This window comes from Marmota monax, unplaced genomic scaffold, assembly GCF_021218885.2.
Source record: "Marmota monax isolate L192 unplaced genomic scaffold, Marmota_monax_Labrador192_F-V1.1 WCK01_AAM20220418_F8-fsc00193, whole genome shotgun sequence".
Lineage (NCBI taxonomy): Eukaryota > Metazoa > Chordata > Mammalia > Rodentia > Sciuridae > Marmota > Marmota monax.
In genome coordinates, this window is record NW_026695203.1 from 3,017,604 (window position 1) to 3,237,511 (window position 219,908).

At 42.5% G+C, this 219,908-nt stretch overlaps 1 protein-coding gene and 37 non-coding genes across 38 annotated transcripts; 22 read left to right on the plus strand and 16 right to left on the minus strand.

Annotated features, from left to right (window-relative positions):
• The first annotated feature begins 10,287 nt into the window (after positions 1-10,287).
• On the plus strand, positions 10,288-10,359 carry Trnac-gca (transfer RNA cysteine (anticodon GCA)). The gene has a single exon. It is a non-coding gene; the product is annotated as a tRNA-Cys (tRNA).
• An 8,107-nt stretch (positions 10,360-18,466) lies between these two features.
• Positions 18,467-18,538, plus strand: Trnac-gca (transfer RNA cysteine (anticodon GCA)). The gene has a single exon. It is a non-coding gene; the product is annotated as a tRNA-Cys (tRNA).
• A 4,340-nt stretch (positions 18,539-22,878) lies between these two features.
• Trnac-gca (transfer RNA cysteine (anticodon GCA)) lies at positions 22,879-22,950 on the plus strand. The gene has a single exon. It is a non-coding gene; the product is annotated as a tRNA-Cys (tRNA).
• Positions 22,951-24,667: 1,717 nt separating this feature from the next.
• Trnac-gca (transfer RNA cysteine (anticodon GCA)) lies at positions 24,668-24,739 on the plus strand. Its single transcript has one exon. It is a non-coding gene; the product is annotated as a tRNA-Cys (tRNA).
• Positions 24,740-25,651: 912 nt separating this feature from the next.
• On the plus strand, positions 25,652-25,723 carry Trnac-gca (transfer RNA cysteine (anticodon GCA)). Its single transcript has one exon. It is a non-coding gene; the product is annotated as a tRNA-Cys (tRNA).
• Positions 25,724-44,452: 18,729 nt separating this feature from the next.
• Positions 44,453-44,524, plus strand: Trnac-gca (transfer RNA cysteine (anticodon GCA)). Its single transcript has one exon. It is a non-coding gene; the product is annotated as a tRNA-Cys (tRNA).
• An 846-nt stretch (positions 44,525-45,370) lies between these two features.
• Positions 45,371-45,442, plus strand: Trnac-aca (transfer RNA cysteine (anticodon ACA)). Its single transcript has one exon. It is a non-coding gene; the product is annotated as a tRNA-Cys (tRNA).
• A 12,140-nt stretch (positions 45,443-57,582) lies between these two features.
• Trnac-gca (transfer RNA cysteine (anticodon GCA)) lies at positions 57,583-57,654 on the plus strand. Its single transcript has one exon. It is a non-coding gene; the product is annotated as a tRNA-Cys (tRNA).
• An 8,235-nt stretch (positions 57,655-65,889) lies between these two features.
• On the plus strand, positions 65,890-65,961 carry Trnac-gca (transfer RNA cysteine (anticodon GCA)). The gene has a single exon. It is a non-coding gene; the product is annotated as a tRNA-Cys (tRNA).
• Positions 65,962-70,433: 4,472 nt separating this feature from the next.
• On the plus strand, positions 70,434-70,505 carry Trnac-gca (transfer RNA cysteine (anticodon GCA)). Its single transcript has one exon. It is a non-coding gene; the product is annotated as a tRNA-Cys (tRNA).
• Positions 70,506-72,419: 1,914 nt separating this feature from the next.
• Positions 72,420-72,491, plus strand: Trnac-gca (transfer RNA cysteine (anticodon GCA)). Its single transcript has one exon. It is a non-coding gene; the product is annotated as a tRNA-Cys (tRNA).
• Positions 72,492-74,054: 1,563 nt separating this feature from the next.
• On the plus strand, positions 74,055-74,126 carry Trnac-gca (transfer RNA cysteine (anticodon GCA)). The gene has a single exon. It is a non-coding gene; the product is annotated as a tRNA-Cys (tRNA).
• Positions 74,127-89,265: 15,139 nt separating this feature from the next.
• On the plus strand, positions 89,266-89,337 carry Trnac-gca (transfer RNA cysteine (anticodon GCA)). Its single transcript has one exon. It is a non-coding gene; the product is annotated as a tRNA-Cys (tRNA).
• Positions 89,338-90,796: 1,459 nt separating this feature from the next.
• Positions 90,797-90,868, plus strand: Trnac-gca (transfer RNA cysteine (anticodon GCA)). Its single transcript has one exon. It is a non-coding gene; the product is annotated as a tRNA-Cys (tRNA).
• A 1,544-nt stretch (positions 90,869-92,412) lies between these two features.
• Positions 92,413-92,484, plus strand: Trnac-gca (transfer RNA cysteine (anticodon GCA)). The gene has a single exon. It is a non-coding gene; the product is annotated as a tRNA-Cys (tRNA).
• Positions 92,485-105,696: 13,212 nt separating this feature from the next.
• On the plus strand, positions 105,697-105,768 carry Trnac-gca (transfer RNA cysteine (anticodon GCA)). Its single transcript has one exon. It is a non-coding gene; the product is annotated as a tRNA-Cys (tRNA).
• Positions 105,769-108,444: 2,676 nt separating this feature from the next.
• LOC124083261 (homeobox and leucine zipper protein Homez-like) lies at positions 108,445-110,711 on the plus strand. Its single transcript, XM_046429917.2, is given in 3 exon segments — positions 108,445-108,912; positions 108,914-109,808; positions 109,811-110,711. Coding segments are annotated over 3 exon segments (1,551 nt in total). The 5' UTR covers positions 108,445-108,471; the 3' UTR covers positions 110,026-110,711.
• A 5,347-nt stretch (positions 110,712-116,058) lies between these two features.
• On the plus strand, positions 116,059-116,130 carry Trnac-gca (transfer RNA cysteine (anticodon GCA)). Its single transcript has one exon. It is a non-coding gene; the product is annotated as a tRNA-Cys (tRNA).
• A 1,916-nt stretch (positions 116,131-118,046) lies between these two features.
• On the plus strand, positions 118,047-118,136 carry Trnac-gca (transfer RNA cysteine (anticodon GCA)). Its single transcript is given in 2 exon segments — positions 118,047-118,082; positions 118,101-118,136. It is a non-coding gene; the product is annotated as a tRNA-Cys (tRNA).
• A 1,564-nt stretch (positions 118,137-119,700) lies between these two features.
• Positions 119,701-119,772, plus strand: Trnac-gca (transfer RNA cysteine (anticodon GCA)). Its single transcript has one exon. It is a non-coding gene; the product is annotated as a tRNA-Cys (tRNA).
• A 5,497-nt stretch (positions 119,773-125,269) lies between these two features.
• Positions 125,270-125,341, plus strand: Trnac-gca (transfer RNA cysteine (anticodon GCA)). The gene has a single exon. It is a non-coding gene; the product is annotated as a tRNA-Cys (tRNA).
• Positions 125,342-125,912: 571 nt separating this feature from the next.
• On the plus strand, positions 125,913-125,984 carry Trnac-gca (transfer RNA cysteine (anticodon GCA)). The gene has a single exon. It is a non-coding gene; the product is annotated as a tRNA-Cys (tRNA).
• A 9,930-nt stretch (positions 125,985-135,914) lies between these two features.
• On the minus strand, positions 135,915-135,986 carry Trnac-gca (transfer RNA cysteine (anticodon GCA)). The gene has a single exon. It is a non-coding gene; the product is annotated as a tRNA-Cys (tRNA).
• A 1,569-nt stretch (positions 135,987-137,555) lies between these two features.
• Positions 137,556-137,627, minus strand: Trnac-gca (transfer RNA cysteine (anticodon GCA)). Its single transcript has one exon. It is a non-coding gene; the product is annotated as a tRNA-Cys (tRNA).
• Positions 137,628-138,990: 1,363 nt separating this feature from the next.
• On the minus strand, positions 138,991-139,062 carry Trnac-gca (transfer RNA cysteine (anticodon GCA)). Its single transcript has one exon. It is a non-coding gene; the product is annotated as a tRNA-Cys (tRNA).
• Positions 139,063-140,391: 1,329 nt separating this feature from the next.
• Trnac-gca (transfer RNA cysteine (anticodon GCA)) lies at positions 140,392-140,463 on the minus strand. The gene has a single exon. It is a non-coding gene; the product is annotated as a tRNA-Cys (tRNA).
• A 17,249-nt stretch (positions 140,464-157,712) lies between these two features.
• On the minus strand, positions 157,713-157,784 carry Trnac-gca (transfer RNA cysteine (anticodon GCA)). The gene has a single exon. It is a non-coding gene; the product is annotated as a tRNA-Cys (tRNA).
• Positions 157,785-159,347: 1,563 nt separating this feature from the next.
• On the minus strand, positions 159,348-159,419 carry Trnac-gca (transfer RNA cysteine (anticodon GCA)). The gene has a single exon. It is a non-coding gene; the product is annotated as a tRNA-Cys (tRNA).
• Positions 159,420-161,333: 1,914 nt separating this feature from the next.
• Positions 161,334-161,405, minus strand: Trnac-gca (transfer RNA cysteine (anticodon GCA)). The gene has a single exon. It is a non-coding gene; the product is annotated as a tRNA-Cys (tRNA).
• A 7,377-nt stretch (positions 161,406-168,782) lies between these two features.
• Trnac-gca (transfer RNA cysteine (anticodon GCA)) lies at positions 168,783-168,854 on the minus strand. The gene has a single exon. It is a non-coding gene; the product is annotated as a tRNA-Cys (tRNA).
• Positions 168,855-179,802: 10,948 nt separating this feature from the next.
• Trnac-gca (transfer RNA cysteine (anticodon GCA)) lies at positions 179,803-179,874 on the minus strand. Its single transcript has one exon. It is a non-coding gene; the product is annotated as a tRNA-Cys (tRNA).
• Positions 179,875-181,219: 1,345 nt separating this feature from the next.
• On the minus strand, positions 181,220-181,291 carry Trnac-gca (transfer RNA cysteine (anticodon GCA)). The gene has a single exon. It is a non-coding gene; the product is annotated as a tRNA-Cys (tRNA).
• Positions 181,292-182,555: 1,264 nt separating this feature from the next.
• On the minus strand, positions 182,556-182,627 carry Trnac-gca (transfer RNA cysteine (anticodon GCA)). Its single transcript has one exon. It is a non-coding gene; the product is annotated as a tRNA-Cys (tRNA).
• A 4,784-nt stretch (positions 182,628-187,411) lies between these two features.
• Trnac-gca (transfer RNA cysteine (anticodon GCA)) lies at positions 187,412-187,484 on the minus strand. The gene has a single exon. It is a non-coding gene; the product is annotated as a tRNA-Cys (tRNA).
• Positions 187,485-188,398: 914 nt separating this feature from the next.
• Trnac-gca (transfer RNA cysteine (anticodon GCA)) lies at positions 188,399-188,470 on the minus strand. The gene has a single exon. It is a non-coding gene; the product is annotated as a tRNA-Cys (tRNA).
• A 5,634-nt stretch (positions 188,471-194,104) lies between these two features.
• Positions 194,105-194,176, minus strand: Trnac-gca (transfer RNA cysteine (anticodon GCA)). Its single transcript has one exon. It is a non-coding gene; the product is annotated as a tRNA-Cys (tRNA).
• Positions 194,177-195,103: 927 nt separating this feature from the next.
• Trnac-gca (transfer RNA cysteine (anticodon GCA)) lies at positions 195,104-195,175 on the minus strand. Its single transcript has one exon. It is a non-coding gene; the product is annotated as a tRNA-Cys (tRNA).
• Positions 195,176-196,085: 910 nt separating this feature from the next.
• Positions 196,086-196,157, minus strand: Trnac-gca (transfer RNA cysteine (anticodon GCA)). Its single transcript has one exon. It is a non-coding gene; the product is annotated as a tRNA-Cys (tRNA).
• Between the last annotated feature and the right edge of the window lie 23,751 nt (positions 196,158-219,908).

A 219,908-nucleotide genomic window follows, 5' to 3' on the forward strand; every position in this document is an offset into this window, starting at 1 on the left:
AGCACTGTACTTGGCAGCTGTAACATACGCATATTTATAATTTGCATGGCATTTAAGCCTTTCCTTAAATTTTAAGCCGAAAGTTCATTACCTATATTTATAACAGTTGCCTCTAAGGTGTTTAACTTAGTTTCAATCCTTTCATCAATATTTACTTGATTGCGCAGAGCCTTGGAAGTATTTTGGGCTAAATTATTAAGAAATTTTGCATGTTGAATATTTTGAGATAAAGTTATTGAGGCTGTGACAGTGGATGCAATGAAAGAAACCAAGGCCCAAACTCCCACAATTATAATTCCAATAACATGTCTAGGTCTCGCAAGCTGGGTATGGATTTGCTGTAAGACTTGAAAACCAGCATCAGCGTACCATGGCTCTGAAATATTGCAGGCAATAAAACAAAAGAGGGCTGATGAAGTATCAGCACTCCTTTTCCTCTATTATATCTAGTAATACAATTGGTTAGGTTACATTTGTTACATGTTACAACATATCTGATATCTATCCATTTAACTTTTACATTTCCAACAATTAAAACATAAGGAGATTGGACACAGGCTTATAAGCCATAGCAAGATCCCTCCTTACAGCTCTTGCCAACGAATTTTGGTAAAGGCTTGTCTGAAAAATGTAAGAATTCTGAGGCAGCAATTAAGTGCCAAACATCTTTTTGAATACCACCCTCACTGTAAGTCAAAATATTACTAACAAATCCTGCAGGTGTCATAGCAGAATTTTTTCATAATTGTCTTTTATCAATTTTTGGAGACCAGTCTAAAATATACCCACTATCTTTAGACACCTTATGTTGTACAGGAAAAGTATTTGCACAATCTATCCATCTAGGAGAGGTGCCAATCTCAATTGTAGAACTGTTTGGACAGTGAGGTATTCATGGAGGTTTTGCAGAAATGACTGGTTTGTTATGGGAAAGTCCCATTGTAATCACTGATCTGGTATAAGGTTTTAAGTCTCCATAAATAGTATGATTAGTCAGTCTAGGTCTCCCAACTGCTGTCTTTTCCTCAAATGATTCTCTCAGACAGCCAGCATGTTTATCGTGAGACCAATACAAAGGTAATTGGGCACTGTAGCCAGAATAATTAAATCTAGTCACATGATTGGGAGTAATATGAGTATCTGCAAATCCTCCCATCATGAATGAGTCATTAGTAAACACTGGAATAGATTCTCCAGTCCACACAGCTGGGTGTACCAGGAGTGGATCTGGGAAATATGCCCAGTAAGTGTCTGCTCGACTCCCTTTTACCTGACAGCCCAGCAGGGCAATCACCGTAGCTACCATCATCAGTGGAGTCTTATTTCTTCCTAGGAGTCGAATTATTTGCGAAGTTTGTGTTGTCAGCTTCTTCACGTCTTCCCATGAGATCAGCTTTTCAGCTGGGTCATGTTGGTTCCTCTTCATCCTTCTTCAATATCTCTTCCTTTTGAATGGGGCCTTCTCCAGGTCGATCTTCAGTTGCTTGAATCTCGGTTCTATCTCTTCCATGTCTGATTGCATGTTCAGGCACCCAGATAGGACGGAAAGCACCTTCTGGAAAAATATAAGCATGACCTCTGCCCCACATAATCACTGGATCTGGGCCTTTCCATTGACCAGTCTGTAAGTCTTTCCACAAAACTCTGCCTAAAGGGCCTGTTGCTGTGGAAGACATATGTCTCTCAGCTTCAGTGTGACCTTCTGTGTCACAATTTAGAAAATTAAAGGCATGGTTGAGGCTATTTTGGGGAGTCATAAACCTATTCCCCCCTTTTAATTTTTGTAATTTCAGCTTAATAGATAAATGAGCTCATTCCACAATGGCTTGACCTTGGGGAGTTATAAGGAATTCCTGTTTTATGGTTAATTTGAAACTCTTGGCAAAATTGTTGAAAAGAAGAGCTTACATAAGCTGGTGCATTATCTGTTTTAATCTGTAAAGGGCATCCTAACACAGCAAAGGCTGCTAGGCAATGAGAAATTACATGTTGAGTATTTTCTTATGTACATGCTGTGGCAAAAATAAATCTGGAATGTGTATCAACTATCACATGTACATAACATTGCTTACCAAATTGAGGAATATGAGTTACATCCATTTGCCATATTTGATTTGGTTTTAATCCACGAGGATTTACCCCTGATGGCAGAGATGGAGTGTGAATAACACACTTAGGGCAGTGACTTACAGTTTGACGAGCTTGTTCTCTGGTAATATTAAATTTTTTACGTAAGCTAGAAGAATTTCGATGATGTAAGGAATGTGAAGCTTGTGCACAATCATATGGAGACATCTGTTGACAAACAGCTACTAATTTATCAATCTTGTCATTACCTGAAACTAAAGGTCCTGAAAGATTAGTGTGAGCTCATATGTGTCCTATAAAACATGGGTATTTTCGCATTTGCACTGCCTTTTGTAGATTATGAAATAATTTAAATAGCTCTTGTGATAAGGTATATCCAATAACTGAAGTTTCAATATTTTTGGTAACTCCGACTGCATATAAGCTGTCAGAATAAATATTAATATGTTCATTTGTAAAGTAATCTAAGGCACAGATGAGAGCTTGCAGCTCCACTCTTTGGGCAGAAGTATATGAGGTTTGTATTACCTCTGTGTGAACACAGCTACAAAAACCTTCTTTACCTGGGCTTGAACCATCAATGAACACTGATAGGGCTCCATTTAAGGGCTGGGCATGTACAATCTTTGGAAAAATAAGCGGTGTTATTGATGTAAATTGAGTAATTTTATCATGAGGATAGTGACTATCTATCTGACCAGGAAAATCAGCAAAAGCTATCTGCCATAAACTAGAAACTTGAAAAAGCCAATTATTTTGATGAACAGAAAATGGAATAATTATAATATCAGGTTCAGATCCAATTAATTGTAAAACTCTCATCCTACGTTTAATTACTAATTGAGCAATAGAGTCATGAAAAGGAATTAATGTCTTTTGGGGAGAGTGGGCTAAATGAATCCACTCAATAACTCCCCATCTTTGCCATATGGCTCCCATTGTGGTATGCACAGTTGGAAATATTAATAAATACACTAGTTCTTTAGGATTAACTCTAGTAAGCTGTGCATTTTTAATTGCACTTTCAACCTTTTTTAAAGCTGTCCTAGCCTCTATTGTTAGTTGACGTGGAGAGGTTGGAGAAGGATCTCCTTGCAATATCTGAAATAAAGGACTTAAATCAGAAGTAGTTAGTTTTAAGGATGGCCTCAGCCAATTAATATCTCCTAATAATTTTTGAAAGTCATTAAGGATATATAACTCCTTAACTTTTATCTGCAGATTTTGAGGATGGATTGTACGTCCTTGAATTATCCGAATATTACCTAAATATTGAAATATTTACCTAAATATTGAAAGGGAGGCATCTTTTGAATCTTTTGAGGAGCAATGCACAAACCCATTGCTGTAAGTGAAGCCTCTGAGTAAAAATTTCTGAAAGTACTTCTGAGCATGAGCCAATAATATATCATCCATAAAATGAATAATATAAGCATCAGGAAAATTATTCCTTATAGGAGCTACCTCCTGACCCACCAATTTTTGACATAAGGTAGGACTGTTACACATCCCTTGAGGCAGGACCTTCCAGCAATATCTTTTAACAGGTTCTTTAAAAGTAATTGCTGGGACAGTGAAGGCAAATTTTTTACAATCTTCAGGATGCAACCTTATTGAGAAAAAACAATCTTTTAGACCTATTATCACCAAGCTATAGTTTAAAGGGATGGCTGTGGGGGAAAGAAGTCCTGGCTGTAATGATCCCATAGGCTGAATCACATGATTTATTGCCCTTAAATCCTGTAGTAACCTCAAATTACCTTTTTCTTGATAACAAAAATGGGGGTGTTCCAAGGACTAAGTGTTGGTTCTGTATGACCAGCCTGAAGTTGTTCCTCAACTAACGTATGAATTGTCTTAAGTTTTTCCCCTGAGATGGGCCACTGAGAAATCCATACAGGCTCTTCTGTGAGCCAGGTGATCTTTCCTGCTGTTTTTTGGATCAGGGAGACACTCAGGGCCCCTAGTAAAAATTTTGGTTTGGAGTATTTACTAATCTCTGTCGAGAAGACTGGTTTGTAAGCAGATACTCTCCTTGATAAATTCCCTCATTATCTCCAGGAAGAAGCTCTTGATTAATTTCCTCAAATGATCTCATAGAATTTGGAGTTATTAATAACAATCCCATTTTAGCTAAAATCCCCATAGGTTTGCTGTAAGGACTCTAATACATAAGGTTTAAAAACTCCACTGTTCCCATCAGGATCCTCCCAATTGAGATAATTTGTACTTTGAGCAGGCTGTGAGATTAGTCCAATTCCCTCTAGGTTCAAACTCTGCATGAAAGGTGAATTTGGACCGTAAACCTCACAGGCATTTTTTACTGTTTAATAGTTTTAAAGGGAATTACCGTGTGGACACGAACACGCTGATCTTGTTCATTAATTTGCTCAAAAACTGGGAAGAGCTGGAATTCGGTGGTATCTTCCCCAGTTTCCTGCACCTTCCCAATGCCTTGCTGGAACAGAGTAAGAAAGGTCATTGCTAACTCAGAGCACCTGTTAAAGTTTGTCTTTTTAACAGACAATGGCCGGATTCGAATAGCCTGGGCAGGCGTTGTTAAACACAGCCTGTTGAAGTTTCCCGGTAAATCCTGGATTTTATTGTCCAATTCCTCTCCCTCAGACTGCGATTCTGTAGATTCTCTGCTGCTGCCATCTTGAACCTGGGCTTGTAAGCCACGTGGGAGAGAAGGACTTTCTATCTCTCTAGGAATCTCTTCAGGACTTTCCTCTCTGGGAGGAGGACCTTCTATCCCTCCAGAGGCTTCCTCTCTCTGATTTCCCTCTCTATGATTTTCTCCCAGACTACTCTGGCTGGACTCAGGCAAGGTTACATTTTTTACTTTCGGTTTCGCTCCAAGGCTTTTTGTTTTTAGTTGGCTTAGAGGAAAGGGGATTTCCTTAGCCACAGGCAGTTTTTCCATTTGAATAGACTTAATAGCTCTCTGAATACCTTTCAATAGATCTTTGGGGGGCCACGGACTATGGCCCATGTAATCAAAGAGACAGATTTCTAATGTAGTTCAAACATTTTGTATATTTTCAAAATTTCCAGGTAATTCATTAGAAAGGCAGATTTTATGTAATTTCCTTCCTAATTTGTCCCAAGTATGTAAATTAAGTGAATCTTGGTCACAAAACCAAGGCCAACATTCACCTACAACCTTTAAGAATTGTAGCAACTGAGTCTTTTAAATTTGCTTTCCCTTCTGATTAATTATTGTCTCTAAAATAGTCAAATACATGTCCTTATCAGTAGAAGCTGAATTTCCCATTATTAATAGTTTAATGTCCCTTCACTTAAAAAACTGCCTGGTACTTCCATGACCCCAAAAATGTCACCAACTCCTTATTTCTATATCGTGCTCCCTAACTCAATCTAGTCAATTTATTATGCCCCACGTTGGGCGCCACTTCTGCCATGTGACCAGCATGAGCTTCATGAAAGAAGGTTCGGTGAATAAGAAATTGCTAGTGAGTTTTAAATTAAAGATACAGACTCTCACTATCTTTAACACAGCTCCAAGACAGCTTCTCCTAGCTCCTGCCTCCAGCCACCTAATGCGGTGGCGAGGTTTACAGAAGAGACTAGTGAGAGAGGGAGAGTATGCCAGGGAGTGAGTTTTTATTGGGGAACAAAAAATTCCAGGGAAAATCCCATCCAATGAAGGTTAAGGGGGGCAGCAGCCCAAGGTCAGGGCCGACGAATGGGTCTTCAGGTCAGTGGCCAGGCACGCCTCTGCACGGACAAGCCCTCAGACCTGGGAAAGAGTGGGGAATGCTTTTTAACATAGGCTGTGTTTAAGTGCCTCTCACCCAGCCAGGGAGGTAACTCAAATCACGTGCGAGGATGGCCTCCCACAGCTCATGGTTCCATAGGTTCAGTCCATGGTTGGTCAGCTACATGGCTGTGGGCCTGAGGAGAGGCAGAACAGCATGGTGGAAGGGCGAGGCAGAGGAGAGCTGGGGGGCAGGAGGCAGTGTGTAAGGAGAAGGGCCAAGGACAAAATGTAATGCCCAAGGCACTGCCTCAGTGACCTACTCTTCCAGCCATGCTCCACCTGCCTATAGTTACCATCCAGTAATCCATTCAAATCATTAATCCATCGAATGGACTAATCCGCTAGTAAGGTAAACCTCAAATCTAACCACTTCACCTCTGAACATCCTGCATTGCTACGTGAGCTTTTCAGGGACATCTCATCCAAACCAAGACAGTTGCTCTAGCAGGGGAGAGAGGGATTCCGCAGTGTTGTTGCTTAAATGCCAACTATCAGAGCTCCAGCATTTGAACCACACCCTTCTGTCTTCAATGAAGGAGAACAGGCTGGGGACAGGCAAGAGAGTGTGGATAGTTTTGAAGATAGTTGGCCAACTTTTGGGCTAAACCAGAAAAACAATGGGAAGTGGGTCGAGGGATCTGCAGGCAGCTCCTCTTCTTTGGCTGGTGATCCCACTCAAGGATACGCGTGGAAAACTATATGATTGTGGGAAGGTATCTTGTAAATCAGGTTTGGTATCTTCTTGAAAGTCAGTACTGAGGATGACTATAATTTAACCTTGCAAAGCTGAGTATTAACACACAAATAAAAGGTATTAGCTAGGTGTCACTGGTATAACAGGGAGTATACCTCTGGGGTAGAACATTTGACTGTAGTTCAAGAGGTCCCTGGTTCAAATCCAGGTGCCCCCTATTTACATGCAATTTTGATAGCTAACTTAGGTGGCCCAGCCTTGCTAAATTGCTCAGGCTGGCTTTAGACTTACTATCCTCTTGCCTCAGCCTCCCAAGCCACTGGGATTCCATGCCCTTTCTTAAGATCACTAATATAAGTAAGATGGTGCCAAGTAGATGCTTTCAGTTGGACAACAGTGTTCTAAGAATATTAAGGGTATTGTCCCACAAAATATAGTGTGCCCAATTATTTATATTTGAACTAGGGGGAAAGCAATATCAAAAAGAATTATGATCATGGCTTTTGGAAAATGGAATCAAATACATAGGAAACACACAAGTTTTTTTTTAATTTATTAAAGAGAGCTCTGTTCACAAAGGCATTAACAACCTAGACTAAAAGGTACTCTCAGGGGGGCTGGGGCTATGGGTCCATGGTAGAATGCTCGCCTAGTGCATGTGAGGCCCTGGGTTGGATCTTCAGCACCACAAATAAAGGTATTGTGTCCAACTACTCCTAAAAAATAATTATATAAAAACAAGACACTTTCAGGTACCGAGACTATCTGAGAAGTAAAAAGACCTTTCTGGGCCTCTAATATTCCACCAATGGGAAGCAAGACAAGGAGACTGCTCAGCCACCAAAACCACATATTCTACAATGACCTCTTCTGAAATTGCAAAAGAAGATAATGGAAAATGACAGATTCTTAGAGGGCAGGGCTGAGGGTTTTGTAGAACAATGAATTGGGAGCTACTCCCAGGTAGCAGAACCATAGTCCAATCAAGGAAGGTCGCTGAACCATGAGGAGCTTGTTGTTCTATGTCACTAAGTTTTGGGGTGGTTTGTTCTGTCACAGGATTGTGAAATGCAGGGAAACATCGAAATGTGCATCTAGAAGGGAGCCCCAGCTGTAGCAAAAGGTTACAGAGGGGCATTTGAATGTCTGTGAGCCAGTTTCTATGACCATTTTGTCCAATCTTCAAGTGTAAATGTTTTTAGCAGGAAGTCTGTTCCTGCACTTCTACTCTAGTTGGGATGGGTGAGGAACAGTAATCTGGATTTTTAAAGTCAGAGACCTCTGGATCAAGGAAAGCCTTCCTTGGATTTAACGTAGTCACAAGATCCTGACTTCATGGGATGGGCCTCTGGGGCTTGGGGTAGAGGTGAGTATATTTGCCTGGGAGTCTAACCGAGAGGGCAGGCTGTGGTAGGTGAGTCTGAATGCCCAGTTCCTTGCTTATCCTGCATTTGGTCTTTTGCTATGAGATTTTTTTTTTAGATCTTCCATTAGATACAGGACCTATTTCCCTGCCCTTGAGTTCAGGCTCAGGCCTGGGACTTGTTTTAACCACTGAGCTGGTGGCGTGTGAAGTGGCTTCCTAACAGCCATGATTCCTACACCTGCCTCCCCAGTACCCACCAGCTAGTGTACAAAGGGAGAGGAAACTTCAGCTTATTGTAGAAATTCAGATTTGGGGGAGCAGAGTAGAAAAGAGCCGATCAGGCAATTGAGTGTCCTCTGGGTGATGGAAGGGGAGCTCAGGGCTCGAGAAGGGGCCTCCCATCAGTGTGTGGTGCATCTGTGGTTTTCCTAGTTGACTCTGAATGAGTAAACAGTACACTATAAAACCCTTGGATGCGGTGTAACACAGGTGAAAGATGCTCCCGAGAGACCCAGTCAGGGGAGGGGGATGAGTTGTGGGTAAGGAGGAGGTGACCAGCTCTCAAGGTGTAGAGGACTGAGGGGGTGGTAGAGGCCATAGGAAGGCCTGGACTGCCTGCAGTAAAGCTCAGCACTGAAACATGCTCATTAAACAACTGAAACATCCACAGCCCAGTTGTCGTAGGGCAGTGGTATAGGTTGCCAGAGACCAAGGAAGACATTGGTAAATGAGACATGAGATAGAAGGTTTATCACAAAATACTTGCAGGGAAGGTCCATTGGTGATGGGCTGGGCAGGTGCACCTCTGTTGCACCCAGTGCTTCTGAGGCTTCATTAGAAAGCAGCGTCTTCATCCCTCTTGATGCTCTGTCCAGGGGCAGTCACCAGGACCAGCCCTTTCCTCTCCATGGTGCTCTGATCTCACCAGTGACTGCAGGGAAGGGGTTTTGTAGGTTGGGTTACAGAAGAACCATGAGCTTAGTGGGCCTTGTCCCACCATGACCAGCACCCCATGGTGCTGTGCATGAAAGTGTGTGTGCAAGAAAGCTGCTGCCTGCAAATAACACTCACTTGCCCTAATTTTCTGCAACTTGAGAGAAAACCAGTGTTCTTCAAGATGATATGTGTCTGGGCTCTCATTGTTTTCTTATCTTGACTAATTTTTGGGAACCTTCCCTTTCCTTAAGGATGACATAGCAGCAGCAATTTCTTTGAGAAAAGTATTTGACTGATCACAGGTGCCTGATTCAAATTCAGATCCTACGTACCTACCCTCATTTTTGATCTCTGAACACAGTAGTAGAAAACAGTTTCCTTACCCTCTAGGGTCCCCACATTCTGAATCTCTTGCAAGGAGGGAACACAGGGTGAGCAGGTGAGTTTGTTTCACCCTCCCAGAGTCCTGGGGAGGGACCTCCCCACAAAACCCTTCAGACCTGATCCGGTCTCCTATCACTTTTCTTGGGTGGACATTTATCTTTGTTGGTTTCCTTTTAAATTTTTATTTCTTTGATAGAGTGGAACCCTCTGGGCACATTTTAAAGACCTCCTGAGGTGCCAGCCTTGTGAAGAAGTGGCTGCCCCTTCCTTTCACATTAACAATGCATTGTAATCTCTGTATGGCTTTAGAGACTGTGGATCTCTCTGACTCCTACTTCTATGGATTGAGTCCTGTCTTCAGGTTTCTTCTGTCTGAACACTTAGAGATTCTGCAAATGAAGAAAATGAGGGGAGAAATAGGATAGACAAAGGAGCAGTTTATCCCCTGCTCCAGAGCATTTGGTGCCAAAGGCTCTAGGTGTGGACTCCAGTTATGATTTGTCAGCAATCAGATATCTTTTGTTTGGCATAATTGTAACTACTGTCATTTCCGCCCGCCCCCTCCCGCCCCAGATCTATACCACGAAAAGGCACAAATTAAATAAATAGCTCCAAAATGTAAGTCAGTATCACCCAGGGCACTTCTCAGAGCCACTCATGATACCTATGTCCCTTTCCCAGAGGGTTTGGTTTAAGAGTTCTCAAGGGATAACTAGAACTTTTGCACATGTTCAGAGGTAGCCCTACCTTGAGTTTATTGAGCAGCTAGCTCTGAGTTCAGCAGCTCTATTGGCTTCTGAAGAAGGTTCCAGCTATAAACATCCATGATTTTAATGTCACTGCCTCACCTGGGCACTAGGGAGGGAAGGGTGCTGGTCATAGTAGAGGCCAGCAGTTATATAGGCAGTTACATAAGCAGGAAGGGAGTATATGATGAAGTGAGTATGTGACACTGTCAGGGACACATCTCAAGGTGAAGAATCCAGGGTGTGGCCATCCAGGTTTAGAGTGCTTATTATACAAACATAAGCAGCAGGGGGTATAGCTCAGGGGTAGAGCATTTGACTGCAGATCAAGAGGTCCCTGGTTCAAATCCAGGTGCCCCCTTGCAAGAATCTCTTTTAAAAGTGGTAAATAACAAGGCATCACATAATGGCCCATGTCATCCATATTGGTCCTTAACCTCAGCCATGTCCTAGTCATGAACCACAATGTGATCACCTGGTGCTCTGGGTTCTGCTCAGGCCACATTTATGTCCTCCTCTTCAGAAGGAGACAGCGGAGGGAAGGCTGAGAGGCTCCTCCAGGGCATGGCTGGTCATTCTCCTCCAGTGTCACAGGCTCTTCTCCAAGGCAGTGATTATGAGGCTCCCTTATTGCATGGACATTCAACTTTCTGAGGTGTGTGGGGTTGAGGAGCCCAGCTTCTTCCTCAGGCAAATCCTCCTTCTCACCTCTCCAGGAAGCCCAGTCTGATGCCTGGCACGGGCTCCTTTCTCCCTGCTCTCTCAGGCCTCTGCTTAGGTTCCTGTCACATCTGTGGAAACATTTTGTTCCTAGGCTTTTCTCATATTTAGATTAAGACTCTTTGAGGAACATGGACAATGTCTTTCCTGTCTCTCTCACTTCAACATGGATGACAAGGTTTAGTACAATCATGGATGATTGTGTGTTGAGGAAATGAATAATGGAGTGAAATAATGAGCTCCCTCCTGAGGCCTTGGAGTATGGAGGAGGCTCTCCCTGGGCCGTGTGTGAGGTTCATTGAGGACTAGGACCAGAAGCTCTTGTATGATCACTGTGTGTAGACTTAGGGAAATACTGGGATCAGGTGTGCTTTCCAGGTGCACAGGTGGTTCCACTAGCTCAGACTGAGGTGGGAGAGGAGCTGAGGGGGAGTAGTTAAGGTTGGAGATGCAAGAGAGGAGAACAGACTTCAGTGGAGAAAGCTGTCAGTTGTTAGAACATGCATAGAAAACTGCATTATAAATAACAGTAGCCTGGGTGTGCTGCCCTGGATAAAGAGGAGCTAATGAGAGGTTCCTCTTAAGTAGGGGTATAGCTCAGGGGTAGAGCATTTGACGGCAGATCTAAGAGGTTCCTGGTTCAAATCCCAGTGCCTCCTTATGTATCTACTATTTTGGTAGCTAAATTAACCAGTACTTCTTAGGAGGGCATGATATTGGGAGACCAACATCACACCCTCCATTAATTAATTGAGGGTTTTGGAAACCACCTTAGAGCCTCTCTCACAGCTATATAACCCTGATATCCATTTCATGCATAGGGCCTGCCTACATCCCCAACTCCACTACAATCAGCCAAGAGCCCAAAGGCTACTTTGACTTGAAATCTCCTGCCTCATGAGCACAGTGCACACATAGTAGGTTTCAGAAGCCACCTGGAGTACCCTTCCCATCACCCTGTCCTTCTCCTTCTCTTTCACCCCTGCACACCCAACCTTCATCCCATGCTCACAGGGAGAAATGGTGCTTGGTTTGACCCAGAGCTGGCCTCTGGGTAATGATTTGTGTTTCTGCATTCCTGGGTCCCTCACTGGCAGTCTAGGATGGGGGACAGGGCTGAGACTATGCCAACAAGGACAAACACAGTCAGGAAGTGAAGATCTGAGGGAGGCTGTGGATGTCAGGAGGGTTTCCTCAGTTACAGTCACTGATCGCTGAACGTCATCTGCTGAGCAGGTACCAGCAGTGTGCTGTGCTCAGGGTTCTGAGGACGAGTTGCACCCTGCCCACATCTGGCAGCAATAGGAAGACCTCCAAAGCTTCCTTGGGGTGTCTGATTTTGATTCCAAGCACAACCTCCAGGATGGTTGCCGGGTGAATGAGTCTGATCACCTCTGACAAGTTGACCAACTTCTGTAGTGTCTTACTTTATGAATCAGAACAATACTGCTAATGAGAATATTGCTTTATAGTGTGTGTGTGTATTTAAAGCACTCGAAAACAATGCCAAACACGCCAACATAAATGTACCAGGTAAAAGAATTTTGCTGGTTTAAAAAAAAAATACAACCATCTGTGTCTTGTTCACTGAAAACACATCTACAGCAAGGATTCAGACATGTTAAGAATAAAAAGACAGATGCAGGTGCCATGCAGTGTAGTTTCATTAATACTAGACAAAATAGATTTTGAGGCAAAAAAGCTTTACTAAGTGCTATAGTCTGAATCTGGAACATCCCTGAAAACCTCTTATTAAAGGCTTAGTCCTCAGAGTGGTGCTGTTGGAAGCTGGTGGAAACTAAGAGGTGGGCCTAGTGAGAGGCTCTCCTTCAGTAGAGTATGTCCTTGAAGGGGACAGCCTGACCCCAGCCCCATCCTCTTCCCCTCTTTTGTTACGCCTCAGCCATGAGGTAAATGATTTTCCTCTGCTATGCGTTCCTTGTTATGATATGCTGCCTGGCTATGGGTCCAAAGGCAAGAAGGCCAAGTGGCCAGGGACTGAAGCTACAAAACTATGAGCCTGAATAACTTTTTAAAATAAAATTGGTGATCTCGGGCATTTATTACAGTAATAGAAAGCTGACTAACACTTAGAAGAGACAAGAGTCTTTCTGTTGTTAAAAAAGGTCAACTCACCATGAAGAAACAGCAATTCTGATTTTGGTAAACCTAATTACAGCCCCAAAACACACTGAACAGAGGTAAACCAAACTAAAATGGAGAAATGGACAAATCTTCATTGGATTCCTTATATGAGAAGTCTTAAAAACTGTCTTGTGAAATGATACCAAATATTTAAAAACATTATTAATAAACCTGACCTAATTGAAATGTAAAGAGTCTTGCACTTAACTGCAAAATATGCATTTTTTTCAAGTGCACATGAAGTATTGATAAAATAACTATACTGAACCATAAAGCAACTTAGAATATCCAGAGTATTAAAATCATAAAGATTATTTTCTGATCAAAATAAAATTAAACTGGGGCTGGGTATTTAGCTCAGTTGGTAGAGTGCTTGCCTTGCATGCACAAGGCCCTGGGTTCAATCCCCAGCACCGCAAAATAAATAAATAAATAAAATAAAAAAAATTAAACTGGAAATCAATAACATCATAATTAGAAAATACAACAAGATTTATAAAATTCTCATGTGTTTAAATTTATAAAATTCTCATGTGTTTAAAATTACACTTCTATATAATCTATGGATCAAAGAAGAAATTATAGTAGGCATTAGGAAATATTTTGTACTAACTGATGGTGATGAAAATACTAGATATTACAACTTGTGAGTTGCGGCAATAGCAGTAGTTAGAGGACAATTTATAGCCTTAATTCATCTATAATAATGTGAATAGAGTGAAAATTAACAAACTAAGAATTTATCTCAAAAAAAGGTTTAAATGGAATGGTAAAACTAAATCCTAGGAAAGAATAATGAAGAAAGTATTAAAGACTCATTAATGAAAACATAAATTAAGGTAATAGAAAATAAAGGTAGGATCAATTAAACAAAAGCTGTTCTTTGAAACAAATAAGAATGATAATTCAGAACAAAGTGAAAAAAGAAAATACTAGTAGTCCAACATGACATTCTTTAGAAAGGATACATTAGCATAGTTTCCAATGACGTTAAAATGATGGTACAAGGATATTACAGGCCAGTTTTGCCAATAAACTGTAATATTAGATGGCATAGAGAGATTTTTAGAAAAATATAATTTGCATGAAGACAGAGAAACTCTTTTCTTGGTGGTCTTGCTTCTCTGTCCCTTCTCACTAATTTGTTTTAGTCAGTTTAGCAGAACTGATCTTGTTCAATGGAAAATACAGTATCAGAGCTATGCAGGTCCTAGCATATCTACTTCCTAAGAGTTGATGGCAAAGCTTCACACTGTCTTGTCTATTGATAGGCCTTTTCTTCCCCAGAAGTCTTCCACTGTTATGTGGTCCTTCCAAACTTGCCTGTAAGTACAGGATGCGGTATGTATCTTCTGGCCGACTTGCTAGGATGTGTCTAACTCTGTTCAGCCCAAGAACATATTTTCTTGAAATAAAGGGAGATCCATGGAATTGTAGATGCCATGATGCACAGTTTGCAACTGCTTCCCAATTAATCCCATTCACTTATACTTTGATCTTTGTCTACATCCTGTGGCTATTAGTGGATTAATCTACTATATGGATTAGCTGGGTGGTAACTGGGGAGGTGGGGTGTGACTGAGGGAAGTAAGTCATTGGTAGTGTGCCTTTGGGTTTTATATTTTGCCCCTGGTGAGTGGTGTTCTCTCTCTTCCCTGATTGTGATGTCCTGAGCTGCTTCCCTGTACTACACCATACCCCATGATGTTCTGCCTTACTTTGGACCCAGAGGAATGGAGTTGGCTGACCAACTCAGAAACCACAGCTGAAATAAACTTTTCCTCCTCTAAATTGTTCTTGTTGGATCAACACAAGAAGAAATAGAAAGAATGAATAAACTGTTGAAGATTGAAATTGAAATCATATTGTTATCTTTTTTGTCATAAAATAGCAAAAACTCTAGATTGAAGCTTCCATTCATTTATACTAAATGTTTTAGAAAGAAATAGTGCAAGTCTTTTTTTTTAAAAAAATTTTTTTATTGTTGGTTGTTCAAAACATTACATAGTTCTTGATATATCATATTTCACACTTTGATTCAAGTGGGTTATGAACTCCCATTTTTACCCTGCATAGTGCAAGTCTTAAACAAAAACGTTGGGAGAATAAAAAGGAACCAAAAATCCTGGCTAGAGTTTGGCCTGACTTTGATCTCATCCCTTCTTTGTATGTTCCTATTTCTTCCTTTTGGAATGAGATGTTTACTCTGGTGATTGTATCGCTTGATTTTAATTTTTACAGGGGCTCATAGCCAAGAGTTTGCTTTAAGTCTCAGAGAAGACTTTGGATTTGGAGTTTTGGGCAATTCTGGAACTGTTAAGACTATCGGAAGCTTTTTTTACTTTGAGGTGGACATAAGTTTTTGGGGACAAGGTGTGGCTTGTTTTGATTAGATATGATGCATCCCCTGAAAGTCCCTAAAATGATTAGATCATAAGAGCTGTAACCTTATCAGTCCGTCCTGGGTTGAATGGACTGACTGGGTGGTAGCCGTCGGCAGATGGGGCATGGATGGAGGAGGTGATCACTGTGGGGATTACTCTGGAAGGGTTTATCTTCCCTGGGGTCCCTTCCCCTCTCTTTTTGCTTCCTGGCCTCTATGTAGGGAGCAGTACTCCTCCACCACACTGTTCTACCATGATGTTCTGCCTCACCGTGGGTTCAGAGCAATTGAATTAGTGCACCATGGGCTGAACCTATGAAGCTATGAGGCAAAATAAACCTTTTCTCTATTAAGCATATGGAAAGATGTCAAATATCATTGCTTGCCAGGGAGATGTCACTGTAGTCTCAGTAGAACAGTTGAAATGGGAAAAACTAAGAATTCCACGAGTTGATGAGGATGTATAGCCACAGCAATACTCAACCTAGTGGTGATAGTGGAATCCGGTATAACCAATTTAGACACCTGTCTGGCATTTTTAATGTAAAAAATATGAGTACCCTATTACTTAGCAATATGAGTACCCTGTTACTTACTGTATTCCTAGATACAGACCTCAGAGATTGTCTATGAATGCACAAGAATGCTCATAGCAGCACTTTCCTCGTAGCCCCTGTTACAGTATAGCTATCAGGTGTCCCCCCAAAGCTCATGTGTAATATATGAAAGAATGTTGAGAGGTGGAATGATTAGATTGGGAGAGCATTAACCAGTCAGTGGATTAATCTACTGTATGGATTAGCTGGGTGGTAACTGGGGAGGTAGGGTGTGACTGAGGGAAGTGTGCCTTTGGGGTTTATATTTTGCCCCCGGTGAGTGGTGTTCTCTCTCTGCTCCCTGATTGTGATGTCCTGATCTGCTTCCCTGTACTACACCACACCCTATGATGTTCTGCCTCACTTTGGGCCCAGAGGAATGGAGTTGGCTGACCAACTCAGAAACCATAGCCGAAATAAACTTTTCCTCTTCTAAATTTTTCTTGTTGGATCTTTTGGTGAAAGAGAGGAAAAGCTGACTAAAACAGCTCCACACTGGATACAGATGAAATTTCTATCTACAGTAGATATATGAGTAAATGGTGTTTTATCATAACACAGAATAATAAACAGGAGTTAAAAATAACAAATTATTGCCATAGTGGACAAATGTGGGTGACTCTAATTGACATGAGGTTGGGCGAAAGAAGCCAGACTCAAAAGAATAACTAATGTTTGATTCCATGTAGACGCAGCTCCAGAGCAGGCCAACTCATCCACACTGATATAGTCTTGGAGGAGGGAATAATAAGGAGGGAGTTCACAGGAGCCTCTGAGTGCTAGAGACTGTGTCTTATTCAGGTGGTTACACATGTGCATATGTAAAAATCCATCAAGTAGTACATAAAGATTTGCACACTTTATTGTATAAACTATACTTCAATAAAAGTAAATTAAGGGCTGGGGCTGTGGCTCAGAGGTAGAGCGCTCGCCTACCATGTGTGAGGCACTGGGATTGATCCTCAGCACCACATAAAATAAAAAATAAAGCAATTGTGTTCACCTATAACTAAAAAATAAATAAAAATATTTAAAAAAGTAAATTAAAAGGAAAACATGTCAATTACATTTTCATTTCTTGAATGTCTCATTTGATTCATTCAAACTATATCTGTGTTCATTTTGGTAGTCTTTCCTCCTCAATTCAATTTCTATTTTCCTCTTTTATGTAAAATGCTCTGATTTATTCTAACAGCTTCATATGTGGGGTCTTTGCAGGGTGAGTTCCAGTGTTATTCTTCTTGACTCAGTGAATGGTGCTGATTCCTGGTAAGTCTGTTTGTTCAGCAAACAGTATGTAGAACTTAGCATGTGCCAGTGCTATTTGAAGTGCAATACATGGATTAAATCATCTATTCTATACAACAACCCATCAAGTGTGTACTCTTATTATACACATTTTACGGGTTTGAAGCTGGATCACAGGGAGGGGAAATGATCTGTCCCAGGACTTGAACTCAGGCTGTCTGGCTTCAGAGTCCAAGCTTTGGCATCCATGTCACCCTGCTCCGGCCAAGCTGCTGGGAGCATGTCCTGGTCCTTGAGCTGTATTGGTATCAGTTCTTTAATGCTTCAAGGATTCCTAAACCTGCTTCTGATTATTTCCTGGAGAGGCTCATTCTGTATCATTCTACATCTATAATAACTGAATCTTCTTTCCTAGATTGTAGTTTTATAGAAAGTGCCCTGAACTGAGTATTGGGCCAGAAGAGTCAGGCCCAACTGGGAGGGGCCTCAGTGTGTCAGAGCAGACACCTCAATCTCTGGAGTTTGTGTTTGTGGGGGCCTACCATGAGGTCCCTGGTATTAGATGTGAGGGCCACGCTAGCAGCCAATGCTTCTCCAGGCTGTAGTCTGCACCTGGCCCCGAGGCTGGGAGGACACAGGCTGAGGGCTTTTGAGGAGGCAAGACTGTCTGTTGTAGGCAGCAGGGCGATGAGTTTCCTCTGTCCCAGGCCTGGCAGCTGCCAAGAGCTCTCATCCTGAAGCAGTGACTAATAAATTACAGGAGGTCGGGGTGTGTCTGTAGGAGTGAAAGAAATAATGAAGCCTCATAGGAGTAGGAGGGTGTATAGTTTTGGGGAAGGGCATCTGACTACAGATCAGGAGGTCCCTGGTTCAAATCCTGGTGCTCACTTCTTATTCCTGTTTTTGACCTATTCTAACAGACCCCTGAAATTTCAACTTCTTTAGTACCCACCACGATAAACATTTTTATCACAACCAGCAAATGCTGAGGCTTTACTCTGGATTGTTCTTAACCCTGTTCTTAAAAGCCAATATAAATTAGAATCATTTGAGGAGTCTATAAAAGTGTCATTTCCCAGGCCCCACCCCAGACCAATTAGATCAGAACATCTTACAGGGAGAGGCTTGTCTCTTCTCTTCCTCTTCTCTATACTATGGAAGGAAGACATGATCCTAAAGTTGGGGACAACATGTTGGATTATGGAATTGGGGCTTTGGAATGAAAGCCATGTAGGCTAGAATAACCCAAAAGATGGTGTGTGGCCTAGTAGGACATATATGATGGTAGGACACTAGCAAGTGCACATTTGAAGGTGGAGAAATCCAGGGTGTGACCATCCAGGTTTAGAGTGCTTATTACACACTCATAAGTAGTAGGGGGTATAGCTCAGGGGTAGAGCATTTGACTGCAGATCAAGAGGTCCCTGGTTCAAATCCAGGTGCCCCCTTGCTAGAGTCTCATTTTAGATACCAAAGAGGAAGGCTTCTAAGGTAGTGAATAACAAGGAGTCAATAATGGCTCATGTCATCCGTATTGGCCCTAAACTCCTAGCCCTGTTCCAGGCCTGAACTGCAGTGTGTTCATTTGTACTCTGGATTCTGCTCAGGTGACACCTCTGGTACTCCTCTGTAGAAGGAGACAGAAAAGGGCTGGCTGTGAGGCTCCTCCAGGTCACATCTGGTCATGCTCTGGCACAGGCTGTCTTCTAGGGAGTCGACAACAAAACTCCCTCATTGCATGAACATCTAGCCCCCCCCCCCCTTTTTTTTGGTACTGGGGATTGAACTCAGGGGCATGTAGTCACAGAGATTCATTCCCACATCCCCATTTTTATATTTTATTTAGAGATAGGGCCCCACTAAGTTGCTTAGAGCCTTGCTAATTGCTCAGGCTGGCTTTGAACTCATGATCCTCCTACCTCAGCCTCCTGAGCCACCAGGATTACAGGCATGTGCCACCTCACCCAGTGAACTCTAGCCTTCTAAGAGGTCTATGGTGATTAGGAGCCCAGCTTCTTCCTTAGGTGAATCCTCTATATAACCTCTGCAGGTAGCTCCTCCTAACCCCCTGGGCAGGGGCTCCTTACTTCCTGTTCTCTCAGGTCTCTGCTTAGTTTCCTGTTGCTTCTGTGGAAATATTATGGAAATAGTTGTCCCGAAGATCAAGGACAATGCCTTCCTTTTCTCTGTGGCCTCAACAGGGTCCAGTACCTAACAAGCTCCATGATCATTTGCTGAGGGAATAAGTGATGGAGTAAAATAATGAGTCCCCTCCTTGAGGCCTTGGAGTATGGAGGAGGCTCTCCCTGGGTTGTGTGTGAGGTTCGTTGAAGATCAGTACCACAGTCTGATTACTGTGTGTGGATTTAGGGGAAACACTGGAGTCAGGTGTGCTTTCTAGGTGCAAATGTGGTGCCTCCAGCAGTCTGAGAGTGGAGATTGAGTGGACGCATTAAAGTTGGAGATATAATAGGTAAAGTCACATTCCAATGGAGAAAGCTGGCAGTTGTTAGAGTCTGTAAACAAGTCAGGATGGCGCCACTCCCCGGTTATTTTGCTGCAGCTGGACTGCGGCAGTCAGTTTCTATATTTTTACCAATTTTTAGAACTGTTTGTTTTATATAACTCCTATCACCACCATTCATGCTGTTGCAGTTGTTAGTACTGTGGATGATGTAGTTGATACTTGCTGTTTACTTTAATGCCAGATCTAGTTCGTGGCTATTTATTATTTTTGCTTTTGGCAATTGCTGACACCACCATTCTTATTTTTGTAACAATTGGTGTTGTAGGTTCCATAGACACTGGACATTTATTTTAATGCTGAGTATGGTTTGCTTCTGTTGTTGATATTGTTTGTTTCTCCCATTTTCTGTGAGGTCCTGGGAATCTAGTGGCACACTACAAGTTCACAGAATAGAGATTCTTCTGTTAAGCTAAACCCAGCCAAGAGGCAATATACCTTTCTCTCCAAACAAACTAACCATGCTCAAACTTCAATGATACTTTAAAATAAAAATAAAAGAGACAAAAACTTCAAATTAATGACCATATCTCAAGTGGTAATGTCTATGAGGACCATCCACAGATCCCACTCATAGACATCCATTCTTTCAACAAAAACAGAGAATTAATACAAAGGCTGTGGAAACCATACTCATGAAGGGTCTCAATCTATATAACTTTCATTGCCTTTTAGAATATATAGAGGTGTGAAATGAAGAAAAGCAATCATAGAAGTTGTATTCCACTGTATACAACACAATTGGAAGATCTACAAAAAGAATACCACTCTTTTGAGACCTGTATGGAAAATGGAATCCTCAAGCTCTGACACAATATAAACTGCATCAAAATACACTAATCATCATCAAAGAACTTTCAGGGAAATTGTACCTCAAAGCCCATTTGGAAATGGAAAAATTCACATCAACATTATAGTCCAGAATATTTTGGCAAGAGAAGACTGGGCCCTAAGCAGGTTAACAAATAAGAGTATAAGAAAAATCTATCTTAACAGATGCATAAAATCCAGCACAAGGATACAAAGAAATATGAAAAAACAAGGTAATATGTGGCTTCCTAAAATTTATCATTCACCAGCAAAAGTACTGAAGTGGATGAAATAATTCAAAAGAATGATGATAAAAATGATCAATGAATTTCCAGAAAATAAAAAAAAAAACTCCTGAATGAATTAACGAGGTCAATATAGGATATAAATGAGAAATTCAATAAGGAGCTAGAGATATGAAAAAGAACCAAGCAGAAGTCTTAAAAATGAAAAACAACTAAAAAAGGCCAATAGATTTCCAATAGAGTAGAACATGATAAAGATAGAACCTCAGAGCTGGAAAACAAAGTGGCTAATCATGAACATTTAGATCATATTTAAGAAAGGAAGGTAAATAACCATGACCAGAATATACAAGACTCAGGGAAACACTAAGATTGCAAAATTAAGATGCATTGGAATTGAGAGGATTGTGAGATACAGGCTAATGGCATGGATATTGTTTCTTCAGGGAGATAATAGAAAACTTCCAAATCTTAAGAATGAGATGGACATCCAGATACAGGAGGCATTCATAACCCCATATAGAAAAGATCAAAAAAGATCCTCTCCATGACACATAATAATTAAAATGACTAACAAACAGAACAAGAATAGAATTTTAAAAGCCTCAAGAGAAAAACATCAGGTCATAATTGGAAGCCACCCATCAGAATTACTTCAGGAATTACTTCAGTAAATCAGGAAGGTTTGGAATGATGTGTTCAAAACCTTGAAAGAAAACAATTGTCAACCAAATAACTGTCAACCAGGTTCATTACATCCACCAAAGCTATCCTTCAGAATTGAAGTAGAAATAAAAACCTTCCAAGATAGGCAGAAACTAATAGAATTGTAAGCCAGCATTACAGAAAATTCTTAAAGAAATACTACACACAAAACAAATTAAAAAAAAAAAACCCAAACCAAAAAACCCAGAAGTCACAAATGGAAAAATCTCATTAGAAATTTTTAAAAGAGGGCTAGGCTGTGGCTCAGTGGTAGAGTGCTTGCCTAGCATGTATGAGGCACTGGGTTCGATCCTCAGCACCACATATAAATAAATGAATAAAATAAAGGTCCATACATATAAAAAATATTAAAAAAAGAAATTTTAAAAAGAGTAGTTAAACAAATGAGAAGAAAGAACAAATTAAACAGAAATAAATAAAAGTGGCATGAATTAAACATCTGTATAATAACATTAATATAAATGTAATTGAAAAACATGGACTGGAAGAATGAATTAAAAAAACAAGGCCCAACTATATGTTGTTTGCAAGAGACTCACCTTACAAGCAAAGACAGCCAGAAACTGAGTCTGAAAGAATGGATTTTGATATACCATGCAAATGGAGTTCCTGAAAAAGCATGAGTACCAACTCTTATATCTGACTCAGAATACCTAAGCAATTTTAAGGCAAATAAGCAATGCTATAGGCATCAAAATACCTGACTTACAATTACACTACAGGGCTTTAGTAAAAACTGTATGGCATAGAAAACAGACATATAGACCAAAGGTACAGAATAGAAGGGATAGAGGCAAACCCACATAGATACAGTCATGTGATTCTTGACAAAGTTGCCAAAACACACTGGAGAAAATAAAACTTTTAAACAAATGATCCTGGTAAAATTGGTTATCCATATGTATAAGAATAAGACTAGATCCTTATCTCCCACACTACACTAAAGTCAACTCAAAATAGATCAGAGACCTAGAAATTAAACCAGAAATTATGAAACTCCTAGAGGAAAACATAGGGTCAACACTCCAACACATAGGTATAGGTAATAACTTTCTCAATAATACCCCTAAAGCTCAGGAAGTAGTACAAAGAATTAATAAATCAAATAGCATTTAATTTTAAAGCTTCTACACAGCAAAGGAAATGATCAAGAATGTGGAGAAAGAACTTACAGAATTGGAGAAAATCTTTGCAAGCTACTCTCTTGACAAAGGATTAATATAAGAAAAACTCAAAAAACTTACCCCCACTCAATAAAACCCCACAAATAACCCAACTGGCCCCAAGGCTGGGAAGACACAGGCTGAGGGCTTTTGAGGGTGGTGGTCGTGCTGTCTGTTGTAGGTAGCAAGATGATGAGTTTCCACTGGCCCAGGCCTGGCAGCTGCCAAGAACTCCCATCCTGAAGCCATTCATAGGTCACAGGTAGTCTGGGTGTGGCTGTTGGAGTGAAAGATATTAATGAAGCCTCATTGACATAGAAGGGGGTATATCTCAGGGGTAGAGCATTTGACTGCAGATCAAGAGGTCCCTGGTTCAAATCCAGGTGCCCCCTACCGTGCTAGACTTTTAATCACTGAAGTGCATCCAGTATTTTGTGTTCTGCTCTGGCCAAACTTGCTGGGAGGATGATAAATAGTATCACTCTCTATCAAGTGCTGACTAAATAGCCCTGCTTGCTCTGTAGCATTTGTATTATGGAGAAACACACTGAATCAGAGTTACCCAGATTGATTTGCATTACTGCATTATTACTGGCTGACTTTATTCAAACCCGAATCACATGTAGTAATTCTGATCAGCAGAACTCAGGTCAGGGAACTTTAATTTGAGGGAGCACTGTCCCCTGCTAACATCTACCCTAACATCCAATGATTCTAACTGGCAGAAAAATTGTTGGAATTTACATCATCATATCATTGTTAAGAGCATTTCAGAGGAGACCAGTAATGAAGTCCAGCTGGTGTCTTCAGTTCCTGAGTAAAGGACAGTTGGGTCTGCAGGGACAGACAGTGGCCAGGTGGGTGGAGGTGAGCAACTGTAGGAAAGGCATGCAGGTTAGATGAAGCTACAGGTGAGGAGAAGGTGACAAACTGTAGAGGCAGAGCTTTGCAGGGGTGGTGGAGGCCATAATGGAGGCCTGGACTCCCTGCAGTAAAACTCAGCACTGAAGCAGGCTCATTAGGCGACACTGGTTGCTTTGAGTAAGATCTTGGACTGAGGAGCACAGGTCCCTGATTCAATGGCAGATGCTCTCTAGTTTTGCTCTTAGAACAGGTATAGAAAACAGTGTCTTTTCTCTTCCTCACTCCCCTAACGCTGAATCTTCCTGCAAGGAGAGACCAGAGGGGCAGAGGTTCACTTTGTTCCACCCCTCCCTTTCTCCTGCTGCCCCATGTGACCTCCTCGTCCCAGCCCTTCAGTGCTCTTTGCTCTGCCTCTTTCCTTGGGTGGGCAATTCTCTTGCATTGGTTTCTTTTTCTTCTCATTTTGTCCCCAGCCTGTGCACCCCCTTGGCATGTTTTGAGGGTCCCCAATGGTGTGAGCCTTGTGAGAAAGGGCTCTGCTTGCAGCCTCAGAAGCCAAAGTCAAGGCCCCTTCCTCTCTTTGTCCCTCTGTCACTTCTGGCCCACCAGGTGCCTGAGACTCACACTGCACGTGCAGACTGAGTGGCACAAAGGCCAGGGCAGCTCCCCACTGTTTTGTGCACAGAAGCTCTTCCTCATGAATGTGGACTCTATTATGAGTCTGTCACCAATCAGGTGTGTTTTGTTTAGATATTATTAATTACTGTCATTTTTTTCCAGGTCTATAACATGGAAGGGAACAGTTTAAATTAGTATCTCCAAACTGTGAGTCGAAATTGCTCAGTAAGCTTGTTAGAGAAACACATCGTCCCTAGTTTCTGTTCCCAGAGGATCTCACGTGGGAGTTCTCAGGGAGAAGCATGAAATTTTGCTTTTGCCCAACCCTGCTCCACCCTCACCTCCGCAGGGTCTGCTGAGCAGCCGGCTCCTTGAGTCTGGCTCTTCTAGTTGAGTCTGAAGGAGGTTCCAGCTGTAGACATCCATGACATTAATGCCACCGCCTCACCTGGGGACTAGAGAGGGGAGGGTGCTGGTCTTAAGTAGAGGTGGAAGGCAGGTGTGGACACAGGAAGGAAGTGTAGGATGAAGGAAGTAGGTGACACTATTGAGTGCACATCTCCAGGAGGAGAATCCAGGGTGTGGTCTTTCATGTTTAGGGTGCTTATTGCACACTCCTAGGCAGCAGGGGGTATAGCTCAGGGGTAGAGCATTTGACTGCAGATCAAGAGGTCCCTGGTTCAAATCCAGGTGCCCCCTTGCTGGAGACTCTTTTACATGCCAGAGAGGAAAACTTCTAAAGCCCTGAAGAACAAGGTGTCACATAGTGACCATGTCATCCATCTTAGCTCTTAACCCCTAGTGGTGTCCCAGGCATCATCCCCTGGCCCAGAGCGTTTGGTGAACAGAAGCCCTTCCTCATCAATGTGGACTCCATTATGACTCCATCTCCAATTACATGTGGGGTTTTTGGGCACACGACCACAGTGTGTTCACTTGTGCTCTGGGTTCTGCTCTGGCCACATCTGTGTCCTCCTCTCCAGAAGGAGACAGCAGAGGGCAGGCTGAGAGGCTCCTCCAGGGCATGGCTGGTCATGCTGTGTCACAGACTGTCCTCCAAGGCAATGACCAGGAGGCTCCCTCGTTGCATGGACATCCAGCCTTATAAGAGGTCTGCGGGGTTGAGGAACCCAGCTTCTTCCTCAGGCAACTCTTCTTTGTTACCTCTGTGAGAAGCCCCTGCTGACCCCCAGGGGGTCCTGCCACATCAGTGGAAATATTTTGTTCCTGGGTTTTTCTCCTATTTTTACTAAGACTTTTTGAGGAACAAGGACAATGTCTTCCCTGTTTCTGTGACCTCGACATGGATGACAGATCAGGCACTTATCAAACTCCATGAGTGTTTGTTTGGGGAGGTTCTCCCTGGGCTGTGTGAGGTCCACTAAAGACCCCGTGTCACTGGTTCTTGTCTGATGACAGTGTGTTAGAGAAACACTGGAGTCCATTCCAGGTGCTCTCAGCAGTCTGAGGTGGGATGGGACCAGTTAAGGTTGGAGATGAAAGAAGGGAGGGCAGACTTCAGTGGAGGAAGCTGGCAGTTTGCTGGGATATGCAGAGTGGCCTAGAGGGTGCTGAGGATGAAAAGGTGCTAATGAGGGGCTCTACATGAGTGGGGGTATAGCTCAGGGGTAGAGCATTTGACTGCAGATCAAGAGGTCCCTAGTTCAAATCCAGGTGCCCCCTTGCTGAAGACTTAGATGACAGATGTGGGAGGCTGCCATGTCATGTGACAGTCACACCCCCCCCCCCACCCCGAGTGATCTGGCCACTTTTAAATAGCTGAAGAAGTGGGCGGTACACAAGAAACCTTCTGGACTAGTAAATAACAAGGAGTCACATACTGGCCCAGGTCAACCATTTTGACTCTTAACCCTCAGTTGTATCCCCGTGGGAACTGAGTGTGTTCACCTTGTGTTCTTGATTCTGCTCAGGCCACATCTGTGTCCTCCTCTGTAGAAGGAGATAGCAGAGTGCTTGTTTTGAGGTTCCTCCAAGTCAGGGCTGATTATGCTGTGGCACAGGCTGTCCTCCAAGGCAGTGACCGTGAGTGTTCCTAACTGCATGGATGTCCAGCTTTCCAACAGGTCCACGGGGCTGAGGAGCCCAGCTTTTTCTCTATCACATCTTCTTTGTCACCTCTCCAGGAAGCACCTCCTGACCCCTGGCAGCAGGCTGCTTACTTCCTGCTCCCTCAGGCCTCTGCTTAGGCTCCTGTCACATCAGTGAAAAATCTCATGGAAATATCTGGACTAAGACTCTGAAGATCAGGGACAATATCTTCCCAGTCTCTGTGGCCTTTACATGTATGAGAGGATCCAGTTCCTGACAAGTTCTATGAGTGTTTGTTGAGTGAATGTGTGATAGAGGGCCATAAGGAGCTCCCTCCTTGAGGCCTTGGAGTATAGAGGAGGCCCTTTCTGAACTCTGTGAGATTCATGATAGCCCTTATCTGATTGTGGTGTGTGGACTTAATGGAAACACTGGCATCTGGTGTCCTTTCCACGTGAAAAGTCTGCCTAGTTAGGGCAGACTACAGTAGAGAAACCTGGCGGTTTCCAGAACATGCCGAGACTGCATTGGACTATAAATCATAGACAGCCTGGGTGTGGTGCAGCTTCAGCCAGTTTTTTTTCACGTCTATGACCAAAGACCCGACAAGAGCAACACAGGGGAGTTTATTTGAGGATCATGGTTTCAGAGGTCTCAGTCCTTAGTTAGTCAAATCCATTGCACGATGGGAAGGAGCTCAAGGCCATCAGAGAAGTCTGAAGACCCAGGATCATAAAGCAGGCAGGATCCAGGCTAGGAGGCCTAGGGGAGGAAAGCAGCCCAGGACGTGGCAATCAGGAAGCAGAGAGAGACCAAGCTGGGCTCACCAGGGACAAAGTATACACCCCACAGGCACGTCCTCAGCCACCCACTCCCGCAGCCACACCTACCTGCCTGCAGTCGTCACCTAGTTAGTCTGTTCAAGCAGATCAAGGCACTGACTAGGTGAAGGCTCTCACAGTGCGATCATTTCGTCTCTAAACTTTCTTGCATCACCTCTCACATGAGCTTTTGGGGACACCTCATATCTAAACCATAAGAGGTGCTGTGGAGGAAAAGGTGCTAATGGGAGGTTGCAGACACGTGGGGCCATAGCTGAGAGGCAGAACATTTGACTGCAGCTCAAGAGGTCCCTGGTTCAGATCCAGGTGGCAACTGCTTTTCACTGGAGGACCACAATGGTTACCATGTGATTCTGCCATCAAGGTAGAGAGAGGCCAGGTAGATAAGGAGTTCACCAGAAATAATTTCTGACACCTGTCCATCTAGAGAAACCCTGGGTTTTCAAGACCCAGTCTGTGTTCATGGGTCCCAGGATGGAAGACAGGATCTAGTCTAGATAGGTTAAGGAAGACAAAAGTAGCAGATGTATCCTTCCCAAATATGTGGGTGCTAGGCCCTGTTCTCCAAAGAACACAGACCAATAGTGTGTGTGTGTGTGTGTGTGTGTGTGTGAGAGAGAGAGAGAGAGAGAGAGAGAGAGAGAGAGAGATTTTGAGGGCTGGCCTACACAGCTGTGGAACATATAAGCATGATTTCTACAGGAGGCCCCACAGTTTGGACTCCCAGGAAAAGGGGATGTGGCAGCGCGAGTCTGAAGACAGTCTTGGGGCACATTCCCTCTTTCTCATAATCTTCAGTTTTTCCTCTTAAGGCTTAACTGATTACACGAGGACCACCCACTTTAGAGTGGTAATGGCCTTTACACAAAGTCTACTGATTTAAGTATCAATTATATTTAAATATAATAGTGTTTGGCCAAATATCTGCCTACCACAGAATATCCGATATGACATATGAAATCATTCAGAACAATGGCTAATACCTTGAACTTGGCCAACTCTATACCCCAAGAAAAACTGTGAGTGTGAAGAAAATTGCTCAGAGAGGCAGGCTCAATGTGGAATTCACCTTGGAGCTCAGGCATCGGCAGTGAGGTCAGGTACTGGGCAGTGGTCACTGTGGAGGGCTGGTGGCTCCCTGACCAGGCTGGTTGGGATCCTGGCCCTCTAGCCTGGATCCTGCCTGCTTTATGATCCTGGATCTTCAGACTTCTCTGATGGCCTTGAGCTCCTTCCCATCTTGCCATCTATTGTCCTCTGTGTCTGTCAGTCTGAGATGGGCTCTTCTCAAATGAAAGTGTCCAGTCTGGGACCACAAAGGGTAGACGGCAAAGGATCCTCAGGCCAACGAGGCGGGTGTGCTTGGTCACTGAGCCTTATTGGACTTGGGGGGTAATCAATATCTGGGTCATTTTGGGGGATGGAAATGTAGAAGCCCATCGAAAAAGTTGGGAGAGACTTTCTCACAGTCCCCCAGAATCCAATATGCAGTTTCCTGAGAGCAGTTGGTGTGGCTTCAGGAGGGAAGGCTGATTTGATTGGTTCAGAGAGCAAATAATAAGCTCCAACAGGACACTGTGTGTGTGGTTCTCCGGCAGCCCAAACACAGGGCCCTTCTGATTGTATCGCGAGAACCTTTGACCTCCTGTCACCGAATAAGTGAACCAGGTGAAAATGAGAGCTAGTTGTTCTAAGTGCCAACTGTCACACCAGCGACATGGACAACTTCCCCTGCTCTCTCAGCCTAAATTAGGGGTAAAAATAGCAGAGGGGAGGATTCAAGATGGCAGGTTAGAGGAAGGCCGCATTTCCGGTTGTTCCGTGGCTTGGGGTTGAAGCAGTGGGAGCTCTGCTTCTCAGCAAGGTGGGTGAAAGAAGGAATTCACTGAAATTTAACATTAAACATTCAGATTCCCTTACAGACTAACGATTCAGGAGCATTGAACAGAGGATAAAAAAGAGTACATGGGAGTCAAGGTGGTTGTGGCAGCAGGAGAGGTGCTGGTCACCACAGAGGGAAGGAAAACAGAGAGAGGAGCACCATGGACACGTTTGGCATGGAAAAACCTGTACTACAGAGCAGCAGCTGCACTCAGCCAGTCTAGAGGCTACACAGAGAACCGGTGTTCAAAAAGCGCTCTGTGTTTCTCATCTGGCAGGCAGAGAGCTGAAGTGGTAGCTGCCTTGAGGCCACCATGCTGCAGGCTGCTGTGGGAGCCAGGGACATCATGGGAAATACAGCCACACTGTCCCAGCAAGTACCTATCACCGGGCCTAGTAGGGGCACTAACTAGAGCGTGATTAAAACAGGCACAGAGAAGATTGTACCCCAGGGGAAATCAAGTTAGAGATACAGAGTGGAGCACAACTTGCTTTAGAGAATCTGAACATGTGGGCGTGATCACATTTGGAGACTAAGCCTAGGAAGGCTGTGTTCATGAGCAGCAGAATGAGAGACCTGTGTAGGGTTGGCTTCACTGCCCTAAAGGTAGAATTCTTGGAATGCTACTTAGATGTAGAAGTTCAGCAGAGATTGGTATCTGCCTGGCCCTGGGGATGTTTGGATCTAATCATCAAAGAGCAGATACCATGCCCAAATCCCAAAGGCCCATTAGAGTGATGCCCCACTCACTAGAACTTCCTATTTAGAATTCTGTAGCCGTTCCCACCCTGAGAGTTCAAGGATCTGGTCTGTCCAGACAAAACTCCAATCAACAGTAGTTCCAGTTCTATCCTCCCAGGAGAAGGGAAGCTGAGAGCAGTTTCAACCAGCTTCAGTTTTAGGCCACTCCAGCTGACACCTCAGTGAGCAGCACAACGAGGAACTGGGTTGACAACCCCCAAGTCCTTGTTCTTTGTAAGGGTACACAGCACAAGAAGAAATAGAAAGAGGGCAGTCATCGATCATTCTCATCAATAATTTTGACCATGTAGTGGAGATAATTTTTTTATTTTTAATTAAGAATCTTTTCCTCTCTCCCTCTAGTCTCCCTGTCTTTGTCTCTGTGTCTCTCTATCCCCGCCTTCTGAGTTCTAGCTGTATTGATGTGCTGATTGGTTAGTGGATACACACACACACACACACACACACACATATTTGTTTCTTTTTTTTATTTTACCATTTTTAAAATTATTGTTATTTTTCCTAGTCTTGTTTTTGAGGGTTAGGGATTTTTGCTTATTTTTGTTTGTTTCTCCTGATTCTTTCTCTTCTTTCTTCTCCCTCTAATAGCCAAATTATCTTCTTCTGTATATTTACTCACTTTATTTTTTTTATTTAAAAAAATATTTAATTTTTAGTTGGTTGGACAAAATACCTTTATTTCACTTATTTATTTTTATGTGGTGCTGAGGATCAAACCCAGTGCCTCACATATGGTAGGCAGGTGTTCTACCACTGAGCTACAGCATAGCCACCCCCACCCCTTTTTTGGTATTGCAGGGGCACTCAACCACTGAGCCACATTTCCAGCCCTAGTTTGAATCTTATTTAGAGACAGGGTCTCACTGAGTTGCTTAGTGCCTTGAAATTGCTGAGGCTGCCTTTGAACTTGTGATTCTCCTGCCTCAGACTTCTGAGCCACTGGAATTACAAGCATGAACCACTGCACCTGGCTCTTACTATTTTTAAGAACTATTTAGTTGGTGTAACTCCTTCCTCCACCATTCATGCTTTTGCAATTACTAGTACTGTGGATAGCATAGTTAACATCTGCTTTTTATATCAGATCTAGTTCATGACTATTTATTATTTTTGCTGTTGACAATTACCAACAATGCCATTCCTGTTTTTATGGTAATTTGTGTTGTAGATGTCATAGTATGCTGGGAGCCATTAGCCAAGTAGGTATGACAATTTCCTTGCCAGCGTACCCCATGTTGCTTAGTGGAAGGACTCGTGGAAATAGGACATTTTGCAGTGACATTGCATGTAGGTGATCTTGCTCAAGGACCAAGGCGGATCCGGGTTTAGGGCGTTCCCAGTTTAGGACTATCTGGGTTTAGGGTGGTTCCAGGTTTAAGGTTATTCCTGCTGGGAATAGGGCGTATCCTGCTGCCTGAGTTCCCCTTGAGTTCTCACGGGATTCAGACAGTATTTTTTGGGAGACAGAAGCCCAGTGGGGGTGGATGTGGGCAGAGAACGTGGATTTCCCCAGAACGTGATTGTAGACAGCTGGTGTGAGATCGGGACTAAAGAGTTGCTGTTTGAATCTACAAGCTGTGTGGTGGCTCGTGATTTTGTGCCCAGGCAGACTGCGGCAATAGTAGGCAGCAGGCATTTGTTTTAATGCTGTATATTGCTTGCTTGTGTTGTTGCTATTGTTTGCTCCTTTTCTGGGAGATATTGGGATTTTATCAGGACACTACAAGTTCACAGACACTCTGCTGCTGAGCTAAACCCAGTCAAGAGATGGCACACCTTGTTCCCCAAACCAACTAACTATATTGTAACCTCAATGATACCTATTACATATAAAGGACACAAAAACCCAAACTAATGACCAGGCCCCAGGTAGAAATGGATATGGAGAGTCATCAGATCTCACTCATGGACATATACTCCTACAGCAAAAACAAAATTAACATAAGGGCTTTGGGCACCACACCTATGAGTGTTTTTAATCTAGATCATTCACATATTCTTTTAGAATATACAGAGTTGTAAAGTAAAGAAGAGCAATCACAGGTGGCGCACCTCACATACCCTGCTGTATACAACACATATTGCCAGATCTACAAGACCCCACGTGTAACCTACAGGGAAAGTGGAATAATCAAGTTTGACACACCATACATTCTGTCAAAATATATTCATCATCACCAAAGAACCAAGAAGAAAACTATATTGCAAAACCCATTTGGAAATATATTGAAAAATTCATAATGACTTGATATCCTAGAATGTTTTGTCAAGAAAAGGCTGTGGCCTAAAAAGGTTAACAAGTAAGAGTGGAAGAGAGATCCATCCTAACAGATGCATAAAACCCAACAGAGGAATACAAGAAATATGAAAGAACAAAGTTGCCTCATAAAGTTCATAATTCACCAGTAACTAACTCCAAAGATATAGAAATGGATAAAATACTAGAAAAGGAATTCAAAAGAATGATTGTACAAATGACAAATGAATTTGAAGAGAACACAGAAGGTAACTGAAAGACTTAGGAAGTGACAGGAAATAAATGAGAAATTCCATTAGAAGAGAGATTGAAAAAGAACCAAACAGAAATCTTGGAAATGAAAGATATACTAAATCAAATAAAATGTTCAGTTGAAAATCTCTCTAATAGAGTAGACTATGCTGAAGACAGAAGAGCTGGAAGATAAAGTTGCCAGTCTTGAACATTAAGAGAGTATTAAAGAAAAGAAAATAAATAACTGCAACCAGGATATATAAGAAACCTGGGGCAACATTAAGATCCCAAATTTAAGTATCACTGAAATTGAAGAAGGTTGTGAGATGCAGGCAACATTAAGATTCAAAACTTAAGAATCACTAGAATTGAAGAATATTGTGAGATACAGGTGAATGGCATGAATAGCATCTTCAGAGAAATAATAACAAGAAAAGTCCAAACTTTGAGATTGAGATGGACATCCAGATACAGGAGGCATTCAGAACCTCAAATAAACAAGATGAAGAAAGATTCTTTCCACAACGCATTATTAGAAAAACATCTAACATATAGTAAAAGGATAGAATTTTAAAAGCCTCAAGATAAAAACTTCAGGTCACATTTAGATGGAAGCCAAACAGAATTATTTCTTATTTCCCAGTATAAAGTACAAAATCCAAAGAAGGCTTGGAATGATGTGTCCCAAGTGCTGAAAGAAAATACTCATCAACCAAGATCATTATATCCATGAAAGCTATCCTTCAGAATCAAAAAAGAAATAAAAAAGCCTTCAAAGATAAGCAAATCCTAAAAGAATTCATGGTTACTATACTGGAATGTCAGAAAATTCTTAAAGAAATACTACACACAGAAGAAATCAAAAGCAATCCCCAGAGCTTGCAAATGGACAACTTTAATTAATTTGAAGACTAGCTAAACAAATGAGAAACAGAACCAAATTAAGCATTAGAAATAAATCAAACTGTCAGGAATTGATGTTTCTCTTTATAATAACATTGAACATAAATGGTCTCAACTTTCGAATTAAAAGACATAGGCTGGAAAAATCAATTAAAAAACAAGACCTACATATATGTTGTTTGCAAGAAAGTCATCTTACAGACAAAGAAAACCACAGCCTAAAAGGGAAGGGATGAAAATAGATATATTATACAATTGGGTCTCCAAAAAAACACAAATAGCTACGCTCCTATCTGACTAAGCAGATCTGAAGCTAAAATTAATCAGAAGAGACAAATAAGGGCTTTAAATGCTGTTATGGGGAAAAATCAAGCAAAAAGATATAACAGTAAATATTTATGCCCCAAATATTGGTGTACCTAATTATACAATAACAGACACTACTCAGCTTAAAGACTCAGATACACCCCAATACAATAATACTGGTAGTTTCCACACACATCTCTCGCCAGTAGACAAGTCTTCCATACAAACTCAGTAAAGACTCTTCAGACCTAAAATATAAATAAAATGGACTTTACAGACATCTATAGAATAATTTATCCAACCACAGCCAAATTCACTTTCTTCTTAGGTGCTCATGGAAAATTCTCCAAAATAGGCCATATTTTAGGCCAGAAAGAAAATCTCAGAAAATAAAAAAATGGTACAATTCCTTTTATTTTATCGATCACAATGGAATGAAATTAGACATCAATAGAAAAGGTATAAATATATGAAGACCAAATGATACACTTTTGAATTAGGAATGGATGATAGAAGAAACCAGGGGAGAAATTTAAAAAAATTCTTAGAATCTGATGAGAATTTTGATATAACATATCAGAACCTCTGGGACACTATGAAGACAGTTCTAAGAGAAAAATTTATAGTGATGAGTGCCTATATAACAAAAATCAGAAAAAGCCCAAATAAATAACCCAATGATGCATCTCAAGACCATTGATAAATAATAAGAAACAAATTCCAAAACCAGTCCAGGAAAGAGATAAAACCAATGAAATAGAAATGTTATGGTTTGGATGTGAGGTGTCTCCCAAAAGCTCACATGTGAGGTAATGCAAGAAAGTTTGGAGGAGAAATGTTTGGGTTATAGCCTTAACCTAATCAGTGAATTAATCCCTGATGAGATTAACCAAATGGTAACTGGATGCAGGTGGCGTATGGCTGAAGGAAGTGGTTCACTGGGGGTGGGACTGTGGGGTATCTATTTTGTATCTGGAGAGTAGAGTCTCTTTCTTCCTCCTGATCACTGTGTGAGCTGCTTCTGTCTGCCACACTCTTCCACCATGATGTCCTGCTTCACCTTGCGTCCTGAGGAATGGAGCCATCTACTTATGGACTGAGACTTGTGAAACCATGAGCTCCTAAATAAACCTTTACTCCTCTACAATTGTTCTGGTTGGGTCCTTTACTCACAGCAGTGAAAAAGCTGAATAAACAAGAGAATACAAAAAATACAATGGATCAAAAAATTGTTGGTTCTTTGAAAAGATAAACAAGATTGATAACCCCTTTTCAAATTAATCAGAAGAAAAATGAGAAGACCCAATTACTAAAACTAGAGATGAAAAAGGAGACATCACTACAGACATCACAGAAATTCAGAGGATCATTAGGGACTATTTTGAAAACTTATACTCCGATAAATTGAAAAAATGGAAGAAATGGATGTTTTTTTAAAATTGATTTTATTATTATTTTTAAATACATGACAACAGTGGAATGCATTACAATTCTTATACACATATAGAGCACAATTTTTCGTATTTCCATATATAAAGTATGTTCACACCAATTTATATGCCTTTATACATGTACTTTTTTTGCATTACAATTCTTAATACTCATATATACCACATTTTTTCATATCTCTGTTTGTATATAAAGTATGTTGACACCCAATTCAAGTCTTCATACACGTACTTTGTAAAATGATGTCCATCACATTCTACCATCCTTGTGAATCCCCTGTCCCCTCCCTTTCCCTCTCACTCCTCTGCCCTATCTACAATTCATTTAATCCTCCCAAGCTTTCCCTCCCTACCCCACTATGAGTCACCTCCCTTATATCAGAGAAAACATTCAGCATTTGTTTTATTGGGATTGGCTAACTTCACTTAGCATTATCTTCTCCAATGCCATCCATTTACCTGCAAATGTCATGATTTTGTTCTTTTTAAATGCTGAGTAAAATTCCATTGTGTATATAAACCACATTTTCTTTATCCATTCATCCACTGAAGGACATTTAGGTTGGCTCCACATTTTAGCTATTGTGAATTGTGCTGCTATAAACATTGATGTGGATGTGTCCCTGTAGTATGCTGTTTTAAAGTCCTTTGGTACACATTTTGTTGAACACATATGACATGCCAAAATTGAATCAAGAGGACATAGAAAACCCAAACACACTGATAACTAGCAATGAGATAGAAGCAGTAATAAAAAGTATTCCAACAAAGGAAAGTCCAGGACCAGATGAATATTCAGCTGAATTTTATTAGATCTTTAAAGAACTAATACCAATACTACTCAAATTATTTCATGAAATAGAAAGAGAATGAACACTTCCAATTTAATTCAGTGAAGCCAGTATCACCACATGCCAAAACCAAATAAGAATACATCAAAGAAAGAGAGCTACACATCAATATGTCTAAGCAGCTTAAAGCAAAAATTCTTACTAAAATACCAACAAATCATCTTCAGCAATACATTAAGAAGTTTGTACATGATGTCCAAGTTGTTTTATTGCAGGGTGCAGGATGATTTAACATATGCAAATCAATAAATATAACTCACCACATAAATAAAAATCATATAGTTGTCTCAGTTGATGCACAGGAAGTTTTCAATAAAATTCAACCATTAATGAAAATAAAACACTGAAGAAATTAGGGATAGAAGGAATCTATATATAAATATCATAAAAGCTATATTTGACAAACCCAAAGCCAACATCGCAGCAAGTGGGAAAAAACTGAAAAAATTTCCTTTAAAATCTTCAACATGACAAGATGTCCACTCTCAGCACTCATATTCAATACTTTAATATAGCACTAGAAATTCTAGCCAGAGCAATGAGGCAAGAGAAGGAAATAATAGGGATAAAAATAGGAAAAGAAGAAGTCAAATTATCACTATTTACAAATAAATATGATTCTATACATAGAAGATCCAAAAAGCTCCACCAGAAGGTGGCTAGAGCTAATAAGCAAATAAGTAGCTGGTTACAAAATCAACATATATAAATAAAGAGCTTTCCTATACACCAATAATGAATCTTGCCACAGTCTGGCTGGGCACAAAATCACGAGCCACTCACAGCCTTGTAGATTCAAACAGCAATTCTTTATTCCTGAACTCACACCGGCACTCTACAAACACGTTCTGGGGGAATTCACGTTCTGGGCCCCAATCACATTCTGGGCAAAATCCCAAATACTCTCTGAATCCCAGGAGAACTCAACGAGAACTCAACGAGCAGGCGCGCCTGAGGCAGCAGGATACGCCCTATTCCCAGCAGGGTACACCTTAAACCTGGAACTGCCCTAAACCCGGATTGTCCTAAACCGGGAATGCCCTAAACCCCGATCCGCCCTAAACCCGGATCCGCCCTGGTCCTTAAGCAAGGTCACCTTTCATGCAATGACACTGCAAATGACCTGGGTCATGCCATGCGTCATTCTTACTTAGCAATGGCCCTCAGCATCTCCCCCCTTATAATTAATTAAACAACAAGCAATGTGGCTTAAGGACCGTGCCTGGTAGGTTGTCCAATTCAACATATGGTTCTTACCCGTCATGGGAAAAACTGACCTCTAGGCGTCAGCCTCCTGTCTTAGGTTGATACCACTGCAATTGGATCATACCCGTCACTGACTACCGGTCCAGCATACAGCCATACTTGTGGATAGGCCTATGCACCAGTGGGGGGGGTGAGGTTCTTGCCTCACCTCTGTTGGCCCCCAATTTTGCCCTTGGTGCCAGTGGGGGGGTGAGGTTCTTTGCCTCACCTCTGTTGGCCCCCAAATTTTAGACCATCACTAGCAGAAGGGAGGAGGATACAGAAATGCCACGACACCAAGCCAATTAACGGCTCCTTTGGAAGAATTGCATCACTGGTGACACCATCAGCAAAGATATGCCAGCACTACCACAATTCGCTGCACCAAACGATAGTTCACAATGTATACAAGTGATACATAGTCCAGGCAAGTTCTGCAAGCAGTTCAAAGCGGAGGAGTCTATCAATATGTCCATTTCTCCCAAAGTAAATCGAGTCCTTGATTGAGCATTACTTGTTGAGTTATATTCATTGATGCATCAGTTTATACAGTTTACTGTGATAGCTATCATAGAAGCTGTAGTCTGGTTTTATCTTTGTCTTCACCGGCACTGGGATGGAGATAGGAATTCTGGCAATGATGCTAAAGAGACATTATCCTGAACAGAATTATTAATTCGGATCCATTTTTTCATGAGCGCTCCTCATATAAGATCTATGGATATACGCACACACAGACATACAACACAAAACACAAATGTGCACACAAACGTACAACACATAAGACAATAATAAAGGCCTTGTAGCTTTACCTAGGTGAAATCTCCATTGCAATGTTTAAAAAACTCCACAGTCAAAAAATAAAACTGATCAGAAAAACATTAACCTAGGTTTGTATGAGCTCAAAAAAATAGAACTTTATGATGTGGGAAAATGCAATAATAAAATAGATATTGAAAAAAAGCACCCTGGTTAATCACTGTCGCAGATGTAAGAATAGCCAAGCTGGAGCTCTGGATATCAACTGTTATGGATTTGAGAGTAAAATCATCTTCTTTTGGTCTGTAGAAATTGCTTTGGTTAGTCTCTCTGGAATCCAAATCAGTTGCTGTTCTCCCTGTGGAAACACAAACAGAACCCCGACTCCAGACAATCACTGGGTCAGGACCTTTCCATTGTCCTGTTAGAATATCTTTCCAAAGTACCTTAGGCTTATGTACATTTTTTGGATACATATGCCTTTCCGCATCACTAAGTCCTGATGAATCCAAATTTAAAAAGTTTAGTGTAAAAAGGGTTATTTTAAGTTTATCTTTGGGGGATATATACCCCTTAAAGATCCTTTTAAATTTAAGTCTTTCAAAAGCATTCTGCCTTAGTTTTTAGAATTACTTTAGTCCTTTTAATTTTTTGATGTGGTTTTAAACCAATTTTCTTCTGGTTTAACGTTTTCTAAATTGGCTTTTGTCTATAAATTTTAACACCCTCATCTGAGACTTCTAATATCTGCACCACCAGAAATTAAAGTTGATGGGCTTTTTGAAAAAAATTACTAATAATCCCCTTGTTCTTCTATTTTATCCAATATTTGACTGTAAATTTCTCTCTTGTACCTTTTTCTATCTTGAATGTCTGTATCTAATAGTTTTCTTAGCTTTTTGTATTTTTTATCTGAAATACCTTTACTTGACATTTTTAACCATTTTTTATCTTGTTTCTATCTTTTAGTTTTCTTCTAAGGTTTGTATATTTACCCTTAGTTGCTTTTTTTCCTCCCAGTTTTCTTTTGTTTCCTATTTTGTGGGTTTAAAATTCTTGTCTTCCTACATCTTCTCTATCTTCCTACATCTTTTTAATCTTTTTTTTAACTTTCTATACTTCTGTCTTCTTTATCTAAATATCTTTTATCCTATTATCTTCCCATTTTCATGTTTTTTTAAGTAATGCCTTTAAGATTAACTAGGCTTTGAATGATGCAATAAAGCAATCTTTTTTCCACCATGAAGGTATCTCGACCACCTTCAATTTAACCTTTTAAAACCTTTTAATTATCCTCTATACTGTACTCTTAAATGTATTTTTTCACCACCTACAACTTCACTCTTTTAAACGAGGCTTAGATTCTGTTTAAATCGCTTTAATGTTAGTTTACATGGCTGCCCTTCAACCAAAGGCTTTTTTTTTTTAACTCCATTGAGAAGCTTTGTCTCAATCTGCCATGTACAAATAACTTTTTCTTCTTTCTTCCTTTCTCAAGCTTTTAAAGTAAGTCTAGTTTCCTCAAAATCTTTTTAAGTGGCATTTTACAACTTTTACTTTACCACACAGAGATTATCTCATCTAGAAACATTTCTCTCTTTTTTTTAACCTTTATATTAAAATATATTTCCACATCTTGAATCTTTTTATATCTCTTTTGTAGCCATTAACCCTTTTTATAAATTCACATTCTGAAATAACCCTTATAAAATTTCTGATTTAGACAAATTACTCCACTTTAATAAGATGAAAGACTTTCATGTTTTTTATGGTACTATAATAATATAATTGAAACCCAACTGAAACTTCTTATACTCTTTGTATATAAATTACACATGATAGAATCTTAACTCTTAGTAACTTTGTTTTAGCAAAGACACAGACCAAAGCAACATTAAACCTTTTTTCCATTTACCAAATTATGAAAACACACATAATGTTTAAATATATTACCTTATGTAACTTAATAAGTAAAGAACACTTGATTTTATATTTAGTGGTTGATATTTTAACACTTTAGCTTTGTAAATTAATTAGATGTCTGTAAAAACCAAGATCTTAGACAAATGTAGTAAACAGAACTAGCCATCTCTTTCTTGTTGAAGAAACATCTTTCTACAGGATACCATGATGGTCCCATTGATATACTTAATAACTCGTCTTTAAAAAGCCATGGGCTACATTTTTGTATTGTATCAACATATGTCCGAACTGTTCTTGGTCTTACTGGGGTGCCTTCTTCCTCTAACAATTTCTCTTCCTCGGGGGTGAACAACTTCAAACCTTGAGTCAACCATTTTCCCCAGTTTGCTGAGAAATTTCTAGAAACAGGCAACTTGAAATAAAAACAAAATAAATCAAAACAAGATCATATTGTTTTTTGAAATGGTCACCCATTCTTTCGCTCTTCTTCAGGGGCGAGCAATTTCACTTACCTCCAAGTTTCAGACGTTCCGCGTACAGGCCACCAAATGCCACAGTCTGTCTGGGCACAAAATCACGAGCCACTCACAGCCTTGTAGATTCAAACAGCAATTCTTTATTCCTGAACTCACACCGGCACTCTACAAACACATTCTGGGGGAATTCACGTTCTGGGCCCCAATCACGTTCTGGGCAAAATCCCAAATACTCTCTGAATCCCACGAGAACTCAACGAGAACTCAACGAGAACTCAACGAGCAGGTGCTCCTGAGGCAGCAGGATACGCCCTATTCCCATCAGGGTACACCTTAAACCTGGAACCGCCCTAAACCCGGATTGTCCTAAACCCGGATCCGCCCTGGTCCTTGAGCAAGGTCACCTTACATGCAATGACACTGCAAATGACCTGGGTCATGCCATGCGTCATTCTTACTTAGCAATGGCCCTCAGCAGAATCTGCTGCAAGAGAAATCAGGAAAATAATCCCATTCACAATAGTCTCAAACACCACCAGCTTAAGAATAAATCTAACCAAGGAGGTAAAAGACCCCTACAATGAAAACCATAGAACACTGAAGAAAAAAATAGAACACAAGACACAAGAGGATGGGAAGACCTCCATGTTCAAGGATAGGCACAATTAGTATGGTTAAAATGGCTGTTTTATCAATAGTAACATGCAGATTCAATGAAATCCTCATCAAAATACCAATGATATTCTTCACAAAAGTAGGAAAAAAAACAGTCCTAAATTCATCTGTAAGTATAAAAGATCCAGAATAACCAAAGCAATTCTAAGCTGAAAAAGCAAATAAATTATATTACAGAGATATAAAAATAAAAACTGCATGGTACTGGCATAAAATAGACATATAGACCAATGGAACAGAATAGAAGACACAGAGACAAATATATCCAGACATAGTCATCTGATCCATCACAAAGGTGTGAAAAACATACACTGGAGAGAAGATGGTCTTTTTGACAAGTGGTGCAGCGAGAAATGGTTCTCTATACATAGAAGAATGACACTAGATCCTTATTTCTCACCCTGTACCAATTCAACTCAAAATGAACCAAAAATCTAGGAATTAGATCAGAAATTATGCAACTTCTAGAACAGAATGTAGGTTCAAGACTCCAACATATAAGTACAGGCAATGACTTTCTCAGTAAGACCCCTAAACTCAGGAAATAATGCCAAGAATTAATGAATGGGATGAAATCAAACTGAAAAAAATATTCTGCATAGCAAAGGAAATGATTAAGAATGTGAAAGAACTTATAGAATGAGAGAAAATCTTTGTTAGCTAGTCTTTTGACAAAGAATTAATATCAAGAATATATAAAGAACTCAAAAGAAACCCCACAAATAACCCAATTAATAAATGGGGAAATGAACTAAACAGCCACTTCTCAAAAGAATAAATAAAAATGGCTGATAAAAATATTATAAAATGATTGCCATTCTTATCAATTAGAGAAATGTAAATCAAAACTACACTGGGTTAGAATGATAGCCATCAAGAATGCAAACAATAGTAAGTCCTGGAAAGACGGTGGAGAAAAAGGAATACTTTTACACTGTTGGTGGGATTGTAAATTAGTACAAACACTGTGGAAATGAGTGTGGAGTTTCCTCAAAAGACTAGGCATGTAATCATTATATGACCCAGCTATACCACTCCTTGGCATTTATCCTGAAGAATTAAAATGAAAATACTATAGTGATAGATGCATATCCATGTTTATAGCAGCACAATTCACAAAAACCATACTATGGAACTTGGTATTTGAAAATATAAAGAAAATGTGGCATATATATGCAATGAAGTTCTATTCAGCCATAGAAGAATGAAATAATGATATATGCAGGAAAATGGATTTGAGAATATTATATTAAGCAAAATAAGCCAAAACTCAACAAGTCCAAGGTTATATGTTTTCTCACATACATGGAAGATACAGAGAAAAAAGGAAATGGAAGGTTGTGGGGGGTGTCATGAAAATCAAAGGGAAAGCAATGGAGTAGCAGAAAGAAACCAGAGAGAAGGAGGAAAGGAGGGGAAGAGAAAACACTAGGGGATGATACTGGCAAATTAATTGTTGTATTTTGTGGATGTATGAATTGTTACAACAATCCAACCACCATGTGCAATTATCATGCACCAATAAAAATATGGGGGGAAAAGAAACCAGAGCTTCAGGAATTGTAGTACGGATTTCTGAGAGCATTTGGAAAACTCAGGCTTTGGAGCCTTGGAGAGAGGTGAGTATATTTTGCATGTGGCTCTGACACAGCGGGCAGTTTCTGCTTATTCCTGTATCTGGCCATTTGCCATGAGACTTTATGGATCTTTCATTAGAGATGGAACCTGCTCTTGAACTAGGGCTTATCCTGTGCCTTGATTTCACGAATGAGCTGGTGGTATGTGACACGAGACAGGATTAAAACCTGCTTGGAAAGGTAGTTGGGCTTGCCCCTTTGCATTTCTGCCACAGCCATGAAAGTGCCCCCTACCTGCTGCTGCTCCTCGGGCTGGGAGCCCAGAGTGAACACTCATGGCACAGACATGAACCCAACTCACAAGAGAGACCAGGTGCAGAGGAGCCACAGCTTGAAGCAGAGCCATCTGAGCCCAGCCCAGACCAACTGAATGACATCCAATCTGCCAATCTAAGCACATGAGAATAAATACTTATTTTGTATGATCAAATTTGGGGGATATTACTTGTGAAGCAGTATTGTGGAAGTGGCTGACTAACAGCATGACCCCTACACTTGCCTCCCAGCACCCATCAGCTACCGAATGAGGGTAGAGAAGGGGACTTCAGTGTATGGAAGGAATTCAGATTGTGTCTGCAATCGGGATGGGTAGAAGAAGAGCCCATGAGACAAGCGAACATCCTCTGGGTAATGAAAGATGAACCCATGGCCTGAAGAAGGGTCTCTACTCAGTTTGTGGTGCATCTACAGTTTCCATAGTTGACTAAGAATGAGTGAAACTTCTAGTGTCCCGTGGAATTCTTGGGTGTGGTAACACAGGTCTCTGGGGAAGGACAGGGCCAACTCAAGGTGAGAATGAGGTCTGAGTGAGGGCAGTCAGTTCCCTCCAGTTCTCTAGAACAAAGAGACATGAGAGTCTGTCCTGGATCACTGACAGTGGCTCAGTGTTAATCAGGGAGGACTGAACAGGGATGCGGGGATAACTTGGGGCTAAGCAATTGTCTGCACAGCGGGCAGCCCTTGGTTCAAGACGCTGTCACCTACTGACCCCTTCGTTCATAAGGACCACAGGTTTGCAGCTGCTGTCCTGTTCATGCTCCAGGGACTGTGGATCTCTGACTCCCACTTCTTCACCTTTCAGTGGGCTGGATCCTCTCTTCAGGCTCCTTCTTTGTGAACCTTGAAGGATTGAGAAAATGGAGAGAGAGAGGGGAGGAAGAGGAGAGTCAGAGGGGCAGTTTATCCCCTGGCCCAGAGCGTTTGTGAACAGAAGGCTTCATCATCAATGTGGACTCCACTGTGACTCCATCTCTAATCAGGTCTATGGCATGAAAGGGCACTGTCATAGTTTGTATCTCCAGTGTCCCCCAAATCTCCAGTATTAGTGCAGGAATGTTCAGAGTTAAATAATTTGATTATGAGAACTGTGACCCCAAAGCACATTAGTCCATTTAGTAAATTAATAATCTGAAGAGTCTAGCTGACTCTAGGCATTGAGGAGTAGCAAAAGGAAATGATGATTTGGGACATGCCCTTGGGGTTTGTATTTTGTCCCTGGTGCCTCACTTGCTGTCTCTGCTTTCTGGCTGCCACAAGCCAGCATCTTTCCTACACCATCAACTTCTCCCGTGATGTTCTGCCTCCACTAAGGCCCAGAACATTTCAGTCTTATGATCACAGATTACACCTCCAAAATGGCGAGCCTTAAACACACATTTAAGCTGTTTCCTATAAGTTGTTCTTGTCAGGTATTTTGGTCACAGTGATGAAGAGCTCACTAACACAGGTGCAGATTACATGAGTACCTCCAAACTGTCAGTGAGTCAGAATCCCACATGGAGCAGCTAGAGGCACACGTGATCCCTCCATCCCTTCTCAGAGGGTTGGGTTAGGGGTTGTCAGGGAGGAACCAAGAATGTTTTCTCATGCCCATCCCAGGCCCCATCCTCACCTCTAGAGAGTCTGCTGAGCAGCCTGCTCTATGGTCTGGTTTTTCTAGTTGAGAGTGAAGGAGGTTCCTGCTGCAGACATCCATCATTTTTATGCCCACTCCTCCTCTAGGAAGGGTGTTGATTACACCTACAGGTGTGTAGACAGGAAGGGGTGTGGCCTAGCAGGAAGGAAGCCTATGAAGGCAGACACTAGCAAGCGCACATCTCTAGGTGGAGAATCCAGGGTGTGGCCATCCAGGTTTAAGGTGCTTATTACACATCCATAGCAGCAGGGGGTATAGCTCAGGGGTAGAACATTTGACTGCAGATCAAGAGGTCCCTGGTTCAAATCCAGGTGCCCCCTTGTTAGAATCATCTTTTAGATGCCAGAGATAATATTTTCTGAAGTAGTAAATGACCATGAGTTACATAATGACCCAAGTCATCTATATAAGCTTTATCCCCCTGCAGTGTCACAGGCATTAACTTCAATATATACCCCTTGGGCTGTGGATTCTGCTCAGTCCACATCTGTGTCATCCTCTCCAGAAGGAGACAGCAGTAGGGCAAGCTGTGAGGTTACTCTAGGGCATGGCTGTTCATGCTGTGTCACAGGCTGTCCTCCAAGGCAATGGATCCTCCGAAGGTCCCCCTGATGCCTGAGCAGGGCTCCTTTCTCCCTGAGACCTCTGTGGAAACATTTTGTTCCTGAGTTTCTCTTTTGTTTGGACTAAGACTCTTTGAGGAACAAGGACTATATCTTCCCTGTGTCTCTGACCTCAACATGGATGACAGGGTCTAGCACCTAACAAGCTCTATGATTGTATGTTGAGGGAATGAGAAATGGAGTGAAATAACGAGCCCCCCCCCTCGAGGCCTTGGAGTATGGAGAAGTCTCTTCCTCAGCTGTGTGTGAGGTTCTTTGAAGAACAGGACCAGCAGCTCTTGTCTGATCATGGTGTGTGGACTTAGGGAAATGCTGAGGTCAGGTGTGCTTCCCAGGTGCAAAGGTGGTTCCACCAGCTCAGTCTGAGAAGGGAGAGGAGCTGAGAGGGTGTAGTTGAGGTTGGAGATGCAAGAGAGGAGAATAGACTTCAGTGGAGAAAGCTGTCACTTGCTAGAACATGCATAGAAAACTGTATTACAAATCACAGTAGCCTGGGTACACTGCCCCGGATAAAGAGGAGCTAATGAGAGGTTCCACTTAAGTGGGGGTATAGCTCAGGGGTAGAGCATTTGACTACAGATCAAGAGGTCCCTGGTTCAAATCCAGGTGCCCCCTCATTTATGTACTATTTTGGTAGCTACCTTAACCAGGTACCTCTTAGGTGGGTCATGAATGACACTGGGAGATCTCCATTGCTTGGCATTTATTGAAACCACCTTAGATCCTGCTTCTCGGAGCTCCATGACATGGGGTCACAATGATATTCCTTTTATGTATAGGGCCTATGTCCTCAACCCTACTACCCTATGATCATCTCCCAAGAGCTCCAAGACCACCTTGACTTGAAGTCCCCCACTTCATGAGTACAGTGCACACACAGCAGGTCTCAGAAGCCACTTGGAGTGGCTTCCTTCCCACTTCCCTGTGCATCTTCTTTTCTTCTACCCCTGCACACCCCACTTTCATCTTTTGTTCATAGTCAAGGAAAAATCATGCTTGGTTTGGCCCAGAGCTGGCCACTGGGTGATGAGATGTGTTTCTGCATTCCCAGGTCCCTAACTGGCAGTCTATGGTGGGGGACGGGGCTGAGACTGTGTTAACAGGGACCAGCAAATGAGGAGGTGAAGACCTGAAGGAGGCGGCAGATGTCAGGAGGGTTCCCATCCAGTTACAGTCAGTGCTCACTGAATTTCACTGATTTCAGCTTTGATCTAAATTATTTCTTGTCTTCTACTGGTTTGGGTGTTAGTTTGTTCTTACTTTTATGGGGCTTACTTTTATAGGGTTTGTTCTTACTTTTATAGGGCTTTTTATAGAGATGTGATGTTAGATTATTTGGTCTTTCTGTTCCTTTGAAGTATGAGCGCAATGCTTTGAGAACCGCCTCCATACTGTGCCAAATGTTTTGACATGTTGTGTCATTAGTCTCATTTACCTCTAAGAATTTTAAAATTTTCCTTCTGTTAGCCATTCATCATTCAAAAGTGTATTATTAAGTCTCCATGTATTAGAGTGATTTTTATTTTTTTGATCTTATCTTTGTTGTAGATTTCTAATTTCATTCCATTATGATCTGATAGAATGAAGGTATTTTCTGTTTTTTTATTTGTTAAGGTATGCTTTGTCCTAAAACATGGTCTGCTTTAGAAAATATTCCATATGGTATTTACAAGAGAGTGAATTCAGACATTGATGGATGAAATATTCTATATGTCTGTTAAGTTCAAATTATTAATTGTGTTTTTTAGTTCTGTAGCATCTTTATTTAGTTAGTGTTTGAATGTTTTATCCAGTGATAAGAGAGGTGTGTTACTATCTCCCAGTACTGTTGTATTATGTTCTACCTGATTCTTTTTAAAATTTTTTTCTTTTTAGTTGTATATGACAATAGATTCTTAATGTTGAAGGGGTTTTTAAAAAAAAATTTAAATTTTAATTTGTTATATGTGACAGCAGAATGCATTACAATTTATATTATACATGTAGAGCACATTTTTTTTAAGAGAGAATTTTTTAATATTTAATTTTTAGTTTTTCGGCAGATACAACATCTTTGTTTGCATGTGGTGCTGAGGATCGAACCGGCCGCACGCATGCCAGGTGAGCGCGCTACCACTTGAGCCACATCCCCAGCCCAAGAGCACAATTTTTCATATCTCTGGTTGTACACAAAGTAGAGTCACACCACTTGTGTCTTCAACATGTACTTAGGGTAATGATGTCCATCTCATTCCATCGTCTTTCCTACCCTCATGCTCCCTCCTTTCCCTCCCATACCTTTGCAGTATCTAGAATTCATTTAATCCTCTCACCATGTTGTCTCCCCCCTCCCTGCCCCCAACCACATTATGAATCAGCATCCTTAAATCAGAGAAAACATTTGGCATTTGGTCTTTTGGGATTGGCTAACTTCACTTCGCATTATATTGTCCAACTCCATCTATTTACCTGCAAATGCCACGATTTTATTCTCTTTTAATGTTGAATCATATTCCATTGTGTATACATACCACACTTCATTTATCCCTTCATCTACTGAAGGGCATCTATGTTGGTTCCACAGTTTAGCTATTGTGAATTGTGCACCTTAAACATTGATGTGGCTGTGTCCCTGTAATATGCTGTTTTTAAGTCCTTTGGGTAGAAACCAAGGAGTGGGATAGCTGGGTCAAAGATTCATAGTTTCACAATGAATCTCTATACTGCTTTCCATGTTGGCTGCACCAATTTGTAGTCCCACCAGCAGTGTATGAGTGTACCTTTCCCCCAACATCCTCACCAACACCTATTGTTGTTTATATGCTTAATAGCTGCCATTCTGAGTGGAGTGAGATGAAATCTTAGAGTAGTTTTGATTTGCGTTTCTCTAATTGCTAGAGATGTTGACCTTTTTTTCATATATTTGCTGATTGATTGTGCATCTTCTTCTTAGAAGTGTCTATTCAGGTCCTTGGTCAATTTATTGATTGGGTTATTCATCTTTTTGGTGTTAAGATTTTTGGGTTCTTTACATATCCTAGAGATTAGTGCTCTATCTGTCATGCGTGTGGTAAAAATTTGTTCCCAAATTGTAGGCTCTCTATTGACATCATTGATTGTTTCTTTTGCTGAGAAAAAGCATTTTAGTTTGAATCCATCCCATTTATTGATTCTTGATATTAATTCTTTCACTATAGGAGTCTTATTAAGGAAGTGGGGCCTAATCTGACAAGATGAAGATTTGAGCCTACTTTTTCATCTATTAGATGCAGTGTCTCTGGTTTAATTCCTAAGTCCTTGATCGACTTTGAGTTGAGTTTTGTGCATGGTGAAAGTTAGGGGTTTAATTTCAATTTGTTGCATATGGATTTCCAGTTTTCCCAGCACCATTTGCTGAAGAGGCTATCTTTTCTCCAATATATGTTTTTGGTGCCTTTGACTAATATTAGATAAACTGTAATATGAGGGTTTGTCTCTGTGTTCTCTATTCTGTACCATTGATCTACCAGTATACTTTGATGCCAATGCTGTGCTGTTTTTGTTCCAATTGCTCTGGAGTATAGTTTAAGATCTGGTATATCGATGCCACCTGCTTCATTCTTCTTGCTAAGTATTGCTTTAGCTATTCTGGGTCTCTTACTGTTCCAGATGAAATTCATGACTGCTTCTTCTATTTCTATGAGGAATGTCATTGGGATTTTGATTGGAATTGCATTAAATCTGTATAGTGCTCTTGGTAGTATGGTCATTTTGACAATGTTAATTCTGCATATGTAAGAACAAGGGAGATCTTTCTATCTTCTAAGGTCTTCTTTAATTTCTTTCTTTAGCATTCTGCAGTTTTTGTTGTAGAGGTCTTTCACCTTTTTTGTTAGGTTGATTCTTAAGTATTTTATTTATTTATTTATTTTGAGGCTATTGTAAATGGGGTAGTTTTCCTCATTTCCATTTCAGAGGATTTGTCACTGATATACAGAAATGCCTTTGATTTATGGGTGTTGATTTTTGTATCTTGCTCCTTTGCTGAATTTATTTACTAGTTCTAGAAGTTTTCTGGTGGAATTTTTGGGTCTTCTAGGTATAGAGTCATATCATTGGCAAATAGTGCTAATTTGTGTTCTTGTTTTCCTATGTGTATCCCTTTAATTTCTTTCATCTGTCTAATTGCTCTGGCTAGAGTTTCAAGAACTATATTAAAAAGAAGTGGTGAAAGAGGGCATCCCTATCTTGTTCCGCTTTTTAGAGGGAACACTTTCAATTTTTCTCCATTTACAATGATATTTGCCTGGGGCTTAGCATAGATAGCTTTTATGACATAGAGATATGTTCCTGTTATCCCTAGTTTTTCTAGTGTTTTGAACATGAAAGGGTGCTGTATTTTGTCAAATGCTTTTTCTGCATTTATTGAGATGATCATATGGTTCTTATCTTTAAGTCTTTTGGTGTGATGAATTACGTTTATTAATTTCTATATTTTGAACAAATCTTTCATCCCTGGGATGAACCCCACTTGATTGTGGTACACTATCTTTTTGATATGTTTTGTATTCAATTTGCCAGAATTTTATTGAGAATTTTTGCATCTATGTTCATTAGAGATATTGATCTGAAGTTTTCTTTCTTTGATGTGTCTTTGTCTGGTTTTGGAATCAAGGTGATATTAGCCTCATAGAATGAGTTTGGAAGTGTTCCCTCTTTTTTAATTTCCTGAAATAAATTTAGTAGTATTGGTATTAATTCTTCTTTGAAGGTCTTGTAGAACTCAGCTGTGTATCTATCCGGTCCTGGGCTTTTCTTGGTTGGTAGGCTTCTGATGGCATCTTCTATTTTATCACTTGAAATTGATCTGTTTAAATTGTGTATATCATCCTGATTCAATTTGGGCAAATCATGACTCTAGAAATTTGTCAATGCCTTTGATATTTTCTATTTCATTGGAGCACAAGTTTTCAAAATAATTTCTAATTATCTTCTGTATTTCTGTAGTGTCTGTTGTGATATTTCCTTTTTCATCATGTATGTTAGTAATTTGAGTTTTCTCTCTCCTTCTCTTTATTAGCATGGCTAAGGGTTCGTCAATTTTTTTTTTCAAAGAACCAACTTTTTGTTTTGTCAATTTTCTTAATTGTTTCTTTTGTTTTAATTTCATTGATTTCAGTTCTAATTTTAATTATTTCCTGTCTTCTGCTGCTTTTGGTGTAGATTTGTTCTTCTTTTTCTAGGGCTTTGAGATGTAGTGTTAAGTCATTTATTTGTTGACTTTTTCTTATTTTGAAGAATGAACTTCATCCAATGAACTTTCCTCTTAGAACTGTCTTTATAGTGTCCCAGAGATTTCAATATGTTGTATCTGTGTTCTAAGAATTTTTTAATATCCTCCTTGATGTCTTTTGCAACCCATTGTTCATTCAGTAGCATATTATTTAGTCTCCAGGTGTTGGGGTAGCTTTTATTTTTTATTTTTATCACTGAGTTCTAATTTCATTCCATTATGATCTTAATGCAGGGTAGTATATCTACTTTTTATATTTGCTAAGAGTTGCTTTGTGGCACAATATATGGTCTATTTTAGAGAAGGATCCATGTGCTGCTGAGAAGAAAGTGTACTCACTTGTTGAAGGATGAAATATATAATGTCAGTTAAGCCTAAGTTATTGATTACATTATTGAGTTTTCTAGTTTCTTTGCTCAACTTTTATTTGGAAGATCTATCTAGTGGTGAAAGAGGTGTGTTAAAGTTACCCAGAATTATTGTGTTGTGGTCTATTTGACTCTTGAACTTGAGAAGAGTTTGTTTGATGAACATAGATGCTCCATTGTTTGGGGTATATATATTTATAATTGATATGTCTTATTGATTAATGATTCCCTTAAGCAATATGAATTATCCTTTTTTATCCTTTTTGGTTGACTTTAGTTTGAAGTCTACTTTATTTATTTATTTTAACTTTTAAAAATCAAGTTTATTTGAAGTATAACTTATATTTGGTAAGTTTTTATCTTTTTAGTTGTTATGAATTTTTGCATACATTCACCACAAATACAGAATAGTTCCATCATCTCCAAGGAGCTCCTTGGTGCCAGTAGAAGATTCACTTACTCCTACACTCAGCTCACAGCAACCATCCTATGCCTGTGTTCCTGGTTTTACATAGGATTATGTCCTGATAGATCCGTTATTTGGAATTTGGGAAGATAATAGGATAAAAGCAATTTGGAGAAAGAATATTAGAAATTTGAAGTGAAAAACTTTAAAGACAGAAGTACAGAAAGGTAAAAAAAGATAGAAAAGATGTAGGAAGATAGAGAAGATGTAGGAAGACAAGAATTTTAAACCCACAAAATAGGAAAAAACAAAACTAGGAGGAAAAAAAAAAGCAACTAAGGGTGAATGTACAAACCTTAGGGAAAAAAACTAGAAGATAGAAACAGGATAAAAAATGGTTAAAAATGTCAAATAAAGATATTTTGGATAAAAAAATACAAAAAACTAAGACAACTATTAGATACAGACATTCAAGATAGAAAATGGTAGAAGAGATGGGGCTGAAAGGGTGGGCCTTACACTGGTTTTGTAATGACTCTCCAAGCTGCAGCTACTTCTAGTCCCTGTCTGCTGTCCCAAGGTAGAGGCTACTGCATGGGGGAGGCTATAGGAATGGCTGCAGTGTCTCAAGATGGAAGTGGGTCAGACCTGGGCTCACAGGTGGTGGTGTGTGTGTGGGGGGCAGGCCCAGGCCTACCCTGGACCCTGGCTCCTGCGCAGGTTGGCAAGGTGGATCTGGGCTGGGCCTGAGCTCCAGAGGGTATCTGCTGGTGGTGGTGGGATGGACTCAGGTCTATCTCTGAGAAGGGTTTGTTTGCTGTACATAGATACTCCATTTTTTTCCTTTATATTATTTTTTATTTGTTTTATTTATTTTTTTAAGAGAGATAGAGAGAGAGAAAGAGAGAGAGAGAGAGAGAGAGAGAGAGAGAGAGAGAATTTTAATATATTTTTTTTTTTTTTAAATTTTTTATTGTGGGTTGTTCAAAACATTACAAATTTCTTGACATATCATATTCCACACTTTGAATATTTATTTTTTAGTTTTCGGCAGACACAACATCTTTGTTTGTATGTGGTGCTGAGGATCGATCCTGGACCGCACGCATGCCAGGCGAGCGCACTACCGCTTGAGCCACATCCCCAGCCCATTTTTATTTGTTTTAATTAGTTACACATGACAGTACAATGAACCAGACATTATTATATATATTGCGTGTATATATGTGACTGCATGACCAATATGATTCTGCAACCTGTACACTCAGAAAAATGAGAAATTATATCCTATCTGATTCAAATGTATGATATGTCAAGGTCATTGTACTGTCATGTGTAGATACTCCATTGTTTTGGGGCATAAATATTTATGATCATTATCTCTTGTTTTTTGATTCCCTTAAGTATTATGAAATGAACTTCTTTGTTTTTTCTGATTAACTTTGGCTTGAAATCCACTTTATCTGATATGAGAATAGTAACCCCTGGTTCTATGGATGTAAATGCCAATGGCCATTTCCACCTTTGCTCTGGGGTAGCCAGTCTTTGCTGAGGTCAACTATACAGCCAGACAAAAGGTGCCATGCAAATCTGTGGCAGTGTGACCTTGACTAGCACCCTCTGCTAGTGAGCAATCTCTTCTTCTTTTCCAATTCATCTCTCCTCCATTTCCCATGGAGTCAGTTTCATAATTGTCTTTGTTCTAAGTTGTGAGCAACACCCTGCTCTCTTCTTCTTCTTTTTTTAATAATAGTTGTTTTTGTTTCAGTTGTCGATGGGATTTCATTTATTTATTTTTATTTTTATGTGGCGCGGAGGATCAAACCCAGTGCCTCACACATGCCAGGGAGTGCTCTGCCACTGAGCCCCAGCCCAGCCCTCCTTTGCTCTCTTTAGGAGACCCCATTTCCTTCTTGGCTGGGAAGATCAAGGCCGTGTGGTGTGAGGCCTTCAGCATCCTCCTGTTGTTCTGTCTTTACCTCTTCTTACCTGTCAGTCTAAGAGGAGAAAAAAATCTGTCTCCTCCTCCCCAGAGCACAACTGTGTTCCCGGTCCATCCTCTTGTTCTCCCTCCATCCCACGGCAGGGGATCACCCATGTGAAGCATCAGGGAGCCTCCCCAGGGGAAGGGCAGTGACAGGAGGGAGGCCAGAGAGATGACTGGACTGTCTTTTTCTGCTCCGACCAGGTTTCTGCCTCCCGGGTCCACATCCTGTGCTTACCTTGCTCATTCTGGCCCTTCCCACAGATGAGAGTGCACCTCACTCCTCAGCCAAATGTCTCAATCCCAGCCACCAGGAGACAGAAATCACTCAGCAGTTTAAACAGGGATATTTACTAGAAAGGTGTGTGCTATGAAAGGAGAGTAACTACCAAGGGCTTAGAAAACTCTAAAGGAGCCACCAGCTTGTGAGACCCAGCCAGGATAATTTGGAGGCAGGATCCCTCCAAAGCTGGGGTTCAGCTCTAAATGGGAAAGGTGTGGTTTTGACCCACACCCTGGCTGTTCCTGCCATGTGGGGTCGCAGACACAAGACAAGCAGGACACAGCCCTCTGGGTCACAGTTGAGCTACATGGAAGTGAGACCTGAGCTCTAGTGTCCACTGAAGAGCATGGGAACCATGCATATAGGTGGGCAGGCTGAGGCCGGTTGGAAAGAGGTGGTCACAATCCTGGCTGGGACTGTGAGGTCAGCAAGGGTCTTCACTTTCTGGGCATGTGCCTGGACAGAGCAGCAGCCCCTGTCTGAGCACTACTGACCTTCCAACAGCAGGACCCAGGAAGCAATTCCATGGGGGAAGTTTTCACCCAGTAGAGAGGCCCCTCTCCTGGAGCACCCCTCTAGTGCCCCTTACCCATCACCGCCAACATGGTGCTCATGGAGGGAGCCACACAAGAATGCAGTCTCCATGGCAGAGCTGGTATGGAAGAGCGGATTTAGAGCTGAGTCAATCAATCGACACGTGGCACACTGTGCAGCTTGCTGGGCTTTGGCCAGTGGAACGCCAGCAGATGGGAGGCAAGTGGGAGCTTTGGGTACCTCTCATGGCTGGCTGGCCTCTGCATGTCCACCATTACCATGAGAAGCACTTGCCTGTAAATAGCTTGCCTTTGAACCTGAGCCCTGGAGTGAACACACATGGCCACACCTGAGTCCAGCTGTCAGTGAGAAGCCAGGCCGGCTAGACCCTGCAGCTTAAAGTGAAACTGGCCAGAACCAAAGTGAGTCGGGAAGGCCAGTCCCTCGGGAAATAGAACCTGGAAGCCAGGAAGGAGGGGCTCTCACACAGAGGCCTGTGCTTAAACATGTAACCAGGACTCCTTAAAGTCACAGCCCTGCACAAAGCCCGCCACAACCTGACCCAAAATGCCCTTCTGTGAGGACTGCTGTTCTCCTTGGACGACACCACCCTCATCATCAGTCCTGGTCCCTGACTCACAGATAATTGTTTCAGAACAGCTTAGGTAACTTTCCTCATTTTACCCTTCAAAGCCCATCTCCTTTCTCCTCCCTGGGTGTGCCTAGAATTGGTCCTGGCAGGTGTATCCTGGATTATAACCCTCGGCTGCTCCCCAGTGAATTCAGTTCTCTGGAGAGCCTCTATCTCTGTTGTGACTTTAGGTTGACAAAACCAACCCCCTGACCAAGCCCAGCCGAGGTTAGACAGTTCCCATCCATCTGAGACCTTGGGCACGAGAACAAATCCTTGCTGCTGAGCGGCACTGGTGGCTGGGGTAGCTTGACACAGCACATTGTGAATAAGTCTGGGTAGAAGGGGCTCCTGCTCTAACAAAGCCCTCGAGCACCTGTCATGGCTCCTGGATGAAGCTGGGTGGCCAGCACGCTGTTCCAGACAGCTGGACAAATGTCGAGGAAACTTCTTCAGGCCAGAAAAGATGGTGGTCCATGATCACCTGAGCAGCAGGAAGTAATTCCTGAATTTGCAGGCTTAGGGGAGAAAACTGCAGGGCAAACAGTGGAATGCAGGTGCTGCCCGGGACACGCTGCATTTAAAAAGAAAGCTTTATGTTCTGAAAAGAACTCATTTGTTTGTTAACCAAATGTCAGGGCAACATAGATAGGACAGAAATGGCCTACTGAGAAGAATGAGAGTGGTTTTCCCCAAGTGAAAGTGACTCCATTACTACTCATTTTAGGGAAAAGAGAAAGTCAAGAGCCTGTGTGCCTTGTTCTTTTGATAGTGGGCATTATTGGGGTAGGTCTACCTCTGACCTACTTGAAAAGTCCTTTTTTTTTTTTTTTTTTAGTACTGAGGGTTGAACCCAGGGCTTCATGTAACTAGTCAGCAATCTACCACTGAGCTAATCCCCTGTCCTCTTGCCCTTTTTACCTGTTATTTTGAGACAGGCTCTTAGCAGCCGAGGGTATCACTAAGTTGATGAGACTGCCTCAACCTACCAGGTTGCTGGGATATAGGTGTGTGCCACCGCACTCTTTATTAAGACCACTAACATCATTAAGTTGATGCTAAGTATTTTTCAAGTTCAATTAAATTGTTCCTAGATAATTAAGGGTGTGATCCCACAGAAATGTGATGAGCCCAAATAATTAAAATTGAGCTGGGGAATGCAACATCAAAATGATTTGTCAGACTTCTGGTTTTTGAAAAAATGGAACTGGAAACAGAGGAAACTCACCAGTTTTTTAAAAGAGCTGTATTGACAAATGCATTAGCAACTTGCGTTAAAAAACACCAAGACTCCTTGAGAAGCTCAAAGACCTCTTGTCCTCTAACATTTACAGGGGGGAAGCAAGATGAGAAAGCTGCTCATCCACTGGAAGCATGTATTTTCACTGAAGACTTCAGAAATTGCAAAGGAGAATGATGGGAAAGGAAGACTTCAAAGACGATGGGACCTAGTAAGCATTATGCAGGACTTCTGAACTGAAGCCACTCCCAGGTAACAGAATCAGGACTTAATCAGGGAATATCCCCTAATCCTAGAATGCCTTATTTTCTGTGGTACTGAGTTTTGGAGTGGTTCGTTATACATTATAGTTGTGGACAAGACAGAAAATACTGAAATTGGTATCATGAAGGTGGATTCAGAGCAACATAGGATAGAAGAAAGACATGGACACTTTTCCCTGGCATTTGAATTTTTGTGACCCCCTTTCTATGAGGTTGTTGTACTTCCAGTTTTGACCAGTTGTCGAGCGTGACATTTACTGATCTTGTATTTCCGCTGCACTTGGGATTTGTCATGGACAGAAATATTGTCTTTAAAAGTTTATAGATCTCTGGATTTAATGTAGATCATTATATCCTGGATTTTGTCTTAATGGACAAATCGGATTGTTAGGAAGCGGTATTGTGGAAGTGGCCAACTGCTGCAGTTGCTACACTTGCCTACCCCCAACTCACATCAAGGACTGAGTGAAAAGAGAGGTGCAGATTTCCATTTACTGAGGGAATCGAGAATGTGCATAAATCAGACTGGGTAGAAAAGAGCCTGCAGATGAGTGAGAGTCCTCTGGGGACTGGAAGGTGACCTCCTGGCCTGAAGAGGAGTCTCTCGTCAGGCTGTGGTGCATGTGCAGTTTCCATCAGTGAGGAAGGAATAACACTCACAGTGCACCATGGAGTCCTTGGGTGTGGGAACAGATGACAAATGCTAAGGGAAGCCCCATCAGTCAAGGAAGCACAGCTCAGAGCATTTGACTGCAGACTAAGAGGTCCCTGGTGCAAATCCAGGTGTCCCCTGCTGGTGTGTGTGTGTGTGTGTGTGTGTGTGTGTGTATTTATTATTGGCAAACCTACACTGGTCTTTTCTCTGGTCAGTGTTCTCCTAGCCATTCACCCTCAGCACCACCCTTCCTAAGGCTGTGTCAGTTGTCTCTGGTGCCATCAGTTACCTGGCAGAAGGAGGACTCCTGTTGAAAGGCCAAGGTTCGTTGTCGGAGATTAAAATGCACACACACAGATAGCAGTGACAAAGATGAAGCACTTTACTGCAAGCTGGTTCTAAAAGTGAGAGTCAGTTATCTTAAACCAGGAAGCTCCCTGGGCCAATCATAGTAAAGGTCAGGTTATCACCTACAGTGCACGCACATCCGTCCTGCATAAGATTCATGGGAGGCACGAACTGTCCACGAGCTCGGAAGATGGGAGGACCAATTAGAAAATTTTCAAAACAACTTGTTATCTGCCCACTGGCAACTTGCCTGCTGCCATGTTGCATTAGGGGCTCCTTATCTGAAAGGCCCGGGGAGTTCTAGCTGCCCACTGGCAATTTGCCCACTGCCATGTTTGAAAGGCCTGGGGAGTTCTCAGGGAGACTCCCAACACCTGTGGCCAGTGATCTGTGTGTTTTTCTGAAGGTCTTCCTTAGTTGCTCTATAAAGTTGACATTATGGAGCGACATATTGCTGAATCAGAGTCACCCAGACTGGATTTACATCAGAATTACCAGTTCCCTCACTGAAAATACAGACCACCCCTAGTCTTTCTGATTAGTTCAGATTGGAATCTTACAACTTTAATTTGGGGTGGGGGGATCACAGTCCCTTACTAATGTCCATCCTAACAGCCAATAATTCTAATAGGCAGGAAAATGGTATTGGAACTTACATTTGTAGATGTAAATGATGTTCCAGGATATGATGTGTGTCATAGCCTGACAGTAGCAGGTACACATGTGAAGGTGGTAAAATCCAGGGTGTGGCCAGGCAGCTTTAGAGTGCTTATTAGACACACATAAAGAGCAGGGGGTATAGCTCAGGGGTAGAGCATTTGACTGCAGATCAAGAGGTCCCTGGTTCAAATCCAGGTGCCCCCTGTTTTTGCACTCAATGAACACAGTGTTCTGTTTCCAATTTTTTTTCTACCACACAGATTCAGCTGTGAATATGGAGAGAGACGAGGAGGCTAGGTTTCAGTATCACACATTATTACCCTAAGTACACGAATGAAGACACAAAGGATGCGACTACACTTTGTGTACAACTAGAGATAGGAAAAATTGTGCTCTATATGTGCAACATGAAAAAAAAAGTAACTGAGAAACTAAAATGCAGTTACTATTTCCTCAAAAAAAAATCATATGGTTTTTTGGTTACTTCTTACTGACTCATTAGCTCTTATGGATAAATCTGACCCAGTACTAGACTAAACTATTTTTAACAATAAAAGTACTCAAAAGGAAAAAAAAAAGCTGGACTCTGACTGTATCATGAGACTCTCTGACCTCTTGTCACTGAATTAGTGAAAGAGACAAAAACGGAGTAAGGGTGCATCCTATGGCTGCCGTGATGCCACACCTGGGGTGCTGAGAGCTCCCCAGATCTCCTGGAGTGTAATCAGCCTGTGATTAAGGCAGAGCGGGGCTTTGGGATGGCAGTGTGCATTTATGAGAGATTTGGAAAATTCAAATCATGATGAATCTCTAAGACTACTCAATCTCCCTCGTCAGCTGGGCTCACATTTAGGTCTTTAAGTCACCTGGAGTCTGACTTTTAGTAGAGTGAGGATTCTCATTTTTCATATGAAAAATAAGTTATTTCAGTACCATTTGTGGAATAATTTGTTCTTCCACCATGAATTTGTAATTCCAGGGTTGTTTTTTTTCACCAACTGTGGATTGATCCCAGAACCTGGCACATGCTAGGCAACACTCTACCACTGAGCTACAGCGTTGGACCTTTTCATTATTTTTAAATTTTGAGACAGGGTCTTACTAAGTTGCTCAGGCTGTCCTTGAACTTGCAACCTTCCTGCCTCAGCCTCCCAAGTAGGGAGTATCATAGGCATGTGCCCCAGCGCCCACTGTAATTCTGCTTTCATGATGTCACTCTCCCATTTATTCATGGTCCCACCAGGAAAACCTTGAGAGTAGAAGGGGGTGCTCTTCTGAGCTATGCTGGGACTCAAGCACCAGCTGGACTGTGGGTCCAGGTGGAGCAGATACGGTTGCCCTTTCATCCTCAGGCTCCCACCTATGCATGGCCACACCTGCTGTCCCACCCACTCGTCTGTCTCTTCCTATGCCCACTAGGTTAGTTTCCTTCCCTTGATTAGTCTCACAGCTGGTAGCACAAGTTCTACCCATTCATTTTGATATCTGAAAGTGCATGGCTGTTCTTAAATTTCTTCTGTTCTTGATTTTATACTGTTTCTTCAAGTTCTGCTAAAACTTGCAAAACCATTTTGGTCTTTGCTAAAATTACATGGACAAAAATAATGAAATTGGAGATTAACATTTTTATAATATTAAGATCCTCTTTCATGAATATGATATCATCTCCATTAATTCAGGTTTCCTTTATGCAATTCATTAATATTTTATATTTTTGTTCATAAAGAACAATAATATACATGCATTACTTTATTTCTTATTATCATATGGTTTTTGGTTTTGTTATGAATAGAATTTTTCCATTAATTCCTTATTTAGTTGATTACTGTTGATATATGAGGAATGATATTCATTGCTCTAGGCTGATTTTCTATTGAGCAGTTTTGCCAACTATCTTGTTAGTTCTAGTATTAGTTCATTTTTGTTGCTAAAACAAAGTACCTGAGACTGGATAATATATATTAAGAAAAAAAGGTTTATGTAGTTTACAGTTTGAATGATGGCACCTTAGGACTTGGTTCCCAACCTCCAGAGAGTTAGCAGAGAAAACAGTGGATGACTATGTAGGTAGCCTGGATGTGGCGCCATGACTGAAAAGGAGCTAATGAGAGGTTGCACATAGGTAGGGATGTAGCTCAGGGGTAGATCATTTGACGGCAGATCAAGAGGTCCCTGGTTCAAATCCAGGTGCCCCCTACTTTGTCAGACTTTTAATCCCTGAGGTGCATCCAGTGTCCTCTCAGGAGAGGACCAAGGAGGAAAATGATGAACCAGATCAAACTCTTTGTTCTGTGACATCTTGAGGTGCTGACTCAGTACCCCTAGGTGCTCTGTAAGGTTCACTATGGAGGGACACCTTGTGATGTGCAGCAGGTGCTTTTAGCCCCTGAGTGAGGGTCGGAGGAGGGGCTGCAGGCACAGACAGTGGCAGGTGGTGGAGGGGGACCACTGTGGGGAGGTGTGGCAGGTTGGAGGAGCTGTGGGTGAGGAGAAGGAGACCAGCTGTGGAGGCAGAGCCCTGTGGGGGTGCTGGAGGCCATAGGGAGGCCTGGCCCTCCTGCAGGAAAGCTGGGCACCGAAACAGGCTCCTGAGGCCAGGCGGGGTGTTAGGAGGGGATTCGCAGGCACAGGCCCCCTGTGCGCACTTCCTTTGCTCACTGGACATGGTTTAGAAAACAGTGTGCTTTCCTCCCCCAGGTCCCAATGCTGAATCTTCCCACAAGGAGGTTCCAGAAGGGACTGGGTCACTTTGTTCCACTCCCTGGCTTTCTCCTGCCCCTGAGGTGACCTCCGTGCCCCAGCCCTTCAGTGCCCTTGGCTCTGCCTCTTTCCTTGGTGGGCAATTCTCTTGCATTGGTTTCCTTTTCTTCTCATTTTATCCACAGCCTGTGCACCCCCTTCCATGTTTTGAGGGTCCCCAGTGGTGTGAGCCTTGTGAGAAAGGGCTCTGCTTGTAGCCTCAGAAGCCAAAGTCAAGGCCCCTTCCTCCCTTTGTCCCTCTGTCACTTCTGGCCCACCAGGTGACTGAGACTCACACTGCACATGCAGACTGAGTGGCACAAATGCAGAGCAGCTCCCCACTGGCCCTCACTGTGTTCTGAAATCCTGTGAGGCAACTTGGGAGACTCAAAGACGTCACCTCTTTACATACATTCATAGTGCTCAAGTATCTTCCTGGCCAGAGCAGAAAACATTGTGTCACTGTCCTCATGATCTTTGCTTCAGCCTCCCTGACTGCCCCGCCCCCCCCCGCCCCCCCGTAGCTCTCCAACTCCATATGCTGTGCCCCTTGAGATGGCGGCTCTTACTCTGCATCCTTGGTCCCCCGTGGTCTTTGGTCTCATGGTGGAGCCTCTAGGGCAAAGGTCCACAGAGAGGAAAGGCCAGTCCTATTTCATGTCCTCCCCTACCAGCTGAGCTGGGCTGTTGGGTTGGGGCCAAAGGGAGTCCTGGTGTCTCTGGGAAGGGGTCACCATTCAAAGACCAGGGCTAGAAGCTGAGAAGAGAGAAGGGCAGAGACTGAAGGTGCAGGGCAATCCCTAGGAACAGCACGGTGCACGGGGGAGGAGGGGGAGGAGGAGATGGACTCAGAGGGCAGGAGAGGGTGAGGCAGCTGCTCAAAAAGGCAGTCTCCACACTGACATCCCCACAGTCAGGAGGTCACAAGTGCAGGGAGTTGGCAGGGAGGTTTCTAGAAGTTGTGGGATAGACCCATGGGGAAGAATGGGGAAGTTGACAGCTTGAGTGAGGCTTCTCTCACCACCAAAGAGTGGGAAGCAGGGAAGGAGAAAAGTGCTGTGGAGTGATATTGGCCCAATTATATTGTAGTATCCGGTGCATGTAAAAATATGTAACAAGAAGGGGCTGGGGTTGTGGGTCAGTGGTAGAGTGCTCGCCTTGCACGTGCGAGACCCTGGGTTCAATCCTTACCATCACATAGAAATAAATAAGTGAAATAAAGGTATAAAAAACAAATAAATAAAATTAAAAAAATAAATATATAACAACAAATCTTGTCATTACACCTGTAATGAACCAATAAAAATGTGGGGAAAAAGGATCTTTTTTGCCACGTCTCTCATTCATTCTTTTTCCCATCTTCCTCCCTCCTTGTCCTCCTCTTCCTTGTCCTCCTCCTCCTCGTCCTCCTCCTCCTCTTCCTGTGGAGGACTCATGGGGATATACATACACAGACATATTTGATTCATTTTTCCCATTTTATCCTCTTTATAGTTTTTTTTTCTATTTTGCAGTTTGAAAGTTAGGATTGTTTTGTTGGTTTATTTTACTTTAGTGTTTTTTTTTTCTCTTTATCTCCTTTCTTTTCTAAAGGCAAATCATCTTGTTATCTCTTTCTCTCTCCTTACTGGATTTTCTCTTTTTTAATTTATTTTCCACTCCTTTATAGCCATCACTTGCTAGATCTCTTCTGCTTTCTCTGTTCACATTGTGAACATTCTAAACATTCCGTGCCTTCCTATCACATTTCATTTTGTCTTTATGAGCTGTATTTTTGCCTTATTGTCGAGCTATTTGGTCTATTTAACTCCTGAACCACTGTTCTTAATACTATGAATGGAGTAGTTCACACCTGCAATTTACTTTAATGACAGATCCAGTTCGTGGCTATTTCCTGTTTTTGCTATTGACATTTACAGACCCAGCATCCCTGATCCTGTGATCATTTGTGTAGTAGGTGTCAGAGTGGCCCTGGGCTATTGTTTAATGCTGTGTATTATTTGCTTGTGTTGTTGCTATTATTTGTTGCCCTCTGTTCTGTGAGGTTCCAGGAATCTATGGTGACACTACAAGTTTACAGTGTAGAGATTCTGCTCCTGAACTAAAGCCAGACAAGAGACAGTTCATCTTGCTGCACACAAATATTAACCAAAGAACTTCAAGGATTAAGAGACAAAACCCACAAACTAATGTCCAGACCCAAGTAGGATTCAATATGGGGCTCCACAGGTCCCTTTCATGGACATCTATTCCAAAAGCAAAAACAAAGAGAATTAACTCAAAGGCTGTGGACACCACCACTAGATCACTCCCATTTCTCTTTAGCATGAACAAAGTTATTAAGTGAAGAGGAGCAATCACAGACAGTGGATCCCACATACACTGCCTTATACAACACAGATTGTCTTACCTATAAGAACAACATATTTCTTTTGAGATGTACAGAGAAAGTATAATCCTCAAGCTCTGACACAATACACATTCTATCAAAATACACTAATCATCACCAAATAAATAGCAGGGAAACTATATTACAAAAATCCATTTGGAAATTCGGTAGAAAATTCACATCAGCCCGATATCCCAGAACACTATGGCAAGAGAAGGTTGTGCCATCAAAAGGCCCACACATAAGAGTGGAAGAAAAATCCTTCTCAACAGATAATAAAACCCAACACAGGAATACAAAAAAAAAAAAAAAAAAAACCCAAAAAACAAACAAACCCTGAAATAACAAGGTAACTTATTGCCTCCAAATGTTCATAATTCACCAACAACTGAATTCAAGGATATCAAAGTGGATTAAATAGGGGATGAAAAATTCAAAAGAATGTTAAAAATGATAAATGAATTCCAAGGGAACACACAGAAGCAACTAAATGAATTAAGGAATTCAGTACAGGATAAAAATGAGAAGTTTAACAACAAACAGAGATCCTGAAAAACCAAACCGATGTTGGAAATGAAAGACTATAAATCTAATAAAGTATTTATTGGAAGTCTCTGTAATAGGGTAGAATCTCAGAGTCAGAATACAAAGTGGACAGCCTTGATCATTCAAACTATATTAAAGAAAGGAAAATAGCCATAACCAACCCATGAGAGTGATATGGATTTTCAGGTACAGGAGGCATTCAGAACCTCAAATAGACAAGATCAGAAATTAATCTCTGCCTGACAAATGATAATAAATATGACTAACATGCAGAACAAAGATAGAATCTTAACATCCTCAAGAGAAAAATGTCAGGTTACACTTAGAGACAAGCCCATCAGAATTATTTTTTATTTCTTGATACCAACTATAAAACCCAGGAGGGCTTGGAATGATGTGTTGCAGGAACTAAAAAAAAATGACTGTCCACCAAGATTGCTAGAGCCAACAAAGGATACGTATCCTTTAGAATCAAGAAGAAATTAAAACCTTCCAAGATAAGCAGAAACTACAAGAACTCATGACCACTAAGTTGGCACTATAGAAAATATTAAATGAAATACTATATAGAGAGGAAATACAAAAAAACTCACAGCTTGCAAATGAAATAATCTCATTTGTTAAGAAAAATATGCCAAACTCTGCATCAGAGATTGTATATTGCCGCAGTCTGGCTGGGCACAATTCAGGAGCCACTTGTCAAAGGAAACGAACTTTATTTTTAGAACACACACACCGCACCACACAGCTCTTCAGGAAAACCCTCAGAGCCCAACTGCCACCACCAGCTTCCCACAAGCCTCTAAACCTCCCCCACTCCTCCTGCTCTTGAAGCTGATTGGCTAGGTCGCGTGGGTAGAGCCAAAAAAGTCCCCCAATGAGCAGCTCTGTGGTCTGAAAAGGCGGGGAAACAGCCCAATGAGCATCACCGCAGAGGAGCCAATCAGTTGGCAGCTAGAAGTTTGCTGGGGCCGCTGTGAGCCAATCATCAGCCAGCAGCTGGAAGTTTGCTGGCAGCTGGAAATTTGATGGGGCCCCTTCCGCCGTGGCTCTCAACATCTCCCCCTCTCTGTTTAAACAACAAGCATGTGGCTTAGGGACCGTGCCTGCCTTAGGTTGTCCAATACCACATATGGTTCTTACCCATCATTGGATGAGCTGACCTCAAGGCGTCAGCCTCCTATCTTAGGTTGGTACCATTGCAATTGGATCTTACCCATCATTGACTACCGGTCCAGCATACAGCCACACCTGTGGATAGGTCTTTGTACCAGCAGGGGGGTGAGGTTCTTTGCCTCACCTCTGTTGGCCCCCAAATTTTAGCTGAACGACCATCACAAGCAGAAGGGAGGAAGATACACCAAGTCAATTGACGGTTCCTTTTGGAAAAATTGTACCACTGATGACACCATCAGCAAAAATACCCCAACACTACCACAAGTCGATGTACCAACAGATAGTTCACAATGCATACAAGTAAGTTCACAATGCATACAAGTGATACATAGTCCAGGCAAGTTCTGCATGTTACATATAGCATAGCCCAATCTACACCTGTGGAGCCTAATCCCCTGGAACCTCTTTCTACAGTACGACTGGAAATTTTATCATATAGGCTGGGTATTATTAGTAACTGTGCTATTCTATCTTGTGGTGAAATTACTGATATACCCTTGGAGAACTGGCTATAATTTTTATTTCACCTTCATAATCAGGATCAATTACCCCAGGACTTATCATAAGTCCTTTTAGAGTAGAAGAACTGTGTCCCAATAATAAGCCTACTGTTCCTTTGGGAAGAGTTCCTTTTACCCCTGTGGGAATGATTTGAACTGCCATCTCTGGAGTTAGTACTGTTCTGGCGGAGGCGCAGATGTCCAATCCTGCGCTTCCTCTGGTTTGTCTAGTGAGGGATTTAATGGACAATGTGTCCTGGGCACTACCCTGATGGGGTTGCTGGGTTCCTCCAGTGCTCTGTATATTTGTGGTCTTGGGCCAATTGGCTGGGTCATGTGGGTGGAGCCAAAAAAAGTCCCCCAATGAGCAGCTGTGGTCTGAAAGGGTGGGAAAACAGCCCAATGAGCATCACCACAGAGGAGCCAATCAGTTGGCAGCTAGAAGTTTGCTGGGGCTGCTGTGAGCCAATCATCAGCTGGCAGCTGGAAGTTTGCTGGCAGCTGGAAGTTTTCTGGGGCCCCTACGGCTGTGGCTCTCAACAGTATATTTTCTCTTATATGTGATAGGAATAGAGAAAAAAAGGAAAATAAAGTTGGAGGTATCTTCTTAAAATTGAAAGGAGATCAACAGAATAGAGGAGAGGAACCAGGAGGAAGAAGAAGATGATGGAAAGGGGAAATACTGGAGAATGATATTGGTCAAAATGTGTTGCACACAAGATCCCTAGGTCCCCCTTCTCAGAGGATAAAGTTAGGGGTTCTCAGGAAGAAACCAAAAATTTTTGCTCTTGTGCATCCCGGACCCCATCCAGGGTCTGATGAGCAGGCAGCTCTTAAGGTCTGGCTTCTCAAATTGAGTGTGAAGAAGGTTTTAGCTGCAGACATCCAAGATTTTTATTCCTTACTCCTATCCAGTTTCTAGGGAAGATGGGTACTGGTTATACCTGCAATTATGTAGACAGGAAATGGCGTGGCCTGGCAGGAAGGAAGTGTATGATGGCAAAGCACTAACAAACACACATCTGCAGGTGGAGAATCCAGGGTGTGGCAATCCAGGTATAAGATGCTTATTACACATACATAACAGCAGGGGGTATAGCTCAGGGGTAGAGCATTTGACTGCAGATCAAGAAGTCCCTGGTTCCAATCCAGGTGCCCCCTCATTTATGTACTATCCAGTAGTTACCTTAACCAGTACCTCTTAGGTGGGTCCTGAGTGACACTGAGAGATCTCCATTGCGTGGGGTTTCTAGAAACCACCTTAGATCCTGCTTCTCAGAGCTCCATGACATGGGGTCACAATAATATTGTTTTTATGTATGGGGCCTATGTACTCAACCCAACTGCCCTACTATCATCACCAAAGACCCCCAAGGCCACCTTGACTTGGAGTCCCCCACCTCATGAGTACAGTGCACACACAGTAGATCTCAGAAGCCACCTGGAGTCCCCTTCCCACCTCCCTGTGCTTCTCCTTCTCTTTCATCCTTGTACATTCCATCTTCATCCTTTGTTCACAGTCAAGGACAAATGGCACTGGTTTGTCCAGAGCTGGCCACTGGGTGATGAGATGTGTTTCTGCATTCCCAGGTCCCTAACTGGCAGTCTATGGTGGGGGACGGGGCTGAGACTGTGTTAACAAGGACCAGCAAATGAGGAGGTGAAGACCTGAAGGAGGCTGCAGATGTCAGGAAGGTTCCCATCCAGTTACAGTCAGTGCTCACTGAATTTCACTGATTTCAGAAAACTGTTTTCTACTGGGTTTGGTGTTGTCTCATTCTTATATTGCTAAGGCATTGAGATGTGATGTTAGATTGCTTATTTGGTACCTTTCTATTCTTTTAAATTATGAGCTCAATGCTGTGAACTTTCTTTTGAGAACCGCCTCCATACTGTGTCAAAGGTTTTGATATGTTGTATGACTATTCTCATTTTCCTCTAAGAAATTTTAAATTTATCCTCTGACTTGTTCTGTTATCCATTCATCATTTGAAAGTGTATTATTTAGTAACCAGGTCTTAGAGTAGTTTCTATTTTTTAACTTATTGTTGATTTCTAATTTTATCCCATTATGATCTGATAGAATTCAAGGTATTATCTCTGTTTTTTTTTTGTATTTGTTAAGATTTGCTTTGTAACTGAAATATGGTCTGTTTTAGAAAATGTCCTATGTGGTGCTGAGAAGAAAGTGAATTCAGTCATTGATGGATGAAATATTCTATAAATGTCTGTTAAGTGCAAATTATTGTTTTTAGTTCTGTAGCATCTTTATTTAGTTTGTGTTTGAATGATCTATCCAGGAATGAGAGAGGTGTGTTACTGTCTCCCAGTATTATTATATTGTGGTCTACTTGTTTCATTTTTAAATGTTTTTTTTTTTCTTTTTAATTTACAGGACAATAGAATCTCTTTGATTCTTAATGTTGAGAAGGGTTTGTTTGCTGTACAGAGATACTCCATTGTTTGGGGGCATGAATATTTATGATCATTTTCTCTTGTTTTTTGATTCCCTTAATCATTATGAAATGACTTTCTTTGTTTCTTCTGATTAATTTTGGCTTGGAATCCACTTTATCTGATATGAGAATAGTAATCCCTCCTTCTATGGATGCAAATGCCAGTGGCCATTTCCACCTTTGCTCTGGGGTAGCCAGTCTTTGATGAGGTACTATAGAGCCCGACAAAAGGTGCCCTGCAAATCTGTGGCAGTGTGACCTTGACCTGCACCCTCTGTTAGTGAGCAAACTTTTCTTCTTTCCCAATTCACCTCTTATCCATTTCCAAGGAGTCAGGTTCATAGTTTGTCTTTGTTCCAAGTTGTGAGCAACACCCTGCTCCTTTGCTCTCTTTGGGAGACCTCATTTCCTGCTTAGCTGGGAAGACCAAGGCCATGTGATATGAGGCCCTCAGCATCCTCACGCTCTCCTATCTTTAACTCTTGTCTATCAAGTCTCAGAGAAGAAAACAACCTGTCTCCTCCTCCCCAGAGCAAACCATGTGTTCCTGGTTTACCCAGAGTGAGATGGCCCTACATCTCAGCAGGATGGTTACCATGGTGGACACTGAGGATTCCACGTGTTGGTGAGGATGTGTGACCGCAGCCACACTCACCCTGCTGGTGCAGTGGAATCTGGTGTGACCACTCAGACCCCTGTCTGGCATCGTCGATACTGAAAACATGACTTCCTAGTATGGAGCAGTTCTGTTCCTAGATATAGACCCCAGAGAGTATTCATGCACATGCAGGAATATCCAGCAGCATTGCCCTTAGGAGCTCACACTGGATACACATGGAATGTCTGTTGTCAGTGGGACAGACAGACAAATCATGCTGCAGTCAGCCATGGAACACAGAGCAGGAATGGAAAACAACAAATGATTGTGACAGTGGACAGATGTGGATGGATCTTATTGACATGAGGATGGGTGAAAGGGGCCAGACTCAGAGTATCTCATGTCTGATTCCATGTAGATGCAGCTGCACAGCAGGCCAACTCATCCATGCTGGTGTTCTTGGGAGGAGGCAATAATAAGGAGGGAGTCCACAGGAGCCTCTGAGTGCTAGAGACTGAGTCTTCATTCTGGTGGTTACACGTGTGCATGCATGTAAACCTCCATCAACCTCTCCATGATAACTCACATACTTGATTGAATATGCTATACCTCCTTAAAATAAATAAAAAGGAAACATGTCAATTACATTTTCATTTCTTGAACATCTCATTTGATTCATTCAAAATACCTATTTGTTCATTTTGGTAATCTTTACTCCTCAATTCAGCTTCTAATTCTCTCTTATGAAAGATACTCTGATTTATTCAAATAGTTTTATATGTGGTCTCTTGCAGGTTGAGTTCCATTGTTTATTCTTTCTCTTTACTTGAATGGAGCTAGTTCCTTGGGAGCCTATGTGTTCAGCAAACAATATGAAAAACTTAGTACGTGCCAGTCTTTCATATGAATTAAACCATGTAGTCTATAAACAACCCAACAAAGTGTACACTCTTTTTTTTTCACAAATGGATCTTAACTTTTCACTTCTCTTGTTGTATATGTTGCAGAGTAACAATTCATGCATTCATACATATACATAGGGTAATAATTCTCATCCCATCATCTTTTCCTTCCCTACTCCTCCTCCTCTATTCTCACTCTTCTCTGCCCAACCCAAGTTCCTCCATTTTTCCCTTGACCCACCCCTTTACGGATCAGCATTGGACTTATAACAGAAAACATTTGGTCTTGATAGCATGATATACTCAAACTCTATCCATTTACCTGCAAATGCCATAATTTTATTACCCTTTAAGGCTGAGTAATATTCCATTAAATGTATGTATATACCACAGTATCTTTGTCCATTCATCTATTGAGAGGGACCTAGGTTGGTTCCACAGTTTAGCTATTGTGAATTGAGCTGCTAGAACATTGATGTGGCTTTGTCACTGTAATATGCTGATTTTAAGACCTTTAAGTAGAGACTGGGGAGTGGGATAGCTGGGTCAAATGGTGGTTCCATTGCAAGTTTTCTGAGGAATCTCCATACTGTTTTCCAGAGTGGTTGCATCAATTTGCAGTCTCACCAGCATTGAAAGAGTGTAACTTTTCCCCCACATCCTCGCCAACACTTATTGTTGCTTGTATTCTGATTACTGCTATTCTGGAGTGAGATGAAATCTTAGAGTAGTTTTGATTTGCATTTCTCTAATTACTAGAGATATTGAACATTTTTTCATTTATTTGTTGACTGATTGTACATATTCTTCTGTGAAATATCTACTCAAATCCTTATACATTTATTGATTGGGTTATTTGTTTTTGTTTGTTTGTTGTTGTTGTCATTGTTTTTGGTGTTAAGATTTTTGAATTCTTTATATTCCCAGGAGATTAGTGCTCTATCTCATGTGCATGTGGTAAAGATTTCCTCCCATTTTGTTGGCTCTCTCTTCATGTTATTGATAGTTTCCTTTGTTATTATCTCCATTTTGCAGGATTACAGATGAGGAACAAGGGAGAAGTATCCAGCTCCTGAAACTAAAACCCAGGCTGTCAGACTTCAGGGTCAAAGCTGCGGGCACCTGTGTCACCCTGCTCCTGCCAAGCTGCTGAGAGCATGTCCTGCTCCTTGAGCTCTCTTGGTGTTGGTTCTTCTATTCAGATTCCTAAATCTACTTCCACGACTGCATCATTCTCTGTGTATATTAACTGGAGGAGAAGTTGGAAGGGTTATCATATGTTGTAGATTTTTATTTTGTAGAAAGTGCCCTTAACTGAGGATTGGGAGGAGGGTCAGTCCAAATGTGAAGAAGTGGGTCAGAGCAGACACCTGTATCACTGGAGTATGTTGCAGTAGGTCCCACCATGAAGGCACAGTATTTGGCTGGGAGGGCCCTTCTAGCATCTAGTGCTTCTCCAGGCTGCTACCTGCACAGGGTCTCAAAGCTGGGAAGACACAGGCTGAGGACTGTTGTGGAGGGGAGGCTGTCTGTTGTAGGGAGCAGGGTGATGAGTCTCCTCTGACCCAGGCCTGGCAGCTGCCAAGAGCTCCCATCCTGAAGTAGTGACTCACACGTCACAGGTTGTCTCGAGTGGCTGTAGGACTCAAAGATATAATGAACCCCATAAAAGTAGCAGGGGGTATAGCTCAGGGGTAGAGCATTTGACTGCAGATCAAGAGGTCCCTGGTTCAAATCCAGGTGCCCCCTACATAGGCTTGATTTTGGCCTTCCCTTATAAAGGAACTAAACTGTGCATTAATCCATCTGATGGATGAACCATTTGCATGGACTAACTGGGTGGTAATTGGAGGCATCTGGGGTATACCTGGAGGATGTAGCCACTGGGAAATCACTGGGGTTTAAATTTAGTTCCTGGTGGCTCAATTACTATCTCTGCTTCCTGCCTCCTGATAAACCCAGCCTAATTCCCTCTTAAGTTCAGGAGCCATCTTGTCACAAGTTATAAAATATTCATTTCTGTTATCTGTAAAATATTAGGATTTCTATTTGGCATGGCCATATTTTGATGTTTTAAACTTACTTGGAATGCCTGCCCATGCCTTGAACTCACCTATTCCTGGATTTCCCTGACCAGATAACAACCCTCTCTGAAACCTCAGTGGCCCCTCATAAATTCTGGCTTTCCCTGGCCAGATAACAACCCTCTCTGCAATCCTAATGGTGCCTCATAAATTCTGATGTTGGGATCTAAATTTACTCCCTAACTACTGAACTATTTAGACCATGAACCTACTACCTGCCTTTGTTTGATGCTTGTCAAAATTCTGTTGTCTGTAAGTTCTCAAGACACGCCTCCCTTTTTGAAACTTTCTGTGCTATAAAGCTGCACTCCTAGAGAGCTGGAGAATACTGTCTTCTATTCCCACGGGTTTTGGGAGAGACATTCCTGTATGGCCGGAATTACAAGCTTGCTTTTATTTGATTTAAAAATAGAGTCAGTGGTCTTTTATTTGCATTGTGGTTTAACACTACCGTAAACTGAGTAGATTTCCTTTGCCACACTCTTTCTCCATGATACTCAGCCTCACTTTTGGCCCAAAATACTGCAATAAGATAACCATGAACTGACCCTCTGAATTCATGAGTCCAAAATCAACATTTACTCCTTAAATGGGGTTCTTGTGAGGTATTATGGTCACCATTATGATTTAGATATGAGGTATCCCCCAAAAGTTAATGTGTGAGAAAATGAAAGAAGGTTTAAGGTGAAATGATTGGGTTATGAGAGCATTAATATTATCAGTGCCTTGATCCCCTGATAGGGTTTAACTGGTTGGTAACTGAAGTAGGTGCTGTGTGGCTAGAGGAGGTGGGTGCCTGGGACTTGCCTTTGGGGTATATATTTTGTCTGTGGTGAGGGAATCTCTCTCTGCTTCCTGGAGTGATGTCCTGACTTGCTTTCCTCTACCACACCATCTGCCATGACGTTCTGCCTCAGCTGAAGACCTGCAGAATAGAGCTGACTGGGATGGATGAACCTCTGAAAACACGATAGCCACACAAAATTGACCTCCTTAAAATTTGTCTTGTCAGGTGTTTTGGTCACAGTATGAGAAACTGACTAAAAGAGTCACAGTAGTGAGATGCTGACTAACACAGGCACAGATCAAAGCAATAGATCAAACCTATCTCTGACTCAGATCCTGCAGGGAGCTTCTGGAGGCACATGGGATCCTTAGGTCCTTTCCCAGAGGGTGGAGGTCTCAGGGGGAAACCAAGGTTTGCTCTTGCCCATCCCAGACCCCCACCTCAAGTACTAATTAGAATCACCTGAACAGCCTATAAAAGTGCCATTTCCCAGTGCCACCCTCACCTCCAAAGGATCTGCTGAGCAGCCAGCTCTTGTACTCTGGCTCCTCTGGTTCAGTGTAAAGGAGGTTCCTACTGCAGACAGCCACCATTTTTAGGCACTACCCTCAGCCAGGTTCTAAGGAGGAGGAAGGTGCTGGTTACACCTACAGGTGTATAGACAGGAAGGGGTGTGGCCTAGCAGGAAGTTAGTGTATGATGGCAGAACACTAGCAAGTGCACATCTCCAGGTGGGAACTCCTAGGTGTGGCCATCCAGGTTTAAGGTGCTTATTACACACACAAGGCAACAGGGGGTATAGCTCAGGGGTAGAGCATTTGACTGCAGATCAAGAGGTCCCTGGTTCAAATCCAGGTGCCCCCTACTCATGCTTACTTTTGACATCCTCTCCTACACAGCTGCCTCCATTTCCTCTTTTTCTTCAGTACACACCAGATAAACATTCTCTTTACCACAAGCAGCCAATGCTGAGGCTCTACTATGGTTATTCTTAACCCCATGTATGAATTAGAATCACCTGAACAGTCTATCAGAGTGCCATTTCTCAGGCCCCACTCTAAATCCACTTTAGCACAATATTTTACAGGGAGAGGTTTGTCTCTCGTCTTCTTTTGCTGTTCTGTGGACGGTGTTGTGATCCTAAAGTGGGAGACGCCAACTGGGACCCTGAAGGCAGAGCACTAGAATACCTGGAGTGAAGGACTATGGCACTTGTCCCTATGATATACCATGCCAAACCTGGACCACCTAATTGTACTTTCATGTGGGACAACAGAAAACTTCTGGTTTAATTGCTCATTAGTGTCTTGTATTGATTTTTGGCCATTTGTGTGTTCAGATGCACAGTCAAGTCTTATTCTACACAAAACCCCAACCCAACCCTCACTCATGGCTGTTCCCTCTCAAGGTCTTAGAACCTGCAGGTTCTTGCTCACACGCCTCCTCATTTCTACCTCATCTTCCTGCTCTTACTGAACCTATTAATTATCCTCATGTTGACCTTCTTCTCCTCCATCTCTCTCTGGGCCATGATCCTAGGCAACCCTGTGGCTCTCCTGTTTGTGTACCCATGTGGACCCTAGAGGTGCCCCTCACACCTGACTCCAGCTCCTCTCAGGCCCTTGCCTGTGTCCTCTCTTTTTCCCTCACAGCTCCTTTCTTGTTCCATGAACGCAAATGCCGGGTGCTATTTCTACCTTTGCTCTGGAGTCTCCAGTTGTTGTTGGAGTAAAGAATGGAGCCAGACACATGGATCCATGCAAATCTGTGGCAGAGGGATCTCAATTATTACCCTCTTTTAATGGTAAAGGGTATGAATTATGTCATTATGTTCCTTTCTTTTCATTCTTTTAAAGAATTGGGGAGTATGTCTGTATTTGACTGCAGGTCCCTTGTTCAAATCCAGGAGCACCCTGCAGTATCACCTTCTACCTTCCTTATTTAGCAGTCTCCTTATTAGAAAGGTTTTTGGTCATCTTCCCCTCTCTCCAGAGTCTGTCCTGGCATCAGTGTGCCTCATCAGCATATTGAGGAGGTATGGTCACTCTTTTCCATGGTTTTTCACCTCTGTGTCTGTAGCTTGTGCTCACCTGAAGCCTGGAGATATTTCTGTGCCTCTCAACAGGCAAGAGCCCTCTCCAGTCCCGGGGCTTCTGAGCTCAGCCAAATGTTTTTCTGATTAGTTCAACTTGGAATCATGAAAGTTTAGTGGGGCTGGGGAAACAATCCCTTGCCACTGTTCATCCTATCATCCAATAATTCTAATTGGCAGGAAAAAGGTATTGGAATTTACTCTTGTATTTTAAATGACTTTTAGGATACAATTCATATGAAGGTGTAACACTAGCAAGTACACATGTGATGGTGGTAAAATCCAGGGTGTGGCCAGGCAGCTTTAGAGTGCTTATTAGACACACATAAAGAGCAGGGGGTATAGCTCAGGGGTAGAGCATTTGACTGCAGATCAAGAGGTCCCTGGTTCAAATCCAGGTGCCCCCTCCTTTTGAACTCAATGAAAATTCGTGACAAATTGTCTGAAATAGTAAATATCATGTTAAGTGAAATGAGCCAGACTCAGAAAAATCAAGAAATGTTTCCTTTCCTATGTATAAGTGCGAGGAAATTAAGGGAAAGAAGGTGTGTAAGTATCAAATATCATAAGGATAAAGGGAATATCAGTGGAGTAGAAGAAGGAGACAGAGGAAGAGAGAATGGATGGGAAATGGGAGGAAATAGGGTATGAATTTAAGAAATTCATGTTATATGTATATATAATTGGTACACAGAGAATTTCACCTTTATGTATATGTAGAAAGCATCAGTGAAAAATAAGTGAGTGAAAAGAAAATCAATAGAATATAGAAAGGAGAATAATGGAGAGTGGAGGGAGGGCAAAAGGGGGGAATGGAATTTAAACCAAATTCCATATGTTTGATTTTGTCAAAATGAAACCAACTTATGTATAATTATAATGCACTAATAAAACTAATAGAAAAAACTTTTCACAAAGGGGTAGAATTGACATTTGTGGGGAAAAATAAAGAACTCAAATTGCTATTTCTAGCAGCCATAAGAATTTTCAGAGAACTCCAGGCAGTATTTGATTCTGCAAGACTGCTAAATTATGATGTAAATTTAATTCACAGCTTCCCTGGTGTGACAATTAGGGATCTGATCTGGAAAATTAGATCCCAAGAATTGTCATGGGAATTCATAGGATTTGTACTACCTGTAGGTTTTCTAATCAGAAGAGCGCCAACCCTCCCTGACAGCTGGAGGCCCTCCTGCTCTCCCGCTGAGCTGACCCTGTTCTACTTTGCTTCTCCTCTTATCTCAGCCATATTGCCTCTGTCTTTTGATCAATAACTTGAGAAAATTCCAGCATGCCAACTTCAGAGTCACACCTTGCAGGTGGAGGCTTCAATGCCAAAGTAATCACCAGACTATGCTTATTCTTAACAGCAAAAATCGGTTGAATGTATGTAGAAATGAATTCATGACAGCCGTGGACTAAGGAGAGAAAAAATGCAATGTTAAACTCTACAGAATTTCTTATTGGTTTGATTCTGGCTTCAGAGCCCTACCTGGATAAGCAGAAATTAGTTTTATTGTTGTCTCAACGTGTTGGTTCAAACTGGAAATCAAAATATTTAAAAAACCAATGGAACCAAAATGCCAGAATATCTAAATCTAGATGGGAAAAGTGGAGCATACTATGTGTGACATGTCCATACCTCTGCCTCCTACACAATAGTTATATGACAACCCTTTCAATACAACCTCAAGAAATACAGCATTTGCTTGAGGGCTATCTTTGAGAACCATTTTATTTGCACATCTTTATGGACTCATGAGAGATGCCATAGCTACAATTTGTCTCCTAATTAGATTTGAGGATGAAAGTTTTTTAAAAAGTGGAAGAAGCTAAAAATTGCCCTCAATCATCCTGTTCCAGGCATCTTAATAGCCCACAGAAATACTGTTGATGCAAATAGTCTGTTCATGTGGAGTGTGAGCACCCACACAGAAGAGGTTCGTTTTCTCATTCTTACAAACTACACTGCAATGGCTAACCATGTACATACAGCTTTGCACACTCTACAAGATGAACTAAATGCACACTTTAAAGTACTCTGCTTGCAAGTAACCTCCCAGAAAAGAGATAGCAATTACGACACATCCTACCATCTCTGTAAAAAGTGCCCATCACCTTTTGAAATAATCACATATATTCCATGCATGAATGGTTATGTCACAATGAGGGAGGTTTCAAGATGCTGGAAGAGATGAGGTTGCTTTCCTGGCTGCACCATGGTATGAATGCAAGAAAGTAGATATGAACCTTCTCAGCAAGATGGGTTGAATAAAAAGGGACTGTACTGGGAATTTATACTGGATATTCAAAGCAGATCAGGGACTCTGGAGGTTGGATATTACAACATAAAGAAGGAGCCTCAGCCCCACTGCCCCCCCCACCACTGCCAACAGAGCCACTCAGACCAGTCCCCCCACAATCAAATTGGAGCAATAAGGAAATTAAAGGAACACACATTTTTAGGATGTTTGTGGCATGTCTGGGTATGGAGAGATCCAAGATCAAACACACAGCCAGACTTACCAAAAGGTGTGCTTCACAATGTCAAGCTGCATCTCTTCCTACTGCTCCAGGATGACAAAGGAACCATTTTGCATTTAGGATGTGGCGCTGGCATGTGGGGGAGTCACCTCATAGTAAACCACAGTATTATGAAGATTCCTAACATACAGAATAAGGAGAGAAATTTAAACACTGCCAAAAACCTGACAGGTCACATTTAGAGGGAAAATAAACTGGATCTCAGTGGATTTCTCAACCCAGACCCTCAAAGCTAGACAGTCTTGGAATAATATATACCATGCTCTGAATGAAAATAGACTCCAACCAAGAATACTGTACCCAGCAAAATTAAGCTTCAGAACTGTCAATGAAATTAAAATCTTCCATGACAAAGAAAAGTTAAAAAAATTCAAAATTAGGAAACCTGCACTACAAAACATACTCAATAAAATATTTCATAAAGAAGAATTGAGAAAAAAAGTGAAAACCAGCAAAGAGAGAAACTACCCTAGAAGAACAGTCAATCACAGGAGAAAACAATTCACATCAAAAACCAGAAATCATGTCTCAATAATAGCTTTAAATGAAAATGGCCTAAACTCATCATCAAATCTATGTCTAAAGACATAGATTTGCAGACTGGATTACAAAACAAGAACCAACAATATGCTGTCTACGAGAGACTCACCTCAAAGGCAAAGACATCCACAGACTGAAGATAAAAGGATGGGAAAAGACATATTATTTATCTTGATCTTGTCAACTATCCTCCTATCAGACAAAGTGGCCTTCAAGCCAAAGTGAATCAGAAGGGACAAAGAATATCATACTGCTTAAGGTACCTGAAATTATACTACAGAGCTGTAGTAACAAAAATGGCATGTTATTGGCACCAAAACAGACATGAAGACCAATGGTACAGAATAGAAGACACAGGAAAAAACCCACATAAATACAGTTAGCTCATACTAGACAAAGGAGCCATAAACCCATGAGAAAAGATAGCATCTTCAATAAATGGTGCTGGAACAACTGGAAATTCATATGTAGCAGAATAAATTGAACCCCCCCACTCACCCTGCACAAAACTTAACTCAAAGTGGATCAAGGACCTAGGCATTAGAACAGAGATCCTGAACCTACTAGAAGAATAAGTAGGCCCAACTCTCCATCATGTCAGCTTAGGAACCAACTTCCTAAACAAGAGTCCTAACGAATCAAAGAATCAAGAATCAAAAATGGGATGGTATCAAACTAAAATGCTTCTTCACAGGAAAGGAAACAATCAAAACATGAAGAGAGAGCCTAGAGAATGGGGAAAATATTTGCCACCTACACCTCAGGTAGAGTGTTGAGAGCCACAGCCGAAGGGGCCCCAGCAAACTTCCAGCTGCCAGCAAACTTCCAGCTGCCGGCTGATGATTGGCTCACAGCGGCCCCAGCAACATCTAGCTGATTGGCTCCTCTGCAGTGATGCTCATTGGGCTGTTTCCCTGCCCTTTCAGACCACGGAGCTGCTCATTGGGGGACTTTTTTGGCTCCGCCCACGTGACCCAGCCAATCGGCCTCAAGAGCAGGAGGATTGTGGGAGGTGGAGAGAAGCTTGTGTGGGAGAGAGAGGCTTGTGGAAAGCTGGTGGTGGCAATTGAGGCTCTGAGGGTTTTTCCTGAGAGGCTGTTTTGTTTGGCATGTGTGGTTCTAAAAATAAAGTTAGTTTCTTTTGACAAGTGGCTCCTGATTGTGCCCAGCCAGACTGCAGCAGTAGAGTAGTAATCTCCAGGATATACAAAACCTCAAGAAACTTAACACCAAAAAAAAAAAAATCCATTAAACCAATCAATAAATGGGCAAAGGAACTGAACAGGCACGTCACAGAAAAAGAAATACAAATGGCAAAAAACATATGAAAAAATGTTCAACATCTCTAGAGATTATACAAACACAAATTAAAACTACACTGAGATTTCATCTCACTCCAGTCAGAAGGGCAATTATCAAGAATACAAGTGACATTAAACATTGGTGAGGATGTGGGGAAACAGGTACACTCATACATTGCTGGTGGGACTGCAAATTAATGCAACCCCTCTGTAAAGCAGTATGGAGACTCTTCAGAAAATGTGGAATGAGATCACCACTTGACCTAGCTATCCCAATCTTCAGTCTCTACCCAAAGGACTTAAAATCAGCATACTACCGTGATGCAGCCACATCAATGTCTATAGTAGCTCAATTAACAATCACTAAGCTATGCAACCAACCTAGGTGCCCCCCCCCAACAGATGAAAGGATAAAGAAAACATGGTATATATACACAATGGAATATTACTCAGCCTTAAGGAAGAATGACTTTATGACTTTTGCTGGTAAATGGATGGATCTGGAGATATCATGTTGAGTGAAATAAACCAATCCCAAGAAGCCAAAGGTCAAATGTTCTCTCTGATATGCAGATGCTAACACACAGCAAGGCAGGGAGAATAGAAGTTTAGTGGGTTAGATAAAGGGGAATGGAGGGAAGGGAGAGGAAATAGAAATAGGAAAGACAGTAGAATGAATCTCACATAACTTTCCTATGTTCTGATAAGAATCTACCAGAGGTTTTCATATAAGAATCCTCATCATGTACAACCACAAGAAGGGGATCCTAGTTAGAATAATTTATACTTGACGTATGCCTAATATCAAAATACACTCATGAGGGTTTTTTTTTTTTTTGAGAGATGTATAGACAAAGCATTAGCAACCTTTACTAAAAGACATTGAGACTGTGTTAAGAAAAAGATCTCTTGTCCTCTAATATTCCACATATGGGAAGCAAGCTAAGAAGACTGCTCATATAATTGCCACTGACTTTGTCATAAACTACAAAGGAGAATGATGGAAAGTGCTGGTTCTCTGAAGGTGGAGCCAGGCAATTTCTTATGCAGAAGGTCTGAATTGGAGTCAGTCCCAGGTAACAGAATCAGGGCCCAGTCAGGGAACCTTCCCTAATCCTGGGTGGCTATTGGTGGCACCACTGAGTTTTAAAGTGGTTATTTATGTATTATCATAGTAATATGCTGGAAAACATTTAAATAGGTATCTAGAAGGGTGTTCCAGCTGTAACATCAGATTATAAAATAAGATATACCCCCTTTTTCCAGTAATTTGAATGTCTTTGTTGTTGCTGTACTTCCAGTTTTTCCAATTTTCACACTGGAATTTTTATGAAGAAAGATTGATACAGAGATCTGTGAGAGCTGATACAGAGGGTCACCTGGATTCAATGTACATCATTAAGACTTTGATTTGTCTAGGGCTGGGAATATAGCTCAGTTGGTGGAGTGCTTGCCTTGCATGCACAAGGCCTGGGTTCAATCCCTAGGACCACAAAAGAAAGAAAAAAGAATCTAGATTTGTCTCATTGGATAAATTTGTTTATATACTTGTTGCAGAAGTGGCTGATATGTTGTAGAAGTGGCCAGGACCCAGCCTCCCTCCCTCTCATATTTCTCAACTTCTGAGTGAAAAGAGAGGAAAGAATTCCATTTACTGAGGGAATTGAGAATGTGCATACAATCAGACTGGGTAGGAAAGAGCCTAAGACAAGTAAGAGTCCTCTGGGGACTGGCAACGCTGACCTCCTGGCCTGAAGAGGGGTCTCTTGTCAGGCTGTGGTGCATGTGCAGTTTCCATCAGGGAGGAAGGAATAGCACTCACAGTGCACCATGGAGTCCTTGGGCATGGGAACAGGTGACACATGCTAAGGGGAACCCAGTCAGTCAAGGGGTCACAGCTCATGGATTGAGCATTTGACTGCACAAGAGGTCCCTGTGCAATTCCAGGTGTCACCTACTGATATATTTATAGATTTTTTATTGGCAAACCTACACTGGTCTTTTCTCTGGTCAGTGTTCTCCATGCTATTTACCCTCAGCATCACCCTTCCTAAGGCTCTGTCAGTTGTCTCTGGTGCCATCATTACCTGGCAGAAGGAGGACTCCTGTGGTCAGTGATCTGTGTGTTTTTCTGAAGATCTTCCTTAGTGGCTCTGTAAACTTGACATTGAAAGGAAAGTGATCATGACTCTCAGAGTGACCAAGAGATCTTTCTTGCAGCAGCTTGTTTCTTGCAGAAACAAGATCTTTCTTGTCTGATTAACAGGGAGAGAAGTGAGAAAGAGAGAAAGCGGGAGAGACCAGGGAAAGAGAGAAGAAAGAGAGAAAAAGAGAACTAAATGAGAGAGAGAGAGAGAGAGAGAGAGAGAAGAAAGAGAGAGGGTAGGGGGAGAGTTTTTATAGCCAAAATCTAATAAGGTCTTTGGGTCTGTAGCTTGCCGTGTTGATATACAATGATTGAATCATACAGTAGTTGATAAGGATGTCATCTTTTGCATTCAGTCAGACTGGGCCTGGGCTAGATGTGGGTTTCTGTTGCACCAACAGGTGGGGGTTGAGTGTTCAGCCTTGAGTGGGGTTGAGTGTTCACATTTGAGGCAAACAAGCGATAAGGAACCAGACGGGGATCCAACATGGCGGCGGGGGGAGACGCAGCGCTTTCAGTACCCCCTCAGTGATGGGGTCAGACAGATGCATAGATACACTTAGATTCTACCTGCGGAGAATCTCCTAGCAAAATTCCACTGAAGAGAGACCGGCCAGGAGTTACTAGGATTTTTGGAAGTGACAGTTTGCCCCAGACGAGTGAATCCCCGCCACGAGACGCAGAGGTCCAGACCCGCCAGCTGCTGTCCGCGAGCAGCAGCGTGGCCGCCTGCCCGCAGCCACCGTGACTGGGTGGCTAGCCTCCAAGACGCAGCTTGGCCGGAAGAGGTCTTTAGCCAAGCCTTCATGAAATAGTGAGCCGAGAGCTGAGGCCAACTGGGGACGGACCAGTCCCATCCCTCCCTTCGGACACTCCGGCAAGGAGCCTGGGGCCCGCCATAGCAGAGAGGTGATGTCACCGGCGTTCGGCCGACGGAATTCCTTCCCAGCGGAATCCACTTTAGCAGGTGTGTGACTCCCACCCCATCCAGATACAAGCAGCCAGGAAACCTCAGGGATCTCTCCGGGGGTGTGTCTGTAGGGAAGCAGAGGGGATTCCTGACCCCCAACCCCCCATATCACCAGTGGCGACTCCCAAGGTCTTAGCCGCCAGTTTACCACAGCACTGGGGCTTAAATGGGATGCCCGGTGGGGCCGCAAGTGTAACTAGATCTTTGGGGAACCGCTTCCGGTGAACAGGACCTGGCTGGCCGGCTGACAGGAGGAAGGCACGGAGGGGCTGGAGAAGTGAAACAGCTCTAGACTGACAAGATTGAGAGACTCCCAGGAGCTGCCTTACAGGGATTGCTATCAGCACGTAGAGGGCAGAAGCTCAGCTCGGAGGGCACAGCTCTGCCTACTGGAAGAGAAGAAAATGGATCTCTAAGACTTCAATTTTTTTTTCTTCTCTCTCTGTTCTTTTCTCCCCTTTTCCTTCTTTCTTTCTTTCCCGTTTCAAGTTTATTGTTCTTTTCATTCTCCTCTAATCTCTCTCTCTCTCTCTCTCTCTCCTTCTTTCTTTTTAAGAGCACCTTCCTTCCCCTACCCCCCAACTTTCATCCCAAGCATTACGTCTTCCATTACGTGTAATTGTCTAAATGCAAATAGGTGAATGTTTCGAGGCTGTCTATAGGGCTCCTAAATACCTAGCTACTACCAACACCCTGATCAAATAGCCTGTTAGTATCCCCCTTCAGAAGAGCAATCTTCTAAAGTAGCCAACACATACTAACCCTCATACCATCATAGCACCTAACCTAAACATAAAGTCCTAAGAACAGACAACAAATCACTATATGCATACAGAACCCGGAAGCCTTTTATGAATTGAATGAATCAGCTTTAAAGTACAATAAAGCCCAACATTTCTAGGCATAATCTCCCATCACAAAGGAGAGACAAGAGAGATATACAAAACCAAAACAAATTTATAGGAGAAACCAGTTACACAGCAGTCAAACAGAGCTGGAAAGTAACATGAACAACATGAAAAAACAAGGGAAAAAAGGATTACAAACAATGCAGGACAACTTATATCTACAGGAGGACCTAGAAGCATCAGAAACATGGACAGGGAAAGAACTCAAGGCATACCTAACTCATATGGAACGGAATATTAGAGAAGACATGAGACAGCAAGTCCAAGCAATGAAAGTATATTTTGAAAACGAATTAAACAAACAAATTCAAGCTTCAAAGAACGAGCTTTGCCAGGAGATAGAGATTTAAAAAAAAGATCAAACAGTAATCCTAGAAATGCAGGAAACCATAAACCAAATTAAAAACTCTAACGAGAATATTACAAATAGACTAGATTAAGTAGAAGTCAGAACATCAGATAATGAAGACAAAGTTTATCAACTATACAAGAATATAATCAACACAGAAAGGAAGCTTAAATTAAATCTCATGAACAATCTATCCAAGAGATATGGGATGTCATAAAAAAAACAAACTTGAGAGTCATTGGGATAGAAGAAGGTATAGAGGTTCAAACCAAAGGAATGGACAACCTATTAAATGAAATAATTCTAGAAACCTTCCCAGAGATGAAAGATGAAATGGATTGCCAAATCCTGAAAGCCTACAGGACCCCAAACATTCAAAACCGTAATAGACCAACTCCAAGACATATAATTATGAAGATAGCCAACATACAGAACAAGGAGAGAATATTAAAAGCTACGAGAGAAAGGAGGTAGATTACATTCAGGGGTAAACCAATTAGGTTAACGACTGATTTTTCATCACAGACTTTGAAAGCGAGAAGATCCTGGAACAATGTATTTCAAATGCTGAAAAATAATGGATTCCAACCAAGAATACTGTATCCAGCAAAATTAAGCTTCAGATTTGACAATGAAATTAAAATCTTTCACGATAAACAAAAGCTAAAAGAATTCACAGCCAGAAAACCAGCACTGCAAATCATTTTGAGCAAAATACTACAAGAAGAGGAATTGAAAAATAGCGCCCAAAATGAACAGTGGGAGGTATCTCAGTAAAGGGGGACAAAAATAACCAAAGAGGAAAAACTAGCCAAACTAAAATAAATAAATAAATAAACATGACTGGAAGTACAAACCATATTTGAATTGTAACCTTAAATGTTAATGGCTTAAATTCACCAATCAAGAGACATAGGCTAGTAACCTGGATTAATAAAACAAATCCAACAATATGCTGCCTTCAGGAGACTCAAATGATAGGAAAAGACATACACAGGCTGAAGGTGAAAGGTTGGGAAAAATCATACCACTCACATGGTCCTCGGAAGCAAGCAGGAGTGGTCATACTCATATCGAATAAAATCAACTTCAAACCTAAGTTAATCAAAAGGGATAAAGAAGGACACTATATACTGTTAAAAGGAACCATCCACCAACAAGACATAACAATTATCAATTTGTATGCACCAAACAATGGTGCTGCAACATTCATAAAACAAACTCTCCTCAAGTTCAAGAGTCAAATAGACCACAACACAATAATTATGGGTGACTTTAACACACCGCTCTCTCCATTAGACAGATCCTCTAGACAAAAGCTGAATAAAGAAACTATAGAACTCAATAGCACAATCAATAATCTAGACTTAACCGACATATATAGAATATATCAACCATCATCAAGTGGATACACGTTCTTCTCAGCAGCACATGGATCCTTCTCAAAGATAGACCATATATTATGCCATAGGGCAACTCTCAGTAAATATAAAGGTGTGGAGATAATACCATGCACCATATCTGATCATAATGGAATGAAACTGGAAATCAATGATAAAAGAAGGAAGGAAAAATCCTGCATCACCTGGAAAATGAACAATATGTTACTGAATGATCAATGGGTTACAGAAGACATAAAGGAGGAAGTAAAAAAAATTCTTAGAGATAAACGACAATACAGACACAACATACCGGAATCTATGGGACACAATGAAAGCAATTTGAAGAGGGAAATTCATTTCCTGGAGTTCATTCCTCAAAAAAAGAAAAAAAAAACAACAAATAAATGAACTCACACTACATCTTAAAACACTAGAAAAGGAAGAGCAAAACAACAGCAAATGTAGTAGAAGACAAGAAATAATTAAAATCAGAGCGGAAATCAATGAAATTGAAACAAAAAAAAACATTGAAAAAATTGATAAAACTAAAAGTTGGTTCTTTGAAAAAATAAATAAGATCGACAGACCCTTAGCCATGCTAATGAAGAGAAGAAGAGAGAGAACTGAAATTACTAACATACGGGATGAAAAAGGCAATATCACAACAGACACTACAGAAATACAGAAGATAATTAGAAAGTATTTTGAAACCCTATATTCCAATAAAATAGAAGATAGTGAAGATATCGACAAATTTTTTAAGTATTATGATCTGCCCAGATTGAGTCAGGAAGACACACACAATTTAAACAGACCAATAACAAAGGAAGAAATAGAAGAAGCCATCAAAAGAATATCAACCAAGAAAAGCCCAGGACCGGATGGGTATACAGCGGAGTTTTACAAAACCTTCAAAGAAGAATTAATACCAATACTTTTCAAGCTATTTCAAGAAATAGAAAAAGAAGGAGCTCTTCCAAATTCATTCTATGAGCCCAACATCACCCTGATCCCGAAACCAGACAAAGACACTTCAAAGAAAGGAAACTACAGACCAATATCTCTAATGAACTTAGATGCAAAAATTCTCAATAAAATCCTGGCAAATCGAATACAAAAGCATATCAAAAAAATTGTGCACCATGATCAAGTAGGATTCATCCCTGGGATGCAAGGCTGGTTCAATATACGGAAATCAATAAATGTTATTCGACACATCAATAGACTTAAAGATAAGAACCATATGATCATCTCGATAGACACAGAAAAAGCATTCAACAAAGTACAGCATCCCTTTATGTTCAAAACTCTAGAAAAACTAGGGATAACAGGAACTTACCTCAACATTGTAAAAGCTATATATGCTAAGCCTCAGGCTAGCATCATTCTAAATGGAGAAAAACTGAAGGCATTCCCTCTAAAATCTGGAACAAGACAGGGATGCCCTCTCTCACCACTTCTATTCAATTTAGTTCTTGAAATACTAGCCAGAGCAATTAGACAGACAAAACAAATTAAAGGTATAAAAATAGGAAAAGAAGAACTTAAATTATCACTATTTGTGGATGATATGATAATATATCTAACAGACCCAAAAGGGTCTACAAAGAAACTGCTAGAGTTGATAAATGAATTCAGCAAAGTGGCAGGATATAAAATCAACACGCATAAATCAAAGGCATTCCTGTATATCAGCAACAAAACTTCTAAAATGGAAATGAGGAAAACCACTCCATTCACAATATATTCAAAGAAAATAAAATACTTGGGAATCAACCTAACAAAAGAGGTGAAAGATTTATACAATGAAAACTACAGAACCCTAAAGAGCGAGATGGAAGAAGATCTTAGAAGATGGAAAAATGTACCATGTTCATGGATAGGCAGAACTAACATCATCAAAATGGCAATATTACCCAAAGTTCTCTACAGGTTTAATGCAATGCCAATCAAAATTCCAACGGCATATCTTGTAAAAATAGATAAAGCAATCATGAAATTCATATGGAAAAACAAAAGACCCAGAATAGCAAAAGCAATTCTAAGCAGGAAGTGTGAATCTGGAGGTATAGCGATACCAGATTTCAAACTGTACTATAGAGCAATAGTAACAAAAACAGCATGGTACTGGTACCAAAACAGGCAGGTGAACCAATGGTACAGAATAGAGGACACAGAGACCAATCCGCAAAATTACAACTTTCTTATATTTGATAAAGGGGCTAAAAGCATGCAATGGAGGAAGGATAGCATCTTCAACAAATGGTGCTGGGAAAACTGGAAATCCATATGCAACAAAATGAAGCTGAGCCCCTTTCTCTCGCCATGCACAAAAGTTAACTCAAAATGGATCAAAGAGCTTGATATCAAATCAGAGACTGCGCCTGACAGAAGAAAAAGTTGGCTCCGATCTACATACTGTGGGGTCGGGTTCCAAATTCCTTAATAGGACGCCCATAGCCCAAGAGTTAATAACAAGAATAAACAAATGGGAGTTACTTAAACTAAAAAGTTTTTCTCAGCAAGAGAAACAATAAGAGAAGTAAATAGGGAGCCTACATCCTGGGAACAAATCTTTACCCCTCACACTTCAGATAGAGCCCTAATTTCCAGAATATACAAAGAACTCAAAAAATTAAACAATAAGATAACAAATAACCCAATCAACAAATGGGCCAAGGACATGAACAGACACTTCTCAGAGGAGGACATACAATCAATCAATAAGTACATGAAAAAATGCTCACCATCTCTAGCAGTCCGAGAAATGCAAATCAAAACCACCCTAAGATACCATCTCACTCCAGTAAGATTGGCAGCCATTATGAAGACAAACAACAATAAGTGTTGGGGGAAAAGGGTACAGTTGTACATTGCTGGTGGGACTGCAAATTGGTGAGGCCAATTTGGAAAGCAGTATGGAGATTCCTGGGAAAGCTGGGAATGGATCCACCATTTGACCGAGCTATCGCCCTTCTCGGACTATTCCCTGAGGATCTTAAAAGAGCATACTATAGGGATACTGCCACATCAACGATCATAGCGGCACAATTCAGAATAGCTAGACTGTGGAACCAACCTAGATGCCCTTAAATAGATGTATTGATAAAAAAAAATGTGGTATTTATACACAATGGAGTATTACGCAGCACTAAAAAATGACAAAATCATGGAATTTGCAGGCAAATGGATGGCATAGAGCAGATTATGCTAAGCGAAGCTAGCCAATCCTTAAAAAACAAATGCCAAATGTCTTCTTTGATATAAAGAGAGCAATTAAGAACAGAACAGGGAGGAAGAGCATGAGGAAAAGATTAACATTAAACAGAGACGAGTGGTGGGAGGGAAAGGGAGAGAGAAGGGAAATTGCATGGAAATGGAAGGAAACGCTCAATGTTATATGAAATCACATATAAGAGGTTGTCGAGGGAAAGGGGCGGGGAAACAAGAGAAAGAACTGAACAACAACAGATGAGGTAGAGAGGGAAGATGGGAGGGGAGGGGAGGGGGGATAGTAGGAGTCAGGTTCATAGTTTGTCTTTGTTCCAAGTTGTGAGCAACACCCTGCTCCTTTGCTCTCTTTGGGAGACCTCATTTCCTGCTTAGCTGGGAAGACCAAGGCCATGTGATATGAGGCCCTCAGCATCCTCACGCTCTCCTATCTTTAACTCTTGTCTATCAAGTCTCAGAGAAGAAAACAACCTGTCTCCTCCTCCCCAGAGCAAACCATGTGTTCCTGGTTTACCCAGAGTGAGATGGCCCTACATCTCAGCAGGATGGTTACCATGGTGGACACTGAGGATTCCACGTGTTGGTGAGGATGTGTGACCGCAGCCACACTCACCCTGCTGGTGCAGTGGAATCTGGTGTGACCACTCAGACCCCTGTCTGGCATCGTCGATACTGAAAACATGACTTCCTAGTATGGAGCAGTTCTGTTCCTAGATATAGACCCCAGAGAGTATTCATGCACATGCAGGAATATCCAGCAGCATTGCCCTTAGGAGCTCACACTGGATACACATGGAATGTCTGTTGTCAGTGGGACAGACAGACAAATCATGCTGCAGTCAGCCATGGAACACAGAGCAGGAATGGAAAACAACAAATGATTGTGACAGTGGACAGATGTGGATGGATCTTATTGACATGAGGATGGGTGAAAGGGGCCAGACTCAGAGTATCTCATGTCTGATTCCATGTAGATGCAGCTGCACAGCAGGCCAACTCATCCATGCTGGTGTTCTTGGGAGGAGGCAATAATAAGGAGGGAGTCCACAGGAGCCTCTGAGTGCTAGAGACTGAGTCTTCATTCTGGTGGTTACACGTGTGCATGCATGTAAACCTCCATCAACCTCTCCATGATAACTCACATACTTGATTGAATATGCTATACCTCCTTAAAATAAATAAAAAGGAAACATTTCAATTACATTTTCATTTCTTGAACATCTCATTTGATTCATTCAAAATACCTATTTGTTCATTTTGGTAATCTTTGCTCCTCTATTCAGATTAGAATTCTTTCTTATGAAAGATACTCTGATTTATTCAAATAGTTTCATATTTGGGGACTTTGCAGGTTGAATTCCATTGATAATTGGTTCTCTTTACTCAGTGAATGGAGCTGGTTCCTTGTGAGCCTATGTGTTCAGCAAACAGTAGGAAGAACTTAGTACGTGCTGTTTGAAGTATTCTACATGGATTAAGCTATGTCGTCTACAAACAACCCAACAAGTGTGCACTCTTATTATCTCCATTTTACAGGTTCAAAATGAGGCACAGGGAGAGTGTCCTGCCCCTAAAACTAAAACCCAGGCTGTCAGCCTTCAGGGTCAAAGCTGCGGGCATCTGTGTCACCCTGCTCCTGCCAAATGCTGAGAGCATGTCCTGCTCCTTGAGCTCTCTTGGTGTTGGTTCTTCTATTCAGATTCCTAAATCTACTTCCACGTCTGCATCATTCTCAGTGTGTATTAACTGGAGGAGAAGTTGGAAGGGTTATCATTTGTTGTAGATTTTAGTTTTGGAGAAAGTGCCCTGAACTAAACATTGGGAGGAAGGTCAGTCCCAATTGTGAAGAAGTGGGTCAGAGCAGACACCTGTATCACTGGAGAGTGTTCTGGTAGGTCCCACCATGAAGGCGCAGTATTTGGCTGTGAGGGCCATTCTAGCAGCCAGTGATTCTCCAGGCTGCTACCTGCACAGGGCCCCAAAGCTGGGAAGACACAGGCTGAGGACTATTGTGGAGGGGAGGCTGTCTGTTGTAGGCAGCAGTCTGATGAGTTTCCTCTGACCCAGGCCTGGCAGCTGCCAAGAGCTCCCATCCTGAAGTAGTGACTCACACGTCACAGGTTGTCTCCAGTGGCTGTAGGACTTAAAGATATAATGAACCCCATAAAAGTAGCAGGGGGTATAGCTCAGGGGTAGAGCATTTGACTGCAGATCAAGAGGTCCCTGGTTCAAATGCAGGTGCCCCCTACTCAGGCTTAATTTTGGCCTTCCCTTATTAAGGGATAAGCTGGTACCTAAACTGTGCATTAATCCATCTGATGGATGAACCATTTGGCTGCACTCACTGGGTGGTAATTGGAGGCAGCTGGGGTATACCTGGAGGAAGTAGCCACTGGGATATCACTGGGGTTTAAATTTTGTTCCTGTGTGGCTCAATCACTGTCTCTGCTTCCTGCCTGCCATGAACTGAGTAGATTTCCTTTGGCACACTCTTTCTCTATGATACTCAGCCTAATCTGTGGCCCAAAATACAGGAGTCAGATAACCATGGACTGACCCTCTGAATTTATGAGTCTAAAATTAACTTTTATTTTTTAAAAGGGGTTCTTTTGAGGTATTTTGGTCACCATTATGATTTACATATGAGGTGTCCCCAAAAAGATAATGTGTGAGAAAACACAAGGAGGTTTACAGGTGAAATGATTGCGTTATGAGAACCTTAACATTATCAGTGCATTGATCCCCTGATAGGGTTTAACTGGTTGGTAACTGTAGGAGGTGGTGCATGGTGAGAAGAGGTGGGTGACTAGGGACTTGCTTTTGGGGTATGTATTTTGTCCATGGTGAGGGGAATCTCTCTCTGCTTCCTGGAGTGATGTCCTGACCTGCTTTCCTCCACTACACCCTCTGCCATGATGTTCTGCCTCACCTGGAGACCTGCAGAATGGAGCTGGCTGGAATGGAATGAACCTCTGAAACCACGAGCTCCACACAAACATTACCTCCTTAAAATTTTTCTTGTCACGTGTTTTGGTCTCAGTGATGAAAAACTGACTAAAAGAGTCACAGTAGTGAGAAGCTGACTAACACAAGCACAGATCAAAGCAATAGATCAATCCTGTCTCTGACTCAGATCCTTCAGAGAGCTGCTAGAGGCACACGGGATCCCTAGGTCCCTTCCCAGAGGATGGAGGTCTCAGGGGGAAACCAAGATCAAAGCAATAGATCAATCCTGTCTCTGACTCAGATCCTTCAGAGAGCTGCTAGAGGCACACGGGATCCCTAGGTCCCTTCCCAGAGGATGGAGGTCTCAGGGGGAAACCAATGTTTGCTCTTGCCCATCCCAGACCCCAACCTCAAGTACGAATTAGAATCACCTGGACAGTCTATCAAAGTGCCATTTCCCAGTGCCACCCTCACCTCCAAAGGGTCTGCTGAGCAGCCAGCTCTTGTACTCTGGCTCCTCTGGTTCAGTGTAAAGGAGGTTCCTGCTGCAGACAGCCACCATTTTTAGGCCCCACCCTCAGCCAGGTTCTAAGGAGGAGGAAGGTGCTGGTTACACCTACAGGTGTGTAAACAGGAAGGGGCGTGGCCTAGGGGGAAGGAAGTGTAGGATGGCTGACATCAGCAAGTGCACATGACCAGGTGAGGAATCCTGGGTGTGGCCATCCAGGTTTGAGGTGCTTATTACACATGCATAGCAGCAGGGGGTATAGCTCAGGGGTAGAGCATTTGACTGCAGATCAAGAGGTCCCTGGTTCAAATCCAGGTGCCCCCTATTTATGCTTACTTTTGACATTCTCTCCTACACAGATGCCTCAGCTTCCTCTTCTTCTTTAGTGCACACCAGTTAAACATTCTTTTTTTACCACAAGCAGCCAATGCTGAGGCTATGGTTGTTCTTAACCCCATGTTTGAATTAGAATCACCTGAACAGTCTATCAGAGTGCCATTTCCCAGGCCCCACTCTGCACTCATTTTAGCACAATAATTTACAGGGAGAGGTTTGTCTCTTGTCTTCTTTTGCTGTTCTGTGGACAGTATTGTGATTGTGAAGTGGGAGACACCAAGTGGGGCCTTGAAGGCAGAGTACTAGTATAATTGGAGAGAAGGACTATGGCACTTGTCCCTGTGCTATGCCATGCCAATCCTGGACCATATAACTGTACTTTCATGTGAAGAAAAGGAAACTTCTGGTTTAATTGCTCATTAGTGTCTTGTGTGGATTTTGGCTATTTGTGTGTTCAGATGCACAGTCAAGTCTCATCCTACACAAAACCCCAACCCAACCCTCACTCATGGCTATTTCCTCTCTAGGTCTTAGAACCTGCAAAGTCCTTGCTCACACCTCTCCTCATTCCTACATCTTCTTCTTGCTCTTACTGAACCTATTCATTATCCTCATGTTGACCCTCTTCTCCTCCGTCTCTCTCATGGCCATGATCCTAGGCAACCCTGTGGCTCTCCTGTTTGTGTACCTTACAGTTGCCCCTCAGTCATGACCTCAACTTCTCTGAAGTTCTTGCCTGTGGCCTCTCCCCTCCTCACAGCTCTTTTCTTTTTCCATGGATGGAAAAGCTGGTGGCTGTTTCCACCTTTGCTTTGGAGTCTCCAGTCTTTGCTGGAGTAAAGAATGGAGCCAGAAAAATGGTGCCATGCAAATCTGTGCCAGAGAGACCTCAACTATCACCCTCTGTTAATGAACAAAGGTTTAAATTATGTCATTATGTTCTTTTCTTCTTTTTTTTTACATAATTGGAGAGTATGTATCAGGAGTAGAGCATTTGACTGCAGGTCTCTTGTTCAAATCCAGGAGCACCCTGCAGTATCACCTTCTACCTACCTGATTTAGCAGTCTCCTTATTAGAAAGGTTTTTGGTCATCTTCCCCACTCTCCAGAGACTGTGATGGCTTCTCCAGTGTGCCTCCTCAGCATATTGAGGAGGTATGGTCACTCTTTTCCACAGTTTTTCACCTCTGTGGCTATAGCTTGTGCTCACCTGAAGCTTGGAGATAATTCTGTGCCTTTCAACAGGCAAGGGCACTATCCAATCCTGGGCTCAGCCAAATGTTTTTCTGATTACATTATGGAATCATGAAAGTTTAATGGGGCTGAGAAAACCCTTGCCACTGTTCATCCTATCATCCAATAATTCTAATTGGCAGGAAAATGGTATTGGAACTTACACTTGTATTTTTAAGTGACTTTCAGGATACAATACATATGAAAGTCAAACACTAGCAAGTACACATGTGAAGGTGATAAAATCCAGGGTGTGGCCAGGAAGGTTTAGAATGCTTATTAGACATATGTAAGCAGTAGGGGGTATAGCTCAGGGGTAGAGCATTTGACTGCAGATCAAGAGGTCCCTGGTTCAAATCCAGGTGCCCCCTCATTTTGCCCTCAACAAACACAATGAAGAATTCAATTAAAATTGCTGGTAAATGGACTGAAATACAGAACATCATGTTAAGTAAATTAAGCCAGACTCTGAAAAATCAAGGAATGTTTCCTTTCCTATGTGGAAAGAAGGTGTGTAAGTATCAAATATTATAAGGATAAAGGGAAGATCAGTGGAGTAGATGTAGGAAACAGAGGGAGAGAAAATGGATGGGAAACAGGAGGATACAGGGAATGAATTAACAAAATCATGTTATATGTATATATAAATGGTACCACAGAGAATTTTGCCTTTATGTATGTAGAAAGCATCAATGAAAAATAATGTATGTAGAAAGCATCAATGAAAAATAAGTGAGTGAAAAAAAGATCAATAGAGTGGAGACAGGAGTATAAGGGAGGGTAAGAAGGGGAGATGAAATGGTAACCAAGTTTCATATATGTTTGATTTTCTCAAAATGAACACAACTTATGTACAACTTTAATGCACTAATGAAAAATAATAGAAAAAACTTTTACTAAAGAAGGGTAGAGTTGACATTTGTGGGGAAAGAAAAAAAAAAGGAACCCAAATCGCTTATTTCTAGCAGCCATAAGAATTTCCAGGAAGCCCCAGGCAGTATTTGATTCTGCAAGACTGCTAAATTATGATGTAAATTTAATTCACAGCTTCCCTGGTGTGACAACTTCAGGATCTGATCTGGAAAGTGAGATCCCAAGGATTGTCATGGAGATTCATAGGATTTGTAGAACCTGCAGGTTTCCTAATCAGAAGAGCTCCAACCCTCCCTGACAGCTGGAGGCCCTCCTGCTCTCCTGCTGAGCTGATCCTATTCCTCCTTTGCTTCTCCTCTTATCTCAGCCCTACTGCCTCTATCTTTTAATCAAGAACTTGAGAAAATTCCAGGTTGCCAACTCCAGAGTCACACCTTGCAGGTGGAGGTTTCAATGCCAAAATAATGACTAAACTATGCTTATTCATAGCAGAAAATCAGAGGAATGTATATAGAAATGAATTCATGACAGCCGTGGACCAAGGAGAGAAGAAAGTAATGTTAAACTCCACTGAGTTTCTTATTGTTTTGATTCTGGGTTCAGTGTCTGACCTGAGAAGCAGAAATTAGTTTTATGGTTGGCTCAACTTGTTAGTTCAAACTGAAAGTCAAAATATTTCAAAAATAGGCATATTCTCAATATGGTGGGTTGAATAAAAAGGGACTGTACTGGGAATTAATACTGGACATTCAAAGCAGATCAGGGACTCAGGAGGTTGGATATTACAAAATAAATAAATAAGAAATCCCAGCCTCATTGCTCCCAACCACTGCCAGCAGTGCCAATCACAACAGTCCACCCACAGGCAAAGTGGAGGAATAAGGAAATTAAAGGAACACACATTTTTAGGAGGTTTTTGGCATGTGGATCCTAGATCCTAGATCGAAGACAGTGCCATGCTAAACAAAATAGTGTACTGCACAATGTCCTTGTGCAGGAAAGAAGCTGCATCTCTCCCTTTATGCTTGAGGAGGACAAAGGAACCATTCTGTAGCCCTGGCATGGGGCTGGCAGCCAGGGGATCCAACTCCTGACAAACCACATATGGGCTCAAAATACAGGGCTGGCAAATGCACACTGCATGATACAGAGAGTGCCTAAGTGACCAGGTGAAAATCAAACACAGATAAGGGTTTACACAGGGCAATAGAGGTCATCAAAAACCAACATGCTCCCCTTCCCCATGAGTCTGGTGGCTCACAGGACAGGTTGTGAGAGACACAATGGCCAGCTGAGAGTTCTTAAGGGCAGGGACAGGAGATACAAACCAAAGTAATACACAGTCTTTTCAATGAAATAATATCAGAAAGTTTTCCAAACCTAAAGAATGAAATGGAAAATCAAATACAGGACCCCAAATACACAAAATTACAAAGACCCACACCAAGCCACGTTATTATGAAAATGCCTAACATATAGAATAAGGAGAGAAAATTAAAGGCTGCCCAAAAAACCTGACAGGTCACATTTAGAGGGAAAACAAACTGGATCTCAGCAGATTACTCAACCCAGACCCTCAAAGCTAGGAGGTCTTGGAATAGTATATACCAAGCTCTTTAGAAAATGGATTCCAACCAAGAATACTATACCCAGCAAAATTAAGCTTCAAAACTGACAATGAAATTAATACCTTCCATGACAAAGAGAAGTTAAAAAAATTCACAACTAGGAAGTCTGCACTACAATACATACTCAATAAAATATTTCATAAAGAAGAAATAAGAAATAAAAGTGAAAACCAGCAAAGAGAGGAAACTGCCATAGAAGAACAGTCAACCACAGAAGAAATCAGTTCAAATTAAAAATCAGAAATGATGGGAATAAAAATCATTTCTCAATAATAGCACTAAATGAAAATGGCCTAAACTCATCGATCTAAAGACATAGATTTGCAGACTAGATTACAGAACCAGAGCCAACAATATGCTGCCTACCAGAGACTCACATCAAAGGCAAAGGCATCCACAGACTGAAGGTAGAAGGATGGGAAAAGACATATCATTCATCTGGATCTTGTAAACAAGTAGGGGTTCTATCCTCCTATCAGACAAAAGTGGTCTTCAAGCCAACGTGAATAAGAAGGACATTTCTTATTGCCTGAAAGGTACCTGAAATTATACTACAGAGCTGAAGTAACAAAAATGGCATGGTTTTGGCACCAAAACAGACATGAAGACCAATGGTACAGAATAGAAGACACAGAGAGAAACCACATGATTACAGTTAGCTCATACTAGAAAAAAGAGCCATAAACCTACATTGGAGAAAAGATAGCCTCTTCAACAAATGGTGCTGGGACAACTGGAAATCCATATGTAGCAGAATGAAATGAAACCTCCCTCTATCACCCTGCACAAAACTTAACTCAAAGTGGATCAAGGACCTAGGCATTAGAACAGAGAACCTGTACCTACTAGAAGAATAAGTAGGCCCAACTCTCCATCATGTCAGCTTAGAAACCAACTTCCTAAACAAGAGTCCTAAAGCACAAGAAGTAAAATCACAAATCAATAAATGGGATGGTATCAAACTAAAAAGCTTCTTCATAGGAAAGCAAACAATCAAGAACTTGAAGAGAGAGCTACAGGATGGGGAAAATTTTTGCCACCTACACCTCAGGTAGAGCATTAATCTCCAGGATATATAAAAAACTCAAGAAACTTAACACCAAATAATGCATTAAACCAATCAATAAATGGGCAAAGGAACTGAACAGGCAATGCACAGAACAAGAGATACAAAATGGCAAAAAATATATGAAAAAGTGTTCAACATTTCTAACAATTAGAGAAATGCAAGTTAAAACTACACTGAGATTTCATCTCACTCAAGTCAAAATGAGAATTATCAAGAATACAAGTGACAATAAAAAAATTCAGTTGATGAGGATGTGGGAAATAGGTACACTCATACATTGCTGGTGGGACTGCAAATTAATGCAACCCCTCTGGAAAACAGTATGGAGACTCCTCAGAAAATGTGGAATGAGATCACCACTTGACCCAGCTATTCCCATCTCTGGTTTCTACCCACAGGACTTAAAACCAGCATACTACAGTGACTGTTTATAGTAATTCACATGAATGTTTATAGTAGCTCAATTCACAATCATTAAGCTATGCAACCAACCTAGGTGCCCCTAAACAGATAAATGAATAAAGAACCGTGACATATGTACACAATGGAATATTACTCAGCCTTAGGAAAGAATGACTTTATGACTTTTGCTGGTAAATGGATGGATCTGGAGATATCATGTTAAGTGAAATAAGCCAATCCCAAGAAACCACAGGTCAAATGTTCTCTCTGATATGCAGATGCTAACACAAGGCAAGGCAGGGAGAATAGAAGTTTAGTGGGTTAGACAAAGGGGAATGGAAGGGAGGGAGAGGCAATAGAAATAGGAAAGACAGTAGAATGAATCTCACATAACTTTCCTATGTTCATATAAGTATCCACCAGAATTTTTCATATAAGAATCCTCATCATGTACAACCACAAGAAGGGGATACTATTAGAATATTTTACACTTCATGTATGCCTAATGTCAAAATACATTCATGAGTGTTTTTTTTGTTGTTTGTTTTTTTTGAGAGCTGAATAGACAAAGCATTAGCAACCTTTATTAAAAAACACTGAGACTGTGTGTGATGTAAAAAGATCTCTTGGCCTCTAATATTCCACATATGGGAAGCAAGCTGAGATAACTGCTCATTCACCAAGGCACATATTTGCCACTGACTTCATCATAAACTACAAAGGAGAATAATAAAAAGGGGTTCTCTGAAGGTGGAGCCAGGCAAGTTCTTATGCAGAAGGTCTGAATTGGAGTCAGTCCCAGGTAATAGAATCAGGACCTAATCAGGGAACCTTTCCTAATCCTGGGTGGTTATTGTTGGCACCACTGAGTTTTGAAGTGGTTATTTATGTATTATCATGGTAATATGCAGGAACATACTGAAATTGGTATCTAGAAGGGTGTTCCAGCTGTAACATCAGATTATAAAATATGACATATCCCATTTTCCCAGTATGTATGCACAAGGCCTGGGTTCAATCCCTAGGACCACAAAAGAAAGAAAAAATAATCTATTTATTTGTCCCACTGGATAAATTTGTTTATGTACTTGTTGTCGAAGTGGCTGATATGTTGTAGAAGTGGCCAGGACCCAGCCTCCCTCCCTCTCATATTTCTCAACTTCTGAGTGAAAAGAGAGGGAAGAATTCCATTTATTGAGGGAATTGAGAATGTGCATACAATCATACTGGGTAGGAAAGAGCCTGAAGACAAGAAAGAGTCCTCTGGGGACTGGAAAGTGACCTCCTGGCCTGAAGAGGGGTCTCTTGTCAGGCTGTGGTGCATGTGCAGTTTCCATCAGGGAGGAAGGAATAGCACTCACAGTGCGCCGTGGAGTCCTTGGGCGTGGGAATAGGTGACACATGCTAAGGGGAACCCAGTCAGTCAAGGGGTCACAGCTCAGGGATAGAGCATTTGACTGCACAAGAGGTCCCTGTGCAATTCCAGGTGTCACCTACTGTCGCGACCCCTTGCCCGCAAGGAAGACGCAACTCAGGAATCTTCTTTCAGCAGTTTATTCAGGCCCTTGATATTTCTTCTTCTCCCTCTCGGATGCCCCTCCCAGCCTTAATAAAGCATCCCAAGCCCCAATGCAAAGCTGCCACGTGGAGCTTTCTCACAGGGTGGTGAAAAATCATGTGCCAACTCTCCCAGATAAGGAGTTGTTTGTCACAGACCACAGCGGAGCCAGCGTCATCTTGTAATGGCGACCATAATCTGCAGAAATGGCAGAAGCGGCTCACCACAGTTCCCCCTTTCTGTTTTCTTAAAACAATACAGGCGAGAGTAGAGGTCCTATCCCACTGTGCAGAAGTGGCTGCATAGTATGGCTCAGTCCTAAGGAGGGCCCTTCCCCAGATCTGAGGCCATATCAGCCGACGCCTTTTTTCGTGGGGCGGGGCGTGGACGCGTCGAACCCGCATGCAATAGGACATGCTCTCCTTGAGGTCCACATCAAGGATCACTCAAGTGCAGTGCCTTGCCTCGCATCCTGTATCGTGATGATGGTGGACGAAGGGGGATAGCTGAGGCTGAACTGTGGCTGTTTATAACGACAAACAAGTTGACAGCACCCTGAAAGAAAGGCACGAACTTCAAGGCGATAGAAAAGCACTAGTGTGGAAACCCATCTGCGTGCAATGGCAGTAAGACCGGCAGAGTGCAAGGGCTTTCCAACACTAAGAGAATAACAAGGAAAGTCATGTCGATCCCAGTGCAATGTTATAATAACTTGGGGTGTAACGACCATGACAAAGGTTTACTGCTTAAGATGCGCAAGCCAGACTTGAGGCGAGTTGCCATTTTCTAAAGCTGCAAGAGCTTGTATGATCATAGCCTTTTCTTGTGCATGGCGAGTTTTAAGGCGACAGAGAAGCCACAAACAGAGTACAACACTGAAGCAACACATTGCACCAAAAATGCCCACTCCCACCCACTCTTTGAAGAAGGAAAAAGCAGAAGATATCCAATCGGTGAATTGACCCAAAGTCACGGGATCGACACGGGTACTGTTCAAGACAGCTATCTGGGTTAGTTGAGACTGGATCATGTTTTCTGCTTCCATGGACCAGGTTCCGGATGGATACTCCCCGATGATGTGGGAGGCATTTCTGGAATCATAAAATCTGACAGAGGTTATACATAAATGTGCACGTTGATCAACACAACCCAAATGTACTAGGTCAGACAATTCCTCAACTTGAGCTTGAAGCAGATCTATCCTTTGATTAGCAGCCAGAATCCCAGATAAAATGTGTTGATTAATTCTACTTTGAGATTCAAGTATGGTGGATGTTTGTTGAATAACCTGATTAATAGTGGCAGCAGTTTGTACCTGGCTGGCCATGGCTACTCCAGCTGTAACTGCTGCAGCAGCAGACACCACCACAGCTGTCACTATGGCTGCCGTAATTCCAAAATCTCTACGGGCTCTAATCAGTTCAACAATAGGAAATGACTCTGGATCCGCAGTAACCGGGATCGGGACAAAAGTTGGAAATTTCATAACCATTGCCATAGTCCAGGAGCCATTCCAACACTCAGACAAATAACAGGTAATATTAGAACAATTAAGCATCCCCTGTGATGTATCATTAGCCAAAAGAAACAGGAACGGAGATTGGAGACAGACTGCTGCGGAGGGTAATGTAGCATTAGATAATTGTGAATTATTTGCAGAAATTTTAAGCCTCCTACCTCGCTCCGAGTCTTGGGTACTGCCAGAAACATTAAACAGCCAACTTTGGACTCCTAATATTTCCCTGGGGAAACACAAGCGCGGACTAGACTAGCCCAATCTGAGGGAGTCATGCAAAATCTAGTAAGTCCCTCCACCTGAGTGAGAGTGAAAGCGGCATCTATGCCATAAGTGCGGACAGATTCTGCCAAGGTTTTAATTAGCTTAAAGTCTAAAGGCTCATGATATCTTCCCCTGTTATTGTCCTGAAATACAGGGTATGCAAGTCCCATATCTGTATTAACTGTCCTCCAAACTTGTGCATGAAAAGATCTCCCGGAACCTTGGCTCCCCCCCACATACGGAGGTGGGGCAATCGGCACCATATCTTCTTCTAGATATTCTACCTCCTCCTCCTCAGAGTTTTGTTGACCGATGTTAACTCCCTTCCCCTTCTTACAGTAGGCCAGGGTGCCCTGTGTCTCCTTTTTCTTCTTTTTCATTTTTATCTTATGTAGTTGTTGTAACAATATATCAAGGTCCTCAGAACTCTCTGAGTCGCTTGTGTTCTCAGGCGTTTTTAATTCGGTCAAGTCTGGGTAGAGCCTTCTCCAATTTTTATCTTCAGGCTCTTTTGCCTTCTCACTACTGTTACTTTTAATACTCTCTGCCACTTCACTACATGATCCTTCAGATTTTTCCTCATGCAATTGCTCAAGAATAGCTTGACCCTCTCTCACAGCTTCCTGGCATTTACCATCTGTAAGGCAACCACGGACCATTTTCCAAAGGGGTATCACCCCACCCTCTAATATGCCCTGCTCAGAAGCAAAGTCAAGATCTTTGCCTAATTTATCCCAACTAGGCACAGTAAGGCTGCCCGAAAATGCAAACCACGGTGCAGCAATATCTATCTTCTGTAAAAATCTCTGTAAAGTACTATGTTTCACTTCCAGTCCCTTGGAACGTAACAGGCCATCTAGGGCCAGGAGAAGCGGACTTGAAGATGCGGCACCCATGACACAACAACAAAGGAAGCACAAAAAACAGAAAGCGAAAGTACACAGTGCAGCTGCAATAAAATGTAAGGCTCTCTCTTTCATTACAGAGGAGCTGTCCCGCTTTGGTCGCGGATCCCACTTACTAGGGACTAACCCCGCTTTGATCGCGGATCCCACTTACCTGGGACTAACCGGTGCACCACCCCTGACTGCTGAAAGTTCTGGTTCCCGGGTCTCGGCACCACTTGTCACGACCCCTTGCCCGCAAGGAAGACGCAACTCAGGAATCTTCTTTCAGCAGTTTATTCAGGCCCTTGATATTTCTTCTTCTCCCTCTCGGATGCCCCTCCCAGCCTTAATAAAGCATCCCAAGGCCCAATGCAAAGCTGCCGCGTGGAGCTTTCTCACAGGGTGGTGAAAAATCATGTGCCAACTCTCCCAGATAAGGAGTTGTTTGTCACAGACCACAGCGGAGCCAGCGTCATCTTGTAATGGCGACCATAATCTGCAGAAACGGCAGAAGCGGCTCACCACAACCTACTGATATATTTATATATTTTTTATTGGAAAACCTACACTGGTCTTTTTTCTGGTCAGTGTTCTCCCTGCCATTAACCCTCAGCACCACCCTTCTAAATCTTGTGTCCGTTGTCTCTGGTTCTATCAGTTACCTGGCAGAAGGAGGATTCCTGTGGTCAGTGATCTGTTTGTTTTTCTGAAGGTCTTCCTTAGTTTCTCTGTAAAGTTGGCATTGAAAGGAAAATGACCACGACACTCGGAGTGACCAAGAGATCTTTCTTGCAGCAGTGTCTGATTATCAGGGAAGGAAGTGAGAAAGAGAGAAAGCGAGAGAGACCAGGGAAAGAGAGAAGAAAGAGAGAAAAAGAGGGAGAGAGAGTGAAAGAGAACAAAATGAGAAGAGAGAGAGAGAGAGAGAGAGAGAGAGGAAAGAGAGAAGAAAGAAAGAGAGAGGGGAGAGGGGAGAGTTTATAGCCAAAATCTAATAAGGTCTTTGGGTCTGCAGGCTGCCGTGTTGGCGTCCAATGATTGAATCATACAGTAGTTGCTAAGGGTGTCATCTTCTGCCTTCAGTCGGACTGGGCAGGGGCTAGATGTGGGTTTCCGTTGCACCAACAGGTGGGGGTCGAGTGTTCAGCCTTGAGTGGGGTTAAGTGTTCACATTTGAGGCAAACAAGCCACAAGGAACCAGACGAGTGAGGGTCGAGTGTTCAGCCCACCCTGCAGCTAACATTTGTTCAGCCAGCTCCGCAACTAACATTCCTCCCTTTTTGTTTTTCTAAGTGGCGTGGTGATGGTGCAATTCCATCTGACTACTTCCTGCTAAGAAGGCGTCAGTGTGGGGCCTGTCTGGGAGAGCGGGGGACTGTTTGGGGGACAGGCTTGGGAATACCAGGGTAGCTAGAGATAACATCCAGTGGCTACAGACAGTTATCTTGGAAGGGGCAATGTCCATAAAGGTTCCTTGAAGCCATAACTTGTCAATGACATCAAACCGTTCCTAATGGAGGAGATCCTTGGTATTAGCCATTAGTCCTGTCATAGGGTCTCAAGGAAATATCAGAAGTGGCTTGGTTGAATCCAGTAATGTTAAGGGTGACTGCCTGATATCAGCCAGTGGAAGGGCAATCACCTTGACACATCACCTGAGAGTGGGTGGTGCCATCCTGGTGTCATGTTGCTTGGATGTAGAATTGCCATCTGTGGGTTGGGATGGAAGCTTGAAAAGAATTAACAATAGGTACAAAAAGCAGAGGGTTGGTGAGAAATCTTGCATTTGATGGGCCCCAATGTGGTGGAAGTCCAGGACTGGACATTTGGAACAGGTGCCTATTTTAAGGTGGGAGACATGGTACCAGGTACTGCTTTATAAAACACAAATTGTCATATCTGTAAGAAAAAAATAATTCTTTGGAGATGTACAAAGTGTAATACTCAAGCTCTGACACATATGCATTCTATCAAAGTATATAATCATCACCAAAGAACTAGCAAGGAAACTACACTACAAACCCACATGGAAATACATTGAAAAATTCACATCAGCCTGATATCCTACAATACTAGGGCAAGAAAAAGTTGGCCATAAAAAAAGGCCCACAAATAACAGAGGAAGAAATCCATCTCAACATATGCATGAAACCTAACACAGAAACATGAAATATAAAATTAAAAAGTAAGAAGGTTACACATGACAGCAGAATGCATTTCATTCATAGTACACATATAGAACACAATTTTGATTTTCTATAGTTGTACACAAAGTAGAGTCACAAATAAATTTTTTTAAAAGGTAAAAAGGTATCATGTTACCTCCAAATGTTCATAATTCACCAACAACTGATTCCAAGGATACTGAAGTGGTTGAAATATGAGATACAAAATTCAAAAGAATGTCAAAAATGATAAATGAATTCCAAGAGAACACAAAAAGTCCACTGAATGAATTAGAAATTCAGTACCGTTTGGTTTTGAAAAATCAAACAGATCTTGGAAATGAAAGACAACAAATCTAATAAAGTGTTTATTTGGAAGTCTCTGTAATAGAGTAGAATCTCAGAGCTGGAAGACAAAGTGGCCAGTCTTGAACATTCAGACCATATTAAACAAAGGAAGTAAATAGCCATAGCCAATACATGAGATTGATATGGATTCTCAGGTACAGGAGGCATTGAGAACCTCAAATAGACAAGATCAGAAATTAATCTCTGCATGACAAATGATAATAAAAATACCTAATATATTAATTAATGGAATTATAAAATGCTCAAGAGAAAAATGTCAGGTTACACTTAGAGATAGGCCATCAGAATTATTTCTGATTTCTTGGTACCAACTATAAATCCCAGGAGGGCTTGGAATGATGTGTTGCAAACACTGAAAGAAAATAACTGTCCACCAAGATTGCTAGAGCCAACAAAGCTATCCTTTAGAATCAAGAGGAAATTAAAACCTTCCAAGATAAGCAGAAACTATAAGAATTCATAACCACTAAGTTGGCACTATGGAAAATATTTGATAAAATACTACAGAGAGAAGAAATCAAAAGCAACTTCAGAGCTTGCAAATGGTCAAGTCTCATTTGTTAATCAAAATGCACCAAACTCTGCATCACAAATTATGTATCTTCTCTCATTTGTGATAGATACAGAGGGAAAAGGAAAAGAAAGTTGGGGGGATGTCAAGAAAATTGAAGGGAGATCAGTAGAATACAGAAAAGCTACCAGGGGTGGAAGAGGAGGATGGAATGGGAAAATACTGGAGAAAGATATTTGTCAAATTATATTGTTATATTTTGTGCATGTATGAATATTTAACATCCAATGCTACCATTATGTACAATTAAATTGCACAAATCAAATATATGGTAGGAAAAACAGACTGCGGCTTTGGGAAACAATATGGATCTTGAGCATATTTGGAAAACTCAGATAGATTGGATGAGGCCGTGGGCCTTGGGTAGAGGTGAGTATGGTTTGCAGGTGACTCTGATCCAGAAGGCAGACTGTGGCACATGAGTCTCTTGGCCCAGTTATTCCCATATCTGGCCCTTTTCTAAGAATTTTTTCAGATCTAGCATTAGAGATGGACCCTGAACTTTGGGTACTTGGGTAGTCACGTGCTATGCCTAGTAGTGCCTCTTCAGCTGCTGAGCTGGTGGTGTGGGGCCAATATGGGATCTTGAACTCTCTGGAAAGATGTCTCCCTTCCATCTAGGACTGCAACATGCAGGAGAAGAGAGCAGAGAGTGGAGATGCAAGATGAACCCCTAAGGGCAGCAATATGCAGGGGGGTGTGAGGAAGTGGGGAGTCCTAATGGAGGGGAATAGTGAAGAAAAACTCAGGAGAGAAGGAAACAGCAAGGTTCCAGGTCTGAACAGAGATTCTGCAAACTGTCTCCCCCCACAGGTGCTGAGGAGCAGGAGGAGGCTGCAGGGTGCTGGGCAGGAAGACTTCTAGAAGTGCTGGGACAGGTCTCTGGGGAAGGACAGGCAGCTCAGGGTGAGAATGAGGTCTGTCTGAGTGAGGTCAGTCACCTCCCTCTAGTTCACTAGAACAAAGAGATATGAGATCCTGTGACCAGTGTTAATCAGGGAGGTCTAGACAGGGACAAGGGGATAACTCAGGGCAAAGCAAATGCCTGATAGTAGGCAGCGCTGTTCAAGATGCTGTCACCTGCTGATCCCTCTGTTCATAGGGACCACAGGTTTGCAGCTACTCTCCTGTTCATGCTCTAGGGACTCTGGATCTTTGGACTCCCACTTCTTCACCTCTCAGAGGAATGGATCCTCTCTTCAGGCTCCTTCTGTGTGAACCTTGAAGGACTGGGAAAATAAAGAGAGAGGGGAGGAAGAGGAGAGCAGAGGGGCAGTTCATCCCCTGCTCAGAGCGTTTGGTGAACAGAAGCCTTCATCATCAATATGGGTTCTACTGTGACTCATTCTCTAATCAGATTATTTTCTTGGGGGAGGGATGATTAATTAATGTTTTTCACTTTTACAGTATTTTAGATCACTAACAGGGTTTGGTTTCAGGTGTACCCCCAAATCTCCAGAAAATGTCCAGACATGAAATTATTTGATTCTGAGTGGTGTAACCCAATCAGTGGATTAATCCATTTGGTGGATTAATTATTTGAATGAACAGACTAGTAACTCTAGGCATTGTGGAGTAGTAAAGATGCGGTGATTTGGGACGTGCCCTGGGGTTTGTACTTTGTCCCTGGTGCCTCACTTGCTGTCTCTGCTTTCTGGCTGCCATAAACCAGCATCTTTCCTACACCACCAACTTCTCCCATGATGTTCTGACTCCACTAAGGCCCAGAACATTTCAGGCTTATGATCACAAATTGCACCTCTGAAACTGGGAGCCTTATCTTCCCATAAGTTGTTCTTGTCAGGTATTTTGGTCACAGTGATGAAGAGTGAACTAACATAGGTGCAGATTAAATGAGTACCTCCAAACTGTCAGAGAGTCAGAATCCCACATGGATCTGCTAGAGGCACGCGTGATCCCTCCATCCCCTTCTCAGAGGGTTGGGTTAGGGGTTGTAAGGAGGAATCAAGAATGTTTGCTCCTGTCCATCCCAGGCCCCACCCTCACCTCCAGAGCATCTGCTGAGCAGCCCGCTCTATGGTCTGGCTCTTCTAGTTCAGTGTGAAGGAGGTTCCTGCTGTAGACATCCATCATTTTTATGCCCTTCGCTCAGCCAGGTTTTAGGGAGTAGGAACATGCTGGTTACACCTGCCTTGTCAGGGAGTGGCCTAGCAGGAAGGAAGCATATGAAGGAGGACACTAGCAAGTGCACCTCTCCAGGTGGAGAATCCAGGGTGTGGCCATCCAGGTTTCAGGTGCTTATTTCACATGCATAGCAGCAGGGGGTATAGCTCAGGGGTAGAGCATTTGACTGCAGATCAAGAGGTCCCTGGTTCAAATCCAGGTGCCCCCTTGTTTATGTACTATTTTGGTAGCTCCCATAACCAGTACCTCTTAGGTGGGCTCTGAGTGACATTGGGAGATCTCCATTGGGGTTGATAGAAACCACTTTCAATCCTGCTTTTCAAAGCTGCATAACATGGGGCTGCAATGACATCCCTTTTATGTATAGGGCCTCCGTTCTCAACCCTACTACCCTACTGTCATCATCCAATACCATGAAGGCCACCTTGACTTGGAGTCCCCCTCCTCATTAGTACAGTGCACACACAGTAGGTCTCAGAAGCCACCTGGAGAGCCCTCCCACCTCCCTGTGCCTCTGCTTCTCTTCCACCTGCACATTACACCTTCATCCCTTGTTCTCAGTCAAGGACAAATGGCACTTGGTTTGGCCCAGAGCTGGCCACTGTGTGATGAGATGTGTTTCTGCATTCCCAGGTCCCTAATTCTCAGGTTTAGGTTGGGGGACGGGGACAAGACTGCTAATAAGGACAAGCACCACCAGGAGGTGAAGACCTGAAGGAGGCTCCAGATGTCAGGAGGGTTACTCAGTTACAGTCAGTGCTCACGGAATTTCATTGATTTAGCCTCTGATTTTAACTATTCTTGGCTTCTACTGGTTTTTGGTGTTGGTTTGTTCTTTTTTTCTAAGGCCTTGAGATGTTATGTCAGATTAGTTATTTGGTACCATTCTATTCTTTTAATATATAAGCACAATGCCATAAATTTTCCTCTTAGAACTGCCTTCGACTGTCCCAATTATTTTGATATCACTATTCTCACTTCCTTCTAAATATTTTTAATTTTCCTCTGATTTCTTCTCTTATCCTTTCATCATTCAAAGTTTAAGAATTCCCAGATATTAAAAATACAAAGATTATATTTTCGGACCAAAATAAAATTTAACTAGAAATAAATAAGATTAAATAACTAGAAAATCCAACAAGATTTAGAAATTCTCTAGTGTATTCAGAAACAAAAAATTTTAATTCTAAACAAACTATGTGTCAAGAAAAAATTTGTAATGGGGATTAGAAAATATTATACTAATGATTATGACAAAAATACTAGATGTTGAAACTTGGCAGTTGCAGCAATAGCTGTACCTGGAGGGCAACAATAGCCTTAATCCATCTACAATAATGTAAATGGAAAAGTGAAGAATAATTAAACACTGATATAGAAAACCATTTAAATACAACAGTAAAAATAAATTCAAAAAGGATAAGGATGCCGGTAGAAGAGATTAATTAATGAAATTATCAATTAATGCAGTAGAAAATAAATAGGATCTATAAAGCTGAAGTTATTCTTTGAAATAAATAACAAAAATGATAATTCAGACAACATTAAGTATAAAAGAAAACACTGACAGTCAACATCAAAAAAGTAAAAGTTTACATGATTATATTCTATATAGAATTTAAAAATATTGAGATTATGAGCCAATTTTGCCAATAAGACCTAATACAAGTTGGCGTAGAACATTTCTTAGAAAAATACAATATGCATGAGGAGAGAGAAATCCTTTGATTGATGGTCCTAATTCTCTCTCCCTTCTCACTAATCCACTTTGGTTAGTTTAGGAGGACTGATCTGGCTGAATAGAAAATACAATACTTGATCTGATCCAGTTCCTAGTACATGCACTTCCTGAGCAGTTGATGGCAAAGCTTCACACTCTCCCAACTACCAATAATATGCCAAAAATACGCCCAGAAAGCTTCCACTGTTATGTGGTCCCTCCCACATCCCTGTAAGAGCAGGACATGGTAGGTATCTCCTGCCAGATTTGCTAGGGTGTGTCCAACTGAGTCAAGCCCAAGAACATGTTTTCTTGAAATATAGGGAGATCCATGAGATTATAGATCTCATAATGCATTGTTCACAACTGATCCTTAATAAGTCTTATATACATTTATAATGTAAATATAAGTAGAGTAATTGGAACATTGGAGGCACATTAGAGGTTGACTGGGGTTTTAGGGGGCCCAGAGGCAAGAAACTTCAACTTGTATCTTGAAAGCTGAGATCTTGAGCAGTACCCAGGATCCCCCAAGACATCTTCCCTCACCTCTTTGATCTTTGTCTTCATCCTCTGGCATAGTTTTATCAAAATCAATAAAGAAGAAATAGAAATCATAAATAATCCTATAACTCTTGAAAAAGTTAAGTTCTTGAAAATTTTTTGTCATTAAAAAATTTTTAAAAAATCCTCCACACATGTAGTTTCAACATTTGTTTGACTAAACATTCCAGAAATAAATGATGCAAGTCTTAAGCAAACACTTCTGAAAATAAAAACTAAATAAAATGGTACCTTCCCAACAGATTTTATATAGCTAGTTAAACATGCTATGAAAAATACCAAAGATTGTGTAAGAACAGAAGACAACAGACCAACCTTGCATATTAACTATGATATTAAAAACAATTTATAGACTTCGGCTGTGGCTCTCAACAACTAATCCTGGCTCAAACCTCAGGGGATCAAGAGTTTCTAGCCTTAAAGATGAGTGTATATGTCTTTCTATTGGTTACCCCAAATTTTTGCCAGATATTAGTTTGAAGGAAGTAGGATGGCTGTTAGAAATTGCTATTGTTACCAAATGTAATGTGGAGGGTTGGGAGGCAGGGGCAAAGAAGGGGATAGCAATAGAAAATAAAGCTCAGCGCTGAAGCAGCTGTCTCTGAAGGGCATAAATCAGACCGCACCATGCCTCCTAATAAAGAGGCCAGCAGTGTTTCTAGCTCACCAGCAGGGCTCATCTGCCTTCCTCCAATTTCTGAGGAGCTACAGCTTGTGTGGACCCAAGCAGCCCAGACCAGTGAGCTAGACAGCAATGAACACCTGCTACAAACCTTCAGCTACTTTCCCTATCCCAGCCTAGCAGACATTGCCCTTCTCTGCCTACGTTATGGACTACAGATGGAGAAAGTCAAGACTTGGTTCATGGCCCAGCGCCTCCGCTGTGGCATTAGCTGGTCATCTGAAGAAATAGAAGAGACTCAAGCACGAGTGGTATACCATCGGGACCAACTCCACTTCAAATCTCTTCTCTCTTTTACTCATCATGCAGGGCAGCCACCAGAGGAGGTGCCACCTTCTCCAGTGCCACCTCCAGAACAAGTTGGTCTTGGAATAGGCCCTTTGACTTTTAGAGAGCCCCCCCCAGATAAAAGGATTGAAGGTAGAACCTGAGGAGTTCTCTCATATATCAGCACTGCCACTGAGTCACCAGAAAGCAAAGGAGTCCCTTTTGACACCTGGCAGTGGAACATTCTCCCAATCAGATTTTTGGCAGGATCTTCAAAGCAGTGGCCTCTCTAAGAAACTGGCAGGCAGTGGTCCTGACCACTCACATGGTGTAGGTACTTCTTCCTGGAACCACTCCATAGCTGTCCACCAGTCACGTGCTCTGGATAAGCCTCCATCAATCTCATTACTTGCCAGTAGTTGTAAGGAGGAGTCAGCACCTAGTATGACTCCTTCTTCCTCCTCTTCTTTCTGGGTACTGGCTAATGGAGCTACTGCCACCTCTAAACCCCTCCAGTCACTAGGCTGTATCCCACAGTCACTCTCACCCAAGGAACAGGCACTACCCCCACACCTGGAGCCAGCCTGGCCTCAAGGGCTACGGCATAACTCAGTGCCAGGTAGGGTTGGCTCCACAGACTACCTTTCTCCAGGTATGCAATGCCAGCGAAAGACTAAGCGTAAAACCAAAGAGCAGCTGGCTATTCTCAAATCCTTTTTTCTACAGTGCCAATGGGCACGGCGTGAGGATTACCATAAATTGGAACAGATCACTGGTTTACCTCGGCCTGAGATCATTCAGTGGTTTGGTGACACATGCTATGCTTTGAAGCATGGGCCACTAAAATGGTTTCGGGACAATGCAGTACCTGGTGCCCCTAGTTTTCAAGACCCAGCAATTCCTACACCACCATCAACCTGCTCTTTGAAAGAATGGGCTGAGACACCACCTCTACCAATTCCCCCGCCCCCACCGGATATACGACCTTTGGAGAAGTATTGGGCAGCCCACCAACAGCTAGGGAAATTGATGTCCCTCAGCTGAGTCAGGCGTCAAGACTTAGCACCCAGCAGGTACTGGATTGGTTTGACTCTCGATTACCTGAGCCAGCTGAGGCGGTAGTTTGTCTAGATGAAGAAGAGGAAGAGGAAGAAGAGGAACTGCCAGAAGATGAGGAGGAAGAAGAGGAGGAAGATGATGATGAGGAGGATTATGTGATCATACAGGACTGAGCGAGGGAGGGATTTTGGGAAGGAAAAGATCTGTTACTAAAAGATGAACCCAATTTTAGAAACTTTAAACAAAGAAACTACGTTTTTTAAATTACCTTGTGGCAAAGAATTTAAAAGCTTTTGTATTCTTCAGGGTGGATGATAGGGTTGTAGTAAGTTGAGGGTGGACCAGGGAGGATGATCATAGTACACAAAGTCATGGATTGGATCAGCAAATAATCCAGTACTCTAGCCACATGTAGAGGAGGCCAAGAACCTGGGCCAGGAAATGTCTCCTGTTCTTTATAGGCTATTCTTTTCCCTTAGTGTACTACAGAAAACAGACCTCAGCTACACATATATAGGAGGCCTGGAAAGAAGGGGTAAAGAATTCTGATTTAATTAATAATTCTAATGAATCACCAATCCCACCATTTTCCCTGGAATATAAGGCTGCCTTGTACTGTTTCCTTCCTCTCTGAGCACAAATTCTGTGTAATGCAGCTAAGATTCTCAATGGGTACCAGGCCTTGTCAGAAATACTCTCTCTTCTTATATCAATTTGATGCTCTGTGTTTTACCTGCTTCATCACCGAATCACTGGTGGTAAAAATGTTCTCATTTTTGATACTGGGACAACTTTGTCTTCTACCTTTTTATCTTTACAAAATCCCCTCTCTATTAACTATTTGTCTCAGGGTAAATCTTTCCCACAGAGTTGTAAAAAAGTTTTAATAATAGGTAGTGAATATTTAGTCTGGATATTTATTGGAGGTGAGAATTAAGAGAAGATATCCTTTAAAAAAGTAGAATTACACTATAGGGAATGATGGAGAAGAGGGGATGATTTCTCCTGTTCAAAGGAAGGATGGTAGGAAGTTCCAGGTTTGGTTTTACAAACTTGACACAAGCTCCTGTCTAGTTTGACAAAGACTGATTTTTCTTCTTCTTTCTAACCCCCACCCCAACCTCCTTGGCTCAATTTGCATCCAAAGAGAATTTTCCCTCTCTTAACTGAATTAATTATTGATGTTTTGGAATGATTTTCTTCAGTTGGGATCATATACAAAGCAAAAAGATATCAATGGGTTAACTATCTAAAAATAAGAGTGGAAGCCCCAAATTGCTAGAATAATAATAAAAAGGCCAAAAATAAAAAAAAATTAAAAAAAATAGAAACAATTTATATTGGCTGGAGTTGTGACTCAGCAGCAGAGTGCTTGCCTAGCACATGCATGGCACTGGGTTCGATCCTCAGTACCACATAAAAATAAAATAAAGGTAATGTGTCCAACTACAACTAAAACGAAATACTTTTTAAAAATTTATAAATGTTTTAATAAATCAGATTCATTGTTACATAAAAAAATAACATGTAATAACCAAATTAATTTTAATCCACAAATGCAAGGTTGGCTTATCATTAGAAAGCTCTGTTAATGCAATTTGGAACATACTATTTATAGCAAATGCTTTGACCCTCTATGGATCAGTTTCATCATCTCTGTGCTGACAGGCCCAAGAGCCAACTGTCCCCACCTTGACTTACGCTGACAGCTTGTTAAGGCTGCCAGAACAGGCAAAACCCAAAAGTCCCAGGGAAATAGAACCCCATCCCCAGGAACAGCCCTCAGCCACTATTGCTGGAGTGGGGGGATAAATCCTTCATCCTTGTCCTTTGGGGAAGGTGATCTGAGGCAGGGCACACACTTTCAGAGATTCCAAGTGGCACAATGCTCCAGTTGCCTGTGATGCCAACTTTCCTGTATCCAGCTATTTTTCCTTCCTTCCTTTCTCTGACTGACATACCCACTCTACTGGGGATTCCTGGGTTTATCTCCCAAACACTACTTGGCATCAAATTTACTTCTAGAGAAATCCAAACTGAGACCCCAGATTAAAGGAGAAAAATCCTCTGCTTGTTAAAAGACATGAAGATAAACGTTCATCAGATTCAGTACACATTTACGAGTTTTAGAAAATTTTTAGCCAACTAGGGAAAGCACCCCGACTCTATAACATGTGACAAGGAATGTACCAAAAACATGAAATGGAATACTACCCATTGGTGGGATGTTGAAAGCTTTTACTGAAAACTGGGAACCAGACAAAAATGTTTATTATCACCACTGCTCTTCTTAATGAGCTTCTTAATCAGTTAGGGCTCAAAAACCATAAAGTAAAATGTGCAGTTTTAAAGGAGAATGAAACCTCCTTAATTTGCAAATGATGCAATTGATCAAGGGAGCACAAAAGGGTCTCTAAGCACATTTTAGATTTATTAGCTGGTCTAGCAATGTGGCTGGATTCAAAGTTGAAAGTAATTGCATTTCAATGTAATGGCCACAAATTTTCGAAAATGAAACGTTCTATTTGACAAACATAAAAATATCAAATTCCTAGGAATGAATCAAATCAAAGATGTGAAAATGATCTGTACAACCATGGAGCATCGTGTGGAGAAACGGAAGAACAAAAACAGTGAAAAGATGGACGGTTTAGGGATTGGATACCTCAACATGACAAACATGTCAATTTCCCCGCATTTTATCTAGAAGGTCAAAGCAATCTAATCAAAATATCAAGATGGAAATTCAACATGCAGGGTGTGAAGATGGGACGGAATTGCAGTAGCCCATATTGCCAGACAAGAAGAAGGAGCTGGAGGATTTGCCCTGCCAGATCTCCAAACTGACCGGAGCCCGGGAAGCAAGGGTTACCGTGATTGGTGCAAGCACAGGAGAGCCCAACAGGTGAGAGCAGATCCTTGGGAGAGCCCCTCACAGACTTGGCTGATGGCCACCATGACCTGCAGAGCAGGGAGGAAAGGCCAGCCGTCCAGCAGATGGTGTGGAAGTCTGGGGTGGCCATCAGGAAAGAGAGGTGCCTCTGCCTCATTCCACACTTGAAAATCAGGTCCCAGTGTGTCTCGAACCTCAGAGTGAGAGGCAAAACAACAAGTCCGGGGAGTCAGGAAAACATAAGGAAAGGCCGTGAAGGTGGACACAAGAAGCACAGCAGCCACAGAAACAGATGGATAAGGGTGACAGAATGAAAACGAACTCTAGGTCGTTACTAGACACCACTGGGGAAAGAAAGTGGGGTGAAGGCAGAGACTGACAGTGAGGTGGATATTTCAGAAGAATGAGAAGAAAGGTTTTGAATGCTTTCACCACAAAGAAATGAAAAATGCCTAAGGAGACGGGTGTTTACAGTTCTCATGTGTCACAAAATGGACACCAGTTAAAGAACTAAGAGGCAACTCATGGGGTGGGAGAGTCTGCATGTATTACTGAAGAAGGGTTCATGGACGAAATATATGAAGAACTTGCACAGAGCAAAGAAAGAGTGTAGACAACACAGTAGGTAAGTGAGCAGAGATGTGTCCCAAAACTGAGTGTGCATCAGACCACAGTGTGAAACAGTGTTCGGACCTCACTGCATTCACAGAGACAAATTAAACCACAGTGAGATGACCCTATATCTCAGCAGGATGGTTACCATGGTAGACACTGAGGATTCCACGTGTTGGTGAGGATGTGTGACTGCAGCCACACTTACCCTGCTGGTGCAGTGGAATCTGGTGTGACCACTTAGACCCCCTATCTGGCATTGTCAATACTGAAAACATGAATTTCCTATTATGGAGCAATTCTGTTCCTAGATATAGACCCCAGAGAGTATCCAGCAGCATTGCCCTCAGGAGCCCACACTGGATACACATGGAATGTCTGTCGTCAGTGGGACAGATAGACAAATCATGCTGCAGTCAGCCATGGAACACAGAGCAGGAATGGAAAACAATAAATGATTGCGACAGTGGACAGATGTAGATGGATCTTATTGACATGAGGATGGGTGAAAGGGGCCAGACTCAGAGTATCTCATGTCTGATTCCATGTAGATGCAGCTGCACAGCAGGCCAACTCATCCACGCTGATGTTCTTGGGAGGAGGCAATAACAAGGAGGGAGTCCACAGGAGCCTCTGAGTGCTAGAGACTAACTGTGCCTTGACGCAGGTGGTTACACGTGTGCAAACATGTAAACCTCCATCAACCTCCTCATGATAACTCACATACTTTATTGAATATGCTATACCTCCTTAAAATAAATAAAAAGTAAACATGTCAATTACATTTTCATTTCTTGAACATCTCATTTGATTTATTCAAAATACCTATTTGTTCATTTTGGTAATCTTTGCTCCTCAATCCAGCTTCTAATTCTCTCTTATGAAAGATACTCTGATTTATTCAAATAGTTTTATATGTGGTCTCTTGCAGGTTGAGTTCCATTGTTTATTCTTTCTCTTTACTTGATTGGAGCTGGTTCCTTGGGAGCCTATGTGTTCAGCAAACAATATGAAAAACTTAGTACGTGCCAGTCTTTCATATGAATTAAACCATGTAGTCTATAAACAACCCAACAAAGTGTACACTCTTTTTTTGTACACATATGTATCATAACTTTTCACTTCTCTTGTTGTATATGATGCAGAGTAACAATTCATGCAATCATACATGTACATAGGGAATAATTCTCATCCCGTCACCTTTGCCTTCCCTACTCCTCCCCTGTGCTCATTCTTCTCTGCCCAACCCAAAGTTCCTCCATTTTTCCCTTGCCCCACCCCATTACGGATCAGCATTGGACTTATAAGAGAAAATATTTGGTCTTGATAGCATGATATACTCAAACTCTACCCATTTACCTGCAAATGCCATAATTTTATTACCCTTTAAGGCTGAGTAATATTCCATTGAGTGTATGTATATACCACAGTTTCTTTGTCCATTCATCTATTGAGAGGCGCCTAGATTGGTTCCACAGTTTAGCTATTGTGAATTGAACTGCTATAACATTGATGTGGCTTTGTCATTGTAATATGCTGATTATAAGACCTTTAGGTAGAGACTGGGGAGTTGGATAGCTGGGTCAAATGGTGGTTCCATTGCAAGTTTTCTGAGGAATCTCCATACTGTTTTCCAGAGTGGTTGTACCAATTTGCAGTCTCACCAGCATTTAAAGACTGTAATTTTCCCCCCACATCCTCACCAATACTTATTGTTGTTTGTATTCTGGATAACTGCTATTCTGGAGTGAGATGAAATCTTACAGTAGTTTTGATTTGCATTTCTCTAACTACTAGAGATATTGAACATTTTTTTCATATATTTGTTGACATTGTATATGTTCTTCTGTGAAGTATCTACTCAAATCCTTATACATTTATTGATTGGGTTATTTGTTTTTTGTTGTTGTCGTTGTTGGTGTTAAAATTTCTGAATTATTTATATACCCAGGAGATTAGTGCTCTTTCTGATGTGCGTGTGGTAAAGATTTCCTCCCATTTTATTGGCTCTCTCTTCATGTTATTGATAGTTTCCTTTGTTATTATCACCATTTTGCAGGATTACAGATGAGGAACAAGGGAGAAGTGTCCAGTTCCTGAAACTAAAACCCAGGCTGTCAGACTTCAGGGTCAAAGCTGTGCGCATCTGTGTCACCCTGCTCCTGCCAAGCTGCTGAGAGCATGTCCTGCTCCTTGAGCTCTCTTGGTGTTGGTTCTTCTATTCAGATTCCTAAATCTACTTCCACGACTGCATCATTCTCTGTGTATATTAACTGGAGGAGAAGTTGGAAGGGTTATCATTTGTTGTAGATTTTTATTTTGTAGAAAGTGCCCTTAACTGAGGATTGGGAGGAGGGTCAGTCCAAATGTGAAGAAGTGGGTCAGAGCAGACACCTGTATCACTGGAGTGTGTTCCAGTAGGTCCCACCATGAAGGCGCAGTATTTGGCTGTGAGGGCCATTCCAGCAGCCAGTGCTTCTCCAGGCTGCTACCTGCACAGGGTCCCAAAGCTGGGAAGACACAGGCTGAGGACTGTTGTGGAGGGGAGGCTGTCTGTTGTAGGCAGCAGGGTGATGAGTTTCCTCTGACCCAGGCCTGGCAGCTGCCAAGAGCTCCCATCCTGAAGTAGTGACTCACACGTCACAGGTTGTCTCCAGTGGCTGTAGGACTTAAAGTTATAATGAACCCCATAAAAGTAGCAGGGGGTATAGCTCAGGGGTAGAGCATTTGACTGCAGATCAAGAGGTCCCTGGTTCAAATCCAGGTGCCCCCTACATAGGCTTGATTTTGGCCTTCCCTTATAAAGGAACTAAACTGTGCATTAATCCATCTGATGGATGAACCATTTGCATGGACTAACTGGGTGGTAATTGGAGGCATCTGGGGTATACCTGGAGGATGTAGCCACTGGGATATCCCTGGGGTTTAAATTTAGTTCCTGGTGGCTCAATTCCTATCTCTGCTTCCTGCCTCCTGATAAACCCAGCCTAATTCCCTCTTAAGTTCAGGAGCCATCTTGTCACAAGTTATAAAATATTCATTTCTGTTATCTGTAAAATATTAGGATTTCTATTTGGTGTGGCCATATTTTGATGTTTTAAACTTACTTGGAATGCCTGCCCGTGCCTTGAACTCACCTATTCCTGGATTTTTCTGACCAGATAACAACCCTCTCTGAAACCTTAGTGGCCCCTCATAAATTCTGGCTTTCCCTGGCCAGATAACAACCCTCTCTGAAATCCTAATGGTACCTCATAAATTCTGATGTTGGGATCTAAATTTACTCCCTAACTACTGAACTATTTAGACCATGAACCTACTACCTGCCTTTGTTTGATGCTTGTCAAAATTCTGTTGTCTGTAAGTTCTCAAGACACGCCTCCCTTTTTGAAACTTTCTGTGCTATAAAGCTGCACTCCTAGAGAGCTGGAGAATACTGTCTTCTATTCCCACGGGTTTTGGGAGAGATATTCCTGTTTGGCCGGAATTACAAGCTTGCTTTTATTTGATTTAAAAATAGAGTCAGTGGTCTTTTATTTGCATTGTTGTCTAACACTACCATGAACTGAGTAGATTTCCTTTGCCACACTCTTTCTCCATGATACTCAGCCTCATCTTTGGCCCAAAATACTGGAGTAAGATAACGATGAACTGACCCTCTGAATTCATGAGTCCAAAATCAACATTTATTCCTTAAATGGGGTTCTTGTGAGGTATTATGGTCACCATTATGATTTAGATATGAGGTATCCCCCAAAAGTTAATGCGTGAGAAAATGAAAGAAGGTTTAAGGTGAAATCATTGGGTTATGAGAGCATTAACATTATCAGTGCCTTGATCCCCTGATAGGGTTTAACCAGTTGGTAACTGAAGTAGGTGGTGTGTGGCTAAAGGAGGTGGGTGACTGGGGACTTGCCTTTGGGGTATGTATTTTGTCTGTGGTGAGGGAATCTCTCTCTGCTTCCTGGAGTGATGTCCTGACCTGTTTTCCTCCACCACACCCTCTGCCATGACGTTCTGCCTCACCTGGAGACCTGCAGAATGGAGCTGGCTGGAATGGAATGAACCTCTGAAACTACGAGCTCCACACAAAATTGACCTCCTTAAAATTTTTCTTGTCAGGTGTTTTGGTCTCAGTGATGAAAAACTGACTAAAAGAGTCACAGTAGTGAGAAGCTGACTAACACAAGCACAGATCAAAGCAATAGATCAATCCTGTCTCTGACTCAGATCCTGCAGGGAGCTGCTGGAGGCACACGGGATCCCTAGGTCCCTTCCCAGAGGATGGAGGTCTCAGGGGGAAACCAATGTTTGCTCTTGCCCATCCCAGACCCCAACCTCAAGTACTAATTAGAATCACCTGGACAGTCTATCAAAGTGCCATTTCCCAGTGCCACCCTCACCTCCAAAGGGTCTGCTGAGCAGCCAGCTCTTGTACTCTGGCTCCTCTGGTTCAGTGTAAAGGAGGTTCCTGCTGCAGATAGCCACCATTTTTAGGCCCCACCCTCAGCCAGGTTCTAAGGAGGAGGAAGGTGCTGGTTACACCTACAGGTGTGTAAACAGGAAGGGGTGTGGCCTAGCAGGAAGTTAGTGTATGATGGCAGAACTCTAGCAATTGCACATCTGCAGGTGGGGACTCCTGGGTGTGGCCATCCAGGTTTAAGGTGCTCATTACATACACAAGGCAACAGGGGTATAGCTCAGGGGTAGAGCATTTGATTGCAGATCAAGAGGTCCCTGGAGATCAAGAGGTCCCTGGTTCAAATCCAGGTGCCCCCTACTCTTGCTTACTTTTGACATCCTCTCCTACACAGATGCCTCCATTTCCTCTTCTTCTTCAGTGCACACCAGATAAACATTCTCTTTACCACAAGCAGCCAATGCTGAGGCTCTACTATGGTTATTCTTAACCCAATATGAATTAGAATCACCTGAACAGTCTGTCAGAGTGCCATTTCTCAGGCCCCACTCTAAATCCACTTTAGTACAATATTTTACAGGGAGAGGTTTGTCTCTTGTCTTCTTTTGCTGTTCTGTGGACGGTGTTGTGATCCTAAAGTGGGAGACGCCAACTGGGACCCTGAAGGCAGAGCACTAGAATACCTGGAGTGAAGGACTATGGCACTTGTCCGTATGCTATGCCATGCCAAACCTGGACCCCCTAATTGTACTTTCATGTGGGAGAAAAGAAAACTTCTAGTTTAAAAGCTCATTAGTGTCTTGTATTGATTTTTGGCCATTTGTGTGTTCAGATGCACAGTCAAGTCTTATTCTACACAAAACCCCAACCCAACCCTCACTCATGGCTGTTCCCTCTCAAGGTCTTAGAACCTGCAGGTTCTTGCTCACACCTCTCCTCATTTCTACCTCATCTTCCTGCTCTTACTGAACCTATTAATTATCCTCATGTTGACCTTCTTCTCTTCCATCTCTCTCTGGGCCGTGATTCTAGGCAACCCTGTGGCTCTCCTGTTTCTGTACCCATTGTGGACCTAGAGTTGTCCCTCAGACATGACTCCAGCTCCTCTCAGGCCTTTGCCTGTGTCCTCTCTTTTTCCCTCACAGCTCCTTTCTTGTTCCATGAACGCAAATGCCGGGTGCTATTTCTACCTTTGTTCTGCAGTCTCCAGCTGTTGTTGGAGTAAAGAATGGAGCCAGACACATGGTTCCATGCAAATCTGTGGCAGAGGGATCTCAATTATTACCCTCTTTTAATGGTAAAGGGTATGAATTATGTCATTATGTTCCTTTCTTTTCATTCTTTTAAAGAATTGGGGAGTATGTCTGTATTTGACTGCAGGTCCCTTGTTCAAATCCAGGAGCACCCTGCAGTATCACCTTCTACCTTCCTTATTTAGCAGTCTCCTTATTAGAAAGGTCTTTGGTCATCTTCCCCTCTCTCCAGAGTCTGTCCTGGCTTCTCCAGTGTGCCTCATCAGCATATTGAGGAGGTATGGTCACTCTTTTCCATGGTTTATCACCTCTGTGTCTGTAGCTTGTGCTCACCTGAAGCTTGGAGATATTTCTGTGCCTCTCAACAGGCAAGAGCCCTCTCCAGTCCCTGAGCTTCTGTGCTCAGCCAAATGTTTTTTCTGATTAGTTCAACTTGGAATCATGAAAGTTTAGTGGGGCTGGGGAAACAATCCCTTGCCACTGTTCATCCTATCATCCAATAATTCTAATTGTCAGGAAAAAGGTATTGGAATTTACTCTTGTATTTTAAATGACTTTTAGGATATAATGCATTGAAGGTCTAACACTAGCAAGTACACATGTGATGGTGGTAAAATCCAGGGTGTGGCCAGGCAGCTTTAGAGTGCTTATTAGACACACATAAAGAGCAGGGGGTATAGCTCAGGGGTAGAGCATTTGACTGCAGATCAAGAGGTCCCTGGTTCAAATCCAGGTGCCCCCTCCTTTTGAACCCAATGAAGAACTCAATGAAAATTGGTGAAAAATGGTCTGAAATAGTAAACATCAATGTTAAGTGAAATAAGCCAGACTCAGAAAAATCAAGAAATGTTTCCCTTAATGTTTTGAACAACCAACAATAAAAATTAAAAAAAAAAAGTTTCCTTTCCTATGTGGAAGTGCAAGCAAATTAAGGGAAAGAAGGTGCGTAAGTATCAAATATCATAAGGATAAAGGGAATATCAGTGAAGTAGAAGAAGGAGATAGAGGGAGAGAGAATGGATGGGAAATGGGAGGAAATAGGGTATGAATTTAACAAAATCGTTTTATATGTATATATAATTGGTACACAGAGAATTTCACCTTTATGTATATGTAGAAAGCATCAATGAAAAATAAGTGAGTGAAAACAAAATCAATAGAATATAGAAAGGAAAATACAGGAGAGTGGAGGGAGTGCAAGAAGGGGGAATGGAATTGAAACCAAATTCCATATGTTTGATTTTGTCAAAATGAAACCAACTTATGTATAATTTTAATGAACTAATAAAATAATAGAAAAAAACTTTACACAAAGGGGTAGAATTGACATTTGTGAAGAATAATAAAGAACCCAAATTGCTATTTCTAGCAGCCATAAAAATTTCCAGAGAACTCCAGGCAGTATTTGATTCTGCAAGACTGCTAAATTATGATGTAAATTTAATTCACAGCTTCCCAGGTGTGACAATTAGGGATCTGATCTGGAAAATTAGATCCCAAGAATTGTCATGGGAATTCATAGGATTTGTACAACCTGCAGATTTTCTAATCAGAAGAGCGCCAACCCTCCCTGACAGCTGGAGGCCCTCCTGCTCTCCCACTGAGCTGACCCTGTTCTACTTTGCTTCTCCTCTTATCTCAGCCATATTGCCTCTGTCTTTTGGTCAATAACTTGAGAAAATTCCAGCATGCCAACTTCAGAGTCACACCTTGCAGGTGGAGGCTTCAATGCCAAAGTAATCACCAGACTATGCTTATTCTTAACAGCAAAAATCGGTTGAATGTATGTAGAAATGAATTCATGACAGCCGTGGACAAAGGAGAGAAAAAAAGCAATGTTAAACTCTACAGAGTTTCTTATTGGTTTGATTCTGGCTTCAGAGTCCTACCTGGATAAGCAAAAATTAGTTTTATTTTTGGTTCAACGTGTTGGTTCAAATTGGAAATCAAAATATTTAAAAAACCAATGGAACCGAGATGCCAGAATATCCTTGAAAACTAAATCTAGATGGAAAAAGTGGAGTATCCTATGTGTGACATGTCCATACCTCTGCCTCCTACACAATAGTTATATGACAACCCTTTCAATACAACCTCAAGAAATACAGCATTTGCTTGAGGGCTATCTTTGAGAACCATTTTATTTGCATATCTTTATGGACCCATGAGAGATGCCATAGCTACAATGTGTCTCCTAATTAGATTTGAGGATGAAAGTTTTTTAAAAAGTGGAAGAAGCTAAAAATTGCCCTCAATCATCCCGTTCCAGGCATCTTAATAGCCCACAGAAATACTGTTGATGCAAATAGTCTGTTCATGTGGAGTGTGAGCACCCACACAGAAGAGGTTCATTTTCTCATTCTTACAAACAACACTGCAATGGCTAACCATGTACATACAGCTTTGCACACTCTACAAGATGAAATAAATGCACACTTTAAAGTACTCTGCTTGCAAGTAACCTCCCAGAAAAGACATAGCAATTACAACACATCCTACCATCTCTGTAAAAAGTGCCCATCACCTTTTGAAATAATCACATATATTCCATGCATGAATGGTTATGTCACAATGAGGGAGGTTTCAAGATGCTGGAAGAGATGAGGTTGCTTTCCTGGCTGCACCATGGTATGAAAGTAAGAAAGCAGATAGGAACCTTCTCAGCAAGGTGGGTTGAATAAAAAGGGACTGTACTGGGAATTAATACTGGATATTCAAAGCAGATCAGGGACTTGGAAGGTTGGATATTACAAAATAAAGAAGGAGCCTCAGCCCCATTGCCCCCAACCACTGCCAACAGTGCCACTCAGACCAGTCCCCCCACAATCAAAGTGGAGGAATAAAGAAATTAAAGGAACACACATTTTTAGGATGTTTGTGGCATGTCTGGGTATGGAGAGATCCAAGATCAAACACACAGCCAGACTTACCAAAAGGTGTGCTTCACAATGTCAAGCTACATCTCTTCCTACTGCTCCAGGATGACAAAGGAACCATTTTGCAGCTAGGATGTGGCGCTGGCATCTGGGGGAGTCAACTCATAGTAAATCACAGTATTATGAAGATGCCTAACATACAGAATAAGGAGAGGATTTTAAACATTGCCAAAAACCTGACAGGTCACATTTAGAGGGAAACCAAACTGGATCTCAGTGGATTTCTCAACCCAGACCCTCAAAGCTAGGAGGCCTTGGAATAGTATATACCAAGCTCTGAATGAAAATAGACTCCAACCAAGAATACTATACCCAGCAAAATTAAGCTTCAGAACTGGCAATGAAATTAAAATCTTCTATGACAAAGAAAAGTTAAAAAAATTCACAATTAGGAAGCCTGTACTACAAAACATACTCAATAAAATATTTCATAAAGAAGAATTGAGAAAAAAAGTGAAAACCAGCAAAGAGAGAAACTACCCTAGAAGAACAGTCAATCACAGGAGAAACAAATTCACAACAAAAATCAGAAATCATTTCTCAATAATAGCACTAAATGAAAATGGCCTAAACTCATCATCAAATCTATGTCTAAAGACATAGATTTGCAGACTGGATTACAAAACAAGAATCAACAATATGCTGTCTACGAGAGACTCACCTCAAAGGCAAAGACATCCACAGACTGAAGATAAAAGGATGGGAAAAGAAGACATATTATTTCTTGTCAACTATCCTCCTATCAGACAAAGTGGTCTTCAAGCCAAAGTGAATCAGAAGGGACAAAGAATATCATACTGCTTATGGTATCTGAAATTATACTACAAAGCTGTAGTAACAAAAATGGCATGGTATTGGAACCAAAACAGACATGAAGACCAATGGTACAGAATAGAAGACACAGGGAAAAACCCACATAAATGCAGTTAGCTCATACTAGACAAAGGAGCCATAAACCTACATTAGAGAAAAGATAGCCTCTTCAATAAATGGTGCTGGGAAAACTGGAAATTCATATGTAGCAGAATAAAATGAACCCCCCCACTCACCCTGCACAAAACTTAACTCAAAGTGGATCAAGGACCTAGGCATTAGAACAGAGATTCTGAACCTACTAGAAGAAAAAGTAGGCCCAACTCTCCATCATGTCAGCTTAGGAACCAACTTCCTAAACAAGAGTCCTAAGGAATCAAAGAATCAAGAATCAAAAATGGGATGGTATCAAACTAAAATGCTTCTTCACAGGAAAGGAAACAATCAAAACATGAAGAGAGAGCCTACAGAATGGGGAAAATATTTGCCACCTACACCTCAGGTAGAGTATTAATCTCCAGGATATACAAAAAACTCAAGAAACTTAACACCAAAAAATCCATTAAACCAATCAATAAATGGGCAAAGGAACTGAACAGGCACTTCACAGAAAAAGAAATACAAATGGCGAAAAACATATGAAAAAATGTTCAACATCTCTAGAGATTATACAAACACAAATTAAAACTACACTGAGATTTCATCTCACTCCAGTCAGAAGGGCAATTATCAAGAATACATGTGACATTAAACATTGGTGAGGATGTGGGGAAACAGGTACACTCATACATTGCTGGTGGGACTGCAAATTAATGCAACCCCTCTGTAAAGCAGTATGGAGACTCCTCAGAAAACGTGGAATGAGATCACCACTTGACCTAGCTATCCCAATCTTCAGTCTCACCCACAGTACTTAAAATCAGCATACTACAGTGACGCAGCCACATCAATATCTATAGTAGCTCAATTCACAATCACTAAGTTATGCAACCAACCTAGGTGCCCCTCAATAGATGAATGGATAAAGGAAACATGGTATATATACACAATGGAATATTACTCAGCCTTAAGGAAGAATGACTTTATGACTTTTGCTGGTAAATGGATGGATCTGGAGATATCATGTTAAGTGAAATAAGCCAATCCCAAGAAACCAAAGGTCAAATGCTCTCACTGATATGCAGATGCTAACGCACAACAAGGCAGGGAGGAGAATAAAAGTTTGGTGGGTTAGACAAAAGGGAATGGAGGAAAGGAGAGGGGATAGGAATAGAAAAGACAATAGAATGAATGGAACAGAACTTTCCTATGTACATGTAATAATCCACCACAGTGAAATCCACATCATGTACAACCACAAGAAGGGGATCCTAATTAGAGTAATTTACACTTCATGTATGCCTAATGTTCAAAATACAATCATGAAGTTGTTTTTTTTTAAGATAGCTATTTACAAAGCATTAGCAACCTTTACTAAAAGACACTGAGACTGTATGTGAAGTGAAAAGATCTCTTGGCCTCCAATATTCTACACATGGGAAGCAAGCTGAGAAGACTGCTCATTCACCAAGGTACATATTTGCTACTGACTTCATCATAAACTGCAAAGGAGAATGATGGAAAGGGGGGGTTCTGAAAAGGTGGAGCCAGGCAAGTTCTTATGCAGAAGGTCTGAATTGGAGTCAGTCCCAGGTAACAGAATCAGGGCCTAATTAGGGAACCTTCCCTAATCCTGGGTGGCTATTGGTGGCACCACTGAGTTTTGAAGTGGTTATTTAAGTATTATCATTGGTAATATGCTGGAAAATACTGAAATTGGTATCTAGAAGGGTGTTCCAACTGTAACATCAGATTATAAAAAATGACATAGCCCCTTTTCCCAATAATTTGAATTTCTCTGAAGTTGCGGTACTTCCAGTTTTTCCAATCTTCATGCTGGAATTTTTACTGAAGAAAGTTTGGTTTTGTGTTTGCATTGTGTATTGGATTTGCAATGGACAAAAATATTGTCTTTTAAGCTCATAGATCTCTGATACAGAGAAACCTCACCTGGATTCAACAATCATCATTAGAACCTAGATTTGTCTTGGGACGGGGATATAGCAGTTGGTAGAGTGCTTGCCTTGCATGCACACGGCCTGGGTTCATTCCCCAGCACCACACACACACACACACACAAAGAACCTAGATTTGTGATTGACATAGCCAGGACCCAGCCTTCCTCCCTCCCATATATCTCAACTTCTGAATGAAGGGAGAGGGGAAACTTCCATTTACTGAGGGAATCGAGAATGTGCATACAATCAGACTGGGTAGGAAAGAGCCTGCAGACAAGTGAAAGTCTTCTGGAGACTGGAAGGTGACATCCTGGCCTGAAGCAGGGTCTTTTGTCAGGCTGTGGTGCACGTGCAGTTTCCATCAAGGAGGAAGGAATAACACTCACAGTGCACCATGGAGTCCTTGGGTGTGGGAACAGGTGACACATGCTAAGGGGTCATAGCTCAGGGGTAGAGCATTTGACTGCAAACCAAGAGGTCCCTGGTGCAAATCCAGGTGTCCCCTACTGGTGTTTTTAAAAATTATTATTGGCAAATCTACACTGGTCTTTTCTCTGGTCAGTGTTCTTCTTGCCATTCATCCTCAGCACCACCCTTCCTATGGCTTGTGTCAGTTGTCTCTGGTGCCACCAGTTACCTGGCAAAAGGAGGACTCCTGTGGCCAGTGATCTGTTTGTTTTTCTGAAGGTCTTCCTTAATTGCTCTGTAAAGTTGACATTATGGAGCGACATATTGCTGAATCAGAGTCACCCAGACTGGATTTACATCAGAATTATCAGCTCCCTCACTAAAAATACAGACAGACCACCCCTAGTCTTTCTGATTAGTTCTTCTTAGAATCTTACAACTTTAACTTTGATTGGAGGGATCACAGACCCTTGCTAATGTCCATCCTAACAGCCAGTAATTCTAATAGGCAGGAAAATGGTATTGGAACTTACATTTGTAGATGTAAATGATGTTCCAGGATATGTTATATGTGCCATGGCCTGACAGTAGGCACACATGTGAAGGCGGTAAAATCCAGAGTGTGGCCAGGCAGCTTTAGAGTGCTTATTAGACACCCATAAAGAGCAGGGGGTATAGCTCAGGGGTAGAGCATTTGACTGCAGATCAAGAGGTCCCTGGTTCAAATCCAGGTGCCCCCTCTTTTTGCACTCAATGAACACAGTGTTCTGTTTCAAACTTTTTTCTACCACACTGATTCAGCTGTGAATATGGAGAGAGATGAGGAGGCTAGGTGTTCAGTACCACACATCATGAAATCTTCAAAGATGAGTCAGTGATCAAGGGTCTGGGGACAGAGAATATTTTAAGAAATGTCCCAAACAGTTGTGGAGTGCATAATGCTGATTTCTGCATGATTGCCTCACTATCTGGAGACCTGGGAGGAGCAGATGTGGCAGCTCTGGTCTGAAGACAGTCTGAGGGCACAGTTCAGAATTATTTACACTTCTGCTCACCCTGCTTTATAACACACTCCAAGGACCCATATGCACACAGCTGTCTGTAATTGGCTGGATGAAGTGACTTTGGCGTGTGTCTTCAGCTCCCAGCAACAGGCGCCAGAGTCAGCTGAGATCTTGCTCCAGCCAGGTCACCAGACCTTACAGTAAAACTCTCCAATCAGGGGTTTGACAAATCCCTCTTTCTCAGCAGCCTCGTCTTCTCTTCCTTAGGAAGGGAGAGAAGGTTCCATAAGGCCCCCACACTTGGAGTGGCAATGGGCTTGGCTTAAAGTCTCCTGATTTAAGTGTCAATCACATCCAAAAATGCCTTCACGGCAGCATCCCATAGGTGATTGGTTGAACATCTGTCCACCACAGCCCACCCCAGCAGACATAGGAAATCACCCAGCACAATTGCTAATGTCTTTAGCTTGGCCAACTGTATATCCGGGTGAGACTATGAGTGCTGATAAACTACACAGAAAGAGAGGCGAGATGTGGGGCTCATCCTGAGGTGACAGAGTCCAGACACTGTAAGTGAGACCCAGGCTATAGCCAGGGTCCATTCTGGAGGTGGGCATGGCTCTCTAACCAGGCTGGCTGAGGTCCTGGCCTGGCTTCCCTGGGTCCTGCCCAGTACATGAGCCTGGGTCTTCAGACTTCCCTGTCCGGCCAGGAGCTCCCTTCCACCCTGCCAACCACCGTCCCCTGGGTCTCTGCCAGCCTGAGGTGGGCTCCTCTCTAATCAGAGTGCCCTGACTAGAACCAGGAATGGGTACAGGCAAAAGACCCTCAGGCAAGTGAAGGGATCGAGCACTGGTAACTGGGCCTTGCTCACTTGAGATAATGAAAAATTAGGTGGTTCTGGGGGAAGGAAATGTAGAAGGCCAACTTCTACAGGAGAAAAGTTGAGTGAGACTTTCCCACAGTCCCCCAGGGACCAGAGAGCAGCAAGAGTGGCTTCAGATGAACTGATGATCCTACCTCTGAAGGAAAGCAAAAGGTAATTTCAAAGGTCACACTGTAATTGTAATTAAATGATTAGGTTTAGGCTATAGCTCAATCATGTCTCCTCTGAACCTTCTTTCATCGGGGATACCTTACATCCATACCATAACAACCCCCATCAGATAGACCTGGGGAGGCCCTGTAGAGTGCCCTTGGGTGTTACTCCTGCCTGGTGGCTTCATTTGGGCAGGGAATCCTAACTCCCTTCTCCCTCTGGTGTTTTTATTCAGGCTCCTGCTACTTGAGAGAATATTTTGGCTCATGGGTTTTTCTCTTACTTGCACGAAGTCTTTTTAAGGAACAAGATCAATGTTCACTCATCCCTGTGGTCTCAACATGGATGACAGTCTTGGCACCTTACAAGCTCCATGAGTGTTGGTTAGTGAGAGAGGGAGTGGTGGAGAGAAATAACAAGCCCCCCTCCTTGAGGCCTTGACATATAGAAGAGGCTCTGCTGGGTCTCATGTGAGGTCCATTAAAGAACAGGAACATCAGCTCTTGTCTGTCAGGAGCCGTCCATAGATTGCATGTTGGTCACCATGCATGGAAGGCTCTTGGAGGGAGGCTTCTGGTTTCTGGGAATGACCAGTGGACATTTCCTCTAGTCAGTTGCCCAGGGACATTGTGAATATCTATCCTGATCTGCTGTGGCCCACATAGCACCTGAGATGGGTGTGACCTGCCAAGATGTCAATCAACCTGCTGACTGTAAGACATCATGAAACAAGATTCTGCCCTTGAAACCTCATCCCTGCTTTTGATGTACCCCCTTAAATAAACCACCAGAGCAGCTTTTTCTTTGTCTAGTTCCAGAACCCTTATGGATTAGAACTATCAGGGGCTTCACCTATTGTAAATATATTACTGAATATTTGTGTTTGTTATTCACTAACAATTTGAGATTTTAAATTTTAGGGTGGCTTACATCCTCCTCGGCAGGAAGAAGAACTCCCAATGAGATGCTGGCCGTTGACCCCTGATACTTGTCTGGTAACTGGTGTGGACCTAGGAGAAACAATGGAGTCATGTGTCCTTTATCTATGCAAAGGGGGATGGAGCAGGGCCAGGTAATATGGAAGAGGGAGAGGGGAATGCAGACTACAGTAGAGAAAGTTAGAGAAAACAGTGGGAGATGAATGTGTAGGTAGCCTGGGTGTGGTGCCATGGATGAAAAGGTGCTAATGAGAGGCCCTACATAGGTGGGGTTGTAGCTCAGGGGTAGAGAATTTGACTGCAGATCAAGAGTTCCCTGGTTCAAATCCAGGTGCCCCCTTGTTTGTGAGACTTTTAGTCAGTGTATTGCACACAGTAGAGAAAGCAATGAATCAGTCATGCTCTCTGACCAACCACATTTCAGAAGAGCAGACTCACTGACCCTCATGTAACTGGTGCAAAAATTAGTTTCCAAGGCACAGATCCCTGTGTTCTCCCATACTCTCAGTTTTATTCAGCTCTACAAATCTTCCAGGAGAAGGTGGTCTGTGTCTTCTCTCTGTGTGTGCTGCATAGCACTCTGCTTGGGCTATAACAAAGGAGAGATTGATCCAGTGGTAACATGGTGCTCTCAACAATGGGAAGGTGCTCTGGTTTCTGAGCCCAGCATACCAGGATGCCAGTGAGAGGCCCTGAACCTTGGCACCGGGCCCTAGGGTCTGGAGCTCCCACCCAGGGCTCCGGCAGATCCTCTGGCCACACAAGCTCATGCCCTGACCCTCCCAGACCAAGATAGGGATAAGCAGGATTCTGGGTGCCTCTCTAGGACACAAGCCCAGGAGTAACATGATAGGGTAGTGCACCTGAGGCTTCCTAAAGGAGTGACCCGACCCTCCTGAACTTTTTTCTCTATTCTCCTGCAGACAAATTCATAATCCTGGGCTCCAGTGAGGGAACAGAAGCTGCAACCCTATTCCGAAATCAGAGTAGAAACAACATTTGTACCGGGACCCTTGTATCTGCCCTTAAAAGCTCATCTCACTAGTGCCTAATGAAGACCTCATGATTTTCTATGTCCAACATCCCCTACATTTAACAGTCTGTAGCCAAGAACATCAATAAAAAGCTGGAGGACTTTTGTTTCCATAGGGGACCTTGGATTAACCTGAATCCTGAATCCCCAGCTGGGCTGCCCATCACAGCACCTGATGTGGGAGGTGCTGAGCACAGGGAGTGTGCTTGTTGGAAATAAAGGTCAACAAGCCATCTTGGAAATCCTGAAGCTGCGTCTCTGGGAGTGAGGCCAAAGGACTTTTAACAAGCTCCTTAGATGAGACCCCAGTGGGAACTGAGAGCCTCTAGTTTATTTTAGTGCTTCATGGCATAGGCTTGAAAAGAGGTCATAATTAAGAGACATGCCCAAGCACACACGCTGGATTAATAACAGGGTTGGGACCAAATCCCACACTGCTGATCTTGGTCTTTCTCCACTAACCTAACCCTGAGCCAAGACACAACCTGCTGCTTGCATCTGCTTCCTGTTTCCCAACAGATCTGATGAGTTTGACCTTCCTAAGAAAGACCTGAAAGAGTTTCAATTTAGACATTACTAGACTAACTAGACCCAAAAGGAGACAGACTAAAAGAACACACACTGAATTTGCACCATGAACCTCTTAATCTGCAGTAAAATGCTCATCACTTGGACAGAAACTCACTTCAAACAAGTTCCCTAAATGACTCAATTTAACAATGTGGGTTCCCCCAGGGAAGTGTCTTCCAGTAACCCATAGTAGTTTCTATTTATTCCTGGTTAAGATCCATGACCTGGATAATCCACCACATGAAACCAGTCCTCTTTGGGTCATCATCCCCCTCCCTTCCTTACTGCCCCTCATTTGAGTGTCCAGAAGCTTCCTTGCTCTGCCCAGCATGTCTCCTCCTTCTGCCTTCAGCTGGGTGCACTGGCTTTGGACTTGGCTGCTGGCACAACCCTCCCCTCTCCTCTCCTCCTTTCTTCACCTCCAACAGGCCCATTTACTCTAGAATCTTCTGCAGCACTCTCTGTCCACTGCACCCTCACTCTTGAACTGCTGGCTGGATTTTGTTTTCTTTTCTATTTCCCATGGCCAAATTCTTGGCCTTGGCCCTCTTGAGCTCAGCTGTGGAAAGTGGAAGCCACCCTCCTGTTGAGCAGCCCTGCTGTTTTCCAAGGTCTTGCCCCCATCAATCAGCATCCATGGAGGAGCAGGAATTGGGCTTTGGTCTGTTTGACTTGGGGTCCAAAGCACAGGCCCAAAGGGGCTTCTTAACTGGGAGGAGGATTCTCTCCCTCTGCTGTCTGAGCCACTGCCTAGGCACCCCAGAGGGCAGGAGAATGGTGGCCCTTTCCCCACACCCAATGCACATCCAAAGGAGATCACACAGCGTCTTCTGCTGTAGCCATAAGCCATGTAGGTTTCAAACATGTGGCACAGGTTTTCTGATGGGGTGGAAAGGTCCAGTAGATGTGCTCACTCACCAAAATGACAGGAAGCTCCTGGAATTCTGTAAGATGTTCTATCTGCTGGGCAAATCAGAACACAAATATCTATCTTGGGCCACAGGACACAGCACAATATGGGTGGCTGACTGTGCCAGCAGCCAAGTCCAAAGCCAGTGCACCCAGCTGAAGGCAGGAGGAGACATGCTTTTGGGCACTCAAATGAGGGGCAGTAAGGAAGGGAGGAAGATGATGACCCAAAAGGACTGGTTTCAGCCCTTCTGGGTCTGCAAGTTACTGAGTTGTTAGTTGAACCTATGCAGAATGGTCCTTGCACACCTCTACTCCCTGCTGGGGGAAGTTTCAGTGTTGGAGGATAATAGCTGATTCAGGGGATAAAAAAGAAAAACTGGTGGGCACCAGAATTTCAACCAGGGACCTCTTGATCTGCAGTCAAATGCTCTGTCTGCAGGCCAGGCCCCCTCCCTGACTTCTGAGTTTGGGTTCAGCACTAACAAACAAGTGGCTTTCCCCACTATGGACTGCCATGCATGTAGCTGACATCTGCCCTTAGGCTGCCGTGGCACCTGGCAGACTGCCCTTTTCTGGCCATGAGCTCACCCTTCCCTGTGCTTTGCGTGCACAAAGAAGCCTCCTTTGCCCTGACCTGAGGTTCCTCTTCCTCAGCATACCTCCATCAAAACCAGTGGGAAGAGTTTGGGTTCCTCTACCATGTCCTCTTTCATGGTCTTCTGCCCTCATCCTATATGGCCAAGTCCATGGCTTTGGCAGAGTCTCCAGGGACATGTGGCCAAAAAAGCAATAGCCTCCAAGGTAGACCAGGATGAACCCCAGCTTCTCTGCAAGTGGCACAGCTGGGGGTCACCACACCTGGCCACATAGGACTTAAAGAGCAGGCTCATGGCCCCTGAGCTGGGACTCTGCCCTTTCCTCAGCCTCTCCTAGCACGTCCCCACCTACAACAGGATGGCCCACACTGGAGAATATGTCCCTGTTCCCTGGTAGACTCACCGCAGTGATTGAAGCCACTCACTACCCATCCCACCACCAGAGACCTGACAGATACCCAAACCACAGCCACCAAGAGGGCCATAGAAAATGGTGGCCAAAGGGAGGGATTCAGTCATTCTTATTACACAGACAAGTACAATGTGGTGTAAGGAAGGAAGCAGGGAAGGAGGTGCGGGGAGAGAGAGGGTGGGGGGAATGCTGCTTTAAAAAAATCCCACACCAGCTCCTCCAAGTTTGTCATTAAATATATTATAGATTTTCAAGAAATGCTTTCAACTGAAAACATATAGAAAATTTATAAAACACAAATAAGCATCAGGAGCAAATTTAAATGATCTATAATTTAACCAGTAAAGTCACCACTGTTAACAGTTCAGATTTCATCCTCCCAAACATAAAAGTACACATCCCTAGGCAGTGACCTCGGGCCCAGCTGTGGCAGGGATTGAGTGCATTTCCAGCTCCCGAGCCCTCCCACAGACTCCTGCTCCAGCCTGGGCTGCATTCCACCCTTATCAGTTTTCCCTGTCCTGCTATATGAAGATAACTATTCTAGATTTAACAGTGACCATGTCCCTGAACATGTCCCAGAACAGAGCCCTAAGTTGACACAGAGGAGAAGCTATAAATTACTGTGAGTCTTTTTAAAAAATGTTTTTATTAGCGCATCATACATATACACACTAGGGGGGTTCAATTTTTTTGTACTTAAAAAGGCGTTTAATGTTTAATAAGAAAAATTTGATGACATTTTTCTTTCTGATGCTGCGGACTGAACAAAGAGCCTCTGGCATGACAAGCAAATGCTCTCCCACTCAGCTAACCTTTCTTTTTATTTTTTATTTGTTCTTTTTTGATATATGTGACACGAGAGTGTATTTTGACATATTATACATACATGGAGTGTAGATTACTCTAATTAGGATCCCATTCTTGTGGTTTTACATGATGTGGAGTTTCACTGTGGTGGATTTATTACATGAACATAGGAAAAGTTCTGTTCCTTTCATTCTATAGTCTTTTCTATTCCTATCTTTTCTCCAATGTAGGGTTATGGCTCCTTTATCCTAGTATGAGATAACTGTATTTATGTGGTTTGTCTCTGTGCCTTCTATTCTGTACCATTGGTCTTCATGTCTGTTTTGGTGCCAATACCATGCCATTTTTGTTACTATATCTCTGTAGTATAGTTTTAGGTACCTTTCAGGCAGTATGAAATGCCCTTCTTTGTCCCTTCTGATTCACGTTGGCTTGAAGACCACTTTGTCTGATAGGAGGACAGAAACCCTTGCTTGTTTACAAGATACAGATGAATGATATGTCTTTTCCCATCCTTCTACCTTCAGTCTGTGGATGTCTTTGCCTTTGAGTTGAGTCTCTGGCAGACAGCATATTGTTGGGTCTTGTTTTGTAATCCAGTCTGCAAATCTATGTCTTTAGATTGATGAGTTTAGGCTACTTACATTCAGTACTATCACTGAAAAATGAGAAATGATTGTTATTGCCATCAGTTCTGGTTTTTAATGTGAATTGGTTTCTCCTGTGATTAACTGTTCTTTTAGGGCAGTTCCTTTATTTTGCTGGTTTTTACTTTTATTTCTCATGTTTTCTTTATGAAATATTTTATTTAGTATGTTTTGTAGTGCAATCTTCCTAGTTGTGAATTTTTTTAACTTTTGTTTGTCATGGAAGACTTTAATTTCATTGTCAGTTCTTAATCTTAATTTTGCAGGGAATAGTATTCTTGGTTGGAATCCATTTTCTTTCAGAGTTGGTATATATTATTCCAAGGCCTCCTAGCTTTGAGGGTCTGGGCTGGAAATCAGCTGAGATCCAATTTTTTTTCCCTCTAAATGTGACCTGTAAGTTTTTTGGCAGTCTTTAAAAATCCTCTCCTTATTCTGTATGTTAGGCGTCTTCATAATAATGTGATTTGCCAGGAGCTGACTCCCCTGGCTGCCAAAATGTTTCCTTTGTCATCCTGGAGCAGTAGGAAGAGATGCAGCTTGACACTGTGCAGCACACCTTTTGGTAAGTCTGGGCGTGTCTTTGATCTCAGGTCTCTCCATACACAGATATGCCACAAACCTCCTAAAAATCTGTGTTCCTTTCATTTCCTCATTTCTTCACTTTGCTTGTGGGTGGACTATTCTGATTGGCACTGCTGGCAGCGGTGGGGGGCAGTGGGGCTAGGACTTCTTCCTTATTTTGTAATATCCAAACTCCTGAAAATCTTATCTGCTTTGAAAGTCCAGTATTAATTCCCAGTACAGTCCCTTTTTATTCAACCCACCTTACTGAGAAGATGCTTATCTGCTTTCTCGGTTTCATACCATGGTGCAGCCAGGTATGATCTCTTCTGCCATCTTGAAACCTCCCTCATTGTGACATAACCATACATGCATGGAATATATCTGATTGTTTCAAGAGGTGATGGGCACTTTCTACAGGGTTGGAGGAATGTGTTGTGATTGATAGTCTTTTCTGGAAGGTTACTTGCAAGCAGAGTACTTTAAAGTGTGCATTTGGTTCATATTGTGCAAGTGTGCAAAGCTGCATGCCCTTGGTTAGCCATTACAGTGTTGTTTGTAAAAATGAGAAAATGAACTAAACTGTATCAACTTGGTGTGGGTGCTCAGAACTCCACATAGACAGACTGATTGCATCAACGGTATTTCTGTGGGCAATTAAGATGCCTGGAATGGGGTGATCAAGGGCAATTTTCAGCCTTTTCTACCCCTTAAGAAACTTTCATCCTCAAATCTAATTAGGGGACACATTTTAGCTATGGCATCACACATAGGTCCATAAAGATGTGCAAATAAAATGGTTCTCAAAGGTCGTCCTCAAGCAAATGCTATATTTCTTGAGGTTGAATTGAAGGGGTTGTCTTCTAACCATGTGTAGGAGACAGAGGTGTGGACATGTCACACATAGTAAACTCCATTTTTTCCATCTAGATTTAGTTTTCAAGGGTATCCTGGCATCTCAATTCCATCAGTTTTTGAAATATTTTGATTTCCAGTTTGAACCAACATGCTGAGCCAACAATAAAACTAATCCCCAGCTTCTCCAATTAGAGACACTGAATCCAGAATTTAAAACAATAAGGAACTTAGCAGTATTTAACATTACTTTCTTCTCTCCTTGGTCCATGGCTGTCATGAATTCATTTCTACATACATTCCCCCTATTTTTAGTGTTATGAATAAGCATAGTCTGGTGATTATTTTGGCATTTAAGTCTCCACCTGCAAGGTGTGACTCTGGAGTTGGCATGCTGGAATTTTCTCATATTATTGATCAACAGAAAGAGGCAATAGGTCTGAGATAAGAGGAGAAGCAAGGGAGGAACAGGCTCAGCTCAGCGGGAGAGCAGGAGGGCCTCCAGCTGTCAGGGAGGCTTGGCGCTCTTCTGGTTAGGAAACCTGCAGGTTGTGCAAATCCTATGAATTCCTATGACAATCCTTGGGATCTCACTTTCCAGATCAGATCCCCAAGTTGTCACACCAGGGAAGCTGTGAATTAAATTTACATCATAATTTAGCAGTCTTGCAGAATCAAATACTGCCTGGGGTTTTCTGGAAATTTTTATAGCTCCTAGAAATAAGCGATTTGGGTTCTTTTTTTTTTTTTCTTTCCCAACAAATGTCAACTCTACACCTCTTTGGGAAAAGGTCTTTTCTATTGTTTATCATTAGTGCATTAAAGTTATTCATAAGTTGGGTTCATTTTGACGAAATCAAACATGTATGGAATTTGGTTTCAATTTCATCCCCACTTCTTACCCTCCCTTATACTCCTGTCACCACTCTATTGATCTTCTTTTCACTCACTTATTTTTCACTGATGCTTTCTACATATACATAAAGGTGAAATTTTCTGTGGTACCATTTATATATACATATAACATGATTTTGTTAAATTCATTCCCTATTTCCTCCCATTTCCAATCCACTCCCTCTGTCTCCTTCTTCTATACCACTGATCTTCCCTTTATCCTTATGATATTTGATACTTACACACCTTCTTTCCCTTAATTTGGTCTCACTTCCACATAGGAAAGAAAACACTCCTTGATTTTTCTGAGTCTGGCTTATTTCACTTAACATGATGTTCTCTATTTCAGTCCATTTACCAGCAATTTTCATTGAGTTCTTCACTGTGTTCAAAAGGAGGGGGCACCTGGATTTGAACCAGGGACCTCTTGATCTGCAGTCAAATGCTCTACCCCTGAGCTATACCCCCTGTTGCCTTGTGTATGTCTAATGAGCACTCTAAACCTGGGGTGGCCACACCTTGGATTTTAGCACCATCACATGTATAATTGCTAGTGTTTGACCTTCACATGCATCATATCCCGAAAGTCATTTAAAAATACAAGTGTAAGTTCCAATACCATTTTCCTGCCAATTAGGATTATTGGATGCTAGTAAGAACATTGACAAGGGATTGTTTCCCCAGCTCCATGAAACTTTCATGATTATAAGTTGAACTAATCAGAAAAACATTTGGCTGAGCACAGAAGCCCAGGGATTGGATAGTGCTCTTGCCTGTTCAGAGGCACAGAAATATCTCCAAGCTTCAGGTGAGCACAAGCTATAGCCACAGAGGTGATAAACTGTGGAAAGGGGTGACCATACCTCCTCAATTGCTCAGGAGGCACACTGGAGAACCCAGCACAGTCTCTGGAGAGTGGGGAAGATGACCAAAAACCTTTCTAATAAGGAGACTGCTAAATCAGGGCAGTAGAAGGAGATACTGCAGCTGCACCTGGATTTGAATGAGGTACCTGCAGTCAAATGCTCTCCCCCTGAGACATATCCCCAAATCCTTAAAGAAAAGAGCATAATGACATAGTTTATACCCTTGCTCATTATCAGAGGGTGAACATTTAGGTCGCTCTGCCACAGATTTGCATGGCACCATTTTTCTGGCTCCATTCTTCACTTCAGCAAAGACTGGAGACTCCAGAGCAAAGGTGGAAATAGCTGTGGGCATTTGCATCCATGGAACAAGAAAGGAGCTGTGAGGAAGAAAGAGAGGCCACAGGCAAGGACCTCAGAGGAGCTGAAGTCATGACTGAGGGGCAATGTAGGGTCCACAATGGGTACACAAATAGGAGAGCCACAGGGGTTACCTAGGATCATGGCCTAGAGAGAGACGGAGGAGAAGAGGGTCAACATGAGGATAATGAATAGGTTCAGTAAGAGCAAGAAGAAGAGGTAGGAATGAGGAGAGGTGTGAGGAAGGACTTTGCAGGTTCTAAGACCTTGAGAGGGAACAGCCATGAGTATGGGTTGGGTTGGGGTTTTGTGTAGGATGAGATTTGACTGTGCATCTGAATACACAAATAGCCAAAAATCAACACAAGACACTAATGGGCAATTAAACCAGATGTTTCCTTTTCTCCCAAGTGAAAGAATAATTAGGTGGTCCAGGTTTGACATGGCATGCCATAAGGTTAAATGCCATAGTCCTTCTCTCCAGTTATTCTAGTGCTCTGCCTTCAAGGTACCACTTGGCATCTCCCACTTTAGAATCACAACACCATCCATGGAACAGAAAAAAAGGGATAAGAGACAAACTTTTCCCTGTAAAATATTGTGCTAAAACGAATGAACAGTGGTGCCTGGGAAACTGCACTCCAATAGACTGTTTAGGTGATTCTAATTCATACATGAGGTTAAGAATAACCATAGTAGAGCCTCAGTGTTAGCTGCTTGTGGTAAAGAGAATGTTTATCTGGTGTGTACAGAAGAAGAGGAGGAAATTGAGGCATCTGTGTAGGAGAGGGTGTCAAAAGGAAGCATGAATAGGGGGCACCTGGATTTGAACCAGTGACCTCTTGATCTGCAGTTAAATGCTCTACCCCTGAGCTATACCCCCTGCCATCATGTGTGTATAATAAGCCCTTTAAACCTGGATGGCCACACCCAGAAATCCCCACCTGGACATGTGCACTTGCTAGTGCTCTGCTATCATATACTAACTTCCTGCCAGGCCACACCCCTTCCTGTCTATACACTTGTAGGTGTAATCTGCACCTTCTTCCTCCTTAGAACCTAGCTAACTCTGGAGCCTAAAAATGGTGGCTGTCTGCAGCAGGAACCTCCATCACACTGAACTAGAGGAGCCAGAGTACAAGAGCTGGCTGCTCAGCAGACCCTTTGGAGGTGAGGGTGGCACTGGGAATTGGCACTTTGATAGACTGTCCAGGTGATTCTAATTCGTACTTGAGGTTGGGGGTCTGGGATGGCAAGAGCACACCTGGTTTCCCTGTGAGACCTCCATCCTCTGGGAAAGGACCTAGGGATCCCGTGTGCCTCTAGCAGCTCCCTGCAGGATCTGACTCAGAGACAGGTTTGAGCTATTGCTTTAATCTATGCCTGTGTTAGTCAGCTTCTCACTACTGTGACTCTTTTAGTCAGGTGTTTTGGTCACAGTATTTCATCACTGTGACCAAAACACCTGACAGGAAAACATTTTAAGGAGGTAAAGTTTATGTGGTACTCATATTCGCAGAGGTTCATTCCATCCCAGCCAGCTCCATTCTGCAGGTCTTCAGCTGAGGCAGAACGTCATGGCAGATGGTGTGGTAGAGGAAAGCAAGTCAGGACATCACTCCAGGAAGCAGAGAGAGATTCCCTCACCACAGACAAAATACATACCCCAAAGGCAAGTCCTCAGTCACCAGCTTCCTCGAGCCACACACCACCTACTATAGTTACCAACTAGTTAAACCCTATCAGGGGATCAAGGCACTGATAATGTTAATGCTCTCATAACCCAATCACTTCTCCTCTATACCTTCTTGCATTTTCTCACACATTATCTTTTTGGGGATACCTCATATGTAAATGATTATGGTAACCAAAATACCTCACAAGAACCCTTTCTAAGGAATAAATGTTGATTTTGGGCTCATTAATTCAGAGGGTCAGTTCAAGGCTACCTTATGCCAGTATCTGGGGCCAAAGATGAGGCTGAGTACTATCATGGAGGAAGAGTGTGGCAAAGGAAATCTGCTCAGTTTATGGCAGGCAGGAAGCAGAGACAGTGATTGAGCCACACAGGAACTAAATTTAAACCCCAGTGATATCCCAGTGGCTACTTCCTCCAGGTATACCCCAGCTGCCTCCAATTACCACCCAGTTAGTTCAGGCAAATGGTTCGTTCATCAGACAGATTAATGCACAGTTTCAGTACCAGCTCCTCCCTTTATAAGGGAAGGCCAAAATTAAGTCTGAGTAGGGAGCACCTGGATTTGAACCAGGGACCTCTTGATCTGCAGTCAAATGCTCTACCCCTGAGCTATACCCCCTGCTACTTCTCTAGGGCTTCATTGTGTCTTGAAGTCCTAAGCCACTCGTGGCAACCTGTGACAAACAAACTCTTCTTAACATTAAGAAACAAATAGATTCTACTGTCATGTATAACTACAAAGAAAAAAAAACTTTAAAAAAGAATGAGACTATAACACAATAATACTTTAATGCACCACTCTCATCCTGAGATAGATGAATCAAACAAAAACTAAATAAAGATGCTACAGAACAAAAAACACAATTAAATTTGGACTTAACAGATATCTATAGTATATTTCATCCATCAATGTCTGAATTCACTTTATTCTCAGCAACACATGGAACATTTTCTAAAACAGACCATAGTTTAGGCCACAATGCACATCTTAGCAAATAAAAAAAAAGTAGAGATAATATCTTGCATCTGTCAGATCAAAATAGAATGAAAATAGAAATCCATGAAAGCTAAAAAACCAAAATGACTCTAAAACCTGAAGACTAAATAGTACACTTAGAATGATGAAAGGATAACAAAAGAAATCAGAGGAAATTTTCAAAAATATTTAGAAGAAAATGAGAATACTGATATCAAAATATTTGGGACAGACTGAAGGCATTTCTAAGAGGAAAATCCATGGCATTGTGCTTATATATTAAAAGAATAGAATGGTACCAAATATCTAACCCAACATTACATCTCAAGGCCTTCAGAAAATAAGAACAAACCAACACCAAAAACCAGTAGAAGCCAAGAATAGTTAAAATCAGAGGCTAAATCAATGAAATTCAGTGAGCACTGACTGTAACTGAGTAACCCTCCTGACATCTGCAGCCTCCTTCAGGTCTTCACCTCCTGGTGGTGCTTGTCCTTATTAGCAGTCTTGCCCCCGTCCCCCAACCTAAACCCGAGAATTAGGGACCTGGGAATGCAGAAACACATCTCATCACACAGTGGCCAGCTCTGGCCAAACCAAGTGCCATTTGTCCTTGACTGAGAACAAGGGATGAAGGTGGAATGTGCAGGTGGAAGAGAAGCAGAGGCACAGGGAGGTGGGAGGGCTCTCCAGGAGGCTTCTGAGACCTACTGTGTGTGCACTGTACTAATGAGGAGGGGGGGACTTCAAGTCAAGGTGGCCTTGGGGGTCTTGGATGATGACAGTAGGGTAGTAGGGTTGAGAACGGAGGCCCTATACATAAAAGGGATGTCATTGCAGCCCCATGATATGCAGCTTTGAAAAGCAGGATCGAAAGTGGTTTCTATCAACCCCAATGGAGATCTCCCAATGTCACTCAGAGCCCACCTAAGAAGTACTGGTTATGGTAGCTACCAAAATAGTACATAAACAAGGGGGCACCTGGATTTGAACCAGGGACCTCTTGATCTGCAGTCAAATGCTCTACCCCTGAGCTATACCCCCTGCTGCTAGGGATGTGAAATAAGCACCTGAAACCTGGATGGCCACACCCTGGATTCTCCACCTGGAGAGGTGCACTTGCTAGGGTCTGCCTTCATGAGCTTCCTTCCTGCTAGGCCACTCCCTGACTAGGCAGGTGTAACCAGCATGTTCCTCCTCCCTAAAACCTGGCTGAACATAGGGCATAAAATGATGGATGTCTACAGCAGGAACCTCCTTCTCACTGAACTAGAAGAGCCAGACCATAGAGCGGGCTGCTCAGCAGATGCTCTGGAGGTGAGGGTGGGGCCTGGGATGGACAGGAGCAAACATTCTTGATTCCTTCCTGACAACCCCTAACCCAACCCTCTGAGAAGGGGATGGAGGGATCACGCGTGCCTCTAGCAGATCCATGTGGGATTCTGACTCTCTGACAGTTTGGAGGTACTCATTTAATCTGTACCTATGTTAGTTCACTCTTCATCACTGTGACCAAAATACCTGACAAGAACAACTTATGGGAAGATAAGGCTCCCAGTTTCAGAGGTGCAATCTGTGATCATAAGACTGAAGTGTTCTGGGCCTTAGTGGAGTCAGAACATTATGGGAGAAGTTGGTGGTGCAGGAAAGATGTTGGTTTGTGGCAGCCAGAAAGCAGAGACAGCAAGTGAGGCACCAGGGACAAAGTACAAACCCCAGGGCACGTCCCAAATCACCACATCCTTTACTACTCCACAATGCCTAGAGTTACTAGTCTGTTCATTCAAATAATTAATCCATCAAATGGATTAATCCACTGATTGGGTTACACCAATCAGAATCAAATAATTTCATGTCTGGACATTTTCTGATTTAAAACTGGAGATTTAGGGGGACACCTGAAAACCAAACCCTGTTAGTGCTCTAGGATACTGTAAAAGTGAAAAACGGACATTAATTAATCATCCCTCCCCCAAGAAAATAATCTGATCAGAGACTGAGTCACAGTGGAACCCATATTGATGATGAAGGCTTCTGTTCACCAAACCCTCTGGGCAGGGGATGAACTGCCCCTCTGCTCTCCTCTTCCTCCCCTCTCTCACTCTATTTTCACAATCCTTCAAGGCTCACACAGGGGGCCTAAAGAGAGGATCCATTCCTCTGAGAGGTGAAGAAGTGGGAGTCAGAGATCCACAGTCCCTGGAGCATGAACAGGAGAGTAGCTGCAAACCTGTGGTCCCTATGAACAGAGGGGTCAGCAGGTGACAGCATCTTGAACCAGCGCTGCCTACTATCAGGCATTTGCTTTGCCCTGAGTTATCCCCTTGTCCCTGTCTAGACCTCCCTGGTTAACACTGGTCACAGGATCTCATATCTCTTTGTTCTAGTGAACTAGAGCGAGGTGAATGACCTCACTCAGACAGACCTCATTCTCACCCTGAGCTACCCTGTCCTTCGCCAGAGACCTGTCCCAGCACTTCTAGAAGTCTTCCTGCCCAGCACCCTGCAGCCTCCTCCTGCTCCTCAGCACCTGTGGGGGGAGACAGTTTGCAGAATCTCTGTTCAGACCTAGAACCTTGCTGTTTCCTTATCTCCTGAGTTTTTCTTCACTATTCCCCTCCATTAGGACTCCCCACTTCCTCACACCCCCCTGCATATTGCTGCCCTTAGGGGTTCATCTTGCATCTCCACTCTCTGCTCTCTTCTCCTTCATGTTGCAATCCTAGGTGGAAAGTGAGACATCTTTCCAGAGAGGTCAGGATACCAGATTGGCCCCACACCACCAGCTCAGCAGCTGAAGAGGCACTACTAGGCATAGCATGTGACTACCCAAGTACCCAAAGTTCAGGGTCCATCTCTAATGCAAGATCTGAAAAAATTCTTAGAAAAGGGCCAGATATGGGAATAACTGGGCCAAGAGACTCATGTGCCACAGTCTGCCTTCTGAATCAGAGTCACATGCAAACCATACTCACCTCTACCCAAGGCCCACGGCCTCATCCAATCTATCTGAGTTTTCTAAATATGCTCAAGATCCATACTGTTTCCCAAAGCCACAGTCTGTCTTTCCTACCATAAATTTGATTTGTGCAATTTAATTGTACATAATGGTAGCATTGGATGTTAAATATTCATACATGCACAAAATATAACAATATAATTTGACCAATATCATTCTCCAGTATTTCCCCGTTCCATCCTCTTCCTCCCCTGGTAGCTTTCCTGTACTCTACTGATCTCCCTTCAATTTTCTTGACATCCCCCCAACTTTCTTTTCCTTTTCCCTCTGTATCTATCACATATGAGAGAAGATACATAATTTGTGATGCAGAGTTTGGTGCATTTTGATTAACAAATGAGACTTGACCATTTGCAAGCTCTGACATTTGTTTTTGATTTCTTCTCTCTGTAGTATTTTATCAAATATTTTCCATAGTGCCAACTTAGTGGTTATGAATTCTTATAGTTTCTGCTTATCTTGGAACGTTTTAATTTCTTCTTGATTCTAAAGGATAGCTTTGTTGGCTCTAGCAATCTTGGTGGACAGTTATTTTCTTTCAGTATTTTAACACATCATTCCAAGCCATCCTGGGATTTATAGTTGGTACCAAGAAATCAGAAATAATTCTGATGGGCTTATTTCTAAGTGTAACCTGACATTTTTCTCTTGAGGATTTAAACATTCTGTCATTGTTCTGCATGTTAGTCCTATTTATTATCATTTGTCATGCAGAGATTAATTTCTGATCTTGTTTATTTGAGGTTCTCAATGCCTTCTGTACCTGAACGTCCATATTGGTCTCATGTGTTGGTTATAGCTATTTACTTCCTTTGTTTAATATGGTCTGAATGTTCAAGGCTGTCCACTTTTTCTTCCAGTCCTGAGATTATACTCAGAAGTCTCTACAGAAACTTCCAAATAAAAACTTTATTAGATTTGTTGTCTTTCATTTCCAAGATCTGTTTGGTTTTTCAAAACCAAAGTGTACTGAATTTCTAATTCATTCAGTGGACTTTTTGTGTTCTCTTGGAATTCATTTATCATTTTTAACATTCTTTTGAATTTTGTATCTCATATTTCAACCACTTCAGTATCCTTGGAGTCAGTTGTTGGTGAATTATGAACACTTGGAGGCAACATATTACCTTCTTATCTTTTAAAAAAATTTATTTGTGACTCTACTTTGTGTAAAACCAGAGAACATCAAAATTGTATTCTATATGTGTACTATGAATGAAATGCATTCTGCTGTCATGTGTAAACTTTTTACTTTTTTAATTTCATATTTCATGTTTCTGTGTTAGGTTTCATGCATATGTTGAGATGGATTTCTCTTCCTCTGTTAAGTGTGGGGCTTTTTATGGCCAACTTTTTTTTTGCCCTTGTATTGTTGGATATCAGGCTGATGTGAATTTTTCAATGTATTTCCATGTGGGTTTATAGTATAGTTTCCTTTCTAATTCTTTGGTGATGATTATATACTTTGATAGAATGCATATGTGTCAGAGCGTGAGGATTACACTTTGTCTGTACATCTCCAAAGGATGACATTGTTCTTATAGATATGACAATTTGTGTTTTATAAAGCAGTACCTGGCAACATGTCTTCCTCCTTAAATCAGGCACCTGTTCCAAATGTCCAATCCTGGACTTTGACCATGTTGGAGCCCACCAAACACAAAATTTCTCGCCAATCCTCTGCTTTTTTTTTTAAACCTATCATTAGTTCTTCTCAAGCTTCCATCCCAACTCACAGATGGCAATTCTACATCCATAACAACATGACACAAGGATGGCACCACCCACTCTCAGGTGATGGGTCAAGTTGATTGCCCTTCCACTGGCTGCCATCATGCAGTCACCTTTAACATTACTGGAATCAAGCAAGCCACTTCTGATATTTCTTTGATTCCCTGTGACAGGACTAATGGCTAATACCAAGGATCTCCTCCACTCAGGAATGGTTTGATGTCATTGACAAGTTATGGCTTCAAGGAACCTTTATGGACATTGCCCCTTCCAAGATAACTGTCTGTAGCCACTGGATGTTATCTCTAGCTACCCTGGTATTCCCAAGCCTGTCCCCCAAACATTCCCCCGCTCTCCCAGGCAGGCCCCACACCGACCCCTTCTCAGTAGGAAGCAGTCAGATGGAATTGCACCATCACCACGCCACTTAGAAAACAAAAAGGAGGAATGTTAGTTGCGGAGCTGGCTGAACAAATGTTATCTGCAGTGTGGGCTGAATGCTCAACCCTCACCCATCTGGTTCCTTTTTTTTATTGGTTGTTCAAAACATTACAAAGATCATGACATATCATCTTTCATACATTTGATTCAAGTGAGTTATGAACTCCCATTATTACCCCAAATACAAATTGCAGAATCACATCAGTTACACATTCACATTTTTACATAATGCCATATTAGTGACTGTTGTATTCTGCTGCCTTTCCTATCCCCTACTATCCCCCCTCCCCTCCCCTCCCATCTTCCCTCTCTACCTCATCTGTTGTTGTTCAGTTCTTTCTCTTGTTTCCCCGCCCCTTTCCCTCGACAACCTCTTATATGTGATTTCATATAACATTGAGCGTTTCCTTCCATTTCCATGCAATTTCCCTTCTCTCTCCCTTTCCCTCCCACCACTCGTCTCTGTTTAATGTTAATCTTTTCCTCATGCTCTTCCTCCCTGCTCAGTTCTTAGTTGCTCTCTTTATATCAAAGAAGACATTTGGCATTTGTTTTTTAAGGATTGGCTAGCTTCGCTTAGCATAATCTGCTCTATGCCATCCATTTGCCTGCAAATTCCATGATTTTGTCATTTTTTAGTGCTACGTAATACTCCATTGTGTATAAATACCACATTTTTTTTATCAATACATCTATTTAAGGGCATCTAGGTTGGTTCCACAGGCTAGCTATTGTGAATTGTGCCGCTATGATCGTTGATGTGGCAGTATCCCTATAGTATGCTCTTTTAAGATCCTCAGGGAATAGTCCGAGAAGGGCGATAGCTGGGTCGAATGGTGGATCCATTCCCAGCTTTCCCAGGAATCTCCATACTGCTTTCCAAATTGGCCTCACCAATTTGCAGTCCCACCAGCAATGTACAACTGTACCCTTTTCCCCCAACACTTATTGTTGTTTGTCTTCATAATGGCTGCCAATCTTACTGGAGTGAGATGGTATCTTAGGGTGGTTTTGATTTGCATTTCTCGGACTGCTAGAGATGGTGAGCATTTTTTCATGTACTTATTGATTGATTGTATGTCCTCCTCTGAGAAGTGTCTGTTCATGTCCTTGGCCCATTTGTTGATTGGGTTATTTGTTATCTTATTGTTTAATTTTTTGAGTTCTTTGTATATTCTGGAAATTAGGGCTCTATCTGAAGTGTGAAGAGTAAGATTTGTTCCCAGGATGTAGGCTCCCTATTTACTTCTCTTATTGTTTCTCTTGCTGAGAAAAACTTTTTAGTTTAAGTAACTCCCATTTGTTTATTCTTGTTATTAACTCTTGGGCTATGGGCGTCCTATTAAGGAATTTGGAACCCGACCCCACAGTATGTAGATCGGAGCCAACTTTTTCTTCTGTCAGGTGCAGTCTCTGATTTGATATCAAGCTCCTTGATCCATTTTGAGTTAACTTTTGTGCATGGCGAGAGAAAGGGGTTCAGCTTCATTTTGTTGCATATGGATTTCCAGTTTTCCCAGCACCATTTGTTGAAGATGCTATCCTTCCTCCATTGCATGCTTTTAGCCCCTTTATCAAATATAAGAAAGTTGTAATTTTGTGGATTGGTCTCTGTGTCCTCTATTCTGTACCATTGGTTCACCTGCCTGTTTTGGTACCAGTACCATGCTGTTTTTGTTACTATTGCTCTATAGTACAGTTTGAAATCTGGTATCGCTATACCTCCAGATTCACACTTCCTGCTTAGAATTGCTTTTGCTATTCTGGGTCTTTTGTTTTTCCATATGAATTTCATGATTGCTTTATCTATTTTTCCAAGATATGCCATTGGAATTTTGATTGGCATTGCATTAAACCTGTAGAGAACTTTGGGTAATGTCGCCATTTTGATGATGTTAGTTCTGCCTATCCATGAACATGGTACATTTTTCCATCTTCTAAGATCTTCTTCCATCTCGCTCTTTAGGGTTCTGTAGTTTTCATTGTATAAATCTTTCACCTCTTTTGTTAGGTTGATTCCCAAGTATTTTATTTTCTTTGAAGATATTGTGAATGGAGTGGTTTTCCTCATTTCCATTTTAGAAGTTTTGTTGCTGATATACAGGAATGCCTTTGATTTATGCGTGTTGATTTTATATCCTGCCACTTTGCTGAATTCATTTATCAACTCTAGCAGTTTCTTTGTAGACCCTTTTGGGTCTGTTAGATATATTATCATATCATCCACAAATAGTGATAATTTAAGTTCTTCTTTTCCTATTTTTATGCCTTTAATTTGTTTTGTCTGTCTAATTGCTCTGGCTAGTATTTCAAGAACTAAATTGAATAGAAGTGGTGAGAGAGGGCATCCCTGTCTTGTTCCAGATTTTAGAGGGAATGCCTTCAGTTTTTCTCCATTTAGAATGATGCTAGCCTGAGGCTTAGCATATATAGCTTTTACAATGTTGAGGTAAGTTCCTGTTATCCCTAGTTTTTCTAGTGTTTTGAACATAAAGGGATGCTGTACTTTGTTGAATGCTTTTTCTGTGTCTATCGAGATGATCATATGGTTCTTATCTTTAAGTCTATTGATGTGGTGAATAACATTTATTGATTTCCGTATATTGAACCAGCCTTGCATCCCAGGGATGAATCCTACTTGATCATGGTGCACAATTTTTTTGATATGCTTTTGTATTCGATTCGCCAGGATTTTATTGAGAATTTTTGCATCTAAGTTCATTAGAGATATTGGTCTGTAGTTTCCTTTCTTTGAAGTGTCTTTGTCTGGTTTCGGGATCAGGGTGATGTTGGGCTCATAGAATGAATTTGGAAGAGCTCCTTCTTTTTCTATTTCTTGAAATAGCTTGAAAAGTATTGGTATTAATTCTTCTTTGAAGGTTTTGTAAAACTCCGCTGTATACCCATCCGGTCCACGGCTTTTCTTGGTTGATAGTCTTTTGATGGCTTTTTCTATTTCTTCCTTTGTTATTGGTCTGTTTAAATTGTGTGTGTCTTCCTGACTCAATCTGGGCAGATCATAATACTTAAGAAATTTGTCGATATCTTCACTATCTTCTATTTTATTGGAATATAGGGTTTCAAAATACTTTCTAATTATCTTCTGTATTTCTGTAGTGTCTGTTGTGATATTGCCTTTTTCATCCCGTATGTTAGTAATTTGAGTTCTCTCTCTTCTTCTCTTCATTAGCATGGCTAAGGGTCTGTCGATCTTATTTATTTTTTCAAAGAACCAACTTTTAGTTTTATCAATTTTTTCAATGTTTTTTTTTGTTTCAATTTCATTGATTTCCGCTCTGATTTTAATTATTTCTTGTCTTCTACTACATTTGCTGTTGTTTTGCTCTTCCTTTTCTAGGGTTTTAAGATGTAGTGTGAGTTCATTTATTTGTTGTTTTTTTTCTTTTTTTGAGGAATGAACTCCAGGAAATGAATTTCCCTCTTCAAATTGCTTTCATTGTGTCGCATAGATTCCGGTATGTTGTGTCTGTATTGTCGTTTATCTCTAAGAATTTTTTTTACTTCCTCCTTTATGTCTTCTGTAACCCATTGATCATTCAGTAACATATTGTTCATTTTCCAGGTGATGCACGATTTTTCCTTCCTTCTTTTATCATTTATTTCCAGTTTCATTCCATTATGATCAGATATGGTGCATGGTAATATCTCCACACCTTTATATTTACTGAGAGTTGCCCTGTGGCATAATATATGGTCTATGTTTGAGAAGGATCCATGTGCTGCTGAGAAGAACGTGTATCCACTTGATAATGGTTAATATATTCTATATATGTCGGTTAAGTCTAGGTTATTGATTGAGTTATTGAGTTCTATAGTTTCTTTATTCAGCTTTTATCTAGAGGATCTGTCTAATGGCGAGAGCGGTGTGTTGAAGTCACGCATAATTATTGGGTTGTGGTCTATTTGACTCTTGAACTTGAGGAAAGTTTGTTTTATGAATGTTGCAGCACCATTGTTTGGTGCATACAAATTGGTAATTGTTATGTCTTGTTGGTGGATGGTTCCCTTTAAAAGTATGTAGTGTCCTTCTTTATCCCTTTTGATTAACTTAGGTTTGAAGTTGATTTTATTCGATATGAGTATGGCCACCCCTGCTTGCTTCTGAGGGCCATGTGAGTGGTATGATTTTTCCCAACCTTTCACCTTCAGCCTGTGTATGTCTTTTTCCTATCATTTGAGTCTTCTGAAGGCAGCATATTGTTGGATTTGTTTTATTAATCCAGGTTACTAGCCTATGTCTCTTGATTGGTGAATTTAAGCCATTAACATTTAAGGTTACAATTCAAATATGGTTTGTACTTCCAGTCATGTTTATTTATTTATTTATTTTAGTTTGGCTAGTTTTTCCTCTTTGGTTATTTTTGTCCCCCTTTACTGAGATACCTCCCACTGTTCATTTTGGGCGCTATTTTTCAATTCCTCTTCTTGTAGTATTTTGCTCAAAATGATTTGCAGTGCTGGTTTTCTGGCTGCGAATTCTTTTAGCTTTTGTTTATCGTGAAAGATTTTAATTTCATTGTCAAATCTGAAGCTTAATTTTGCTGGATACAGTATTCTTGGTTGGAATCCATTATTTTTCAGCATTTGAAATACGTTGTTCCAGGATCTTCTCGCTTTCAAAGTCTGTGATGAAAAATCAGTCGTTAACCTAATTGGTTTACCCCTGAATGTAATCTACCTCCTTTCTCTCGTAGCTTTTAATATTCTCTCCTTGTTCTGTATGTTGGCTATCTTCATAATTATATGTCTTGGAGTTGGTCTATTACGGTTTTGAATGTTTGGGGTCCTGTAGGCTTTCAGGATTTGGCAATCCATTTCATCTTTCATCTCTGGGAAGGTTTCTAGAATTATTTCATTTAATAGGTTGTCCATTCCTTTGGTTTGAACCTCTATATCTTCTTCTATCCCAATGACTCTCAAGTTTGTTTTTTTTATGACATCCCATATCTCTTGGATAGATTGTTCATGAGATTTAATTTAAGCTTCCTTTCTGTGTTGATTATATTCTTGTATAGTTGATAAACTTTGTCTTCATTATCTGATGTTCTGACTTCTACTTAATCTAGTCTATTTGTAATATTCTTGTTAGAGTTTTTAATTTGGTTTATGGTTTCCTGCATTTCTAGGATTACTGTTTGATCTTTTTTTTAAATCTCTATCTCCTGGCAAAGCTCGTTCTTTGAAGTTTGAATTTGTTTGTTTAATTCGTTTTCAAAATATACTTTCATTGCTTGGACTTGCTGTCTCATGTCTTCTCTAATATTCCGTTCCATATGAGTTAGGTATGCCTTGAGTTCTTTCCCTGTCCATGTTTCTGATGCTTCTAGGTCCTCCTGTAGATTTAAGTTGTCCTGCATTGTTTGTAATCCTTTTTTCCCTTGTTTTTTCATGTTGTTCATGTTACTTTCCAGCTCTGTTTGACTGCTGTGTAACTGGTTTCTCCTATAAATTTGTTTTGGTTTTGTATATCTCTCTTGTCTCTCCTTTGTGATGGGAGATTATGCCTAGAAATGTTGGGCTTTATTGTACTTTAAAGCTGATTCATTCAATTCATAAAAGGCTTCCGGGTTCTGTATGCATATAGTGATTTGTTGTCTGTTCTTAGGACTTTATGTTTAGGTTAGGTGCCATGATGGTATGAGGGTTAGTATGTCTTGGCTACTTTAGAAGATTGCTCTACTGAAGGGGGATACTAACAGGCTATTTGATCAGGGTGTTGGTAGTAGCTAGGTATTTAGGAGCCCTATAGACAGCCTCGAAACATTCACCTATTTGCATTTAGACAATTACACGTAATGGAAGACGTAATGCTTGGGATGAAAGTTGGGGGGTAGGGGAAGGAAGGTGCTCTTAAAAAGAAAGAAGGAGAGAGAGAGAGAGATAGATTAGAGGAGAATGAAAAGAACAATAAACTTGAAATGGGAAAGAAAGAAAGAAGGAAAAGGGGAGAAAAGAACAGAGAGAGAAGAAAAAAAATTGAAGTCTTAGAGATCCATTTTCTTCTCTTCCAGTAGGCAGAGCTGTGCCCTCCGAGCTGAGCTTCTGCCCTCTACGTGCCGATAGCAGTCCCTGTAAGGCGGCTCCTGGGAGTCTCTCAATCTTGTCAGTCTAGAGCTGTTTCACTTCTCCAGCCCCTCCGTGACTTCCTCCTGTCAGCTGGCCAGCCAGGTCCTGTTCACCGGAAGCGGTTCCCCAAAGATCTAGTTACACTTGCGGCCCCACCGCACATCCCATTTAAGCCCCAGTGCTGTGGTAAACTGGCGGCTAAGACCTTGGGAGTCGCCGCTGGTGATATGGGGGGTTGGGGGTCGGAATCCCCTCTGCTTCCCTAAAGACACGCCCCCGGAGAGATCCCTGAGGTTTCCTGGCTGCTTGTATCTGGATGGGGTGGGAGTCACACACTGCTAAAGTGGATTCCGCTGGGATGGAATTCCATCGGCCGATCGCCGGTGACATCACCTCTCTGCTATGGCGGGCCCCAATCTCCTTGCCAGAGTGTCGAAAGGGAGGGGTGGGACTGGTCCGTCCCCAGTTGGCCTCAGCTCCCGGCTCGCTATTTCATGAAGGCTTGGCTAAAGACCTCTTCCTGCCAAGCTGCATCTCGGAGGCTAGCCACCCAGTCACGGTGGCTGCGGGCGGGTGGCCACGCTGCGGCGTGTGGACAGCAGCTGGCGGGTGTGGACCTCTGTGTCTCGTGGCGGGGATTCACTCGTCTGGGGCAAACTGTCACTTCCAAAAATCCTAGCAACTCCTGGCCGGTCTCTCTTCAGTGGAATTTTGCTAGGAGATTCTCCTCAGGTAGAATCTAAGTGTATCTATGCGTCTCTCAGACCCCATCACTGAGGGGGTACTGAAAGCGCTGCCTCTCCGCCCGCCACCATGTGGGATCCCCGTCTGGTTCCTTACCACTTGTTTGCCTCAAATGTGAACACTCAACCCCACTCAAGGCTGAACACTCAACCCCCACCTGTTGGTGCAACAGAAACCCACATCTAGCCCAGGCCCAGTCTGACTGAAGGCAAAAGATGACATCCTTATCAACTACTGTATGATTCAATCATTGTACGTCAACATGGCAGGCTTCAGACCCAAAGACCTTATTAGATTTTGGCTATAAAAACTCTCCCCCTACCCTCTCTCTTTCTTCTCTCTCTCTCTCTCTCTCTCTCTCTCTCTCTCTCTCTCGTTTAGTTCTCTTTTTCTCTCTTTCTTCTCTCTTTCCCTGGTCTCTCCCGCTTTCTCTCTTTCTCACTTCTCTCCCTGTTAATCAGACAAGAAAGATCTTGTTTCTGCAAGAAACAAGCTGCTGCAAGAAAGATCTCTTGGTCACTCTGAGAGTCATGATCACTTTCCTTTCAATGTCAAGTTTACAGAGCCACTAAGGAAGATCTTCAGAAAAACACACAGATCACTGACCACAGGAGTCCTCCTTCTGCCAGGTAATGATGGCACCAGAGACAACAGACAGAGCCTTAGGAAGGGTGATGCTGAGGGTGAATGGCAGGGAGAACACTGACCAGAGAAAAGACCAGTGTAGGTGTGCCAATAAAAAATGTATAAATATGTCAGTAGGTGACACCTGGAATTGCACAGGGACCACTTGTGCAGTCAAATGCTCTATCCCTGAGCTGTGACCCCTTGACTGACTGGGTTCCCCTTAGCATGTGTCACCTGTTCCCACGGCCAAGGACTCCATAGTGCACTGTGAGTGCAATTCCTTCCTCCCTGATGGAAACTGCACATGCACCACAGCCTGACAAGAGACCCCTCTTCAGGCCAGGAGGTCAGCGTTGCCAGTCCCCAGAGGACTCTTACTTGTCTTTAGGCTCTTTCCTACCCAGTCTGATTGTATGCACATTCTCAATTCCCTCAGTAAATGGAATTCTTCCCTCTCTTTTCATTCATAAGTTGAGAAATATGAGAGGGAAGGAGGCTGGGTCCTGGCCACTTCTACAACATATCAGCCACTTCTACAACAAGTACATAAACAAATTTATCCAATGAGACAAATCTAGATTCTTTTTTCTTTCTTTTGTGGTCCTAGGGATTGAACCCCAGCCTTGTGCATGCAAGGCAAGCACTCCACCAACTGAGCTATAGTCCCAGCCCTAGACAAATCAAAGTCTTAATGATGTACATTGAATCCAGGTGACCCTCTGTATCAGCTCTCACAGATCTCTGTATCAATCTTTCTTCATAAAAATTCCAGCGTGAAAATTGGAAAAACTGGAAGTACAGCAACAACAAAGACATTCAAATTACTGGAAAAAGGGGGTATATCTTATTTTATAATCTGATGTTACAGCTGGAACACCCTTCTAGATACCTATTTAAATGTTTTCCAGCATATTACTATGATAATACATAAATAACCACTTTAAAACTCAGTGGTGCCACCAATAGCCACCCAGGATTAGGGAAGGTTCCCTGACTGGGCCCTGATTCTGTTACCTGGGACTGACTCCAATTCAGACCTTCTGCATAAGAAATTGCCTGGCTCCACCTTCAGAGAACCAGCACTTTCCATCATTCTCCTTTGTAGTTTATGACAAAGTCAGTGGCAATTATATGAGCAGTCTTCTCAGCTTGCTTCCCATATGTGGAATATTAGAGGCCAAGAGATCTTTTTCTTAACACAGTCTCAATGTCTTTTAGTAAAGGTTGCTAATGCTTTGTCTATACATCTCTCAAAAAAAAAAAAACCCTCATGAGTGTATTTTGATATTAGGCATACGTCAAGTATAAATTATTCTAACTAGGATCCCCTTCTTGTGGTTGTACATGATGAGGATTCTTACATGAAAACCTCTGGTAGATTCTTATCAGAACATAGGAAAGTTATGTGAGATTCATTCTACTGTCTTTCCTATTTCTATTTCCTCTCCCTTTCCTCCATTCCCCTTTATCTAACCAACTAAACTTCTATTCTCCTCCCTGTCTTGTTGTGCGTTAGCATCTGCATATCAGAGAGAACATTTGACCTTTGGCTTCTTTGGATTGGCTTATTTCACTTAACATGATATCTCCAGATCCATCCATTTACCAGCAAAAGTCATAAAGTCATTCTTCCTTAAGGCTGAGTAATATTCCATTGTGTATATATACCATGTTTTCTTTATCCTTTCATCTGTTGGAGGGAGCACCTAGGATGGTTGCATAGCTTAGTGATTGTTAATTGAGCTACTATAGACATTGATGTGGCTGCGTCACTGTAGTATGCTGATTTTAAGTCCTTTGGGTAGAGACTGAATATTGGGATAGCTGGGTCAATTGGTGATCTCATTCCACGTTTTCTGAAGAGTCTCCATACTGCTTTACAGAGGGGTTGCATTAATTTGCAGTCCCACCAGCAATGTATGAGTGTACCTATTTCCCCACATCCTCACCAATGTTTAATGTCACTTGTATTCTTGATAATTGCCCTTCTGACTGGAGTGAGATGAAATCTCAGTGTAGTTTTAATTTGTGTTTGTATAATCTCTAGAGATGTTGAACATTTTTTCATATATTTTTTGCCATTTGTATTTCTTTTTCTGTGAAGTGCCTGTTCAGTTCCTTTGCCCATTTATTGATTGGTTTAATGGATTTTTTGGTGTTAAGTTTCTTGAGTTTTTTGTTTATCCTGGAAGTTAATACTCTACCTGAGGTGTAGGTGGCAAATATTTTCCCCATTCTGTAGGCTCTCTCTTCATGTTTTGATTGTTTCCTTTCCTGTGAAGAAGCTTTTTAGTTTGATACCATCCCGTTTTTGATTCTTGATTCTTTGATTCCTTAGGACTCTTGTTTAGGAAGTTGGTTCCTAAGCTGACATAATGGAGAGTTGGGCCTACTTATTCTTCTAGTAGGTACAGGTTCTCTGTTCTAATGCCTAGGTCCTTGATCCACTTTGAGTTAAGTTTTGTGCAGGGTGAGGGTGGGGGGTTCATTTTATTCTGCTACATATGAATTTCCAGTTGTTCCAGCACCATTTATTGAAGAGGCTATCTTTTCTCAAATGTAGGTTTATGGCTCCTTTGTCTAGTAGGAGACAACTGTATTTATGGGGATTTTCCCCTGTGTCTTCTATACTGTACCATTGGTCTTCATGTCTGTTTTGGTTCCAATACCATGCCATTTTTGTTACTACAGCTCTGTAGTATAATTTCAGGTACCTTAAGCAGTATGATATTCTTTGTCCCTTCTGATTCACTTTGGCTTGAAGACCACTTTGTCTGATAGGTGGATAGTTGACAAGAAATAATATGTCTTCTTTTCCCATCCTTTTATCTTCAGTCTGTGGATGTCTTTGCCTTTGAGGTGAGTCTCTGGTAGACAGCATATTGTTGGTTCTTGTTTTGTAATCCAGTCTGCAAATCTATGTCTTTAGACATAGATTTGATGATGAGTTTAGGCCATTTTCATTTAGTGCTATTATTGAGACATGATTTCTGTTTTTTGATGTGAATTGGTTTCACCTGTGATTGACTGTTCTTCTAGGGTAGTTTCTGTCTTTGCTGGTTTTCACTTTTTTTCTCAATTCTTCTTTATGAAATATTTTATTGAGTATGTTTTGTAGTGCAGGCTTCCTAATTTTGAATTTTTTTAACTTTTCTTTGTCATAGAAGATTTTAATTTCATTGCCAGTTCTGAAGCTTAATTTTGCTGGGTACAGTATTCTTGGTTGGAGTCTATTTTCATTCAGAGCTTGGTATATATTATTCCAAGACCTCCTAGCTTTGAGGGTCTGGGTTGAGAAATCCACTGAGATCCAGTTTATTTTCCCTCTAAATGTGATCCTGTCAGGTTTTTGGCAATCTTTAAAATTATCTCCTTATTCTGTATGTTAGGCATCTTCATAATACTGTGGTTTACTATGAGGTGACTCCCCCAGATGCCAGCACCACATCATAGCTGCAAAATGGTTCCTTTGTCATCCTGGAGCAGTAGGAAGAGATGCAGCTTGACATTGTGAAGCACACCTTTTGGTAAGTCTGGCTGTGTGTTTGATCTTGGATCTCTCCATACCCAGACATGCCACAAACATCCTAAAAATGTGTGTTCCTTTAATTTCCTTATTGCTCCAATTTGATTGTGGGGGGACTGGTCTGAGTGGCTCTGTTGGCAGTGGTGGGGGGGCAGTGGGGCTGAGGCTCCTTCTTTATGTTGTAATATCCAACCTCCCGAGTCCCTGATCTGCTTTGAATATCCAGTATAAATTCCCAGTACAGTCCCTTTTTATTCAAACCATCTTGCTGAGAAGGTTCCTATCTACTTTCTTGCATTCATACCATGGTGCAGCCAGGAAAGCAACCTCATCTCTTCCACCAGCTTGAAACCTCCCTCATTGTGACATAACCATTCATGCATGGAATATATGTGATTATTTCAAAAGGTGATGGACACTTTTTACACGGATGGTGGGATGTGTCATAACTGCTATGTCTTTTCTGGGAGGTTACTTGCAAGCAGAGTACTTTAAAGTGTGCATTTAGTTCATCTTGTAGAGTGTGCAAAGCTGTATGTACATGGTTAGCCATTGCAGTGTTGTTTGTAAGAATGAGAAAATGAGCCTCTTCTGTGTGGGTGCTCACACTCCACATGAACAGACTATTTGCATCAACAGTATTTCTGTGGGCTATTAAGATGCCTGGAACGGGATGATTGAGGGCAATTTTTAGCTTCTTCCACTTTTTAAAAAACTTTCATCCTCAAATCTAATTAGGAGACAAATTGTAGCTATGGCATCTGTCATGAGTCCATAAAGATATGCAAATAAAATGGTTCTCAAAGATAGCCCTCAAGCAAATGCTGTATTTCTTGAGGTTGTATTGAAAGGGTTGTCATATAACTATTGTGTAGGAGGCAGAGGTATGGACATGTCACACATAGGATACTCCACTTTTCCCATCTAGATTTAGATATTCTGGCATCTTGGTTCCATTGGTTTTTAAAATATTTTGATTTCCAGTTTGAACCAACACGTTGAGACAACAATAAAACTAATTTCTGCTTATCCAGGTAGGACTCTGAAGCCAGAATCAAACCAATAAGAAACTCTGTAGAGTTTAACATTGCTATTTTTCTCTCCTTAGTCCACGGCTGTCATGAATTCATTTCTACATACATTCAACCGATTTTTGCTGTTAAGAATAAGCATAGTCTGGTGATTACTTTGGCATTGAAGCCTCCACCTGCAAGGTGTGACTCTGAAGTTGGCATGCTGGATTTTCTCAAGTTATTGATCAAAAGACAGAGGCAATATGGCTGAGATAAGAGGAGAGGCAAAGTAGAACAGGGTCAGCTCAGCGGGAGAGCAGGAGGGCCTCCAGCTGTCAGGGAGGGTTGGCGCTCTTCTGATTAGAAAACCTACAGGTTGTACAAATCCTATGAATTCCCATGACAATTCTTGGGATCTAATTTTCCAGATCAGATCCCTAATTGTCACACCAGGGAAGCTGTGAATTAAATTTACATCATAATTTAGCAGTCTTGCAGAATCAAATACTGCCTGGAGTTCTCTGAAAATTCTTATGGCTGCTAGAAATAGCAATTTGAGTTCTTTATTTTTCCCCACAAATGTCAATTCTACCCCTTTGTGAAAAGTTTTTTCTATTAGTTTTATTAGTGCATTATAATTATACATAAGTTGGTTTCATTTTGACAAAATCAAACATATGGAATTTGGTTTAAATTCCATTCCCCCTTTTTGCCCTCCCTCCACTCTCCATTATTCTCTTTTCTATATTCTATTGATTTTCTTTTCACTCACTTATTTTTCATTGATGCTTTCTACATATACATAAAGGTGAAATTCTCTGTGTACCAATTATATATACATATAACATGAATTTCTTAAATTCATACCCTATTTCATCCCATTTCCCATCCATTCTCTCTTCCTCTGTCTCCTTCTTCTACTCCACTGATATTCCCTTTATCATTATGATATTTGATACTTACACACCTTCTTTCCCTTAATTTCCTCCCACTTATACATAGGAAAGGAAACATTTCTTGATTTTTCTGAGTCTGGCTTATTTCACTTAACGTGATGTTTACTATTTCAGACAATTTGTCACGAATTTCCATTGAGTTCAAAAGGAGGGGGCACCTGGATTTGAACCAGGGACCTCTTGATCTGCAGTCAAATGCTCTACCCCTGAGCTATACCCCCTGCTCTTTATGTGTGTCTAATAAGCACTCTAAAGCTGCCTGGCCACACCCTGGATTTTACCACCATCACATGTGTACTTGCTAGTGTTACACCTTCATATGCATTGTATCCTAAAAGTCATTTAAAATACAAGAGTAAATTCCAATACCTTTTTCCTGCCAATTAGAATTATTGGATGATAGGATGAACAGTGGCAAGGGATTGTTTCCCCAGCCCCACTAAACTTTCATGATTCCAAGTTGAACTAATGAGAAAAACATTTGGCTGAGCACAGAAGCCCAGGGACTGGAGAGGGCTCTTGCCTGTTGAGAGGCACAGAAATATCTCCAGGCTTCAGGTGAGCACAAGCTACAGACACAGAGGTGATAAACCATGGAAAAGAGTGACCATACCTCCTCAATATGCTGATGAGGCACACTGATGCCAGGACAGACTCTGGAGAGAGGGGAAGATGACCAAAGACCTTTCTAATAAGGAGACTGCTAAATAAGGAAGGTAGAAGGTGATACTGCAGGGTGCTCCTGGATTTGAACAAGGGACCTGCAGTCAAATACAGACATACTCCCCAATTCTTTAAAAGAATGAAAAGAAAGGAACATAATGACATAATTCATACCCTTTACCATTAAAAGAGGGTAATAATTGAGATCCCTCTGCCACAGATTTGCATGGAACCATGTGTCTGGCTCCATTCTTTACTCCAACAACAACTGGAGACTGCAGAACAAAGGTAGAAATAGCACCCGGCATTTGTGTTCATGGAACAAGAAAGGAGCTGTGAGGGAAAAAGAGAGGACACAGGCAAAGGCCTAAGAGGAGCTGGAGTCAGGTGTGAGGGGCAACTCTAGGGTCCACATGGGTACACAAACAGGAGAGCCACAGGGTTGCCTAGGATCATGGCCCAGAGAGAGATGGAGGAGAAGAAGGTCAATATGAGGATAATTAATAGGTTCAGTAATAGCAGGAAGATGAGGTAGAAATGAGGAGAGGTGTGAGCAAGAACCTGCAGGTTCTAAGACCTTGAGAGGGAACAGCCATGAGTGAGGGTTGGGTTGGGGTTTTGTGTAGAATAAGACTTGACTGTGCATCTGAACACACAAATGGCCAAAAATCAATACAAGACACTAATGAGCAATTAAACCAGAAGTTTTCTTTTGTCCCACATGAAAGTACAATTAGGTGGTCCAGGTTTGGCATGGCATATCATAGGGACAAGTGCCATAGTCCTTCACTCCAGGTATTCTAGTGCTCTGCCTTCAGGGTCCCAGTTGGCGTCTCCCACTTTAGGATCACAACACCGTCCACAGAACAGCAAAAGAAGACAAGAGACAAACCTCTCCCTGTAAAATATTGTGCTAAAGTGGATTTAGAGTGGGGCCTGAGAAATGGCACTCTGATAGACTGTTCAGGTGATTCTAATTCATACATGGGGTTAAGAATAACCATAGTAGAGCCTCAGCATTGGCTGCTTGTGGTAAAGAGAATGTTTATCTGGTGTGTACTGAAGAAAAAGAGGAAATGGAGGCAGCTGTGTAGGAGAGGATGTCAAAAGTAAGCATGAGTAGGGGGCACCTGGATTTGAACCAGGGACCTCTTGATCTGCAGTCAAATGCTCTACCCCTGAGCTATACACCCTGTTGCCTTGTGTGTGTAATAAGCACCTTAAACCTGGATGGCCACACCTAGGAGTTCCCACCTGGAGATGTGCACTTGCTAGTGTTCTGCCATCATACACTAACTTCCTGCTAGGCCACACCCCTTCCTGTCTATACACCTGTAGGTGTAACCAGCACCTTCCTCCTCCTTAGAACCTGGCTGAGGGTGGTGCCTAAAAATGGTGGCTGCCTGCAGTAGGAACCTCCTTTACACTGAACCAGAGGAGCCAGATTACAAGAGCTGGCTACTCAGCAGATCCTTTGGAGGTGAGGGTGGCACTGGGAAATGGCACTTTTATAGGCTGTTCAGGTGATTCTAATTAGTACTTGAGGTTGGGGTCTGGGATGGGCAAGAGCAAACCTTGGTTTCCCCCTGAGACCTCCACCCTCTGGGAAAGGACCTAAGGGTCCCATGTGCCTCCAGAAGCTCCCTGCAGGATCTGAGTCAGAGATAGGTTTGATCTATTGCTTTGATCTGTGCCTGTGTTAGTCAGCATCTCACTACTGTGACTCTTTTAGTCAGTTTCTCATACTGTGACCAAAACACCTGACAAGACAAATTTTAAGGAGGTCAATTTTGTGTGGCTATCGTGTTTTCAGAGGTTCATCCATCCCAGCCAGCTCCATTCTGCAGGTCTTCAGCTGAGGCAGAACGTCATGGCAGATGGTGTGGTAGAGGAAAGCAAGTCAGGACATCACTCCAGGAAGCAGAGGGAGATTCCCTCACCACAGACAAAATATATACCCCAAAGGCAAGTCCCAGGCACCCACCTCCTCTAGCCACACACTACCTACTTCAGTTACCAACCGGTTAAACCCTATCAGGGGATCAAGGCACTGATAATATTAATGCTCTCATAACCCAATCATTTCACCTTAAACCTTCTTTCATTTTCTCACACATTAACTTTTGGGGGATACCTCATATCTAAATCATAATGGTGACCATAATACCTCACAAGAACCCCATTTAAGGAGTAAATGTTGATTTTGGACTCATGAATTCAGAGGGTCAGTTCATGGTTATCTTATTGCAGTATTTTGGGCCAAAAGTGAGGCTGAGTATCATGGAGAAAGAGTGTGGCAAAGGAAATCTACTCAGTTTACGGTAGTGTTAAACCACAATGCAAATAAAAGACCACTGACTCTATTTTTAAATCAAATAAAAGCAAGCTTGTAATTCCGGCCATACAGCAATGTCTCTCCCAAAACCCGTGGGAATAGAAGACAGTATTCTCCAGCTCTCTAGGAGTGCAGCTTTATAGCACAGAAAGTTTCAAAAAGGGAGGCGTGTCTTGAGAACTTACAGACAACAGAATTTTGACAAGCATCAAACAAAGGCAGGTAGTAGGTTCATGGTCTAAATAGTTCAGCAGTTAGGGAGTAAATTTAGATCCCAACATCAGAATTTATGAGGCACCATTAGGATTTCAGAGAGGGTTGTTATCTGGCCAGGGAAAGCCAGAATTTATGAGGGGCCACTGAGGTTTCAGAGAGGGTTGTTATCTGGTCAGGGAAATCCAGGAATAGGTGAGTTCAAGGCATGGGCAGGCATTCCAAGTAAGTTTAAAACATCAAAATATGGCCATGCCAAATAGAAATCCTAATATTTTACAGATAACAGAAATGAATATTTTATAACTTGTGACAAGATGGCTCCTGAACTTAAGAGGGAATTAGGCTGGGTTTATCAGGAGGCAGGAAGCAGAGATAGGAAATGAGCCACCAGGAACTAAATTTAAACCCCAGTGATATCCCAGTGGCTACATCTTCCAGGTATACCCCAGCTGCCTCCAATTACCACCCAGTTAGTCCATGCAAATGGTTCATCCATCAGATGGATTAATTCACAGTTTAGTTCCTTTATAAGGGAAGGCCAAAATCAAGCCTATGTAGGGGGCACCTGGATTTGAACCAGGGACCTCTTGATCTGCAGTCAAATGCTCTACCCCTGAGCTATACCCCCTGCTACTTTTATGGGGTTCATTATATCTTTGAGTCCTACAGCCACTCGAGACAACCTGTGACGTGTGAGTCACTACTTCAGGATGGGAGCTCTTGGCAGCTGCCAGGCCTGGGTCAGAGGAAACTCATCACCCTGCTGCCTACAACAGACAGCCTCCCCTCCACAACAGTCCTCAGCCTGTGTCTTCCCAGCTTTGGGGCCCTGTGCAGGTAGCAGCCTGGAGAAGCACTAGATGCTAGAATGGCCCTCCCAGCCAAATACTGCGCCTTCATGGTGGGACCTACTGCAACACACTCCAGTGATACAGGTGTCTGCTCTGACCCACTTCTTCACATTTGGACTGACCCTCCTCCCAATCCTCAGTTAAGGGCACTTTCTACAAAATAAAAATCTACAACAAATGATAACCCTTCCAACTTCTCCTCCAGTTAATACACACAGAGAATGATGCAGACGTGGAAGTAGATTTAGGAATCTGAATATTGAAGAACCAACACCAAGAGAGCTCAAGGAGCAGGACATGCTCTCAGCAGCTTGGCAGGAGCAGGGTGACACAGGTGCCCGCAGCATTGACTCTGAATTCTGACAGCCTGGGTTTTAATTTCAGGAGCTGGACACTTCTCCCTTGTTCCTCATCTGTAATCCTGCAAAATGGTGATAATAACAAAGGAAACTATCAATAACATGAAGAGAGAGCCAACAAAATGGGAGGAAATCTTTACCACATGCACATGAGATAGAGCACTAATCTCCTGGGTATATAAATAATTCAGAAATTTTAACACCAACAACAACAAACAAACAAAAACAAATAACCCAATCAATAAATGTATAAGGATTTGAGTAGATATTTCACAGAAGAATATGTACAATCAGTCAACAAATAAATGAAAAAATGTTCAATATCTCTAGTAATTAGAGAAATGCAAATCAAAACTACTCTAAGATTTCATCTCACTCCAGAATAGCAGTAATCAGAATACAAGCAACAATAAGTGTTGGCGAGGATGTGGGGGAAAAGTTACACTCTCTCAATGCTGGTGAGACTGCAAATTGATGCAACCACTCTGGAAAACAGTATGGAGATTCCTCAGAAAACTTGCAATGGAACCACCATTTGACCCAGCTATCCCACTCCCCAGTCTCTACTTAAAGGTCTTAAAATCAGCATATTACAGTGACAAAGCCACATCAATGTTCTAGCAGCTCAATTCACAATAGCTAAACTGTGGAACCAACCTAGGTCCCTCTCAATAGATGAATGGACAAAGATACTGTGGTATATACATACATTTAATGGAATATTACTCAGCCTTAAAGGGTAATAAAATTATGGCATTTGCAGGTAAATGGATAGAGTTTGAGTATATCATGCTATCAAGACCAAATGTTTTCTGTTATAAGTCCAATGCTGATCCGTAAAGGGGTGGGTCAAGGGAAAAATGGAGGAACTTGGGTTGGGCAGAGAAGAGTGAGAATAGAGGAGGAGGAGTAGGGAAGGAAAAGATGATGGGATGAGAATTATTACCCTATGTATATGTATGAATGCATGAATTGTTACTCTGCAACATATACAACAAGAGAAGTGAAAAGTTAAGATCCATTTGTGAAAAAAAAAGAGTGTACACTTTGTTGGGTTGTTTATAGACTACATGGTTTAATTCATATGAAAGACTGGCACGTACTAAGTTTTTCATATTGTTTGCTGAACACATAGGCTCCCAAGGAACTAGCTCCATTCAAGTAAAGAGAAAGAATAAACAATGGAACTCAACCTGCAAGAGACCACATATAAAACTATTTGAATAAATCAGAGTATCTTTCATAAGAGAGAATTAGAAGCTGAATTGAGGAGTAAAGATTACCAAAATGAACAAATAGGTATTTTGAATGAATCAAATGAGATGTTCAAGAAATGAAAATGTAATTGACATGTTTCCTTTTTATTTATTTTAAGGAGGTATAGCATATTCAATCAAGTATGTGAGTTATCATGGAGAGGTTGATGGAGGTTTACATGCATGCACACGTGTAACCACCAGAATGAAGACTCAGTCTCTAGCACTCAGAGGCTCCTGTGGACTCCCTCCTTATTATTGCCTCCTCCCAAGAACATCAGCATGGATGAGTTGGCCTGCTGTGCAGCTGCATCTACATGGAATCAGACATGAGATACTCTGAGTCTGGCCCCTTTCACCCATCCTCATGTCAATAAGATCCATCCACATCTGTCCACTGTCGCAATCATTTGTTGTTTCCCATTCCTGCTCTGTGTTCCATGGCTGACTGCAGCATGATTTGTCTATCTGTCCCACTGACAACAGACATTCCATGTGTATCCAGTGTGGGCTCCTGAGGGCAATGCTGCTGGATACTCTCTGGGGTCTATATCTAGGAACAGAATTGCTCCATAATAGGGAATTCATGTTTTCAGTATCGACAATGCCAGTCGGGGGTCTAAGTGGTCACACTAGATTCCACTGCACCAGCAGGGTGAGTGTGGCTGCGGTCACACATCCTCACCAACACGTGGAATCCTCAGTGTCTACCATGGTAACCATCCTGCTGAGAGGTAGGGCCATCTCACTGTGGTTTAATTTGTGTCTCCGTGAATGCAGTGAGGTCCGAACACTGTTTCACACTGTGGTCTGATGCACACTCAGTTTTGGGACACGTCTCTGCTCACTTACCTACTGTGTTGTCTACACTCTTTCTTTGCTCTGTGCAAGTTCTTCATATATTTCGTCCATGAACCCTTCTTCAGTAATACATGCAGACTCTCCCACCCCATGAGTTGCCTCTTAGTTCTTTAACTGGTGTCCATTTTGTGACACATGAGAACTGTACATATACACGGGACATGTATGGTGGTGATTTGATGCATTTGAACATTATTTGATGTTAAAATCGGGTTAAACACCCGTCTCCTTAGGCATTTTTCATTTCTTTGTGGTGAAAGCATTCAAAACCTTTCTTCTCATTCTTCTGAAATATCCACCTCACTGTCAGTCTCTGCCTTCACCCCACTTACTTTCCCCAGTGGTGTCTAGTAACGACCTAGAGTTCGTTTTCATTCTGTCGCCCTTATCCATCTGTTTCTGTGGCTGCTGTGCTTCTTGTGTCCACCTTCACGGCCTTTCCTTATGTTTTCCTGACTCCCCGGACTTGTTGTTTTGCCTGTCACTCTGAGGTTCGAGACACACTGGGACCTGATTTTCGAGTGTGGAATGAGGCAGAGGCACCTCTCTTTCCTGATGGCCACCCCAGACGTCCACACCATCTGCTGGACAGCTGGCCTTTCCTCCCTGCTCTGCAGGTCATGGTGGCCATCAGCCAAGTCTGTGAGGGGCTCTCCCAAGGATCTGCTCTCACCTGTTGGGCTCTGCCTGTGCTTGCACCAACCACGGGAACCCTTGCTTCCCGGGCTCCGGTCAGTTTGGAGATCTGGCAGGGCAAATCCTCCAGCTCCTTCTTCTTGTCTGGCAATATGGGCTACTGCAATTCCGTCCCATCTTCACACCCTGCATGTTGAATTTCTCTCTTGATATTTTGATTAGATTGCTTTGACCTTCTAGATAAAATGCGGGGAAATTGACATGTTTGTCATGTTGAGGTATCCAATCCCTAAACCATCCATCTTTTCACTGTTTTTGTTCTTCCGTTTCTCCACACGATGCTCCATAGTTGTACAGATCATTTTCACATCTTTGATTTGATTCATTCCTAGGAATTTATATTTTTATGTTTGTCAAATAGAACGTTTCATTTTTGAAAATTTGTGGCCATTACATTGAAATGCAATTACTTTCAACTTTGAATCCAGCCACATTGCTAGACCAGCTAATAAATCTAAAATGTGCTTAGAGACCCTTTTGTGCTCCCAAGATCAATTGCATCATTTGCAAATTAAGGAGGTTTCATTCTCCTTTAAAACTGCACATTTTACTTTATGGTTTTTGAGCCCTAACTGATTAAGAAGCTCATTAAGCTCATTAAGAAGAGCAGTGGTGATAATAAACATTTTTGTCTGGTTCCCAGTTTTCAGTAAAAGCTTTCAACATCCCACCAATGGATAGTATTCCATTTCATGTTTTTGGTAGATTCCTTGTCACATGTTATAGAGTCAGGGTGCTTTCCCTAGTTGGCTAAAAACTTTCTAAAACTCATAAATGTGTACTGAATCTGATGAATGTTTATCTTCATGTCTTTTAACAAGCAGAGGATTTTTCTCCTTTAATCTGGGGTCTCAGTTTGGATTTCTCTAGAAGTAAATTTGATGCCAAGTAGTGTTTGGGAGATAAACCCAGGAATCCCCAGTAGAGTGGGTATGTCAGTCAGAGAAAGGAAGGAAGGAAAAATAGCTGGATACAGGAAAGTTGGCATCACAGGCAACTGGAGCATTGTGCCACTTGGAATCTCTGAAAGTGTGTGCCCTGCCTCAGATCACCTTCCCCAAAGGACAAGGATGAGGTATTTATCCACCCACTCCAGCAATAGTGGCTGAGGGCTGTTCCTGGGGATGGGGTTCTATTTCCCTGGGACTTTTGGGTTTTGCCTGTTCTGGCAGCCTTAACAAGCTGTCAGAGTAAGTCAAGGTGGGGACAGTTGGCACTTGGCCCTGTCAGCACAGAGATGACAAAAGCTGATCCATAGAGGGTCAAAGCATTTGCTATAAATAGTATGTTCCAAATTGCATTAACAGAGCTTTCTAATGATAAGCCAACCTTGCATTTGTGAATTAAAATTAATTTGGTATTACATGCTTTTAATGTAACAATAAATTTGATTTATTAAAACATTTATAAATTTTTAAAAAGTATTTCGTTTTAGTTGTAGTTGGACACAATACCTTCATTTTATTTTTATGTGGTGCTGAGGATCGAACCCAGTACCCTGCACGTGCTAGGCGAGCACTCTGCTGCTGAGCCACAACCCCAGCCAATATAAATTGTTTTTAATATCATAGTTAATATGCGAGGTTGATCTGTTGTTTTCTGTTCTTACACAATCTTTGGTATTTTTCATAGCCTGTTTAACTAGCTATATAAAATCTGTTGGGAAGGTACCATTTTATTTAGTTTTATTTTCAGAAGTGTTTGCCTAAGACTTGCATCATTTCTTTCTGAAATGTTCAGTCAAACAAATGTTGAAACTACATGTGTGGAGGATTTTTTAAAAAAATTTTTAATGACAAAAAATTTTCAAGAACTTAACTTTTTCAAGAGTTATAGGATTATTTATGATTTCTATTTCTTCTTTATTGATTTTGATAAAACTATGCCAGAGGATGAAGACAAAGATCAAAGAGGTGAAGAAACACGTCTTGGGGGATCCTGGGTACTGCTCAAGATCTCAGCTTTCAAGATGCAGGTTAAAGTTTCTTTCCTCTGGGCCCCCTACAATCCCCAGTCAACCTCTAATGTGCCTCCAGTGTTCCAATTGCTCTACTTATATTTACATTATAAATGTAAATAGGACTTATTAAGGATCAGTTGTGAACAATGCATTATGAGATCTATAATCTCATGGATCTCCCTATATTTCAAGAAAACATATTCTTAGACTTGACTCAGTTGGACACACTCTAACAAATCTGGCAGGAGATACCTACCATGTCCTGCTCTTACAGAGATGTGGGAGGGACCACATGACAGTGGAAGCTTTCTGGGCATATTTTTGGCATATTATTGGTAGTTGGGAGAGTGTGAAGCTTTGCCATCAACTACACAGGAAGTGCATGTACTAGGACCTGGATCAGATCAAGTATTGTATTTTCTATTCAGCCAGATCAGTTCTCCTAAACTAACCAAAGTGGATTAGTGAGAAGGGAGAGAGAATTAGGACCATCAATCAAAGGATTTCTCTCTCCTCATGCATACTGTTTTTCTAAAAAATGTTCCATTCCAACTTGTATTAGGTTTTATTGGCAAAATTGGCTCATAATCTCTTTATAATATTTTTAATTCTATAGAGAATATAATCATGTATACTTTTACTTTTTTGATGTTGACTATCAGTGTTTTCTTTTATACTTAGTGCTGTCTGAATTATCATTTTTGTTATTTATTTCATAGAATAACTTCAGCTTTATGGATCCTTTTCATTTTCTACTGCATTAATTGATGATTTCATTAATTAATATCTTATACCAGCTTCCTGATGCTTTTTTGAATTTATTTTAACCATTGTATTTAAAATTTTTTTTAAATCCATGTTTAATTATTCTTCACTTTTCCATTTACATTATTGTAGGTGGATTAAGGCTATTTGTTGCCCTCCAGGTACAGCTATTGCTGCAACTGCCAAGTTTCAACATCTAGTTTTTTTGTCATAATCATTAGTATAATATTTTATAATCCCTATTACAAATTTTTTCTTGACACATAGTTTGTTTAGAAATAAAACTTTTTGTTTCTGAATACACTAGAGAATTTCTAAATCTTGTTGGATTTTCTAGGTTTTTGATGTTATTTATTTCTAGTTAAATTTTATTTTGGTCAGAAAACATAATCTTTGTATTTTTTAATATCTTGGAATTCTTAAACTTTGAATGATGAAAGGATAACAGAAGAAACCAGAGGAAAATTAAAAATATTTAGAAGGAAGTGAGAATAGTGATATCAAAATATTTGGGACAGTCTGAAGGCAGTTCTAAGAGGAAAATCCATGGCATTGTGCTTATATATTAAAAGAATAGAATGGTACCAAAAAACTAATCTAACATAACATCTCAAGGCCTTCGGAAAATAAGAACAAATCAACACCAAAAACCAGTAGAAGCCGAGAATAGTTAAAATCAGAGGCTAAATCAATGAAATTCCGTGAGCACTGACTGTAACTGAGTAACCCTCCTGACATCTGGAGCCTCCTTCAGGTCTTCACCTCCTGGTGGTGCTTGTCCTTATTAGCAGTCTTGCCCCCGTCCCCCAACATAAACCCGAGAATTAGGAACGTTGGAATGCAGAAACACATCTCATCACACAGTGCCCAGCTCTGGGCCAAACCAAGTGCCATTTGTCCTTGACTGAGAACAAGGGATGAAGGTGGAATGTGCAGGTGGAAGAGAAGCAGAGGCACAGGGAGGTGGGAGAGCTCTCCAGGTGGCTTCTGAGACCTACTGTGTGTGCACAGTACTAATGAGGAGGGGGACTCCAAGTCAAGGTGGCCTTCATGGTACTGGATGATGATAGTAGGGTAGTAGGGTTGAGAACGGAGGCCCTATACATAAAAGGGATGTCATTGCAGCCCCATGATATGCAGCTTTGAAAAGCAGGATTGAAAGTGGTTTCTATCAACCCCAATGGAGATCTCCCAATGTCACTCAGAGCCCACCTAAGAGGTACTGGTTATGGGAGCTACCAAAATAGTACATAAACAAGGGGGCACCTGGATTTGAACCAGGGACCTCTTGATCTGCAGTCAAATGCTCTACCCCTGAGCTATACCCCCTGCTGCTATGCATGTGAAATAAGCACCTGAAACCTGGATGGCCACACCTGGAGAGGTGCACTTGCTAGTGTCCGCCTTCATATGCTTCCTTCCTGCTAGGCCATTCCCTGACTAGGCAGGTGTAACCAGCATGTTCCTCCTCCCTAAAACCTGGCTGAGCGTAGGGCATAAAATGATGGATGTCTGCAGCAGGAACCTCCTTCTCACTGAAGTAGAAGAGCCAGACCATAGAGCGGGCTGCTCAGCAGATGATCTGGAGGTGAGGGTGGGGCCTGGGATGGACAGGAGCAAACATTCTTGATTCCTTCCTGACAACACCTAACCCAACCCTCTGAGAAGGGGATGGAGGGATCACGTGTGCCTCTAGCAGATCCATGTGGGATTCTGACTCTCTGACAGTTTGGAGAACTCATTTAATCTGTACCTATGTTAGTTCACTCTTCATCACTGTGACCAAAATACCTGACAAGAACAACTTATAGGAAGATAAGGCTCCCAGTTTCAGAGGTGCAATCTGTGATCATAAGACTGAAGTGTTCTGGGCCTTAGTGGAGTCAGAACATCATGGGAGAAGTTGGTGGTGCAGGAAAGATGCTGGCTTGTGGCAGGCAGAAAGCAGAGACAGCAAGTGAGGCACCAGGGACAAAGTACAAACCCCAGGGCACGTCCCAAATCACCGCATCTTTACTACTCCACAATGCCTAGAGTTACTAGTCTGTTCATTCAAATAATTAATCCATCAAATGGATTAATCCACTGATTGGGTTATACCACTCAGAATCAAATAATTTCATGTCTGGACATTTTCTGATTTAAAACTGGAGATTTAGGGGGACACCTGAAAACCAAACCCTGTTAGTGCTCTAGGATACTGTAAAAGTGAAAAACTGACATTAATTAATCATCCCTCCCCCAAGAAAATAATATGATTATAGACTGAGTCACAGTGGAACCCATATTGATGATGAAGGCTTCTGTTCACCAAACGCTCTGGGCAGGGGATGAACTGCCCCTCTGCTCTCCTCTTCCTCCCCTCTCTCACTCTATTTTCACAATCCTTCAAGGCTCACACAGGGGGCCTAAAGAGAGGATCCATTCCTCTGAGAGGTGAAGAAGTGGGAGTCAGAGATCCACAGTCCCTGGAGCATGAACAGGAGAGTAGCTGCAAACCTGTGGTCCCTATGAACAGAGGGGTCAGCAGGTGACAGCATCTTGAACAGTGCTGCCTACTATCAGGCATTTGCTTTGCCCTGAGTTATCCCCTTGTCCCTGTCTAGACCTCCCTGATTAACACTGGTCACAGGATCTCATATCTCTTTGTTCTAGTGAACTAGAGCGAGGTGACTGACCTCACTCAGACAGACCTCATTCTCACCCTGAGCTGCCTGTCCTTCCCCAGAGACCTGTCCCAGCACTTCTAGAAGTCTTCCTGCCCAGCACCCTGCAGCCTCCTCCTGCTCCTCAGCACCTGTGGGGGGAGACAGTTTGCAGAATCTCTGTTCAGACCTGGAACCTTGCTGTTTCCTTCTCTCCTGAGTTTTTCTTCACTATTCCCCTCCATTAGGACTCCCCACTTCCTCACACCCCCCTGCATATTGCTGCCCTTAGGGGTTCATCTTGCATCTCCACTCTCTGCTCTCTTCTCCTTCATGTTGCAATCCTAGGTGGAAAGTGAGACATCTTTCCAGAGAGGTCAGGATACCAGATTGGCCCCACACCACCAGCTCAGCAGCTGAAGAGGCACTAGTAGGCATAGCACGTGACTACCCAAGTACCCAAAGTTCAGGGTCCATCTCTAATGCAAGATCTGAAAAAAATTCTAAGAATAGGGTCAGATATGAGAATAAGCAAGGACCTGGCCAAGAGACTCATGTGCCACAGTCTGCCTTCTGGATCAGGGTCACATGCAAACCATACTCACCTCTACCCAAGGCCCACGGCCTCATCCAATCTATCTGAGTTTTCCAAATATGCTCAAGATCCATACTGTTTCCCAAAGCCACAGTCTGTCTTTCCTACCATATATTTGATTTGTGTAATTTAATTGTATATAATGGTAGCATTGGATGTTAAATATTCATACATGCACAAAATATAACAATATAATTTGACCAATATCATTCTCCAGTATTTCCCCGTTCCATCCTCCTCTTCCTCCCCTGGTAGCTTTCCTGTACTCTACTGATCTCCCTTCAATTTTCTTGACATCCCCCCAACTTTCTTTTCCTTTTCCCTCTGTATCTATCACATATGAGAGAAGATACATAATTTGTGATGCAGAGTTTGGTGCATTTTGATTAACAAATGAGACTTGACCATTTGCAAGCTCTGACATTTGTTTTTGATTTCTTCTCTCTGTAGTATTTTATCAAATATTTTCCATAGTGCCAACTTAGTGGTTATGAATTCTTATAGTTTCTGCTTATCTTTGAAGGTTTTAATTTCTTCTTGATTCTAAAGGATACCTTTGTTGGCTCTATCAATCTTGGTGGACAGTTATTTTCTTTCAGTGTTTGCAACACATCATTTCAAGCCCTCCTGGGATTTACAGTTGGTACCAAGAAATCAGAAATAATTCTGATGGCCTATCTCTAAGTGTAACCTGACATTTTTCTCTTGAGCATTTAAAAATTCTATCCTTGTTCTGCATCTTAGGTATTTTTGTTATCATTTGTCATGCAGAGATTAATTTCTGATCTTGTCTATTTGAGGTTCTCAATGCCTCCTGTACCTGAGAATCCATATCAATCTCATGTATTGGTTATGGCTATTTACTTCCTTTGTTTAATATGGTCTGAATGTTCAAGACTGGCCACTTTGTCTTCCAGCTCTGAGATTCTACTCTATTACAGAGACTTCCAAATAAACACTTTATTAGATTTGTTGTCTTTCATTTCCAAGAACTGTTTGATTTTTCAAAACCAAACTGTACTGCATTTCTAATTCATTCAGTGGACTTTTTGTGTTCTCTTGGAATTCATTTATTATTTTTAACATTCTTTTGAATTTTGTATCTCATATTTAAACCACTTCAGTATCCTTGAAGTCAGTTGTTGGTGAATTATGAACATTTGGAGGCAACATGATACCTTTTTACCTTTTAAAAAAATTTATTTGTGACTCTACTTTGTGTACAACTAGAGAAAATCAAAATTGTGTTCTATATGTGTACTATGAATGAAATTAATTCTGCTATCATTTGTAACCTTTTTACTTTTTTAATTTCATATTTCATGTTTCTGAGTTAGGTTTCATGCATATGTTGAGATGGATTTCTTCCTCTGTTATGTGTGGGGCTTTTTTTAATGGCCAACTTTTTCTTGCCCTTGTATTGTAGGATATCAGGCTGATGTGAATTTTTCAATGTATTTCCATGTGGGTTTGTAGTATAGTTTCCTTGCTAGTTCTTTGGTGATGATTATATACTTTGATAGAATGCATATGTGTCAGAGCTTGAGAATTACACTTTGTACATCTCCAAAGAATTATTTTGTTCTTACAGACATGACAATTTGTGTTTTATAAAGCAGTACCTGGTACTATGTCTCCCACCTTAAAACAGGCACCTATTTTAAATTTTCCAGTCCTGGTCTTCCACCACATTGGGGACCATGAAACTCAAGATTTCTCACCAACCTTCTGCTTTTTTTACCTATCATTAATTCTTCTCAAGCTTCCATCCCAACTCACAGATGGCAATTCTACATCCAAGCAATATGACACAAGTATGGCACCACCCACTCTCAGGTGATGGGTCAAGGTGATTGCCCTTCCACTGGCTGCCATCATGCAGTCACTTTAACATTACTGGATTCAAGCAAGCCACTTCTGATATTTCTTTGAGTCCCTATGACAGGACTAATGGCTAATACCAAGGATCTCCTCCACTCAGGAATGGTTTGATGTCATTGACAAGTTATAGCTTCAAGGAACCTTTATGGACATTGCCCCTTCCAAGATAACTGTCTGTAGCCACTGGATGTTATCTCTAGCTACCCTGGTATTCCCAAGCCTGTCCCCCAAACATTCCCCCGCTCTCCCAGACAGGCCCCACACTGACACCTTCTTAGCAGGAAGTAGTCAGATGGAATTGCACCATCACCACGCCACTTAGAAAAACAAAAAGGGAGGAATGTTAGTTGCGGAGCTGGCTGAACAAATGTTATCTGCAGTGTGGGCTGAATGCTCAACCCTCACCCGTCTGGTTCTTTATCGCTTGTTTGCCTCAGATGTGAACACTCAACCCCACTCAAGGCTGAACACTCGACCCCCACCTGTTGGTGCAATGTAAACCCACATCTAGCCCCTGCCCAGTTTGATTGAAGGAAGAAGATGACACCCTGAGCAACTACTGTATGATTCAATCATTGGATGCCAACACGGCAGCCTGCAGACCCAAAGACCCCATTAGATTTTTGACTATAAAAACTCTCCCCTCTCCCCTCTTTCTTACTTTCTTCTCTCTTTCCTCTCTTACTCTCTCTTTCTCTTTCTCATTTTGTTCTCTTTCACTCTCTCTCCCTCTTTTTCTCTTTCTCCTCTCTTTCCCTTGTCTCTCTCGCTTTCTCTCTTTCTCAATTCCTTCCCTGTTAATCAGACACTGCTGCAAGGAAGATATGTTGGTCACTCTGAGTGTCGTGGTCACTTTCCTTTCAATGCCAACTTTACAGAGCAACTAAGGAAGACCTTCAGAAAAACAAACAGATCACTGACCACAGGAGTCCTCCTTCTGCCAGGTAATTGATGGCCCCAGACACAAGATTTAGAAGGGTGGTGCTGAGGGTTAATAGCATGGAGAACACTGACCAGAGAAAAGACCAGTGTAGGTGTGCCAATAAAAAATATATAAATATATCAGTAGGTGACACCTGGAATTGCACAGGGACCTCTTTGTCTGCAGTCTAATGCACTATCCCTGAGCTGTGACCCCTTGATTGACTGGGTTCCCCTTAGCATGTGTCACCTGTTCCCACACCCAAGGACTCCTTGGTGCTATGTCAGTGCATGTGCACCACAGCCTGACGAGAGACCCTGCTTCAGGCCAAGAGGTCACCTTTCAGTCCCCAGAGGACTCTTGCTTGTCTGCAGGCTCTTTCCTACAAAGTTTGACTGTATGCACATTCTCAATTCCCTCAGTAAATGGAATTCTTCCCTCTCTTTTCACTCAGAAGTTGAGAAATATGAAAGGGAGGGAGGCTGGGTCCTGGCCACTTCTACAACATATCAGCCACTTCTGCAACAAGTACATAAACAAATTTATCCAATGAGACAAATCTGGATTCTTTTTTCTTTCTTTTGTGGTCCTAGGGATTGAACCCAGGCCTTTTGCATGCAAGGAAAGCATCTTACCAACTGAAATATATCCCTAGCCCAAGACAAATCAAAGTCTTAATTTATGTACATTGATTCCAGGTGACCCTCTGTATCAGATTTCACAGATCTCTGTGTCAGAGGTCTGTGACTTAAAAGATAACATTTTTGTTCATTGCAAATCCCATACACAATGCAAATACAAAACCAAACTTTCTTCAATAAAAATTCCAACATCAAGATTGGAAAAACTGGGCTGGGGATGTGGCTCAAGCGGTAGCGCGCTCGCCTGGAATGCGTGTGCCCCGGGTTCGATCCTCAGCACCACATACAAAAAAAGATTGGAAAAACTGGAAGTACAGCAACAACAGAGAAATTCAAATTACTGGGAAAAGGGGCCATGTCATACTTTATTATCTGATGTTACAGCTGGAACACCCTTCTAGATACCAATTTCAATATTTTCCTGCATATTACCATGATAATACATAAATAACCTCTTCAAAACTCAGTGGTGCCAACAATAACCACCCATGATTAGGGAAAGTTCCCTGATTAGGTCCTGATTCTATTACCTGGGACTGACTCCAGTTCAGACCTTCTGCATAAGAACTTGCCTGGCTCCACTTTCAGAAAACCCCGCCCGCCTTTCCATTATTCTCCTTTGTAGTTTATGATGAAGTCAGTTGCAAATATGTGCCTTGGTGAATGAGCAGTCTTCTCAGCTTGCTTCCCATATGTGGAATATTAGAGGCCAAGAGATCTTTTTACTTAATACACAGTCTCAGTGTCTTTTAGTAAAGGTTGCTAATGCTTTGTCTATACAGCTCTCAAAACACACACACACACACACACACACACACTCATGAGTGTATTTTGACATTAGGCATACATGAAGTATAAATTATTCTAATTAGGATCCCATTTTTGTGGTTTTACATGATGAGGATTCTTATATGAAAAATTCTGGTGGATTCTTATATGAACATAGGAAAGTTATGTTAGATTCATTCTACTGTCTTTCCTATTTCTATTGCCTCTCCCTTCCCTCCATTCCCCTTTGTCTAACCCACTAAACTTCTATTCTCCCTGCCTTGCCTTGTGTTAGCATCTGCATATCAGAGAGAACATTTGACCTTTGGTTTCTTGGGATTGGCTTATTTCACTTAACATGATATCTTCAGATCCATCCATTTACCAGCAAAAGTCATAAAGTCATTCTTTCTTAAAGCTGAGTAATATTCCATTGTGTACATATGTCACGTTTTCTTTATTCATTCATCTGTTGAGGGGCACCTAGGTTGGTTGCATAACTTAGCGATTGTGAATTGAGCTACTATAAACATTCATGTGAGTTACTATAAACAGTCACTGTTGTATGCTGATTTTAAGTCCTGTGGGTATAAACCAGAGATGGGAATAGCTGGGTCAAGTGGTGATCTTGTTCCACGTTTTCTGAGGAGTCTCCATACTGCTTTCCTGAGGTGTTGCATTAATTTGCAGTCCCACCAACAATGTATAAGTGTACCTATTTCCCACATCCTCATCAACTGAATTTTTTTATTGTCACTTGTATTCTTGATAATTGCCCTTCTGACTGGAGTGAGATGAAATCTCAGTGTAGTTTTAATTTGTGTTTCTCTAATCTCTAGAGATGTTGAACATTTTTTCATATGTTTTTTGCCATTTGTATTTCTTTTTCTGTGACGTGCCTGTTCAGTTCCTTTGCCCATTTATTGATTGGTTTAATGGATTATTTGGTGTTAAGTTTCTTGAGTTTTTTATATATCCTGGAGATTAATTCTCTACCTGAGGTGTAGGTGGCAAAGATTTTCCCCATCCTGTAGCTCTCTCTTCAAGTTCTTGCTTGTTTGCTTTCCTATGAAGAAGCTTTTTAGTTTGATACCATCTCATTTATTGATTTGTGATTTTACTTCTTGTGCTTTAGGACTCTTGTTTAGGAAGTTGGTTTCTAAGCTGACATGATGGAGAGTTGGGCCTACTTTTTTCTTCTAGTAGGTAGAGGATCTCTGTTCTAATGCCTAGGTCCTTGATCCACTTTGAGTTAAATTTTGTGCAGGGTGATAGAGGGGGGTTTCATTTCATTCTGCTACATATGGATTTCCAGTTGTCCCAGCACCATTTGTTGAAGAGGCTATCTTTTCTCCAATGTAGGTTTATGGCTCCTTTGTCTAGTATGAGCTAACTGTATTTATGTGGTTTGTCTCTGTGTCTTCTATTCTGTACCATTGGTCTTCATGTCTGTTTTGGTGCCAAAACCATGCCATTTTTGTTACTACAGCTCTGTAGTATAATTTCAAGTACCTTTTAGGCAGTATGAATGTCCTTCTTATTCACGTTGGCTTGAAGACCACTTTTGTCTGATAGGAGGATAGAAACCCCTACTTGTTTACAAGATCCAGATGAATGATATGTCTTTTCCCATCCTTCTACCTTCAGTCTGTGGATGCCTTTGCCTTTGAGGTGAGTCTCTGGTAGGCAGCATATTGTTGGCTCTTGTTCTGTAATCTAGTCTGCAAATCTATGTCTTTAGATCGATGAGTTTAGGCCATTTTCATTTAGTGCTATTATTGAGAAATGATTATTATTCCCATCATTTCTGATTTCAATTTGAACTGATTTCTCCTGTGATTGACTGTTCTTCTATGGCAGTTTCCTCTCTTTGCTGGTTTTCACTTTTATTTCTCATTTCTTCTTTATGAAATATTTTATTGAGTATGTTTTGTAGTACAGGCTTCCTAGTTGTGAATTTTTTTAACTTCTCTTTGTCATGGTAGGTTTTAATTTCATTGTCAGTTTTGAAGCTTAATTTTGCTGGGTATAGTATTCTTGGTTGGAATCCATTTTCTTAAGAAAACGGTATATACTATTCCAGCTTCGAGGGTCTGGGTTGAGAAATAAGCTGAGATCCAGTTTCTTTTTCCTCTAAATGTGACCTGTCAGGTTTTTGGGGCAGCCTTTAAATTTCTCCCCTTATTCTGTATGTTAGGCATTTTCATAATAATGTGGCTTGGTGTGGGTCTTTGTAATTTTGTGTATTTGGGGTCCTGTATTTGATTTACCATTTCATTCTTTAGGTTTGGAAAACATTCTGATATTATTTCATTGAAAAAACTGTGTATTACTTTGGTTTGTATCTCCTGTCCCTGCCCTTTAGAACTCTCAGCTGGCCATTGTGTCTCCCCCAACATGTCCTGTGAGCCACCAGGCTCATGGGGAAGAGGAGCAAGTTGGGTTTTTGATGACCTCTATTGCCCTGCGTAAACCCTTATCTGTGTTTGATTTTCACCTGGTCACTTAGGCACTCTCTGTGTCATGCAGTGTGCATTTGCCAGCCCTGTATTTTGAGCCCATATGTGGTTTGTCAGGAGTTGGATCCCCTGGCTGCCAGCCCCACACCAGGGCTACAGAATGGTTTCTTTGTCCTCCTCAAGCATAAAGGGAGAGATGCAGCTTCTTTCCTGCACAAGGACATTGTGCAGCACACTGTTTTGTCTTCGATCTAAGATCTAAGATCCACATGCCACAAACCTCCTAAAAATGTGTGTTCCTTTAATTTCCTTATTCCTCCACTTTGCCTGTGGGTGGACTGTTGTGAATGGCACTGCTGGCAGCGGTTGGGAGCGATGAGGCTGGGATTTCTTATTTATTTATTTTGTAATATCCAACTTCCTGAGTCCCTGATCTGCTTTAAATGTCCAGTATTAATTCCCAGTACAGTCCCTTTTTATTCAACCCACCGTGTTGAGAAGATGCCTATCTGCTTTCTTGCTTTCATACCATGGTGCAGCCAGGAAAGCAACCTCATCTCTTCCACCATCTTCAAACCTCCCTCATGGTGACATAACCATTCATGCATGGAATATATGTGACTATTTCAAAAGGTGATGGGCACTTTGTACAAGGATGGTGGGATGTGTTGTAATTGATATGTCTTTTCTGGAAGGTTACTTGCAAGCAGAGACTTTAAAGTGTGCATTTGGTTTATCTTGTGCAAGTGTGCAAAGCTGTATGCACATGGTGAGCCATTGCAGTAGTTGTTTCTAAGAATGAGAAAATGAACCAATAGTACCTACTCAGTGTGGGTGCTCAGAACTCCACATGGACTGTGTGCATCAACAGTATTTCTGTGGGCTATTAAGATGCCTGGAATGGGGTGATCAAGGGCAATTTTTAGCCTTTTCCACTCTCTAAGAAACTTTCATTCTCAAATCTAATTCGGGGACACATTTTAGCTATGGCATCTCTCATGGGCCCATGAAGATATGCAAATAAGATGGTTCTCAATGATAATCCTCCAACAAATATGCCTATCTGCTTTTGGGTTCTTTTTGAATTGAAGGGGTTGTCATCTAACCATTTTGTAGGAGGCAGGGGTGTGGACATGTCACACACAGTGTACTTCACTTTTCCCATCTAGATTTAGTTTTCAAGGATATCCTGACATCTCAGTTCTATCAGTTTTTGAAATATTTTGACTTTCAGTTTGAACTAACAAGTTGAGCCAAAAATAAAACTAATTTCTGCTTCTCAGGTAGGACACTGAACCCAGAATCAAAACAATAAGAAACTCAGTGGAGTTTAACATTACTTTCTTCTCTCCTTGGTCCACAGCTGTCATGAATTCATTTCTATATACATTCCTCTGATTTTCTGCTATGAATAAGCATAGTTTAGTCATTATTTTGGCATTGAAACCTCCACCTGCAAGGTGTGACTCTGGAGTTGGCAACCTGGAATTTTCTCAAGTTCTTGATTAAAAGATAGAGGCAGTAGGGCTGAGATAAGAGGAAAAGCAAAGGAGGAATAGGATCAGCTCAGCAGGAGAGCAGGAGGGCCTCCAGCTGTTAGGGAGGGTTGGAGCTCTTCTGATTAGGAAACCTGCAGGTTCTACAAATCCTATGAATCTCCATGACAATCCTTGGGATCTCACTTTCCAGATCTGATCCCCAGGTTGTCACACCAGGGAAGCTGTGAATTAAATTTACATCATAATTTAGCAGTCTTGCAGAATCAAATACTGCTTGGGGTTTTCTGGAAATTCTTATGGCTACTAGAAATAAGCAATTTGGGTTCTTTTTTTTTCTTTCCCCACAAATGTCAACTCTACCCTTCTTTAGTAAAAAGTTTTTTCTATTATTTTTCATTAGTGCATTAAAGTTGTACATAAGTTGTGTTCATTTTGAGAAAATCAAACATATATGAAACTTGGTTACAATTTCATCTCCCCTTCTTACCCTCCCTTATACTCCTGTCTCCACTCTATTGATCTTTTTTTCACTCACTTATTTTTCATTGATGCTTTCTACATACATAAAGGCAAAATTCTCTGTGGTACCATTTATATATACATATAACATGATTTTGTTAATTAATTCCCTGTATCCTTCTATTTCCCATCCATTCTCTCTCCCTCTGTTTCCTTCATCTACTCCATTGATCTTCCCTTTATCCTTATAATATTTGATATTTACACACCTTCTTTCCACATAGGAAAGGAAACATTCCTTGATTTTTTTGAGTCTGGCTTATTTTACTTAACATGATGTTCTGCATTTCAGTCCATTTACCAGCAATTTTAATTGAATTCTTCATTGTGTTTGTTGAGGGCAAAATGAGGGGGCACCTGGATTTGAACCAGGGACCTCTTGATCTGCAGTCAAATGATCTACCCCTGAGCTATACCCCCCTGCTGCCTTGCAAGTGTAATAAGCACCTCAAACCTGGATGGCCACACCCAGGATTCCTCACCTGGTCATGTGCACTTGCTGGTGTCAGCCATCCTACACTTCCTTCCCCTTAGGCCACGCCCCTTCCTGTTTACACACCTGTAGGTGTAACCAGCACCTTCCTCCTCCTTAGAACCTGGCTGAGGGTGGGGCCTAAAAATGGTGGCTGTCTGCAGCAGGAACCTCCTTTACACTGAACCAGAGGAGCCAGAGTACAAGAGCTGGCTGCTCAGCAGACCCTTTGGAGGTGAGGGTGGCACTGGGAAATGGCACTTTGATAGACTGTCCAGGTGATTCTAATTCGTACTTGAGGTTGGGGTCTGGGATGGGCAAGAGCAAACATTGGTTTCCCCCTGAGACCTCCATCCTCTGGGAAGGGACCTAGGGATCCCATGTGCCTCTAGCAGCTCCCTGCAGGATCTGAGTCAGAGACAGGATTGATCTATTGCTTTGATCTGTGCTTGTGTTAGTCACCTTCTCACTACTGTGACTTTTTTAGTCAGTTTTTCATCACTGAGACCAAAACACCTGACAAGAAAAATTTTAAGGAGGTAATGTTTGTGTGGAGCTCTTGGTTTCAGAGGTTCATTCCATTCCAGCCAGCTCCATTCTGCAGGTCTCCAGGTGAGGCAGAACATCATGGCAGAGGGTGTGGTGGAGAAAAGCAGGTCAGGACATCACTCCAGGAAGCAGAGAAAGATTCCCCTCACCATGGACAAAATACATACCCCAAAGGCAAGTCCCCAGTCACCCACCTCCTCTCACCACGCACCACCTACTACAGTTACCAACCAGTTAAACCCTATCAGGGGATCAATGCACTGATAATGTTAAGGTTCTCATAATGCAATCATTTCACCTGTAAACCTCCTTGTGTTTTCTCACACATTATCTTTTTGGGGACACCTCATATGTAAATCATAATGGTGACCAAAATACCACAAAAGAACCCCTTTTAAAAAATAAAAGTTGATTTTAGACTCATAAATTCAGAGGGTCAGTCAATGGTTATCTGACTCCTGTATTTTGGGCCACAGATGAGGCTGAGTATCACAGAGAAAGAGTGTGCCAAAGGAAATCTACTCAGTTCATGGCAGGCAGGAAGCAGAGACAGTGATTGAGCCACCAGGAACTAAATTTAAACCCCAGTGATATCCCAGTGGCTACTTCCTCCAGGTATACCCCAGCTGCCTCCAATTACCACCCAGTGAGTGCAGCCAAACGGTTCATCCATCAGATGGATTGATGCACAGTTTAGGTACCAGCTTATCCCTTAATAAGGGAAGGCCAAAATTAAGCCTGAGTAGGGGGCACCTGCATTTGAACCAGGGACCTCTTGATCTGCAGTCAAATGCTCTACCCCTGAGCTATACCCCCTGCTGCTATGTATGTGTAATAAGCACTTTAAACCTGGATGGCCACTCCCAGGATCTGGAGATGTGCACTTGCTAGTGTTCTGCCATCATACACTTCCTTCTTGCTAGGCCACACCCCTTCCTGTCTATACACCTGTAGGTGTAACCAGCACCTTCCTCCTCCTTAGAACCTGGCTGAGTGTGGGGCCTAGAAATGGTGGCTGTTTGCAGCAGGAACCTCCTTCACACTGAACTAGAGGAGCCAGAGTACAAGAGCTGGCTGCTCAGCAGACGCTTTGGAGGTGAAGGTGGGGGCTGGGATGGGCAAGAGCAAACCTTGGTTTCCCGCTGAGATCTCCTAACTTCCACCCTCTGGGAAGGGACCTAGGGATCCCGTGAGCCTCTAGCAGCTCCCTGCAGCATCTGACTATTGCTTTGATCTTTGCCTCAGTCAGCTTCTCACTACTGTGACTGTTTTAGTCAGTTTTTCATCACTGAGATCAAAACACCTGACAGGAAAAATTTTAAAGAGGTAAAGTTTGTGTGGCTCTCCTGGTTTCGGAGGTTCATTCCATCCCAGCCAGCTCTATTCTGCAGGTCTCCGGGTGAGGCAGAACATCCTGGCAGAGGGTGTAATAGAGGATAGCAGGTCAGGACATCACTCCAGAAAGCAGAGATTCCCCTCACCATGGATAAAATATATACTCCAAAGGCAAGTCCCCAGTCACCAGGCTCCTCCACCCACCTACCACCTGCTATAGTTACCACCCAGTTAAACCCTATCTGGGGATCAAGGCACTGATAAGGTGAAGACTCTCATAACCCAATCATTTTACCTGTAAACTTTCTTGAATTTTCTCACACATTAGTTTTTGGGGGACACCTCCTATCTAAATCATAATGGTGACCAAAATATCTAACCAGAACTGCTTAGAGGAAGAAAAGTTCATTTGGAGTCATGAATTCAGATGGTCAGTCCTTGATTATTGGATTCCAGTTTTCTGGGCCAAAGATGAGGCAGAACATTATGGAGGAAGAGTGTGGCAAAGGAAATCTGCTCAGTTCATGGCAGGCAGGAAGCAGAGACAGTGACTGAGCCTCCAGGAACTAAATATAATCCCAGTGATGTCCCCAGTGGCCTACTTCTTCCAGTTAAGCCCCCAGCTGTCTGCAGCTATCCCCTCCCCACTTAGTCCATTGAAAGCGCTTTATCTATCAAATGAATTAATGCACAGTTTAGGTCCCAGCTGATTTCTTTAGATGGGCAGGCCAAAAGTAAGGTAAGTAGGGGGCACCTGGATTTGAACCAGGGACCTCTTGATCTGCAGTCAAATGCTCTACCCCTGAGCTATACCCCCTGATACTTTTATGGGGCTTCATTATGTCTTTAAGTCCTACAGCCACTCGAGACAACCTGTGACCTGTAAGTCACTATTTCAGAATGGGAGCTCTTGGCAGCTGCCAGGCCTGGGTCTGAGGAAACTCATCACCTTGCCCTACAAGACAGCCTCCCCTTCTCAGAGGCACTCATCTTGTGTCCTCCCAGCCTCAGGCAGAAGCATTGGCTGCTAGCATGGCCCTCATAGCCAAATCCTGGGCCTTCGTGGCAGGTCTCCAACAAAACAAACTCCAGTGGTTGAGGTCTATTCTGACACTCTTGGTGACTGACCAACCTGTCTTCTGTCCCAATATTCAGTTCAGGGAACTTTCTCAAAAGCAGAATCTGCAACAAAATACAACCCTTCCAGCTTCTTCTTCTTTAGCTAATATACACTGAGAATGATGCAGAATGATACCCTCCAAGAATTACAAGTAAATTTAGGAATCTTTAAATATTGGAGGACTAAAAACAATACAGGACCAGGACATGCTCCCAGCAGCTTGGCGGGAACAGGTGACACAGATGCCAACAGTTTGGCTCTAAACCCAGACAGCCTGGGTCCCTGTCCCAGGAACAGGTCACTTCCCCTCCTTGTGCCTCAGCTGAAATCTGTAAATTGGGGGAGAATAAGAGCACACACTTGATGGGTAGTTGTGTAGACAAGATGACTTAATCCATAGACAGCACTTCAAACAGCACTGTCACATACTAAGTTCTATATACTGTTTGCTGAACAAATAGAGTCACAAGGAATTAGCTCCACTCACTGAGTGGAGAAAGAATAAACATTAGATCTCAACCTGCAAAGACCCCACATATGGAACTATTAGAATAAATCATTAGAAGGAATAGAAACTGAATTAGGAACAAAAACTATGAACAAATACATATTTTGAGTTAATTGGATGACACATTCAAGACATGAAAATTTAATTAGCATGTTTTCATTTTTATTTAGTTTTATTGAAATACAGCTTATTCAGTACTATGTGTAAGTCTTTATGTATAGCTTGATGGATTTTTACATATATGCCTACACATGTAACCACCTGAATTAAATCAAGACACAGGAGGTCTCTAGCGCTCAGAGCGTCCTTTGGACTCCTATTATTTCCTCTCCCCAGAACCTAACCACTCACCTTCCCCGTGGACGAGTTGGCCTGCTCTGGAGCTGCATTCACATGGAATCAGACACTATATATTCTTTTGAGTCTGGCTTCTTTCACCTTCTCGTGTCAATAAGATCCATTCACATTTGTCCACTATTGAAATGACTTGTTATTTTTAATTCCTGCTTCCTGTCCCATAGTCTGACTCTACCAGGATTTATTTATCTATCTTACTGTCAATAGACATTTCATTTATTTCTAGAGTGAGGTTATTTTAGTCAGCTTTTTTCACTGTGAACAAAAGATCCAAAAAGAACAATTTAGAGAAGAAATATTTTATTTGGGAACATGGTTTCGGAGGTTCTGTCCATGGTTGGCCAACTCCGTTGTTCGGGCAGAGATGTAGCAGAATATCATGGTGGAAAGGCGTGGCAGAGAAGAGCAGACCAAGACATGGCAGCCAGGAAGCAGAGAGAGAGAGACAGGCTTACAAACCCTCACACACCTGCCTTTTACACTCAGAACACACTGACATTGTCACTTTGTTGCTTTGCATCGTCTGTTCCTTCCGGCATATGGTCCGCCCCTTACCTTCAAGACCCTGCTGACCCTTGCCATCTCTGCAGAGCTGTCGTGAGACCACACCCAGAGAGCCTGGCTCCATTCAGGCTCTTCTCTGTCACAGCTGAGGTGGCTCTGTGTTGCACATCACTCTTCCTCCCTAGACTGAAGTCTCCTAAACAAGGACAAGAGACAATGTGTCAAGGTTAGATTTGGCTCTTCTCTGTATCACTGCCTCCAAAGCCAGGCCTTGCTCAGGACAATAAAAATTTAAGGAATTAATTGAGGGGCTTGTCTGCTGACTGCACAGGTCAATAGCCCTCCAGGGTTTTGTCTTCTCACAGGTAGAGAAGAGAAGGGGAGGCTGCAGAGAGAGGGCCCCAGAGGCCATAAGGAAGGATTGCAGCAGGAAGATAGATAGGTCTCCAGTGGGACAGGGTAGCCTTCTGCCTACTGGTCAGCCCTGCCTGCTCAGGATGGTGAAGTCACAGTGTGGTTTAAACACTGGAGAGGCACTCGCTGGAAGGAAATGTTGACTTACCTGTTGGCTGACAGGGTATGTAATAGCTGGAGGATTAGGGAGACTAAGGCTGGTTCATATCTCCATGCCCACCGCTAAACTTATATTATTCATTAAACTGTTGTGAGCCCTGACCCCAGGTAGATGAGAAAGAGGAATGGAAATCACAAACCTTCTGGACCAAAGACAGGCTTTGGTTCTCACTTCTTGTCTGACTTGGGAGTTCATGGCATTCACAGGACTAGGCCTGCTTCTCTAGGGGCTCATCTCTCTCCCAGCGGGGCAGCAGATCTGTTTTATTTCCACAAACTAATGCACTATAAATGCCTTCAGTAGACAAGGAAGGACTTAGGCTTTGAAATGGGGAAAAAGGAAGATAAAAAAGCAAAAACTAGGAACACTAGGGGGGCACTGCAGGGTGACTGGGTATCCTGTGGGGCCCACAGGAAGGAAACTTCCACCTGCATCCTGGTAGCTGAGACCCTGAGCAGGCACACAGTTGCCCCAAGCCACCTCCCCTCACCTCTTACACCTCACCCTCTGCCTGTCCCCATCATGCTGTGCCCTGAGTTCTAAGTGACAGTGAACCATTCTGCCTTCCACACAACAGCTGCCCTTGCACCTTGAACCTCCTCTGAAGTTGTTGCTGCCTGAATTGTCCTGGCCACTTGCAAACAGAGAAGACCCCCAGGGAGGGTTGTGCTATGTGTCCTTAATCTTCAGAACACAGGGAATTCCACTTTGTCCATCAACATGAGAGCCCAGGGCTCTGCATGGGGCTCTGGGAACATGCAAGGTTCCGCCGTAACCTCACTACCACCAATCAGGATTCCATTTCCCTGCTATCGAAAGGGAGTTGGAAAGGTTGGTCTTCATCCACTGACCATTAGGTCCATGGGCAGAAATGGCTGTTGGCTTAAACTATGAGTTTTGCACAGATTTAGGGCTTTTATTACATAATTTGTGCTCTGTAGGAGTATTTCCTAATGTAGCTTGGATCTTAAATGTCTCCTGAAGGCCCATGTGTTCAAGCCTTGGTCCCTGGGGTGGTGTGATTGGGAGATGTTGGAGCCTTTATATGTGGACCTAGTGGGAGGTCCTCAGGTCACGGGGTGTTCTTGAGGGAATAGTGGCATCCTGGCCGCTCCCCACTCTCTTTTGCTTTCTGGTCCTGAGGTGAGCGGCACTGCTCTACTACTCACTCCTGCCGTGATGGGCTCCCTCAGCACAGGCCCAAAGCAGCAGGGACAACAGACCCAGACGTGGAGCCTCCAAGCTAATCTCTCCTCCTTTTCAGTTGGCGATCTCAGGAATGTGTTTTACTAACAGGATTCTGACTCACACACTTGCACAGAGCTATAGGATGAGAAATTGCGGTAGTGTGAGAAGAACCATGAACTCCCTTCCTGTTGGAAGCCATCCTGGGCCTAGCACAGCTCCTCTGCCCTGAGATATAGAGGGACACACATCCTCCAACAATGGTGGCTTTGTTTTATGATCTTCTCCAAGGACTTGGGTCCTGGAGTCCGGTGTCTGCAATAAGATAAGACCAGAACCTGAGTTTCTAGCAGACTCTCCAAACTAGTTCAGGATAGGAGCCACCCCTGTTTCTCTCTCTCTCTCTCTCTCTCTCTCTCTCTCTCTCTCTCACACACACACACACACACACACACACACACACACACACACACACAGAGCATACTATTACCAGAGGAAGGAGACTTCAAGCTGCATCCTGGAAGCTGAGACCCTGAGCAAGCACACAGTTCCCCCAAGCCATCGTACCGATTCATAAACTGAGCTCTTAATCAGCTCCCATTTTACTGGTTCACAAACTGAGACTCTGGATGTTGGTCAGCTTATCAGAGGTGATCAGACTCATTCACCCCAGTGACCATCCTGGAGGTTCTGCTTGGAATCAAAATCAGATACCCCAAGGAAACTTTGAAGGTCTTCCTATTGCTGCCAGATGTGGGCAAGGTGCAACTCGTCCTCAGAACCCTGAGTACAGCACACTGCTTGCACCTGCTCAGTAGATGACGTTCAGTGATCAGTGACTGTAACTGAGTAACCCTCCTGACATCCACAACCTCCTTCAGGTCTTCACCTCCTGGTTGTGCTTGTCCTTGTTAGCACAGTCTTGCCCTCGCCCCCCAACCTAAGCCTGACATTTAGGGATCTGGGAATGCAGAAACATGGCTCATCACCCAGTGGCCAGCTCTGGGCTAAACCAAGTGCCATTTCTCCTTGACTGTGACCATAGGATGAAGGTGGGTGTGCAAGGGTGAAAGAGAGGCACAGGGAGGTGGAAAGGGCACTCTAGGTGGCTTCTGAGACCTACTGTGTGTGCACTGTACTCATGAAGTTGGGGACTCCAAGTCAAGTTGGCCTTTGGGCTCTTGGGTGATGATATTGGGGTTGAAGAGGAAGGCCCTAGATATAAAATAAACATCAATGTGACCTGAAATCGTGCAATCTGAGAGGGAGGTCTTATGATGGAGGTCTTCCAGTGTCACATGGGGCCCACCTAAGAGGTACTGGTAAGTGAGTTACCAAAGTAGTGCATAAACAAGGGGGCACCTGGATTTGAACCAGGGACCTCTTGATCTGCAGTCAAATGCTCTACCCCTGAGCTATACCACCCCTTGTGTAGAGCCTCTCATTAGCACCTTTTCATCCTCAGCCCCACACCCAGGCCACTCTGCATGTCCCAGCAAACTGCCAGCTTTCTCCACTGAAGTCTGCCCTCCCTTCTTTCATCTCCAACCTTAACTGGTCCCACCCCACCTCAGACTGCTGAGAGCACCTGGAATGGACTCCAGTGCTTCTCTAACACACAGTCATCAGACAAGAGCCAGTGACACGGGGTCTTTAGTGAACCTCACACAGCCCAGGGAGAACCTCCCCAAACAAACCCTCATGGAGTTTGATAAGTGCCTGATCTGTCATCCATGTTGAGGTCACAGAAACAGGGAAGACATTGTCCTTGTTCCTCAAAAAAGTCTTAGTAAAAATAGGAGAAAAACCCAGGAACAAAATATTTCCACTGATGTGGCAGGACCCCCTGGGGGTCAGCAGGGGCTTCTCACAGAGGTGACAAAGAAGAGTTGCCTGAGGAAGAAGCTGGGCTTCTCAACCCCGCAGACCTCTTATAAGGCTGGATGTCCATGCAACGAGGGAGCCTCCTGGTCATTGCCTTGGAGGACAGTCTGTGACACAGCATGACCAGCCATGCCCTGGAGGAGCCTCTCAGCCTGCCCTCTGCTGTCTCCTTCTGGAGAGGAGGACACAGATGTGGCCAGAGCAGAACCCAGAGCACAAGTGAACACACTGTGGTTGTGTGCCCAAAAACCCTACATGTGATTGGAGATGGAGTCATAATGGAGTCCACATTGATGAGGAAGGGCTTCTGTTCACCAAATGCTCTGGGCCAGGGGATGATGCCTGGGACACCACTAGGGGTTAAGAGCTAAGATGGATGACATGGTCACTATGTGACACCTTGTTCTTCAGGGCTTTAGAAGTTTTCCTCTCTGGCATGTAAAAGAGTCTCCAGCAAGGGGGCACCTGGATTTGAACCAGGGACCTCTTGATCTGCAGTCAAATGCTCTACCCCTGAGCTATACCCCCTGCTGCCTAGGAGTGTGCAATAAGCACCCTAAACATGAAAGACCACACCCTGGATTCTCCTCCTGGAGATGTGCACTCAATAGTGTCACCTACTTCCTTCATCCTACACTTCCTTCCTGTGTCCACACCTGCCTTCCACCTCTACTTAAGACCAGCACCCTCCCCTCTCTAGTCCCCAGGTGAGGCGGTGGCATTAATGTCATGGATGTCTACAGCTGGAACCTCCTTCAGACTCAACTAGAAGAGCCAGACTCAAGGAGCCGGCTGCTCAGCAGACCCTGAGGAGGTGAGGGTGGAGCAGGGTTGGGCAAAAGCAAAATTTCATGCTTCTCCCTGAGAACTCCCACGTGAGATCCTCTGGGAACAGAAACTAGGGACGATGTGTTTCTCTAACAAGCTTACTGAGCAATTCTTTTTATTATTATTATTATTATTATTTTTTATTGTATGGAAGATTGAACCCAGAGGTACTTAACCACTGAGCCACATCCTCAGCCTTTTTAGATATTTTAATTAGAGACAGGGTCTCACCGAGTTGCTTAGGGCCTCACTAAATTGCTGAGGCTGGCTTTGAACTCAGGATCCTCCTGCCTCAGCCCCTCAAACCGATGGGATTACAGACATGTGACACTGCCCCTGGCTGCTTCCTGAACAATCTGACTCACAGTTTGGAGATATTAATTTAAACTGTGTCCTTCCATGCTCTAGACGGGGGGAAAATGACAGTAATTCATTATGCCAAAAAACCCACACCGATTGGAGACAGAGTCACAGTGTAGTCCACATTGATGATGAGGAGCTTCTGTTCACCAGATGCTCTGGGCCAAGGGATAAACTGCCCCTCTGTCTCTCCTCTTCCTCCCCTCTCTCTCTCCATTTTCTCAATCCTTCAAGGTTCACACAGAAGGAGCCTGAAGAGAGGATCCAGCCCACTGAAAGGTGAAGAAGTGGGAGTCCAGAGATCCACAGTCCCTGGAGCATGAACAGGACAGCAGCTGCAAACCTGTGGTCCTTATGAACGAAGGGGTCAGTAGGTGACAGCGTCTTGAACCAAGGGCTGCCCGCTGTGCAGACAATTGCTTTGCCCTGAGTTATCCCTTGTCCCTGTTCAGACCTCCCTGATTAACACTGTGCCACAGTCAGTGATCCAGGATGGACTCTCATACCTCTTCATTCCAGTGAACTAGAGGGAGGTGACCGACCTCAGACAGACCTCATTCTCACCTGAGCTGGCCCTGTCCTTCCCCAGAGACCTGTCCCAGCACTTCTAAAAGTCTTCCTGCCCAGCACCCTGCAGCCTCCTCCTCCTCAGCACCTGTGGGGGTCAACAGTTTGCAGAATCTCCTTTCAGACCTGGAACCTTGCTCTTTCCTTCTCTCTGGAGTTTTTCTTTACTTCCCCTCCATTAGGACTCCCCACCTCCTCACACCCCCTGCAGATTGCTGCCCTTAGGGGTTCGTCTTGCATTTCCACTGTTTGCTCTCTTCTCCTGTCATGTTCCAGTCCTGGGTTGGAAAGAGACATCTTTCCAGAGAGGTCAGGACCCCAGGCTCCACACCACCAGCTCAGCACAGATGGAGAGACAGGACCAGGCACAGCATCTATCAACTCAGGCACCCTGGGATGCTCAGGCCTCTGGGATGCACTGAAGAGGGGTCAGGGATCTCCTCCTGTGCACCTTTTCCTGGGAGCTACAATTATGGGGGCAAAGAGCACTTTGGAGTACAAAAATGTAAGGAAAGACCAGTGTCCTAAGGGAACAGCATGCAGAGGCTGAGCACAGTGACAAGGACGTTGGGGGGCTGAGGCCCAGAACCCTTTGTTAATGAATAAGATGACCGGGACAATGATCAAGTGTTTTGTTTTCCCCTTGGGACAGTATTTGATTATCGACAAGATACAATTCTAATGTATACTAAATCCTCTATAGAACTACAGTCCCTTTGAAATCTTTCAACAGCAATGATAACACTAATACAAAACCAAGCTCAGAAGACGTCATTGGTAAAGTCTTCCAATTACTATTTAATGAATGACATCAAGTTTATGCAAACGCCTTCAGAGAATGGAAAAAGGGGAATACTTCCTAATTCACTCTGTGAGTCAGCATAACCTTGATTCTGAATTCTGAGATATCAAATGTGTGTGTGTGTGTGTGTGTGTGTACTTGCACCTGAGTTAGATATTTTCAGGAAGCCAGCTGGGCATTATTAGAAAGGTAAGATGCCATGTACAAGCAGGTAGAATTTGTCAACTACTAAGCATACCCCCAGTCCAGTGTTGCACACAACCAATCTGGGGAATGTGAAGCTGAGCTTTTATCATCCGGCACCAACACTCCTGACACAAGCATCCCAGTGGAGGTGGCTGTGCCAATTTGGCAGCTTGAGTTTCAAGTCTGAGGAGGTCTCCTGACATCCTCCAAGCTTCACAGGACCCTCACACTCTGAATACGGCTGGGCTTAGGATCTGTCTTAAATTTCTCATTCTCTGTCCTTTGCTCTTCTCATTTTATAATTCTGATGAGACGGTTCATGCGAGAGGTGGGGAAACTGAGCCCAGCCAGACTTGCAATTTGGCGAGGTTGCCTTGTTTGGGGCCATCACAGGTACCTCTCCAGAAAGAGCTGAGCCTTTCCTGCAGTCCTGGGGAAGCCTGTGGGTTCCCTCTGCCTGGAGGATTCCACTGTGTGCACAGTGCTGTTGGGCTGGGCTGGGCCCCCAGACTGCCCTGTAACAACAGCTGCCCCTGGAAGTTTTGTGCTTTGGTAGAAACTTTATTCCAAGAAGGAATGTCCCTTAAATGTGGAGCCAGGGCTGCGACTGACCTTCAGAATGGATGCCAGCCATGTACATCCATTAATGCCTAGAAGACAAATAAGTAGTCCTGAATCCATGCGATCAACAACTCAGCTACTCCCTACTCCCAGATCCTCAACCCTGAAGAGGCCACTGGATTTCTACCATCTTCAGTCCCAACCACGGCAGAAAAAATGGTTGTCCATTCACCCCACTTAGGTTAGGGACCTGCCACCCACTGCAATTATTCTATCAGCCTCTCCATGCATTGTTCCAGAAACACAAACAGTTCTTTCTACCGAAACAGGAAGATCATCCTTGCCTGGGTTTCAGGAAGCTCATAACACCAAGGACAATGTTGGAGAAGGCAGCTCCTGAAGCATTTGGGATCCAAGGGACTTACAACCAGGCTCTAGGGCCTGTAAGGGGCTGGCAGAGAATGTCAAAGCTCTGTCAACTTGGAACGAATTGCAAACTGTCTCTGGTCCTAGCCCCACTCACTCTGTACATGAGGTGTGAGTCAGGGACACCTGGTGGACCGGAAGTTCCAGGGGAACAAAGGAGCCTTTGACTTGGCTTCTGACCCGCAAGCAGGGCCGTTTCATCACTAGGCTGTCAGCACGTGGACAGATGTTCATGTGGCTGAGTGCACACTGAGGAGACAAGAAGCCAGCAGAAGAGAATCGCCCACCCAAAAGAGGTGGCACAGGCCACAGCAGGACTGAAGGCCTGGTGGAGGGCAGTGACATGGGGCTGCAGGACCATGCCGGGGGAGGGGGGGAATGAAGGGTTATGAAAAATAACATTCCTGTAAGACAGCCCCCAGGAAAAATGGAAAGACAGACAGTGTGGTTCGGGAGGAGGGAGAGAAATTAGCCAAACATTAAACCTTTCCCAGTTAATCCTTTTCCTGGGTCCTAAAGGGAGGAGGCGATACTGAAAAGTTGGGCCCTGGATTTTTACCCTTTCCCATTGCCGATGAGTCAAAGGAGAAAAGCAAGTAGTGAAACCCTAGGTAACAATGGGTCCCAGAAGAAGGAGAAAATCAATGGGGCAGATCTGAGTGTTCACCCCTCAGGATCTGAGTTCCTATCTTTCCTGGTAACAATGATTTCAAACTTTTTACAACTGCCTTACTGAGTTAAAATTTTAACCTGCACAACTAGTTCCCCGACTGTCCAATTGGCACATCCGCAGTTTCTAATGATCAATTCACCCTCATTATAAACTATAAAACTCAGACTCCTTCTGTAACCTGGGGGCCATTTTCATACCCAGAAAATGAGCCCTCCCATGCTTGATTGACTGGCTCCATGGCAGAATAAAGAAAAGCTTGCTGATCCGTTTGAGGTCTGCTTCTGTCCCTGTTATTTGTGTTTTTATAATGCTACCAAAACCATGTTGGTTATTTTTGCTTACAGGGAAAAACTCACCCTCTTCTCTCCCCTTGCAGGAAGATTCAGCATTAGGGGACCCGGGAGAGGGAAAGGGCACCATTTTCTGACACCATGTTCAGTAAACAAAAATAAGTGCAGACAGGGAGCATCAGGGCCTGTGCTCCTCAGTCAAGGGCTTACTCAAAACACCCAGTGTTGCCTAATGAGCCTGTTTCCGTGCTGAGTTTTCCTGCTGGAGGGACAGGCCTCCCTATGGCCTCCCCACCCCCACAGTGCTCTGTCTCCAGATCTGGTCACCTTCTCCTCCCCCACAGCTCATCCAGCCTGCCACACCTCCCCACCGTTGCTCACCTCCACCCACCTCCACCCACCTGGCCCCTTCTGTGCCTCCAGCCCCGTCTCCTCTGTCCTTCACTCAAGGGCAGGAGGCACCAGCTGCACATCATTGCCGCTCACCCCTGGAATGTCCTTTACAACTATATCATGTTTCAAGTGCCAACATAATTTTCTGCCATTTAGAATCATTTGATATTAGGATGAACATAAGCAGTCGAATGTGCCCCCCAAATGTACAGTTCCCAGATTCCTCCTAAGTGCTACTAATCAGCATTACTAGGCACAATCTGGGTTTACATAAAGTCAGCCAGTAATTCTGATGCAAAGTCAGGCTGGGTAACCCTGAGGCAGTGTGTCCCTCTATCATGTCAACTTTAAAAGTAACTAAGATCTTCAGAAAGACACAGCAGAAGCCCGACTTGTGCCAGACAAGTGACGTTACCAGATAACATTGGCACAAGAGCTAAGAGGGTGGTGATGAGGGTGACTTCCAAGCAGAAGACTGAATCAAGAAAGGACCATTGCAGGTTTGGAAATGGAAGAAACTCCCAGCAGGAGGCACCAGGATTTGAAAGGGGACCTCTTGATCTGCAGTCAAATGCTGTCCTCCTGAGTTAAGCCCCCAGGCACACCTGGGGTTACTCCTTAGCTTATATTTCTGTGTTCCCACACCCAAGAAGTCCATAGCACACTAAAAATTTCACTCAGTCAACTTGGAAACTGCAGGTGCACCGCAAACTGCCTAAAGACCCCTCTCCTTTCGGCCATGGATTCAACTTTCATTACCCTCAGGACAGTCACTTGTGTCATAGGCTCTTCTATCCATACTAATTACACTAATTGACCTAATGTGGTAACCTGTACTAATGAGGTGGGGGTCCCCAAGTCAAGGTGGCCTTGGGGCTCTTGAATGATGATAGTGGATTTGAGGAGGTAGACCCTATACATAAAATGGGTATCAGTGTGGCCCCATATCATGGGGCTCTGAAAAGTGGGATCTAAGGTGGTTTCTATAAACCCCAAGAATTAGAGATCTCCCAATATCACTCAGAGTCCACCTAAGAGGTACTGGTTAAGTTATCTATCAAAATAGTATAAAAACAAGGGGGTACCTGGATTTGAACCAGGGACCTCTTGATCTGCAGTCAAATGCTCTACCCCTGAGCTATACCCCCACTTAAGCAGAGCCTCTCATTAGCACCTTTTCATCCAGGACACCACACCCAGGCCACCTGTGATTTATAATGCAGTTTTCTCTGCATGTTCTAGTAACTGACAGTTTTCTCCACCGAAGTCTGCCCTCCTCTCTTTCATCTGTGGCCTTGACTAGTCCCTCTCAGCTCCTCTCCCACCTCAGACACAGGTGGAACCACCTTTGCACCTGGAAAGCACACCTGACCCTAGCATTTCCCTAAGTCCACACACAGTGACCAGACAAGAGCTGCTGGGCCTGGTCTTCAATGAACCTCACACACGGGCCAGGGAGAGCCTCTGCCATACTTCAAGGCCTCAAAGAGGGGGCTTGTTATTTCACTCCATCACTCATTCCCTCAACACACAATCATGGAGCTTGTGAGGTACTAGACACTGACATCCACGTTGAGGTCACAGAGACAGGGTACTTGTCCCTAGAGAGCCATAGTAAAAAAAGGAGACAAACCCAGGAACAAAATGTTTCTACTGAGGTCTCAGGGAGAAAAGAGGCCTTGTTCACGCATCAGGTGGGGCTTCCAAAAGAGCTGACAAGAGGATTTGCCTAAGTAAAAGCTGGACTCCTCAACCCCACAGACCTCTGAAGGTTGGGTGTCCATGCAGTGCGGGAGCCTTATGGTCGTTGCTTTGGAGGACAGCCTGTGCCACAGAATGACCAGCCATGACCTGGAGGAAGCTTACAGCCTTCCCTACTACTGTGTCCTTTTGGAGAGGAGGACACAGATATGGCCTAAGTAGAATACAGAGAACAAGTGGTAAGTACTTAAGTTCATGCCTGTCACACTGCAGGGGGATAAGAGCTTATATAGATGACATGGGTCATTATGTGACTCCTTGTCCTTTACTACTTCAGAAAATATTATCTTTGGCATCTAAAAGAGATCCTAGCAAGGGGGCACCTGGATTTGAACCAGGGACCTCTTGATCTGCAGTCAAATGCTCTACCCCTGAGCTATACCCCCACTGTGTCTAGCCTCTCATAAGCACCTTTTCATCTACGGCACCACACCCAGGCTACCTGTGATTTATGATCCACTGTTTCTCTTCATGTTCTAGTAATAGGCCATCTTTCTCCATGTAGTCTGCCCTCCTTTCTTTCATCTCCTACTTAACTAGTCCCCATCAGTGCCCATCACCTCAGCGTGTTCTGGGGCACCAGCTTTTGCATATGGACAGGACAGCTGACCCCAACGTTTCCCTAAATCCACACACAGTGACCAGACAAGAGCTGCTGGTCCTGGGTCTTTAATGAACTTCACACAGTTCAGGAAGAGCCTCCTCCATTCCCCAAGGCCTCAGGAGGGAGTTCATTATGTCACTCTATCACTCATTCAATCAACAAATGATCATGGAATTTGGAAGGTGCTAAACCTGTCATTCATGTTGAGGGTACAGAGATAGGGGAGATATTGTCCTTGATATTCAGAGTCTTAGCCCAAATATTTCCATAAGATTTCCACAGAAGGGGCAGGAGCCTAAGCACAGACCTGAGAGAGCAGTGACCCCCCCCCAGCAGGGGGTCAGCAGGGGGTTCCTAGAGGTGACAAAGAAGATTTGCCAGAGGAAGAAGTTGGGCTCTTCAACCCCACAGACTGAAAGCTGATGTTTAGCCAATGAGAGGGCCTGATGGTCCTTGCTTTGGAGGACAGCCTGTGCCACAGCATGACCAGCCATGACCTGGGAACCACCCCTCTGCTGTGTCCTTCTATAGAGGAGGACATAGATGTGGCCTGAGCAGAACCCAGAGCACAAGATGAACACACTGAGGTTCATGCCTGGGACTGCACTAGGGGTCAAGGGCCAATATGGATGCCATGGCCATTATGTGACTCCTTGTTATTTTCTCTCTGGCATGTAAAAGAGACTCTAGCAAGGGGGCACCTGGATTTGAACCAGGGACCTCTTGATCTGCAGTCAAATGCTCTACCCCTGAGCCATACCCCCTGCTGCTATGTTTGTGTAATAAGCACCTTAAACCTGGATGGCCACTCCCAGGATTCTCCACCTGGAGAGGTGTGCTTGCTAGTGCTTGCTATCATAAGCTTCCTTCCTGCTAGGCCATGCCCCTTCCTGCCTACACAACTGTAGGTGTAACCAACACCCTTCCTCCTCCCTAGAATCTAGATGGAAGTAGAGCATAAAAATTATTATTGTCTGCAGCAGGAACCTCCTTCATACTGAACTGGAGAATCCAGAGTACAAAAACTGGCTACTCAACAGATCCTTTGGAGGTGAAGATGGTAGCTGGGATGGGCAAGAGCAAATGCAGCATTCTATTCTGTCTCAGTGGTGGGTCACCTTCTCATCCACTGCTTCATCCAACCTGCCACACCTTCCCACAGATAACTGATGTCACCAGAGAAAACTGACACCAGACTTAAGAAGGGTTGTGCTGAGAGTAAGTAATATGTAGAATGCTGACCAAAGACCAGTGTAGCTTCACCAATAAAAGAAAGTACCAGCAGGGGCACCTGGATTTGAACCAGGGACCTGTTGATCTGGGTCAAATGCTCTACCCCTCCGCTTTATCCTCTGGTCCAATAAAACAGTACCATTGATCACTGACATTGTTTACATAAGTTGACCCACCAGACACAAGGCAGGCTTGCTGGTTGGGGTTGGGGAGGTGGGAGGGATAAGTGGGTGTCGCCCTGGGGGTTTTCAGGGCTGGGAAACAGTCTGCCTGGTATTGTAATGATGGATGTGGGCCATTATGCATTTGAGGATGTGGGGAGGAAGGCACACTCATACACTGCTAGTGGGACTGCAAATTGGTGCAGCCAATATGGAAAGCAGTATGGAGAGTCCTTGGAAAACTGGAAATGGAGCCACCATTTGACCCAGCTATCCCACTGTTTGGTCTATAGCCAAAGGACTTAAAAACAGCATACTACAGGGACACAGCCACATCAATGTTTATAGCAGCTCAATTAACAATAGCTAAACTGTGGAACCAACCTTGATACCCTTCAGTAGATGAATGGATAAAGAAAATGTGGTATATATACAGTATGGAATATTATTCAGCATTAAAAGAGAATAAAATCATGGCATTTGCAGGTAAATGAATGGAACTGGAGAATATAATGCTAAGTGAAGTTAGCCAATCCCAAATAAAAAATGCCAAATATTTTCTCTGATATAAGGAGGCTGATTCATAATGGGGTTAGGGCAGAGTGGGGGGGGGGGTTATATGAACTCTAGGCAGGGCAATGGGGTGGAAGGGAAAGGAAGGGGGCATGGGGTAGGAAAGATGGTGGAATGATATGGACATAATTACCCTAAATACATGTATAAAGACAGAAATGGTGTGACTCTACTTGTCTACAACCAGAGATATGAAAAATTGTGCTTTATATGTGTAATATGAATTGTAATACATATATAACATTACATGTTATATGTTATATATAACAAATTAGAATAAATTTTAAAAAGTTAAATGTATATTTCTCACTGTTTTAAGTTATATAATTCCTTCCTTAACTACTGATAGCATTAAAAACAAATAACTTGTAATTGAAAAAAATATAACCCATAGTATTAAGCACTGGTAAACATAACCCTCAGGCTGTATAAAGCCTTGAACTGTGTCATTTAAAAATTTTAAAATTGGTAATGCTTTGATAAGAAATTGAATAATAAAGTTGTCTTTACTGGCATTATATGTATTTAGAAAATAAAATATTTTCTAAGGGTGGAAGAAAACAACTTACAGCCTAGAACTCTGAACCCAGGAAAATTAATATTCAAGTATAAGGCAAAAGGAAAACACTTCCAGACACACAAAGCCTAAGAGTATTTGTTAGAGCAGAGCCTCTGGAAAGGAAAGCAAGGCCCTCCCTACAGGGAGGCACATCCCTTGCCGCCCCTGCAGCCTGGCCTCTCTCCTGGGCTGGAGGCCAGGACTTCATGTCTTCACTTGGAAATCTAAGGGCATCTCAAAACTACATGAGCAAAGAAGATCATTCATTCTTGCTCCCCACCAACCTGGTCTCCCCACCTGTGGTGCTCACCTAAGCAAAGGGCTCGATATTCCCAGTGACTTGTCCACTCATTTCTCTCTTTGACATCCAAATCCAATACCAAATCTGGTTGTCTTCATTCTTGGATGTGTGTGAATCTGAGTGCTTCTCAGCTGCCCTGCTATACCCTGGGACCCAGAAGCTCGACTCATCAGAGACACCATCACACTCCCCAGCAGCTCTCCAGCCTCCATTCCTGCCCCTAGGCCCATTTTCCCAGAATCTTTTTCCGGACACAAGTCCCACTCACTCCTCAGCCCACTGAGACTCTGTTCAGGCACAGCTCAACTGCAAGAGCTTCCAGACGCTCAGCCTCTTTGCCCCCATCTCTTCTATCCCCAGCACCATTTTCACTGTCCTTATGGTCCGTGTTCTGTCTGCACTTAGTCGTTCAGGTTGATTATCCTCTCCCGCACCGCGACGGAAGCATGTGAAGGCACCCACTTCATATGTGCCTGGTGCTGCATGACTGGATGAATAAACACTAAACAAAGAGACGGATGCCTGTAAACAAATTTAAACTGATGCGAAATGTGGCAATAATAATTAGTAGTAGTTTCTTTGTGTTTAAAAATGTGACTGACAATGAAGAGGTTTAATATACTAGGTAACAAGAGAAGAAACGTGAAAGATGAGAATTCTGAGAGAAATTAGATCCAGAAGAGAGAAAATACATTATTAGACAAATTTAAGTATACATGCTAAAAAGTACTAAGTATCCACTAAAAACGTAATGCAGACCTTTCAAAGGAGTGGCGGGCTAGGCGTGCACTCAGTCTGTTTTGCATTGGTTTAATAGAAGACCACAGAATAGGTAATTTATAAAGAAAGGACATTTATTCTCCCAAGGCTGGTGGGTGGAAGCCCAATACCAAGATGCCAGCATCTGGTGAGGGTCTTTGTGCCACATCATCCCACCCAGAAGGCGGAAGGGCATGGGAGTGCCAGAGAGAAAGGGACAGAAAGTGGGAAGAACCTGTCCTTTCATCAAGAGCCCCCTCCAGAGAATGCTAGCCCTGTCCTTGGTGATGGCACTAATCAGTCCTAATCATTACTGAGTCCTTGTGACTCATCTTCAAGGTCCCACCTTTCAACACAGCTGTGTTGGGGATGACATGCTCACTGCGTGAACCTTGGGGGACACATTGGAACCACAGCAGGATGGAAGGGGATTAAAAAAGCATCTAATTCACCCAAAGGGAAATAAGAGGACAAAAATAGAACAAAAGAAAATGGGAAAAGTAATACTTACAGGAATAAGGTTCTATATATATATATATAATCTATATAAATATAAGGTATATTTAGTTCACAGTTTTGGAAACTCATGCAAGTCCAAACAGCATAGTGTAGGCTGTGGTGAGAGCCTTGGCTTCGTCACCTCGCATCCAATGACAATAGTATAACATGAGGAAAGGAACAGTCTCATCACCAGATAGGAAGTCAGAGGGTGGACTGGAGCAGGCCCAGGTTTACAACAACACCCTTGGGCAAACTACCAAGGGCTTGAAGGAGAACTACCTTAACCCCTCTGAGGACACGCCCCCCAATGACATAAGGTCCTCCCACTAGGCCCCACCTCTTAAAGGTTCCATCAGCTCCCACAGCGCCACACTGGAGGCCCACGGACCCCTGAGGAGCACATGACATCAAAACCACGGCGGCTGGGGTGATCAACTGCCCCCTTTTGTTTCTCTGCACCCAGGCTGATGTTGTCGCTGGCACACAGGTGCTCCCTGAGCGAGGTGGGTCTGCCTCAGCCTGCTTCTGTGAGACTGAAGAGACAGGAGGGGGAGCACCGAGGGGGCTGAAGTGGGGAGCGTGAGAGCGGAAGCAGTGGCCGAGCAGAGGTGCTGAGCAAGGCCTGTGGGGGAGAGGGGAAGGGAGCTGCTGGGTGACAACACGGGGATGGGGGCATCGAGGGAGCTCCTCCAGGACACCCTTTAATTCTCTCATTGCTCCGTCCCTGCCTTCAGCACAAGGCCTGGTGCATAACAGACATCTGAATGAAAGAGGAGAACTACCCAGCAACTCAACCATTCCTGTAGGTGCCCCTGTTCTCCTAAGCACCGTGGGTTTTACTTTTCTTTCTCAGAGATCAACTTCTCTTCCACTTCCCGGAGATCATGTCCTGTAGATTTCTTTGCCCTAAAAAGAGTGGAAGGATTCCAGCCCTGCTTCAGGCATATGGACCCTGGAGTCCAGCCTGGGTAGTGAGTGAGTGGCAGCCTGGCTCTGGGTAGTTACTCCCTTTCTTTTGGTAAGAGACAGCTTCATCCATTCTCCAAGTCTCCATCAACTGTAAGCGTAAATAGCCATCCCCACTGGGACCCTCAGTAACAGGTCAATGGCCAGCATCTCATTGGGGGCTTCTTCTTCCTGCCCAGGAGGATGTAAGCTACCCTAAAACTTAAAGTCTCAAATAATTAGTGAATAACAAAACACAAATATTCAGAAAAGTGAAGCCCCTGATAGATCTATCCACATGGGCACCAGAACTAGACAGAGAAAAGATGGCTCCAGTGGTTTATTTAAGGGGATCCATCAAAGGCAGGGATAAGGTTTCAAGGGTGGAGTCTTGCTTTGTGATGTCTTACAGTCAGCAGGTTGATTGACATCTTGGCAGGTCACACCCATCTCAGGTGCTGTGTGGGCCACGGCAGTGCAGAATAGAGATTCACAATGTCCCTGGGCAACTAACCAGAGAAAATATCCACTGGTCATTCCCACACGCCAGATGTTTCCATCCACTGGGATTCCGTGTATGGTGACCCATATGCAATCCAGGGTTGGCTTGTGACACCTCACCAAGCCAGGGGAGGTTGGGTTTAGATGCAAAAGGAAGGGAGTTCTGGTAGGGAAAGAGACCAGCCATCTAATTGAAAGGTGAGTCTATTGTATAGGACTGTGGTCACAAACCACCGCCAATTGGGTGACTAAACACATGGGAATTTTTTCTTTCATGGATCTGCAAGCTAGAAGTTTGAAATCAGAGCATTAAAAGGGACGCACTCCCCAGAATGGTCTAAGGCAAAATCTTTCCTTGCCACATCCAGCTCCTAGTGGCTGCCAGCAGTTCTTGTCTCTCTTCATGCTTAATGTCATGAATCTTCATGTTTTTCCCATTAAAGTAATGAATGGCCTGAATCTGCAATATTTCAGCTACTTTTTGAAGCACTATTTTGGCAAATTTCTTCTTGCTTTAAAATACAGTGCTGATACTGAAAGTGGCTCTCTGTGCTTAGGACCTCCTCAAAACCTGGAATTGAGGACATTTGGGGGGATTCTGCAGAGTCAAAAAGAGAAAGTGAAAAATATTCTCTTATAAGTCTAAAATTATGGACAGTCTAGCATTGGTTGAAAAAATAATCACAGAGAAAAGTAAAGGTTAAACTATAAATAATTGTATTATGTTATTAATGGCCACAAACATATTAAACTTCCAACTCATGCTGTAGATGTGTCCTCCAGTTTCTACCTCTATTCTCACATGCACATGGCCTTCTTCCCTGTGGGTGTGTCTCTGTGTCACTCCTCTTCCTATAAGGACACTCTCTGTATTGGATCAGGGCCCACCCTAATCCAGTATGACTCACCTTAACTTGATTACATCTGCAAAGACCTATATTCTAAGTCGGTCATGTTCACTGACTGGAAGGTCCTGGAATAGAACTTTAGAATACCTTCTGTGTGGACACCATTCCACCCACCTGGAAGACATGCAGAAGCAGCAGTGAGTTACTAGAATCTTGAATGTGCTGCCAAAAGTTAAAAGGTGCCAATTAGGGGATGTTAATAAGCAAGGGGTTGTAGTTCATGGTAGCTTTTGGCTGCTGATCAAGAATTCTTGGTTCAAAGTCACATCCACTTTGATTACTTTCTAATTTTCTTTAAAAAAGGATGGCTAAGAAAGTAAATTCAACTCAGAAGGATAAAAATCTGCTCAGAGATCATCAGGCAGGAAGAAAGTTAAAACTATAAAGTTATTAGTGAAAACTATTTCTCTTGGAGACCCAAGAGAAAGAGAAGCTCCAAAATGTCAAAACACGTCCCTTCTTTGAGAAACTACTATTTTATTTGCTGAGAAACTTTGTTCTCTAAAATCACAGCTATCAAAATCTCTAAAATTTTATCAGTAAGAATATATGATGTATCAAAGTGCATTCTATTGTCGTGTATAACTAATTAAAACAAATTTTAAAAATTAAAAAAAAAGGATGAAACATTCCACCTTTTTCTTCAAATAGCTTAAAACAACTCAAATTTATCCTCTTATTGGTCTGAAAGCCTGAAATCCAAAATCAGTTCCACTGGGTCATAATCAGGGTGTGAACAGGGCCATGCTCCCTCCAGAGGCTCCAGGGGAGAGAAGCATTTATCCTCCTGTTTGGAGTATCCAAGTCATGTTGGAGCAGAGTTAGAGCCTCAATTTCCAATGACCTGCAAAAGTTCAAACAAGGAGTTTCTGGACGCAGCTTTCCATACGGATTTTAAGTCAGTAGTGACCGGGGAAACAGAATCTGGCCCACTGTGCCACCCACACCTGGACTTCCCTTCACCACAGCTTGCTTTGCTTGGAGTCTGTCAACAGTCCTATCTGTTCCTTTGTCTGGTGAAGCCCCTGGGGTTCCTCCGTGTGCACCCTCACAGCAGAGGGATGATAAGCCTGACTCTGTCCACACGCGAATCAGTTACGGGGATCTTAGCTGATAGGGCTACCACAGAGAGGCTGCCTCACCCTCTCTTCTGCCGCGGGTCAACTGACGGGAACGTTTCTGCACAACAGGAAGAGCAAGGAGACCAAGCTGCAAGTGAGTCCCAACTACTGTTCTTCCAGCAAGGCCTCTGAGAACTGTGCCCCACTCTGCCTTCTGCTGGGGCTTAGATTTTTGTGATTCTCTTTGTCTTTCTTTCAAACACAAGCCCTCCCTCTAACCATTGCCCCCTCTTCTTTCTTTCTTCACAAAGCCATGGATTATACCAGAGACAAACAACCCACAGGCCAAACCTGCCTGCTTTCTGCTTTGGTAAACAAAGTTTTATTGAAACACAGCCACACACACTTAGTGATGTCTCTGGCTTCTTTCCCAAAACTTGTGCAGAGCTGAGCAGCTGCAACAGAGACCATCTGGGTGGTAAAGCTGGAAATATGTACTCTCCAGCCCTTTGCAGAGAAAGTGTGCTGACTCTACCTAGAACTCCGTTCTGTCAATCCCGTTCATTTCTCAGTTCCCAGAAGGCTGCCTTCCACCCTGTGCCTCTCAATCAAAACAGCCCTCCAAGTCCAAAAGTAGGTACCAACACTTAGAACCAGGTCTGGAATGACATGTGCATTGTGTAAGTGTTATGTTTGTTTTTGTTTTAATTATCATTAGTGTCCCCTTTGTCTTCCCCTCCCTTTGCTTTGCTTTCAGGACCTGTCCCTTCCCTGACCTCTTCCTGCCTGCACACTGGTCTTTCTTCTGTCTAAGACTTTGTTCTTTTCATGCCACGGATTAATGTCACTCTGTGGGCTAACCTACATTCCCAGTGTCGGTTCCTCTAGGCTCATGGAAGCCAAGTTTGTCTCCCTCTGGGCCTGTTGCACAGACACCCTGAGAAGTCACACCATCTGCTCCTTCCTTCTCCCCCTCCCCTCCTCTGTTTAGGTGACTGGCCCTGTCAACTCTCCAGATCCCCAAGCCAGACACCTGAGAGTGAGCCCCGCCCACCCTCAGCTCTGTATCTCCTCAGTCTCCTGCAGATGGTGGTCCACACCTTCCTAGTTCCTTCCAGCTCTTCCCTCTGGAATGCTGCCCTCTCCCACCAGCACTCTCTGAGCCTCAGATTCTGGTACCCTGATGCTTCCTAAAACGAGGAACCACTGGTCCAGGGCAGTTTTGAGGAAACTGACCATGTCCTTGGTTTAAAACCTGGACCTTAACAGAGCTGGCTCACAGGGGCTGAAGTTACAAATCCTTACCGGCCACTTGATGCAGTACCCAGTACTTCCTGCAGGGGCGCAAAGGCAGCAGATCTGGGTCTGTGGCTGGCTTTCTCCAAGGAGGTCTACGGATTGATTGCAAGATGCTTCTAACCCAGGGGGCGGCTGCCTGCTAATCAAGCTCCCAAGATGATTCCCAAGGACATGAAATCTGAAGACTACCTCCAGAGGTGGAAGCCTGTACCAGTTCCAATTCCTGAGGCCCCATCAGCTTTTCCTGAGTACTTGAGCTCTGTGGGACATACCTACTCTTCCAAGTCCAAATTCTAGTGCCCCCACGGCCTTGGGAGTGTATCAATCTATGGCTCCAGGTATGAATCCTTTGAACCTATAGAAGATAGGGACAAGAGGAAGATAAGAGAGTCATGGTTTTAGTAACAGGGTCCTGAACCCAGAGTCAGAAGGAGTGGACTCAGCTCCTGCATCTGTCAGTAGGGAGCCAGGTGCTCGAGAAGAACGTTGATCTTGAATCTCTGTTGTCAGATGCACACCGCTAAGGGCATACACTAGAGGCTCTGAAGGCCCTTCTAGCTATAAGTGATTGCATCAGTCCTGTTCCAGAAAGGCCAAGGAGCTGCTATAAGTGTCATCAAAATGACCGAGCCGGGTGCCAACTTCAAAGATCAGCAGAGCCTTTATTCAGCAGTGGAGTCATGCCTCCGGTGGACCCAATTTCCTGATGGAAAATGAGCCACTGACCAAGGGGGAGTCTGGCTTATACATGCTACACTGAAAGGTGACTTAATTATTGACAGAGCACGTCAGTTTGGGCACTCAGGAAACAGGTTTGTAAGAATTTGAAATTTGTTTTTACTTGGATAAGAATGGAGGGTCTGGGTTCAGCATTCATGCTTATCTCTTTCCCTTGTACTGTCACTGGGAAAGGATTTATTTGGGGAAGGATCAATGCTTTGGCTCCCTCCCAGCGACTGCCATGCTAGGCTGGATGGATACCTTCTTCCCAGCGATGGTCTTGTCATGGATGACGTTTGCTTCCTTCCCGGGGATTGTCCTGTCACTAGGTTCTTCCTCACTGCCTCTTCCCAGGCCACGCTATTTTGGGGTTTGTCATTTTCCATGTCTTACAATAGGGAGAGGCGCGGCTGTTGAGAGGCAGGCTTGGCAGCTTCCAGGAGGCCCAGCCTGCATGAACATCTGTGGCAATGTTTTATAGGAATGTTTGGGCACAGCTTCACAGGTGAAGGCCCATATAAACCTCAGGGAGCATGGCTCAAGTAGAGCATTTGACTGCACATTAAGAGATCCCTGGTTCAGATCCAGCTGTCCCTGCTGTTCCAGTTTTTGCTCACTAGAGCTGGTGTTGAAGATCAGCTCCCTGCTCTAATCCTAATTTCAAGATACTGAACCTCCCCAAATCCAGGGTAAACTTAGGGGTAATTAAAACCTTCAGCACCACAGACCCAAAACAACAAGTTCTTTCAATTCTGATTTTCAATTTCACTTACCAAAGGTTTTGTTTTCAAAGTTGGTTTAGTTTCACCTTTTGTATTTGTTTTCATGACCCTAAAACAGTAGTATGGTGGTAGACAGTTAACACCGGACTCTCCGGGGGTATGTGATTTGTAGTGTTTTTTAAATTTCATCTCATAAGTAATCCCACCATGACCAATTTCAAGCTCCAAATATGAGATCACTCAACATCCAGGTGGAAAGATATGCTGACAAGTGATCTCTGCTGCCGGGCAGCTGCAGCACACCACTGTCCCTAACCCATCTTCCCTGTACAGGCATGTACTCTGACCCTGCCGTCTTCACGGTACTTCCTTATGTCAGACCAGCGGCTCCCCTCCATCCATAAATCCATAAAATCATTCATTCGTTCAAGACATATTTGATTCCTATCCAGGGTCAGACATAGGAAAGCAAAACTGAAGGGTAATAGTGTTTGGTGAGCAAAACAATTCACTCAAGAAATGATCCCGAGATGATAAGGAGAACCGAACAAAAGAAGTAAGGGCTCTATTTGTAAATGAAAGGATTTTTGTTACTAGACTAGATAGTCTCAAACTCCTGTCTCCCAACATCCAGAAAGCAATGTAAGATATGCAAATATCTATTCTTTGCTGAGTTCTCTAAAAGGAAAGGGAATCTTGCAGTTGGGGATGAGGGATGAAGTAAAGCCCTGAGTGGTGGGTTGGAGCCAATCCTGGGCATGCCTAGGATTGTGGTGGGATAATCTAGTGCTTGAGTTTTTGTAGCCATGTGGGTGAAGGAGATATGGCCTTAGACTTGGAGCTCCCTCCTCTCACATAAAGTCAGACTCTTAGCCAAACTGTTAGTAAAAGGGTAGGGAAATCCACCCACCATGAAAAGAAGACAAGAAGTTCTCTTCCTAGGGGCCAAGGGCATTCCTCTGAGAAATCATAATCACAGATCTACCTTCACATAAATTTGAGTTTTGAGTTAACACTACCTGAGTTCAGAAGCTCCCCAACCTGATAATGTAAAAAGTGATCAGGCTACCCTCACACTGAATACCCAAGAAGCAAACACACACTCTGAAGGTCATGCCTTCAGTCCCTACACAGGATTCTCACAATCAAATTGAGTGTAAAAAGGGCTTACAATGCCAGTCCCTTTATCCACATGTTCTATATGTGCAGATTCAACCAACTGTGACCTGAAAATATTCTCCCTAAATTGTGTCTGCAGTAAACATGCCATTAAACATGACTTTTTCCTTGCCATTAACCCCTAAACAATACACTGTTAACAACTAATCACATAAAAGTCATATTGCATTAGAGATCATAAGTAATCTAGAGATGATTTAAAGTATGCAAGAGGTTCTATGAGTAGGTTCTATGCAAATACTATAACATTTAAATAAGGAACTTGAGCATCCTTGGACTTGGGCATCTTCAGGTTGTCCTGGTGATGCTGGGAGAGGGTCCAATTGGGGTCCAGGTTCTTGGTGTCTCAAAGAATAGAGCAAGACACACAGGAGAAGCAGCCATAGCACAGATTTACAGAAAACTTACTGAAAGCACACCCCCAAAAGTGGAGTGGGCCCAGAAGGAGAAAATAGCTCAAGACCATGTCTACACAGTGGAGCCCATGTTTTGTTGGGTACCAGTTCTTCCCCTTCTCCCCTGGGAGGATTCGGGGTTGATGGACACCTTGATTGACAGCTGACCCTGCCATAATTTATTTTCTACTACACATGCCTCAGTTTCATTCCCCATCTCCATCACTCCCACAAATGCACAGACAAGGAGCAAACTGCAATGCTAATGGTAGTTAACTAGCAACAGGTTTACTTAAGGTCAGTCCCCGGGGCCAGTCTGCATGCCCAAGATCCGGGGCCAGTCTGCATGCCCAAGATCCGGGACTTTCCCTTCAGGGTCTTGAATTCCCCTAGTGGTTGTCTTGCTTCCTCCTTTTAACCACAAGATGGCCCAGTTTCCCCTCGTAGGAAGTATCAGGTGGAGAATTAAGTGGAACTGAGGCCCTGGATGAGGCCTTCTCCCTTCCTCCTTTTCTATCTCTTCCCCATCCCTATCTCTTACCTGATGCTGGAACCAACCCCCTGAAGATTTAGAGGGGTGTCTATAATTAAATATAAAGGAGCCAGTCTAGGATAAGTGAAAACCATCATATAAAATCATGTCCCAGAATAACATTATCAGACACTATAAAGTAAGTATAGGGTATTGATTTAATATTCAAGCAGCCATCTTCAATGATAACCATCATCTTATAAGTTTCACTTTCCTGTACTTCCTCTTACCTGAACTCCCCCCATCCCCATCCAATCCCAGAAGGACACGGCCCCTTGACTCTGGAAAGCCCCTTGGTGCCATTGACCTAAGCCAATCCCATGCTATTCCCACCCACCTAGCTCTGACACAAGACCCCCAGCCTCTCCCATAGCGCCACAGCTACACCGCCAAACCCCTACCCCACAAAAGCTGAACCCCCCGAACATCTTGGGGCCTCTCTCCATCTACGGAGAGATGGCCTTTATTTGTCAGCTCTGACCAATAAACTCTTGTGTGTGTCTCTGTCTGGTCTCCGTCTTTCATTTCTCACTGGCTCTTCTCCAGGTTCCTCTCTTTCCTTTCAGTAAGAATGGTTAAAATTATTGAGGACAGAGGAAATGAAAGCATGATGCGATTTTAAAAAATATATATATAAAGCATATTCATCTTACATCTAAGGTGAAAAATATAATTACTAAAATTGATTATTTGACTAATAGATTGTTTAAACAGAGTAGACAAAGCTGAAGAGAGATTTAGAAGTGACATAGAATTATAAATCCTAAAAAGTGCCTAAGAATGTAACAGTAGTACCTCAGATTTAGGATGCACAAGTAAGATAAATAAAAGATTCACACCTAGGCATACTGCTGTGAAACTTCACATACCATAAACAAAAGGATCTTAAGACCAGCCACAGAGAACAGACAAATCATGAAAAGGAATAATTAGACTTTTCAACAGCAAGAGTGAAAGTCAAAAGATAATAGAATAAAGTATTAAAAGTAGGGAAGAAAATAACTGCAACCTAGAATTCTCTGCTTATACCATTGGGCAGAGAGAGAAGTAAGATATTTGCATAAAACAGAAAGCATTTCTAACATACCCTTGTGGAAAGAACTTTCAACTTATACCTCAGGAAGCTGAACTCTGGACCCAGAAGGGAGGAAAAAATGAGAAAAAGTGAGCAGAGAAAACATTGGTAAATTTAAACAGCATAGATTGTATAAACAAACAGTGACTTTAAATAGGGAGGAACTTAAAACATAATGAGAAAGAACATCTCACACAAGATGGAATGAGTGTGGTGTGATTAAACTAGTATACCAGAAGCCTGTTATCTGGAAGGAGAGTGGAAATAGGAATTAATATTAGATTATATAAAACCAAATATGTGTATGAAGTTGTAAACAGTAAATCCCAAAAGAACAGAAAAGTAGGCCTTGCTTTCAACAAGTAGAAAGAAAAGAATAAATAAAGCAAATTGATCCAATATGGAGAAAAATGGAGGAAAAAAGTCTGAAAAAAATCAGAATACATAGAAGCACAAAATAAGATGGTAGAAATGAATGAAACATTATCACTATAAATGCAAGCAGATTGCCAGTTAAAATAAAGATTGTCATATTGAATTTAACAACAACAAAACCTAGCTACATGCTCTTATATGACACACACCTAAAACACAAATTTACAAGAAGTTTGAAAGTAAGAGGATAGGAAAAGATATATCAAGTAAATGTGAGCCAGAATGAAGTTTAATGGCGTGTTATGGTTTAGATTTGATGTGTCCCCCAAAAGCTCATGTACTGAAGACTTGATCCCCAATGCAGCAATGTCCAGAGGTGGGGCTTTGGGGAAGTGACTGGATCACCAGGCCGGTAACCTCATTAGTAAAAAAATCCATTTGATGGACTAATGATTTGAATGGACTCACAGGAGGTGGTGTAAAGGCATGTGGGGCATGGTTGGAGGAAGTAAATCACTAAGGGCTTGCCCTTGGGGACTGACCTCTAAACCCCTCCCCGCTCTCCTCCCTTTCTCTCTCTGCCCTGAGCTGAGCAGCTTCCCTCTGGGAGGCCCTTTCTCCAGGAAGCTCTGACTCATCTCAGGCCCACAGGAGTGGAGCCAGCGGACGTGCATGGGGACCTCGGAAGCAGTAAGCCAAAGCTGTCCTTCTTTGCATTGTTCTTGTCAGGTATTAAAAGCTAATTAATGCATGTAGATATATTAATATTAGACAAAACAGATTAAAGACAAAAAATATTATTAAGGGTATTGTTACTTCCTAAAATAAAATTAACAACTCTACAGGAAAATACTACAGTTCTAAACTTGAATGCCCATGGCCTCCAAATACATAAAGCAAAAATTGTCACAAATACAGGAGAAATTGACAAATGCATAATCTTTTTTTTTTAGTCATATACATTTTTTTATTTTTATTTATTTATATTTTTTTTATTGGTTGTTCAAAACATTACAAAGCTCATGACATATCATCTTTCATACATTTCACTCAAGTGGGTTATGAACTCCCATTTTTACCCCAAATACAAATTGCAGAATCACATCGGTTACACACTCACATTTTCACATAATGCCATATTAGTGACTATTGTATTCTGCTACCTTTCCTATCCCCTACTTTCCCCCCTCCCCTCCCCTCCCATCTTCCCTCTCTACCTCATCTGCTGTTGTTCAATTCTCTCCCTTGTTTCCCCCCTCCTTTCCCCTCACAACCTCTTATATGTAATTGTGTGTAACATTGAGGGTCTCCTACCATTTCCATATGATTTCCCTTCTCTCTCCCTTTCTCTCCCCCCACTCGTCTCTATTTAATGTTAATCTTTTCCTCATGCTCTTCCTCCCTGTTCTGTTCTTAGTTGCTCTCTTTATATCAAAGAAGACATTTGGCATTTGTTTTTTCAGGATCGGCTAGCTTCACTTAGCATAATCTGCTCTAATGCCATCCATTTCCCTGCAAATTCCATGATTTTGTCATTTTTTAGTGCTACGTAATACTCCATTGTGTATAAATGCCACATTTTTTTTTTATCAATTCATCTATTTAAGGGCATCTAGGTTGGTTCCACAGTCTAGCTATTGTGAATTGTGCCGCTATGATCATTGATGTGGCAGTATCCCTATAGTATGCTCTTTTAAGATCCTCAGGGAATAGTCCGAGAAGGGCGATAGCTGGGTCAAATGGTGGATCCATTCCCAGCTTTCCCAGGAATCTCCATACTGCTTTCCAAATTGGCTGCACCAATTTGCAGTCCCATCAGCAATGTACGAGTGTACCCTTTTCCGCCAACACTTATTGTTGTTTGACTTCATGATGGCTGCGAATCTTACTGGAGTGAGATGGTATCTTAGGGTGGTTTTGATTTACATTTCTCTGACTGCTAGAGATGGTGAGCATTTTTTCATGTACTTGTTGATTGATTGTATGTCCTCCTCGGAGAAGTTTCTGTTCAGGTCCTTGGCCCATTTGTTGATTGGGTTATTTGTTTTCTTATTGTTTAATTTTTTGAGTTCTTTTTATATTCTGGATATTAGGGCTCTATCTGAAGTGTGAGGGGTAAAAATTTGTTCCCAGGATGTAGGATCTCTATTTACCTCTCTTATTGTTTCTCTTGCTGAGAAAAAACTTTTTAGTTTAAGTAAGTCCCATTTGTTTATTCTTGTTATTAACTCTTGGGCTATGGGCGTCCTATTAAGGAATTTGGAACCCGACCCCACAGTATGTAGATCGGAGCCAACTTTTTCTTCTATCAGACGCAGTGTCTCTGATTTGATATCTAGCTCCTTGATCCATTTTGAGTTAACTTTTGTGCATGGCGAGAGAAAGGGATTCAGTTTCATTTTGTTGCATATGGATTTCCAATTTTCCCAGCACCATTTGTTGAAGATGCTATCCTTCCTCCATTGCATGCTTTTAGCCCCTTTATCAAATATAAGAAAGTTGTAATTTTGTGGATTGGTCTCTGTGTCCTCTATTCTGTACCATTGGTCCACCTGCCTGTTTTGGTACCAGTACCATGCTGGTTTTGTTACTATTGCTCTGTAGTACAGTTTGAAATCTGGTATCGCTATACCTCCAGATTCACACTTCCTGCTTAGAATTGCTTTTGCTATTCTGGATCTTTTGTTTTTCCATATGAATTTCATGATTGCTTTATCTATTTCTACAAGATATGCCATTGGAATTTTGATTGGCATCGCATTAAACCTGTAGAGAACTTTGGGTAATATCGCCATTTTGATGATGTTAGTTCTGCCTATCCATGAACAGGGTACATTTTTCCATCTTCTAAGATCTTCTTATATATCTCTCTTTAGGTTTCTGTAGTTTTAATTGTATAAATCTTTCACCTCTTTTGTTAGGTTGATTCCCGAGTATCTTATTTTCTTTGAGGATACTGTGAATGGAGTGGTTTTCCTCATTTCCATTTCAGAAGTTTTGTTGCTGATATGCAGGAATGCCTTTGATTTATGCGTGTTGATTTTATATCCTGCCACTTTGCTGAATTCATTTATTAACTCTAGCAGTTTCTTTGTAGACCCTTTTGGGTCTGTTAAATATATTATCATGTCATCCGCAAATAGTGATAATTTGAGTTCTTCTTTTCCTATTTTTATGCCTTTAATTTGTTTTGTCTGTCTAATTGCTCTGGCTAGTATTTCAAGAACTAAATTGAATAGAAGTGGTGATAGAGGGCATCCCTGTCTTGTTCCAGATTTTAGAGGGAATGCCTTCAGTTTTTCTCCATTTAGGATGATGCTAGCCTGAGGTTTAGCATATATAGCTTTTACAATGTTGAGGTAAGTTCCTGTTATCCCTAGTTTTTCTAATGTTTTGAACATAAAGGGATGCTGTACTTTGTCGAATGCTTTTTCTGCATCTATCGAGATGATCATATGGTTCTTATCTTTAAGTCTATTGATGTGGTGAATAGCATTTATTGATTTCTGTATATTGAACCAGCCTTGCATCCCAGGGATGAATGCTACTTGATCATGGTGCACAATTTTTTTGATATGCTTTTGTATTTGATTCGCCAGGATTTTATTGAGAATTTTTGCATCCAAGTTCATTAGAGATATTGGTCTGTAGTTTCCTTTCTTTGAAGTGTCTTTGTCTGGTTTCAGGATCAGGGTGATGTTGGCCTCATAGAATGAATTTGGAAGAGCTCCTTCTTTTTTTATTTCTTGAAATAGCTTGAAAAGTATTGGTATTAATTCTTCTTTGAAGGTTTTATAAAACTCCGCTGTATACCCATCCGGTCCAGGGCTTTTCTTGGTTGGTAGTCTTTTGATGGCTTCTTCTATTTCTTCCTTTGTTATTGGTCTGTTTAAATTGTGTGTGTCTTCCTGACTCAATCTGGGCAGATCGCATGACTTAAGATATTTATCGATATCTTCACTATCTTCTATTTTATTGGAATATAGGGTTTCAAAATACTTTCTAATTTCTTCTGTATTTCTGTAGTGTCTGTTGTGATATTGCCTTTTTCATCCCGTATGTTAGTAATTTGAGTTCTCTCTCTTCTTCTCTTCATTAGCATGGCTAAGGGCCTGTCGATCTTATTTATTTTTTCAAAGAACCACCTTTTAGTTTTATCAATTGTTTCAATGGTTTTTTTTGTTTTGTTTCGATTTCGTTGATTTCTGCTCTGATTTTAATTATTGCTTTTCTTCTACTATATTTGCTGTTGTTTTGCTCTTCCTTTTCTAGGTTTTTGAGGTGTAGTGTGAGTTCATTTATTTGTTGGTTGTTTCTTTTTTTGAGGAAAGAACTCCAGGAAATGAATTTCCCTCTTAAAACTCTTTCATTGTGTCCCATAGATTCCGGTATGTTGTGTCTGTATTGTCATTTGTCTCTAAGAATTTTTTATCTCCTCCTTTATGTCTTCTGTAACCCATTGATCATTCAGTAACATATTGTTCATTTTCCATGTGATGTAGGATTTTTCCTTCCTTCTTTTATCATTGATTTCCAGTTTCATTCCTTTATGATCAGATATGGTGCATGGTATTATCTCCACACCTTTATATTTACTAAGAGTTGCCCTATGGCATAATATATGGTCTATCTTTGAGTAGGATCCATGTGCTGCTGAGAAGAACGTGTATCCACTTGATGATGGTTGATATATTCTATATATGTCGGTTAAGTCTAGATTATTGATTGTGCTATTGAGTTCTATAGTTTCTTTATTCAGCTTTTGTCTAGAGGATCTGTCTAATGGAGAGAGCGGTGTGTTGAAGTCACCCATAATTATTGTGTTGTAGTCTATTTGACTCTTGAACTTGAGGAGAGTTTGTTTTATGAACGTTGCAGCACCATTGTTTGGTGCATACAAATTGATAATTGTTATGTCTTATTGGTGGATGGTTCCTTTTAACAGTATATAGTGTCCTTCTTTATCCCTTTTGATTAACTTAGGTTTGAAGTTGATTTTATTCAATATGAGTATGGCCTCTCCTGCTTGCTTCCGAGGGCCATGTGAGTGGTATGATTTTTCCCAACCTTTTACCTTCAGCCTGTGTATGTCTTTTCCTATCATATGAGTCTCCTGAAGGCAGCATATTGTTGGATTTTTTTTTTTTTGATCCAGGTTACTAGCCTGTGTCTCTTGATTGGTGAATTTAGGCCATTAACATTTAAGGTTACAATTGAAATATGGTTTGTACTTCCAGTCATGTTTATTTATTTATTTATTTTAGTTTGGCTAGTTTTTACTTTTTGGTTATTTTCCTCCCCCTTTACTGAGATACCTCCCACTGTTAGTTTTGGGCGCTATTTTTCAATTCCTCTTCTTGTAGTATTTTGCTCAAAATGATTTGCAGTGCTGGTTTTCTGGCTGCGAATTCTTTTAGCTTTTGTTTATCATGAAAGATTTTAATTTCATTGTCAAATCTGAAGCTTCATTTTGGTGGATACAGTATTCTTCGTTGGAGTCCATTATTTTTCAGCATTTGAAATACATTGTTCCAGGATCTTCTCGGTTTCAAAGTCTGTGATGAAAAATTAGTCGTTAACCTAATTGGTTTACCCCTGAATGTAATCTGCCTCCTTTCTCTTGTAGCTTTTAATATTCTCTCCTTGTTCTGTATGTTGGCTATCTTCATAATTATATGTCTTGGAGTTGGTCTATTACGGTTTTGAATGTTTGGGGTCCTGTAGGCTTCCAGGATTTGGCAATCCATTCCATCTTTCATCCCTGGGAAGTTTTCTAGAATTATTTCATTTAATAGGTTGTCCATTCCTTTGGTTTGAACCTCTATGCCTTCTTCTATCCCGATGACTCTCAAATTTGCTTTTTTTTATTACATCCCATATCTCTTGAATAGATTGCTCGTGAGATTTAAGCATCTTTTCTGTGTTGACTATATTCTTTTCAAGTAGATAAACTTTGTCTTCATTATCTGATGTTCTGACTTCTACTTGATCTAGTCTATTTGTAATATTCTCGTTTGAGTTTTTAATTTGGTTTATGGTTTCCTGCATTTCTAGGATTACTGTTTGATTTTTTTTTTAAGATCTCTATCTCCTGGTAAAGCTCGTTCTTTGCCATTTGAATTTGTTTGTTTAATTCGTTTTCAAAATATACTTTCATTGCTTGGACTTGCTGTCTCATGTCTTCTCTAATATTCCTTTCCATCTGAGTTAGGTATGCCTTGAGTTCTTTCCCTATCCATGTTTCTGATGCTTCTAGGTCCTCCTGTAGATTTAAGTTGTCCTGCATTGTTTGTAATCCCCTTTTCCCTTGTTTTTTCATGTTGTTCACGTTACTTTCCAGCTCTATTTGATTGCTGTGTTTCTGCTCTCTCCTATAGATTTGTTTTGATTTTGTATATCTCTTTTGTCTCTCCTTTGTGTTGGTAGACTATGCCTGCTAAAGTGGATTCCGCTGGGAAGGAATTCCAACCGCCAAGCTCCAGTGACGTCACCTCTGTGCTATGGCTGGTCCCAGGCTCCTTGCTGGGGTGTTCAAAGGGGGGTGGGGTGGGACTGGACTGTCTCTGGTTGGTTTCAGCTCCCGGTTGGCTACTTCATGAAGGCCTGGCTATAGACCTCTTCCTAGAGTCTCTGTGCAGTACCTTCTGGGCTGCACCTCGGGGTCTAGCCGCGCGGTCGCCGGCGGGCGGGCGGTCTCCAGCCGCCCAGTCGCGGGGGCCGCGGGTGGTCGCCTGCCGGCGGGCGGTCTCTAGCCGCCCAATCGTGTGGGCAGCGGGCAGGCAGTCGGTCGCCGGCAGGCAGGCGGTCTCTAGCCGCCCAGTCGCGTGGGCAGTCGCCAGCCAGCGGGCGGTCTACAGCTCAGTGCGCTGGCAGCCGGCGGGCGATCGGTCGCCGGCGGGCGGGCGGACTCCAGCCGCCCAGTCACGCGGGCAGCGGGTGGGCTGTCGCCGGCAGGGGTGCGGTCTCTAGCCGCCCAGTCGCTAGGGCCTGGCCTCTAGTCCCCTGGTTTCTCCTGCTAGTCCTGGCTTCTCCTTCTAGTCCAGTCTTCCCCTGAGTGATGCCTCTGGGCAGTTCAAACTGTACTCTGGGCCTCCAGTTTGCTGGGTATGGAGGGTGGCTATTGGGAACCCGGGCACTCTATTGTTTTGATTTTTTCCGCTTGCCCCTCCCCAAGCGCTTGCAAGACAGGTTTCATTTTCGCCGCTGATGGGAGGGGGAGTTGGAGGTCAGGTGTCTCTCCCTTTGCCCCGTCTTTATGGAGGCTCGTTCTGATAATCCCTCCCCCGGAAAGGCTAGGAGAGATTTTATGCGAATTCCCTGCTGTATGGGAGATGGGCTGAGTAACACACACCTGTTTTATTGTTGCAATCTGTCGGAGACTGGCGGTGGTTACGTCAGCTCTCCAAGATGGTGGCCGCTGGCTTCCTTGTTGGAGTTTCCGTTGTGGGGGATAGAAGTGGACCGCTTCCTTCCCCGTCTGAAATCCCAAACTCAGCCTGGGGCTCAGTGAGGGCACAGCCGGCAGGATTCCACAGAATCTGTAGCAACGTTTCTCTCTGCTTGCTGGTCGCTTCTCGGCGGTGACCCGCCATCTGTAGCCACAGGGCGGGCAGCGCGGATCAGTCAGCCTGGATCTCCGGTGGTACAGTTGGCTCGTGTTTGAGACTCAATTACCGGACCTCGGTGCTGGAAATCCTTCCTCTAGGTTTCGGTGTACCCCAATTTTGCTGTAAATTCCTAACAAGATAGTTTTTTGTCGTTCTAACTCGTTATTCACCTGCGCAGTGACACGGTACACGGGGTGTGATGCACTCTATTCGTGGCCATCTTGGAGTCTTACCGTATAATCTTGATATAAGGTTTTAACATCTCTTTCTCAACAATTAACGGTTTAAAAAGGCAAAAAAAAAAAAAATAATAAGATGGGACTGGGAATGTGGCAGTGGTACAGTGCTTTCCTGGCATGCATGGGGCCCTGGGTTTGATCCCCAGCACCACCACCAGAAAAACAGAAAAAAAAAAAAACCTATATAAGAAAGCACAAATAGCAGCTGTTTTAGTCAGCTTTTTCACTCTTGTGTCCAAAAGACCTGACAAGAACAATTATAAGGAGGAGTAGTTTCTTTGGGCTCATGGTTTCAGAGGTCTCCTCTCATCGACGGCCAACTCCATTCCTTGGAGCCTGAGGTGAGACAGAATATCATGGAAGAAGTATGTGGCAGAAGAAAACAGCTCAGGACTTGGCACCAAGGGAGGAGAGTGTGCTGTGCTCAACAAGGACAAAATATATACCCGAAAGGCATGCCCCCAGCCACATCCCACCTGTAGTTACTACCCAGTTAATCCATTCAAGTGGATCAATGCATCGATCAGGTCAAAGATATCATAATCCAATCATTTCACCTCCAAATTTCTTGCATAATCTCACGCATGAGCTTTTGGAGGATGCCTCATACCTAAACCATGACAGCAACCATTTCACATGGAGCAGTGGACAGCACAACTGCCACTAGAGAGGCCAGATGATTCATCTGGGGTAAAGAGCTAACTAGTCTGCTAAAGCCCATTCATAGAATGACCAGATAGCCAAAATCCAAACATGCTGAAAGCTAAACCACTGAATATCAACTTGCTGAACAACCAATTTGAATTATTGAGATTTTTCCAAAAATGTGTTTCATCTCCACTCCTGACCTTGCCTGTGTCCAAACTGCGAAAGTTGTCAGAATCAAACTGGAGTCACCCATGTCAAACCCTAACAGATTGGAGCCACCTGCGTGTTACCCTAGCAGAAACAGAGAAACCATGAGAGGGAAGGTTTCCTCGCACAGATTTACCTGATGACAAGAACCATCAAAAGACTGACAAAACCACAATTTTGCACAAAGGCCACAGCATCCTTGCAGAAAAAATACATCTGTAGGATGCCTACCCTGCAAGAGCCAGTTCAAAGTTGACTGGCACCATCCTTGTGGCCACAGATTGTTTCAGAAGAGCTATGTAACCTTGCCTATCTTACCCTTTTGGAAACCTTGTCCTTCTTTTGCCTCCACTATGGCAAGTATATCTTGGATTGCAACCCCTGTCATCCTGACTAAAATCTTTGGAAAGCTGTTCACTATACCATTCATTGTAGGTTGATTAAAGCCACCAAAGAAACCCCATTTAGGCAAGTTTTCTGCAATCATTTTGTATTGCAGACACAAGAACTGGCACAGATGCACATACAGTCAAACGTGCAACCAAAGCTTTAGGGGAGAGGATCGGGGAGGTTTCTTTATAATTTGGCCATCAGCAGATTTGATGCTGATAAACTGCTTTTAGTGACTAATGGCCCAGAGTCTACAAATGGGGGTGCTTGAGTCAAGAGGGGCCAAACGTTGTACTTTAAAAAAAGAAAAGTGTGTCTTTCTTAGATGGAGATACTCCTTTGAAAGCTTTTAAGGTGAAAGAATTTTAAAGTTTAGGGGTCAGCAGACCAGTGATAGTGTTCATGGCCTTAGGCCTAGGACCTAACCTGAGTTGCCAGGTCCTGTAGGGATTTGGAGAGGAGACATTGAGTTTTAAGTTTGACTTTTCTGCCTGGTTAAACTTCCAAATCTTCTTCAATAGGCTAAACAATGCTGGACCTGTGCCAAAGGTGCTTCCGGGTATGAAGGAGGGGTACTGCCCCAGTGTGCTCTGGGTAGTGATGGAGAGTGGCCAAGCCAAGGGGTGTCAGTATCATATCCTGTTTCCTGGATTTCTGGGAGGTAACCAGTCACAAAAACAGCGGGGCCTATGGAAACCCAGCGCTGCTAGAGACCCATACCTGGATAACTGGGATAGAAATTCACTTTCCTGGCTGAATGTTCTCTCTGATATGTGGATGCTATATAAAATAAGGGGGAGGGAGGACAATAGAAGTTCACTGGATTAGACAAAGGGGAATGAAGAAAGGGAAGGGGTGGGAATAGGAGAGACAGTAGAATGAATCGGACTTTGCTCTCCTATGTTCATAGATGAATACACGACTGAGTGTAACTCACATCATGTACAACCACAAAAATGGTAAGTTATATTCCATGTATGTATAATATGTCAAAATACATTCTGCTGTCATGTATAACTAAAAAGAACAAATAATAAAAATAAATTAATAAATTTCCTCTCAAGTATTCTGAGTGAATGATATGGAAATGACAACCCCAAAACAGTGGCCCGGAAGAGGGAGGGAGGAAGAAGTCGAAACACTGATAATCTTGATCCTTTCCCAGTGACAGAACAATCTCTGGGAAGGAAGCAAACATCATCCAGTGATAAGACAATCCCTAGGAAGGAGATATCCATCAAACCTAAAAGTGACAGTCTCTGGAAAGAAGCCAAAACATTGATCCTTCCCTGCCACAAAATCCTTTCCCAGTGACAGCATAATAGACCCCGGAGGGAAAGAGATAAGATGTAAACATTTGAAATTTGTTTTTACAGGGCAAGTATGGAGGGTCCAGAGTTAGCATTCAGTGCTTATCTATTAAAGTCTTCAGTGCTTGTCCGTTAAAGTTTTCAACGGTTAAGCCATCTCCCAGTGTGTAACCTATGTGAACCCAGACTTCTGTAATCAGAGGCCGTTCTCTACCCAGAAAGTGAGCCATCTGATGCCTGACTCCACTGCTGAACAAAAAGCAGAGCTGATCCTGAAGTCTGGTCCCGGCCCGGTTATTTGTACTTTCTTTATGG